This window comes from Phacochoerus africanus, chromosome 13 (genome assembly GCF_016906955.1).
Source record: "Phacochoerus africanus isolate WHEZ1 chromosome 13, ROS_Pafr_v1, whole genome shotgun sequence".
Taxonomy (NCBI): Eukaryota; Metazoa; Chordata; class Mammalia; order Artiodactyla; family Suidae; genus Phacochoerus; species Phacochoerus africanus.
In genome coordinates this window covers 117,500-361,292 of record NC_062556.1, presented here as the reverse complement: position 1 = coordinate 361,292, position 243,793 = coordinate 117,500, and the positions used below count along the sequence as shown (strand labels likewise).

General features: G+C 46.3%; 3 protein-coding genes and 1 pseudogene across 4 annotated transcripts; 1 reads left to right on the top strand and 3 right to left on the bottom strand.

The window, feature by feature from the left end:
* The first annotated feature begins 287 nt into the window (after positions 1–287).
* Positions 288–54,890, top strand: CENPJ (centromere protein J). Of its 2 annotated transcripts, none has more exons than XM_047756048.1 (17): positions 288–838; positions 17,221–17,730; positions 18,217–18,340; positions 21,631–21,930; positions 24,590–24,698; positions 26,416–26,518; positions 26,648–28,289; positions 30,220–30,352; positions 37,586–37,751; positions 43,178–43,420; positions 46,772–46,856; positions 48,648–48,709; positions 48,969–49,088; positions 51,236–51,376; positions 51,450–51,534; positions 51,611–51,731; positions 54,537–54,890. In XM_047756048.1, exons 2-17 carry the CDS (start codon positions 17,287–17,289, stop codon positions 54,730–54,732), a joined length of 4,074 nt encoding a protein of 1,357 aa, XP_047612004.1. In that variant the 5' UTR covers positions 288–838; positions 17,221–17,286; the 3' UTR covers positions 54,733–54,890. The 2 variants fall into 2 exon arrangements, with proteins under 2 accessions (XP_047612004.1, XP_047612003.1); XM_047756047.1 differs by having other exon boundaries at positions 289–874.
* A 9,375-nt stretch (positions 54,891–64,265) lies between these two features.
* On the bottom strand, positions 64,266–182,764 carry RNF17 (ring finger protein 17). The gene is made up of 35 exons (XM_047756014.1): positions 182,635–182,764; positions 179,283–179,377; positions 171,532–171,623; positions 166,519–166,630; positions 165,264–165,344; positions 162,816–162,916; positions 146,829–147,000; positions 146,205–146,281; positions 145,867–145,941; positions 142,419–142,720; positions 139,345–139,503; positions 136,847–137,036; positions 135,076–135,244; positions 132,896–133,086; positions 131,839–131,980; positions 127,481–127,634; positions 124,373–124,488; positions 122,347–122,467; positions 118,550–118,670; positions 101,900–102,127; positions 101,005–101,155; positions 100,742–100,860; positions 93,487–93,577; positions 92,822–92,937; positions 91,144–91,433; positions 89,672–89,835; positions 79,006–79,125; positions 78,308–78,388; positions 75,598–75,723; positions 74,474–74,530; positions 72,611–72,727; positions 71,125–71,293; positions 67,898–68,033; positions 65,701–65,890; positions 64,266–64,364 (listed from the first exon to the last, which is right to left on the bottom strand). The coding sequence occupies exons 1-35, from the start codon at positions 182,762–182,764 to the stop codon at positions 64,266–64,268; spliced, it is 4,854 nt and encodes a 1,617-aa protein (XP_047611970.1).
* LOC125113351 (60S ribosomal protein L13a-like) lies at positions 114,908–118,295 on the bottom strand (annotated as a pseudogene).
* Positions 182,765–194,231: 11,467 nt separating the features above from the next.
* On the bottom strand, positions 194,232–223,317 carry ATP12A (ATPase H+/K+ transporting non-gastric alpha2 subunit). The gene is made up of 23 exons (XM_047756355.1): positions 223,277–223,317; positions 222,054–222,206; positions 217,547–217,606; positions 216,518–216,721; positions 215,624–215,737; positions 214,021–214,155; positions 213,818–213,935; positions 213,318–213,586; positions 211,974–212,172; positions 211,752–211,861; positions 210,037–210,171; positions 207,638–207,830; positions 206,074–206,249; positions 204,721–204,857; positions 202,215–202,365; positions 198,025–198,193; positions 197,783–197,937; positions 196,070–196,193; positions 195,790–195,935; positions 195,263–195,396; positions 195,046–195,147; positions 194,592–194,683; positions 194,232–194,512 (listed from the first exon to the last, which is right to left on the bottom strand). Exons 1-23 carry the CDS (start codon positions 223,283–223,285, stop codon positions 194,484–194,486), a joined length of 3,114 nt encoding a protein of 1,037 aa, XP_047612311.1. The 5' UTR covers positions 223,286–223,317; the 3' UTR covers positions 194,232–194,483.
* Positions 223,318–243,793: the final 20,476 nt, after the last annotated feature.

Sequence of the window (243,793 nt, the reverse complement as noted above, 5' to 3'; positions counted from 1 at the left end):
CCTCCCCCAGCACCTCTCAAAGCGTCGGTCTCCCAGCGTTTCCAGGAACGCGCAGGCTCCCGGCTCGAGGGCGTCCGTCTAAGATTTCAAAGGCAGGGTGGCGGGCGGCGGGGGGGGGGGGGGGGGGGGGGGGGGAGGAAAAGAAAGAGGGAGGGGCCGTCTGTTCCGGAAGTTCTCCGGCGGAAGCAGTTTCCCTCCAGCCTCGCCGCAGGCTGTATCCACCCCTCGCCCGCGCCTGGGCAGAAGGCACGGGGCCTTGAGCGTCTAGTAACGTGCATCCCCCGGGCGTCGCCGGGAGCGGTAGTTTGCGTGGGTTCGGAGGGGCAGCTCGCGCAAGCGCAAAGGGACCAAAGGGGGAACTACAAGTCCCAGGAGCCCGCGGGCAGGGGCGGAGCCTGGCCGGCGGCGGCGGCTGTGGCGGCTCATTCGTAAATGCAGTCCCCGCGGCGGCGGCTTGGGCCACGGCGTGAGTGGGCTGAGCAACTCCGGCCGTAGAGTGGTACTTCTGGAGGGGAAGGCCGCGAGGAGCTGGTTTGTTCGCCACCCTGCGTCCCAGAGGCCCGGCGGTGCGCGGGGGCTCGGCAGGCGGCGGGTAGCGGCCCCGGGGCCGCTCCCTGCCGCCGGCGTCCGGCCTGCGAGCGCCCTTCCTCGCCGGCCTCTCGCGGGCTGCGGCCGCCTGTGGTCTCGGCTGGGCTCAGCTGCGCGAGGAGCGCCTCAGAGCGTCGCCTTCCTCCCGGTAGGGGCCGGTCTCCCTGCGGGCAGGTGCCGTCCTTCCGGCTCTGGGTTCGAAAGCTGCTGTGGGCTGGAGGCTGTCGAGGACGTGTCCTGTGAGCAGCTGGTAATCACTTCGCTGACCAACCAGTTAACGTCCAAGGTCTGAGGGTGGCTTTGAATTAATTGTATGAACGCAAGTTTTCTGCCTTAAGATGCAGAGAATTTATTCTCTCCCCCCCCCCCCCCCCCCCCCCGCTTTGAAGAATGTTTACTCGGCCGACTTTGGAGATTTCAAGGTTGTCAGTTTGTTTCAAACAGATTTTGATATTCGGAAGATGTGAGTCCTTTGCAGGCCTTTTTTTTTTTTTTTTTTTTTTTAAAGTGGCTACACCCGCGTCCTTTGGAGGTTCCCAGGCTAGGGGTCGATTAAGAGCTGCAGCTGCCAGGCCTACATCACAGCCACAGCAACACCAAATCCAAGCTACTTCTGTGACCTGCACCACAGCTGGAGGCAGTGCAGGGCCCTTAACCCACTGAGCAGGCCAGGGATGGGCTCTGCATCCTCAGGGATGCTAGTCGGGTTCGTTACTGCTGAGCCATGATGGGAACTCCGCAAGTTTATGTTTAGGTGGGGGAAGCATGTAGACTTCTCAGTGCTGCATCACAGCAGTGCTTGCGCTTGTTGGTCTAGTAGGGAACTTTGCTAGTTTTTGGTTTTTGAAAGTATAGTTGATTGACAGTGTTGTATTTCACGTGTACAGCAGAGTGATTCAGTTATACATATATATTCTTTTTCAGATTCTTTCATAAGTTACAAGATAGTTCTCTGCGCTATACGTGTGTCTTTGTTGTTTACCTATTTTATATTTAGAAAAGTGTATCTGCTAATCCTAAACTCCTGATTTACCCTCTGCTATCCCCTTTGGTAACCATGGATTTCTTTACTATATCTGTGAGTCTGTTTCTGTTTTGTAAATAAGTTTATCTGCATCTTTTTTTTTGGATTCCACATAAGTGATATCATATGTTTGTCTTTCTCTGTCTGATTTCACTTACTGTGATAATCTCTAAGTCCATCCATGTTGCTGCAAATGGCTTTCTTTTGTTTTTAATCGCTGCGTGGTATTCCATAGTATACATATATACCACATCTTCTCATTGATTCATCTATCTCTGGACATTTAGGTTGCCTCTGTGTCTTGACTGTGGTAAATAGTGCTTCTGTGAACATTGGGGTGCATGCATCTTTTTTAATTATGGTTTTCTTCAGAGAGTATGCCCAGGGAGGATTGTTGGATCATAAGGTAACTCTGTTTTTAGTTTTTTGAGGAGCCTTCACATTGTTCTCCATAGTGGCTGCTGCACCGATTTACATTCCCACCAACATTGGAGGAGATTTCCTTTTCCTCAACACCCTCTTATTGTTTGTAGGCTTTTTTTTTAGGGCCACACCTGTGGCCTATGGAAATTCCCAGGCTAGGGGTTGAATCGGAGCTACAGCTGCCAGCCTACACCACAATCCCAGCAACTAGGGATCTGAGCCTCGTCTACAGCCTACACCACAGCTCATGGCAACGCTGGATCCTTAACCTACGGAGCAAGGTCAGGGATCGAACCTGCATCTTCATGGATACTAGTCAGGCTCCTTACCGCTGGAACTTCCTTTGTTTCTTTTTTTCTTCTGGCTGCCCTGAGGCACATGGAGTTCATTTCAGCCTTTGCGGCAGCCTTGGTGACACACTGGATCCTATAACCCATCATGCCTGGCCTGTGATCTAACCTACATCCTGGCGCTGCAGAGACTCCACCATCCTGTTGCGCCACAGTGGGAACTTCTGTTTGTTGACTTTTTAATGATGACCATTCTGACTAGGGTGAAATGATACCGCACTGTAGTTTTGATTTGCATTTCTCTGATAATTAGTGATATTGAGCATCTTTTCATGCACCTGTTGGCCATCTGTATGTCTTCTTGGAGAAACAGCTGTTTAGGCCCATTTTTTTTTTCTTTTTGCCTTTTCTAGGGCCACTCCTGAGGCATATGGAGGTTCCCAGGCTAGGGGTCTAATCGGAGCCGCAGCCACTGGCCTACGCCAGAGCCACAGCAATGCAGGATCCAAGCTGCGTCTGCAACCTACGCCGCAGCTCACGGCAGCACTGGGTCCTTAACCCACTGAGCAAGGCCCCGGACCGAGCCTACAACCTCATGGTTCCTAGTTGGATTCGTTACCCACTGCGCCACAACAGGAACTCCTAGGCCCATTTTTGGATTGGGTTCTTAGGAGCTCTTTGTATATTTTGGAAATGACCCCTTGTGGTAGCAGGGTTTGCAGATGTCTTCTCCCACTCTGTGTGTTGTCTTTTCATTCTGTTTGTGCTTTCCTTTGCTGTGCAAAAGCTTTTCAGTTTAACTAGGTGCATTTTGTTTATTCTTGTTTTTATTTCCCTTACTGTAGGAGACAGATTGGAAAAAAATACTGCTGTAATTTATGTCAGAGTGTTCTGCCTTTGTTTTCCTCTAGGAGTTTTATAGTATCTGGTTTTACACTTAATTCTTTAATCCATTTTGAGTTTATTTTTGTGTATGGTCTTAGAGAATGTTCTAATTTCATTCTTTTTTGTGCAGCTGTCCAGTTTTCCCAGCACCACTTATTAAAAACACTGTCTTTTCTCCACGGATATTCTTGTTTCCTTTGTTGTGCATAGATTGACCATAAGTGCAAGGGTTTATTTCTGGTTTTTCTATGCTGGTCCATTGATCTATATGTCTTTTTTGGTACCAATACCATACTGTTTTGATGAATGCAGCTTTGTGGTATAGTCTGAAGTCTGGGAGCATGATTCCTCCAGCTCCCTTCTTCATCCTCAAGATTGTTTTAGTTATTTGGAGTCTTTTGTGTTTCCATACAAATTAAAAATTTTTTTGTTCTATTTCTGTGAAAAATGCCATTGGTAATTTTGATAGGGATTGCACTGAATCTGTAGATTGTATGGTCATTTTAATTGTATTGATTCTTCCAATCCAAGAGTATGTGATATATTTCCATCTGTGTCATCTTCAGTTTCTTTCATAAGCATCTTACAGTTTTTTTTTTTTTTTGGTCTTTTTGCCATTTCTTGGGCTGCTCTCACAGTGTATGGAGGTTCCCAGGCTAGGGGTTGAATCGGAGCTGTAGCCACCAGCCTACACCAGAGACACAGCAACGCGGGATGTGAACCGCTTCTGCAACCTACACCACAGCTCACGGCAATGCTGGATCCTTAACCCACTGAGCGAGGCCAGGGATGGAACCCACAACCTCATGGTTCCTAGTCGGATTCGTTAACCACTGTGCCACGATGGGAACTCCCGTCTTACAGTTTTTGATGTAGAGGTCTTTTGCCTTCTTAGGTAGGTTTACTCCTTGATATTTTATTATTTTTGGCATGATGGTAAATGAGATTGTTTCCTTAATTTCTTTTTCTGATATTTTGTTGTTACTGTATAGAAATGCAAAAGATTTCTGAATACAGTTTTTTTGTTTGTTTGTTTTTGTTTTTGTCTTTTTGCCATTTCTTGGGCCACTCTCACAACATATGGAGGTTCCCAGGCTAGGGGTCCAATTGGAGCTGTAGCTGCCGGCCTACGTACGCCAGAGCCACAGCAACTTGGGATCTGAGCCGTGTCTGCGACCTACACCACAGCTCACAGCAACGCCGGATCCTTAACCCACTGAGCAAGGCCAGGGACTGAACCCGCAACCTCATGGTTCCTAGTCGGATTTATTAACCACTGCACCACGACAGGAACTCCTGAATACAGTTTTGTATCCAGCAACTTTACTGAATTCATTAATGAGGTCTATTGGTTTTCTTGTGGCATCGTTAGGATTTTCTATGTATAGCATCAGGTCATCTGCCAACAGTGACAGTTTTACTTCTTTTCCAATTTGGATTTCTTTTATTTATTTTTCTTCTCTGATTGCTGTGGCTAGGACTTCCAAAACTATGTTGAGTAAAAGGGGTGAGAGTGGGCATCCTTGTCTTGTTCTGATCTTAGAGGAAATGCTTTCAGCTTTTCACCATAGGGAATGATATTCGCTCTGGTTTCTTATGTATGGCTTTTATTATGTTGCGGTGTGTTCCTTCTATGCCCATTTTCCGAAGGGTTTTTATCATAAATAGATGTTGCATGTTGTCAAAAGCTTTTTTTTTCTTCTGCATCTATTGAGATGACCACATGGTTTTTATTCCAACTGTTTATTGTAGTTTATCATGTTGATTGATTTGCATATATAGAAAAATTCCTTGTACCTCTAGGATATATCCCACTTGGTCATGGTGTACGATCCTTGTACTTTATTGTTGGAGTCAGTTGCTAGGATTTTGTTGAGGATTTTTGCATCTCTGTTTACAGGGCTCAAACCTGCAACCTCATGGTTCCTAGTCAGTTTCGTTTCCACTGCGCCATGACGGGAACTCCTGGAATACTTTAATAAGGATAGGTGTTAACTCTCCTCTGTTTGGTGGAAGTAACCTGTGAGGCCATCTGCTCTTGGACTTTTGCTTTTTGGGAGTTTTTAAATTACTGAGTCAATTTCACTACCAGTAATTGGTCTCCTTATATTTTCTATTTCAGTATTGGAATAGAAAGACTGAAAAATGTTATTTCAGTCTTAGGAGATTATTGTACCTTTCTAATGATTTGCACATTTCTTCCAGGTCACCCATTTTATTAATTTGTAGTTGCTCATAATAATCTCTTTTGATCCTTTGTATTTCTGTGGCATCGGTCATAACTTCTTTTTCATTTCTTATTTTATTTTTTAAATTTTATTTTAGTTTATTTTTTTGCTTTTTAGGACCATACCCGTAGCATATGGAGGTTCCACAGGCTAATGGTCTAATCGGGACTATAGCTGCTGGCCTACACCACAGCTCATGGCAACATCAGATCCTTAACCCACTGAGTGAGGCCAGGGATTGAACCTGCAATCTGGTTGGATTCGTTCCCACTGCAACACAACGGGAACTCTTGATTTTATTTTATTTTTCATTTCTGATTTGATTGATGTGGGCCCTTTCCCTTTTTTTTTTTCTTGATGTGTCTAAGAGTTTATCAGTTTTGTTTACATTTTCAAAGAACCAGCTTTTTGTTTAATTGATATATATATTTTTTTCCTTTCTTTCTTTTTCTTCTTTTTTTTTTTTTGCCATGCCTGTGGCATTTGGAGTTCCCAGGCCAGGGATCAGATCTGGCTGCAGTTGCCCCCTGTGCTGCAGCTGCAGCAATGCCAGATCCTTTAACCACAGTGGAAACTTCTATTTTGCCTATCCTTGAACTTCACATTAAATGGAAACATATAGTATTGGTATCAGACTTTGACTTAACATTTCTCATCCATGTTGTTGACTGTAGCTGCACTTTTTTTTAAAGGCCTCGATAGCTGTGATTCCCAAAGTGTGATATCTGCAAGGAAAGAAATCACAGGGCCATTTTTGTCTTTGCTTATTGAATGGTTTGAAAGCATTCCTCTTGTTCTTATAAAATCTTTATTTAGAGCTCACAACATGGGAAGCCTTTGTTAAACTTGCACAAGTCATCCAGGGTGTGATGGCCAAACAAAAAGAGTGGCATTCAGTTAGTTCACTGTCTTGTATTTCTTTTGAACAATTCTAAAAGCTGATGATTCATAGCACTTGCACGTAGGTACTAAACAATTTTAACAGCTGTATCCATGACACTGTTGCAGGTAATGTGTGTCACCTAGAGGAACAAAGCAACCAGGAAAACATCAGTCTCTTGTTTTAAAATTTCATTAAATCAGATTTTTGACCTAAAAAAGTGCCATCAGTTCTTCAGTTACATTAGCCATATTTCAAATGCTCAGTAGCCTTAAGTGATGAGTGGCTCCTACGTTGGTGAGCAGAGGTTCTCCTTTGTCTTTCTCGCTTCTGCACTGCTCTGCACTTGGCCATTGCCCTGGATAGAGTCAGTCTTTTCATATCAGTACCTGTGAGCTTACTTGTTCTGTGTAATCGTTGTATAATGTGGATACCACAATTACCTGCTCCCCTGTTAATCAACATTTAAGTTAATTTCAGTTGACTACAGAGGTGGACTCCTGCCAGTAGAGCAGAACCTGCCTAGATGTGAAACTGCGGAGTCAGATGCTGCACATTCGCATTTTGGATAGACATTGTAAAATTGTCCTTCAGAAGTTTATGCCCGTTTACATTCAGAAGTGACACTTTATGGGAAAGAGTTCCTCTTTTCCCACCAGCTGTTACAATTTTTAGTCTTTCCCACCCAATATGTGAAAAATCCTATGTCCTTATTGTGTTAATTTCTATTCACTTAAGTGAGGCTGAGCCTATTTTATTTATTTATTTTATTTTTAAAATTTATTTTTAAAAATTTTTTATCACTCAAATGAATTTATCACATCTGTAAGTTGTATAATGATCATAACAATCTGATTTAACAGGATTTCCATCCCACAGCCCAGGCACATCCCCCCACCCCTGAAACTATCTCCTCTGGAGATCATAAGTTTTTCAGTGTCTGTGAGTCAGCATCTGTTCTGCAAAGAAGTTCAGTCTGTCCTTTTTTCAGATTCCACCTGTCAGGGAAAGCATTGGATGTTGGTGTCTCATTGTATGGCTGACTTCACTTAGCATGATAGTTTCTAGGTCCATCCATGTTGCAAAAAATGCTGGTATTTTGTTCTTTTTAATGGCTGAGTAATATTCCATTGTGTCTATGTGCATCTTTTTTTTTTTTTGCCTTTTCTAGGGCCACTCCTGCAGCATATGGAGATTCCCAGGCTAGGGGTCTAATCGGAGCTGTAGCCACCAGCCTACGCCAGAGCCACAGCAACGCGGGATCTGAGCCACGTCTGCAACCTACACCACAGCTCACGGCAATGCCGGATCCTTAACCCACTGAGCAAGGCCAGGGATGGAACCCACAACCTCATGGTCCTAGTCGGATTTGTTAACCACTGCGCCACGATGGGAACTCCTGTACCACATCTTCTTGATCCACTCCTCTGTCAATGGACATTTAGGTTGTTTCCATGTCTTGGCTATTGTAAATAGTGCTGCAGTGAATGTTGGAGTACATGTGTCTTTGCGAGTCATGGTTTTCTCTGGGTAGATGCTGGATCAAGTGGAAGTTCTATGTTTAGTTTTCTGAGGAATCTCCATACTGCTTTCCACAGTGGTTGCACCAATTTACAATCCCACCAACAGTGTACTAGGGTTCCTTTTTCTCCACACCCTCTCCAGCCCTTACTGTTTGTAGACTTTTGGATGATGGCCATTCTGGCTGGTGTAAGGTGGTACCTCATCGTGGTTTTGATTTGCATCTCTCTAATAATGAGTGATGCTGAACATCTTTTCATGTGTTTCTTGGCCATCTGTATGTCTTCTTTGGAGAACTGTCTGTTTAGAGCTTCTGCCCGTTTTTGGACAGGCTTGTTTGTTTCTTTGCTATGGAGCTGCAGAAGGTGTTTATAAATTTTGGAGATCAATCCCTTGTCAGTGGATTCACTTGCAAAGATTTTCTCCCATTCTGTGGGTTGTCTTTTTGTGTTGTTTAGGGTTTCCTTTGCCGTGCAGAAACTTTGAAGTTTGATTAGGCCCCATTTGTTTATTTTTGTTTTTGTTGTCAATACTCTGATAGGTGGATCTGAGAAGATGTTGCTGTCGTTTATGTCAGAGAGTGTTTGGCCTATGTTTTCCTCTAGGAGTTTGATAGTGTCTGGTCTTATATCTAGGTCTTTCATCCATGTGGAGTTGATTTTTGTGTATGGTGTTAGGGAGTGTTCTAATTTCATTCTTTTCCATGTGGCTGTCCAGTTTTCCCAGCACCACTTATTGAACAAGCTGTCCTTTCTCCATTGTGTATTCTTGCCTCCTTTGTCATAGATGAGTTGGCTGTAAGTGCATGGGTTTAATTCTGGGCTTTCTATCCTGTTCCACTGATGCATATTTCTGTCTGTGTGCCAGTACCATGCAGTTTTGACGACTGTTGCTTTGTAGTATAGTCTGAAGTCCGGGAGCCTGATTCCTCCAGCTCCATTTTTCTTTTTTGGGATGTCTTTGGCGATTCTGGGTCTTTTGTGCTTCCAAACAAACTTTAAAATATTTTGTTCGAGTTCTGTGAAAAATGTCCTTGGTCATTGGATAGGGATTGCATTGAATCTGTAGATTGCCTTAGGTAGTATCGTCATTTTGATAATATTAACTCTTCCAATCCACGAGCATGGTATATCTTTCCATCTATTTGTGTCATCTTTGATTTCTTTCATCAGTGGCTTGTAGTTTTCAGAGTGCAGGTCTTTTGTCTCTTTAGGTAGGTTTACTCCTAGGTATTTTATTCTTTTGGATGAGATGGTAAACGGGATTGCTTCCCTAATTGCCTTTTCTGCTCTTTCATTGTTAGTGTATAGAAATGCCGTCGATTTCTGTGTATTGATTTTGTATCGTGCGACTTTGCCAAATTCGTGGATGAGCTCTAACAGTATTCTGGTAGAGCCTTTAGGATTCTCTAGGTATAGTATCATGTCGTCTGCAAATAGGGATAGTTTTACGTCTTCCTTTCCAATTTGGGTTCCTTTTATTTCTTTTACTTCTCTGATTGCTGTGGCTAGGACTTCCAGAACTATGTTGAAGAGTAGTGGCGAGAGCGGACATCCTTGTCTTGTTCCTGATCTCAGTGGGAATTCCTTCAGCTTTTCACTATTGAGAATGATGTTCGCTGTGGGTTTGTCATATATGGCCTTTATCATGTTGAGGTAGGTTTCCGTTATGCCCACTTTCTGAAGGGTTTTTATCAAAAATGGGTGTTGGCTTTTGTCAAAGGCTTTTTCCGCGTCTCTTGAGAGGATCGTATGGTTTTTATTCTTCAGTTTGTTAATGTGGTGTATCACCCTGATGGATTTGCGGATATTGAAGAACCTTTGCATCCCTGGGATAAATCCCACTTGATCATGATGTATAATCCTTTTAATGTATTGTTGGATGCGGTTTGCTAGTACTTTGTTGAGGATTTTTGCATCAATGTTCATCAGTGAAATTGGCCTGTAGTTTTCTTTTTTTGTGGAATCTTTGTCTGATTTTGGTACCAGAGTGATGGTGGCCTCATAGAATGAGTTTGGGAGTATCCCTTCCTTTGCAGTTTTTTGGAATAGTTTCAGAAGGATAGGTGTTAGCTCTTCTCTAAATGTTTGATAGAATTCGCCTGTGAAGCCATCTGGTCCTGGACTTTTGTTTGTTGGAAGTTTTTTAATCAGTTTCAATTTCAGTTCTTGTGATGGGTCCGTTCATCTTTGCTATTTCATCTTGGTTTAGTGTAGGAATATTGCACTTTTCTAAGAATTTGTCCATTTCTTCTAGGTTTTCCATTTTTTTGGCATATAGTTGCAAATAGTAGTCTCTTATGATCCTTTGTATTTCTGTGATGTCCGTTGTTACTTCCCCTTTTTCATTTCTAATTTTATTGATGTGAGTCCTCTCTCTTTTTTGCTTGATAAGTCTGGCTAGGGGTTTATCAATTTTGTTGATCTTTTCAAAGAACCAGCTTTCCGTTTCATTGCTCTTTTCTCCGGTTTTCTTTGTTTCTATTTCATTGATTTCTGCTCTGATCTTTATGATTTCTTTCCTTCTACTAACATTAGGTCTTGCCTGTTCTCTCTCGAGCTGCTTTAGATGTAAAGTTAGCTTGATTATTTGAGCTTTTTCTTGTTTCCTGAGGTGGGCTTGTATTGCTATAAACTTTCCTCTTAGAACGGCTTTTGCTGCATCCCATAGGTTTTGGAGTGTCATATCTTCGTTGTCATTTGCTGCCAGGTATTTTTTAATTTCCTCTTTGATTTCTTCAGTGATCCACTGATCCATTGGTTGTTCAGCAGCATGTTGTTGAGTCTCCATGTGTTTGTGTTTTTTGCAGTTTTTGTCTTGTTGTTGATTTCCAGTCGTATAGCATTGTGGTTGGGAAAGATGCTTGATATGATTTCAATTTTCTTAACGTTACCGAGGTTGGATTTGTAGCCCAGGATATGATCAGTCTTAGAGGATGTTCCATGTGCACTTGAGAAGAATGTGTATTCTGTTGCTTTTGGATGGAATGTCCTATAAATATCTCTTAAGTCCATCTGGCTTCATGCTTCATTCAGGGCCTGTGTTTCGTTATTGATTTTCTGTCTGGTTGATCTGTCCATTGCTGTAAGTGAGATGTTAAAGTCCCCGACTATGATTGTGTTATTGTCGATTTGTCCTTTTCAGGTTGTTAGCAGTTGCCTTATATATTGTGGTGAACCTGTGTTGGGTGCGTAGATATTTAAAATTGTTACATCTTCTTCTTGGATTGATCCTTTGATCATTATGTAATGTCCTTCTTTGTCCCTGAAAATATTCTTCATTTTAAAGTCTATTTTGTCTGATATGAGTATTGCTATTCCAGCTTTCTTTTGCTCCCCGTTTGCATGAAATATTTTCTTCCATCCTCTCCCTTTCAACTTGTATGTGTCCCTAGAAGTGAAGTGGGTCTCCTGGAGAGAGCATATATATGGGTTTTGTTTTTGTATCCATTCAGCCAGTCTGTGTCTTTTGGTTGGGGCGTTTAGTCCATTAACATTTAAGGTAATTATTGATATGTATGTTCTTATTGCCATTTTATTAATTGCTTTAGATTTGTTTTTGCTGCTCTTTTTTCTTTCCTTCTTCTCTTGTTCTTTTCTACCTAGAGAAGTTCCTTTAGTATTTGTTGTAAGGCTGGTTTAGTGTTGCTGAATTCTCTCAGCTTTTGCTTATCTGTGAAGGTTTTGATGTCTCCTTCAAATCTGAATGAGAGCCTTGCTGGGGAGAATAATCTTGGTTGGAGGTTTTTTCCTTTCATCACGTTAAGTATATCATGCCACTCCCTTCAGGCCTGCAGAGTTTCTGTTGAAAAATCTGCCAATAACCTTATCAGGGTTCCCTTGTATGTTATTTGTGTCTTTTCCCTAGCTGCTTTCAATATTCTCTCTTCGTCTTTACTTTTGGTCAGTTTGATTAATATGTGTCTTGGGGTGTTCCTCCCTGGGTTTATTTTATATGGTACTTGTGCTTCCTGGATTTGAGTGAGTGATTCCTTCCCCATGTGAGGGGAGTTTTTGGCTATTATCTCTTGGAATATTTTTTCTGTCTCCTTCTCTCTTCTCCTTCTGGCACCACTATAGTATGGATGTTGGTGCGTTTCACGTTGTCCCAGAGTTCTCTGAGACTCTCTTCATTTGTTTTCAATCTTTTTTCTCTTTTCTGTTCCATATCCGTAATTTCCACTAATCTGTCCTCCACCTCGCTTATTCATTCTTTTGCCTCCTGTATTCTGCTGTTAGCTGCTTCTAGTATTTATTTCAGTTATTGTATTTTGCATCTCTTCTTGCTTAAGTTTTGTGTCTTGTATCTCTTTGCTCAGTGTTTCCTGTAAGTTATCCGTCTTTGCCTCCAGTTTATTTCCAGTGTCTTGCATCATCTTCAGCATCAACAGTCTAAAGTCTTTTTCCTGGAGGCTGAGAATCTCCTCATGGTTTAGCTGTTTTTCTGGGGTTTTTCCTTTCTCCCTCATCTGAGTTACAGTTCTCTGTCTTTTCATTTTTACAGGTTTTTGGTGTGGTGACCTTTTTACAGATAAAAGAGTTGTAGCCTCTTTTACTTCTGGTGTCTGCCCCCCTTGTGGCTGAAGTGGGTATGGGGGGCTTGTTGTAGGCTTCCTGATGGGAGGGGCTGATGCCTGCCCGCTGGTAGGTGGAGCTGATTCTACTCCCTCTGGTGGGTGGGGCTTAGTCTCTGGATGGGGTTAGAGGCTGCTGTGTGCCTGGGGGGTCTTTAGGCAGCCTGTTTACTGAGGGGCAGGGCTATGATCCCACCTGGATTGTTGTTTGAGCTGGAGCTTCTCAGCAGCTGACTGACGGTGGGGCCAGATTTTCCCCAAATGGCCACCTCCAGAGAAAGGCAATGCTACTGAACATTCCCGAGAGTTTTGCTTTCAGTGTCCTTCCCTCACAACAAGCCACGTTCACCCCAGTTTTCCCAGGATGTCCTCCAAGAACTGCAGTCAGGTTTGACCCAGATTCCCGTGGAGCCTCTGCTCTGCCCTGGGACCCAGTGCACGTGAAAGTCTGTGTGTGCCTTTTAAGAATGGGGTCTCCGTTTCCCCTAGTCCTGTGGAGCTCCTGCGCATAAGCCCCACTGGCCTTCAATGCCAGATGCTCCGGGGGCTCTTTCTCCCAGTGCCAGATCCCCACATGTGAGAGTTTGATGTGGGGCTCAGAACTCTCACTCCTGTAGGTGAGTCTCTGTGAACCAGTCAGTTTCCAGTCTGTGGGGTTTCCCATCCGGGAGGTATGGGGTTGTTTATATCTCGAAATCGCCCCTCCTACCTCTTGATGTGTCCTTCTCTTTTTCTTCTGGAGTAGGGGATCTTTTTTAAGGTTTCCGGTCCATTTGGGTGGAGAGTGCTCAGTCTTTAGTGGTGAATTTTGTTGTTTTTAGAAGAGAAGCTGAGCTCCAGTCCTATTCCGCCATCCTAATCCCGTGTGTTACATGCGTCTTTTTAGTCCAGGGCTGATTGGGAAGGCCCTCAACGTCCTGGTCCCCCAGAGTCAGGTCCTCCCTCCTCCCAGCCGTCCTTAACATGTGCCTGTTCCTTTGCAGTCACAGGAAGGCTGCTCAAACTTGGGTTTTCTCGGGCCGCGACGTGCGTGCGTCAGGGCCAAGGGGGGCAAGGCCGAAAGAGCGAGGCGAGAAGGAGGGGTTGTGGAGGTCAGGGCCCAACCGGCCAGTCCCATTACCTTCCCTTCTCCTGACGAGGAGTGGAGAGGGAAGGGGAGGCAGCATATTTTAAAGTTTGGGCATCTATGTATTTTTTCTCTTTCTATCTTTTGTATGTTTATGTTTTTTAGATACTAAATGTGAAGTTAAATACATGTTTGCCTCCAGACTGTCATTTTCCATTTCCCTTGGGCTCTGTATGTGCTGCCGTAGTGTATTGATAAAGTTAAAACCTAGAATTGTGTCTGAAAGATAGAAATGTCATTCCACTGTAGTGCCGGAGCCTCCCCCCCCACCCCCGGAAGACGTGCCAGTTCTCCCTTCTCTCCATCTTCAGCAGCCTACGTGTTTTTGTTTCTCCTGTCTTAAAAATCTTTTTAGAATTCCTGTCGTGGCTCAGCATAAATGAATCTGACTAGGAACCATGAGGATGTGGGTTCCATCCCTGGCCTCACTCAGTGGGTTAAGGATCCAGCATTACCCTGAGCTGTGGTATAGGTCACAAACGCTGCTTGGGTCTGGCCTGGCTGGGACTGTGGCTGTGGTGTAGGCTGGCGGCTGCAGCTCTGATTCCACCCCTAGCCTGGGAACCTCAATATATGCCACAGGGTGGCCCTTAAAAAAGCCCAAAAAATCTTTTTACCCTGCTTCCCATGTAGCAGCTGTTCTGTTAATTTCCTTCCCTTTATAACAAATCTCCTAGAAAGAGTTAGCTATACTCACTGTCTCCAATTTCTTTCTTTTTTTTTTTTTCCTTGTAGGGCCGCACCCAAGGCATATGGAGGTTCCCAGGCTAGGGGTCTAATTGGAGCTACAGCTGCCAGCCTACACCACAGCCACAGCAATGCCAGATCGGAGCCACATCTGCAAACTACACCACAGCTCACGGCAACGCCGGATCCTTAACCCACTGAGTGTGGCCAGGGACCAAACCCGAGATCTCATGGTTCCTAGTTGGATTTGTTTCTGCTCTGCCACGACAGGAACTCCTATCTCCAGTTTCTTATTCTTTCATGTATCTCCTCCGTTTTAGCTTCTGCAAATACTCACCCCGCCTCCCGGTCAAGCTGCTTTTACTGAAGTTATCTTGATCTTTGCTGGATTCCAAGTTCAGTTCTCTGTTCTCCTCATCCTTTATCTGTTATTAACAGCATTTAGTATAATCCTTTCTTCCTTGAAACACTCTTCACTTGGCCTCAAAGACACTAGTACGGTTTTTACCTCTTTTCTTTTGTCTGACCTTGACCCCTTTGTGATCTCATCCAGTGGTAAGGTTCTAACCGCCACCTGTGTGCCAAAGGTCCCCACATTTGTGCCTCACAGCCTTGTCCTCGCCCATGCATTCCATTCTGCGTGTCCAGCAGCTAAATGATACCTCAGCGAGATGTCGATAGGCATCTTCAAATGTCCTAAAATCAGCTCTCAGTCCCTCATTCCCCTAAACCTGTTTTATCCTGTTTCCTCCACTTCAATTAGTGGCAACTCTATTTTTGCAGTTGCTCAGCCAGTAAATTTTAGGGACCAAAGACGATCCCAGTAACCTCTGTAGGTTTTGATAGACAATAAAGGAGTCTGGTCACACAAGGTGCAAGACTGGGGGCTTTTGATGGTAGAGGAAGGGAGAATAGTCCAGGTCCAAAAGGAGCAGTAAGGAGAACACGTGTTCTACTTCCAGGCCCCATGTTCCGAGGGTGGGCTCCACAGGAAGAGATGTTCTCAGGGAGGCGAGGGGAGAGGTTGCGAATAGATTTGGCTGGTGATGTGCAGTGAGTGTTTGGCGTTGGGATGCTTGCGAGATGGAGACAGAGTAAGCATGTGCCGGGGGACTAGCGCATTGGAGGTAAAGGGTGGCTGGTGTAAACAGGCTTCACCACTTAAGGAGATTAATCCTGGAGACCTCACGGTGGATAGTGGTGACGTGACTCTGAGGTCTTCTGGAGGCATGGGCCAGTGGTGGGGGCATCCTGCAGATGAAAGTTACAGCCTGGGCGGCTGGTTTGCACTCGGCCCTCTTGCTGCATCTTGCTGGCTCCGTCTCCACCAGGGCCTTCATTTTCCCCTCTGTGTGAGGCCTTTCTGTCCACCCTGAGCTTGCAGTCTCCTGTCCACCGCAGGGCTTTTACTTTTCTGTTTCGCACTTACTGCTCTTTAATTGTAGGATTTGGTGTGTATCTTCCTCAGTAGATTGTGATTTATTAACCGTTGTCTATCCAGTACCTAAAGCAGTATTGGGCACAGAGTGAGAACACAGCAAGCACTGGCCGAGTCAAATGAGACATTCGAAGGAGGGAGAGCATGTCTTCCCTGATGCCTCTTTTACCTTTATCTGTTGCGCAGGGTCAGAGTCAGACAGGAATGTGGTGATTTTAGAGTCTGATTCATACATTGTTGTCTTTTTAGGACCACACTATGGCCTATGGAAGTTCCCAGGCTAGGAGTCCAATCGGAGCTGCAGCTGTTGGCCTACACCACAGCAAACTGGGGTCCCAGCCACATCTTCGACCTACACCACAGCTCATGGCATCACCAGATCCTTAACCCACTGGGAGAGGCCAGGCATCGTACCCACGTCCTCATCGATACTAGTTGGGTTCATTACCGCTGAGCCACGACAGAACTCCCCGGTGACAATTTTATTGTTGAACATTGAATAAACACAAACAATACTTGATAATAGTGAATTATTTTCAGTAATATAACCTTAGATCTTGCTTCATTTTAACTTAATCTTGGCAAACATTTATTGAGTTTCTCCTGTCTGCCTAGGGTAGGGTAGGGTAGGCAGTGGCGAGTACACAGATATCTTCCAGGGGCTCACAGCCTGGTGGGTTATGAACACAAAAGCAAAAGCCTCCAATAATGAGGCCAGTGCCACAGCGGGGATGTTGCTGTCAGAGACCTCTAGGAATGCAGACGGGCACTGCCCGGCGGGCGGGGCTTGGAGGGAGAAGAGGGAGTTAGGGAGCAGGAGGCAGTGCCAGGTTAAAACGGGAGGCGGTGGCTTTCGTTCTGGACCCAGGAGGACACGGGTTTCCCAGTTGGGCAGAGAAGCAGTGCTGGACCAGGGTCAGAAGCATGAATGTGTAAGTTAAAGTTGGTCGTATTTGCTCTTGATAGTGGCTTATTTTTCCTTTGGTCATCAGATAATTTATTTATTTTATTGTTTATTTTATTTACTTATTTTTGTCTTTTTGCCATTTCTTGGGCCACTCTGGCGGCATATGGAGGTTCCCAGGCTAGGGGTCAAGTCGGAGCTGTAGCCGCTGGCCTGCACCACAGCCACAGCAACTCAGGATCCAAGCCGCGTCTGCAACCTACACCGCAGCTCATGGCAACACCGGATCCTTAACTCACTGTGCAAGGCCAGGGATTGAACCCGCAACCTCATGCTTCCTAGTGGGATTCGTTAACCGCTGAGCCACGACGGGAACTCTGGTCATCAGGTAATTTGGAAGGTGCTTTAGCTCCCACGGTTTTACATCTGAGCACTTGTGTAAGCATATCAACAACTGGTTAAGTCGGAAGGGAGCTTAGGGTTTTGAGCTCCTCAATTAGGATATTTTAAAGACAGTTAAAAACTAACTTATTGACCAGTGGTTTTGCTAGTTAAAGTCTTTTGTACAAGAAATAGTGGATTTTTGTGCTGGGCTGATGTTTGGGTAGAGTACATCTAACTAATACTTCTTGTTGGCTGTCCTCTTTCCACAGGTGTTGGAAATGAACAGCTCTTCTAGATTTTCCATTCTTTAAAGGCAGTCGTGTCATTGGACGAAAATGTTCCTGATGCCAACCTCTTCAGAGTTCAGGCGGGGGCAGAGCTTCTTAACCCAGTGGATGACCAGTCCTTCTCGGGCTGGGGTCATAGTAAATCGTGGATTTCCTCTTCTGAAAGCAGACGAAGAGAAGCAAACAAATGTGAACATTTCTCCTGGCTTTCCTATTAAAGCCACACATTTTTCAGATAGCTTCAGCTGCACGAGCGAAGAAGATGCACTTCAGGAGGAACAGAAGCTGGAGCCTGACAGCCTGTCCAGGTTCCAGTCGGATAAACCTGAAGCACATAGAGTCACTCCTTTAACTCCAGAGGGGCCTCAAGTGGTGGCGTGTCAGGATGCGCCTGGACCCTGGGAAGACCGCAGAAGTGACCATGTCTCAGGCCTTGCCCGTGAATTCAAAGAAGTGGCTTATAAAGACCCACTTTTTAAAAAGCTGGAACAGGTACAACAGGATTTGACTTACTGTGTGTTTGTGTCATTGCATAGTTATTACAGATTTCTGTTGATGGAAAGTCACCTGTTGCAGGTCTCTGTGTTTCTTCCCCTTTGCTTGAAGTCCTCGTAATACCAGGTTTTGCTTTTTGTTTGGTCTGAAACATTGAAACACGTTTGATGTGTAAGACATAAACATACCACTTAAGAGAACAGTGTCTTTAAGTTTCTACCTCATTTTGTAAAAACTAAATTAGAAATAGTCGATGAAGTATTAGGGAAGAAAAGTTGATTGTAAGTGTCCTGACACGTATTTTAGGAATCAGAGGATCCGTATGACTTTCTGTTTGTTAGTTGAGAGTTTGGGTGGCAGACCGAGTTGGAGACCCCTCTTTGGACCCCAGAAGGGAGCTGGGAGGGACTAAGGTAAATGTAAGGAGCCGAGGTCCTTGAAATCCAAAGTTCATTTAATGAGGTCAATTTGTGTTTGCCAAAGCTGAAGGAAGTGCAGCAGAAGAAGCAGGAACAGCTGAAGAGGCAGCAGTTAGAGCAACTACAGAGACTCATGGAGGAACAAGAGAGGCTGCTGACCATGATGTCTGGGCAACGCGCACTCCCAGGTGGCTGGGGCTCGTGTGAGGCTTTGGGTAGAGTAACGGTGGACAGTGCGTACATTTCTCTCTTTCCCTTTCTTTCTTCTTTCCTTCCTTCCTTTGTTTTTCCCTTCCCTCCTTCCTTCCCACTTTCTCTCTCTCTTTCATTGCGTCCACGGCACATGGAAGTTCCCATGCCAGGGGTTGAACCCGCACTGCACTTGCGACCTGTGCCACATCTGTGGTGATGCCAGATCCTTAGCCCTTTGTGCCACACGGGAACTTCCGTACATTTCTTAGCCTGTTTGACAGGTTATATGTACCGTTTCTCTGTCGTATGTTGCAAACTCCCATCTCTTGAGGAACCGGACAGCTGTGATGGCTGGTGTACTGCGGTCACTGGGACGAGGGGTTTGTGCCATTCTGGCGCATGTGTGCTCTGCGTAAAGCTGCTCATAGGCAGTTTCCCTTGTGGCACATCAGAAGCGAACCCGACTAGTATCCAGGAGGATGTGGGTTCAGTCCCTGGCCTTGCTTAGTGGGTTACGGATCTGGTGTTGCCATGAGCTGCGGTGTAGGTCGCAGATGTGGCTCGGATTCCACGTTGCTGTGGCTGTGGTGTAGGCTGGCAGCCGTAGCTCCGATTGGGCCCCTAACCTGGGAATGTCCATATGCTGAAGATGTGGCACTAAAAAGCAAAATAACTAAGTAAATAAAAACAAAGGCACTAACGTTTATTTATAAAATAAACTTTTAAGAAGACCCAGAAGAATAGATGACCCAGAGCCGAACTTGGCCTCGGGTTTACAACCCCTGCCCGATGAATGAAAAACTGCTTCTGATCATAAAAGCCCGTGTGTGTGTGTGTAAAAGCCGTTCTGCTCAGCTACAACTGTTCCAGAAATATTTTCTGTGGCAGCAGAGGACAGTTCTGCTGTATTTGAGGTCAGTTAATAGAAAGCATGGTGCGCTTATCGGGGAGTAGGGCGACATGTGATCTGGAGCAATGGTTTTTTTTTTTTTTTGTCTTTTTGCTATTTCTTGGGCCGCTCCCGCGGCATGTGGAGATTCCCAGGCTAGGGGTCCAATTGGAGCCAAAGCCACCGGCCTACGCCAGAGCCACAGCAACGTGGGATCCGAGCCCCGTCTGCAACCTACACCACAGCTCACAGCAACGCCGGATCGTTAACCCACTGAGCAAGGGCAGGGACCGAACCCGCAACCTCATGGTTCCTAGTTGGATTCGTTAACCACTGCACCACGACGGGAACTCCTGGAGCAATGGTTTTGAAGGTTAAGAAAATGTTTTTTATTGTACATGATTTATAGCGATGTGTCAGTCTCTGCTGTACAGCAGAGGGACCCGTATGTACATTATATATGCCTTCTTTTTCTCCCATTACCCTCCATCCGGTTCCATCACCAGTGACTGGACGTAATTCACTGTGCTACAGAGCAGGACCTCATTGCTGGAAGCTGCCCTGAAAGGCCCTTGGAGACCGTCCGCCAGCGGGTTCATAGAGCACCCTTGGAGGACTGCCGCTCTGGGTGTTGTTCTTTTGTCCAGGATGTTTTCAGGCTGAAGTGGGATGACTGTCAGTAAAAAATATTTAGGTGGGGAGAGTATTGTTACAAAAGAAGTTAAGCTGAATCTGATATTCAGTGAGGAGCTATCTGATTTTCCAGTTTTATTTTGTTTTTTTTTTGGTCATTTTGTCTTTTTAGGGCCACACCCATGGCATATGGAGGTTCCCAGGCTAGGGGTCCAATCAGAGCTACAGCTGCCGGCCTACACCACAGCCACAGCAACACCAGATGCAAGCCACCTCTGCGACCTACACCACAGCTCATGGCAATGCCAGATCCTTAACCCAGTGAGCGAGGCCAGGAATTGAACCCGAATCCTCATGGATGCTAGCTGGGCTCACTAACTGCTGAGCCACGATGGGAACTCCCTGATTTCCAGTTGTACTTGTGGGCTGAGGGTGAGGCAGATGAGTTTAAGACATAGGCAGCATGCCTCTTCAATGAAACACTTCCCATTGTGTCTTCAGATTTTTTTTTTTTTTTTTGGTCTTTGTGTCTTTTTAGGGCCACACCCGCGGCATATGGAGGTTCCCAAGCTAGGGGTCTAATTGGAGCTACAGCTGCTGGCCTGTGCCAGAGCCACAGCAACTCCAGATGTGAGCCACCTCTGCGACCTACACCACAGCTCATGGCAACAGTGGATCCTTAACCCGCTGAGCGAGCCCAGGGATCGAACCTGCAACCTCATGATTCCTAGTCGGATTCATTTCTTCTGCGCCATGATGGGAACTCCCATGTCTTCAATTCTAGGTTTAACAGAAACAGTCTGGAAGAACGGAGGAATAGTAGCAGGATTTCAGGGGGCTGGTATGGCAGGTAGGGTGGTTAATACTGCCATCTATCCTCCAAGAATTAAATCTTACAGATATTTAGAAGGGGAATTTTCTTTCTGTTCATTGGGTTATTTCAAAAGCAGAGACTTGAGTTCCTGTTGTGGCGCAGTGGAAACAAATCCAACTAGGAAGCGTGAGGTGGCAGGTTCTATCCCTGGCCTCGCTCGGTGGGTTAAGGATCAGCTGTTGCCATGAGCTGTGGTGTAGGTCGCAGATGTGGCTCATATCCTGCGTGGCTATGGTGTAGGCCGGCCGCTGTAGCTCTGATTTGACCCCTAGCTTGGGAACCTCCATATGCCACAGGTGTGGCCCTAAAAAGCAAAAAAAAAAAAAAAAAAAAAAAAAAGGCAGAGACTTAAGAAATAAAACAGGCAAAAATTAATATAGGAAATTCAGGAACTACTGAAAAGTACAGAATAGAAAAAGAAAAGCCGCCCACAATTGCGGCGCTTGGTGTTACCCCCATGTTAATGGCAACCTAGAAGGAAGTTACTCCTCACGTAGTGACGCAGAGCAGTTAGGATCACGAGGGGCTTAGCAGCTGTCTGCACTGGAGCTCTCCACGTCCCGGTGTTTGTCCTCGGGCTGCAGAGTCGACCCTCTGAGCAGTACTCATGCTGGAGCCTGGGTGGTGCCTTCCAGGGTGAGGCCGTGCCGGGGCTCTGCAGTTGCACATCGTCTGCGAGTGAATTGTGACATAATTAAGCTCTTAATCACAATTATACAAAGGTCATAATGGACTTTTAAAATCTCATGATTTTCTTAAACGTAATTTCCTAATAATGAGGAAAAACATTCTTTTATCACTTTGGAGAAAACTTTGTAGTAAGGGTCACTGAGGTGGGACAGGAACTATTGTAGAAAGTCATCAGTTTTGTTAATTTTCTTAATTTCGAGGTTTAACTCCACTGCCCCATGACCAGAGCGAGAAGTACAGATCTCCAGGAAATTCAGCCCCTGAAGAGAAAGCCATGCCCTTCTTACCATCATATATCTACCAGAATCCAGTGGAAGAAAAGAAGCACCTTTCCACCATTTTATCTGGAGAACAAAACACCTTGTGTAGAGCTAGCCATCAGGATTTTGTTTCAGCTTCCAACAGTGGTGCTTCTCCAGATTTGTTCTGTGAAGCACAGTGTCAAGAAGCAGCCGGGAAGAAGAGTGATTTGGAGGAGGAAAACCGTGACCACCCTGTGGGTGAGTGGCTCATTTGTCTCTTGTGTAGTCAGCTGACAGTGTCACCTGGTCGCTCTGGGACAGGAGAGGTCCTTTCTGCATGTTCTCCGTGTGCCAGGCTTCTTTGGCGAGGTCCTTCTGCTGCTGAGCCCTGAGCCGGTGCTGGACACAGACCCAGACTGAGGGCTTGGGACTTTGAGGGGCAAATTGCACGCTGACGCATGCTGACCTCAAACCTTGCCTGGTGGCAGGGAGTCTTCACAAGGGAGGCGGAGCTGTTTCTCTTTGAGATTGATTTCGGACCTCGGTCCAGTCTCTTGGGATGGGGCATGATGGAAGGTTGTGTGAGAAAAAGAATGTCTGCACAGCTAAGGCTGCGTCACTGCGCTGTGCAGCGGAAAGTGACACGGCGCTGTGAATCAGCCAGGCTCCGAGTAAAATAAGGATAAAAAAAGCAAAGTGTGTGCTGGTGGTGGGGCACGTGATGGACGCTGTGAAATGTGAGCAGAAGGTTGGTGATGGGCGTTATTACTCGTAAACCAACGAAGTCCCCCCAACCCAGATGTTCTTGGCTGTGCCTCTGTGTTCCCAGCACGTGCCCTCCAGACAGCGGGCACTCAGTGTCTGACGGTCTCAACTCATGCAGCTCTGGTGACATTTCTAGGATGTTTTCTTTTTCTTTTTTTTTTTAAAGTCCTGTTTCTTTGCTTACTCCCTGGCCATTTTTTTCCCTCTGCATTTTGTAATCATAGGATATTGTATAATAAATTGTGTTATTTTCCCACTTAGCTTGGAAAATACTTATGGTATGTTCTGAAGTTTAGAAACAAACCACAGTTATTTTTTTTGGCCATGCCTGCGGCATGTGGAAGTTCCCATGCCAGTGGCAGAACCTGCGCATGGCAGCAGCCCCAGCCACACAGTGGCAAACCAGAGACTTAACATGCCGAGCCGCCCATGAAATCATAATTTTAATATCATCATTGTGCTAGTCATCAAAAAATATATTGGTATTTAATGTTCTTTGTGGTAAGACTGAGTTGTTTCTGGTATTTTAAATGTTAAGTTTCATTTTTTTTCTTTGTTCTTCAGCCACATCTGTGGCACATGGCAGTTCCTGGGCCAGGGATTGAATCCGAGGACAATGCCAGACCCTTAACCCACTGTACTGGGCTGGGGATTGACCTGCTGCGCCATAGTGGGAACTCCTAATTTTCAATTTTACTGGTGTTTTATGTGTAAGTTATAGAAAACACAAATGATTTGACACAAGGTATCTATACTTAGAATCCGCACCTTTGTGGATAATGCCTTGTTTTTAATTTACAGTAATTTCTTGGTGTGGAACGGTCAAATGTCTTTTCCTGATTTTTTTAAGCAGTACGCTTCCCTAACCTTTAATTTGGGAAAATTTCCAGCATCCAGAAGAGGCGAAAGACGACTGCGGTGATGACTACTACACCCACCACCCAGAGGCAACAATTGACGTTTTGCTCTATTTACTTTGTATTTCTGTCTATACCTAAATTTATATCTCTGTTTACATCTGTATATGATTTGCTGAGTTACTTCATTGCAAATAATATGCAGACGCATTATTTTATATCATTTCAAAATCAAGTAAAAATTGGTACATTTTGTATATGACCGCAATGCTATTTATTATTGTATGTAGGAATATTAACTGTACAGTTGCATTTAATTAAATTTTTTTTTACAAATGCATTTGGAATTATCCTTATGATCCCCAAAGTGCCTTATTAAAGATTTTTTTTTTTTAAACAGGAGACAATCGGAGTTCCCTTTCGTGGCTCAGTGGTAACAAACCTGACTAGTATCCCTGAAGTTGTGGGTTTGATCCCTGACCTTGCCTAGTGGGTTAAGGATCCAGCATGGCTGTGGCGTAGGCCGGCTGCTGTAGCTCCAGTTCAGCCCCTAGCCTGGGAACTTGCATGTGCCTTGAGTGTGGCCCTAATAAAGCAAATAAATAAATAAAAACAACAAGAACCAATTAACTTTATGTATTATATTCAGTTATAACTCTTTAAGTCTTTTTTTTTTTTTTGGGTCATTTTAGGGCCACATCCTTGGCATATGGAGGTTCCCAGGTTAGGGGTCGAATCAGAGCTGTAGCTGATGGCCTACACCACAGCCATAACAACACCAGATCCAAGCTGCATCCGTGACCTAGCACAGCTCATGGCAACACTGGTTCCTTAACCCACTGAGCGAGGCCAGGGATCAAACCCTCATCCTCATGGATACTAGTCAGATTTGTTTCTTCTGCACCATGACAGGAACGCCAACTTTTTTTTTTTTTTTTTTTGCTTGCACTTGCAACGTGCAGAAGTTCCTGGGCCAGGGGTCAAATCCGAGCCACAGCAGTGACAGTGCCGGATCCTTGTCTGCTAAGCCACCAGGGAACTCTCTTTAGTCTTTTTTAACTTAGAAAAGCCTACGCTTTTCTTCCCCTAATACTAACCTTTTGAAAATTTTGTGTTTTCATTAGGGCTTTGTAGTATTTCTGTATCGTATTAAAGAGGTTCCTCAAGAATTCTAGAAGCTTTGGCGTACCTTTCATTTAACTTTTCTTTTTTAGTTTAGTGACTTGTAAAATCCTTAAGTTTTAATATTTTAATCCGCTCTTTTTGAACTCAGTTGTTCCTAATTTTTGTCCTAGGAGAAGATGTTTTGCCATGTCTGGAGAAAGTGACAGAACAGATTCAGGAAGGGACCAGGAAGAACATAAAAAACGGTGATTCCTCAGAAGTGGTTAATATGGAAGAAAGGTATCATCCATGTTGGAAAGAACTTACTGTCATAGTCATTATTATTGGTGCTTTCTTTGTTTGAGAGATGCATAGTTTTCTTGTTTTTGCGTGAATGTGCTTTTATTTTTATTTATTTATCATTTATTTATTTATCATTATTATTCTTTTTGTCTTTTTAGAGCCGCACCCTCAGCATATGGAGGTTCCCAGGCTAGGGATCTAATTGGATCTATAGCTGCTGGCCTCCGCCAGAGCCACAGGAACGCCAGATCTGAGCTGTATCTGCAACCTACACCACAGGCAGCGCTGGATCCTTACCCCACTGAGTGAGGCCAGGAATCAAACCTGCAACCTCATGATTCCTAGTCGTATTCGTTTCCTCTGTGCCACGATGGGAACTCCTATTATTATTTTTTCAGGGCCGCGCCAGTGGCATATGGAGGTTCCTAGGCTAGGGGTCAAGTTTGGAGCTGTAGCTGCTGGCCTACACCACAGCCACAGCAACCTAGGATATATGAGCCGTGTCTGTGACCTACACCACAACTCACTGCAACACTGGATCCTTAATTCACTGAGGGAGGCCAGGGATCGAACCCGCGTCCTTATGGATGCTAGTCCAGTTTGTTAACCACTGAGCAGTGATGGAACTCCTGAATATGCTTTTAAATATAAGGTTGGAGTTCCCGTCGTGGCGCAGTGGTTAACGAATCCGACGAGGAACCATGAGGTTGTGGGTTCGATCCCTGCCCTTGCTCAGTGGGTTAACGATCCGGCATTGCCGTGAGCTGTGGTGTAGGTCGCAGAAGCGGCTCGGATCCTGCGTTGCTGTGGCTCTGGTGTAGTTGGTTGGTACATCTCCAATTCGACCCCTAGCCTGAGCACCTCCATATTGCCACGAGAGCAGCTCAAGAAAAGGCAAAAAGACCAGAAAAAAAAAAAAAAAACAGTAAGATTGAGGATCCACCCTATTCCATGTTGTCAGCAACAGAAAGAGAAGGTAGAGATCCATCGGGTGAAGAAGCTTTGACACTGTATTGGGAAACTTGAGAAGTGTTTTCACCTAAGGGAAATACCTGGACAAAACTAATCGCTCAAATAGGTAAATCCTATTTTGGAGATGAGTAAAACACATGTATATTGGATTCTCACACAGGGTACTACTTATAAGTAATAATCGAGCAAGTGTGATTACAGAATTTAAAAATTTTATGTCAAAGATAAAATATCAGTAGTGAGGTTGTTTAATATGTTCTTAAATACTTAGATATTTTAATATATGTTATGGAATGGCAAATGACTTTTTTTTTTTGGCTGCATTCTCGACATGCAGACATTCCCGGGCCAGGGATTGAACGCATGCCACTGCAGTGACAATGCTGGATCCTTCATCTGCTGAGCCACACAGGAACTCTGCAAATGACATGACTGTTGCTTTGTTTATATTATTATAAATACCTGAATGAATGGATGTTTAATGAACTGTTTTTGAAATATATTTTAAATTACATAACGAATAGGTTACTTCACAAATTAATCTGAGGTCAGTAGGTGGAAATGATGTACATTTCTGTATTTGGGGAGATGGAGTGGGATTGTAGCTCTTAATAGATTTTCAGAGGGGATGTGTGACTTTGAAAAGGGTCGTTTTTTGGGATGTCTGTGTCAGACGCACTAAGTTAAAGTATATTCACCACATCATGATGTGCAAGTTAAATAACATTATTTTTACGATCAGGCCTATTAAAGCTGCTATTAGAGAAAGGAAACAGACCTTTGAAGACTACTTAGAAGAACAAATTCGTTTGGAAGAACAAGAACGGAAACAAAAACAGCTAAGGGTTAGCATTTCCACTATTTTGATTATATTATCTAAGACTTGAGAGATTTGTTTATAATTTGCTTTAAAAATAACTTTGAGATTACTTGGATATACCAGAGTTAATTCAAATGCTGTTCTTGTATTTCAGGAAGCAGAAGGATCCTTACCAATCAAAGCAAAACCAAAACAGCCATTCTTGAAACGAGGAGAAGGTTTAGCTAGATTTACTAAGGCTAAATCTAAGTTTCTGAAAGGGAGAGAAAGTAAACTAGTGACAACTCAGAGCATTTCAGAGGACCAACCTGTGCTTAAATTAGATAGACAGCAGTTCCAGCGGAAAACTGCTCTTATGAATAAAGAAATGTGTACAGAGAACTGTCTTGTTCAAAAGAACGGTAAAGTGAGAACCAAGAGTGGTTCTGTCACACTCAGTCAGAAGGCAAAAGTGCTTAAGAGTGGCAACAGGAAAAGTCTCTCTCCGTCAGGACTGAAGATGCCAGCGGGGAAGCAATGTGACGGGCAATTTAGAGGCCAGGTCAGTTTAGGAAAAAAGGTGGAGTCTAATAATAAAGACAGTATATCCGAGTGTACACGACCTTGTGACACAGGTTGCAAGATCTGGAGTAAGACAGAAGGTGAGGACAAGCGTCCCCTTTTGACAGGACCGGCCAGCCGTGCGACCTCTCGGAGCCCAGTAAGTGAGACCCCGAAGGAGTCAGAAGCTTCTTTCGACATTTCCCTTCAGAAAAAGTTAGAGAGCTGGGAACGAGAAAAGGAAAAGGAAAATCTGGAGTTAGATGAGTTTTTGTTTCTAGAACAAGCTGCTGAAGAAGTATCCTTTTCTAGCAATTCCTCATTTGTACTGAGGATCCTGGAGAGGGACCAGCAGACACGCCAGGGCCACCGGCTGTGCTCCACGCCCGTCAAAGCTGCGCAGCAAGAGGAGACACCTCCGCTGGCTCCTGTCAGTCACTGTCCCCAGAATGGGGATCCCGACCGTCCCGAGGGTGAGAGGGAGGGTGGCTGTGAGCTGGCGCCCCGGCTGCTCGACTCGGCAGCGGCCCCCGATGGCTCGCGGGGACAGCCCGCCGAAGGCCGCGAGGACGTGCTCCACACGAGCGCTTCCGAAAGTCAGACCAGCAACGACGACGACGACGACGACGACGGCGAAGCCGGTACAAACAGCGATGGTAGCACGGGCTCTGAGGGTCACCTTGATGTCACCGTGAAACCGTCACCGGGGGACCCAGAAAGGGGTTCCTGCAGCCGAGAAGAGGGTCCCCGAGTCTGTGATGGGAGGGGCCCTCTGAGGGTCACCTGCTCGCAGGAGGACGAGCAGGAGAGAGACGTCGGTTTAGATTTGTCCGATGAAGAAGATGGTGGTGACGCGTCTCTCTTCAGAGGCCGCCGGGAAAGTCTCCTTCCTGAAGCCTCAAGAAGATGCTCGTCTAGAAGTGTGAGTAAAATTGACTTTGATGATGAAAGGACTTGGACTGACCTGGACGACAGTTCATCTCAGCACGAAGTTCCCGGGAATGAAGCCGTCGGTGGGACTCCCCGGGCGGCCTCCCCTAAGAAGAGGGAGCCGTGCGCGCTGGACAAGGCCGTGAAGAGGAAGGTGGCGCCGGGCAAGAAGGGGGAAGAGCCGAGCAAGTGCATCGGGGGCGCAAGTCCCCCTCCGACCTCCGAGCTCGTGAGGAAACTCTTCCCTTCCTTGAAACCCAAGTCCCAGTCGGACTCGCGCCCGGGAAAGGAGCCCACGGTAAACACGAGTCAAGACCAACCTCCTGGTAGGTCAGCGCACTCACTGTAAAACATGGAATTTGATGGATTTTAGATGTGAAGTGTTTTAGTAGTACCTAAGACAGGTTGTCAGAATGCTTGTTAAAATCCTAGCCTTTCTAGTTGCTCAGTGGAAATCCAGTAGGTGACGGGCGAAAGTTTGGTTTGTGTCTGAATGATGTAATTAATAGTCACCATTGTAAGAGGTTTTTTTAGCCGTGTCTTGTTCCCAAGGCATTAAAATTAATTTATTAGAAAATGAGGTTACATTTAATTTTTTTTAACTAGGGAATAGCCAATTGATGGTCTGTGTTACCTCAGTGTGTACACTGTTTTTACTTAAAATTTTTTTAACTACCTCATGCGTTAACTGGCTCGACACGACCAAGAAGAAAGAGAGTAAAGTCCAGGTTTCCTTCCCCAGACCTGGGCTCCTGGTCCTCTTTCCCGTTTCAGACGTGCGTTCGGGAAAGGCCCTGTGGACACTGAAGCACGTGCGGGAATGTGTCTGTGGCCTCCTTTCTACATCGGCGAGAACTTACCTTTATACACTGTTCTGCGCTCTGCTGATGATAGACTTTGGAGGTGGTTCTGACATACACACGTGTCTCATTTCATTGATATGATGGACTTTTAAAGCTTACACTGAAAAACACTTTTCCATTAGATCATGTTATGTGATCAACTCTGAATGTCTAGCAAAATCTAGGTGCTTTAAAATATAAATTATAACTTTATTTTAAAAAACACTGATTTTAAAAATAGTAATTTTTGGCAGGAAGTTTTGGAAGCTTAAGAGGTATGGAAGCAAACATGTTTATAACTAAATTATAAACATGAGGTAACTGGTATCATTTTGGGATATTTCTTTCTATTCATTTTTCCTGTACATTTTTAACATGGTAGAGACATATATTATAATTTGGCCCATCCTTTTTGACCAGCTATTTAATGTGCTTTGGCCATATCGTTAAAAATCCTTGTGTGCTGTAAAAATGGCTGCCAAACAAACAACAAAAAAATGGTTGCATAGCATTATTTCAATGCAGCATAATTTTATTTAGTAATTTCGCTAATTAAAACTTTAAGTTAATTTTCGCTGTTAGAAATAACACTACATATTTTTGTGCAACACTATTTATATGATTTTATAACTTCACTCTTGAACTAGATTTTTAGAAGTAGGTCAACACACCTATTTTTAGATAGGTGTATTTTAGCGTTGCTAAACCAGGGTTTTCCAAAAGGGTAGTCGAAGGACGGGAACATTGACTATTCTTTGAAACAGCAAGTTTGATATGGAAAAAGGTCTTATCTTGTATTCCTTTGATTAGTAGGAGGTAAACTTTGATTTTGGTGTTTGATGGGAATACTTGTTCACATGCTTAAGCTATTTATGTATATTGGTTTAAAAATTTATTTGAATGGTTCTTTTTTTTTTTTTGTCTTTTGTCTTTTTAGGGCCACACCAATGGCATATGGAGTTTCCCAGGGTAGGGGTCTAATCGGAGCTGTAGCCGCCGGTCTACACCACAGCCACAGCAGCGCGGGATCCAAGCCACATCTGTGACCTACACCACAGCTCACGGCAATGCTGGATCCTTAACACACTGAGCAAGGCCAGGGATCGAACCTGCGTCCTCATGGGTACTAGTCAGGTTCGTTAACAATCGAGCCATGACGGCAACTCCCTTGAATGGTTCTTTTTATACGTAATGTTAATTTGTCGTCAGACTGATATCTTTTGAGGTAGAATCATTTGATTCTTTCTTAAATTTAGACTCTTCCACCTGGAAGGTTAGGCTGTTACAATTTTTCCTTAGAAGCATTGTTTGCAGTGCGTTTTAATAGTATAGGTGTTTACCGTATTGGCTTTTAGTGTAGCTAGTGTCTCACTGCTGAAAGCTTTTTGTCAGGTTTGCTATTTGTGGCTTATAGGTGACAGTGCTCGATCTCAAGTTTTGAGAGAGAAAGTTATTGAATTGGAAACAGAAATAGAAAAATTTAAAGCTGAGAACTCATCTTTAGCTAAACTTCGCATTGAACGAGAAAGTGCCCTGGAAAAACTCAGGTAAGTTTGCACCTGTAAGTGGGGAAAAATGATCAGTGATTGAATAATATATCTTTAAGACTTTTTTTTTTTTTTTGGCTGTACCTGTGGCATGTGGCAGTTTCTGGGCCATGGATCGAACCCATGATACAGCATTGACAGTGCCAAGCCACCATTAACCCCTAGGCCACCAGGGAACTCCTGAAACATCTTTTTTTTTTAAAATAAATTTTATTGGAGTATAGTTGATTTACAGTGTGGTACTAGGCTCAGGTGTACAGCAAAGTGCGTCAGTTGTACATACACATCTGCGCACACACATATTCTTTTCAGATTCTTCCCCATACCGGCTGCCATAGAGTATTGAACAGGTTTCTCTGTGCTGTACGGTCGATCCTTAACGCTTAACGGTTTTGTGTATGGCATGTATACTAGAAGTCCAGCCTCCCTGTTTATCCCTCCCCCAATGTTTCCCCTTCGGTAACCATAAATACATTTCCAAAATCTTTGAGTCTGGGAGTTCCCACTGTGGCACAGTGGGTTAAGAGTCCGGGTCTCTGTGGAGATAGGGGTTTGATCCCCAGCCTGGCACAGTAGGTTAAAGGATCCAGCGTTGCCACAGGTGTGACATAGGTTGCAGCTGAGGCTCAGATTCAGTCCTTGGCCTTGGGACTTCCATATGCTGCGGATGTGGCCATTAAAAAAAAATCTTTGAGCCTGTTTCTGTTTTGTGAAAAAGCTCTTTTGTGTCAGTTTTTATTAGAGCCCACAAATTAGTGATCACATACAATGCTTGTCTTCTTCCTCTGTCTGACCTACTTCATATGATTAATATGAGTATCATACTAGTCTCTAGGTCCATCCATGTTGCTGCAAATGGCATTACTCTGTTCTTTTTTATGGCCGAGTAATATTCCATTGTATATATATATGTAGCACATCTTCTTTATCCGTTCATCTGTCAGTGGCACTTAGCTTGTTTCCATGTCTTGGCTATTGTAAACAGTGCTGCAGTGAACATTGGGGTGCATGTATCTTTTTGAGTTAGAACTTTCTCTGTGTATATGCTCAGAAGTGGGACTGCTGGATCACGTAGTAGTTCAATACTGAGTTTTTTATGGAACCTCTGTGCTATTCCTCATGGTGGTCGTACCAACTTACATTCCCACCAGCAGTGTAGGAGGGTTCCCTTTTCACCACACCCTCTCCAGCATTTATTTTTTGTAGGCTTGTTGATTTTGGCCATTCTGACTGGTGTGAGGTGATATGTCATTGTAATTTTGATTTGCACGTCTCTAATAATTAGTGATGTTGAACATCTTTTCATGTGTTTTCTGGCCATCTGTTTGGAGAAATGTCTATTTAGATCTTTTGACCATTTTTTAAATTTTGTTTTTGATATGAAGCTGTGTAAGTTCTTTGTATACTTTGGAGATTAATCGCTTGTTGATTGTTTCATTTGCAAAGATTTTTCTCGCATTTTGTGGGTGGTATTTTCTTTTTTTTTTTTTTAATGGTTTCCTTTAGGTCCCACTTGTTTATTTTTGTCTTTATTTTCATTACTGAGGGAGGTGGATCTGAAAAGATATTGCTGTGATTTATGTCAAAGAGCATTCTGCCTCTGTTTTCCTCTAAGAGTTTTATAGCATCTGGCCTTACTTTTAGATCTTTAATCCATTTTGAGTTTATTTTTGTGAATGGTTTTAGAGAATTTTTTTTTTTTCTTTGCCATTTCTAGGGCCGCTCCCTGAGGCTTATGGAGGTTCCTAGGCTAGGGGTTGAATTGGAGCTGTAGCCACTGGCCTACACCACAGCCCCAGCAACGCGGGATCTGAGCCACGTCTGCAACCTACACCACAGCTCACGGCAACGCCGGATCCTTAACCCACTGAGCAAGGCTAGGGATCGAACTCACAACCTCATGGTTCCTAGTCGGATTTGTTAACCACTGAGCTGTGATGGGAACTCCTAGAGAATGTTCTAATTTCATTCTTTTACATGTAGCTATCCAGTTTTCCCAGCACTACTTACTGAAGAAGCTGTCTTCTCTCCATTGTATATTCTTGCCTCCTTTGTTATGAATTAATTGGCCATAGGTGCTTAGGTTTTTTTCTGGGCTTTCTGTCCTCTTCTCCTGATTTATATCTGGTTTTTTGTGCCAGTACCATACTGTTTTGATGACTGTAGCTTTGTAGTACAGTCTGCAGTTGGGGAGCCTGATTTCCCCCAGGTCCGTTTTTCTTTCTCAGGATTTTGCTTTGGCTGTTTGCAGACCTTTTGTATTTCCATACAAATTAAAAAAATTTTTTTTAAATAGTTCTTATATTAATACAGCAATGTAAATGAGAAGGAAGTGAAAGATATACCATATAAGAATTTAATTAAGTAAAATGATGTATTGTGGTCAAAGATAGATTCAAAGGGGAATTCTCTTAGTGGTGAAGTCATGAATTGGAATTTGAGAAGCAGTTTGGCGCTATGAATTCTGGTGCTACCTTCTGGTGCTATTAGTTTCCTAGGGTTACTGTAATAAAATTCACACAAACTGGATGGCTTCAGACAACAGGAATTTATTTTCTCATGTTTCCAGAGTCTGGAAATTTCTCTTCTTTTTTTTTTTTTTTTTGTCTTTTGTTTTTGTTGTTGTTGCTATTTCTTGGGCTGCTCCCGCGGCATATGGAGGTTCCCAGGCTAGGGGTCGAGTCGGAGCTGTAGCCACCGGCCTACGCCAGAGCCACAGCAACGCGGGATCCGAGCCGCGTCTGCAACCTACACCACAGCTCACGGCAACGCCGGATCGTTAACCCACTGAGCAAGGGCAGGGACCGAACCCGCAACCTCATGGTTCCTAGTCGGATTCGTTAACCACTGCGCCACGACGGGAACTCCTGGAAATTTATTTTCTCATGTTTCCAGAGCCATACTTTCTCTCTTATCATCTCTTGGTTCTGGCGATCCTTGGCTTGCAGCTGGACATTTGGGTTGTTGCTACCTTTCAGTTATTGTGAATAATGCTACTGTTAACATTGACATACAGATCTGTTCAATATCTGCTTTTAATTCTTTGGGTGTTTGCCCAGGGATAGAATTGCTGGGTCGTAGAGTCATTCTCTACTTAATTCTTTGAGGAACCACGCTAATGTTTTTTCACATTATTTCTTGCTATTTGATTTGAATGTGTTGAGCCAACTTTACATCCGAGGGATGAACCCCACTTGGTCAAGGTATTTGATGCTCTTAATATGCTATTGAATTTGGTTTGCTAGCGTTTTGTTTTTGTTTTGTTTTTTTTTAAATAAGGATTTATTCCCATAAAAATTCTTCTGGGACATTCGTCTGTAGTTTTCTTATGTCTTTGTCTGCCTTTGGTATTAGAGGCCTCACAAAGTGAGTCTGGGAATAGTTTGAGAAGGGTTGGTTTTAATTCTTGAGTATTTGGTGGAATACCTGTGAAGCCATCTCTACTGGGCTTTCTTTTTTTTGAAGGTTTTGATTACCGATTCAGTCTCCTTGTGTGTTATTGGTTGGGTCAGGCGTTCTCTTTCTTCTAGATGCCGTTTTGGCAGGTTGTATATTTCTAAGAACTTAGCCATTTCTTCTAGGTTACCCAGTGTTTTGGAGTATAATTATTTCTATGCAGTCCTTTTTATTTCTGAGGCATCTGTTGTAATGCCTTGTCTTTTATTTATGATTTTACTTATTTAAGTCTTGATCTCTTTTTTTCTTTGTCTAGCTAAGGGTTTTTCATTTTTTTCTCTCTTGAGACTCTTATAATGTGTATAATGGTTGGTTTGACAATGCCCCACCAATTCCATAAGCTTTCTTCACTCCTTTACATTTTTTTCCTTTTTTTTCCCTTGACTGGGTAACATCAGATGGCCAGTCTTCACAGTCACTGATTCTTTCCTCTACTTGAGTCTGCTGTTGAAGCTCTCTATTGCATTTATCACTTCATTCCTGGTGTTCTTCAGCTCCAGAATTTCTCTTTGTTTTTTTTTTTAATATCCGAATTCTCATGTTTAATTATTACAATGCCCATGAGTTTACCAAAAGGAAACTGGTCACAGAAATGTGCCACTGGACAGTTGTTACCACCAAAGAATTTCATTATCCTGTAAAATTTTATCTCTGTATATACTTTCATGTTTACCAAATGATATATTAGTGGTCATTAACTTGAACTAAAGAAACTTAGGGATTAGTATTCCCAAATTCTACTTCCGAGCTAACTACTGATTTCAGATGTAACTCTGGATAAGGGCAAGGAAAAAATTGAATTTGTATTTCTAGTTAGTTACACATCATACTGACCAAGTCAACGCAGTATAAAAGGAAGGCCGGTCACCATCTAATGAGCAAAACGAGATTTTAGAAACAGTGTCTACACTAGATAAGCAACAAGGATATATTGTACAGAGGAGGGAACTGTAGCCAACATCTTGGAATGACTTATAGTGGAGCATAATCGCAAAGATAGAGAATCACTATGCTGTACAGCCAAAGCCAGCACGACGTTGCAAAGCAGCTGTGCTTCGACGAAAAAAATATTCAATCAACTTTCTTTTTTTTTCTCAGGGCCCCACGTGAGGCACATGGAAGTTCCCAGAGTAGGGTTCGAATCAGAGCTGCAGCTGCCTGCCTACACCACAGCCACAGCCACGCGGGCTCTGAGCCCCGTCTGCGACCTGCGCTGAAGATCACAGCAACGCCAGATCTCCAACCCACTGAGTGAGGCCAGGGATTTCACTTGCGTCCTTGTGGATCCTAGCCAGGTTTGTTGCTACTGAGCCATGATGGGAGCTCCTCAGTAAACATTTTTATTTTTTATTTTGCTTTATTTAGGCCTGCACCCGCAGCATATGCAGGTTCCCAGGCTAGGGGTCCAGTCGGAGCTATAGCTGCCGGTGTATGAATAAACATTTTTAAAAATGAAAAAATAGTTGCTAAATTTCTCATGAACATGATTTTATAGTCACACCAAGGGGTGCACTTAACACTGAGGTAATGGATGACATTTAAAAAAACTTTTTTTCTCATTTATTTTTATTGAAGTATAGTTGACTTTTATTTGGTTGGTTTTTTTCTTCTTCCGGCCACACCTGCGGCATATGGAACTTCCCAGGGCAGGGGTTGGATAAGAGATGCAGCTGCAGCAATGCCGCAGCTGTGGCAACACCAGATCTGAGCTGGATCTGTGACCTACATACACTGCAGTTTGCGGCAACATTGGGTTTTTTGGTTCTCATTCAATAATTTTCTATTTCTCTGTTGAACTTCTTGTTTTGTTTTCTGTATTGTCTCCCTGCTTTCATTGAGTTGTTACCTGTGTTCCCTTGGAGCTTGCTGAACTTCCTGAAATTCTTTGCTGGGTAATTTGTAGATCTCCGTTTCTTTGGGATTAGTTATTGGAGCTTTATTAGTTTCTGTAAGTGGCATCACACTTGCCTGAATATTCATGATCTGTATAGGCTTGTGTTGATGTCTTTGCATTTGAAAGAAGGAACACCTGTTCTTGTCTTTACAGACTGTTTTTGGGAGATAAAGATCTTTTTCTGCTGGGTCCCTGGACTGCTGGGTCTGCTTCCAGGGTCCCAGTGGAGTCGGGTTGTAGCTGGATCCACAGCCGGGTCCACAGTTCATAGGCCTGTTACCATGGTTGCAGCTGTGCTTCCTACTGGATCCCCAGTAGGACATACTGCTTCTTGGACCACAGTTGAGCAGGGCTGGAGCTAGGCCATGGGGCTGCTTCCTGCCCCACTGGCGAGTCTATAGACAGCAGGTGTGTTTCCAGGGCTAAGGCCGGGTGTGGCTCCTGCCCAGTTCCTGAGCATCCTCCTGCTGGGTCCCTGGGCTGGCAGGACTGTCGCTGGGCCCAAGTAGAGCAGAGCTGGAGCTGGGTCCCAGGCTGGTTCGGGATCTGTCGTTGGGACTGAGGTCTGTGGGTCTGTTAGAGGGGTGTGGATGGACATGGCTGCTCCTGGGTCCTTTGACCTCAGCCTGCGGTCAGGACTGCGTTTGGTAAGCCTGCCTGGGTGGCGAGGCCTGCCCTCTCACAGTGGCGATTCTTGACCTTGGCCTTCACTGGGGGTTTTTAGTTCCCCGCCTGGGCCCTGGAGCTCCCACAAAGGCACTTTTGTCTGTGGATGGCTGTCAGATTGCTGTCTGTGTGGGAGGGTGTGAGCCAGGGACCCCAGGGACCTCGTGTTCCACAGTCTTGTTGATGTCACGCTGCCCGTGCTCTCAACACAACATTCAGAGTGGACCTGGCTTATGACAGGTCCTATGACCAGCCTTCCGAGCTAAATACCTCCGTCTTCACGGCGCTTTCTTCCTTCCTTCCTCCCTCCCTTCCATCCTTCCTTCCTCCCTTCCTCTTTTTCTGTACTCTCTCTTGCTTACTCGGTTTTGGCCACATTGGCTTCTTGGCTGTTCTTTGACCACATCAGGCATATTCCTGCCTCAGGGCTTCTGCCTGTGGGTTCCATCGGCCTGAACTGTTTTGCTCAGGCATCTGCATGGATCTTCTCTCTTCTTTTTTCTTTTTTGCTTTTTAGGGCTGCATCTGCAGCATGTGGAGGTTCCCAGGCTAGGGGTCGAATTGGAGCTACAGCTGCCGGCCTACGCCACAGCCACAGCCACAGCCACAGCAATGCCAGATCTGAGGCAGGTCTGCGACCTACACCACAGCTCACGGTAACACCAGATCTTTAACCCACCGAGCAAGGCTAGGGGTGGAACCTGCAACCTCATGGTTCCTAGTCGGATTCGTTTCCGCTGCGCCACGGTGGGAACTCCCTGCATGGCTGTTCTCTCACTTTCCTCACGTTTGTACTCTGGGTACTTCCTTAGCTGGACGGCCCCACCCATAATTTCAGCCTCCCAACCTGCACATTGCCTAACCACGTTCTTTGCTTTACTCTTCTCCGTAACATTTGCCGTGTTCCCTGTATTTGCTTGTTTGTCTTGTTCATTGTCATGTCACTCCCGTTAGAATGGAAGAAGCTTTAGGGGTGAGGATGTTTGTTTTTTCTGGCTGTGGTTTCTCCAGTGCCTGGTGCACTGCTTGATTCATGGTAGGTCCTCCGTGGGTGCTGAGTGCTTGCTGGGGAGTCTGCTGAGCCGGCTGGTTGTCCCTGCGGCACCTGGATTGATGGTGGAATCACCAAAACCAGCAGTCCTCAATTCCAGGCGTCACGTATAGGTTACGCTATTGAGACGGTCTCCTCAGATGGTAACACGGTTTGGTCATTTTAGGAAAGAAATCGCTGACTTTGAACAACAGAAAGCAAAAGAATTGGCTCGAATAGAGGAGTTGAAAAAGGAGGAAATGAGGAAGTTACAAAAGGAACGCAAAGTTTTTGAGAAGTATTCTACAGTTGCAAGAACTTTTCCGGATAAAAAGGAACGTGAAGAGATACAAGTATGTCTGTTCTTCTTTAATTATACTCGCTTAAGTGTGTAAAGATGACAGTCTTGTAAGAATCTTAGAATTATTTGATGTATCAAAGAGAAATTGGGCTTCAGTTTATTAATCATCCATTGACTCAGCAAATAATCTGAGATGTTAGAACATCTTTTGTAGTCTGACTTTTTTTTTTGTATTTTTAGGGCTGCACCTGTGGCATACGGACGTTCCCAGGCTAGGGATTGAGTCGGAGCTACAGCTGCTGGCCTACACCACAGCCACATCAACACCAGATCTGAGCCGTGCCTGTGGCCTACACTGCAGCTCACAGTAGTGCCAGATCCTTAAGCCACTGAGGAAGGCCAGGGATTGAACATGCGTCCTCAGTGGATACCAGTGGGGTTTGTTACCGCTGAGCCACAACGGAAACTCCTTTTTACATCTTAAATAAAGAGCAGCCTTCTCCTTACTTTACCATAGAAAAGAATTGCACTGGAGTTCCCGTTTTGGCTCAGCCGTAACGAAACTGACTAGTTTCCGTGAGGATGCAGGTTTAATCCCTGGTCTTGCTCAGTGGGTTAGGGATCCAGCACTCCTGTGAGCTGTGGTGTAGGTCACAGACAGGGCTCAGATCTGGCATGGCGTAGGCTGTGGCTGTGGCGTCGGCTGGTAGCTGCAGTTCCGATGGGACCCCCAGCCTTGGAACTTCCATATGCTGCAGGTGCGGCCCTAAAAAGCAAAAAAAGGAACAGTTGCACATATGGATGTGCCATGATTTACTTAACCAAGCATCTGTGCTCTTTGCATTTGTGAGAAGCGCGGTGTCAGTAACCCTGTGCACACACCACTTCTCACGGTGGTTCTTCTACCTGGTCAGCAGCCCTGGCTGCTGAGCACCTTCTGTGCAGCAGGCATGTACTGGGAATGGAGTAGTGAAGAGAAGGAATTCACTTGCCTGGATGTAGCGTCACACTCAGGCATAGCTGTAGGATCAAGTCCTGCAAGTGAAATTTCTAGGTTAAAAGGTGTGGACACTCGTAGACATTGCCAGAATCTCATGCCAGTCTGCAGTCCACTAGCAGCTATGAGTGTTGTTTGCTGCTTGTCTGAAAGGTAAACGATTAAAATTCATGTTAAATTCAATTAAAATTCTTTTAAAAGGCCTCTAATACAGATTAGTATTGTCGTCTCTAATAATTAAAATTCGAGGAATTCCCTGGTGGCTCATCAGGTTAAGAATCTGGTATTGTCACTGCTGTCACTTGGGTTCACTCCCTGGCTGGGGGACTTCCTCATGCTGTGTGTATGGCTAAAAAACAAAAAAAGAAGACAAATTTGGCATGGTGTGTGTGTGTGTGTGTGTGTGTGTGTGTGTGTGAATACTTCAAATATTTTATTAGTCAAAACCAAATATAGCTGTCAGAAAACTTCACTGAGTTTACACACATGGCCTATTCTAAAATATCTGCACAATGGGCTTGTCATTTCATTTTTCTTGGTTCTGAATCTTTAGGAGTCAAGCAGTGCTTAACTTGACAGGTGGTTATGAAAATCTTAGGACAGTGAAAACAGGAAACCTAATGAGAATGATTCTTCACACCCTTTCATAGCTCTCGGGGCCTGGTTTTCTTCCACTGTGTTTCAAACCAGCGCACAGGCTTTTTTTTGGTAGCTCGACTTTACTATATGTGAACAACATGTAAATTGTACATTCTTGTAACCTGGTGCCTGTCTCTCAGGTCCTGTGTTCCTGAGAAAAAAAAAAAATTTTTTTAAAAAAATTTTTAGGGCCGCACCTGTGGCATACGGAGTTTCCAAGGCTAGGAATTAAATCGGAGCTGCAGCTGCTGGCCTGTATCACAGCCACAGCAATGCTGGATCCAAGTCATGTCTTCAACCTACACCACAGCTCATTGCAACGCCAGATCCTTAACCCACTGAGTGGGGCCAGGGATCGACCCCACATCCTCGTGGATACTAGTCGGGTTTGTTTCTGCTGTGCCACTACGGGAATGCCCGTGGCTACTTAAATTTAAGTTAGTTGAAATTAAATAGAACTAAAAATTGAGTTTCTCAGTTCCGTGAGTCATGGTAGCTGTGCCCTTGGACAGGTAGGCCCAGGACACACCCGCCCCTGCAGAAAGCTCTGGACCCTGTCGGACGAGAGGCCTCACCTGGAGATGAGGGATTGTCGAGGAGTAAGACGTTTCTCTCCTCCTGGGATTTCCATTCGTCGCCTTTAACAGCCTCGCGTTGCTCTCGTTAATTATCGCATTTCCTGGCCGATGAGAGGTGGTCCCACCTTGACCAGTGAGAGCCCTTTTCAAGTGCGTCCACTCCTCGTCCTTCGGCATTTAGCCCTGCCATTGCCTTGGAATTTTCAGAGGTGTTGCTGCTTTGTACCAGCGGATGCCTTCACAGACTACCTGGCGGTCGGCTTCTCTCCTCAAAGCCACCCCCGATCCCAGAGCAGCCGCCCCGGGCCCCTGCCTTCCTCTTGCGTTGGCCTCCGCCTGAGGCCTGGCCAGGCTGGCGGCCCTGCCCCGCCCTTGGCGCTGGTGGCGGCGGTGGCAGGGCGGGGAAGGTCCGTGCCTGTGTCTGAGGTCGTGCTCATGTTGACCTGTGTCCTCCTCGTGTCACTTTAGTCCAGTTTTCACACGACGAGGCTTCTTGTCCTCTTACCCACGCGTGTTGGGCCAGATCTCTGCTGGGCTGCAGGTGCCTGCGAGGCTCTGCGGGCGTCTCGGGCGTCACTGTCCTGTCCCTGGATTCGGCCTTCCCTCGCGACGCTGCCCCTTCCCTCAGGCCAGCAATCTGGCCATCAGACGGTGGGCCGGCGCTGAGCCTCTCGTCCTGGCCCTTCTCTCCCCGCAGCTCTTCCTGTCCGACCTGGCCGTTCATCCCGGTCTCTGAGCTTGCGCTCCGTTCCGCCTCCCCGGCCCTCCCGGCCCCTGCTGCTTTCCCGTGCGTGCGCCCCCACCCGCATTTGTGTATTTTCTCTGACAGCAGCCTTTCTTTTGCTGCTTATCGGTCACAGTGAAAACCTGCTAATTAATGAGCTTATTTTGACGATGTTTCCCGCAGCTTTATGAGCGGACAGCCTCCCCCCGCCCCCAGTCCCTGCAGACTCTGGCGGTTTTGGGAAACCCCGGTTCCGAGCCCTCTGTGACCAGCCACACTCCCATGGTCGCTCCGTCCCTCCGACCCCAGTCACCTGCGCTCCCGTGAGGATGTTCTGGTCGCCCTCTTAGGCCTTAAACCCCGGAGTCAGTCCCTGTACGCCCCTGCTTTGAAGGTATTCTCCGCGCCCTTTTCTCAAGCCATCATCGTACTTTGTTTGGCAAGGCTGCCACCCTGACGATGCCCGCCAACCTCGCGTCTGTGTCCCTGCCCGTGATCCTGCTGAGGGCGAAGTGGCGCAGGGCGCAGGCTCGTTGGACAGGGAGCTCGGAGCCCAAGCGGGCCTGGGGCGCTTCCGCCCCGAGCCTCACTCCCCGCATGGCTGAGAAGGGCGCCCCCCGGGGCCGCCCGCCGCCCGGGCTCTGCCCAGCTCGGGTCCTCTCTGGGAAGCCTGCCCTCGTGTCCACGCTGCTGCTGCTTCCAGTCCCTCTCGGCTCCGCCAGCCAGCTGCTCTTCGTTTCTTTGTTCGTTGGCAGCAGACGCCTCGGGAGTGTTGAGCTCCTGTCCGCCGGCGCCCTGAAGCGCTGCTGCTGAGCTCCGCTGCCCACGCCTGGGGTCCCCCCCCCCCTTCTCCCTGTCGTGCTTTTCCTGCAGGGAGGCGGGTCCGTCCGGCCTCGAGCTCCTCTGGCTTCGTGGCTCAGGTGAGGCTCCAGGTGCCGAAGGCTCCCGGCCGAGAGCCTGTGTGCCCGGCACCTCCCGACGCCGTCTGCTGACTCCCCGCCCCTGTCCCCAGGCCGGAAACCCCGAGTCCTCTGTTGCCTCTGTCCTGCTGCCTGGCTGCCCACACTCGAGTTTCCACGCCCGAGGCGACGGGCCGCCGGGTTCTCCCTCCTCCCCACGGCTTTGATCCACACATCGGCCGCGGAGCCTTCCCGAAGGAGGTCGCGTCTGTCCTCAGCTAACAGCCCTCCTGCGACTCCGTCTTTTTCTTGCAGTGAGAGCCCCGTCCCCTCGGCGGCCTCGTCCTGTGTCCTTTGGCCCTTATCTGTTGTCGCCGGCCCTCCCTGGCCTGCTGGCCTCTTGCTCCCATGTGGCTGGGCCGGGCACCTTCCTTCCCGGTGCGTTTGCTGCTGCTCCTGGCAGAGCTCTGTCTCCGGACAGCCGCATGGCGTGTCCCCCGCCTGGTCAGGCCTGCATGCGGGGGACCACAGCAGCCTCTGCCCACGCCCTCTGCCCCTGCTCTGCTTCTCTTCCTCGGCCCGTCACCTCCTCACAGAATCCCGTTGTCATCTGTGTTTTGTCGTCTGTGTTCCAGGACCTTAGCAGTACATGACAGATAGCAGATACTTTGTTTTTTATTCTTTGTCTCCTTTGGCTGCACCTGCAGCACGTAGAGGTTCCCGAGCTGTACCTGTCACCTGCGCCATGATGCTGTACCCTTAGCCCACTGTGCCCCAGCGGGAACTCCTGTACTCCGCGGCTTTATGAGTCAGAGGTGGAGGTTCAGGGAGGTAACGGCCTTGTTTCAAGTGCTTTCACGGCACAGAAGTAGGATCCGAGCTTTGACCTCCCCCAGCTCCAGAGTCTGTCGGGGACGGTACGACTCCAGGAAGGGTCCTGTGAGCACCGCTTCTCCCTCTGTGGCTTGCGCGACGACTTTGTTGGCTGTGCCGAGGCCTCCCCGCTGCCTTTAGGCTCGGGTCCGAGTGGTTTCTTGGTGGCACAGAAGGCCCGCTCTGTGTGTCCTTTGCTCAGCTCTCAGTCACCCCATCTCTGGACCCAGGTGGGGGCCGGTGATTCTGTTTGTACAGTTGCACATAGCTTCCAGATGTTTCCAGGAGCATCTTCACGTCCATCATTCAGTCCGTCTGAAACAACTGTTCCTGGACCCGGTTCTCCTCCGGGATTCCAGATGGACCCTGTCGCAGGGGCTGGTTCTCACTTGAGTCTTGAATTCCTGTCCCCTCTGCTCTTCCTTGGAGTAGGCGTGGATTCCTCTTAGTGTTTTTTTCACCAGGTAACTCCATTTATCTCCTTCTCTTTCAAATAATACCTCACGGCAGTGTCACTGCTCCAACCCCAGGCAGTGTCTGCCCCTCTCCTGCTGCTCGAGTTAACGTCGTTGACCTGTGAGGTGAGCCACGAGCCTGGGCCCCACTCCTTTTCCTGAGAAGCCCCGGGTTCCTGGGGTGTGACTGGCTCAGCCTTCCCTGCCTTGCCGTCTGTGCTGGGCTAATGACTCTGTTTCATTGATGTGTCCTGCCTCTTCTGTTGCTTTCTTTTAATTGTAGTAATGCCTTTTTTTTTTTTTTTTTTGAGAGGCTTTGAAGCAGCAGATAGCAGATTTACAGGAAGATTTGAAAAGAAAGGAAGCAAAATGGTGCCAAACACAAGGCCGCCTCCGAAGCCAGATAGAAATGCTGGTCAGAGAGAACACAGACCTCCGGGAGGAGGTGAAAGTGATGGAGAGATTCCGCCTGGATGCCTGGAAGAGGGCCGAAGCCGCTGAGAGCAGCACCAGGCTGGGTCACTCCGTGAGCGCCCCGAAAAAGGATGAGTCCATGGTAGGTTTGGTCACGCTGGGAGACGCCAGCTACTCGGGGGGTCGGGTTTACAGAGACAGAAGGGAAGGGTGGCCTTCAGCTGGGGGCGCGAGGAGAAGGGGGAGTTACTGCTCGGAGAGGAGGGCTTCCGTCTGCAGGATGGAAAGTTCTGGAGGTGGGTGGTGCTGGGGCCCTGGCGGTGTCCTTCCAGCAGGGAACCGTAGCTGTTAAAGTGGCTCCAGTGGTAATTTCATGTTGGGTCTCTCTCATCACAGTTAAACTCTTTCTCCATGTTGCTGGGCAGGTGGTTTTCGAATTCGTTTTTATGCTTCTTACAAGGAATTAGAGCACAACAGGCAGATACTCTCAGTTAAAAGAGGGCAAGTTTAGGCAGAGCTTTTGTTTGTTTGTTTTGCGTATGATCCTTTTCAGTCAAGCATTTGTTTTTTCACTCATCTACATGCCCTCCTGTGAGGCCCTGGGAGCCTCACTCCAGGGGTGGGAGAAGGACCAGCGAGGCCGCGAGTGGTGCCTGCCTGGTGATGGGGGGGGGGGGGGGCGGGGGGCACGGAAGCGGGGCCCCGTTGGGGCGGGAGTGCTGCCGCTTTGTGCAGGATGGCAGGCCAGGCGCTGCTGAGAAAGGGGCCCCCGAGTGACGGCTGGAGAGGGCGCGGTGGGCCAGCGTGAGGTGGGGACGAGCAGCCGGGCCAGGGACCCCCGAAGCCTCAGGCGGAGTCGAGGGGAGCGGAGCTGGGCGGGATCGGAGGTGGGGTGGGGGGCGCAGCTTGCGGCTGCCGTAGTCAGGTCTCTGCCCCGAGGAGCCTCTCGCGGAGCGTGGCTCACACCGCAGGAACCCTGGCAGCGGGAGGGGACGCACGGTCCTCAGAGCCGCGGGAGAGCGAGGTTTGCTCAGCCCCGGGGCGGGCTCAGCGGCGTCCCCTGCGGAGGCTGAGCACCGGGGCCCTGGTCTCGGCCACTGCTGCGCCGGGCAGGGGCTGGTGTTTCCCGCGAAGCAGCCGGGCCGCGCCCTCGGGAGCCGGCAGTGTTGGTGCCGGCGCGCCCGCGGGGACAGGGGCACGGGGACAGGGGCACGGAGTCGCCACGTCGTTCCGAGGAGGAGGGGCAGAGGCGCGCAGCCCTGAAGGGGCTCGGCTGCCCCTCGGACAAGGGGGGTTCTGCCCCGTAGTTAAATCTCCCACTCGAAGAGGGGCGGCCGCCTCCCTCTCTGCCGTAGCCCCAAGACGGACGGGGCGCAGTCGGGACGCCCCTTGGGGACGGCTGCGCCGTTCAGACCCGAGACGGGGCGCTCGGGCCGGCGGGGCGGGAGGGGCGGGGGGCAGGGGCCGAGGTTTGCTGAGGAGGGGGCGTGGGTGCGATACCGCCAGGGCTCAGGGACGGCTTCCACGGAGAGGCGGCTGTTCGCCCCGTTGAGCTTCTGGTTCTCACGCGCTGCCACGGAGGAGGCCAGGTTCCCCGGAGCTGTGGGTACTAGGAGCGCAGCCTGGAGAAGGGGCGCGCTGGGCCTGCGGACACGAGGTGGGCTTGTGCACGTGCCAGGGAAGGTCAGGCGGGAGCTCGCGCTTGGTCCCGGGGGCTGGGGGGCGGGTGGGGCGGGGGTGAGGCGAGTGAAGGGCCTGAAGAGTGGGCCGGGGGCCGCGTCCTGTGCGCCAGGGAGGAACACGGCGAGGCCGCTGGTGCCAGAGGTGCCGCGGAGGAAGCTGAGGACCGAAGGCGCCGGTGGGAGCCTGGCAGCGGCGGGAGATGACAAGCAGCAGGGCCCGGCGGAGGCGTTGGCAGTAAATGTAGGGCAGTGGGGTCGCAGCTCTTGTTCTGAGATGGGGAGATGAACACGGGTGTGTTGCTCAGATGGACTCCGTAGGGAGGCACGTATGGTGGGTGCAGCAGCAGGTGGGGAGCTGGTGCAGCCGCAGGAGGGGCCGGCATCCAGTGCGGAGCGTGTCCTGCTGCCTGTACTCGGTGCGCTGCACTCGGTGTGGAGCGCTCCTGCCTGCTGAGAGGCGGTCTGGGGGTGGCCTGTTGGTGGGAAGGTGCTTCTGATGTTGTTCCTGCTCAGGGAAGGGGGCGCCGGTTGGCAGCTGAGTGAGGGCGGCGGGAGCTGGGGGCGGTTTGAGGAGGGGGAGCGCGGGGCGAGATGCGCTCGGCCGCCTGGGCCCCTCAGGGGCCCTGGAGGTCAGAGAGCGCAGGTCTCAAGTGAGGATTGCTCCTGTTCCTTCTCTCCTGTTGTTCTGGGGGCGGAGCAGGGGCAGTTGTATTTTGGAAACGGCGTGCCCATCCGGTGGGCACCACAGAGTGCCAGGACGCGGGCAGGACTGCCGTGAACCAGGAGTTCAGCTGCGCAGGAAGGGCCTAGGTTTGGGGGGACGCGGAAAAGATGGATCAGTGAATGGTAGGCCCTGTGGCTGGAAGCGTCCTTGGCGGTGGGGCCTTAGAGGGGCGAGCTGGAGGGACGGGCGACGGTGGTCGGCAGCCGGGGCCCCCCCACGAGAGAAGCGGGAGAACAGCGTGACCAACACCGGCACGCGCTGTAGCTCCGGCCGTTGTTGGGTTTGCCGTGTGTGTACATGTGTTGCTGAACCATTTGAAGGTAATTGCAGAAATCGTGGCTTCTTGCCCCTAATATTTTGGCATTTTCTTAAACGGCACTGGCTTTTTGTGTGATTTTTAATTTTTGTAGAGCTCCCCCACATTCTGGATTTAAATGCTTTGCGAGGGAGGTGTTTGCCGTTCTCAACAGTTGCACCTGTTGATAACGGCTAGTTCTAGGGTTTGCCCAGTGAGGTGGAAGGGACTGGGTCACGGGTGTCCCAGCAGGTGGGGTCCAGGACAGGAGTCCCTGGGAGGGGTGGTGGGAGGAGAGAAAGGTGAGGGGAGCGAGGGTGCCTCTACCCTCTGTACTCGGGCTGGGGCGGCGCATCTGTGCGCCCCGGAGGGACAGTGGTGAGCAGTCTTCTGTGGGAGCGTGTGGCTCCAGGCCCAGAGCGGCGTCCCCGGGAAGGTGATGGAGGGCCTTGGCTGCTGTGCCTGTGAGTTCCTCCCCACTTCTGGCCGCCCTGGTAACTCTCCTAGAAAGCGGTTTGTTTTACACTGTGTGTTGTGCCAAGGGTGGCGTGTGTGCGTGTGCAGTTCACGCCTAGAAGACAGGCTGTGTGTGTGAGTGTGTGTGTGTGCACGTGCAGTTCAGTCCTGGAAGACAGCCTTTGTTTGTTGACTCGGCCCCTAGTGACAGGTGAAAAGAGCTTAAATGAACACACTTAAAGATTCCCACTGCAAGCTGAGGTTTGTTCACTGCATTCACTGTGTCCGTATGTAAACCAGCACTAATTCTATATTCACATTTTCCTCACACTGTAGAATTCATCAGTTCGACCTCAGAAGAGTCAGATTTCTTCGGGAACCCAGGTAGAAAAACAGAGAAAGAATTATCTGCCAACACCAGGTAAGATAGTTGCATGATCTTTTTATAAAATACTTCAGGAATTTCAAGAAGGAAGCGTTTACACCCACCTTGAGTACACACGGGATTCATCACTGAACCGGGTGCATCCTGCTGCCGCTGAGCTCGCACGCGGCCAGCAGCCCCGTCTGATGGTTCCTTCTTTCCCGCGTCCTGTCCCGAGAGCAGCGTGGTGCTTCCTGCCCCATCCGTGCACTTGACCTCGTCCTTGCCCCTCGTTACCTCTCGCCCTCTTGCCCTCGTTCCCCGCTGTGAGCTCTTGCCGTGCAGCTCCATGTGTATCTGCCACAGGGAAGTTTTCCTGTTGATGCCATTCCGATGGCCCCGGATGGTCGCAGAATAAGCCCGGTCCCGAGTCTCCAGCACACGTGGCAGGAGGAGAATGTGGGTTGCATCATGTTGGTGCCACCTTGGGTTTGCCCTTCGCAGAACTCTTGTGCCGGTTGCTTTCTTCACCCTCAGCAGAGTGTCCGCATTCTGCTTGCCGAGACTTGATCTGCTCAGATTTTAAAATCTTGACCACTGAGTGTGAAATGAATTTCTTTTTTAGTGTTTAATTTTTTTGCTTTTTGGGGCCACACCCGCAGCATATGGAAGTTCCCAGGATAGGGGTTGAATTGGAGTTGCAGCTGCTGGCCTACACCACAGCCACAGCAACTCGGGAGCTGAGCCATGTCTGCGACCTGCGCCACAGCTCTGAGCAATGCCAGATCCTTAACCCACTGAGCAAGGCCAGGGATCGAACCTGTGGCTACTAGTCGGGTTCGTTAGCACTGAGCCACAATGGGAACTCCTCTCTTTTTTATTTTGACTTCTTTTATTATTGTTGACTACAGAGCTCTGTCGCTTTCTGCTGTAAAGTGACTCAGTCTTACGTGTGTATACATTCTTGTTCTCACGTCATTCTCCGTCATGTTCCATCACAAGCGAGTGTGTATAGTTCCCTGCGCTACACAGCAGGAGCTCATCGCTCATCCAGTCCAAACGCAGTAGTTCACCAACCCCAGACTCCCAGTCTGTCCCACGCCCAGCCCCCCCCCCCGGCCACCGCAAGTCTGCTCTTCATGTCCATGAGTTTGTTTCTGTTCTGTAGGTGGGTTCATTTGTGCCATGTGTGAGATTCCAGATGAAAAGTGATGCCTTATGGTGTTTGTCTTTCTCTTCCGACTGACTGCACTTAGTATGAGAGTCTCTAATTCCATCCATGTGGCTGCAAATGGCATTAGTTTTTTCTTTTTTATGGCTGAGTAGTAGTCTGTTGTGTATATATATATATGTACCACATCGTCTTAAACCATTCATCTCTTGATGCACATTGAGGTTGTTTCCATGTTTTGGCTATTGTGAATACTGCTGCAGTGAACACAGAGGTGCATGAATCTTTTTTTTCTTTTTCTTTTTAGGGCTGCCTCTGAAGCATATGGAGGTTCCCAGGCTGGGGGTTAAGTTGGAGCTACAGCTGCTGGCCTACACCACAGCCACAGCAACTTGGGATCCGAGCCGCGTCTGCAACCTGTACCACAGCTCACGGCAGTGCTGGATCCTTAACCCACTGCGTGAGGCCAGGGATTGAACCTGCAACCTCATGGTTCCTAGTCAGATTCGTTTCCGCTGCGCCACGATGGGAACTCCCCAAGACTTCTTAAATAATGGGTAAAGGACAGCAATTCACAAAAGAAGAGTGAAGTAAGGAAATGTTTGACCATAAAATTGGGTAAATTCTAAGCTTTCACTTGAGGAGTAAAACTAACTCTGGCAGTTGTATTCTAACAGGCGATCCGTCTCGAAGATCCAAGTCTGTGCCTGGTGATGTGGGCAGTCGGGAGAAGGGACAGGTACATCTCTTTATGTTGTCATATGGTCACACAGATTACGCAGGCTTAAAGCTGATCAGTTAACTGGCTTCATTTTCTAAACCATTTATAAAGGAGGCTCTCGACGTAACACTGTAACCATTTTCTGTATGACACCAGCACTCTTCTTGGGATTCTCGAATAGCAGACTCCTGGCTTTTGACCCAAGTGTAAGTTGCAGTTGCTTCACATGTGTGGTACATGCCCTGTAGGACAGACCAAGAGTCTCTTGTCCTTGCAGACGGCCTCACCCTGGGAGCCCCCTGAGCCAGTGAGCTTTCCAGATCCTGAAAGCACGGAAGCGGATGAAAAAGAGAAAAAAGAAGAAATTCAGGGAGAGATCAGCCATCCTGATGGAAAGGTGAAACTTTTATTTTTAAGCAGTGATAATGCTATAAAAATAAAACGTGGGTTAAGATAGAGGTTAGAGTTGGATTCTCAAATAATGGCTCTTCAAGGCTGTTGATAGGGCTGAACGTAACCGTGGCTTGACCCTCTGGACTCCCCTGCAAAGGCTCCGTGTGGTTTAGGTGCCATTTCTAGTTTAGAGAAGCAGCAGAGGAAGGAATGCGTCCGGAGGAATGAGAGGACAGGACCAACCGTCAGGAGGAGGTTGTTAGGCTTCTCCTGGACTGACTGCTGTAGGGCAACCAACTCTTGATGATGATGGTTTTCTTCTTTAGAAGAATTCCCGCTAGTGAGCAAAAAGGAATGATAAAATTCACAATCTGATGAAGTAGAGGTTCCAGGCAGCCGTCATCCGTGGCCACGGAGACCTTAGGTGAAAGGCTGACGGGTGGAATGATGCGACCAGTCAGTGCTGAGGTCAGGGGGCAGCTTCGTACTCGCCGCGTTTCTGGACGTGCCGCTGCACGGGGCCCACAGCTCGTCCAGAGAGTGATTCAGCTGGAACAGACTCAAGCTCTGAGAGCCAGCTACGGGGCTTTTTAAGGAAAAACGGGGCTATGAGAACATGTTAAGTGACCCCCTAACGGGAAAGCAATCAGCCCAATCCAGACTGTGGGAAATTTCACATGGTCAGTGACTCTGTCCCTTCACCAATTCGAATTAAAAAGGGTGAAAGGAGAGGACTTAAAATTGAGATTAGGGGAGTTCCCTTTGTGGCACAGCAGAAACAAATCTGAGGAGTTCCCGTCGTGGCTCAGTGGTTGATGAATCCAACTAGGGACCATGAGGTTGCGGGTTTGAATCCTGGCCTTGCTCAGTGGGTTAAGGATCCGGCGTTGCCGTGAGCTGTGGGATAGGGTGAAGTCTCGGCTCGGATCCCGCACCGCTGTGGCTCTGGCATAGGCCGGTGACTATAGCTCCGATTTGACCCCTAGCCTGGGAACCTCCATATGCCACGGATGCGGCCCTAAAAAAGGCAAAAAAACCTCCAAAAACAAATCTAATATCCATGAGGATGTGGGTTCGATCCCTGGCCTTGCTCAGTGGGTTAAGTATCCATTGTTGCTGTGGCTGTGGTGTAGGCTGGCAACGGTGGCTTGGAGCCAACGGTTCCCTTGCCTAGGAACCTCCATATGCCGCAGGTGCAGCCCTAAAAAGAAAAAAAATTGAGATTAGAGACACTTATCACCCAGCTGTTGTTTTTGGCCTTTGTTTTGATCCTGATTCAGGTAAACTGAATTTATCGAAAACGATATGGATGGTTCTGATTGATGAAGGAATTGCAGTTAGGCTGATAATGGTTTTGTTAAAAATCCTTCCATTATGTATAGTAGTTGAAGCACTTACAGGTTAAGTGATGGCTGCAGTTGGCTTTAAAAAAAACCACCACCGGGGGAGTTCTCATTGTGGCGCAGCTGAAACAACCCCAACGAGTATCTGTAAGGACACGGATTCAATCCCTGGCCTCACTGAGTGAGTTAAGGATCCGGCGTGGCTGTGGCTGGCAGCTGTAGGTCCGATTTGACCCCTAGCCTGAGAACTTCCATGTGCCACGGGTGAGGCCCTAAAAAGCACACACACACACACACACACACAAAAACCCAAAAGACAAAACGCAAAATACCACCACCAGAGTTTTTGTTTTGGGGGAATAGGTGACATAAGAATGGCGATATGTTGATACGTGAAGTTGATTATTATGAGTTTATTAATGTTTCTCCCTTTGGGAATGTTTTACCTTTTATCTTGGAAAATTTTTTCCTTTTTTTTTGGTCTGTTTAGGAAGTTCCCAGGCTAGAGGTCGAATCAGAGCTGCAGCGTCTGGCCTACACCACAGCCACAGCCACAGCCACACCGGATCTGAGCTGAGTCCATGACCTACACCACAGCGCACGGCAACGTCGGGTCCTCAGCCACTGAGCGAGGCCAGGGGTCGAACCTGCGCCCTCGTGGGTGCCAGGCAGATTCGTTTCTGCTGAGCCACGCCGGGACCCCCCTCATGGAGACATTTCCAAGCGGGTAAAGGGGTAGGGCTGTTTCTGTCGCGAGATCTCGGGAGGACGTTCTCCGTGGTGACAGCCTGGCTCTCACCTTCCGTAGACGGAGGTGCTTTACAAAGACGGGCGCCGTCTCATCTCGTTTCCCAACGGGACTCGAAAGGACGTGAGCGCCGACGGGAAGACGGTCACGGTCACCTTCTTCAACGGTGACGTCAAGCAGGTCACGCCCGACGGGAGAGTGGTAGGTGGCCGCGCCCGCGTCGCCCGCGCCCGCAGTGCCCGCGGGGAGCCGCGCTGACGCCGTGTCTCCGCAGGTTTACTACTACGCGGCCGCGCAGACCACGCACACCACCTACCCGCAAGGGCTGGAGGTCCTGCACTTCTCCTCGGGCCAGACAGGTGAGCGCCCGCTCTGCCCTCTCGTGGTCCAGCCCCTTCCCTCACACCCAGCACTGACGAACCCCTCTCGACACAGAAAGACATTTCCCGGATGGAAGGAAAGAGATCACGTTTCCCGACCAGACTGTGAAGACCTTATTCGCTGACGGGCAAGAAGAAAGCATTTTCCCAGACGGCACCATTGTCAGAGCGCAGCGGTAGGAAACCGGTTGGGGTTGGGGTTGGAGCTTCAGTTTGCAGCTTTCAGTACCAAGCGAGGGTGAAAAATACCAAAACCTTTGCATAAGGCACTCAGAATGTTCAGTGGGTTCAGAGTGCGCGAGCAGGTGAGATGTGTTTTCAGCGTCCTGGAGTGTAGGACTCGTGTGAGATAAAGAGAGTCTGTTATCTAGTCAGTCTTTAGCCTCAAGACCAAGGGAGCCTGTAGAGCAGTTCGCACGAAGAGGGCGTGTGGGGGACCTGAGCGCAGTGACCGAGACACCACGCGGGAAGCGGCCCTGCTGCTGCGGCACGAGAAGCGCACGGCGGCCGCAAGCAGGTTTAACTGAGATGCTCTGTTCCGATTTTCTGTCTCTCGCGTCCCAGCTGAAGTGCTTGGGACCCATTTCTTAGAGACCGTTGATTCAGAGAGTCAGCAATCTCTTTATTATTAAGTTTTTCTCTTGTTCTTTTTTTGCTTTTTTTAGGGCCACACTCGTGGCATATGGAGGTTCCCAGGCCAGGGGTCTCTTTATTATTAACTTTCTTGAAGTGAGAGGCTTTTTCAGTCCACAATAAAGAGCATCTTCTAAGCACCATTTTAATGAAAACCCTGGTTTATGTCTGTCAACCCCGAGTCCTGTTTTCAGCTCTGACCCCACCTCTTGTGGAGTGTGTCAGTTTCATACCCAGTAACTTGAATTCTATGGTAGAAACTTGGCCCCAAGACAAAGTAAAAACACTACCGTTTAAAGTATTTACTTATTTAAATCAATAGTACTGTTTAATGTAGGATCTTCTTATGGTCATGACTGTTTTGTTCCCTTAACACGGTCTGAAACTTTACCTGCTGATCCCCTAAACCTGTGTCGTGTACTGAGTCCTGTCAGGGGCCTTTCAAAAGGTTCTGACTCGTGATTGACGTTTTCTGTAACAAAAAGAGAACGTGACAAGTTCCCTGTACTCATCGCTCCATCTTAGAGGGTAACTCATGGCTGGTCTTTTTTTTTTTGTCTTTTTAGGGCCGCACCTACGGTACCTGGAAGTTCCCAGGCTAGGGGACGAATCGGAGCTGCCGGCCTACACCACAGTCTCAGCAGTGTGGGAGCCGAGCCGCGTCTGCGACCTTCGCCACAGCTCCCGGCAATGCCAGGGATTGAACCCACATCCTCTTGGATACTGATTGGGTTCATTACCACTAAGCCACGATGAGAACTCCCAGAATTGTTCTTAATTGATGTGTGACATATATATAACTTCAGTTTCAGGTATCCAACAAAGATATGGGATTTGTGGAATTGCAAAGTCATCACCTCACAGAGCTTAATGGCCACAACCTTGGCATATAGAAGTTCCTAGGCCAGTGACTGAATCCGAGCCACAGATGCAGCAACATCGGATCCTTAACCCACTGTTCTGGGCTGGGGACCAAATCTGCACCTCTGCACCGACCTGAGCTATGGCAGTTGGATTCTTTTTTTTCCTGTCTTTTTAGGGCCACAGCGACAGCATATGGCGGTTTCCAGGCTAGGGGTCTAATCAGAGCTACAGCTGCCAGCTTACACCACAGCCACAGCCACACCATATCCAAGCTGCATCTGCGACCTACACCACAGCTCACGGCAACGCCAGATCCTTAACCCACTGAGCAAGGCCAGGGACTGAATCCACAGGCTAGTCGGATTCGTTTCTGCTGCGCCAGGACGGGAACTCCTGCAGTTGGCTTCTTAACCTACTGTGGGGGACTCCTACATGTTTTTTTGCGACGCAAACTTTTAAGATTTAGTCTCTTAGCTTTCAAATATGCAATACACTCAGGATTATTTTGGCACTTTTCACTTACAGTGTGGTTCTCACACTTAACTGTCCATCAGAATCACCTGGCGGGATTGCGCAAGTGCAGGTTGCTGGGCCCCACCCAAAGAAGCTGCATCTGCAACACACCGAGGGTGCCAGGCTAGGGGTAGAATCAGAGCTGGAGCCACAGCCACACAAGGTCCAAGCCACATCTGCAACCTACACCACAGCTCACGGCAACGCCAGATCCTTAACCCACTGATCAAGGCCGGGGATCGAACCTGCATCCTCATGGGTACAGGTCTGGTTTGTTACCACTGAGCCACAACGGGAACTCTGCTTTGCATTTCTCCAGCGCTCCCAGGTGAGGCTGACCCCCCGGGATCACACTTGACAAGGCAGTGGCTCTTTAACACTCTTATGTGGCACAAGGCCACTGTGTCCATATGTAATTTGAGAAATAGTCAAAAAGCAGCCTGTGTTTTTAATGGCACATGATACCTGTATTTGGGATTCAGTTTCAATACCCCCACACCCATCAAGCAGTCACTGTGGCGTCAGCTCTTTCCGCGTTCTGCTTGCTGGGCCTGTTCCTTCAGGACGGGTCTTCACTCTGAACACGTGCCTTCCCAGGAGCACAGCTCCTCTCCAGCCTGAGGAGGAGCAAGCATTCGGGTGGCCTTAACTTAGTGAAAGAAGGAAGGTCCAAATTGAAAGACATTGTAATACAGTTCCCTTTTTTAAAAAAAATTTTTAAGAGGCACAACACATGCAAAGTTAAAGACATCTAAGACTGTTGTGACGAAAACATTTATTTAAAAAACTCTGGAGGGCACGCAGAAGAGCTGTTCTCATCCCTGGAACTGTCTGCCTGCCGCAGAAACACTGAGGGAAGAGTGTGCACAGCAGGTGTGGTGCGGGGACAGGAGAGAAGGAAGAACTGCTCGAGCCTTCCTGGTGTGTGGTTCCTATTTGTAAAGAAAGTAAATTCTATTTTAAATTTACAGAGATGGAAACAAAATCATAGAGTTTAGTAATGGCCAGAGAGAACTACATACCAGCCAGTTCAAGAGACGGGAATATCCAGACGGCACTGTGAAAACTGTGTATGCAAACGGCCATCAGGAAACAAAATACACATCGGGTCGCGTACGAGTTAAAGACAAGGACGGCAACGTTCTAATAGACACGAGATTGTCATGATCCCCGTGTGACACATCATGAAAACAACACTAACTTGATTTTCTGGTTAAACGTGCGTTTCTTACGGATTCTGTGCTTTAACTGACATACTCTGTGTGCGTGTGTTCAACTGGAAAAGAGTGTTTGGGTTATCAAATAAAACTTGATGCTTCTTTTTATGTTGTTTCCCTTTGGCTGCCTTGTCCTCTTTGGTTATAACCTGTAGAGACGTGCGTTAAAGGGGCTGCTTTCACTGGGTGGACGGAAGGTCAGGAAAACCTCCAAGTACAGCATCCAAGAGACGTTCTCACTGCCATTCACCATGTCAAGGTCTTGCTCGGGAGGTTTACCGAAGGAGGAAGCTCATTTCTCCAGTCAGCATCCTACTGTGCAGTTAAACTAGTGCTACAATCATAGCAGCATTTCATCTACCACAGCGGTTACAGATGAGAAGTGAAAACAACAAATACAAGTCTGGCAAACAAGAATACAGTAAGAAGAGTTCACTGTGCCAGAGCAGATCAGTCTCGTAAGGGAAACAGCTACCGCGAGGCTGGGGGTGGAGCTGTCAGCCTGGGGCCCTGAGATGGTGGGAGGTGAGAAGCAACCAGGTGCCCTGCCGTCGTAACCTGTACGACTGGGCTGACAGGAGCAGGTTGACCTTGAAGGAGGAGCAAGTCATCTCAAGTCAGTTTACATGTTTGGTCTGTCGCTTGGTGTATTGGTGTAATTTGACACCAGTGTTGGCAATAACTCAGTTTTTTTTAACTATCACTAAAATACCAACAGGTTGATGATGAAATCAAAGAGGAAATTGAAAAATGTAGTGTGATTTTGACAAATGACAGAACACCAACCATATAAAATCTATGGGATGCAGCAAAAGCAGTTCTTGGAGGGAAGTTCATAGCAATACAGGCCTTCCTCAAAAAACAAGATAAATATCAAACAACCTAACTCTAAAGAAGAATTAGAGAAAGAACTGAAGTCAGCAGAAGGAAATAATAAATATCAGGAAATAAAACAGAGACTTAAACAACAACAGAAAAAGTCAGTAAAACTAAGAGCAGGTCCTTTGAAAGGTTAACAACAAACCTCTTGCCAGACTCACCAAGGAGAAGAGAGAGAAACCAGTAAGAAATTAAAAAGGAGAGGTATTCTGGGAGTTCCCGTCGTGGCGCAGTGGTTAACGAATCCGACTAGGAACCATGAGATTGTGGGTTCGATCCCTGGCCTTTCTCAGTGGGTTAAGGATCCGGCGTTGCTGTGAGCTGTGCTGTATGTTGCAGATGCGGCTCGGATCCCACGTTGCTGTGGGACTGGCATAGGCTGGTGGCTACAGTTCCGATTAGACCCCAAGCCTGGGAACCTCCATATGCCACAGGAGCAGCCCTAGAAAAGGCGAAAAGACCAAAAAAAAAAAGGGTATCTGATTCTGCAGAAACAAAAAACCTTGAGACTACTAAGAACAATTCTGTACCAACTCGTTTGATGACCTTTTCTAGAAATGTACAGCTCACTAAAAGTGAATCAGCTCACCAGAAGTGAATCAAGAAGAAATAAACAGACCAATTACTAGAAGGCAAATAAAATCCCTAATTAAAACAACTCTCTGAAGGAATTCCCTGATAGCTCAGCATCTTAGGGAACCAGTGTCACTGCTGTGGCTCAGGCTGCAGCTGTGGCGTGGGTTTGATCCCTGGCCCAGGAACTTTTAACAAGACATTAGCAAGCTGAATCCAACGCCACATAAAAAAGATGCCACACCAGCTACCAAGTGGGATTCATTCCAGGGTCACAGGGATAGTTCACACACAGGTCAATCGATGCGATACACACACGACACGGTCATCTCGATGGATGCAGATAAAGCACGTAACCAGATTCAACATCCGTTCCTGGTACGGCCTCTTACCGCAAGGTTCCCGTTGTGGCTCAGCCGGTTAAAAACCTGACGTGCTGTCTGTGAAGACGCGGGTTTGATCCCTGGCTTTGATCAGCAAGTTAAGGATCTTGTGTTGCCGTGAGCTGTGGCACAGCTTTCAGATGCCCTCGGATCCAGCATTGCTGTGGCTCGGCACAGGCCAGCAGCTGCAGCTCTAATTTGACCCCTAGCCTAGAAACTTCCATATGCTGCAGGTATGGCCTCAGGTGGGGAAAAAAAAAAAGGCACAAGACAAGGATGCCCACTCTCAACACCTCTATTCAACATAGTACTGGAAGTCCCAGCCACAGCAACTGGACAAGAAAAAGAAAACGTATCCAAACTGGAAGGGAAGAGGTACAACTGTCATTATGTGCAGATGACATGATACTATATATAGGAAACCACAAAGAGTCCTCATGAAAACTAGAAGAACTGATAAATGAATTCAGCCAAGAAGGAGGATACAAGATTCACATACAGAAGTCAGTTGTACTTCTTTATTTTATACACACACACACACACACACACACGCCTTTTAGGGCTTGTGGGTGTGGGTTCCCAGGATAGGGGTTGAATCGGAGCTGTAGCTGCTAATCTACACCATACCCACAGCAGTGCAGGATCTGAGCCATGTCTGTGACCTACACCACAGCTCATGGCAATGTCTGATCCTTAACCCACTGAGAGAGGCCAGGGATCGAACCCATGTCCTCATGGATACCATTTAGATTCATTTCTGCTGAGCCATGATGGGAACTCCCAGTTGCACTTCTTTATGTTAAACAATGAAATACTAAAAAGGGAATGAAAAAAATCCCTTTCAAAATTACATCCATGGGAGTCCCGTTGTAGTGCAGCAGAAACAAATCTGACTAGTATCCATGAGGATGTGGGTTCAATCCCTGGCCTTACCCAGTGGGTTGGGGATCTGGCGTTGCCGTGAGCTGTGGTGTAGGTAACAGATGAGGTTTGGATCCTGTGTTGCTGTGGCTGTGGCGTAGGCCAGCAGCTATAGCTCCGATTCGACCCCTATGCTAGGAACTTCCATGTGCCTTGGGTGTGGGCCTAAAAAGCAATAAATAAATAAATAAAATTGCATCCAAAAAAATTAGATGTTTAGGAACAAACCTGACCAAAGAGGTGAAGGTGAAAGACTGAGAACTGTTAAAACACTGGTTAAATAGATTTTAAGATGGTACAAAGAAATGGAACTATATCCCATGGTCCTGGATTAGAAGAAGAATTATTGTTCAGAAGGCAATACTACCCAAAGCAATCTACAGATTTTAGGCAATCCCTATCAAATTACCCATGACATTTTTCACAGAACTAAAATAATTCTACAATTTATATGGAACCACAAGCAAAGCAATCCTGAGAGGAAAGAAACAAGGCAGGAGGCCTTACCCTCCCAATTTCAGACAGGACTGCAGAGGTGCAGTCATCGCACTACTGTACCTGGAACGGACGGTCCACAGGGACCTGCTCTACAGCCGGGGAAACTCTATCCAGTGCTCCGTGACCATCTAGAAAGGAAAGGAGTCTAAGTGCATGGACGTGTGTATATGCATAACTCATTCACTCTGTTGTACAGCAGATTCTCACAACACCACATGTCATACCTCAATAAAACTTTAAAAGATGGAAAAAGAGACAACCTACGGACCGGGAGAAAATATGTGCAAGTAATGTAACTGACGAGGGCTTAATTTCCAAGATATCAACAGCTCATACAACTCAATAATACCAAAAAATCAAATAACCCAATCAAAAAATGGGCTGAAGACCTAAACACACATTCCTCTAAAGAAGACAGACAGACAGACGACCAATGGGCACATGGGAAGATGCTCAAGGGAGATCTCATCGGGGCTCAGCAGACGTGACTCTGAATAGGATCCACGAGGCGTGGGTTCAACCCCTCGCCTCGCTCAGTGGGTTAAGGATCTGGCGTTGCCGTGAGCTGCGGTGTAGGTCACAGAAGCGGCTGGTGTCCCGTGTTGCTGTGGCTGGGGTGTCGGCTGGCAGCTGCACCTCTGAGTAGACCCCTGGCCTGGGAACGTCCATGTGCCACAGGTTCGGCCCAAAAGAGCAAAAAAGAAAAGATGGTCACCACCAATTATTGGAGAAATAAAATCAAGACTACAATGAGGTGCCACCTTATCCCAGTCAGAACAGACCTCATTAAAGAGTCTACAGTGCTGCAGACGGTGGGGAGAGACCTCCTATCACTACTGGTGGGAATCTAGTTGGTGCAGGCACGTGCAGACAGTATGGAATGGAAGTTCCTGAAAAGCCTAAAGAGAGTTACCACAGATGGTCTGGCAGCTCCTCTCCTGGGTATGCATCTGGACACAGCGATACATGCACCCTCTGTTCCCAGCAGCGCTGTTTCTAAGAGCCAAGACACGGCAGTGATGACAATGGTGATCAGCAGATGAAGGGATAAGGATGACGTGATATGTGCACACAATGGAATACTACTCAGCCGTCAAAAGGCAACAGTGCCATGTGTGGCCACAGGATGGACCTAGAGATGACGACACTACAAAGTCAGAAAGAGAGAGACAAGGGGGCACAGTCTTTAAGGCATTAGCCTTCTGCGGCCCCCTTTGCCTGGGGGCAATGAAGCAATAAAGGTAAAGAGACAGACAGACCAACGGAACAGAGCAAAGAAACCGAAATAAACCCGAGACACCTTTGGTCAGTTAATCTTTGACAAAGGAGGCAAGAATAGAAAATGGGAAAATGACAGTCTCTTCAGCAAGTGGTGCTGGGAAAACTGGACAGCTGCATGTCAACCAGTGAAACTAGAACATGCACTCACACCATGCACAGAAATAAACTCAAAACGGCTTAGACTTGGAGTTCCCCTTGTGACTCAGTGGTTAATGAATCTGACTAGGAACCACCCTGCCCTTGCTCAGTGGGTTAAGGATCCGGCGTTGCCGTGAGCTGTGGTGCAGGTCACACACAGGCTCGGATCCCGCGTTGCTGTGGCTCTGGCGTAGGCCGGTGGCTACAGCTCTGATTCGACCCCTAGCCTGGGAACCTCCACATGCTGCAGGTGTGGCCCAAGAAATGGCAAAAAAATAAAATAAAGACTTAGGCTGAAACCTAAGACAAAGACACCACAAAAGCCTAAAAGAGAACATAAACAAAACATTCTCTAATATCACCATCCAAATGTTTGCTTAGGTCAGTCTCCCAAGACAACAGAAATACAAACAAAACAAGCCAATTGGACCTACTCAAACTTACAGGCTTTTGCACAGCAAAGGAAACCATAAACAATGTGAAAAGACAACCTACAGAATGGGGGGGAAGCAGCTGTAACCGATGCAACTGACAAGAGCCTAATCTCCAAAATTTACAAACAACTGATGCAACTCAACCGCAAAAAACCAAACAGTTCCATCCGAAAATGGGCTGAAGCCCTAAATAGACATTTCTTGAAGGAAAAACATGGGTGGCCAACAGGCACATGGGAAAAAAAGGCTCAACACCACCAATTATTAGAGAAATGCAAATCAGAACTACAAGGAGGCACCACCTCACACCAGTCAGAATGGCCATCATTAGTAAGTCTACAAATAAATGCTGGAAGGGTGTGCAGAAGAGGGAGCCCTCCTGCACTGTCGGTGGGAAGGTAAGTTGGTACAATCACTATGGAGAACACTACGGAGGTTCCTCAGAAAACTAAATAGAGAACTACCATATGACCCAGCAATCCCACTCCTGAGCACATATCCAGACAGAACTTTCGTTGAAAAAGATACATGCACCCCTCTGGTCACAGCAGCACTGTTCACAATAGCCAAGACATGGAAACAACCTAAATGTCCATCCACAGACGCATGGATTAAGAAGATGTGATACAGAGAGTACCTGTCGTGACTCAGCAGTAATGACTCCCACTATTATCCATGAGGATGTGAGTTTGATCCCCGGCCTTGCTGAGTGGGTTAAGGATCTGGTGTTGCTGAGAGCTGTGGTGTAGGTCACAGATGCGGCTTGGCTCCTGAGTTCCTGTGGCTGTGGTGTAGACCGGTAGCTGCATCTCTGATTTGATCCGTGGCCTGGGAACCTTCCATATGCCTCAGATGTAGCCCTAAAAAGCAGAAAATACAAAAGCAGTACATATACACAATGGAATACTACTCAGCCATAAAAAGAACAAAATAATGCCATTTGCAGCAACATGGATGGAACTAGAGGCTCTTATACTAAGTAAGTCAGAAAGAGAAAGACAAATATCACTTGTGTCTGGAATCTAATATATGGCAAAAATGAACCTATCTATAGAAAAGAAACAAACTCATGGAATTGGAGAACAGACTTGTTGCCAAGGGGCGGTGGGGTGGGGTGGGGTGGGGTGAGGACTGGACGGACTGGGAGTTTGAGGTTAGTAGATGCAAACTACTGCCAAACTACTGCATTTGGAGTGGAGCGGATAAGCAACAAGATCCGGCGGTGTAGCACCGCGAACTAGTATCTAACCACGTGTGACGGAACGTGATGGAGAAGGAGGAAGGAGAGAGAGAGTGCGTGTATGTGTGACTGGGTCACTGCTGTACAGCAGAGACTCACAGGACACTGTACCACAACTCTAGTAAATGATTAAAAAACAGAAAGACAAGTAGCATATGACTCACTTACACATGGAATCTAAAATATGACACAAGATGAACCTACAAAACAGACTCATGGACAGAGAGAACGGACTTGTGGTTGCCAAGGGAAAGGGGCAGGAAGTGGGATGGACGGGGAGTTTGGGGTTAGCAACATTAACTAAATTCAACGGCCTATTATAAACTATAATGGGAAAGAATATAAAAAAAGTACACATATGTATAACTGAGTCACGCTGCAGTGTAGCAAAACTAACATTATGAATAACTATACTTCAATTTTATGTATTTATATTTTATTAATAAGAATTTGTTCTTGGAGTTCCTGGTTGGGGTGGAGTGGAAACAAATCCGACTAGGAACCATAAGGTTGTGGGTTTGATCCCTGGCCTTGCTCAGTGGGTTAAGGATCCAGCAGTGCCATGAGCTGTGGTGTAGGTCGCAGACGCGGCTCGGATCTGGCTTGCTATGGCCGTGGGTGTAGGCTGGTGGCTACAGCTCTGATTAGACCCCTAGCCTGGGAACCTCCATATGCCACGGGTGTGTCCCTAAAAAGCAAAAAAAAAAAAAAAAAAACCACTTTGTTCTTAGTTACACTCCTCACGACTCATTTTCTTTTTTTTTTTAGGGCTGTACCCGTGGCATATGGAGGTCCCAGGCTAGGGGTCGAATCGGAGCTACAGCCGCCGGCCTGCACCGTGGCCACATCAATGCCGGATGCAAGCCACATCTGTGGCTTACATCAAAGCTTGTGGCAAAACTTGACCCTTTAACCCCCTGAGCAAAAGGCCAGGGATCAAACCTGAACCCTCACAGGATACTAGTTGGGTTCTTAAGCTGCTAAACCACCAATGGCAACTCCAACTACACTTCAGACTTTTAAAAAGCTACATGTATTCCTGTTGTGGCATGAAGGATCCTGAGTTGTCTCTGTAGTGACTTGGGTTCAGTTCCAGGCCTGGCAGTGGGTGGGTAAAACATCTGGTACTGCTGTAGCTGTGGCACGGGTCACAGCTATGGCTCTTATCCGATCCCTGGCCTGGGAAATTCCACATGCCATGGGTACAGCCGAAAAAAATTAAAAAATTAAAAAAGCTGTGTTTATTACCTACAGATGATTTAACAACTGAATAGGAGTTCCCATTGTAATACAGTGGGTTAAGGATCCAGCATTTATTTCTGGTGGCTCTGGTTTGATCCATGGCCTTGTTCAGTGGGCTAAGGATCCGGCGTTGCCGTGAGCTGTGGTGTGGGTCGCAGACGCAGCTCAGATCCCACATTCCTGTGGCTGTGGGGTAGGCCGGCAGCTGTAGCTCCAATTTGACCCCTAGCCTGGGAATTTCCATATGCTGCAGGTGCGGCCCTAAAAAAAGACCAAAAAAAAAATTTTTTTTTTTGTTTTTCTAAGGTTACCACAAAAGGGGAAAAGATAAATCAGACTAGGAAGGGTACACATCTGACAAAGGATTAGTAAGCAGAATACATAAAGAATTTCTAGTAGTAAAAATAGATAATACGAATAACTCAATAGACAAATGGACAAAGGATATGAATAAGCAATAAACAAGTGACTACATCACCGAATGCATGTTACAACGAGATTCTTTTTTTTACTCTAGGGCCATAAGCTGGCACACAAAACATACTGTCACACCACATACTGGTGAGGGACTCAGACTACTGACGGTGGAGTTAGTGGGTAAAATCACTTTCTGGAAAGCAATTACCTCATGACCTAGTAAACTCCACTAATAAATACATTTACTAGAAAACCCCTCACTGGTATATGAGGTCCTACAATAGAATACTTGTAATTGAGAAAAGCCCAGTAACAACCTAATTATCTAACAACGGAATGTGTACAGACGGATGTAACAGTGAACGCGCATCAATCCACCAACACGGCTCAACAGTGGCAAGAAGGCAGGAGGACAGAGGTAACCGTGATCCTGCACACACCCAGGAATAGACAGGCGCAGCAGGTTCGCGAGCAAGCTCAGCGCTGCTGCAGCTGCATCACAGCTTGCAGCTGTGCCTTGCATCTGATCCCTGGTCTGGAAACTCCATATGCCGTGGGGCAGCCAAGAAAGAGAAAACAAACAAAACAGAGTGACACTGACTCTTGTTGCGGGATGCATCCACAGACACCCGTCTAAGAGTGACAGTCACCAAATCCACACTAGAGTTCATCTCTGCAGGGCAGGGAATGAGTAGAACGGGGGCCTACAGCTGTGCTGAGAGTCTATTATTTCTTAACCTGAATATCCATCAGTTATAAAATGAACTAAATAAATATGTTTTTAAAATGTGCTGTAATATTTTATTTAAAATTATAGTAAAATAAAAGAAATACTGAAAGCAAATATTTATTAACTTTTCTCAAACAATTCCTAACAGTGGAACATGTAAGAAGAAGAAAAAAAAAAAAAGGCCCGCATTACTGCAGAACAAGTCAAGAAAAATAAGCCTAAAGTGGTCTACATATAACAGACACCTTTCTTCTGGGCTGTTCAGGTGCCCCGTACTGCACACCTGAAACACAAAACAAGTGTTATTTTAAACCTTTGCTTAATGTTCCAGTCGAGTTACTGAAACATTTCTGTGACTGGATGAAGAGCCCTTTACTGAACCACTTCACTAACTCTGTTAGGACACTGACTACTCGACAGTGCTATACGCGCACCACATACGATGCGCCTAAGTTATTGATGGTGCCCCTTCCTTCTGCTCATCCCCTTACCCCATAACCACCCGGTACTGTCAACAGTCAGAATTGGTACAGCCGTGGCCCCTCTCTGATACTGGTCCTCAACAGGCAAGAAGGGCCTATGGAGGAGAAATCCGGAAGAGAGATTCCTGTTGCGCTTTGCTGTCAATCCTTTGAGACATCAAAGAAAAGCCAAAGGTGCCTTTTGGGGCAATTTCGTAGGAATCTCTGCTCTATGGCGTACATGCCTTCTGCTGAGTGTAAGGTGAAAGAGGTCACAGTACTTACATCATTCGTCTTCGTCTGCAAGCCCCATCTCCACTAATGACATATGAACCGGATACTGTTCATCTTCATACAGGGTCACTATGTGTTCTGGTACCTGAGCCTAAAATCAAGACAGTTGTCAGGAAAACACGATTGCGTCTTTGCTGCCTGTTCCTCCCACAAACGGTAAGAGGGACAAGGCATTCCTAAGATTTGTAATTTATACTCCGTACTTTCCAAAGATATTTGTGATGGTTTCTTGCTAAATCCCATTCTTTGCATCTTTTACTTTATTTAAACCGTTAACTCCCCCTCGGAGTTCTCCTAGATTGAGCCAACGGACCTCCATCCTGCCGTCCCTGTCAAGATCCATTTACGCTGCATATGGAAAGCATAACTTGATGCATAAGGTGAACCAACGCTGAACTGTATTCACAGAAGTGAGCACACGTGCATCTACAGAGCACTTACTTGCCCTGCTGCAATCTCCACTGGCTCCTTGAGAAATGCTGCACACACTGTTTATACCACTGCATACACAGAAGCACAGCATGTACAAAGGTCTCCAAAAAGCACTTTCTAGTAACGGCACTGCTTCCTTAAGAGCCCACTCTTGCCACGGCCGATTTACCAGAAATCCCCACATGAAGGCAGGGTGGGCTCCAACGGCCATGGTGAGGACTAGGGTGAACTCAAGAGCACGTTCCCATCGAAGGGACTGCCGCACCAGTCCAGCTGTCACTCTGGGAGTCAGAAATAACCGACTTTGGTTTTTTTTTGGTAAAAATTTCCAATTTCAAAACAGCTTTATTTAAAATAAAATAAAACAGCTCTGCACTAGATCAAACATGGGTACAGGCCAGACCCTGCCAGTGGGCCACCCTTTGTGCCTCGTCTCTCAAATAGGAAGCACAATTATACTAAACATGACCTGGATTTTCTTATTTGGATTTTCTGATACAGGTTCTACTTCAGTAAGCAAATCAAAATTACTACAATTGGGAGTTCACATCGTGGTGCAGTGGTTAACGAATCTGACTAGGAACCATGAGGTTGCAGGTTCAATCCCTGGCCTTGCTCAGTGGGTTAACGATCCGGCGTTGCCGTGAGCTGTGGTGTAGGTTGCAGACGTGGCTCGGATCCCTCGTTGCTGTGGCTCTGGTGTAGGCCGGTGGCTACAGCTCCGATTGGACCCCTAGCCTGGGAACCTCCATGTGCCGCAGGAGCGGCCCTAGAAAAAAAGGCAAAAAGACAAAAAAAAAAAAAACAAACCAACCAAGACATCATTGAAACAAGTCTTAAAATGCATCCTGAAGTATTTACAGCATTATATGCTTTTAAAGCATCATTGCATCTACAGCTGCTTGGATAAAACAGCGCTTTAGAAAGGTAAACAGTTTATAGTAATTGTTTCCAGTTATTCTTGAAATAGCTTCTCAAGCATTTTGGATAATTACCATGGAAGAAGCATAAAGCTGTTTTCCTTGAAGACAGTCTATCATAGCCCACAAAGCTTCCATGCTCCACTTGGGACAATACGGTATTCTTGCCTTTCCTAAATCTCTTAAGGGAGGTTTAAATCCTGCCAAGAGAACCTTCACAGCTCTGGCTGGATACTGCATAAGACGAAGAGGAATTTGACGCAGTCTGTCAGAAAAGAAATTCTTAAATTAAAATGTTAAGAATATCACAATTAAAATAGAAAAGATAAAGAACGTCACAATTAGGAGAAAAGTTTATGACGTTGGATCTGGCAATGAGTTCTTGGGCATGACACCAAAAGCATGAGCAACAAAAGAAAGAAATTTGATGACATCAGATCTGTAGTCAACTGAGATAAAATAAATGGCAACCTACAGAATGACAGAAAATACACATTAAAACAGACATTTCTCCAAAGTGCCATAAACAGCCATCAAGCACATGAAAAGATGCCCAGCATCACTAATCATCAGGGAAACGCAAGTCAAAGCCACACATGATACCACCTCATACCTACAGGATGGCCGCTACTGAAAACAAGAGCTCCAAGAGTTGGTAAGGATACAAACTAGAACCCCAGACACTTGGTGGGAGTGAAAAGGGCTCCTGTGGGGACTGCCTGGTGGTTCCTCACATACTGACAACAGGATGAGCACATGATCCCGCAACTCCCCTTCCACGCAGACTGAAAGCAGGGTCTTGAAGAGGTGTCTGTATGCCCATGTTCACAGCACGATTTACAACGGCCAGGTATCCATCGATTGGGCCCATGGATAAATAAAATGCGTTCCATAATATGATGGAATAGTATTCAATCTTAAAAAGGAAGAAAATTCTAACACATGCTAAACATGGCTGAACCAAAGTGAAATAGGCCAGCTACACAAAGACATGTGGTACCAAGAAGAGTCGAAGTTGTAGAGAGACAGAAAGTAGCACGGTGGCCGACGGGCTGGATGTGGGGGGAATGAGCAGTCATTTAACGGGTCGAGATGGCTTCAGCTTTGCAAAATGAAGCGTTCTGGAGACTGGCTAACAGTGGGTAGAGTTAACACAACCTAACTGTGCATTTAAGAATGGTTAAGAGGGTAGATTTTATGACATATGTATTTTATCACAATTTAAAAAATACTACAAACAACAATAAAAACCCCCAGAAAATCACAATGCTGCAAGGATGTGGAGAAAACAGAACGCCTGTGGGTTGCTGGTGGCAATGTAGCTACTACAGCTGCTGTGGAAAAGTGTGGCAGTTCCTCAGCAAGTTACACACGGAATTCCCGTATGATCCCACTCTGAGGAACGTACCCCCAAACAGCTGGCAGCAGGGCGCAAACAGCTCCTTGTACATCAGTGTCCACAGCAGCATGGTTCACAACCAAGTCCACCAACAGGTGACCAGTTTATCAAAACGGGTACATACGTGGATGGAATACTGTTTAGTCACACAAGTGATGCAGTTCTAACACATACAATGAAAACATTCTAAGTAAAAGAAGCCAGACACAAAAGGACAAATATTGTAGGATTATACCGTAAGAAGACCACAAAAGCAGCAATTCATACAGAGGAGAAGAGAGATCGCCAGGCGCTGAGGAAAGGGGTGGAAAGTCACTGCTCCCCGCGGACAGTCTCTGTCTGGGATTATGAACAAGTCCTGAAAACGGACGGCAGCAATGGCTGCACAACAATGTATTAAATACTTAAAGATGGGTAACATGGTAAGTTTCTTCTCTTTTAAAAATGTATTTATTTATAACATGGTAAATTTTTGTAATGTACACTTTACCACAATAAAAAACCTTTACGTTAAAAAGTTCCCGATATATAAACAGCTTTAAGATAGATTTTTTTTTTCTTAAAAAAAAAAAAAAAAGCAAAGCCAGGAGTTCCCCTCAGGGCTCAGCAGAAATGAATCTGACTAGTATCCATGAGGAGGCAGGTTTGATCCCTCAAGTAGTTTAAGGACCTGGTGCTGCCCTGAGCTGTGGTGCAGGCCGGCAGCTACACCTGTGATTGGCCCCCTAGCCTGGGACCCTCCATATGCCTTGGGTGCAGCCCTAAAAAGACAAAAGACAGAAGAGAAAACCACATCTTTTCAATGATTGATTTTTCATACAATAGAAAACTAAGACTCTTAATTCAATTAAGTTAACTTTTTTGGTTTTTAACCTGTTTATTGTCAGCTTTTCCGTTGATCCATAATCAACAAATTGTACCAGGACAGCTAGAGGATTAAATTCTTTAATGGAAACAATCTTTGCTCTGTACCATAAGCCATCATCATATTCTGCAAGGCAAGGCATTTCTGAAAAGAGAGAAAAAGAGGAAAATCACACTGCATTTTCTTAAAAATCAGAAAACAAAAAACTCCAGTAAAGTACAAGGTGAACACAATCACCGTATACCCATTATTCAAAATGAAGCCTGACGCTGGCTTGTGTTCTTTTTTCTGTTTACACTTTATAAACCTCGTTTTTCTGACTCCTGAAGCAGAGAAGGGTTTGAAGGCTGCTCTCCTGCCCTCAGAGCCCCTGGTTCCTCCACGGCCCCTTCTGCTGCCCCCACTCTTAACTCCCCAAATGTCTTCTCCTTTGGGCTACTCTCTCCTATGAAGCATAGTAAAACGGTTTGTTATTCCTTTGTCTTCCTCCAACCCGTTCTCCATAAAACCACCAGAATTTTAGAAGAGAACTTCAATTCCATTTACTTCTAGTTTGAAATTCTTCAGCGGGGAGGTCTCTGGTAGCTCAGTGGGTTAAGGATCTGGCGTTGTCACTGCTGTGGCTCCGGTTACCTGCTGTGGCACGGGTTTGATCCCTGGCCCAGGAACTTCTGCATGTCATGGGTGTGGCCAAAAAAACCCCAAAACAAACAAACAAACAAACAAAAACTTCAGTGGCTTCTGAAGTGTCTGCAGTGGCATCTGAAATGTCTGCAGTGCCAAGTCCTTCGACCTAAACTCCCAAGGTTCTTCACAACCTCCTCCCACCACATACCCTCGACATGTGTCCTAAACAGTTACCTGAGCCCCTACTTTAGCTCAGGGCTGTTCCCCATTCTAGAATGTTCCCCTGTGACTTTTTATGAAAAACATCTATCTTCTTTCAAACATCAGCGTTAACATGACCTTGAGAAAGCTGACGGCTCCTTGTCATTGCTTCTCTGGGACCCTGGGCATGACACACACAGAGCTTTAGGACGAGCTGTCATTTTCACACCCTCCTTGGTTCACGCATCCCTTCCCGTGGCCCCCGCCCTCGTACATGCACAAGCACCATCTGCATTCTTCACACGGTATCTGGTGCAGACACCTGCTCAGTAAAAAGTCTGCTAATGAAAACCACACCTGAGTAAAACTGCAGGAAAGATCAGTGTAGTATGTACTTCCTCGTCTTTTTATGATTTTTTTTCTTCTTCTTTTTAGGGCTGCACATGCTAGGGGTCAAGTTTGAGCTAAGCCGCCAGCCACAGCCACAGCCATGTGGCATCCGAGCCCAGTCTGCAAACTACACTATAGCTCATGGCAATGCTGGATACTTAACCTACTGAGCGAGGCCAGGGGCTGAACTCGCATCCTCACGGATACTAGTTGGGCTTGTTACTGCTGAGCCACCATGGGAACTCCTTACACATGCGTTTACATTTCAGAGTAGATGGCACAGACCCCAAGTCCCTGTCCTCTCCCACGTCCACCTGCCCTTTATGTTATCAGATCCTCTTCCACATAATTCCCACGAAGAAAAGTGGGGTGGTGGGCAAGCGGCACTGGATACACACTTTCCTTCTTCTGACCACACCCACGGCACACACAGGGTCTTGGGCCAGGGACTGACTCCAAGCCGCAGCTTTGACCTACACCGCAGCTGTGCAATCCCAGATCCTTTAACCCACTGCACCAGGTGCTGAAGAGCTGTAAGCAAGTCCTTGAGCATACAGAGGCTATCAGCAGAACAGGAAAGCATCTCGTCTGATACCGCTGTCTGCACAGGAGACAACAGTTAACAGCCCCTTCCAGCTTTTAGCATTTCTAGTCTTGAAACATGGCTGAAGTTTCAGCTCAAAATAAAACTTAAAAAACCCACCTCGTTGTCATGGTATTTTAACCCACAGAACAATTCCTTCAGCAGAGATTCCTTCTTCACACAGACATATTTGATAGGTGCTTGCCTTTGAATCAACTTGTACATATGCATACTTGAAAACAACTTTGCCTGGAGTTCCCGTCGTGGCACAGTGGTTAATGAATCTGACTAGGAACCGTGAGGTTGCAGGTTCGATCCCTGGCCTTGCTCAGTGGGTTAAGGATCCGGCGTTGCCGTGAGCTGTGGTACAGGTAGCAGACATGGCTCAGATCCTGCGTTGCTGTGGCTGTGGTGCAGACCAGAGGCTACAGCTGCGATTAGACCCCTAGCCTGGGAACCTCCATATGCTGTGGGAGCGGCCCTAGAAAAGGTAAAGACAAAAAAAAAAAAAGACAAAAAGTTTACTTGAAGAATAACTACAGAAAATGCACCAATAATGTAAGTACAGCTCTGTGAATCACCGCATTATCCACAGGTTGTGTGACTTGCCTTGAGACAAGAGTATACGTAACGTGCAAGGACTGCTGCTTCCAGACGTGACTGAGTTTACACAGAGGGCAGTCGTGACTTAGCGCTCACTCACTTAATGAGTGTTCACGACCTACGAGCACCTCCTTGTCCAAGGTGCCCCTGTAAGCGCGGGCAGTTCAGCGGCGCACAGCGCTCCCGTTCCCGTTCCGGGCAGAGGGAACACCAAGCGCTGTTTATCAGCCAAACATGGGTCATGAGTGATTAAAATCTCATTACGTCAAGTCAGGTGAAGACACAGCTGATATTCTCCTTGGCAAAAATACCCTCTGAGGGGCACAAAATCCCGAGAAGGGGCCCCTCTGTACAGCAGGTCCTCAGAGGTGTAGACAGCACTCTTGGTGTTCAGGACTGTCAACACCAACCAGACGCACTGTCCTCGTGGGAGAATCTCACATATTTAATAAAGATGGTAAGACGGGTTAGCAAGGAAAAAAAGCAGGACTTGACCCATTCTGACAGGACAGGACATAATCTGAGTTCCTCGAACCCCACACCAAAATCATCAGTTCAGGTGGCTTCTAATTAACTGCCATTCAGGTCTGAGTAACAGCTCACAATCTGAATTCCTGGCAAAACCTGAAGCTTAGAAAAACCATCTTCGCACACTCGACGTACAACACAGCCTCAGTTCTGGAAAATCAAAGCGCCCCTAAGCAAGAGGGTATGCATGTCAAGTGAGTACGATGAAAAACACCAGTTAACCTTAGAAATGGCCCAGTGCCACCAGCACCGGCACAAAACACCGGCTCCATCCATAGCCCATTCTGGTCAGCCAGCCAGCACCTGCTCGGAAGTCCGTCAGAGGAGGGGACGTCTCTGCAGCCTCGTTGAACCTCCGCAGTGTCTCCTCCAGGCTCTCGGACTCCGGCCCTGAACCAACCCCACGGTCGTCCGTGTTGCTGTGCTGGTTAAACGCCTTAGAGTTTTCTACAGAATCAAGGCAAATATACACCTAAGTGGGGGAGGGAAGGAAAAAACCATTCAGATCCTGTCATTTTTAGTTCACAGTATGGACAAAACTGCTGCAGGACGGCCTCCGAGGACGGCGCCCCAACGCTTGGAGAGTTCCTGCCATCAAACCAGAGACGGCCCCTGACTGCTGAGCTCAGACTGGGGAAGCAGTGGCCTCTGCCTTGGTGGTGCCGTCCACGACTGCCCCGCAGGGAGGCAGGCCGGCCGACGTGCAGGGCCAAGGAGGGGCCCGCAGGGCAAGGGGCCCAGACCTGGGTCCTGCAGCAGCACCTCCCCCACCGCCACTGCACCCTTGAGAGACCCTGAGCCCACCAGGCAGCAGCTCCTGGACTCCTGGCTTTCATGTCTCTGGTTTTAAGCTGCCTACTTTGGGGTAATTTGCTATGCAGCAGTAACTACTACTAAGTGATTAAAAATGACTATAAAAACCAACAGTTTACACCACTCTGCTCCACGGCAAAATTCTGGAGCCAATTCTGTCTCTGAGAGCACGGTTTGCTGTGTCATTAGGCTGAAGGGCTTCCTTGCCACTTGACCTGTCATTTCTTTCTCTCTGGGAGCCAAGCCTACAGGACAGAATCTTCGTTGGTGTGCTTGTCCATCGGCCAGTATTTACGGAGTGCCTACTACTCATTAGGCAGTATTCTGGGTTCTAGGGACACACTCGTGACCAAAACGGACAAAAATGTCTGTTTTCATGGGGGGGGGGAACAGCAGACAGTCAAAGGTGGCCGCAGGTTAGAGGTTGGGGGCGGGTACAGAGCACACGTCCAGAGGAGGAAGAGGGCGGCGAGACGCGCCATCAGGGGTCAGAGACGCCAAGGGTCCAATCTAAACACCGAAGCATCTCAACAGCTGACACGGGGCTGGGGAACCTGAGCGCGACTAAGAAACACTTCAGCGCAAACGTCCGAAGCAGAAATGACAGCACAGGAAACCCGGAGGCCTCTGAGTGTCAGTGACTAAACCGGAAGATGGACATGTAAAAATCGGCCCTAGACTTGTGGCTGCCGGATGGGAGAGGGAGGGATCGGGAGCTTGGGCTTATCAGACACGACTCAGAATAGATTTACAAGGAGATCCTGCTGAGTAGCAATGAGAACTATGTCTAGATACTCATATTGCAACAGAACAAAGGGTGGGGGAAAAAATGTATACACGTGAGGATAACTTGATCCTTTTGCTGTACAGTGGGAAAAAAATAAATTAATAAAAAAAAACAAAAACAAAAAAGAATCGGCCCTGGGATTTAGGAGCAACGCTCCCGGCTGCGTCTGTAATTACTCAAACCACCTACCTCACTGGGCGAGACAACGTGCTTTACTCGCACAGCGTAGAGCTGCTCTGGGGGCGGCAGAGACGAAGACAGATACGGCGGTAAAATCGGAGTCTCCGTTTCAGACGAAAGCAATTCCTGAAACACCGTAAATAAATTCACGTTTCAGAAGGACCATCACAGAAATCTGCCGCGCTGTCAAAGTCCCTTACAGGGCCAAGTGACGTCCAGGCAGCAGGAAGCCAGCTGGGAGCCCAGTAGCACAAAATGATTCTGCGGAGGCAGCGCCAGATGTGATGAGTCATCAAGAGACCTTCAGAATTCTTTCGTCCCCTCCTCCCACCAAAAGCAAGGATTTTGTGTAAAACCCCCACACGAATGGTTATTTACGTACACACAGAAAAGTCGAGAAGAATGGCTAAGAAAGAGTCAACAGCAATTGCCCCTGTTTAGTGGGACTGGCAGGTCTGATGTACAGAATAGGGGTGATCTTCCTCCTTTCCGCAGTTCTGTGGTGTTTCACTTACTTTTAGAGGATTTATAATAAAAACTAAAACATATGAAGTGCCAAGAGAAGATTTAAGTTAAAATCATCAAGAAAGCGTGCTCTCTCTGAAGTTCTATGAAGCATAAGGAATAATGAAAAGTTAATGTGACACCAAAGAGGATCAAAGCAGTTAACAGTTGTCAAAAACAAATACACATCAAAATAGAGTTGATTTTTGGTTTGATATAGTTCTACTTGTTCAATTTTATTTTTGCTGCCTTTCCTTTTGGTGTCAAACCTGGTAGAGGATTTGAACTGAGATTTCTCCAAAGGAAACGGCCAAAGAACACATGAAAAGATGCTCAACACCATGAGCTGCTACAGAAACGCGCGTCAGAACCACAGTGAGACTCCCTCTCATGCCTGTCCTGAAACGGGCAGGAGAAAAGTCATCACAAACGCTAATGAGGATACGGAAAAAATGGAGCCCCTGGGCCATCCTCACACAGAGGTAAAGTGACACGGCTCTTCTGGAAACCAGTGCCACACTTCCTTAAAATGGTAAACGCAGTCACCATGTGACTTGGTGATTTCAGCCCATACTCGAGAAGTGACAACAGACCTCAACTTAAACATGTGCAGACAAACGTTCCCAGTGGCTTTCTTCACCACCCCTCAAGGAAGAAACAACCTAAGGTCCATCAACAGCGTGGTGTGTCCACATAATGAAACACTACTCAGCAAGAAAAGGACTTATGTGAAAACAGCATGCTGGGAGTTCCCGTTGTGGCTCAGCAGAAACAAATCCCACTGGTATCCATGAGGATGTGGGTTCGAATCCTGGCCTTGATCAGTGGGTTAAGGATCCGGTGTTGCGGTGAGCTGTGGTGTAGGTCGGCAGCTGTAGCTCCAATTCCGCCGCTAGCCTGGGAACCTCCATATGCTGTGGGTGTGGCCCTAAAAAGCAAAAGCAAAAAACAAACAAACAAAAAGACAGAGAGAGGGAGCCTATGCTGGCTGAGAGAAGCCATCACCAAGGGCTGGGCACTCTGGGAGTCCCTCGAACGGAATGTCTGGCATAGGCGAACCCAGGGAGACCCAAGGTGAGGGGCTTCCAGGCAACTAGCAGGAAGGGGTGGAGGCGAGTGCGGCTGGTGTGGGGTTTCTTTCCGAGATGAGGAAATGTGTGGAATGAGACAGCTGTGAGGATTTGCACAACTCTGTGAACATATTAAAAACCACTGTACTGCATGCTTTAAAAAAGGCGAGTTGTAGGATACGTAAATTATTACTCTAGAATGCTGTTACAGAACAAACTGCTTACTTGCTGATCTTGTATCAGATTCTTCATATTGATGAAATGTCCAAATTTTCAAAATACACGGATTGAAACTCACCTCAAACCTTATTTCCCATCTCTCTTCCTCATACGTTTTATTGTAATCTCTTGGTTTCTGAAATAATATAGTATTATTAAGAACAAAACTATCTTTAACTATATAATATTGTTTTAAGGCACTTTCATATTTCATCCCACAAAAACTGGTGCATTCATCTCAGCTTAACCATGAGAAAATTTAATGTTCTGAGTAATCTTAATACTGCAGCAAGAAGAATTCTTAAAAGCATGCTAAATGCATGCTAACTGTAATTAGTTTATAATTGCAGAGTGGAGGACAACTGGCAGAGTGAGATGACTCTTCACAAAACCCGCTTAACAGACGAAACACCTTTAAGCAAACACACGTGCACACACACCACACACACCCCTTTGCTCGAAAGAAATAGCTGTGGCCACGAGGAGCACATGTTCAAAGGTGTGTCATAATTTTCTACTTGAGAGAAGAAACTCATTTTCTACATGAACTGGACCCCCACTGTTTGGTTGTGAACTAGCACTAAAATGAATAGTAAAAAACTAACAAGTGAGCTGTGAGTCTAGAAATAAAAATGTCACACTATAGAAAATGTTCATGGTATTATTTACGGCGAATACCCTATGAAGTATCTGTGGCAGCACCCAATGTGCAACTATCTATAACAGGCTAATTATGTTTTTTAAAATATTAAAAACGGAAGCACTGGGCAACTGGATTGGGCTACTTATTGAAGCTAAGCTTAAAATCTGGTTCTGAGTTTCCTGCAAGAAGGCAAAACAAAAGAAACGCAATGTCAAATAAAAAGAAAAAGAATTTTATCTTGGGAGAGCGTCCTTTCCTGGACTCTCTGTAAATTATAAAACTATGATTTTATAATTTACTTCTATATTCAAACCACACTGGAAAACATACAGAAACATTCAGTTACTCTCAATGCAAGTGAAGCTGTTTTAGGAAATTTATAATGCATGACACAGTGTACTGTTTTCTCAGTAAAGAATTTATAAAGCCTCTGGACTCTCTTCACAAAGAACAGACATGGAGAACTACAGGAAGACTTGAGGCATAAGACAAACCACGACATTTTTACCACAATTTCTTTTCCTATGGTTCAGATTTTTACAGAAAAATAGTTCACTTACTTCCTTCAGTGTTTCCTCAGAATGTTCCAAAGTGCAGTGTTTATGGTATGCCATAAAGTAAGAAAGTGACATTCCATCAAAATAGAGGTGAACAGATAATTTCTCCCATGGGTTTTCAGGTAATTCCTATTTAAGTTCAAGAAAGATTGTTACTACAAAAATAAAACAGATTTGAAGGTTAAAACTTATAGTCAGAAAAATTCAATCAGATTGATGATAAACACAGTATTACTAAGTCAGACTTGTGACTCATGTTTGTAAAGTGTTCTTCCCGGTTTTCTGGCAGGTAATGCAATCACTCCACTCCTTTGGTTTATATAAAATATACTTACATGTCCGTAAGGTAGGGAGTTTTCTAGTTATTTACCAGAAAACAATTTACGCTACTCCATCATCAGGTGACACTGACAACCTCCTAAGTAGGAGGAGTTTAGAGAAAAGGGATGCTCGAGGATAAAGAGATGAAGTTTGGTTAGAATCTACGAATACCAGGAATCGGGGGAAACTACCAACGGCCTGGGAGCCACATGATGGCTTTAAACCCAGGGGTCCATTTATAAACACAAGGCCCTCCCCCACACGCACACGACGGAGAAGCTGCCCACTCCTGCCCTACTTCCCTCTGTCGCGCCTCAGTCCAGACTCCGAATCTGCCGCACCAAGGGCCATCGCCTTCTAGCAGGTTCCCTGCTTCCATCCTTTCCGGCCGTCCGGTTTTCATCCGTGCAGCGAAAGCAGCGGATCTGAGGTCTGATCGCCGGCCCTCGAGCAGCCCCAGCTGAGCTCTCCAAGCCCTCCCACCTCCAGCCCCGCTCCCTGCTCCGGCTCTGTGGCCTCCCCGCCACGCCCCAGCTCTCGAGGCGCCCCCTCCCTGGGGCTCTTGGCATTGTTCTGGCATCTGCATGGTGTGTCCTCGTGTCATTTAAAAGTCTTAATCAGACTTTTAACCTTTTTCGGTAAAAGATAAAACTATACCTTGTGTAACAAGATCCTAATAAGACAAGTCTTCTATCTTCCCCGCCCTCTGTTTTAGGATGTCGCCGCCTCCTCTGTCCGCTCTCTCTATCCACCTTTCCCGCCTCATTCTTCTTCCCAGCATGAATCTCTATTTTTTATACCTTATGTTTTAATATTTCCATTTTCATTCTTTTGGCCACACCCATGACAGGGATCAAACCCATGCGAGAGCTATGGCCTGTGGCACAGGCAGCAATGCTGGATCCTTAACCCACTGTGCCACAAGGATCTTCCTCTGTTTTTTAAAAGGTTTGTTTTCCCACTAAAATGGAAGCTCAACAAAGGCAGGAGTTTCTGGCTACTCGGCTCAGGGCTGCATCCGCGGGCCCAGAGGACCACCCAGCGTGAGAGGCACCCAGACGTCCCAGTAGGTCGGGTCAGAGGAGCGAGGCGGGGGAGGCCTGCTGTGCCAGCAATCGGGCGCCTCTGCTCCACTAGAGACTGCTCGCCTACACCCAGCTAAGCGACGCAGCAGTCCCCACCTCTGCACCGGCCGCAGAGGCTGTGAAGAAGCTCTTTTTTCAGCGTGTCTGTGGCTCTCCGAGGTCTTTCTCAGCCTTCCTCACACCTTCCATACATAAATACTTGCCAACAGCTTTGTGTTTTTTATTCAAATTCTCCAACCCTGCTCCAGGCTGCCTACCTTCTAACACCTCTGGCTCAGAGACCCCCAGGGCCCCTGAGTCAACTCTGCCTCTCACTTCTATTCACAGGCCTCTCCTCACCCACATCCACGCTGCCAGCACACCCGCTTCCCAAAGCTGGGCCCACTTCCACATCTCGGAGCCCACGGCCCTGGTCCGGGCAACGTCACCGCCGGGACTCGCCTACGGCCCTGCCACACTGACGCCGGCCATCCGCTCGCGGCACGTTTAGTGCTGGGACGTCTCTGGGCTTTCGTCTGTGTCTCGTTTCACGAACGGGCCAGGGCCCCTGAGGACCTAACACAGTGCTCCACACAGCAGCCCGCGAGCCACCACTGTGTTCAAACACGCCTCCAATTCCTCAGTACTCTCCCTACATCACAATAAGTTACAAAAGACGCTTCCAAATTACTGACTTTCTTGCTATGCACGCTCTCAGAAACGTGTTCAAAATTAGCTTTATGTAAAATGAGCCTAGGAAGTTTTCTGGTGGCCTAGCAGTTAAGGATCCAACGTTGTCACTGCTGTGGCTCGGATGTGACCCCTGAGCAGGGAACTTTCCCATGCTGCGGGCACAGGCGAAAAAAAAAAAAAAAATGAGGAGTTCCCGTCGTGGCTCAGTGGTTAACGATTCCGACTAGGAACCATGAGGTTGCGGGTTCGATCCCTGGCCTTGCTCAGTGGGTTAAGGATCCGGCGTTGCCGTGAGCTGTGGTGTAGGTCGCAGACGCGGCTCGGATCCCGTGTTGCTATGGCTCTGGCATAGGCCGGTGGCTACAGCTCCGATTCGACCCCTAGCCTGGGAACCTCCATATGCCGAGGGTGCGGCCCAAGAAATAGCAAAAAGGCAAAAAGGCAAAAAGGCAAAAAAAAAAAAAAAGATAAGCCTAGGAACCAAGGCAATAACTTCTTTTATGTTAATGACTATTTTACAATCACACAGGGAAACAGTTCATCATAAAAAAGTTCCTCAAATTACGTTACCTGTAACATAATTACACACAGCACACACTACGAACCAAGGATATATGCTTTAAATAACACGTTACCATCACGTGAACTTCCACCTCTCTCTTGGACAGCAGTTCCTGGAGGAGCTCTACTGCATCGGGTTGCCAGACATTCCCAACCTGTGAGGGATTGATTAATCAACTCAGATGCCTTCACACTTTCACAAAGTGAGAAAATGCAGGAGGTCGACGAAGATGCACAAAAGCAGCCTCAACAGAGAGCACGAGAGGGGAGGACAAAATACACAGGCAGCTTCCAGAGGGTGTCGTGGGGATACATAGCAAAACAATCTTAAGAAACTAGCAATTTGTCTCAGCTTCCCCCAGTGTTACTCTCCTAAAGCAGTTCATGCTTTACACGTGTAAACCCAGGAGTTCCCCCTGCGGCTCAGCGGAAACAACTTGACCAGCACTCACGAGGATGCGGGTTCCATCCCTGGCCTTGCTCGGTGGGCTAGGGATCCCACGTAGCCATGAGCTGTGGTGTAGGTCAACGGCTACTATTCTGACTGGACCCCAGGCCTGGGAACCCCCATATGCCTCGGGTGAGGCCCTAAAAAGACAAAAACCCAAAAACAATTCTGTAGTTTTCTTCTAAAAAGCCCTGTGGCGTACTTTTAAATATTGCATGATTTTTGCTGCACTGAAAGGGATCTCACTTTCCATTCTGATTTCTAGAAAATGAGCATTAAATACAGTGTTTCAAATTCATCGCCCTACACATCACTCTTACTCACAGGTGTGGTATTACAGAGCTGACAGGGAATACAGAACTGGGGTGTATCAGGATACAGCAAAATAGGATAAAGATGACACTGTGGGAGCTTCTCAGTGAATCCATGATCTAAATACTGCACCTGAAACAGAGCAGATACGGGTTATAATTAAAACCTACTATTGAAAACTAGGGGACAGAAGGGACTCCCCAGTATATAAAAAAGAAGCCATCCTAGAAAGAGAAATAGATCTGGATTTTAAAATTCTGTAGAAAACAGCAACAGTGTATTTTCTCACCCCACAGTGTTCTCAAGCCTCACTGCCAAGATCTTTTATGACGCATAAATGATAGTTTTTTCTTTCCTTGAGAATGACCAGTTGTGGAGAGGCCATTTAAAGTTCTCTTTTGTTTTTCCAAGCATTTTAGAAATCTCGAGGTCCACTTAATTAAAGAACTTATCTCGAACTCTCAGTGCTCCTCAGACGGTGCCCCGGTTTGGACTCCTAGAGGATCGCAGGGCAGGGAAACGGTTCTGAGGAGCCCTGTGAGAAGAAACTTGCCTTGAAGTCATTTAGTGCCCCTCAAAGTCTGTAAAGTAACTTTTAAAAGACTTCATTTTAAAAAGAATTTTGGGGAGTTCCTGTCGTGGCTCAGTGGTTAACCAACCTGACTAGTATCTATGAGGACGCAGGTTTGATCCCTGGCCCCTGCTCAGTGGGTTAAAGATCCGGCACTGCTGTGGCGTAGGCTGGCGGTTGTAGCTCCGATTGGACCCCGAGCCTGGGAACCTCCATATGCTGCTGTGGGTGTGGCCCTAAAAAGACTATATAAATAAACAAATAAATACACAGAATTTGGGGTTCACAACAAAATTTAGTCAAAGGTACAGAGCTTTCCCTCCTACTCCCACACCCCCATCCCAGCCCTGACTCGAACATCCTGCACCAGAACGGTCACTTGTCATCCTCAGGAAACTACATGGATATGTCGCAGATGAGCTAGGGATCGCCTGGGGGTGGACATGTGACATGTCTCTGCCTTCACAATGGTACGGCCTGTTCTCACTGCCCTAAAAGTCATCGGTGCTCCACCCATAAAGTCCTCCCTCTCCCAAGCCCTGGCAGCTACTAATCTTTCTATTGTTATTTTATTTTTTTGCCTTATTTTTTTTTGGGGGGGGCGCACATGCACAGCATATGGAGGGTCCCAGGCTAGGGGATGAATCAGACCTACAGCTGCCGGCCTACACCACAGCTACAGCAACGCCGTATCCTTAACCCACTGAGCCAGGGATAGAACCTGAAACCTCTTGGTTCCTGGTCGGATTCATTTCCGCTGCACCACGATGGGAACTCCTTTATAATTTCCTTATTTTGTACTTTCCAGAAGGTCATACATGCGGAGTCATACAGTATGCAGCCTCTCCAGACTGGCTGCTTCCACTCAGTGATACACATCTGAGGTTCGGCTATGGCTCTTCATGGCGTGACGGCTCATTTCTTTTCTATCACTGAATAGAGCCCCAGTCTGCACCACAGTTCATCTATCTGCTCACCTGCTGAAGGCCCTTTGGGGGCCTCTGAGTTCGGCATTATGAACAAAGCTCCTGTAAACATCTACGTGCAGGTTTCTGTGTGGACGAACTTTCAACTCCTTTGGGTAAACACTGCAAAAATTCATTCAACAGAAACCTCCATAATTTTTTGGGGCCATGCCTGTGGCATGTAGAGGTTCCTGGGCCAGGGTTCAAACCCGTGCCAGAGCAGCAACAACCCTGGATCCTTAACCCACTGAGCCCCTGAGGAACTCCAACAGAAACCTCAATTAAACAGTCAGGAGACCAGAGACGGGCACTCCCCGCCCCACGGGAGGAAGACAGATGGCTCTTCCTTCCTGACAAGGATTCAGCCAATGGAAAGCCATGGACCCTGCTGACTAGAGCATCCCCAATTCCTCTTCTCTATAAAAGTGTGCTCCTTCCCTTGCCCTGCAGGGACCTGCACGTGACCTGCCATGGCTGCAGATCTTCAACAGCAATTCTCTGCTGATCCTGAACAAACCTAACTTCGCTGGAGAAGTGTCTGCAAGTTTATTTCAGGTCAACAATACCAAGGAGTGTGACTGCTGGGTCACGTGGCAGGGGTAGGTTTAGTCTTTGAGAAACTGCCCAACTGTCTTCCAAAGCGGCTGCGCCATCTCGCATTCCCACCGGCCGTGAATGAGGCCCTGGCTTTCCCACATCCTTGCCAGCATTTGGTGGTGTCGGCGTTCCAGATCTGGCCATTCTGATAAACGGGCAGTGGCCTCGTACATTAATCTGCACTGGCCTGGTGACATGGGATCCACAGCCCCTTTTCATTTCCTGACTCGCTATCCGTGTGTCTCCTTTGGTGAGGTGTCTGTTAGGGTCTGTGGTCCATTTCTTAAATTGAGTTTGCTTCCTTGAGTTTTTAAATTTATTTTTATTATTTTTTAAGGCCGCACCTGTGGCACATGGAGGTTCCCAGGCTATGGGTCTAATCGGAGCTGCAGCCGCCAGCCTACACCACAGCCACAGCAACGCCAGATCTGAGCTGCGTCTACAACCTACACCATGGCAACGCCGGATCCTTAATCCACTGAGCAAGGCCAGGGATCGAACTCAAAATCTCATGGTTCCTAGTTGGATGTGTTAACCACTGAGCCATGACAGGAACTCCCTATTGTTGAATTTTAAGAGGTTCTTTTTGGTATATTTTGGATAAGAGATGTACATTTCGCAATCATTTTCTCCCAGTGTGTAGCTTGCCTTCTCGTTATCTTCAAGCTGTCTGTTGCATGTGCTGCCTTTGCAGAGAAGTTTTTAATTTTAATGAAGTATAGCTTACACTTCTCTCACAGGTCATGTCTCTAGTACTGTATCTAAAAAGTCATTGCCATACTCAAGGTCACCTATGTTTCCATGCTGCCTCTGTAGTTCTTTTTGAGTTTCATGATGTAAGTTTAGGTCTGTGCTCTATTTTGAGATAATTACTATGAAGGGCATAAAGTCTGCATCTAGATTAATTTTTTGGCACCATCTGAAGAAAAGACTGCCTCTGCTCAGCTGCATTGCCATAGCTCTTCATTGCAGGTCACTGACTGCTTAGGTGGGTCTATCTCTGGATTCTCTGTCCTCTGATCTATCTTTGTTTTGCCAATACCACACTGTCTGGACGAACTCATAGTAAGTTTTGAAGCCTAACGTGTCAGTCCTCTCCGTACGGGCTATCCTGGCTCCTCCATCTCTCCGTATAGACTTATCGACAAAGTGTGCCGACATCCACGCAGCAACTTGCTGGGATTCTGACTGGGACTCAGACTCAGTAAACGCAGCTGCAAAGTACTGACATCTTGACATTGCTGACGTCCTCTCCAAGAGCACAGAAGATTGCTCCATTAAATCTTTGATTTTCTCCAGCAGAGTTTTGTAGCTTTCCTCATATAATTCTTATACATAATTTGTTAGATTTATACCTAAGTATTTTGTTTTAGGGGTGCTCATGTGAATGGCATTGTGTTTACTTCAAATTCCACTTCTTCATTGCTATCCGGTAAAAGAATTGGGTTTTCTGTGTTAACCTTATATCCTGCAATCTTGATGTAATCGCTTATTAGTTCCAGGAGTATTGTGTCATTTCTCCTGCAATTTTTTTTTTTTTTAATGCAGGTGAACATGTCATCTACAAACACAGAGTTTTATGTCTTTCTTCCCAGTGAGTATACCCTTTATTCTCTTTCCTTACTGCATGAACTAAGATTTCCAGTAGAATGTGGAAAAGGACTGGGGAGGGCTCTCGTGCCTCGTATCTGATCTTAGTGGAAATTCCATTTATTGAGTTTTTATCATGAAATGAGGGTTGGATCTTCTCAAATGCTTTTTCTGCATCTACTGATATAATCACGTGATTTTTCTTTTTCACCCTGCTGATGGGATGGATTGCAAGACCTGATTTTCAAAGGCTGAACCAGCTTTTTACGCCTGGGATAAACCCCACCTGGTCATGGTGTATAAATCTTTCTACACATTGTTGGATCTGACTTCTAATACTTTGTTGAGGATTTTTGCATCTATGTTCCTGAGAGATACTGGTCTGTACTCATCTTTTCTTGTAATGAACAGAGTACTACTCAGCCATAAAACGAATGAAATCTTGCCATTTATAGCAACATGGATGGATTTGGAGGTATTATGCTAAGTGAAATAAGTCAGACAAATACTATATGCTATTACTTATATGCGGACTCTAAAACATACAGCAAACTAGTGAATATAACAAAAAAGCATCAATGGTGAAAAGCTGAAGGAACTCCCGCTGAGATCAGGAACAAGACAAGGATGTCCGCTCTCGCCACTACTCTTCAACATAGTTCTGGAAGTCCTAGCCACAGCAATCAGAGAAGTAAAAGAAATAAAAGGAACCCAAATTGGAAAGGAAGACGTAAAACTATCCCTATTTGCAGACGACATGATACTATACCTAGAGAATCCTAAAGGCTCTACCAGAATACTGTTAGAGCTCATCCACGAATTTGGCAAAGTCGCACGATACAAAATCAATACACAGAAATCGACGGCATTTCTATACACTAACAATGAAAGAGCAGAAAAGGCAATTAGGGAAGCAATCCCGTTTACCATCTCATCCAAAAGAATAAAATACCTAGGAGTAAACCTACCTAAAGAGACAAAAGACCTGCACTCTGAAAACTACAAGCCACTGATGAAAGAAATCAAAGATGACACAAATAGATGGAAAGATATACCATGCTCGTGGATTGGAAGAGTTAATATTATCAAAATGACGATACTACCTAAGGCAATCTACAGATTCAATGCAATCCCTATCCAATGACCAAGGACATTTTTCACAGAACTCGAACAAAATATTTTAAAGTTTGTTTGGAAGCACAAAAGACCCAGAATCGCCAAAGACATCCCAAAAAAGAAAAATGGAGCTGGAGGAATCAGGCTCCCGGACTTCAGACTATACTACAAAGCAACAGTCGTCAAAACTGCATGGTACTGGCACACAGACAGAAATATGCATCAGTGGAACAGGATAGAAAGCCCAGAATTAAACCCATGCACTTACAGCCAACTCATCTATGACAAAGGAGGCAAGAATACACAATGGAGAAAGGACAGCTTGTTCAATAAGTGGTGCTGGGAAAACTGGACAGCCACATGGAAAAGAATGAAATTAGAACACTCCCTAACACCATACACAAAAATCAACTCCACATGGATGAAAGACCTAGATATAAGACCAGACACTATCAAACTCCTAGAGGAAAACATAGGCCAAACACTCTCTGACATAAACGACAGCAACATCTTCTCAGCTCCACCTATCAGAGTATTGACAACAAAAACAAAAATAAACAAATGGGGCCTAATCAAACTTCAAAGTTTCTGCACGGCAAAGGAAACCCTAAACAACACAAAAAGACAACCCACAGAATGGGAGAAAATCTTTGCAAGTGAATCCACTGACAAGGGATTGATCTCCAAAATTTATAAACACCTTCTGCAGCTCCATAGCAAAGAAACAAACAAGCCTGTCCAAAAACGGGCAGAAGCTCTAAACAGACAGTTCTCCAAAGAAGACATACAGATGGCCAAGAAACACATGAAAAGATGTTCAACATCACTCATTATTAGAGAGATGCAGATCAAAACCACGATGAGGTACCACCTTACACCAGCCAGAATGGCCATCATCCAAAAGTCTACCAACAGTAAGTGCTGGAGAGGGTGTGGAGAAAAAGGAACCCTAGTACACTGTTGGTGGGATTGTACATTGGTGCAACCACTGTGGAAAGCAGTATGGAGATTCCTCAGAAAACTAAACATAGAACTACCATTTGACCCAGCAATCCCACTCCTGGGCATCTACCCAGAGAAAACCATGACTCCAGCGTTCATTGCAGCACTATTTATAATAGCCAAGACATGGAAACAACCTAAATGTCCATCGACAGAGGAGTGGATCCAGAAGATGTGGTACATACACACAATGGAATACTACTCAGCCATTAAAAACGACAAAATACCGGCATTCTTAGCAACCTGGATGGACCTAGAAACGATCATGCTAAGTGAAGTCAGCCGTACAATGAGACACCAACATCCAATGCTTTTACTGACATGTGGAATCTGAAAAAAGGACAGACGGAACTTCTTTGCAGAGCAGATGCTGACTCACAGACATTGAAAACCTTATGGTCTCTGGAGGAGACAGTTTGGGGGGTGGGGGGGTGTGCCTGGGCTGTGGGATGGAAATCCTGTGAAATTAGATTGTTATGATCATTATACAACTACAGATGTGATCAATTCATTTGAGAAAAAACCAAAACCAAAAAAGCAGCAGACGTGTAGATAAACTGGTGGTTACCAGGAGGGGAGGGAAGGGGTGGGCCATACAAGAACTGGGGTTTAAGAGGTACACACAATGTTCCGTTGTGCGTGTGCGCCACGTCTTCTTTAACCGACACTTAGGTTGCTTCCATATCTTGGCTATTGTAAACAATGCTGCTATTATTAGCATATTGTTTTGAATTAGTGTAGTTTTTTGGGGGGATATACCCAGGATTAGAACTGCTGGGTCTTATAGCAGTTCTGTTTTTTTGAGGGTCCCCCATACTCCTTTTCACAGTGGCTGTACTCATTCACATTCCCACCATCGGTGTCTCAAGTTCCCTTTTCTCCGCATCCTCACAAGCATTTATTTGTTTTCTTTTTTATGACAGCCATTCTGACAGGTGTGAGGTGATATTGTGCTGCATTTCTTTCTTTTTTTTTTTTTTTTTTGGTCTTTTTTAGGGCTACACCCACAGCATATGGAGGTTCCCAAGCTAGGGGTTGAATCTGAGCTACAGCTTCCGGCCTATGACACAGCCACAGCCACGCCAGATCCAAGCCGCATCTGCAACCTACACCACAGCCCACGGCAACCCCGAATCCTTAACCCACTGATCGAGGCCAGGGATTGAAACTGTAACCTCATGGCTCTTAGGTGGATTTGTTAACCACTGAGCCACGACGGGAACTCCAATAGGCTTTTTTTGGTCAAAGGTTTTCTTAGCTGTGCAAAAGCTTTTATGGTTAATCAGGCCCCACTTGTTTATTTTTGCTTTTATTTCCTCTGCTTTAGGAGATGGACCCCCCCAAAACACTGCTGCAATCTATGTCAAAGACTGTTCTGCCTATGTTTTCCTTTAAGGGTTTTATGGTGTCTGGTTTTCATTTAGGTCTATAACCCATTTTGAGTTTATTTTTGTATATGGTGTTAAAGAATCTTCTAGGAGTTCCCATGTGGCTCATCAGGTTAAGAACCTGACACAGTGTGTGTGAAGATGTAAGTTCAATCCCTGGCCTCGCTTAGTGGGTTAAGGATCTGACGGTGCTGCAAGCTGCAGCATAGGTCACAGATGCAGCTGCAGTTCAACCTCTAGCCTGGAAACTTCCGTAAGTTGCAAGTGCAGCTGTAAAGAGATCAAGAAAAAAACAACAGAGATTTGTTTTTTTAGATCCGTGCCCATGGCATATGGAAATTCTCAGGCTAGGGGTCAAACTGGAGCTGAAGCTGCTGGCCTACACCACAGCCACAGCAATTCCAGATCCTTAACCCAGTGAACGAGGTCAGGGACTGAACCTGTATCCTCATGGTCCCTAGTCGGGTTTGTTACCACTGAGCCACAGCTCAGAACTCCGAGGATTTCCTAATTTTCTTCTTCCACATGAAGCTGTCCAGCTTCCCAGCACTGCTTACTGAAGAGACCATCATTTCTCCACTGTATATTTTTGCCTCCTTTGTTACAGACTGACCCTACGTGTGTGGGTTTATTTCTGGGCTGCAGGTTTATGAGTTCTGCATATACTTTGGATATCAATTCCTTAAAAGAGACATGATTTCAAAATATTTTCTTCCATTCAGTAGGCTGCCTTTTCATTCTGCTGATTCCTTTGCTGTTCAGCTTTTTAGTCAGCTCCAACAAATTACCAACGTATCTACGGTAATTTGTATATATATTATATATGGCATATATACATACACCATACCATGTATGTTAAATAACTTACTATGTTTTCCTCCAGGAGTTTTATGGCTTCAGGCATTATGTTCACATCTTTAATCCATTTTGAGTTAATTTTTGCATATGGTATAAGACCGTGGTCTAGCTTCATTTTTTTCCGCATGCGGCTGCCTGGTTTCCCCAGCACCATTTATTGAAGAGACTGTCCTATCCCCAGTGCAAATTCTTGGCTCATCTGTCATAAGGTAATTGTCCATACATGCAGAGGTTTATTTCTAGGCTGTCTATTCCAGTCCACTGATCTTCGCATCTGCTTTTATGCCAATATCCTATTGTTTAGATTCTTTTCGTTTCTTTTTTTTAATTTTTAGGGCTGCACCCTCACGCGGCACATGGAGATTCCCAGGCTAGGGGTCGAATTGGAGCTGTAGCTGCCGGCCTACGCCACAGCCACAGCAATCCCAGATCGAAGCTGCATCTCCAACCTACACCACAGCTCATAGCAACGCTGGATCCTTAACCACCGAGCAAGGCCAGGGATCGAACCTGCGTCCTCATGGATACTAGTCAGATTCATTTCCGTTGAGCCACGATGGGAACTCCTGTTTCTTTTCTTGAGAGCCAGACATGTACTGTGTGAAAGGAACCGCTCTCAAGGGCCTTCGGTGATGTGGTAGGAAGGTGTCGGGGGGAGTGGTCTGGAGTCTATGATGTCAGGGAGCCTACTGGACTGCAGCCTTCACCAGCATTTCTCAGGTTTTGCTCTCTGCTCTCAAGTGACTGAGCATAGGCACAGCGGGCTGGAGGTGGGGCTCTCTCATGTGGAAAGAGGGCTAGTTAGGGTCAGGGTTACTTCCAAGGTCATCCTTATTTATCTGGATTATATACATGTAGAGTTCATGAATGCTGACAACTTAATAAAGACTGCATTTCAATTTACTTTTATATAAAAAAAAGGTTAGCTGAATAATCCAAATACATATAAAAACGGATTATTGGCATATAAATACATGTCTATAAGTACCCATACACTTAAATACTAATCCAAAATTTGTAGCCACTTGATTTCTATTAAAAGCATCTAAAATGTGGATTCCAGCACAAACCCACAAGACTTAATGGGAAATTTAGGAACCCACAACTGGACATGAATTTCAGCACCATCGCCCACTGAAAGGCTGACCTTGGGCACACCACAGAACGTAAACTTCAATTTTCCTATTAGTAAAACGTGGAAGATAATCTACATCTATGCTAGTTGGAAACAAGAAAATAAGAGCACACGTGTGGCAAACTTTATAAACCTGAATGTAATGTAATCATTAGGTGTCATCATGAAATAGACACTAAATTCCTGTGCTAGTTTTTTTTTTTTGGTGGGAGAGTTCCTGTTGTGGCTCAGCAAGTTAAGAACCCAACTAGTATCCGTGAGGATGTGGGTCCGATCCCTGGCCTCGATCAGTGGGTTAAGGACCCAGCGTTGTGGTAAGCTGTGGCATAGGTGCTCATATCTGGTGTTGCTGTAGCTGTGGTACAGCCCAGGAGCTGCAACTCCGATTCAACCCCTAGCCTGGGAACATCCATATGCCGCGGGTATAGCTGTAGCAAGCAAAAAAAAAAAAAAAAAAAGTTTTTGGTTTTTGTTTTTAATGGCAGTACCCAGGGCATATAGAAGATCCTGGCCAGGGCTGGAATTACATGGCAATGCCAAATCCTTTCATCCACTGCGCTGGGCTAGGGGTCAAACCCATGCCTCTGCAGTGACCTCGGCTGCTGCAGTCAGATTCTTAACCTATTGCACCACAGCAGGAACTCCTATGCAAGTACTAATGTAAGATTTTTCTTCTTAATTTTTCCTCCCCTGCTAAAACCAAAATTTCAAAGGTAGAATGTCTCTTGATTTCATTGCTTTAGTTAGTAAGTACATTGTAAATGGAGGCATTTTCATCTCTATTTTTAAAGACACATTTTTTCAAAATACAGTTGACCCTTTGAACACCCCAGTTTAAACTATGAGGTCCACTGAGACAAGGATTTTCCTCCATAGAAACCTGTGACAGTACCTCACAATCCATGGGTGGTTGAATCTGGACACGGAAACACAGCTACAGAGCAACAGCACAGATACACTGAGGTGGGCTGTTGGTACCCTAGACCCCGTGCTGCTCAGGGGTCAGCTGCCTGCAGCTCTTTCTGAAGATTGTGGATAAAACTCAAGTACTGGCCTTAGGAGTCTGGAAAGGTACACGAACCCTTATCGGGAAGCGTAAACTAGGGGCCTGTAAACAGACTTGCTGAGAGATACCGAACACTCTGGAAAACAAGCTGTTTCACTCAACACTCCAGGTTCAAACAGGGCTGCCGATTCAAACTGAGTTGGCACCATTAAAGCATTAGTGGCACAATCCTTCACTAGACATAGGTTTTTTTTTTGTTATTCAGATTAATAAATATACTTAAAAAGAGAAATTCTCATCACAAATGTGTAATGCATCTGACTGACCTTCCTTTAGGAATGACCTCATTAAAACTGTTTTTTCACAAATGTATGTATTCAGATTCCAAAGACCACCTAATTTACAGACAGCATTCAGCCTCAGAGGCGGCACAAAGCAGGTCGGACTCACCCTGACGGTGCCGCCGATGACCTCCGTTACCTTCCCTCGGTGCCACAGGGTGTCCGATCCCCTCACTGCACAGGCTTCTCCCTTTTTCCAGAAATAAGGCTCCAAGAGACCAAGGCATTTTAAATTACTTTGAATTTCATTCATCATTTTTATTAGCTCGAATTCTAAAGAAATCATTAAAAACAGAGCATTTAGGAAAAATTCTCTACGATTTTCAAATGAAGTCATCATCTACCTTTATAACTTCATCACTTAGATAACATTGTAAGAAATTAAAAATCAGTCCCCATATAATAGAGCTTTAATAAACATGTAATTCAGTCAGTGGCTTCTACATGTTTTGAAACATACTACTAACAATGTGTAAAGTGTTATTCTGATCTCTGGTTATAAATGCAAGCATCATGTTGAGAGTGCAAGAGTATTAAAAACTGTAGACACATACCAGGGAGCCTAATACAAAGGAGCTAAGCCTTTAGTATCACTTTGCACGTCTACGTGACAGTGAGCACGCCTGATACGCTATCTGACGCTCATACACAGCGTTTTAACGCTGTGGACATGAAACTAAAATTCTGACGCTGCTAATTCCTGCAAACTGGCTCATTATTCCCACAGGAAATACATATGCTGATAGCTGACACTACAGAAGGCAAGCTCTGGTCTCAGTTCCCGTTGACAGTTCTACCACTTTAGTTGTGAGTTCTTGGGCATAAGCCTCCGTCTGTTCTTCTGCACACTGGGTGCAACAGTGCCCACCCACGTCATCAGGACGGCAGGGGACTGGATGGAAGAGTCGAGCACCCTGCCTGGCACAGAGCCGTCAACCTGTTCTAGCTGTGAGGATTTACACCCATCAAGCCAAGTTTCTGGATTAACAACTACTGCTAGAGGTCTGAAACACTACTCACTTCTAGTGGGGCTGATTACAAAGGTTTAGTCTGGTTTTCAAATTACGAAATAGCATCTAGGAAATCAACAAATGAGACGAAACCTTCGACAAATTCACTGCCATCATACCCCTGATCCCTAGGTGAACTTTACTATGAAGCTAATGGAGCCTACGTCTTGCTGTAGGTTATGTAGTGTTTTAGACACACTCAGATTGTAGGAAGGAAGCCTTGATACATAAGCCTAAAGAGATCTCAAGAACGGGGACATTTATATTCTTTTTTCAGAGAGCCTCCAAACTTGCCTAAGTGCTCTTACAAAGCTGGGACCACCCCCATGCTTATCTTAGGCCCAGTTTATCCAGCACCAACATCTCGATAAATGATTTTTATGCGCTAGTCACTGTGAAAAGCACCTTTTGTGCAGTATCATTTAGCCCTCACAACAACCCAGAGAAAACAAGGTTCAGAAAGGTTAACTATCTCCCCAAATTATTTCAATCCATGTGTATCTTGCTAGGGAAGTGGAGCTGCTAGTGACTGCTTTTACCAAATAACCCTTCATAATCTGAAAGACCTTACCTGATACTTTAGGCACCACGAATATGGTTCCATCATCACCAACGCAGCTGACTACTGCCTCAAAAACTTCCTGCTTAGGAATAGCTGGTGGTTTATAGCATCCAGTGGTTCTTGGTTCCAGAATTTTCTCCTTAAATTCAGACACCTTGGGTTCACTGATAACAGCAGCAGCTTTTTTGTCAGGGTCAGAGTTAATTTGAACACACTTAGGAATCACTGATGCTCCCTGTTCCAGGGGAATCTCCAGAGACTTCTGGGATAATGAATGACTGTTATCTAATTTATTAATTCTGTAACATCAAAAAAGAAAATATCTAACCATGAGCAAAGAAAACAAAAATCCTTACAATGTATTTGACATTTAAAGAAGATATTTGCCCTATCTGGGATATCTTAGTCTAACATTACATAAAAATGACCATAATTTAATTTGTAATGAAAATTATTTTAAATCATGAACAAGCTTGATGAGAATAAAGCAATATAATTTCACCTAAATGCATTAAATCACTGTGAGCTGTGGTGCAGGTTGCAGATACGGCTCGGATCCCGAGTTGCTGTGGCTGTGGTGTAGGCCAGACAAAAAAAAAAAAAAAAAAAGCCTAGAAAATCCGAGGAGGAACTAAACACCACTTATGTTAGAAAAAGTTCAGCAGATTGTTCTTCCTTCCACTGCTGTGCATTTTTTTTGAAGGGAATGAGCACTGATACAAACAGCTTCATAATTCTGCACGAAGGATGCTCCCTCATCACCCCAGCCTCAAGGAAGTAGTTTTACTGCCACAAAAGCAGAAAAGAACATGGAGCAGTGGCAGATACCGTTGGTTGTATTAACCTGCTGAGCCTTTCTGACCATTCACCTGAAGTCAGTGAACAGGAAGAGAGACACAGGTAGGAGTGAAGACGCAGAGCCTGGCTGCTGGCCAACGGCCAAGCCCCGCACGCAGTCCGAGTCCACCACACCCAGCCAGCTACTTCAGATTCCATTTTAATGCTGATTTCTCTTTCTCTTTCCATTTCATTAGGACAGCAGTCCTGGTGCAAATAAGGTAAGATACAAAAACCTAAGATAAAGAAAGAGGTCTGGCCACACACGGCAGAAGGTGGCTACCTGGAACGTGTGTCTGCCATTCTAATACACCTCCACCTATGCCGGGAGAGATCAAAAGAGGAGACGAGGGCGTTGACAATACTGTGACCCGTTTCCTCTTGGACCAAAGGCACTTAAACCCCAAGCTTATTACCTAAGAGCATCTTTAAATGTTAATATGTTCAATTATATTTTTTGGTACCCATTTCTATTTATTTGCTACGCATTTCACACACACACATTTTAGCATACGCCTATGAAAAATTCTAACATACAGCTTGAATAAACATCTCCACCTAAGCAGACTAGGCCCAAGGGCTCAGATCTGGAACCCACTCTATAATCTCTCTTCCTCTGGTTCAGAGTGTAAATGACAGGGCAAAGCATAAAAAGCAAAAATATCACTAAAGGCTCACACATTTTGCAATCCTGAATGAACTTACTTCTGAGCTGGCTCCTCAGGTTTAGATTATAAATAATTTTTAAGAGCAAAAAAAGAGGCAATTCCGGTCTGAGCACACACAGCTATGAAGATTTACACACAAAAATAAGAAGCCTCCATCAGAAAAATCTTTTGAAAGTCTATACCTCCTTTCTCTCAAAGCCAAACCCTTTTTAATCAAGTATTTAGAAACATCAACACGTTCTCCCTTCTCATCTCTGCAGAAAATTTTCACAGGTAGTGGCCAGGCTGTGTTGTTCTCCTGCAGTGATTTAAGAGCAGAGCAAACATGAGACACAAAAACGCAATCTTCTTATAAACATTACACTTTTCACAGGCATTTCCTCCTCGTTTCTCCATATGCCAGAAAGGAAAACTCCCCAGTGAGTGATTTTGATATCCGAATACATCAGAGAGGAAGGAGCCTGGACGCATCAAGGGGGAAGAGGCAGCGTTGAGGACGTGTGTCAGGAAAACCTCACCGCTGATTTTACCAAAGGCAGGGAGCTCGGGACGGGTGAAGCCTAGACTGGGTGGGAGGGGTGCCCCCTCAACAACCAATTTCTCCAGCCTCCTAAATTCTTTGTAAATTATATAACTGAAATACACTTTCCCAGGTCTGCCTTTTGTTTGATTCCCCCATATAATCATCTGTGGAACACATCTACTAGCAAACACATTACAATGAAGTGAGGCTAAAAAAAAAAAAAAAATCCAAATCGCTGTAACTTTCTCAGCGAAAGACGGGGACGTGTGGAAAACACAAGGAGTGACCCGTGTGCGTCCGCGGTGCCCCGCCCCCGTGACACACCTGCAGGATGACCGTCGCCACGGCTCCGCTGAGGTACAACGAGAGACAGTCACAGGCGGTCGCTGTCCACTTGTCACTCCCACCGGCTGGTCTACAACGGAAACGACAACTTGTTTCTAACTAACAGAATAGGATACAGACAACTCAAAGAACCACCACATACAGACATGTTTGAATCACGACGTATGTAGTGAGAAATCAACTTAAACATGGCTTTGTATTATTTTTACAATTTTCTTCAGCATTTTCATAGCCTCTTTTCTACTTATGGTCCAAATCACATGCTAACTTACATACATCTGCTCTGAGGCTACATTGAGAACCCTTCAAAAACTAGGTATGTTTTAAGTTTTTTTGTTTGGGCCCACATCCATGCCATCTGGAAGTTCCTTATCTTCATGAAGATTTCATTTAAGAAACCATCTAGAGCTTAAAGGTTTGCTGTGATGATGAAGTAAGATGACACCCGTTAAGAGGCAATTAACACAGGGTCCAGACAAGACTGAGTTCAGCCATTGCCAGACTCTGGAGACAGCAGTGTTCCTTTGCAGCCCCTCACATGGAGTTCAAAGTGTCTACAGCAACGCCTTCTCTACAATCCTGGGAACAACCAAGAGTGGACAGAATTTTGTCCTAACAATGAACAGAGCCTCCACGACAAAGGGGAAAAGGGCAGCATCACGAAAGGCAGGAGAGGCAGAGATACATCCTCAGCAAGGAAAGGGCCCCCCAGCTGCAGAGATCCACCATCAGGAGGGGTCACAGAGGCTGGAACTCTTCACCGAGGAGCAAGGGATTCGAGCTCTATGTGAGGCCCCCTAGCAGAAGAGAGGAGCCCCCAGATTCCCTGTTGGCTCTGAAAATCAACAGGGAATATGACCAGGAAAACCAGAGAACTGCAGGGAATAGAAAACCTGTTCTTTTTTTTCCCCTGTCTTTTTAGAGCTGCTCCCGTGGCATGTGGAGGTTCCCAGGCTAGGGGTCTAATCAGAGCTGTAGCCGCCAGCCTATGCCACAGCCACGCCAGATCCGAGCCATGCTTGTAACCTACACCACAGCTCATGGCAACGCCAGATCCTAAACTCACTGAGCGAGGCCAGGGATTGAACCCACAACCTCATGGTTCCTCATTGGATTCGATAACCACTTAGCCACGATGGGAACTCCCTAGAACACCTGTTCTTAAAAGGCCTGTGCCAGACTTAACCTAAAACAAGTGCAAAACACCAGACTGAACAATGCATGGACCCTCTTATTAAACAGTAAAGCATCTGCTAGAAAAGCAGAGACCAGCTGCAATGCCTCCCAGGGATGGAGACACTAGCAGGTGCCCTTTTTGTCATTGCAGGCATCTTGCTAAAGCCAGCACTCAAAGTTCCCCCTAACGTGTTAGTACCAGTGGGTCTGCCCTGCTCAAAGCCCTGCCCATCCTGGGGCCTCAGCTGGGCCTCCAAGCCATCCTAGCAACCCTGCCCTCCTGTGCCCTGTAGAAGTGCCCAACAGGAGGGCGCACACAGCCCACAGAGGGGACACACCTTGAGTGCCAGGCTGCGGTGGCAGGCAGGACTGTACATCTGGGCCCCACGGTGCAGCTCCTAAATAAGGCTACTCTTTCAAGACAGGAAGAGACAGTGATTTACCTAATCTGTAGGAACAAAGAGAATGAGGCAAAATGAGGAGGCAGAGGAGTATGTTCCAAACCAAAGAACAAGATGAAAACCTACGAAAAATAACTAAATAAAGTAATCCACCTGATAAATGCTTAAAAGTTACTATCATCAATGTGCTCTCCAAACTCAGGATCAGAATGGATGAACACTGTGAGAACTTCGACAGAGGGACAGAGAATATGACAAAGTACCAACGAGAAGCTGCACCTGAATGAAAGATGCACCAGAGAGGTTCAACAGCAGACTGGGGAGTTCCCTTTGTGGTGCAGTGGAAACGAATCCAACTAGGAATCATGAGGTTGTGGGTTCGATCCCTGGCCTCACTCAGTGGGTTCAGGATCCAGCATTGCTGTGGCTGTGGTGTAGGCCAGTGCCTACAGCTCCACTTTAACCCCTAGCCTGGGAACCTCCAAATACCGTGGGTGCAGCCCTAAGAAGACAAAAGGCACCTCCCCCCAAAAAAAACCAACAACCCCAAAAAACCCCCAGCAGGCTGGGGAGGAGGAAGAGTGTGTCAGAAAGCACAAGGCTGAGTACTGGAACTCACCCAGCCACGAAGGATGAAAAAATAAGAGTGAGGGGACCTTAAGGGACTTTTGGGACAACATCAAGTAGAATGACACCTGCATTATAGGAGTCCCAGAAGAAGGAGAGAGAGAGACAAAGAGCCAAAAAAACTGTCTGAAGAAACACTGGCTAAAACTTCTTTAACCTGGGGAAGGAAACAGACCTCCAGGTCCGGGAAGCTGCGAGGGCTCCAGCAAGATGAACACAAAGGGTTACATGGAGGCTCATTATAATTAAAATTGTAAAAGTTAAGGATAAAGAGAAAATCCTAAAAGCAGGAGAAGAAACAACTGGTGATGCACATAGGAATCCCCATGAGGCTATCAACAGATTTTTAAACAAACTTTTTTTTTGTCTTTTGCCTTTTTTTGTTGTTGTTGTTGTTGCTACTTCTTGGGCCGCTCCCGCGGCACATGGAGGTTCCCACGCTAGGGGTTGAATCGGAGCTGTAGCCACCGGCCTACGCCAGAGCCACAGCAACGCAGGATCCGAGCCGCGTCTGCAACCTACACCACAGCTCACGGCAATGCCGGATCCCGATCGTTAACCCACTGAGCAAGGGCAGGGACCGAACCCACAACCTCATGGTTCCTAGTCGGATTCGTTAACCACTGTGCCACGACGGGAACTCCTTTTTTTCTTTTTTTTTGTCTTTTGTCTTTTTTTTTGTTGTTGTTGTTGCTATTTCTTGTAAACAAACTTTAAAGATCAAACAAGAGTGGCATGATATGGTCCAACTGCTGAAAAGGAAAAAACTTCCAACTAAGAAATCTCTACCTAGCAATGTTTCCTTCAGCGTTGAAGGGAGATGAGGAGTACCCCAGACAAGCCAGAGCTAAAGGAGTGCATCCTCACTAAACTGGCCCTACAAGAAATGTTAGAGGAATTAAGCCGAGAAGAAATGCCACTGATTAACAATAAGAAAACACACGCAAGTGATAATCTCACTGACGATGGCAACTACATTAAAAGTAGTGAACCAACTACTTGCAAAGCAAGCATGAATGCTGAAATGTTAGAGAGGCCAAAGAAGCAAAAATAACTAAAATTACAACATTTACTTAAGGGAAGACTAAAATAAAAAGATGTAAAATGTGTCCCTCGAAGTATAAAACATGGGGCGAGGAGGGACAATGTAACGACCGACTTAAAACAGGACTTCCCGTCGTGGCGCAGCAGAAACGAATCCGACGAGGAACCATGAGGACGCAGGTTCGATCCCTGGCCTCACTCAGTGGGTTAAGGCTCCGGCGTTGCCGTGAGCTGTGGTGTAGGTTGCAGACACGGCTCGGATCCCGCGTGGCTGTGGCTGTGGCTGTGCTGTAGGCCGGCAGCTGTAGCTCCGATTGGACCCCTAGCCTGGGAACCTCCATATGCCGAGGGTGTGGCTCTACAAAGCAAAAACAAAAAATAAACTAAAATTTAGTAACTCACTAATCTCGACCGTTTAGACAATGTTCAGTGACAGCCTGGACCGGTAACGCAAGCGCGGTCCACGCTTCCCAAGCGGACAATGTACCCGCAATGTCCTTCCATCTCTTCCCCTGCAGTTTTCTGCTGAATAACTGAGCTGCTGTCTGCTCTGCAGCTTCCATGGCTTGAATGTGGCTGACTGCTACATCGTCAGCATTCTCAGGGTGTCCCCGTGTTCCCCTGCCCTGTATTTCCTTCAAATTCATAGTCAGGTCTAGAGTCTTGGTCAGATTCGGGTTTGCATGTTTCTTTGTTCAGCAATACTATGCAGACAGTACTGTGCCCTTGACAGAGGAAGCTCATGTCTGATTCTCCTGGGGAGGTCAGCAGCCACCAACGATTAGACCCCTTAGTTTATGGGGGTTGTAAAATGGTGGTGTTCCAGTGATAGCATTCTTCCTTTGTCAGCTGGAATACTTAGAAAGAACTTGCCCTTATCTATTTGATTACTTTGAAATACAGACAGACTGCACACAAGGAAAGTGCTCATTTCCCTTATTTACCGATTTTTCAGAACAAAGAGATGTTGGTTCCCTAGGATCCTCGAAAAGTTAGCAATAAGATTTTTTAAAAAATCATTCTATAAGCCTAGGGGTTTATAGCAAATGCTCTGAAACATGACGATAATCATCCTACTGTTGTTCAAACTGTCCCATCTTCGGTGAGTGGAAGTTTCTTCAGATTGGCTCCTTCAGTCTTTCTGTCATCTCACCTGTCCATCCAGCACGGACACACTGCTTTTCGCTATGTCAAGATATTCTAGGCTCATGTTGTACATTTCCTGCCCAAGACCTGGAATCAAATCTTTCCCCAAAGAAAACCAATTTCTCTGAGTGGGAAATGCTATCTGGAGACCACAATTTGTGCACCAGCATAGCTCACTGCTACTGGCTCCTTCATGTTACAAGGCTAAAAATACATATACTTTTTACAGTTAAAATACATTATGAGTTTCTACTATTATTTCTAATTCACAATCGGGAGCACAAGGTAACCTGATGTTACATTTTTACCATCTACCAACCACCTCTGTTCTTCCTGATAAACGCATGAGCACTCTTTCGAGTTATCCCACAGCGCACACACCACAGTTTCAGGGACACTGCAACCAGCTCTGGGACTGATGCCCACAGGCGATGACTTTTTTGGGGGTGGTAATTTTTGTCCTTGGGATATATTCTGGTAAGCACGCACAGTCTGTGTTTTAAAGCCATCTGAAACAGTTCCTCTCTGAGAAGCTAAGACCCCACTGCACACAGTTCACGCCGTCTTCCTATTTTCACTGATTTCTCCATATAAAGTAGTAATACAGTTCCACCATTAAATCAGTATTAGTAAGCTCTCTCTTTCCCAACTTATCTGAAGTGCTTACTCCCAGTTAACTCCAGTTGGACAACAGTGAGCTTATGCAGCTTCTCATACATACTCTTTCTCCTCCCATGCTCTGAAACTGTGCCACATCTCCCTGCATGCGACCCTGCTTCCAGAAGAGCGATCACTTAATCCTGGTAAACGGAACGCTCATCATCGTCCTTCTGTCGAATCCCCTCGTGTCTTACGGGTTATCCACAGCTTGTCCTCACAGAGTCCTCAGGAAGGGCTCCTGGAAACAGTTCTCCCTGAGTGGTCAAATCACATTTCTGTGATCTTTACATCTGAAGGTCAGTTGGCTGGACATAAAACCCACCGTTTGCCATTTTGAGTATTTTTTAAAGGTTATTCTATTACCTTCTGACATAAAGTTTTGGTGCTGACGGTTATTTTACTTCTCCAGTGAATCAGTAATTTTAGCAGATAATCTCCCCGTGTTGTCATTCCTGAACTGACTTCCCAAGACAAGGAGTGTGCCCTTCCAATACTTATTTTTATTTTTTTTAGGGCTGCACCTGCAGCATATGGAGGTTCCCAGGCCAGGGGTCGAATCAGAGCTGTGGCTGCTGGCCTACACCACAGCCACAGCAACGCCAGATCCAAGCCGTGTCTGCGACCTACACCACAGCTCAGGGAAGTGTCAGATCCTTAACCCACTGAGCGGGGCCAGGGATCAAACCTGCAACCTCATGGTTCCTAGTCGGATTCGTTTCTGCTGAGCCATGACAGGAACTTCTCAACGCATGTTTTTAAATAGTCTTTCATTTCAGGAACACTTTTTGGAATTGTGTTTTTCATATTTGTTTTGTTCTATTTTAGTTTTCTTCTTTGAAGTTCCTACTAGTGTGTATACTGGGTCTTTGTCTATTTTAGGTATCTTTTTGGTGCCCTGGGTTTCTATTTTTTAATTAAAAAGAATCTGTCCTCCTAATCTTGTATTGCTCGTAAGACATTTTCTATTACGTGTCTGTGTGTGTGTGTTCTAGTCTGGTCTACATTTCTGAGACGACTTCCTTGTCCTTCCTGAGTGCTGTCACCCCTCTTTTCAAGTCTTCCTTTGGCTGTAACTGGTCTTGCTTGAGTTCTCCTACTTCCGTTTTACGTTGTTCTTCATGGCGTCTACCATTTTCCGCACGGTTGAGTCTACTCCGAAACATCGCTGTTGGGTGAGCAGGTCTTTTCCATGAACTCCACTGACTCAAGGGTATTATGCGGTTCCTTATTCTTTTCTTCTCATGATAATTTGTACGGGATTTGACCCTAACCTCTTCTAGCTTCATGGCTCTAGAACTCTTGTGCTGTTTTCCCAAAGTGACAGACACTAGGGCATCACACTTTGCTCCTCTCCCTACTTTCATTTGCATCTTTCTCTCCTTTGCCCCACTGGCTGTCTTGCTCAAACCAGGCTCCCTTCCCAGAGTTGCTCGGGGTGGGGTCCCGGAAGGCAGCCTGTATGGCTCAGCAGGCCCAGCACGGTGAACCGTCAGCCTGTTCCAGAGCACCGGCCTCACAACCTCCGTTTTGATCGCTGTTCTCAAACTGGCTGGAATGCATTGGTGACATACTGTTGCCACTTCCGATCCTCAGACCTGTGAGAATCCCAGCAGCGTTCCCTCCCCATCCTCCCCCGCAAACGGGATAACCACAGGGTCTGGAAGGTGGGGCACCCTTCCTGCTTGCGCTGGGGGCTGGGGGTGGCGGGCGCCCTGTTGCCTACTTTTGTTGTAGATGCTGACCATGCAGTCTGTAGATCTGCATCCAGGACTATGCGCTGATGGTAGGATTCTAGCAGACTCTAAACCTATGCTATGCCATTTCCCAGACTCCTGATGCACTCTTTTTGGTAATTTATACATTTTTAGCTCTCCATGCAATTCTAAGTTTATGAAATATTTTATTTCTATCTGCTTGTGTTTCTCAAGTTTTTTTTTTTTACCTTCACAGTTTGGACTCTACCCAGAGACCTGAGTGTAGGTATCACCCATCTCCATTTCCTTAACACCATCAAAGTTGATGTGCTGCACATTTTTATCTATCCTGCTTCTTAAATCCTTAAAATTAACTAAATCTTACAAAAATTTCAGACTCTGTCAGTGGAATGAAAACCCATCCAAAAAGAAAAATCTTGAAAATCATATTCAATAATGAGAAAAATTTACTCAGCTAAAAACTACCTTATGTCAGCAAGAGAGCATTCCAAAGACAACCTTCCCATCGTCTTCAGATCTTCCCGAAGCTCCCTTAAACAGCTGATGTTCACCGCCAGTTCAACACCCACGTCATACAGCAGGACCTGTGAAAACGACAACTTTAGGTCCACGGCAAGACAGTACTTGAATTATTTTTTGCAAACTGAGAAGCATAATAAAAACTGGATAAAAGCACAAACTTTATTATTTTTCACTTTCATGACTACGTTTTTTAAATCCGCACTCACCTCTACCAACGTGTCTGTAACCATCCTGATGATCTGGCCTCTCTGCCACTGATTTTTATCTGGGATCTTAACCGCACAGTGCATGTCGTTTTCCCATTTAACGGGTTTCCACGTTGAGTTTTCATAAGCAGCGACCATCTTTTCTCCCAAACTATGTAAAGAAGAAAAAACTTAACTCTCTAAGCCTCTTCACATAACACGTAACTCTCCAGCAAGATGCTTCTTCTGTTGTCCCTTCCTCATTCTACTCCAGCCCAAGCGGAACCCTGCTCTCCCGAGCTTTCCCAAGCCTCTCTCCACGGCAGGGTGCTGAGCCAGCTCCCCTCCTCCGCAGACATCCTCAGGGCTCACTCCCTCTCCCTCGGGACCCATCTCAAGGGTCACTCCACCTGTGAGGTTTTCCTCCCCAGCTGCTTGGTGTTTCTCTACTGCCTTTATCATCTTCGGCGGCATTACATGGTGCACTTGTTCACGCTCTCTAAGCAGCATTTAAGCTCATGACACACAAACTGTCCTTGTTTAGCCACTGTATCCCCAACACCTATAATACCGGCTGTCAAATAACAGGTGCTCAGTAAGCATCTATGGAATTTATAAATCCCCACACAGTGCAGATCATCGTAAAGACACTATTTGTATACTTTTAACTGATTTTTTTCTGGCTGCTTCTGCAGCATGTGCAACTTCCTGGGTCAAGGATCCAACCCAGACCACAGTTGTAACCTACTGCCCCACAGGGGAACACCCTACTTTTAATCATGTTTTAGTGAATGTTTAGCTGAAATCATTTTGTACTTTTGAAATTCTCCATTTGTGACTTCTAGATCCTCCAAAAAATTAAATACAGAAAAAGAATAAAACGATATGCAATAAATGTTCTCCTTGTATGTTATACCTATTAAGTAAATTTTCTGTTAATAACCACTGAACATAAATCTTCTCAGGAGACATTACATTACAGATGTACACAGGCAGTTCCTTATTATAAAGCGACTGGAGATTCTCGTCAGGTAGAGATTTTGCAAATACGGGATTTAACCTGTTTACTTCATTTGAAATAATCTCTTCTGGAGAAGGATCCCATACTTCAGTATGCTTCTTGGAATTATCTTTGATTGTGTATCTAAAAAATAATAAAGCCCATTAGCAGAAAGAGTAGTTAGCAAAATATCTGTTTGTTATTTGCTTAGATCTAGAGATGAGCTACCTATGATACACCGCTTTGCAGTTTTGACATCAACAGCAATTTTAGTCTTTTTTTAAAGTTCTTTATGACCCAAAGAAAAAAAGCCTGCAACATCAAAGCCAAACTTTTTATTTTAAAAGCATAGTTTAAAATACCAACTGTGCTCATAAATTTTGCCATTTCCCATTGATATTTTCTACTCACAAAGGATAAAATTGTTTTTTTTGATAGCCTGAATATTCTCAACTAAAAACTGCCAATCCGTTTGCCAAAAGGAATACATGTGGCATACAATTGCTATTAAAATGTGTTCACAAACAAAATTATTGAATAAAATGTTTCAAATGTTTAATAAATCAGATTAGCTCACATTCTAGTGACACAATGTCAAAATTTATTTTCCCTTTTATTTTCTTGATATATATATTTTTTATTTTTTTATTGCTCAAATGAATTTATCACATCTGTAGTTGTATAATGATCATAACAATCTAATTTCACAGGATTTCCATCCCACAGCCCAGGCACACCCCCCCACCCCCCAAACTGTCTCCTCCAGAGACCATAAGGTTTTCAATGTCTGTGAGTCAGCATCTGCTCTGCAAAGAAGTTCCGTCTGTCCTTTTTTCAGATTCCACATGTCAGTAAAAGCATTGGATGTTGGTGTCTCATTGTACGGCTGACTTCACTTAGCATGATCGTTTCTAGGTCCATCCAGGTTGCTAAGAATGCCGGTATTTTGTCGTTTTTAATGGCTGAGTAGTATTCCATTGTGTGTATGTACCACATCTTCTGGATCCACTCCTCTGTCGATGGACATTTAGGTTGTTTCCATGTCTTGGCTATTATAAATAGTGCTGCAATGAACGCTGGAGTCATGGTTTTCTCTGGGTAGATGCCCAGGAGTGGGATTGCTGGGTCAAATGGTAGTTCTATGTTTAGTTTTCTGAGGAATCTCCATACTGCTTTCCACAGTGGTTGCACCAATGTACAATCCCACCAACAGTGTACTAGGGTTCCTTTTTCTCCACACCCTCTCCAGCACTTACTGTTGGTAGACTTTTGGATGATGGCCATTCTGGCTGGTGTAAGGTGGTACCTCATCGTGGTTTTGATCTGCATCTCTCTAATAATGAGTGATGTTGAACATCTTTTCATGTGTTTCTTGGCCATCTGTATGTCTTCTTTGGAGAACTGTCTGTTTAGAGCTTCTGCCCGTTTTTGGACAGGCTTGTTTGTTTCTTTGCTATGGAGCTGCAGAAGGTGTTTATAAATTTTGGAGATCAATCCCTTGTCAGTGGATTCACTTGCAAAGATTTTCTCCCATTCTGTGGGTTGTCTTTTTGTGTTGTTTAGGGTTTCCTTTGCCGTGCAGAAACTTTGAAGTTTGATTAGGCCCCATTTGTTTATTTTTGTTTTTGTTGTCAATACTCTGATAGGTGGAGCTGAGAAGATGTTGCTGTCGTTTATGTCAGAGAGTGTTTGGCCTATGTTTTCCTCTAGGAGTTTGATAGTGTCTGGTCTTATATCTAGGTCTTTCATCCATGTGGAGTTGATTTTTGTGTATGGTGTTAGGGAGTGTTCTAATTTCATTCTTTTCCATGTGGCTGTCCAGTTTTCCCAGCACCACTTATTGAACAAGCTGTCCTTTCTCCATTGTGTATTCTTGCCTCCTTTGTCATAGATGAGTTGGCTGTAAGTGCATGGGTTTAATTCTGGGCTTTCTATCCTGTTCCACTGATGCATATTTCTGTCTTTGTGCCAGTACCATGCAGTTTTGATGACTGTTGCTTTGTAGTATAGTCTGAAGTCCGGGAGCCTGATTCCTCCAGCTCCATTTTCCTTCTTTAAATGTTTGATAGAATTCGCCTGTGAAGCCATCTGGTCCTGGACTTTTGTTTGTTGGAAGTTTTTTAATCAGTTTCAATTTCAGTTCTTGTGATGGGCCCGTTCATCTTTGCTATTTCATCTTGGTTTAGTGTAGGAATATTGCACTTTTCTAAGAATTTGTCCATTTCTTCTAGGTTTTCCTTTTTTTTTGGCATATAGTTGCAAATAGTAGTCTCTTATGATCCTTTGTATTTCTGTGATGTCCGTTGTTACTTCCCCTTTTTCATTTCTAATTTTATTGATGTGAGTCCTCTCTCTTTTTTGCTTGATAAGTCTGGCTAGGGGTTTATCAATTTTGTTGATCTTTTCAAAGAACCAGCTTTCCGTTTCATTGCTCTTTTCTCCGGTTTTCTTTGTTTCTATTTCATTGATTTCTGCTCTGATCTTTATGATTTCTTTCCTTCTACTAACATTAGGTCTTGCCTGTTCTCTCTCGAGCTGCTTTAGATGTAAAGTTAGCTTGATTATTTGAGCTTTTTCTTGTTTCCTGAGGTAGGCTTGTATTGCTATAAACTTTCCTCTTAGAACGGCTTTTGCTGCATCCCATAGGTTTTGGAGTGTCATATCTTCGTTGTCATTTGCTGCCAGGTATTTTTTAATTTCCTCTTTGATTTCTTCAGTGATCCACTGATCCATTGGTTGTTCAGCAGCATGTTGTTGAGTCTCCATGTGTTTGTGTTTTTTGCAGTTTTTGTCTTGTTGTTGATTTCCAGTCGTATAGCATTGTGGTTGGGAAAGATGCTTGATATGATTTCAATTTTCTTAACGTTACCGAGGTTGGATTTGTAGCCCAGGATATGATCAATCTTAGAGGATGTTCCATGTGCACTTGAGAAGAATGTGTATTCTGTTGCTTTTGGATGGAATGTCCTATAAATATCTCTTAAGTCCATCTGGCTTCATGCTTCATTCAGGGCCTGTGTTTCGTTATTGATTTTCTGTCTGGTTGATCTGTCCATTGCTGTAAGTGAGGTGTTAAAGTCCCCGACTATGATTGTGTTATTGTCGATTCGTCCTTTTCAGGTTGTTAGCAGCTGCCTTATATATTGTGGTGAACCTGTGTTGGGTGCGTAGATATTTAAAATTGTTACATCTTCTTCTTGGATTGATCCTTTGATCATTATGTAATGTCCTTCTTTGTCCCTGAAAATATTCTTCATTTTAAAGTCTATTTTGTCTGATATGAGTATTGCTATTCCAGCTTTCTTTTGCTCCCCGTTTGCATGAAATATTTTCTTCCATCCTCTCCCTTTCAACTTGTATGTGTCCCTAGAAGTGAAGTGGGTCTCCTGGAGAGAGCATATATATGGGTTTTGTTTTTGTTTCCATTCAGCCAGTCTATGTCTTTTCGTTGGGGCGTTTAGTCCATTAACATTTAAGGTAATTATTGATATGTATGTTCTTATTGCCATTTTATTAATTGCTTTAGATTTGTTTTTGCTGCTCTTTTTTCTTTCCTTCTTCTCTTGTTCTTTTCTACCTAGAGAAGTTCCTTTAGTATTTGTTGTAAGGCTGGTTTAGTGTTGCTGAATTCTCTCAGCTTTTGCTTATCTGTGAAGGTTTTGATGTCTCCTTCAAATCTGAATGAGAGCCTTGCTGGGGAGAATAATCTTGGTTGGAGGTTTTTTCCTTTCATCACGTTAAGTATATCATGCCACTCCCTTCAGGCCTGCAGAGTTTCTGTTGAAAAATCTGCCAATAACCTTATCAGGGTTCCCTTGTATGTTGTTTGTTTCTTTTCCCTAGCTGCTTTCAAGATTTTCTCTTTGTCTTTACTTTTGGTCAGTTTGATTAATATGTGTCTTGGGGTGTTCCTCCCTGGGTTTATTTTATATGGTACTTGTGCTTCCTGGATTTGAGTGAGTGATTCCTTCCCCATGTGAGGGAAGTTTTTGGCTATTATCTCTTGGAATATTTTTTCTGTCTCCTTCTCTCTTCTCCTTCTGGCACTACTATAGTATGGATGTTGGTGCATTCAACGTTGTCCCAGAGTTCTCTGAGACTCTCTTCATTTTTCAGTTTTTCTCTTTTCTGTTCCACATCCGTAATTTCCACTAATCTGTCCTCCACCTCGCTTATTCATTCTTTTGCCTCCTGTATTCTGCTGTTAGCTGCTTCTAGTATTTATTTCAGTTATTGTATTTTGCATCTCTTCTTGCTTAAGTTTTGTGTCTTGTATCTCTTTGCTCAGTGTTTCCTGTAAGTTATCCGTCTTTGCCTCCAGTTTATTTCCAGTGTCTTGCATCATCTTCAGCATCAACAGTCTAAAGTCTTTTTCCTGGAGGCTGAGAATCTCATCACTTAACTGATTTTCTGGGGTTTTTTCCTTTCTCCCTCATCTGCGTTATGGTTCTCTGTCTTTTCATTTTTATAGGTTTGGGGTGTGGTGACCTTTTTACAGATAATAGGGTTGTAGCCTCTCTTACTTCTGTGTCTGCCACCCTTGTGGCTGAAGTCAGTATGGGGGCTTGCTGTAGGCTTCCTGATGGGAGGGGCTGATGCCTGCCCGCTGGTAGGTGGAGCTGATTCTACTCCCTCTGGTGAGTGGGGCTTAGTCTCTGGATGGGGTTAGAAGCGGCTGTGTGCCTGGGGGGTCTTTAGGCAGCCTGTTTACTGAGGGGCAGGGCTATGATCCCACCTGGGTTGTTGTCTTCCCTGGGGCTTCTCAGTGCTGACTGACAGGTGGGGCCAGATTTTCCCCAGAGAAAGGCACAGCTGCTGAAGATTCCCGAGAGCTTTGCTTTCAATGCCCTTCCCTCAAAACCAGCCACGTTCACTGCTTTTTTCCCAGGACACCCTCCAAGAACTGTGGTCAGGTTTGACCCAGATTCCATGGAGACTTTGCTTTGCCCTGGGACCCAGTGCACGTGAAAGTCTGTGTGCGCCTTTTAAGAATGGTGTCTCCATTTCCGCCAGTTCCGTGGAGCTCCTGCACACAAGCCCCACTGGCCTTCAATGCCAGATGCTCCGGGGGCTCTTTCTCCCAGTGCCAGATCCCCACACGTGAGAGTTTGATGTGGGGCTCAGAACTCTCACTCCTGTAGGTGAGTCTCTGTGAACCAGTCAGTTTCCAGTCTGTGGGGTTTCCCATCCGGGAGGTATGGGGTTGTTTATATCTCGAAATCGCCCCTCCTATCTCTTGATGTGTCCTTCTCTTTTTCTTCTGGAGTAGGTTATCTTTTTTAAGGTTTCCGGTACATTTGGGTGTAGAATGCTCAGTCTTTAGTGGTGAATTTTGTTGTTTTTAGAAGAGAAGCTGAGCTCCAGTCCTTCTATTCCGCCATCTTAATCCCATCTCTCAGAGCAGTTGCGCCCGGTTTTCTCCCATAGGGCCTTCAGCCGTTCCTTTCGCCGCAATGCCTCTTCCTCCAACCGGCCCACACTGGCCACAGTAGCCACCATCTTGCCAGCCGACGCCCTGTCCTCTCATCCTCCTTTTTAAATGAGAGTTGCAATGTTTATTTTAGGATCTTTTTCCTTTTTTTGCTACACCCACAGCATGCGGATGTTCCCTGGCCAGGTATGGACTCTGGCACAGCAGCAACCCAAGCCACAGTGGTGAAAATGCAGAAGCATTAACCCACTAGGCCACCAGAGAACTCCCTAAAATTTCTTTAAAGGAAAAACTTAAGTTCTTCCACAAGAAGCCTGATATTTTGCTAACGTAGGGGACGAACAATTTTTCCTTCTAAATCTAATGAAGCTTTTCCGTCCTCACTTGACATGAACTCTGAGCATCAACAGCTCTTTGCTTCTGGGAATGCTCTCCTTCTTTGATCTACCGTCTTTTTGACTCCTCCTTCCGTACATGATAATGCTCAGAGATGCATCTCCATCCAGGGCGACTGAGAGGACGGATGGACATGATGGGCTCGTTTATCAGGGTGTGCTAACTCCCACCTGAATCACCTAACCAGCTCCATCTTCTGGGCTCCATGTTCAGATATCGCTTTTCTCCATCCATTCCGTACGTACTGGGCCGAGAAGGCTAGGTGCCAGCAACATGGCAGCAGACAAAATAAGCAGGGTTCCTGTCCTCTTGGAGCTTATGGTATTGTGATACTTAAAGATTACGTAATTATCCAAAAAATAAATTATAAAGAACAAGGGAACGGGCCAATGACATCTAACCTAGTCTGGGAGATGGAGTCGGTTCCTTTGAGATTTCAACTGAGATTTTAAAAGGACAACTAGAAGTTAGTGAGGCATTCTAAAAACTGGAAGAAAACATGCAGCTTTGATGTTGTAACACAACAGGCCATGGTATGAACCTAGAGGCAGACAGGCGCCAGATTATTTGGGAAACATTATATTTTATTTTACACAGGATGGTGCATGTATGACACAGCTGAGCTCAGACTGCGGTACTTCACGGTTCTTTTCTTCCTATTCTTTGGGTGCTCGGGGCAGGCAATGGTCAAAGGAAGCTCATTTTCTAATCTGAGAACAGGCAAGAGGCACAATGAGAACAGCAGGTCTCACTGTGGTCCTCCGCAGTCAGCAATCTGGGGACCAAGGGGCAAGGAGACCGGCTGGGGCTTCCAGAGCATCAGAGGTGGGTCTACAAAAAAGAGGTACCCTGGGAGGGGCAAAGCAACGTGTTTTTGTAAAATATTCGAATAATCAATGGAACAGGACAGAAAGCCCAGAAATAAACCCAAATGCCTATGGTCAATTAACCCTTGACAAAGGAGACAAGAACACACAGTAGAACAAAGACAGTCTCTTCAGTAAATGGTGCCGGGAAAACTGGACAACTGCATGTAAGAGAATGAAACCAGAACACTGTCTAACACTATACACAAAAATAAACTCAAAATGGATTAAAGACCTAGTAAGACCAGACACTATAAAACTCCTAAAGAAAAAGAGAAGCAGAACGCTCTTTGAATAAATCACGGCAACATCTTGTTTGAACCACCTCCTAGAATAAAGACAATAAAGACACAAATAAACCAGTGGTACCTAATTAAACTCAAAAGCTTCTGCACAAAGAAAAAACCATTAAAAAAAAAAATGAAAAGGCGACCCAGAGAATGGGAGAAAATTTTTGCAAATGACTCAACCGACAAAGGTTTAATCTCCAAAATATACAAACAACTCATACAACTCAACTAAAAACAAACAACCCCAATGGGCAGATCTAAACAGACAGTTCACCAAAGAAGACATACAGATGGCCAAGCAGGCACATGAAAAAACGCTCGTCACCAATTATTAGAGAAATGCAAATCAAAACTGCACTGAGGTACCACCTCATGCTGGTCAGAATGGCCATCATTAACAAGTCGACAAATAACAAACGCTGGACGCTGGAGGGGATGTGGAGAAAAGGGAGCCCTCCTGCACGTTGGTGGGAAAGTAAATTGCTACAACCACTATGGAGAACAGTATGGAGATGCCTCAGAAAACTAAATACAGAACTACCATATGACCCAGCAATCCCACCCCTGGGCATATATCCAGACAAATATTTCATTGAAAAAGATACATGGAATTCCTGTCATGGCGCAGTGGTTAACGAATCCGACTAGGAACCATGAGGTCCCTGCCCTTGCTCAGTGGGTTAACGATCCGGCGTTGCCGTGAGCTGTGGTGTAGGTTGCAGATGCGGCTCGGATCCCGCGTTGCTGTGGCTCTGACGTAGGCCAGAGGCTACAGCTCCGATCTGACCCCTAGCCTGGGAACCTCCGTATGCCGCGGGAGCGGCCAAAGAAATAGCAAAAAGACAAAAAAAAAAAAGAAGAAAGAAAAAGAAAAAGATACATGCACCCCTATGTTCACTGTAGCACTATTCACAATAGCCAAGGCATGGAAACAACCTCAATGTCCATTGAAGGATGAATGGAGTATGAAGATGTGGCACTCAGCCATAAAAAAAGGACAAAATAACAACATTTGCAGCAACCTGCAGAGAACTAGACATTCTCATATTAAGTAAGTTAGAAAAAGAAAGACACCATACGACACCACTATATGTAGAGTCCAAAATACGGCAGAAACTATCTACAGAACCGAAAAGATCACGGACAGGTCAGAACATGAGAAGACTCTGCTGGCAGGTGGGAGGTGGAGGGAGTGGGACGGATTGGGGGGTTAGTAGATGAAAACTTGCATTTGGAGTGGACGGGCAATGAGATCCTGCGGTGCAGCACAGGGAACTATATATCTAATCACTTGTGATCACACATGATAGAGCATAATTAGAGAGAAAGAATGTGTATATATATCTTGCTGTGCAGCAGAAATTGACAGAACACTGTAAGTCAATCATAAAATTTTTTTTCAAAAGTAATTTTTTTTTTTTTTAGGGCCGCATGTGTGGCACATGGAGGTTCCCAGGCCAGGGGCCAAAGAGGAGCAACAGCTGCCGGCCTACACCACAGCCACAGCAAAGTGGATCTCAGCCACATCTATGACCTACACCACAGCTCACAGCAACACTGGATCCCCAACCCACTGAGGCCAGGGATCGAAGCCATGTCGTCACGGATCCTAGTCGGGTTTGTTAACCGCTGGGCCACGTCGGGAAATCCAAAAGTAAATACTTTTAACTGCAATTAGTTAAGATTGTTGACTCTTTCAACTCTCACTTTTCCTCTGTCGTATTTGTTCTCATCTTTGGTGCTGGCTGGCTGGCTAAGGGGACGTTGAGTTGGACATACATCTAGTTTGGATTTGGTGGGATAGGGTTTTGTTTGGTTTGGATTTGGTGGGATACAGTTTCAGGATTGAGAGCCACTCCCCTGTGGAATTATGCTATTGCTAGCCACTGGGTATAGGAATGGACTCCAGAAATACTCCTATGGCTTTAGTGTCACAACATGAAAATACAAGGTTCGGTATAAAACTCGTAATAACCACTATGATAAGGATGCCGAAGACAAAGCATTTAACAAATACAGCAAGCCCCTCTATACCCGCTGTTTTGGCAAAACAGTGCTTCTCTTTCCATCTTAAACCTGTCTTGGTCTGGATGGGAAGTAGGGTCACCCTATCATTGAATTAAATCAATACATCGCTAAATGTCAACTTGAACTGTACTGAAGATTCATTAAACAAAGCTTGAACTTTCTTGAAACATTATGTATACACATAATGTATATATTACACATGAAAGAAATGATAGATTTTCTTCCTAAAATTAACTACAACTTTTAGAAATTCACATGACCTTACCAATAACTTATCTACGGATCTAAAAGAAACTTTAAAAAAATTACCAATAAACAAATGTCAATCAACCATAGTAAAGACTGATAACTTTTCTACTGTATAGGAAATATTATAAAATCTGACATTTCATGAGATAATTAGTAAAAAAAAAACAAGTTTTACAGATGACTGAATTTTCTAACATTCGTGGTATTTGTCAGCTTTTGAAAACCTGTAATTTGTTGATTTCTTTTATCAGTCCACATTAGTGTTACTTTTGCTTATTTAATTGTATAGTTATAATTCTGCATTCCGTTTCCTAAAGGGGGCCCCCTGAATGGGACAAATTTCAGGCCCACCCATGAAACCTGGCTTTTCCCTTTGAGTACAACGTCCAGCATCCAGTAGGGAGTAACCATGCCTGCCTCTCCTCATCAAACTTTCTTAGCTACTGCAATGCCTGTGCCTCTCTCTCCATCATGTGGTCTTGCTAGTACATAATCAAAGAGACCCCCGGGGTCCCCAAGGCCCACCCACAGCTCCGACTCCCCGACCACTGCAGTGCTTTGCAGCTTGGAGAGGCCTCCCTCCACCTTTTTTTTCAGAGGAGGGGGAGCTACACCTGCAGCATATGGAAGATCCCACGCTAGATAGACAAGGGTTGAATCAAAGTTGCGGCTGCTGGCCTATGCAACAGCCACGGCACCAGATCTGAGCCTACACCACAGCTCACGGCAACGCCAGATCCTTAGCCCACAGGGCAAGGCCAGGGATAGACCTGCATCCTCATGGACACTAGTCCGGTTCTTAACCCAGTGAACCACAACAGGAACTCTTGCCTCTGCTTCAATGTACCACAGGACTTGGCACAACCTGCCCAGAGCTGGTGTCACTTCGGTCTCTCCAACAAGCCCCGTTCCCGTGCCCCATTCTCAGGGATGGTTCACCAGTCTGTGTGGTCACGTCAGTGATCCTGAGAGGCCCCCTCAGCTCCCTCCTCCTCCTCGCCTACCACGAACTGCCAGGACCTGCGAGGTCCGCCCCCTTCGTGTTCATGAGCTACCCAGTGTTCTGTCCCCAGGGAACTGTAACTTCGGTAGCCTTTAATACGCAATTCTAGCCAAACCCTTCATTTCCAAAACTCACACTCAGAGACAGCTTTCCAACATGCACACCTCCTCTCAGTCCTCTGTTTAAAATCCTTCAATAGCTCCCCTTTCTTCAAGAGATCTTGAAGTTAAAAGTTTGAGAGGTAAAGTGCCAGTATACGCCTCGGGGATCAAGGCTCTCTAACTGCCTCATCTCTGCAGTAGTACCAGCCCCCACTACCGTTTCCCCTCCCGTCAGCGGTGTGAGTGTTCTAACACCACGTCCACACGCCATCCTTCTCCTGCACCCACGTTTCCTGTGTCCTGGTGGAACCGGGGAATTCAGCTTCGGGGAGGTCTCAACAGCGAGCCCTCTGGATTCCTGGAGTCCTGCGATCCCCCTTCGCCCAGGCTTCAGGCACCAAGAGGGACGAGGGACCACCCCTTCCTACGACACACCAACCTCAGTCACCACTGAGAGGTGCAGCGGTGACAGCGCAGCAGAAGCTGTGTAAAGATTTCTTGCTTATATAGCTGAACAATAAGAAGGGAAAACTAGCTAATGGCCTATTTTGGTTTTTATTCAAACAACTTTACTGAGGTGTATCTTACATGTCACAAAGCTCATCCATTTCAAGTGTATGATTTAATGATTTTTGGTAACTTTACCAAATGTTATAACCATCTCCACAAATCAGTTCTACAGCATTTTCACACACTTTTCACACACTCCTCCCCACATAAGATCCCTCACACCCATTTATAATTAATCCTTGTTTCTGTCCCGGCCCCTCAGCAACCCCTAACCTACTTTATTTATTGTTATTTCCCCATTTTTTCCCCCACTGTACAGCATGGGGACCCAGTTACACATACATGTATACATATTTTTTTTTCTATTATCATGCTCTGTCATAAGTGACTAGACATAGTTCCCAGGGCTACAACGGCAGGATCTCATTGCTAATCCATTCCAAAAGCAATCCTTTGCATCCGTTAACCCCAAGCTCCCAATCCTTCCTACTCCCTCCCCCCTGGGCAACCACAAGTCTATTCTCCAAGTCTATGATTTTCTTTTCTGTGGGAAGGTTCTTTATCTATACTTTTGCCTCTTCTGAAAAATCTGCTTCTTCTATTACCTATACTAAAATTTTTGAGGTTTATCCATAATGTAGATGTCAATTTGTTCCTTTTTATAGCTGAACAGTATTCCATTACATGAATATACTGTGTTTTGTCTATTCATCAGTCACTGGTTAGTTACACTGTTTCCAATTTTTTGGCTGGAATATGAATAAAGATACTGTGAACAATGCATGCAAGTGTGTGTAGGGAGATGTTTTCATCTGTGCCAGGGAGATTTATCTAGGAGAGGAAGTGGAGTCCTTCCATGTTTAGATTTTGAGAGATGTGGAAACCACGTTCCAGGGAGCCACGCTCTTGGACACGCCCCCCTAGTGACGAGGGGAACCTCACATCCTCGTCAGCGCCTTTAACCTTCTGACGGGAACAGCTCTTCCGGGGGTGGGGCGGGGAGAGAGAAGGCGCCTCACTGTGGTTTTCAACTGCATTTTCCTGATGCTTAATGATGCTCAGCATCCTTCATGAGCTCATCAGCCAACTGGATGTCTTCTCGTAAATGTCTGTCTATACGTTTTACCCATTTTCTCTGGGTGGACTGTCTTTTAGTGAGTTGTATGAGTTCTAGGAATTCCAGATACAAGTCCTTTATGGGATACATTCAGCAAATATTTTCTCCCAGTCTGCTGTGTGTTTTTCAATTACTGAATAGAGTCTTTTTGCTTTTTAGGGCTGCACCCACAGCATATGGAAGTTCCCTGGCTAGGGGTCAATTTGGAGCTAGAGCTGCCAGCCTACACCACAGCCGAAGCCATGCAGGATCCGAGCCATGTCTGTGACCTACGCCACAGCTCATGGCGACATTAGACCCTTAACCTGCTGAGTGAGGCCAGTGATTGAACCCGCAACCTCATGGTTCCTAGTTGGATTTGTTACCACTGAACCACGAAGAGAATTCCTCGAGTCTTTTGAAGTGGACAAATTTTGAATGTGTTGAGGCCACCTTATCAATTTTTTCTTTAAAAATAACTTCTTAGTTCTGAATCACAAAATACAGGGCAGACAGGAGGGCGCGGCCTGTGACCCCTGGCTGCACCTCCCTTCCACAAGCACTGCCGGAGAGGCCCAGACTCAGGCAGCCCAAGCTCACTCGGGAGGTTTAAACAGATGCCCTGTGCACGATGCAGGGTGCCTTCCAACCAGGCCTCTCAGCCCACGTCTGCCAATACTGCCACTGCACTGGCTGTACCAAGTGGCCACGTCCTAAAACTTGAATGAACAGGTCACAGGCAAATCATTCCAGCACATCAGAGCCAAGCTTTTAGAAGGGCCTTTCCTGACTAGCAGTGAGCAAGGCTCCTGCTATACCCACCTCCTATGCCCGGCCTACCCGTGTGGCCCCTGGGTGGCAATGGAGAGAGGTGAGACCAGGCCAAGCAGGAAGAAAAAACACTCAGTTTTACTGGGCTCAGGCTAGGAATCCACGGGTTTGAGGATCTCTGAATCAGTCCATTTTCTCCTGTATGTTCTTTTCAGCCTGCTTCCGTGGCCTCCTGAGCGGCTTGTTCTTCCAGTAACGGATCTTGGCCTTCTCCTTCCTCTTCTCCTCCAGGGTGGCTGTTACCGCCTGGTGCTTCCAGCCAACCTCACGAGCCAGGCGCTCTAAGTAGGTGAACTTCCTGTAGGCGTCAAACAAACCACCCTGAAGGCAACAGGAACCACCACCTGCCTTTTCTCATCACAGGGGCCGGCATCCCATCAAACACCCTGAGGCCACGCTGGGTCTTGGGGCAGCATGCCTCACACCATCCAGAAAATGAAGCTGGGGGCTGAGCCAGCCTTCGTCACCTTGCGGTGGGAAGCCAGGTACTTCTGTTTGTTTCTGCAGAAACTGCCAGAAATGGTGATGCCTTCAGAGCCCACAAGCCCTGGCTTTCCACCCAGAAGCACTGTCAGGCAGTCCAGGAGATAGCCTCTGCCATGCAGCTCCAGACCTGCTGCCCTTCCAACATCCTCGGCAGAGCTGCCTGGGAGAAAAGCTCAATTTTATTCTTTTATGGATTGTGCTCTTGGTGTCTTATCAAAGAAATCTTTGCTCAATCCACTGAATTGCAGACTTTGTTTTCTTCTAGAAATTTAGTTTTAGCTCTTAATTTTTAAGAGTTTAAACCATTTGAGGAGTTCCCATCGTGGCTCAGTGGAAACGAATCAGACTAGCATCCATGAGGACGCAGGTTTGATCCCTGGCCTCACTTAGTGGGTTAAGGATCCGGCATTGCCGTGAGCTGTGGTGCATGTAGGTCGCAGGGACGGCTAGGATCTGGTGTTGCTGTGGCTGTGGTGTAGGCCGGCAGCTGTGGCTCCGATTAGACCCCTAGCCTGGGAACCTCCATATGCTGCAGGTGTGGCCCTAAAAGACAAAAAAAAAAAAAGCATAATCCATTTGAGCTGGCCTTGTGTATGGTGTGCCGTAAGAACGGTAAGAACTATGCGCATGCAAATTAAAACAACGAGATCTCACTACACATCCACTAGCATCTCCAAAACACAGCGCACTGACAAAACCTAACGCCGGCGAGGATGTGGAGCAAGAGGAACTCTCATTCACCACCGGCGAGAATACAAGACGGTACGGCCACTTCGGAAGAAAGTTTGTGGAGTTTCTTATAAAACGACATACTCTAACTCTATGAACCAACAATCGTGCTCCTCGGTCTTCACCCAAAGAGATGAAAACTGACATCCTCACAAAAGCCTGCACACAGATGTCCGCGGGAACTTCATTCACAACTGCCAGAAGTTGGAAGCAACTAAGATGAGTGGGTAAATAATCTGTGATACATCCAGACAATGGAATGTCACTCAGTGCTAAAAAGCAATGAGCTTTCAAGCCAGAACAAGCCAGGGAGGAACCTGAGGTGCAGGTTACTAAGGGAAGGAAGCCACTGTGTGGAGGCTGCACTGGATGATCCCGCCGTGGAACAGAAAGCTACGAGGACAGCACAAACGTCCATGTTTGCAGAAGCTGGAGGGGGGAGGATGGGTGGGCTCTCGCAGATGGTTCAGGACAAAGAAAGTCCTCCGTATGATACCACAACGGTGGAGTCAAGTCATTACACATTAAAACCCACAGAACAAACACTAATATAAACTACGGACTTTGATGCTTCTGACATATCAATATGGTTTTACCGACATGAGCGAATGTACCACTTTGGTAGTTGATAGTTGGGGGGCGGGAAGTATGGGGGAACTCTGTGCTCCATGTTCTGAACCTAAAACTGCTACAAAATAAAGCCCTTTTAACAAAATGAAAAGGATTATAGACCTGAATATAAAACATAAAACTGTAAAAACTTAGAATAACACATAGGAGAAAATCTTTATGATCTCAGGATAAGCAAAGATTTCTTAGTTACAACATTAAGTGTCTAAATAATAATGGAAAAATTTTTGCCAGATTGGACTTAAAAGCCAGAATCCTCTGCTTTTTGAAAGACACTTAAGGAAGCTACAAATTGGAAGAAAATATTTGAAAAACAGATTCCTAATGAAAGACTTGTATCTAGAATGTGTAAAGAACTCGGTATTTCAGTAGCAATCGCAAGACAATTTTTAAGAAGGGCAAAACATCTGAAGATCCTTCACCAAAGAAGAGATACAGATGCAAATACGCACATGGTAAGACCCCTAACGTCATTAAAGAAATCAAAATGAAAACCTACGAAACACCAGCACATGCTTATTAAAGGGGCTAATATAAACACAAAATGATAAAATCAAGCGCTGGCAAGGACGCAGAACAGCAGGACTCTCAAATGTAAGCATCTGGCAGTTTGTAATAAAGTTAGAAATAAGCTTACAAGCAGCAATGTCACTCCTAGGTATTTACTCAAGAGAAAAGAATCTAATACATACGTTTACACAAAGATCTGTTAAAAAAACCTATTGCTTTATTCATGAAATCTCCCCAAACCCAGCACGTGGGGAGATTTGTCTGTTCAAATCTGGACATTCGAAATGGCCCAAATGTCCCTCATGTGCTAAAGTGTAAGACTGGGGTGCATCCATCCAATAAAAACTCCTATACAGGTGACGCAGCGTGGATAAATCCCAAAGGCGTTATGCTAAATGGAAAAGCCAGACACAAAAAGGCAAAACACTCCGTGATTCTATCTATATGAAGCTGTGGAAAAGTCTAAACCGTAGAGGCAGAAATCCACTCAGCAGGCAGGAGACTGATGACATGAAGGTACACAGGACAACTGTGGGGGAGGGAAACTGTGTATCTTGACTGTGATGGTTGTTTGACTACACGTTTCTATCGAAACTCTTAACTGCACCAGAAAAGGGTAAACGTTTACTGTAGATGTTACATTATTTCGATAACCCTGCTTAACAAACACCGCCCCACACACGGAACTGTTTCCTGGCTTTCCTTCCCTCCCTCCCTCGGGACCTGCAGTGACAAGGACAGGCCCTCGCTCTCCTGCCACTGGCTGCTCTAGCCTTGAGGTGAGCGGGTCGATGCAGGCCTCCGCCCGGTGGCCCCACTTCTCCAGCTCACCCCAAGAGGCATTCTGCAGTGGGCGGGGGGCGGGGGGGGGGGTTACCCAACACTGGCGTTCTTGAGGGCTGTGCATGGGAGCGCTTCCCATGACCCTCAGGGGCCACCCAAGCGCACCAGTCCCTCCTGCTTCTTGACTTCGAATCTTCCCACTCCCTCTTGACACCTCTGCCTTCTGCTTCCGGGGTCACCTCAACCACTGGCCTGTCTGGGGATCAGCACGATGGTTCAAGCCTTGTTCTCTTTCAAAGTATCTACCTGAAGCAGGAAAAATTCACACGTCTGCACATGAGGGTGCGAGCTCTCCTGCCAGCACCTGCGCCATCCTGCCGCCTCCTCCTTGACCCTCTTCACCACAGGCACACGCCATTCCTGTTGCTGGAGAGTCCCTGAGATACGAAGGGGCTAGATAAATGACTCCAACTATTTTTCCTCCTCTTTTTAGTGACCCACAACAGGGACAAGCTTCACGTCTGTGGCCTAAACAGATACCTCAATGGGGAATGATATGCCAGTTTTCCTTCCTGTGAATAAAGTGTTACACATGGACTAAAAATACAAGTTTATAGGTCCACTTACCCTACTTCATAAGACGCTAGGCCCTCTTTGACTAGCTGGTCATTAATACTGGTAGGAGACATTCCAGTAGCATCAAGAGAATCGAAAAGCTCAACTACGAGCACATTATCTTCCAGAATTTCTGTAAAACCATTAAGACTAGTTTGGGGAAAGAAATAAATATGTTGCAAAATACACTAAGTGAAGCAAGTTTTAAAACCCTGAAAACTTAATTTCCTTCATTTTGCAAAGATAAAGTTTCTGGCTCAATAATGTCACTCTCTCTCTAGAGGTAAAAGCAGCATTTTCAGACATAAAAGCATTACCAATGTTAATACAATTTTTATTTTAGGTTATTGTGTACTGTTCCATAATAAACCATAAGCAGTTTAAAGCTTTTAGATTCATAAAAATATCGTGACAATGGAGTTCCTCTCACGGCTCAGCAATAATGAACCCAACTAGTATCCATGAAAATGCAGGTTCGATCCACGGCCTTGCTCAGTGGGTTAAGGATCTGGTATTGCCATGAGCTGTCATGTAGGACACATATGCAGCTTGGATTCCATGTAGCTGTGGCTGTGGTGTAGGCTGGCAGCTCCAGCTCCAATTCGACTCCTAGCCTGGGAACTTCCATATGCCGAGGGTGCAGCCCTAAAAAGGCAAAAAAGAAAAAAAACCAAAAAAAAAAAAACCCAAAAAAAACCCACCTGTGACATTTATTTATTTTTTATTTTTATTTTTTGTCTTTTTGCTATTTCTTTGGGCCGCTCCCGCAGCATATGGAGGTTCCCAGGCTAGGGGTCGAATCGGAGTTGCAGCCACTGGCCTACGCCAGAGCTACAGCAATGTAGGATCCGAGCCGTGTCTGCAACCTACACCACAGCTCTCAGCAACGCTGGATCGTTAACCCACGGAGCAAGGGCAGGGACCGAACCCGCAACCTCATGGTTCCTAGTCGGATTCGTTAACCACTGCGCCACGACGGGAACTCCTGTGACATTTATTTATTTATTGGTCGTACCCACAGCATGCAGGAGTTCCTGAGCCAGGGATCAAACCCATGGCACAGCAGCAACCCAAGGTGCTTTAGTGACAACACCAGATCCTTAACTCATTGCACCACAAGGGAACTCCTGTTGTGTTTCTAAACTGTTTTATTACATTCTGTCATGTTATAGAGGAAAAAAGAAATGAATCAAAGTTAATTCAGGCCAGTGCTTATTTGTGAAATTTTATAGTTTTTATAAGAATGGAGCAAACTTTAAAAAATTCAATCCAGAGCAATAACTGGAATTTTTTCCCATCCTTCTGTTTTCAGGACAAACCATCTAACTTTTTCACTTGTTTATTAGGTCTAACTTTTTTTGGCCACACCTGCTGCATATGGAAGTTCCTAGGCCAGAGATGGAACCCATGCCATGGCAGCAACTCAAGTTGCTGCAGTGACAATGCCAGATTCTTAACCCACTGTCCCACAAGGGAACTCCCATTCCTAACTGCCTTTTTTTTTTTTTTTATTAGTGATACACCCATAGCATATGGAAGTTCTCAGGCTAAGAGGTCAAACTGGAGCTGGGCGGCCACAGCCACGCCAGATCCTTAACCCACTGAGTGGGGCCAGGGATCAAACCTGCAACCCTCATGGACACCAGTCAGATTCATTATCACTGAGCCTTCCGAGTGTTTTAAACAGACCAGATATGTGATCTAAGCTATCTGAGCCTCAATAAACTCTGACCTCCTTACCTTCCCTCTCCTGTGCTCCCTTCTGGGCTGTGACCACATGCTTCCACGCAAAAGTTCTTGATTCCACAGGGCCAGCCCTCCTTGGGTCCTACATCTTCGCAAGCTCCCCTGCTCTGCTAACTAAAATTGAAATGTCCCTTGTTTATAAGGTAACAAGGTATACTTTTGTCATCCCTGTGTTGGTTCCTGGGGAAAGACGTTTTAGGTCCAGCAGGGCCTTCTGACACTCCTTAAATAAAACTATCTCGATAAAGATACACTACAATTAGTGTTTAGCTATTACTGGTATAGCAAGGAATTAAGAATGAGAAAGGGGGAGTCAAGAAAAATCCCAGGAGTCAGGTCTTCAGGGGTTAACCTCAGGAGGAGACATTTAAGGGAGGAGCTAAAAACCAACAGAATAAAATACCAAAAGATGAACCGGGAAGCAGAATTAAAGCATATTAAAGTCAACTCAAAATCAGTGGAGGTTACTCAGGATGGGAGGCCCTTAATTTACTGTTCGTATCAGAGAACTCATACATGAAAATTCTATAGACTAGCAGAGTTCCCTTGTGGCCAAGAGGTTAAGGATCTGGTGTTGCCACTGCTATGGTGCAGGTTTGATCCCTGGCAGGGGAACCTCCACATGTCGCAGACACAGTCAAAATAAAAATTCTATAGACTAAGGATACAATTTCCATAACCATATTCCTCTAAGGGAACTACTACTTCAGAACAGTGTCTTACGTCAAGGTGAATAAATCAATAGAGACTTGCAAGCATTTTTAGGTTATGTGGCCATGTGCAACTGACACCTAAGCTTTAATTCTCTCACTGTGGAACAGGTTAATAATGCCATGATATCTGGGTTTGTTAAAAGACAGTGTAATGAAGATGAAAAATGGACGCGGTAAAAGGTACCCTTCAAAGTCCCACACAGCGACCCCAGGAAAGCATGGCCACATGTGCTGCACGGACACCTGCTCAGGCAACAGGGACAACCGCACCTTGATCCCAGCTTTGTAAGCGGTCAAAAGCCCAGGTAATAACAGATTCCAAATCCTCTGCGACCAGACTGTTTCAGAATTCTTCAAATTGAGAAAGGCCATGTAGAATATACACTGTGTATTCTGCTAATAACCCCAGAGATTTGGAGGCAGCAGCTCACAAGCAAGTATGACCACCCTGAAGTGGAATGGAAGAAGATAAATACCATCTACACAGCACTGTATCTTCCTGTCAGCTCAGATCGGGTTTGGCCAATAAACTTTTGACTTCCACAACTTGCTGGGTTACAAAACTGTGGGCTAGTGCTCAGCCTGTCTATCTCAGACCCAAAATGTTCCAAAAAAGAAGTAACTTAAAAAAAAAAATATGCTGAGAGCCTACGGTTAAACTCAATCCAGTCAAATAAAATGAAACAAACAAGCAAGAACGATTCACCAGTGATGTCCCATCTCTCCTCACTCTCCTGTCAATTAAACCTTCACTCCAAGATGAGGGACGGGGAAAAAAAAAAGAAGAAACAAGAGAAGCTAATTCCTGGCTGTGGGGCCTTCACGAGGCCCTCTTGAGGGTGACTGTTCTTTAACGGGCATTTTTGACGCATGTGCCGATTTTATTTATTTATTTATTTTTTGTCTTTTTAGCTATTTCTTGGGCCGCTCCCGTGGCATATGGAGGTTCCCAGCCTAGGGGTTGAATTGGAGATGCAGCCACCGGCCTACACCAGAGCCACAGCAACGCGGGATCTGAGCCGTGTCTGCAACCTACACCCCAGCTCACGGCAACGCCGGATCGTTAACCCACTGAGCAAGGGCAGGGACCGAACCTGCAACCTCATGGTTCCTAGTCGGATTCGTTAACCACTGTGCCACGACGGGAACTCCCGCGTGTGCCGATTTTAGACGCAACCACCTGCAGAAGATGTTACTCCATTGTCCTAGTTCTCAACCAGGGTTATCGCTCACTATTCATACTGCTGACACACACAGTTTACTGTAAGATCTGGCCAAGGTTCCAGCATAACGCTGGTCTGATTTAAAGTGAGGATCCCACAGCCACAAGTACAAATGGAAATGGCTTACTGATGACCGAGCATGTCATAAACTTGTCTTGAGTCTTTTCCTCGAACTTTTCTTTGGCTTTTCTTGACCACTGCCTTGTCCTTTCACATGGTTCAATATAGGCCAGCTTGCATTTAATCGCCTGCAATCAGACAAAAGCACACCACTGAGAACGCCATCGCAGTTCACAGCCATTTCAGAATTAAAATAACAGTGGTAACGTGTACACAGCTAAACTCGAGCATTTGCTTTTATTTTTATTTATTTATTTTTTTTAGGGCCACACCTGAGGCACATGGTTGTTCCCAGGCTAGGGGTTGAATCCAAGCTACAGCTGCCTGCCTACACCACAGCCACGTAGGATCTGAGCTGTGTCTGTGACCTACACCACAGCTGAGGGTAATGCCTGATTCTTAACCCACTGAGAGAGGCCAGGGCTCAAACCTGCCACCTCATGGTTACTAGTCGGATTTGTTTCCACTGCACCACAAGAGGAACTCCTAAACCCATGTCTTTTTTTTTTTTTTTGTCTTTTGTTCTTATAGGGCCACACCAGTGGCATATGGAGGTTCCCAGGCTATGGGTCTCACGGGAGCTGTAGCCACCGGCCGACAACACAGCCACAGCCACATCAGATCTGAGCCACGTCTGCGACCTACGCACAGCTCACAGCAACGCCGGATCCTTAACCCACTGAGTGGGGCCAGGGATCAAACCTGCCACCTCATGGTTCCTAGTCAGATTTGTTTCTGCTGAGCCACAATGGGAACTCCTGAACCCATGCATTTGAATTTAATATATATTAAAAACAGATATCCAAGGATGTTCCTAACACTACCTATAAATGCAAACAGCTGGAATAAACAGAGTATGATATTAAGAGGTACAAACTAGTATGTATAAAATAAGCAACAGGGATACAACACAGGGGAGAGATACAGCCCAGTATTTCACAGTAACTATAAATGAGTTATAAATTTCAAGAATCAGGAGTTCCCGCTGTGACTCAGCAGCAACAAGCCCGATTAGTATCCTGGAGGGTTCGGGTTCACTGTCTGGCCTCACTCAGTGGGTTAAGGACCTGGTGTTGCTGTGGTGTAGGCCAGCGGCTATAGCTCCAGACAGGCCCCTAGCATGGGAACCTCCACATGCCATGGGTTTGGCTCTAAAAAGACAAAAAACAAAAGAGAACAAAAATTTCAAAAATCATCAATCACTATATTGTACACTTGTAACATATAATATTGTACATGAACTATACTCAATTAAAACAATAAAATCCCAGTAACCTATTAAGAAAATACAAACCAAAAATGAAACAAAACTAAAAAAAGAACATTTTGTTGAATGAATTACTGTGCATTCAGATATCTGAATAAGCACCCATACTATGATAAACTTAAATGAAAAATCAGGTCACAGGAATACATATAGTCTCGTCTCTTAACTGTTAAAAAATACAGAAAATACATCCAAAGTGTTGAATAATTCTGAGTGATTCCCCTCCCATTCAAGTGTTTCCTGTAACATTTTACCCATTTTTAAATGAAAAATACTGCTCAATAACAATTCAAATAGTAGGAGTATATAAATTAGGAAATAAGCTTCCTTAACTTGACTTATCTCTGGGGAGTGGGATTCCAAGAGAAGCATAAATTTTTTAATTTGTTTTTCCAGACTTCTTTCTCTTGCACACATTATATATATTTAAACATAAATGGGATCACAGTAAAACCATTTCTGTAATGAGTTTTTTTCACAATATACCATATTCTTACCACCTTGTGCAACTATTTCAAAATACATATTACAAGCTACAGACCAGAAAGTACTTACAAAGACACATATACATGTTTATAATTAATGCTTACTTGCTAAAATATATATGATTACTTAAAAAGCATCTATAGAAACCCATTTAATCTGAGATTATTCACAGAAAAATCGTAGTTAAGAAGACATTTCTATGGTGAAAATGACTTCTAAAAATACTTTTGTGTTTGTGCTAATCCTCTAAAAACCCCATCATTCACAATTAGTAGCTTACCTTCTCTGCAGGATTCAGAAATTCATCCTTTATTTTACGCATTTCTTTAAGTGTTATTTTTGCTGTGTTGCCAAAGTCCACATATTTAACTTCAACTTCACGATGTCCAGGCAATCCTTCAAAAATTATGAAATTAGAAATCACAAACTTGGAAAAAAAAATCTGGCAAAATGTAGACTGCCTACAGTCAGCTAGATTAGAATACTTTCATGTTGAGCATACAAACTTAGCATTTTTCTAAGGTAAAAAATATTTCTAGGAGTTCCCGTCGTGGCGCAATGGTTAACGAATCCGACTAGGAACCATGAGGTTGCGGGTTCGGTCCCTGCCCTTGCTCAGTGGGTTAACGATCCGGCGTTGCCGTGAGCTGTGGTGTAGGTTGCAGACGCGGCTCGGATCCCGAGTTGCTGTGGCTCTGGCGTAGGCCGGTGGCTACAGCTCCAATTCAACCCCTAGCCTGGGAACCTCCATATGCCGCGGGAGCGGCCCAAGAAATAGCAACAACAACAACAACAACAACAACAAAAAAGACAAAAGACAAAAAAAAAATTTCTAACGTGAATTTAACAAAATCAACCATAATGCACAGCTGTTCAGACTTGGTGAATGAGAAACTAATAATTTAAATATCCAGAGGACAACGAAAATCAGGGTAACCAAAACAGTCATCAAATGTTAGGTGTTAAAGTTAGGACTGAGGTTTGGAGTTAGACACTGAAATGCCAAGTGATTCTGAGCAAGCTAATTAATGTCTTTAAGATATTACCCTAAGCAAGTCATTTTTTCTAAGCCTCATTATTTCATGTGTAAAGTGGGTGTACTAATATTTAAAATACTTTGCAAATCAAACACAAAGTAAGCCCTTAATGTTTGTTATCAACACAGGTAATCAAACATGGCAAAAGATTTAATAATCATATTCATTCACATAATAATATCTGCGAAATTAAAAAAATTATCTGGGGATGGGAGTTCCCTTTGTGGTGCAGTGGAAACAAATCCAACTAGGAACCATGAGGTTGCGGGTTCAATCCCTGGCCTCGATCTGGTGGTGTTGTGAGCTGTGGTGTAGGTCACAGACGCAGCTCAGATCCTGCATGGCTGTGGCTGTGGTGGAGGCCAGCAGCTGTAGCTCCGATTCGACCCCTAGCCGGGGAATGTCCATATGCCATGGGCGTGGCCATTAAAAAAAAAATTATCTGGGGATATTGTGAAAGACGAGCAGAGACGGACCTTTAAGCCAATCTAGTTTTCATATCTTACTTAAATTTTTTTTTTATTTTTAATTTTTGCCTTTTTAGGGCTGTACCCATGGCATATGGAGGTTCCCGGGCTGGGTGTCAAATTGGAGCTGCAGCTGCCAGCCTACGCCATAGCCACAGCAATGCCAGATGCAAGCGGTGTCTGCGACCTACACCACAGCTCACAGCAACACCGGATCCTTAACCCAGTGAGCAAGGCCAGGGATTGAACCTTTGTCCTCATGGATACTCATCAGATTTGTTCCGACTGAGCCGGGACAGGAACTCCTAGTTTTCCTATTTTAAAGGACAGCAGGTTCAAACACACCAGCATTTGAATAAAGATCTATCACAAATGATCTTTTTTTTTTTTTTTTGGTCGTGCGCACGGCATGTAGAAGTTCCCAGGCCAGGAATCGAACCTGAGCCACAGCAGTGACCTGAGCCCAAGGAGTGACAACACCAGATCTGGAAGTCACTGCGCCACCAGGGAACTCCACAAGCTGACTTTTCTGTAAATACTCAAAACATGACAGACCTTAGCTCCTCCCAGTACATGTGTACAGCACTACAGAACGTGCTGCCATCACTTTCCAATTTGAAAACGAACACAGTACCTGTAATTTCAAAATGGAAAAGGTTCAGGCATTCTCTGCTGGTTGGCGGAAGGAGCAAAGGGGTGGACCAGCACTGGTCCCACCCGAGAGGCACCCAGACGAGGGTGGCCTCGCAGGAGGGGGTGTCTGCGACGGCTGAGGGGCCGAGTGACTCTCAGGTAAGAGAAGCGGGGGACGGGAGCTCTCTCCTTGCCGTGAGGACCCTCCTGCAGGAAGGCCCTTCTCAGCCCTGAGACTCTTACCATTCCTCAAGTCCCCGAATGGAGCTGTACTTTTAAACAAAACAAACAAATGGATGTGGATGGAATTTAAACAACTTTTTTTTTTTTATCCCAATTATGAATTGCATGTGGGAGCAGAGTGAGGAGACAGGGGAGGTCTCAAAATTCACCTCCCACCCATTCTCTCTGATGAAAATGCTCTACCTAAATGTGGGCATGAACCGAAAAGCAAATGGGATCCAGAAAACGAGAGACCCAGTACAGGAAAATGAGAGAAATAAACTCCCAGAGTAACATAAGTTCAGTAAGCCTAGAGGACAAGCAGCCTAACCGGAGCAGATGAGAGAAGGATGTTTTCACCATTATATATATACTAAAAAAAAAATCAAACCAGCATTATCTGAAAAGTCTAATCACATGGAAAATTGTCTTCAACTATTAGGAAAATGTAGCCATAAATGAAAAGAAAGTGAAAATTGATGCAATTATTAACTCAGAATTAAACAAATATACTTTAGGGAGTAGCGGTGAAAACACGTGCACAGAATATAAATTAATCTAAAAACTGATTTAACTGTGTGGGAGGGGGAACGGACAGAAGAGTCATAAAAGCTAAACTTATCTAACACAACCTAAGGATAGACACCAGCTAAGCCTGAAGATTCCACAAAGTACTACACATTATGAGAAGAAATAACAGGTAACTCAAGAAAGCCGCAAGGGAGAAAAGCACCTGTTTTTTAGGAGGAGACTGGAGTGTGTGTTATGGCATTTACCACTATTTAATGTTTTTAAATAAGGCAAACGTGAGAACACAAAAAATGGCTCAGTCCTAGTCAAATCAGGTGAAACCCAAGGAGCCAGTGACTGCTCTCCCGACGAGATCACAAGCTCTCGAAAGCTGGCTGACAGAGCAAAACTGTGAGGTCCAAGAACCACGGCTTCCACGGTTTCACGGGTACAGACGCAAAGGGCAGTTTTGCAGTGAAGGGTAACACGTTGCTGTACCAAGAGTGTGCAAGTGCCTACCAACAACTTTTGCTCGGTACCAAACTCCATCTTCAAATTTAGCTACACAAGCTTGATCTTGAACCGGACAGAGGATTTCCAGATTTTCTCCATTTTCGCTTTTATAGAATTCCTCGACTGTCTTTAACAGAAATAAAAAATCCAGGCTCTCTATCTGAGAAACAAAGGGATTAAAGCACTGTGGTTTAATAGAAACTTAAAATTTTAAATGCTGCATGAATTATAGGCGGTGCTCATAAAATTATGAAGTATTAGAACTGAATTAGATATAAACATATTTATATTTGAAATACAGAAATACTATATAAAATTAGCATATATACACACATAAAAATTTTAAAATCGTCTTTCTCTAGGTATCTTAAGTATGTTTCTCTCCACATCTTTCTATACACACACTCGCCATACTTTTGTTACTACCAAAAAAGAGACCGTTTCATACACACAATGTATAATCTGCATTTTTTTACCAATTCTCATTTTTTCTATTTCAGCAAGCATTCCTACTAGTACTTTCAGACCATATTAGATTTCCCTAACTGATCAAACCCAGGATGAATCTAAGACTGTATATGTAATTACCTCAGTAAATCTTATAATTTACTATAGTGTCCTTATTTATTTTTTTCTTTTAAGGCTGCAGGTATGACACATGGAAGTTCCCCAGCTAAGGGTCGAATCAGAGATGCAGCTGCCAGCCTACTCCACAGCCACCCCAACTAGGGATCTGAGTCTCATCTGCGACCCACACCACAGTTCACGGCAATGCCAGATCCTTAATCCACTGAGCAATGAGCGAACCCCCATCTTCATGGATACTAGTTGGGTTACCACTGAACCACAATGAGAACTTCTGCAGTACTCTTTTTTTTTTAAAGGACTCTGTCTTGTAAAGCACTTACCATTTTTCTGCAGAATGTCCATCTTTTGGATTTATGTGGTTATGTCCTCATTCTGTTATTTAGTGTGTACCTCCACCGAGTAGGATCTGCCCCCCGAATTTCCCAAAAGCTCACGGTTGTATATATGGATTTGACTGATTCGAGGAAAATCTTCTTGGCCAGACTATATCAGAGTATACTCAATTTGTGACACATCAAAAACACATTCCCGACTCACTGCTGATATGCGAAGATTCACCTGTGGCGTGGGGTGGGGTGGTGATTCTGATGTCTTCGTCGTACAGTTATGTTTTTCCCACCAAGTAATTCATGTAGTGCCACCGTGACATTGCATGAATATCCAGTCTCCCATCAGCCATCCTTCTAATGGTTTTAAAGTGAACTGATCTTTAAGTCAATAACTTCAGTAGACTTTGTGCAATGACTGCATAATTGAATAGAGTTTTCTCTTTTACACTGGACTATTCAGTTATGTTAAAACGCAGTTCTTGGAGTTCCCTGTAGTGTAGCGGCTTAAGGATCTGGCATTGTCACTGCAGTGGCTTGGGTCACTGCGGTGGCGCAGGTTCAATCCCTGGCCTGGGAACTTCCGCATGTTGTGGACACGGCTGAAAAACAACGACAACAACGAAAACAAAAACAGAGAAATTAAGCCATTTCCAGATAAACAAGAGGTGAGAAAGTTGACTACCACTGGTTCTGCCTTATAAAAAATGTGAATGCGAGTCCTTCAGGAGGAAATGAAGGGATGCTCGAGTGAAACTTAGAACCACAATGGGATATAAATCTCTGTGGTTAAGGTAAGTACACAGATAAATATGATTAACTTCGGTTTGTAACTACACTTTTATTTTCTATAGGATCTAAAAAACAAATGCATATAAATAATCATAAATCTGTATTAGTAAAGGCACAATGTACAAAGATTAATTTGTTGGATCAATAATATAAAGGGAGAATGGAGCTGTCCAGGAGTATGTTTTTGTGTGATTAAAGTTAAGTTGGTATCAATTTACATCAGACTGTTGTACCTTTAGGATGTTGTATGAAATCCCCATGGTAATGACAGATAAACACATGAATATACGAAAGGGAGTGAGAAACAAATATGACGCTACAGTGTTTGCACACCCACGCTTACGACTTCACAACATTACTGGGGGAAGCAAACCAACTGTTCTTCAGTGGATGAATGGATTAATAGTCCTACCATATCCTACAACATGGATCAACCTTGAGGGCATTTTGCAGTGTTGCTGCAGCTGCAGCTGGATTTGATCCCTGGCCTGGGAACTTCCATATGTTGCAGGTATGTCCCCTAAGAATATACTTAAGAATAACCATAGCCAAGGAGGCAAAGACTTGTACACTACACAGCACTGCTGAAATTCAAGACCACGAGAAAAATGGAAAGAGCTCCCATGTTCATGAGCTGATGACTTAATATGGTTAAGACGTCAGATCCCAAACGATCTATAATCCAGAGCCACCCCACCACAATCGCAATGGTGTCTGACGCAGAATAGAAAAACTCATCCTCAAAGTCACTTGGGATCTCAAGGGGCCCCAGACTTCCAAAACAATCCTGAAAGAGAAGAACAAAGTTGGAGAGTTGATACATCCCGATTTCAAAACTTGCTACAAAGCCACATTATCTAAACAGTGTGCTAATGCCATAAGGACCGACAGGCCAGTGGAATAGAACAGAGAGCCCAGCAATAAATCTTCACATCTTATGATTGACTGATTGACTGAATTTTGACAAGAGTGCCAAGAACATTCAACGGAGAAGAGACCATCTTTTCAACAAACGGTGCCAGGAAAACTGGATATGCACATGGGAAAGAATCAAGTTGGACCTTTCTCTTACTCTGTATACAAAAACTAGCTCAAAATGATTCAAAGACCTAAACGTAAGTGCTAAAACTATGAAACTCTCAGAAGAAGAAACAGGGTGGAAGAGCTTTGTGATACAGATTCTGCAATGATTTTTTACATGTGACACCAAAACAGAGGCAACAACAACAACAACAAAAGGATGACAGAGATTTTATCAATTAAAAACTTTTTTGGATTAAAGGTTGCTACCAGGAGAGTGAAAAGGCAAACCACTGAATGAGAGAAAGTATCTGAAAATGACGTATCTGATAAAGGATGAATATCCATAATGTATAAAGAACTCCTATAGCCCAACAACAACGGAACAATTAATCCAACTCATAAACGGGCAGAAGGCTGCCACAGATGCCTCTTCAGAGAAAACATACAAGTGGCTGATTAATAAGCACACGAAGAGCATACTCCACGGTGCTGGCTGTTACGGAAATGCAACTCACATCCAAAGTGAGGCAACACTTCACCTTCACCCCTGGAACTGGCTGTTTTTCAGAAAATGTAAAACAGGTGTTGGTAAGGATGTGGAGAAACTGAAATCCTGGGGCACTACCTGCTGGTGGGAGTAACACGTGTAGCCACCACAGAACACAGACTGGTAGTCCTCAAAAAGTTACAAAGAGTTATACTATAAACCAGAAATTCCGCTCCCAGGTATATATCCAAACAGATGACTTACACACCTATGTTCGTAGCAGCATTATTTCAAACTGCCAAAAGGCTGAAATAGTCCAAGTTCATTATCAAATGAATGGATAAGCAAAACTTGGTCTATATATATACTGAAGTAGTATTATTCAGCCTTGAAAAGGAATGAAATTCTGAGGGAGTTACCACTGTGGCTCAGTGGAAACAAAAATGACTAGCATCCATGAGGACAAAGGTTCGATCCCTGGCCTCACTCAGTGGGTTAAGGATCTAGCATTGCCATGAGCTGTGGTGTAGGTCGCAGACGTGGCTCAGATCCCGAGTTGCTGTGGCTGTGGTGTAGGCCGGTGGCTACAGATCTGATTGGACCCCTAGCCTGGAAACCTCCATATGCTGCGGGAGCGGCCCAAGAAAAGGCAAAAAGACAAAAAGACAAAAAAAAAAATCCTTACTGCTGGTGGCTGTATAAATCACTCAGTTACCACCCAAAAGTGAATGTGAAATGTCATTAATCTGAATCTATTTTGGAATTCAAATACAGAAAATTATCTAGTAATAAGTAAATTCTCTCATGTCTACGATCAGAAACAGGTGTTACTTTATTTTGATCTGCCCGCTCCACGTGCGCTCTGGCTTCTAGCTTTCTGAGGCAGCCGGAAGCATTTTCACACTGCGGTCGCCCTCGGTCCTTTCTCTCCACACGTCACTAACTCGCATGATGAGGATTCCCTTCAATTGACTACAAATCATGAGCATTTCTTGTTTCAAGTTGCAGCTTCTAAGAAACTTAAATTTACAGAAGGTTGACAGTGGTTTGTTTGCTCTAAAACTCACACTGGGCACTGATTTCCGTCATACATTTCCACTTAAAATCCGAAAACATACTTTAGTCTCCAAGAACCATTATATACGTACCAACTGAAGGTAGAAATCAGAAGGGCTGTTGACGTGACAAACCGTGACAGACACATCTGTCATCTCCTTAGGCAAAATGGGTGGGTGATAGCGTAAAGTCTTGCTTTTCTCAGAGCGACTTTCTGGGGACTGTGACCTAAACCTAACGAAAAGCGTAATTAAAAGCATAAGCAAGAGCCATTTTCTTACAAGTCTCCCTTCCCTCAATGAACTGATCTGAAGAAAGGACTTACACATGTACTAACTTATCTGCCAAGAGTACCCTTCCAATCTCTCTCCTAATTTAATGACATTTCTTGGCATTGCCTCCCATTATCAAACCAGAGTCAACAAGAGGGCAAGTCTCAGAACTCAATAACGAGCCTTCAAGTTTGGACCGAACACTTGCGTGCTGGGTCTGCATGTTCTACGTCGAGCTTCTGCTCTTCCCGTTGGGCTGATAACCAGCGTCCGTGGCAGCCAGCGCTCAGCAAGGTCAGCCGAGGCTGCTGTGGCCCTACCAGCGCCAATACTCTACCTCACTGCTCTTTTTCCAGAATGCAGTCTACCTGGGTCCCTCCCAGAGCTGTGCAGTTGGTCGGGACAGAAAGTCAGTATCTTCCCCTATCTCTGCGGTTATTTAGCCATTTACTTTGTTTTGTTCATCAGAGGTGGAGGAGGAAGGAAACTGAACCATCTCCACATGCGCACATTAAACACAGAGTGGTGGTCACGACCTTGTTCTGAAGGTTAGGAAATTTAAGTCAGGAAACGTTAAACTACAATTCTTGAAACCCCGGTGGAGCTGCCTGTGAAGTTAGAAAGAGTCTAAAAAAACGCTGAGTATCTACAAATCATTTCTGTTCCGAGCTACCTTAATTTCTCTATTCCCTAAGTCAAATGATCTGAAGGCAATTTTCACAGACAACTATACCTAGAAAACTCTGATAGCAATATTTTTTAACCTCTTAAGAGTATTTTATAGTTCACTTTAGAGCCCATTTTTTTAAAAGGTAAAATATGCTATTCCAATTCACAGCTCTAATCTGAAAATCTTTAATTTTAGTAAGTTACCCACCTTGCTAGCTCCATAAAAACTAACGCATCCCTAAGAGACACAGGCATGTCACTGCTTATTTTATTTGCTGGCGGTTTCTGCAGATCTACAATAAGCACACCATCTTCTTCCTTAAAAACTTTCATTAAAACAGCTTTCTTATTCACCATTTTCAAAAATTCTACTTTAGCTTCTTCTCCCCAGCCTTCAGTCTGTGGACAAAGTAAAATACAATGTATTCAGTAACTGTAATTAGCTCTAATGGCCAAGTGCTGCAGCTCAAGATTCACACCAGCCAAAGCCTGTACGTTTGCGCAAAGGCGCTAAACCAACCAGACACTGCGAAGCAGGTGGGGCCACAAACCAAGGGCTGCCTCTACGTGCACAATGTATGGACCACACTCAGCCTTTACAGACACGGCCTCACGGTGACCATAAGCTGCTGCACCTTAGGATTTCGTATTACTTCTGAATATTAATAGGAAGATAACAAATAAAGATTTAAAAACAAGTATTATATACAAATTTCCCACTTAAATGACAAAATCCAAAAGGTAATTTTGAAAGCATAATGGAAGCCATATAGTACTTTCAAGGTATTTATAATCTTCATCGGTTAACTTAGCTTCTAGCAATAGACAAGGTATATGCCACTTAATAAGGAAAAGGTGTTTTTTTTTTTTTTTTGCTTTATAGGGCTGCACCCACGGCATATGGAGATTCCCAGGCTAGGGGTCCAATTGGAGATGTAGCCCCCGGCCTACACCAGAGCCACAGCAACACAGGATCCAAGCCGAGTCTGTGACCTACACCACAGCTCACAGCAACGGCGGATCCTTAACCCACTGAGCAAGGGCAGGGATCGAACCCGCAACCTCATGGGTCCTGGTCACTGAGTCAAGACAGGAACTCCATTGAAAAAGTATTTTTTCAACTGATCTTTGAAATTTTAAGTACTCATATGTAACGTAAATTTCAAGGGGCAAAACTACACGTTCCTTAAAAAAAAAAATCTTTCTCAAGTTTATGAGTATAAAGGGTTCCCATCGTGGCTCAGCGTCAACGAACCCAACCAGCATTCTAAGGATGCAGGTTCGATCCCTGGCCTCACTCAGTGGGTTAAAGATCCAGCGTTGCTGTGAGCTGTGGTGCAGGTTGCAGAGGTGGCTCAGATCCCACATTGCTGCAGCTATGGCGCAGGCTGGGAACTGTACCTCCAATTAGACCCCTAGCCTCGGAACTTTCATATGCTGCAGGTGCAGCCCTGAAAAATGAGTTTATGAGGATCAAAGTAAAGCCTACTTAGAATAGGAAGTGCAGGAGTTCCCACTATGGCTCAGTGGTAAGGAACCCAATTAGTATCCATGAAGATGCTGGTTCGATCCCTGCCCTTGCTCAGTAGGTTAAGGAGCCGGTGTTGCTGTGCCTGTGGTGTAGGCTGGCAGCTACAGCTCTGATTTGACTCCTGGCCTGGAAACTTCCATACGGCACAGGTGCAGCCCTAAAAAACAAAAACAAAAAAAGTGCAAAAAAAGTATAAAAGATAAAATTAAAGCCAAAACAATTTTATCATTTTGAGGAAAACACCGGTGCTAGTATTTTTATGTACTTCCTTTTACTTTTTTATTCATTTGTGCACTCTTTTGAAGATTTTAAATGCCTGCCATTTGTTAGGTGATTTGCTAGGTTCTGGAAGATAAAGATGAGCAAAGGCACAGACTCCTGCTTCCACAGGCTTAATGATATTAACTGCCTAACATCTATTTTTACACAATTTCTGTCTCCTGGGAGTTTTCAATCTTGCTGGGGAATAAATATTCACGAATAATACAACACAGAATGCAGTGTGGGCTATAATTAACGAGCAAAGGCTGTGGAAACGGTGAGGAAATGCAGAGAAACACCTGCTAAACTCACTTCTCTCTCCAACTCAACTGGACTCCAATGTTTAGCGGTTTACGTGGATACTTCACCCATCGTTTTGTTCATATGCACATATTCGATTCAATTTCCAATTAAGAACATTTCTAACTGTAGAAACTGAAGTTTCTTCCCTTTTTATTTGGCACCACGATGACGATGCAAAATGTATTTAATAAGAGTAATGGTGCCTTGAACCTACATCCAGTAATCTGATCAGCAATACATAGTAAAATCCCAGTATCTGGCCGTCAACGGAGAAACAGCTAGAGCCCACTTACTGAACTCTGCGGAACAATGTCTTTCAAGGAGCAGGCCTGAGCTGACGGCGGAATGTCTCGCAGCAGCCCCTCGGTGTGAGGTCTAGGCTTCCTCAGAACCAGACGCAAGTCATTCAGTACAACGTGCTGCTTAGGAACATGTTCTGACCTCACGTGGGCATCACCAGCTCTTGGAAGAATTCAAGTAAAGTTTATTGAAAATAATGCTTCAAACCCAAATTTGCCTTCCCCCACAAAGGTATGCACTTCTGAAGATATCCTCCTTAAGTTAATCTACAAAGTTATATTCTGATTCATACTATCTCACTATATAGATTGAATCCAGCTTTTATAAACAAACACACTCTGTCTATAGAAATAAATCTCGACTGCCTTTATCTGGATTGTCTTTCATATACCTATTCAGTTAAAACTTAAAAAGCATAATGACAACCCCCAAATAGAAATCTGTTTTTTTTTTTAGATTTTATTTTATTTATTTATTTGTCTTTTTGCTATTTCTTGGGCCGCTCCCACGGCATATGGAGGTTCCCAGGCTAGGGGTCAGATCGGAGCTGTAGCCTTGGGCCTACGCCAGAGCCACAGCAACGTGGGATCCGAGCCGCGTCTGCAATCTACACCACAGCTCATGGCAACGCCGGATCCTCAACCCACTGAGCAAAGCCAGGGACCAAACCCGCAACCTCATGGTTCCTAGTCGGATTCGTTAACCACTGTGCCATGATGGGAACTCCAAAATCTGTTTATTTATAAAGCTACGACCTTTTTTTTTAGGGCCGCACCCACGGCATATGGAGGTTCCCAGGCTAGTGCTCCAACTGGAGCTGTAGCCACCGGCCTACACCACAGCCACCGCAAAGCCAGACCCAAGCCGCATCTGCGACCCACACCACAGCTCATGCCAACGCCAGATCCTTAAGCCACTGAGCAAGGCTAGGGATCGAACCTGCATCCTCATGGATGATGGATTTGTTTCTACTGAGCCACAGTGGGGACTCCTAAAACTACGACCATTTAACACAGTGGCCATGCTGTAGTTAACTACACAAACGCTTCCAGTTTGTTTTTTTTTCTGAGGGGACTGAGGAAAAGCCCTGCATTTGGAGTGACTCTGACACTGCAGCACCTTAACAGGCAGTAGTGAGATGATCACAGCTATGGTCAAAAAGTTTCCTCGATCGCGAGTTCCTGACGTGGTTCAGGGGCTTAAGAGTCCAACTAGACTCTATGAGGATGCGGGTTCGATCCCTGGCCTTGCTCAGTGGGTTAAGGATCCAGTGTTGCCATGAGCTGTGGCGTAGGTCACAGACGCAGCTTGGTTCCCACGCTGCTGTGGCACAGGCTGGCGGGGATTTGATCCCTAGCCTGGGAACTTCCATATGCTGCAGGTGCAGCCATAAAAAGTGAAACAAACAAACAAACCCTAAAACACATTTTTTTAATTCAATCATCTGCAACTGTTATACTTCATTTAAAAGAACCACTTTTTGTGCTTCATTCCCTGCTTTGAAGCAACACAGCAGAGCATTTAGTTTGGTACATCAGAAAGTTCCAAGCTTTCCATCCAGTAACACTGATGTAGTCGTAATTCGTACTTTAGTCTTCAGTAAGATGATTACAGGACAGAGTGCCAAGTACATGCCTTGGAAGTGAAGAACGATAAATTACTCCTCTCTTGCCCCAAGTATGCTCGTGTTCTACCTTCCCTCCTCCCCCATCACAAGTGTTTCTAAGCAGGCCTGGAACATGTAATAATTATAAAATAGCATACCCTGCAACAATTAGGACTTCAGAATTCCCAAAATCTACCATGAATATTTGGATTAGTGCAACTTCATGGACTGCAAATCTGAAGGGACTACAAAGCTTCCTCATGTTTTCACTTCCTGTTGGAATTAGTTCTGTAATAGTTCCTCGACACCACATTCCATTTTCAATGCTGTTGACAAATATTCTTGCACCTAAATAAGGAGGGAGATGAATCATTATCAATGTTTATGGAGAAAAATACCTAATTAGCTCTAATTTACAGGTATTATTTCCAGTACCAAGATGTCAACTCATTTACTTATCGATAATACAGACCATGTCAAGGGCTATGAGGGGACAAGGGTGGTGTGTTTTGGCAATTTCTGTAATACAGAAACACATGAGCCAGATGGGGAGGTCAAGAACAAAGAAGCCAGCAGTCCTTTACTGAGGAGCTCTGTTTAACACATCAACTATAACAAAGACCAACGAGACCAACCCGCCGTCAAGAAGCTCAAGAAAAGACAGACAGGCAAATAAATGACTTACACGCTCATAACAATAAAGACCTTCTACCCGCATTCACACACACACACACACACACACATCTATAGACCGAAATCTGTACAAACTATATATGGTTTGTGTGTGTGTGTGTACCGCAATCTGTAAAAACTTCATAGCATAAAGGAAGACGCAATTACCTTCTCTTGATAGAAGGGGAGTGAAAGTAAAGAAACCACAGAAGCAGAGTGAGAAAGGCCGAAATGAAGAAATTAAGGCACAGTGGGGTTCAGAGGCGCGGAACATGGTCCAAGGACCCAGTGGCAGAGGAAGACCTTGCGGAGGATCCGGTGAATTACACAAGTTAATAACCAGAAAAAACATCAAGTTAGAAAAAAGCCTGGATTTTTATTTTTACTATGGGCTCAGCAATGTCCTCAGTATTTTGTGTCTGAATTCACCTCCTCCCTACGACAACCCCATGGAGATGATGCTTTCATCCCACAGGTGAGAAAACCAGGCAGAGAGAGCTAAAAACCCAGCCGGAGCCACATGAGGAGAGGCAGGAGGAGAAGCCAGGCGGTCTCAGAGCCCGTCCTCCTAACAAGCAAGCTAGCGTCAGAGGTAAATGTGGTGAGACTTGCTCACTGATGATCTAGAAAGACGCCGCCCAACCCTTTCCGCAGTTGACAGGCACATCCGTTGGGCCTTGAGACCATCATTGACTCTTCTTAGGTTGATACGCCATATAGTAAGTATTCTTAAACCACACGCCGTTAAGCAAAGGATGAGACAAAAGCCTGTTGAAAGAGACTGACAGGAGGGGGGGGGGGGAGTGGCAGTGACTGAGTGAACTGGAGCGTTTGTATCTGAGGGACAGTGTGAAAGGAGAATCAATGACTCCCCCCTTTCTTAAAACAAAGGGGAGGGGAATTCCTTTGGGGCTCAGCCGATTAAGCATCCAGTGTTATCACTGCAGGCTCAGGTCAGTGCTGAGGCTCGGGTTCAATCCCTGGCCTGGGAGCCTCCACATGCCAAGGGCACAGCACCCCTCCAAAAGGTGCCTACTGAAACCATTTGTTGTTCCGTATAATGAGGAACAAGGAATACAGGCAGAAAAAAGGAACAGGAGGATCGCATTTCACACTCAGCATCTTATCACATCTCCCTCCTACCTCTAACTTCCTAAAAGACCAACGACATTTAAATCATGTACACCTACCTTAAAAGAGTAATGAGCCTTGACAACTGAAAATAAAGGATGACTTTTTGGCTTTCTTAGAACATTTTCTGAATCTAAATTAAGTTTTGAGCATATATTAAATTGAAGGGATTATTTGCAGCCAAAAAAACTAAGTTTAATACTACACTTTCCTCCTTACTCATAACTTAAACACTATTTTCTTTGGCTGTGTCCAAACCATATGGAAGTTCCCAGGACAAGAACTGACCCCGAGCTGCTGCAGTGACAATGCCGGATCCTGAACCCACTTGCATGCCACAAGGGAACTCCTAAACACTATTTTTTTGCTTTTAAAATTATTATTCATTTGTGAGAAGTAGGTGATGATTCTAGCCTTCTGATATTCTGATAAGCTTCACAAATGAGCTGAAGGGTTAATCACACTATTGAAGAACTACAGAAGTTAAACAGATAACATAGTACTTTTTGGTATTAGTTATACATAGGCATTGACTGATATTAACAAAACGACAAAAATACTCAAATAAATCACCGCTTTATCTTATTATAGTATATAATCAAATTTAGTGTTCTAAGGAAAATATTTATAATGAAAGCCTAAACGCTAGCAAACGACACACAGCCTTGGGATTAAGACGGATGATTGTTTACGACTACACGCTGGGTGGCCTTAGGAAATAGATACAACCGTCCTGTTTTCCAACACCTCTGCGCTTGCAGAGATCTGAATTACAGAAAGTCTCTCTGGGTTGGCCAAATATTACAATATTTAAATAGACTTTGTATTTTAACTTAGAATAATATTTCATTACCTAGCTCCAAAATGTCTGAAGGCTCAAGGGGTGAACTCTTATTGCAAAACTGATTAACCTTCTTTTCCAGTAGCGTTGCGTCTTTTAATTGCGAGTACTTCCGAACGTAGAAGTGGCAAGGATGTATTACATGGCTTACAAAAACTAGCTCTGGAGAACCTGGATGAGAATATTGAAACCACACTAATAAGCCAAACATTAGGAAGGAGTTCAAAAGAATGAATACAATATCCTCTAAAAGAATAACTCTAACCCTGCAAACGCTAGAAGACCTAGTCCCTACAGAAAAGAGACTAAACTCAAAATAGTACTAGACTGATAAAACAAATGTATCTCATTTTCATAATAATTTTTTTTTTTTTTGGTCACACTCACAGCATATAGAAGTTCCAGAGCCAGGGATCAAATCTGTGCCACAGCAGTAACCACGGCCACATCAGTGACAAGGCTGGATCCTTAATCTGCTGAGCCACCAGAGAACTCCCATGATTTTTTTTAAGCAACTGAACTGTGAACATTTTACTTGCAAAATATGTTACCTGAGTAGACTGAAATTCATGTGGTATTCAGGTTCTGAAGCCAGGGTATATGCTCTAACTTTACTGTATTACAACAAAGCTTCAGAGTTTGTTTATTAACATAAATAAGAGACCCACTGGGAGTTCCCATCATGGCGCAGTGGTTAACGATTCCGACTAGGAACCATTAGGTTGAGGGTTTGATCCCTGGCCTTGCGCAGTGAGTTAAGGATCTGGCGTTGCCATGAGCTGCGGTGTAGGTTGCAGACGCAGCTTGGATCCTGCGTTGCTGTGGCTCTGGCATAGGCTGGTGGCTACGGCTCCCATTAGACCACTAGCCTGGGAACCTCCATATGCTACGGGAGCGGCCCTAGAAAAGGCAAAAAGACAAAAAGACAAAAAAAAAAAGAAAAGAAACCCACAGATAACAATGAGGTTTCTAGTAGAGCCCACAAAATTCTGTTTATACTATATACTAAACCAAAAGAACCAATAATTAGTTCATAGCCACTGTGAGTCCTAAATCTCACGCCAGCTAAGCGTGAACAAATGTCTAGGAAAGCCAACACACCGAGCAGCATTTAGGGGAAACCACGAACACTGTGGTGGAAGCGAGGGTGGGACAGAGTGGAAGACAGCGAGGCCGCTGTGCATGAAGAATAAGTAAGCCGAGTGTGTACTGGTGTGAAAAGACACCCGGAGTGTAACATGAAGCAAAGAATTAAAAGAACAGTGCGGACCACAGGCTGCATTTTGTGCATAAGAACAACAAAAAATGGGTTAGCAAAAGAGTGTGTGTGGTTGTTCAAATTTGCATAAAGAAACAGTGGAGGGAGGAGGAGACTAGACGGAACAGGAACAAGTTCGAGGACAAGTTTCACGAGCTGTTTACACACACATAGAAATACACATTGTTTTTGAACAACACAACTGCTAGCAAATCCTGTAAAAATGTTTAGAAACAAAAACTAGAAGTAACTGAAGGATAGAAAGATGACAGAAACTGAACAGGTCATTTCACGGTTCAATACAGATTGCAGAGTAAAACCTGTACCACGAATGAGGTAAAGAGCTAAGTGTGTATAACTGGGGAGACAGCTCGAGAAGTGTTACAAATTTCAGAGATATTTCTGCCAGAACTTTTAACAGTTAGGGAGAAGTTTCAGTTCTCAGTAAAAATCATGTTACTCACTGACATTCTAAGGAGCCACTACACAGGCATCAAACTCCACTACATCAAGTCCACAGGTGTTCAAGTACCTGCTTTTGATCCAAAAGGAACAGACGATTTTTTCTGAAAAGGCCTTTTTGGATATTCAGGTGTCTCCACGAGATAATCTGTGAACAGGAAATAAAGGCAACTATTATCTTTATTATGGTGACAATGGAATCTTTCCCTTGTTGTTTAAAGAGCTGTATTTGAATTGACAAAATACTAGAATGGCAAGACCCCCTTGTATCAGCAAAGTCCTGATAGTTTTCTTAACTTGCTAAGATGATCAGTGATATTAATAATACCATAGAAATGAGAGAAAACAGCATGTCCTTTTCTTGGTATTCAAAGTACTATTCTGGGAGCTCCCTGGTGGGTCAGCGGGTTAGGGATCTGGCACTGTCATTGCTGTGGCTCATGTTCGATCTCTGGCCCAGGAAATTCTGTATGCTGCAGGCACAGTCGGGGGAGGGGGGGGAGGGGGCGGGGGGGGGGAAGTCCTAGAAAGTTAACCAATGAAACCGATTGGGAGTAGAGTGAGGAGAAAACCATGCAGATCTTGAAAAAGATCCTCAAGCAAACTGATACTGTAACAACAGCCGATAGTATCACACGCTGCTGTTGATGGGGAGAGTACCAGTACTGGAAATCTCAACAATTATAATACATCAAAATATTACCAAATAGGAGTTTCCGTCGTGGCACAGTGGTTGACGAATCCGACTAGGAACCATGAGGTTTCGGGTTCGGTCCCTGCCCTTGCTCGGTGGGTTAAGGATCCGGCGTTGCCGTGAGCTGTGGTGTAGGTTGCAGACGTGGCTCGGATCCTGCGTTGCTGTGGCTCTGGCGTAGGCCGGGGGGTTGCGGCTCCGATTAGACCCCTAGCCTGGGATCCTCCATGTGCCACGGGAGCGGCCCAAAGAAATAGCAAAAAAAAGACAAAAAAAAAATCTCCAAATAGATGTTATCTTATTCGTGACGGTTCCACTCTCACAACAGAGATCTAAGAGATGCTGTTCTCACACTGAAGCAGAAAGTCATGAGACTGCCCCTACCACTATCTCGTTTATTTATGGTACTTTCTTCCTTTATAGAGACGTATGTGTAGAACATTCAAAGGTCAAATACCCTAGGCCAAATACTAGAATTTAGCTACATATGGCATTAAAAATAAAAATTATCCTGACTTTGGAAACTGCAAAAGCAGGTGCCTATAATCAACAAGTGTTAACTCATCATGAGGTGTGAGATAACGGCAAGTATGGGAGATACTTGAGATTGTTAAGTATGGGACAAAACGGTACTAACTTTGCTTCTAATTCTAATTTTGTATTTTTACTCACTTTCCAGGTTTTCTTCAATAATCTCTTCAATTATTACATCAGGGCTAGATTCCATCTGAGGCAGAGCAGCAATGGTTTTCGAGGACGGCGGTACAACCTCTTTCAGGGGCTGCAAGTTCTGTGATTCTAAATGCACATCACCGGTTTCCCATTGCAAAGGAGCTAGTGGGGCTTCAGTAGTTAGAGCAGAAATGTCAACCTTTTTCTTTTCTAGTGGGTATGTACCACTGTAAGAAAATTCCTTTTCATGATTATATTTCTTTTGAACATTCTGTCCGATCTCTGTTTTTTGAGGATCGTATCTGTTTAAAAATATAGAGGCTACTTTAAATCATTTCATAAATATTTTATATCTACCTTAAAACCATTTCCTTTCCACATGACAATTAATACTGTGACACAAAGAGTTAAAGCTGAATAGGTATCTCATGGGTATTTTTTCCAACAGCTTTATTGATGTTTAAATTTACACAATAAAATCCAGTAATTTTTACTTTAAATTATCATTAAGGTTATTCCTAGTTTTAATTTACTGGCTTAAAAATAAAGTGTAAGGGAGTTCCCTTGTGGTGCAGCAGGTTAAGAATCCAGTGTTGTCACTGCAGCGACTTGGGTTGCACTGATGTGGCATGGGTTCAATCCCTGTCCAGGAACTCCCGCATTCCTCAAGTGCAGCCTGAAAGAATCCCAAATAAACAAACTGTAAGAGGCAGTGAGGGATACAATCCTGAGCAAGTTACTCGAAACCTCCATCTAGGCTAAAAGTCCCCATTGGTCTGAATCCTTCGGGTAGGACTATTCAATAGCCACTAACCTACAGGTGACTGTTTATTCTGTATTTTTCTATCTTCTTCACAAATCCACTCAGAGACCGACTATCAAATCTACAAGGTGATAGAAATATCTTTGATAGAAATTCTATCTAAGAAATGAGATTGAGTTTCAAAAGCTTTTATTTTATTAACCCATGACAGATTTAGCTTCTTTACGGATCATTATTTAAGAAACCTTTTCAGGAGTTCCCTGGTGGCCCAGCAGGTAAAGGATCTGGCGCTGTCACTGCTGTGGCTCAGGTTATTGCTATGGCTCGGGTTTGATCCCTGTCCCAAGAACTTCCATGTGCCACCAATGCAGCCAGAAGAAAAAAAGAAGAAAAGCCATTTCAGAAGTAAGAGCCTACAAGGCCAACTAGATTCAACAATGCCCTATCTCATCTGCCTCTTAGTACACAGTGACTAAGGTCCCAACACCTTCTAAAGATACACACACAGACAACTTTGTAATGCAGACATCTCTCTGTTACAACGCTTACCCACCCTTACTCAGACACTTGACATGGTTCACCGACCCCAGGCGCATAAGCTTCTGCTCCAACTTCCAGAACACCTCTCTCTCCCGTGCCTGTCAGTTTTCTTTGTTTTTTTCATGTCACCCTCTCCCTATCCTAAAATTTAGTATTTTTCCAGGGCACTGTCCTTAACCTGCTTCCACACTATCACTGGGCAAACCCCTGCTTTAATTATCAGCTGTAACAGGTTGAGTCAGGTCACAGAGATACTTTCCCCAAAACCCAGAAAGAAACTTAAAAGACTCTTCTGAGTTAACTTTAAAACCAAGCCAGATCACTACCCTCTTAAAGAGGCAGAATAGCTTTTGGTATCAAAAGTATTTGATGGAAACCACATTCAGGTCACGACAGTATGCAGACAAGTGCACCGACTGGAAAGGATGATTATCCACAAAACTGCAGAAAGTCACGTGATGGGCAGATGGGGCCAGGGCTCTGGTCTGGGGGGAAGATGACTTGAGCCAAGGGACTGGTCATCCAGGCCTTTGGCAAGGTCTCCCCCTGGGGTCAAGAAATGGAGCAGGCTCTCTAGAACTAATGCTGTTCAGCAATTTGATAAATCTTATTCTCTTATTCCAAAAAGACTGCAAACAAAGCACCTTCTGATGAGTTGGCTTCTTGTGTCTGTCTGCATACTGGAAAAGAATGACAATATAAATATTCTAGTCCCTGTGGCAATTATATTTGCCCCTAAAGTTAAAAAACCGGCATTCTGGGAATTCCCGTCGTGGCGCAGTGGTTAACGAATCTGACCAGGAACCGTGAAGTTGCGGGTTCGGTCCCTGGCCTTGCTCAGTGGGTTAAGGATCCAGAATTGCCATGAGCTGTGGTGTAGGTCGCAGACGCGGCTTGGATTCCACGTTGCTGTGGCTGTGGTGTAGGCCGGTGGCTACAGCTCCGATTTGACCCCTAGCCTGGGAACCTCCATATGCCGAGGGAGCGGCCCTAGAAAAGGCAAAAAGACAAAACAAACAAACAAACAAACAGGCATTCTGACCCTATGTCAGTTTTGTGAACTTGGTTTACCCGAGCTTACCCGGCTTAGAGTGGATCGCTCACGTCTGTTTCTGAGCTTCAAAGGCTGTGGGCCCAACCTGCACGAGTTCCCCATTTCTCCAGGAGTCGTGTCACCTACAATCCTGAATAAACTTCTTTCCTTTTAAGGGTTTCTACACTTTTACATTCTGACTACTCCTAAGCCAAGAACCAAGTCCAGAACCTCTCCTCAAGTTTCAGCACACACAGCCAACGTCTGTGATAATGAAATTGTGCTGCACACTCCAATATAATAGCCACTAACCAAACAGGGCTGCTGATCACCTGAAATGTAGCTAGTGCCACCAAAGAATGGAATTTTCATTTGAGTTTTAATTAATTTATATGTAAATTTAAATGACCACATGTGGTTAGCAGCCACCATACAGGATAGCACAGATATAGGAAAGAAAGTTCAAATACCCCCAAGTAGCATGCAAAGGCTTTAGGATTTAGCTTCTACGTATGCTCTGCCATGTGGAATGATGCATGAAGTTTCCTAAATGTAGTATGTCATCTCACTGCCCACACACTTCTTTCTGCTAAGATGCCTGCCTCCCTCTTGTCCTCCTTTCCAACGGCTCCTCATTTTTCATGGATGACGGAAAATAAAATCACCTCTTTCCAAGTCCCATTACCCCCACCACAAAGAACGGACTCTTCTCTTCCTTCGCATCTCCCTTAAATTCTGCACACACCATGTCCATAGCCATCGTGTACTTTATCATTTGCACGTGGTACTCTCTGCCGAGTGTGCCTTCTCTGCACAAGCCTCAAGACGCAGGGTGAGTGCCCAGCCCAAAGCCGTGTTCAGTGCTGGCCGAACGAATCAATCTCAGAGATGCCACAGACGCATATCACCGAATACTGATTCTTCAAGGCCTTTTAACTCTGCCACATTTTACGCAGAATTTAACTGATAGAAAACATTTTTTCCCTTTATATTATTTTCAACTTTTTAATCATAAGTGCTAAACACCAATTTTTTTGTCCCTTAAATATTATTTCTGCCCCTTAGGCCATGTCAGACACTTCAGGCATGCTGCCATTCTTAAAAATACTTACTTTGTAGAGTCCTCAAATTCAATCTTTCCCACATTGTCGAACATACAGATGATCTCACTGCAATTCATATTCAACCTAAAATTAAAAACTTAGCATAAAAAATGTTCTAAATCAAGTTGATTATTTTCAATAAAAATCAGCTGTGAACATTAAAAGCTCTGAAAAAGCATATGTAAATAAATTCATAATTTATCATAAATTACACTCATTTTAATTTGGTTACTAACCTGGGAAACATTTTTTAACCCCGATTTTCAATTTATAATTGCTATTTTAATAAATCTAGACTCTAATACATTTTATACTTAATTATCATGTTCTTCTGAATTATAACTTACTTGGGAGAGTTCCTCAGTTTTAGAGAGGTAACGTGTGACAGTTCACTCTCGAAAGTTAACTTCAAAGTCCGTATAATCTAGAATCAATAGAGAAATATCATTCGCATGTGCATTTTATTTCATTATAAATACCGTTGAAACAGAGGAAGATTTTAGAAAGAAAACTGTACCCTCAGGTGTCTCATGGATTCACATGCTCAAGGTTTGATTTTTAGGCAAAAGTAGAGGGAGGGTTGCAAGCAGTGTTCATGGCCTTCTCCCCCAAACGAGTTTGGAATCTTTTGACGACACGTGTTAACCGGTAACAGGAGTTCCTGTCGTGGCTTAGTGGCTACAAACCCAACTAGCATCCATGAGGATGTGGGTTCAATCCCTGGCCTTGTTCAGTGGGTTAGGGATCTGACATTGCTGTGAGCTGTGGTGTAGGTCGCAGATGCGGCTCGGATCTGGTGTTGTTGGTATGGTGTAGACCAACTTGACCCCCCAGCCTGGGAACCTGCCTATGCTGCAAGTGCAGCCCTAACAAGACAAAAAAAAAAAAAAAAAGGTCTTAAACATCATATTCCGTAGTAGGTAAAATAAGCTGCCACAGAGACAACCCACATTGTGAACTACTAACAGTACCTGATTCAAGTCACAGTATGTCCTCAGAGAAGGTGCCAATTTCAATTCTCTTGCTATCTTCATAGCTGCATCCAAATCATTTTTTTTCACTTCGATGTAGCTTTTAGCCATTGTAACATTTGATAAATAAGCATCTGTATTTCTCATTACTTCTTTACACAGGTTCTTTTTCCTTCAAGATAAAGCTATTGTTCAGTATTGCATAAACATTTTTATGAAAGTAAATTTATAGTAGATCAGCAGTATCAAAAAGGTAATTTCACTACTGTTTGTGCATAAATGATATAACATGGTTAAAGGAGACACTCAAGTGAACTGAAATCTATTATAATTGAAAGCTATGCACATATGAACTAAAGAAAAAGTAAATTTTGTAGAAGCACAGAGTTACGTCACCGAACTGCGGAGCTGAGAGAGATCCTAAACAACGCCACCATTTCTAAAAGAGAAATTCTGGCCACCCCGCGGTCACATGTGCCGTTACAAACACACACCTGTATTTATTCCTCACAAGGACCTAGCTGCACATTAGAAAATTTCCATAAGCAGATACACAGTACTCAAACTAAAAATGAGATTTTAAAAATAGACTTTGCCAAACTCAAACTTAGGTATCGACTAATTATCATCTTCAAAGTCATCACTCAAAAAGCTTAGAGTTATTGCTTCATTACTCCTACCTCATTACTCAGTTCTTCTGGGCCTACAGTAGAATTACTTTATTAGAGCAATGAAGATATTCTGTGCCAAAAACTGTTGTGTCCAACTTGCTCATTTTATTCATCAAATAAGTGAATAAAATGATTTTATCAAAATCAAATCTGGCCTCAAAAAAGGAGAGTTTGCCACACTGAAGAGTACTAAGAATGTGATCCAGGCTCCGAAGGTTAAGTACTCCAAACAACTTTCAGTAATTAGACATATACTCTAAAAATCATTTCTCTTTTTTTTTTGGGGGGGGGGGGTGCTGTGCCCTTAGCATGCACAAGTTCTCAGGCCAGGGATCGAACCTGTGTCACAGCAGTGATACCAGATCCTTAACTGCTAAGCCAGCAAGAGACTCCTGAAAATCATTTTTTAGGGCTGCACCGCCAGAATATGGAAGTTCCCAGGCTAGGGGTCTAATTGGAGCTACAGCTGCTAGAGTACACCACGGCCCCAGCAATGCTGGATGTGAGCCACGTCTGTGACCTACACCACAGCTCACAGCAATGCAGGATCCTTGAACCACTGAGCAAGGCCTAGAATCCTCATGGATACCAGTCAGGTTTGTTTCTGCTGCACCACAATGGGAACTCCCTGAAAATCATTTCTTTAGAGGACAGATGATCATTTTGAAAACTTCCAGTATGATTCCCAAAATAACCATTCCCATCGAGTGGCATCAGTGAAATGACCAAGAAACACTAAGCCTTCATTCCCCACCACAAATGTCAAACAACAGCCAACAACTGTTTAAAACAATCTTGTAGGACTCTGGAGAATGGGAAAAGGTATACAGGAACCGAGCAAATAGGCAACGGAGAAAAATATACATTCAAGTTAGTAGGAAACTGGTGTTTTCACTTCACCTGTTCCTGACCAGACCCTCCTCCTCAGCACGGGAGTCTTGGTCTGGAGGCAGCAGCACAGTCCCTAGTTCCCTCCCTCCAAACCAGGGGAGCACGGCAGACCTTATCTGCGACGTCCTAACTTGTCTAGAGGCTGCCTGAAGAACTGTTTCACCTAATGTGGAACTAAAGCAGCGAGAGGAACCAGGACAACTCGGGAAGCCTGCAGATAGACTAATGGCTGAGGATGCTCTAGCAGGAGAGTACAGATGAAGGCAGGCAGCAACCCAGTGAGGCTCACAGGAAAAGCTGGGGTGAGGTGCTTTGGAAATTAAAGTATTTTAAAGCAGCTGTGAATACAAAGGAATAAGAAAAAACCATACTCAGACCCAAGCAAGATGCATGTACAGAAGATACCTGAGAATAACTTAAGCCTTCACTGAGGTTGACCCGAAGACTCAACCGCATGGGTAAACAGTCTGCAAGGACTGGGAGAGTTGATGCTTTTTTCAAAAAATTTAATTTTGGGGGGCTATACCTCCAGCATGTGGAAATTCTGGGGCCAGGATTCAAACACAGGCCCCAGCAGCAACCTCAGCCATAGCACTGACAACAACAGATCCTTAACCTGCTAATTCTGTAGTTTAAAAATTCTTATTTTTAAAAATTGAGGTTTATCGGAGTTCCCTCGTGCCTCAGTGGTTAATGAATCCGACTAGGAACCATGAGGTTGTGGGTTTGATCCCTGGCCTCACTCAGGGGGTTAAGGATCTGGCATTGCCGTGAGCTGTGGCGTAGGTTGCAGAGGTGGCTTGGATCCGGCATTGCTGTGGCTCTGGCGTAGGCTGGCGGATACAACTCCGATTGGACCCCTAGCCTGGGAACCTCCATATGCCACGGGAGCGGCCCAAGAAACGGCAAAAAGACAAAAAAAAAATTGAGGTTTATTTACATTTATTTTCAGGTGTACGACATTATGAATTGTTATCTGCATATACTGCAAAATGATCACTATAGTAAGTCTGGTTAGTTAACATCCATCACCATACACGGTTACAGAATTTGTTCTGTGACGAGGACTTTCAAGATCTACTCTTAGTAACTCTCAAACACGCAACACGGCAACATCAACTATCGTCACCTTGCTGTGCATTACAGCCTCGTGACTTACTCTGTACCTGGAAGTTTGTACCTTCTGCCTCTCTTACAGATTTCACCCGCTCCCTCATTCCTTACCTCTGGCAACCACCAATCTGTTCTCTGCATCTGTAAGATTGGCAAGATTTCATTTTTTTTTTTTTGCCTTTTCTAGGGGCTGCTCCTGTGGCATATGGAGATTCCCAGGATAGGGGTTGAATCGGAGCTGTAGCCACCGGCCTACACCACAGCCACAGCAACCCGGGATCCAAGCCACATCTGCAACCTACACCACAGCTCACGGCAACGCTGGATCCTTAACCCACTGAGCAAGGCCAGGGATTGAACCTGCAACATCATGGTTTCTAGTCAGACTCGTTAACCACTGCGCCACGACGGGAACTCCTTAGTGAATTTTTTTTTTATTACAGTTATTGTATTTTGCATCTCTGCTTGCTTAATCTTTAAATTTTCTATTTTGTTCAGTATTCATTGTAATTTATCATTCTTTGTCTCCAGTTTATTTCCAAGATCTTGAATCATCTTTACTATCAATAGTCTAAAGTCTTTTTTATGGAGGTTGGTAATCTCCGGGTCACTCAGCTATTTTTCTGGGTTTTTTTCCTTGTTCCTTCATTTGAGTCATAAATCTCTGCCTTTTCATTTTGTGTAGATTTTTGGCGTGGTCTCCTGTTTGCAGACAATAGGGTTTTAGCCTCTCTTGCTTCTGAAGTCTGCCCCTTTTGTGGCTGTAGTTGGTACGGGGGCTTTTGCTGCAGGCTTCCTGTTGGGAGGGACTGGTGCCTGCCTACTGGAAGGTGGAGCTGATTCTTATCCCTCTGGCTGGTGGGGCTTTGTCTCTGGGTGTGATTAGAGGTGGCTCCGTGATTGTGGGGGTCTTTAGGCAGCCTGTTTGCTGAGAGTGGGGCTGGGTTCCCACCCGGTTTGTTGTGTGGCCTTGGGGCTTCTCAGCCCTCATGGGTGGAGCCAGGTTTTTCCAGAACGGCCACCTCTAAAGGAGCACATGCTGATGATTATTGCTGAGACCTTTGCCCCCAATGTCCTTTCCCCACAATGAGCCACAGTCACCCCCTGTTTTCCCAGGAGGTCCTCCAAGAACTGCAGTCATGTCTGACCCAGATTCCTATGGAGCCTCTGCTTTGCCCTGGGACCCAGTGCATGTCAAAGTCTGTGTGCGCCTTTTAAGAATGGGGTCTCTGGAGTTCCCCTTGTGGCGCCGTGGAAAGGACCCATAAGGATGCAGCTTGGCTATGCTCAGTGGGTTAAGGTTCTGGCGTTGCCATAAGCTACGGTGTAGCGCAGACATGGCCGAGATCTGGGCACTGCTGCGGCTGTGGTGGAGGCCAGCAGCTACAGCCTCAATTCAACCCTAACCTGGGGACCTCCACATCCTGTGGGTGTGGCCCTAAAAAGACAACAACAAAGAGGGGAGTCTGTTCCCCCCAGTCCCATGGAGCTCCTGCGCACAGGCCCCACTGACTCTTAACGCTAAATGCTTCAGCAGCTCCTCCTCCCAGTGCCAGACCCCCTGGTGTGGGAAGCTGGTGTGGGGCTCGGAACTCGCTCCTTTGGGTGAGCCTCTGTGATATAGTTACTTTCCAGCCTGGGCCACCCACCCAGTGGGTACAGGGTTGCCAATATCTCATAATCACCCCTCCTGCCATCTCCAATTAGACCCCTAGCCTGGGAACCTCCATATGCCGAGGGAGCGGCCCTAGAAAAGGCAAAAAGACAAAAAATAAAAAATAAAAAATTCACTAGAAGGAACCAACAGCAGAATATGGAAGGCAGAATAACGAATAAGTGAGGTGGAAGACAGACTGGAGAAAATCACTGAAGCAGAACAGAGAAAAAAGCTTGGAAAGAAATGAAGAAAGTCTCAGAGAACTCTGGGACAACTTTAAACACACCAACGTCCATATTATAAGGCGTGCCAGAAGGAGAGACAGAGAAAGGGCCAGAGAAAATGTCTGAAGAGATGACAGCTAAAAACTTCCCTAACATGGGAAAGGAATCACTTACTGAAATCCAGGAGGTACAACGAGAACCATATACAATAAACCCAAGATACATATTAACCAAATTGACCAAAACTAAAGACAGAGAAAACAATGAAAGCAGCCAGGGAAAAAAAACAAGTAACATATAAGGGAACCTGGACAAGGTTACTCGCTGATTTTTCAGCAGAAATTCAGTAAGCCAGAAGGGAGCAGCACAATATACCTGAAGTGATGAAAAAACCTACAACCAAGAGTACTCTACCCAGCAAGGCTCTCATTCAGATTGGAAGGAGAAATAAAAAGCTTTACAAACAAGCAAAAGCTAAGAGAATTTAGCAACACTAAACCAGCTTTACAACAAATACCAAAGAACTTCTCTAGGTGGAAAAGAAAAGGCCACAACTAGAAACAAAAGTACTACAAATGACAAGGCTCACCAGTAAAGGCAAACATATAGTAAAGGTAGCAAATAATCCACACGCAAATATATTCCCTAAACCAGAAACTGTGAGAAGAGGAGGGTACAAATGTGGGATACTGCAGATGCATTTGCAATTAAGGAACCAACAACTTAAAAAAAATCGTGTGTGTGTGTGTGTGTGTGTATGGGTGGGGAGTGGAGAGAGACACTTCTATATCAAAACTTCATGGTAACTGTAAACCAAAAATCTACAAGAGATACACACACAAATAGGAAAAAGCAATCCATGGAATACGAACAGGAAAAAGCAATCCTTGGAAAGGAAGAAGTAAAACTATCACTGCTTGCAGATGCCGTGATAGTATACCTAGAAAATCCTAAAGATGCCATAATGAAAACTGTTAGAGCACATCAATGGACCTGGTAAAGTTGCAGGATGCAAAATTAATACACAGAAACCAAATGCATTTCTATATGCTAATAACAAAAGATCAGAAAGAGAAATTAGGGAAACAATCCCATTTACCATCACATCAGAACAAATAAAATACCTAGGAATAAACCTACCTAAAGAGACAGAAGACCTGTACTCTGAAAACTTTAAGATGCTCATTAAAGAAATCAAAGATGACACATATGGAAAAATATACATTTGTGGACTGGAAGAATCAATATTGTCAAGATGACAGATCTGATGTAACCCCCATCAAACTACCAGTGGCATTTTTCACAAAACTAGAACAAAATATTTTAAAGTTTGTTTGGAAGCACAAAAGACCCATAATAGCCAAAGCAATCCTGAGAAAGAAAAATGGAGCTGGAGGACTCAGACTCCCTTCCCTCAGATTATACTACAAAGCTGCAGCCATCAAAACAGCATGGTGTTGGCACAAAAACAGAAAAACAGATCAGTGGACCAGTATAGAAAGCCCAGAATTAAACCCACGCACCTACAGTCAACTAATCTATGACAAAGGAGGCAAGAATATACAATGGAGAAAAGACAGCCCCTTCAATAAGTGCTGCTATGTGTAAAAGAATGAAATTACAACACTCCCTAATCATACACAAAAATAAACTCAAAATGGATTAAAGACCTAAACTGAAGACCAGATACTATAAAACTCTTCAAGGAAAACATAGACCAAACACTCTTACATAAACCACAGGAGCATCTTCTCAGATTCACCTCATAATGACAATAAAAAGAAAAATAAACAAATGGGACCCAATTAAATTGAAAAGTTTTTGCATAGCAGAGAAAAACCTAAAAAAAAAAAAACCCAAAAAGAAAATCCACAGAATTGGAGAAAGTATTTTCAAATGAAGTGACTGACAAGGGACTCATCTCCAAAATATATAAACACTTCCTGTGGCTTAATACCAACAAAACAAACAACCCCATGAAAAAAATGGGCAAAAGATCTAAAGAGACAGTTCTCCAAGGAAGACATACAGATAGCCAAAACACACATGAAAAGATGTTCAACATCACTAATTATTAGCAAAATGCAAATCAAAACTACTATGAGGTACCACCTTACACCAGCCAGAATGGTCATCATGAAAAAGTCTACAAACAACAAATGCTGGAGAGGGTGTGGAGAAACGGGAACCCTCTTACACTGTTGGTGGAAATGTATACTGGTGCAAGCACTATGGAAAACAGTATGGCGTGCCTTCAAAAAACTAAAAATAGAATTACCATGTGATCCAGCAATCCCACTCCTGGGCATCTATTCAAAGAAGACCATAACTCAAAAAGATACACATACTCCAGTGTTCATTGCAGCACTATATACAACAACCAAGACATGGAAACAATCTAAATGGCCACTGACAGAGGAGTGGATAAAGATGTGGTACGTGTAACAATGGAATATTACTCAGCCACAAAAAGGAATGAAATAATGACATTTTCAGCAACACCGATGGATCTAGAAATTATCAGGCTAATTGAAGAAAGACAGACACAAATGTCATATGGTATCAGTCATATGTCAAATCTAAAAAAGATACAATGAACTTATTTGCATAACGGAAACTGACTCATGGACTTTGAAAAACTTATGGTTACCAAAGGAAACAGGTTGCAGGGGCGGGGGTGAGGGACGGGGTGGGGGTTTGGGATGGAAATGTAAAATTAGGTTGTGATGATGGTTGTACAACTATAAACATAATAAAATTCACTGAATTAAAAAAAAAAAGAGGGAGTTCTCGTCGTGGCGCAGTGGTTAACGAATCCGACTAGGAACCATGAGGTTGCGGGTTCGGTCCCTGCCCTTGCTCAGTGGGTTAACGATCCGGCGTTGCCGTGAGCTGTGGTGTAGGTTGCAGACACAGCTCGGATCCTGCGTTGCTGTGGCTCTGGCGTAGGCCGGAGGCTACAGCTCCGATTCGACCCCTAGCATGGGAACCTCCATATGCCTCGGGAGCGGCCCAAGAAATAGCAAAAAAATAAAATAAAATAAAATAAAAAAATATAAAAAAAAGAAAGGCTGAGTGAGTTCAGCACCAATCTGTCTGTCCTACAAGGAATGCTAAAGGGAGTACTTCAGATAAAAAAAAGGAAGCTACTGTGAGGACGAAGGTTCAATCCCAGCCTCACTCAGTGGGCTACGGTTCTAGCGTTGCCACAAGCTGTGGCACAGGTCACAGATGTGGCTTGGATGTGGTGCTGCCATGGCTGTGGCAGAGGCCTGCAGCTGTAGCACTGGTTCGACCCCTAGCCTGGAAACTTACATATGCTCCAAGTGCAGACATAAAAAGAAAAAAAAAAAAAAAGAAAGAAAGGAAGCTAGAGAATAACTCAAAGCCATACGAAGATATATATCCCTGGAAAAGGTAACAAATATACAGGCAAATATAAAATGTATGATTATTTTAATTTTGGGTCATGACTCTATTTTCCATAGGATTTAAAGAACAAGGACATAAAGTAACTATGAAGCTATGTTCACGTCTAAGGTGCAATGATGACTACAAAACATGAAGGGTTGGGAAGATAAAGGAGTAGAGGTTTTTGTGCAATTCAGTTATGCTGGCTTCAATTCAAAACAGATTATTATAACTGTGGGATGTTATCTGTAATCCCATGATAACCACAAAAAACTTAACTACAGAACATGCAAAAAAGAAAAATGACAGGAGAATCAAAATGCACTGCCACACCAAAATCAAGTAAACACAAAAGAAGGTAGTAACAGAGGAAATTAATGACAAAAAAGCTATTAGACATATTGAAAACAAGCAACAATTTCTTAGTAATTACTTTACATGTAAAGGATTACGTGTTCCCGCTGTGATGCAATGGGTTAAGGATCCTTCGTTTGCAGCAGCTGTGGTTTAGGTTGCAGCTGTGGCTCTGATTTGATCCCTGGACTGAGAACTTCCATCTGCCATGTGTGCAGCCAAAAAAAACCCAAAAAACTAAAGGATTAAACTTCCAAATCAAAAGGCACAGAGTGGAAGCAAAGTCTTATTTATTTATTTATTTATTTATTTGTCTTTTGTCTTTTGTTGTTGTTGTTGTTGTTGCTATTTCTTGGGTCGCTCCCGCGGCATATGGAGGTTCCCAGGCTAGGGGTTGAATCGGAGCTGTAGCCTCCGGCCTACGCCAGAGCCACAGCAACGCGGGATCCGAGCCTCGTCTGCGACCTACACCACAGCTCACGGCAATGCCGGATCGTTAACCCACTGAGCAAGGGCAGGGACCGAACCCGCAACCTCATGGTTCCTAGTCGGATTCGTTAACCACTGCGCCACGACGGGAACTCCCCAAGTCTTTTTTAAGTGACAGCATATAGTCAGGTCTATAAGAGACTCACTTTCAATCTAAAGACAAACACAGGTTGAAAGGTAAGTGGATAGAAAGCTATATTCTATGCAAACAGTAACTAAAGAGAACGAGAGCGGCTCTACGAGTTTCAGGCAAACAGACACTGTTATAAGACAGAGAAGGATACTATATACTGATCAAAGAGTCAATTCAACCATAAGATGAAACGATTATAAATACCTGTGTACCAAACATCACAGGCCCAAAATATATGATGCAAACATTGATAAAGATGAGATAGAAAGCACAGCAATTTTAGGTGGGGACTTCAATATCCTACATTGTTAATAGTGAGCAGAAAACAGGACAAAATCTCAAGACGCAAAGAGATTGCTTAAACAACATTATAGACCAACTGGACCAAACATAAAAAGACCACTCCATGCACCAACAGACAACACACATTTTCCTCCAGCATACAGGAAGCATTCTCCAGTTAGATCACATGTTAGGTCAAAAAAAGAGTCTTTATACATTTGAAAAGACTGGAAGTATACAATGTAACCTTTTCTAATGACAATAGATGAAACTAGAAATCATTAACAGAAGGAAACTGGAAAATTAATATGTGGAAATTAAGATACTCGGAAACACAAATGGATCAAAGTGAAATAAACACACAACCCCCACCCTACACACAAAACATCAAAATTTATGGGATGCAGTGAAAGAAGAGCTGAAAGAGAAATACACAGAAATACATTTAAACACATTACAAAAGGTACGGCAGGAATTCTCCTGTGGCGCTCCAGATTAAGGATCCAGCATTGTCACTGCAGTAGCTTGGGTCACTGCTGTGGCACAGGATCAATCCCCAGCCTGGAAACTTTTGCATGCTCTGGGTGCAGCCAAAAAAAAAAAAAAAAAAGGTATGGCAAACCAACAACCTAACTCCACACCTTAGGAACTAGAAGAGAACAAACTAAACCCAAAGCTGAAGGAAGACATAAGATCAGCATGAAAATAAATAGAAAATAGGGGAATAGAGAAAAATCAGTGAAACCAAAAGTTGATTCTTGGAAAAAAAATCAACAATGACCACTTTAAGGTACACTGTCTGGGAAAACAAGAGAAGAATTAACTTACTAAAACAAAATAGAAGGAAGGCATAGGCTAATTTTACAGAAACAAAAAGAATTTGAAGAGAGTACCATGAATAACTGTATGCCAAGAAATTGGATAATCTAGATGAAAAAGACAATTTCCTAGAAAGACACCACCTACCAAGACTGAAACATGAAGAAAGAGAAAATCTGAGCAGACCAATAAAAACTAAAGAGATTTTATCAGTGCTCAAAAACCTTCCCCCACAAGCAAATCCCTGGACCAGATAGCTTCACTAGTGATTTCTACCACATACTAAATGAAGAATTAATACCAATTTTTGGAAGGGTTGGAGGAAGATTGAAAAGCCAGGGAAAACACTTCCTAACTCATTCTATGAGGTCGGCATTACCCAGACACCAAAGTCATATCAAACACTACAAGAAAACTACACACCTAATGTCTCTCACAAGTATTAATGCAACATCCTCAACAAAATACTAGCAAATTCAGTCAACAGCACAGCAAAAAAATAATATGTCCTGCCAAGTGGGATTCATTCCTGGAATGAAGGATGATTCAGCATATGGATATCGATAGTGTCATATACCACATTAACAGAAAGAAGTAAAACTCCCACTTCATTCTCTCATATAACAGAAAAAGGATTTGATATACTTCAACATTGTTTCTTGTAAAAACACCCAAAGTGGGTATTGAGGGAAACTGTATCAACAGCTAACACTACATTTCCTGATGAAAAAACGACAGCTCTTCTAAGAACAGTAACAAGAAAAGGATGTGAGGTTCTGCCACTGCCATTTAACATACTATTATAAGCCCTAGCCAGAGTAACTAGGCAAGAAAAAGACATAAAAGCGATTCAAACTGGCAAAAAGTAGTAAAATGACCTTTCTGCAGATGACACGATCTTACAGGTACAAAACCCAAAAGACGCCACAAAAATACTAGTAGGTCTAATAAAGGAATTCAGCAAAGATGTATGATACAAAATCAACATACAAAAAATCAGATGCATTTCTACACACCAACAATGAACAGTCTGAAAATTCAGAAAACAATAATAGAAATAAGAATATGCTTAGGAATAACCATAACCAAGGAGGCAAAGGCTTGTACACTACACAGCAAGACCACAAGATAAATGGAAAGAGCTCCCATGCTCATGAGCTGATGACTTAACTATCATTAAGATACCAATACCCCCAAATGATCTACAATTCAAAGCCACCCCCATCAAAATCCCCATAGTGTCTCAGGCGGAATAGAAAAACTCATCCTAGGCGTTCCCCTCGTGGCACAGCAGAAACAAATCCAACTGGGAACCGTGAGGTTGTGGGTGTGATCCCTGGCCTCACTCAGTGGGTTAAGGATCTGGCGTTGCCATGAGCTGTGGTGTAGGATGCAGGCACGGCTTGGATCTGGTGTGGCTGTGGCACAGGCTGGCAGCTGTAGCTCCAATTTGACCCCTAGCCTGGGAACCTCCATATGCTGCGGGTGCGGCCCTAAAAAGACAAAAAAAAAAAAAAAAAGAAAAAAAGAAAGAAAGAAAAACTCATCCTCAAAGTCACTTGGGATCTCAAGGGGCCCCAGACTTCCAAAACAATCCTGAAAGAGAAGAACAAAGTTGGAGAGTTGATACATCCCGATTTCAAAACTTGCTACAAAGCCACATTATCTAAACAGTGTGCTAATGCCATAAGGACCGACAGGCCAGTGGAATAGAACAGAGAGCCCAGCAATAAATCTTCACATCTTATGATTGACTGATTGACTGAATTTTGACAAGAGTGCCAAGAACATTCAACGGAGAAGAGACCATCTTTTCAACAAACGGTGCCAGGAAAACTGGATATGCACATGGGAAAGAATCAAGTTGGACCTTTCTCTTACTCTGTATACAAAAACTAGCTCAAAATGATTCAAAGACCTAAACGTAAGTGCTAAAACTATGAAACTCTCAGAAGAAGAAACAGGGTGGCAGAGCTTTGTGATACAGATTCTGCAATGATTTTTTACATGTGACACCAAAACAGAGGCAACAACAACAACAACAAAAGGATGACAGAGATTTTATCAATTAAAAACTTTTTTGGATTAAAGGTTGCTACCAGGAGAGTGAAAAGGCAAGCCACAGTTGCAGTGTTTTCTTAGGCCAGTCTTCCAAGGCAAAAAAAAAATAATAATAGCAAAAAGAAACAAATGGGATCAAATCAAACTTACAAGTTTTTGCATAACAAAGGAAACCATAAACAGAATGAAAAGACAACCTGTGGACTGGCAGGAAATATTTGCAAACAATGAGACCAAGGGCTTAATTTCCAAAATATACAAACAGCTCATACATCCCAATATGAAAAACCAAATAACCCAACCAAAACACTGACAGAAGACCCAAATGAACATTTCTCCAAAGAAGACAAACAGGTGTCCAACAGGCAATGAAAAGATGCTCAGCATCACTCATTATTGGAGAAATGAAAATCAAAACTACAATGAGTTGGAGTTCCCATCGTGGCGCAGTGGTTAACGAATCCGACTGGGAACCATGAGGTTGAGGGTTCGGTCCCTGCCCTTGCTCAGTGGGTCAAGGGTCCGGCGTTGCCGTGAGCTGTGGTGTAGGTCGCAGACGCGGCTCGGATCCCTCGCTGTTGTGGGTCTGGTGTAGGCCGGTGGCTACAGCTCCGATTCAACCCCTAGCCTGGGAACCTCCATATTCCGCGGGAGCGGCCCAAGAAATGGCAAAAAGACAAAAAAAAAAAAAAACTACAATGAGTTATCAGGAAGCTTCCTTGTGATACAGCAGGTTAGGGACTGGATGTTGTTGCATTCATGGAGCAGAGGGCAACCACAGCATGGGTTCCATGCCTAGCCCATGAACTTTTGCATGCCACGAGTGTGGCTAAAAGAAAACAAAGTCTACAAATAATAAACGCTGGAGAAGATGTAGAGAACAGGGAACTCTCCCACACTGTTGGTGGTTAGAGAAAACAGCACGGAGGTTTCTCCAAAAGCTAAAAATACAGCTACCATATGATCCAGTGATCCCACTCTGCGCACCTATCTGGAAAAGATGAAAACTCTAACTTGAAAAGATGCAGGCACCCCAATGTTCATAGCAGAACTATTGACAATAGCCAGGACATGGAAGCCACCTAAGTGTCCTAACCTAACCCAAGTGACAGATGAATGGATAAAGAAGATGTGGGGTGTGTGTGTCCATACACACACAAAATATAATGGAATATTAGCCATTAAAGAGAATGAAATACTGCAATTCGCAGCAACATGGATGGACCTAGAGAATATTAAACTTAAGTGAAGTCAAGAAAAAGACAAGTACCACATGATATTATTTACATGTGGAATCTAAAAGTTAATACAAATGAGCTTATTTACAAAACAGAAGCTGACTCACTGACATAGAAAACAAACTTACGGTTATGAAAGGGGAGAGGGGAGGAAGGGATACCTAATGGGAAAGGGAGAAGTTTGGGATTAACAGATAAACACTGCTACATATAAAACAGATAACAAGAACCTACTGTACAGCAAAAGGAACTATTTCAGTATCTTGTAATATTGTATAATGGAAAAGATTCTGAAAAATACATATAACTGAATTACATTGCTGTACATCTGAAACTAACACATTGTAAATCAACTATATATGTCAACTAAAAAATTTAAAAAAAAGCTAAGACACAAAGAGAAAATATCTGACAAGGATATATGTAATAAAGGATTAATACCTATAGCGTATATAGTCACTCCTACAAACAACAAAATAAATATTCCATTCAAAAATGGGCAAAAGATGGAGTTCCTGCTGGGGCATAATGGGATTTATGGTGTTTCTGCAGTGGCAGGGACACAGGTTGGATCCCTGGCCCAGTGCAGTGGGTTATGGATCTGATGTTGCCACAGCTGCGGTGTAGGTCACAGTTCCAGCTCATATTTGATCCCTGGCCCAGGAAATCCACATGCCACAGGACAGCCAAAAAAGAAAAAAAAAATGGCAGAAGACTAGGATAGATACTTCTCCAGAGAAGACAGACACATGGTCAATTAATAAGCACATGAAAAGATACGCACCACAATACTAGCCACTAGGGCAATGCAAATCACATCCAAAATGAGATAACACTTGACATCCTCAGAATGGCTAGTATTTTTTAAAAGGAAAAACAATAGGAGTTCCTGTTGTGGCTCAGCAGGTTAAAAACCTGACATGGTATGTGTGAGGATATGGGTTCAACCCCTGGCCTCACTCAATGAGTCAAGGATCTGGCACTGCCACAAGCTGCAGCATAGGGTGTAGACACGGCTTGGATCCAGCGTTGCCCTGGCTGTGTAGTGCAGGCCAGCAGGTGCAGCTCCAATTTGACCCCTTCCCCAGGAACAGCCATAAGCCGTTGTGGCAGTAAAAAGCAAAGAAAATATCAAGGGTTGGTAAGGATATGGAGAAACTGGAAACTTTGTGAACTGCTAGTAGGAACGGAACATGTGTAGCCACCATAGAAAACAGTTTGCTAGTCCTCAAAAAGTTAAACAGAATTACCACATGTACATTTTAAAATGGTTAAAAAAGTATTAGAGAAATACAAATCAAAACCACTACAGTATCATTTCATACCAGTCAGAATGGCCATCAATAATAAATCCACAAATAACAAATGCTGGAGAGGGTATGGAGAAAAGGGAGCCCTCCTGCACTGTTGGTGGGCATGTAAATTGCTATAACCTTATGGAGAACAGTATGGAGATACCTTAGAAATACATACATAGAACTACCAATATGACCCCGCACTCCCACTCCTGGGTATCTATCCGGACAAAATTTTCCTTGAAAAAGACACATGCACCCACCTGCATGTTCACTGCAGCACTATTCACAACAGCCAACACATGGAAATAACCTAAATGTCCTCTGACAGATGAATGGATTAAGAAGATGTGGTACATACACAATGGAATACTACTCAGCCATAAAAAAGAAAATAATGCCATCTACAGCAACATGGATGGAACTAGACTCTTATACTAAGTGACACGTCAAAAGGAGAAAGACAAATACCATATGATATCACTTATATCTGGAACCTAACATACTACACAAATGAAGCTTTCCACAGAAAAAGAAATCATGGACATGGAGAGCAGACTTGGGGTTGCTCAGGGGGAGGGGGAGGGAGGTGGATGGACTTGGAATTTGGGGTTAATCGATGCAAACTAGTGCCTTTGGAATGGATAAGCAGTGAGATCCTGCTGTACAGCACAGGGAACTATATCTAGTCACTTATGATGGAGCAGGATAATGTCAGAAAAAAGAAGGTATACATGGTATGTGTGACTGGGTCACCTTGCTGTACAGTAGAAAATTCACAGAACACTGTAAACCAGCTATAATGAAAAAATAAAAATCATCATAAAATAAAAAAACTTCAATAAAATGGTTAAAAAGGTAAACTTCATTCTGTATATTTACCACTATTAAAACTATTTTTAAAATGCACGGAGATGATCACTTAAATGCAATAATTAAATACCAAATGTGAGATACCATCAACTTTGATGAATAAAAAATATCAATTGACTCATTCCTGATACAAATAAACACATGAAAAAACATGATGACGGAACTATGTACAAGAAAAAGCGTGTTTGCATTTCCCAAAGGACGCTGAATTCTACAACAGGATTCAGAACTAGTGTTTTTCTATGCTGTTTTAATAAAGAAAATTGTTTAACAGCTTTGAGACTAGAAGGAAAATAGCCAAAATAAAAAAATAAAGTATTCTTCATTTTGAAACTATACACATCAGCTGTAGGGACCACCCACTACCTTCCAAACTTGTTTAAAATTTACACATTTCTTCATTCTATTCAAGGAATAAAGTGCAAATTAATGTTACAAGCTTCAGTTTCATTGACTCTGCATTTTCAACTTATTACCTGGAATCAAGAGAAGTAAAAAGCTGATCAAACTGTTTCTCCAGAACCTTTATAAGACTGACTGTTTCCTCTTTTGTTTGATTGTACATGTGTTCAAGCATCTGGGAAGAACATAACACAAAGACCTAATTTGGTATTTTTATTTTGTAGGAATTGTACTCTTCAACAAAATTTTGAAAGTAAAAGGTAATTTTTAGACTTTTCAAAATAACACCACAAGAGTAGGTTAGATGATAAAAAAGGAGTCACAAGGTTAAACTTTAAGTCCTGGTACATGTCAGCAAGCTCACAGGTGTTAGCACTCTGTACTGATAAACTGGCAAAAAGGCCTAGAAATCCCACTAAGTTTTCTAAACTTAGTACTTTTCTTTTTTTTTTGGCTTTTTTATTTTTTATTTTTATTTTTTATTTTTTTTGCTATTTCTTTGGGCTGCTCCACGGCATATGGAGATTCCCAGGCTAGGGGTCTAATCGGAGCTGTAGCCGCCGGCCTACGCCAGAGCCACAGCAACGTGGGATCCGAGCCGTGTCTGCAACCTACACCACAGCTCACGGCAACGCCGGATCGTTAACCCACTGAGCAAGGGCAGGGACCGAACCCGCAACCTCATGGTTCCTAGTCGGATTCGTTAACCACTGCGCCACGACGGGAACTCCAGTACTTTTCATCAGTATTGACAATGAATCATTTTGGAGAGCTGAGTTTCTCTCTGGCAGTATTCCTTGTATTTATAAAAATTTTAAATATAATGTCAAAAAATACTCCAATTAACATGTTAACTAATCCACATACTTTTTTCTTTTTTTTGTCCTTTTAGGGCTGCACCCTCAGCATACGGAAATTCCCAGGCTAGGGGGTCTTACTGGAGCTGTTGCTGCTGGCCTATGCCAGAGTCACAGCAACGCCAGGCCCTCGACCCACTGATTTAGGCCAGGGATCGAACCTGCAACCTCATGGTTCCTAGTTGGATTCGTTTCTGCTGTGCCACGATGGGAACTCCACTTCTTTGTATTTTTAAACAAAGAATTGTTGCTGGAGATGTGCCCTTTTTTCCTTTCAATTTCTCCTTTTTGGAATGGGAATGTCTACCCTATGCCAGTCCAAAAGATGTATTGTAGACAATGATGATTTATTACTTTCACACATTCACAGTTTGAAAGGGATTGTGCCCCAGCATGAATCATACTCTGAGCCTCATCCATATTTGATTTAGAAGATACTGAGATGAGATTTAGGACTTAGAGGTGATGCTGAAATAAGAGTGGGGGATGATGTGAGATGTGACGGATGTATTTTGCATGTGAGGACACGAACCTCTCATAGGCTGAATTTTGTACCCCTGTCCCAAACTCAGATGAAGTCTTACCTCACCTATCAGCTATAACCTTCCGAATGCCGTGGTTGTGAATCTGCTGTTGCTGCATGAGACAGCTTGTTCTTTGTCTCTCTCTCGGGTGATGATATGAGGGAGAAAAGAGCAGAAAAGTACACGGCAAAGAATGAGCGATGTCAGGAGTTCCCAATGTGGCTCAGTGGTTAATGAACCAACTAGGATCCATGAGAACACTGGTTGGATCCTTGGCCTCGATCACTGGGTTAAGGATCCAGCGTTGCTGTGAGTTGTGGTATAGCTCACAGATGTGGCTCGGATCCCACATTGCTGTCACTGTGGTATAGGCTGGCAGCTACAGCTCAGATTCGATCCCTAGGCTGGGAACCTCCACATGCTGTGGATGTGGCCCCCAAAGACAAAAGATCTAAATAAATAAATAAAAATAATGAGCAATGTCAGAAAGGTGGTCTTGAATGTAATATATATGTAATATATATATGTATGCAATATATGTAATATATATGTATGTAACATGTGTAATATATGTGTGTCATATATGTGTTATACATATATATATATAATATATATATCTCCAAGACTGGGTCACTTTGCCATACAGCAAAAATTGCCACAACACTGTAATTCAACTATAACTTAACTAAAAGAATATAGTAAGAGGAGTTCCTGTCGTGACTCAGTGGTAACAAACCCAACCAGGATCTATGAGGACGCGGGCTTCAATCCTTGGCCTTGCTCAGTGGGTTAAGGAACTAGTGTTGCCGTGAGCTGTGGTGTAGGCTGGTGGCTACAGCTCCGACTGGACCCCTAGCCTGGGAACCTCCAAATGCTGCGGGTGTGGCCCTATAAAAAGAAAGAAAGAAACTGTAGTTCCTTAATAGAGTTCCAATTTCAGTAGGCTGCTAGCACAACCATGAGACTCATCGTAGCAAACCATCGGAGTTCTCCATTCTTTTTGTGTTTCTCTCTCTCATTAGATTGTCATACTTAATAACTCAGTGCTAAGCTCTACTTCAGTGGTATTACATCCAAATATACACACTTAAAGAAAACATGCCTTAATTTACAGTAGAATTTAATCATTCAAAATGCTTACTTTTACAGCAATACTTAATTGTTCAAAATTTTGGCCTGCAATCTTCAGTGCTTCATCAATTTCTTCCACGGTTTTAGTCTCCTAAGAAGGGGAGAGGACCACATACAAACTATAAAAACAGATGCTTAGATACATTACCTTAGTTGCAGAAACACTAAAACACCACTTTGGTTACAAAAGCAAAGACCCATTTCAGAAATCTCAAAGGAAGTAACAATGAACATTTTAGAGTTGTAGTGATAGCATTCCAGACTTCTTTTTAAGAATTTTTTTTGAAAAAAAAAATGCAATTATGCCCAATAACCATTCTGCCACTTAAGACTACCTGAAAAATTTATCATAGGAATAAATATATACATGTTAAAAATCAGTTTTTAAGAAGAAACACTGTAATTTGGCTATGTTAAGATTTAAACACCGAAGTCAAAGACAGTGCTCTCTCTCGTCCCTCCCAGTCCACTACTGAGCTCCTTAACCAAGACTTAATACTTCAGCATCGTCATTTTGGAGACTGTTCTGTTTCTAATCTTAAATTGAAGGAACACATTCTTTAAAGTTATCAAGAGTGATAACAGGTAAAACTCCATCTTCCAACAACAATCATCATCAAGTACCATCAGACCTTTTAGTTGTCACTGAAATAACTGGAACATCACACTGAGAATTTAGAAAATTTTACTTTCTACAAGTTGCAGAGAATGTGAACTCAACCATTAGGTTCATAGGCAAGAGCACTAACAGAGTTGGTCAAAGGTAAAACGGCTGCCTTGGGAAGAAAAGAGAACTGGTGAAGCCCAGTGCAGAATAAAACAAGAGATTCACGTAAGGAGTCTAAGTTTACCTCTGTTACCTCCAAGCTTCCAAAAGAATCTGTAATTAGAGGAACCTTGAGAGGAGAGGAAGTTAAGCTACCAGAAGCAAAGTAAAAACATATGGCTTCATTGCACCTCATGAGTTAAATTTTTTGGAGTTTCCATTGTGGCCCAGCAGTAATGAACCTGACTAGTATCCATGAGGATGCAGGTTCCATCCCTGGCCCCATTCAGTGGATTAAGGATACAATGCTGCTGTGAGCTATAGCGTAGGTTGCAGATATGGCTCAGATCTAGTGTTGCTGTGGCTGTGGTGCAGGCTGGCAGCTGTAGCCTGGATTCGACCCTTAGCCTGGGAACTTCCAGATGCCTCAAGTGTGGCCCTAAAAAGCAAAAAAAAAAAAAAAAAAAAAAGAGGAGACGAAGAATTACATTTTTCATACCTCTATCACAGTTGATGGGGTCAGGAAAGTTCTGTGTGTGGAGGGTGATTGTCCTAGACCAATCGTTAGCTGATCAGCAGTCTTTTTAAAGTCCGGAGAACAAGTCTTTACTCTGAAAATGTCAAGTACATTACTGTAAATACCAACATGAATATAATAGGTTTTCGTTTGTTTTCCTTTTTAGGGCCACACCTACGGCATCTGGGAGTTCCCAGGCTAGACCTTGAATCAGAGCTGCAGCTGCCAGCCACAGCCACAGCCACAGCAGATCTGAGCCTCGTATGGGACCTACACCAGAGCTCATGGCAATGCCAGATCCTTAACCCACTGAGTGGGGCCAGGGATCGAACCCACATCCTCATGGATACTAGTCAGGTTTGTTACTGCTAAGCCACAGCAGGTACTTCTAATATAGTAGTTTTAATCTTCTACTCTTTTACCCTCTGTCAAAATTTAATACTTAGGACAATTTACAGTAGGTTCTCAATTACCTATGATAAGCAAAGAGGGGAAAACTATGACTAGTCATGCTTTGAATAAAATTTAATTTTAATCAAGAAATCAAGTCACTGAATTCCTAAAAAAATAGCTCACAGTATAAACTCTGCTTCCCTATTATTTTCTTGGTATAAATAGTGATAACTGCTGAACTATATTAAGCTCAATTAAGTATTTATACAGACAAATGCCAGCTCTTTATAAAATGTTCTTATAGACCTAGGTAATGTATATAAAGGTAATGAATTTACTAGGAAACTTAATTTAAGAGAAAAAGCAAGCTGCATTTCTTATCTAGAGATGTCGGAGTTTTTGCCCATTTTTTTCTATCTTTGTTTGCTAGCACGCAGTAAGCACTGTTTGCTGAATAAGTTAATCATAAGTCTGTAACAATTTATGAAAAAAAACAGGATGATTAAATATGTTACTCAAATAGGGAGAAAGACTAAATGATTTTTAAACATTGAATTACTTTAAAACGTGAATGTTCATGCTCTTGAAAACATACATGAACACATTAGCTATAAAGACTCCATTACTCAACTTCTGTTTCAAAATATTAAAGACAAATCAGGAAAGAAACCTATCATTTATCAAGGGATGCTTTTATTTATTTATTTATTTTTGCGATTTCTTGGGCCACTACTGTGGCATATGGAGGTTCCCAGGCTAGGGGTCGAATCGGAGCTGTAGCCACCGGCATGTGCCACAGTCACAGCAATGCGGGATTCGAGCCGTGTCTGCAACCTACACCACAGCTCACGGCAACGCCAGATCCTTAACCCACTGAGCAAGGCCAGGGATCGAACCCACAACCCATGGTTCCTAGATCAGATTCATTGACCACTGAGCCACGACGGGAACTCCGCCTTTATTTTAAAATATATAACTATTTAGGGGTTCCCTGGTAGCCTAGAGATTAAGGATCAGTCAGGGTCATTGCTGTGGCTCGGGTTTGATTCCTGGCCTGTGAATATCTGCTTGCCTCAGGCGAGGCCACAAAAATGTGTGTGTGTGTAACTATTCAAACTAAACTCTATGGAAGTTCGGAGGTAGGAGTTTCTAACCTAACTATAGATGTGGAGAACTAATTTAAAAAATGAGGTAATCTGGAAATATTGGTGCACGTGAGACAGATTTATCTACTCCTGAAAGTGAAATTTGACTTAGCAGCCATATCTGGTATTTCACATATCTAGACAAAAATACAGTCAGGTATGAATCACATGATGTCTGAAGAGTATGAAAGTTTTGCACAGAAGTCCAGATTTCTATTTCCTTGGGGAAAAAAAGGAACTCTGACAACCCTGGGAGGATCTCAGCACCCAGCAGTAGCTGGCTGGAGCTGAGCAGGCGAGCTCCTTTGGAGCAGGTGAACTTCTTCGTCTTGACAATCCTTACCAATCACTCACAGTCAGTCCACCTTACCCAGGAAGTCGCTGCTAGATTCCTGCAGGTGTTCCAATTTGTTATGGCCACTGACTTACATGAAGCCAACGAGATTCCTAAAAATGTAAACTGATCACTCCACTCAGAGCTGATGGAGGAAGCGAGTGGTGGGACACAAATAGCATAGTTGGGAGAAGTACTGGCGTTCAGAGAGCCTCAGTTCTACCGCTGGTTCTATCAGTAACCAGTTGCCAGACTTTAGCTAAGTGGTTTTACTACTGAAAACAATAACTATTCTGTTGGTTTCTAAGGACCATTTAAACCTGGACGGAGAAGCTGCAGCAGTAACGTGAACTGTCATGACTGCCAGTCTAAAGGATTTTGGATTTAGCATTCCTGTTGTGGCTCAGCGGGTTAAGAACCCAACTAGTATCCATGGGAATGCGGGTTCAATCCCTGGCCTTGCTCAGTGGGTTAAGGATCCAGTGTTCCTGTGAGCGGTAGCACAGATCACAGAGGAGGCTTAGATCCCACGTGGCTGTGGCATAGGCCGGCAGCTACAGCTCTCATCCAACCCCTCACCTGGGAACTTCCACATGCTGCAGCCCTAAAAAAGGAAAAAAAAAAAAAGTTTTGGATTCTCTTTGGATAGGCGATAAAGAACCAAAGAAAAGGAAAGATTCTGGAAGTGCTAAGGAGGTAGGCAAAACAGGATAAAAGAATTAAACATGGAGTAAAAATGGAGGACAAGTTAAGGATACAGGTCATTTTGTGACAGTAAAATCTGTATGAGGTGAAACCATTGAGATGTTAAGAACAGGGTAATGTACACACTTGGTGCCAGTAACAAGAATAAAAACTTCCAAATGAGATCGTTCCTAGGGGGTACCCTGTATTTACTTTAGTTCCCATATGATTAACTCCCATATTAAAAATGCATTAAGAAGTTAAAAGTTGTACAAAAATATACTTACCATCTAAGCAAGGTCTTGGTAAATTCCTAAGAGACTCTTTAGCCCTTAAAAGGCTACAGTTAGCACTTCCCTTGTGGTTCAGCGGGTTAAAGACCTGATGCTGTCACTGCAGTGACTCTGATTAAAGTGGTGGTGCAGGTTTGATCCCTAGCCCAGGAACTTCCACCAAAAAAAAAAAAAAAAAAAGTCAAGAGTTCCTGCCCTAGTGCAGTGGGTTAAGTATCCAACTACAGTGGCTCGGGTTGCTGTGGAGGTACAGCTTCAATCCACAGTCAGGTCCAATGGGCTGAGGGTTCTGGCATTGCCGAAGCCAGAAGGATAGGGCACAGCCGAGGCTCAGATTCACTCCCTGGCCCAAGAACTTCCATATGTCATGAGAGCAGCCAGAAAATGAAAAAAAAGCTGCCAAGTCAAACTTTACCATTTTCTCACTCATGATCCTGCCCCTGGTCAGCCCTGCATGTAAATCTGCCGAGAATCAAGAAATGGTTTTAGAAAAACTAGAGCAAATGTCAAAATGCCACTGTACTTCATCCAACACACATTTATCACATGTTTACTCTGTGTCCAGCAGCAGGGACATATAAAGCAATAAAATATGGTCCATGCCCTTCCAGGGGCCTGTAGACCAGGAGGAGAAGACATGTATAAACACATAAATGTAATAAAAACTGACAAAGGTGTTCATCTCTAGCTGGGACATGTTCAAGAAGTACCTGCACTGCTAATTCAAAAAGAGAATGTATTAATACATATGCTTGCAGAGTCTTACTAAAGAATGGAGAAAGAAAGAAAACCCGTAACAATAAATGTTATTACTTCTCCTTATAAATCACCTCTCAAACCACCTCATCCCAAAGTCCTGCACTGTATGATGTACACTAAGCTACTACTGAGAATCAGCGGAAAAGTAAAAGTTATCTTTTTCCCTCCTTAACTCCTCACCCAGCACCAACAGCTTTTGTGAGTGTTGCTCTCTTAGCTTTTCTTATTTTGAGATGGTAATCCTGCATTTGGTTTTTCTGCACTTCATTTATTTGGCTTTTTAGGGCGGCATATGCAAGTTCCCAGGCGAAAGGTATAAACACAGCTGCAGATGCTGGCCTACACCATAGCCATACAGGATCCGAGCCATGCCTGTGACCTACAGCACAGCTCAAAGGAATCCTGGATCCTTAACCCACTGAGTGAGGCCAGGGATGGAACCCAGATCCACATGGATACTAGTCCAGTGTGTAACCTCCTCCAGCCACGACAGGAACTCAGTTTTCCCTCACTTTAATTTTTTGTCTTTTAGGGCCGCACCCACGGCATGTGGAAGTTCCCAGGCTAGGGGTCGAACTGGAGTTGCAGCCGCTGGCCTCCGCCACAGCCACAGCAATGCCAGATCGGAGCCGTGTCTGCAACCTACACCACAGCTCATGCCAAAGCCGGATCCTTTAACCCACTGAGCAAGGCCAGGGATTGAACCCGTGTCCTAATGGATACTAGTTGGGTTCATCATGGCTGAGCCACAACAGGAACTCCTTTCCTTACTTTAAAAAGGGACAAACTAATGCTGTGTCTTTAGGACTTGGATTCTCCATTTCATTAACAGCTAAGAAAAATTATAAATTTAGAGAACACTCTATAAACAATGGGCTAGAAACACTGATATAAGAATAACACTTCAGGAGTTCCACTGTGGCACGGTGGGGTAATGATCCAGGCTGTCTCTGTGGAGATGCCCGTTCAATCCTCAGGGATGAGAATTTCCACATGGCATGGGGGCAGACAAAAAAAAAAAAATGACATTTTATCAATAATTCTAAAATAACTCTTTCAGAAATATGTTGATCTTTGGAGTTCCCGTCGTGGCGCAGTGGTTAACGAATCCGACTAGGAACCATGAGGGTGCGGGTTCGGTCCCTGCCCTTGCTCAGTGGGTTAACGATCTGGCGTTGCCGTGAGCTGCGGTGTAGGTTGCAGACGCAGCTCGGATCCCGCGTTGCTGTGGCTCTGGCGTAGGCCGGCGGCTACAGCTCCGATTAGACCTCTAGCCTGGGAACCCCCATATGCCACGGGAATGGCTGTAGAAATGACCAAAAAAAAAAAAAAAAGAAAAGAAATATGTTGAACTTTAAATATTAAAATAATTGCATATAGACCATACTTTTTAGGCTGCAGTTTCTCCATAAAAGAATCTTCTTTAATATGTCCATCTAGTGGGCAGTATCCTTGTCTTGTATTCATAGTTGTAGCAATCTTAGGACAGAGATTAAAAACAAAAAAAACAGAAAGTCATTCAATAAATTGTTTAGCCAGAATTCAAAACACTAGTGTGCCATTCATAAAGTTGAAAATAACCTTAAAGATCTTTAAATCCTTTTTAAATCAAAGAAAAATTGTACTCATGTGATTTATCCTTTTTTAATTTTTAAAGAAATCAGTTAATTTAATTAAATAGAACATTAACTAAAGTAATTTACCATGCTTTTAAAGGAAACACTTGGAACAATAGCCTAAAAATTTACTATCAATTTTTTTACAGTGCTGTCTTAAGATATGTTCAAAACTAAAATACTTGAGACTAACATTAGTAAGAAAAATATAAGCTGTGGTGTATGCCGCAACACGGCTCGGATCTAGCATTGCTGTAGCTGTGGTGTAGGCCAGTGGCAACAGCCCCGATTGGAGCCCTAGCCTGGGAACCTCCATATGCTGCAGCTGTGGCCCTAAAAAGACCAAAAAAAGATAAGAAAAATATAGGCTCTAAGAAGAAGAATAAACCCCCCCAAAAATGTATTAGGGATCCTAAAACAAGAGGTGACCACAAACTGCAGCACAAAACTAACCTCAGCAAATTTAAAAGTATAGAAACTATTTCAAGCATCTTCTCCGATCACAATGGCATTAAACTAGAAATAAACACAGGAAAAGAAATAAGAAAAAAAAACTGATGACATGGAGACTAAAAAACCATGCTACTGAAAAACCAATGGGTCAACGAGGAAATCAAAAGAGAAATTTAAAAAATACCTTGAGACAAATGACAATGAAAACACAACCATTCAAAAACCTATGGGATGCTACAAAACCAGTTCTTAGAGGGAAGTTCATAGTGATACAGGCCTTCCTCAAAAAAGAAGAAATACCTCAAATTGACAACTTAACCTACCACCTAAAAGAATTAGAAAAAGAAGAATAAATAAATCCTAAAGTCAGCAAAAGGAAGGAAATCATAAAGATCAGAGAGGATATCAATAAAATAGAGATTCAAAAAACAATAGAAAAAAAAAAGTCAATAAAGCCAAGAGCTGGCTCTTGGAAAGGGGTAAACAAAACTGACAAACCTCTGGCCAGACGCACCAAAAAGAGGAGAGAAAGAACTCAAACAAAATAAGAAACGAAAAAGGAGAAATCTCAATGGATCACAATATCCATTACAAAAAAACAAAACAGGGGCTCCCATCATGGCGCAGTGGAAATGCACCTGACTAGGAACCATGAGGTTGTGGGTTTAATCTCCGGCCTTGTTCAGTGGGTTAAGGATCCGGCATTGCCATGAGCTGTGCTTTAGGTCACAGACATGGCTCGGACCCTGTGTTGCTGTGCCTGTGGCGTAGGCTAACAGGTGTAGCTCCGATTTGACCCCTAGCCTCCATATGCCATGGGTGCAGCCCTAAAACAAACAAAAAAACCATAAGAGAATAATATGAACAATTATATGCCAACAAATTTGACAACCTAGAAGAAATGGACAACTTTCTAGAGACCTACAGACCACCAAAACTGAATCAAAAATAGATTATTTGAACAGACTGATCCCTAAAAATAAAATTGAATATGTAATAAAAACACTCCCTCCAAACCAAAGTCCAGGACCACATTGCGATACTACCAAAAAAGAAAATTATAGGCCAATACCTTTGATGAATACAGATGCAAAAATTCTCAACCAAATTTTGGCCAATCAAATCCAACAACACATAAAAAAGATCATACGCCACAATCAAGTGGGATTCATCCCAGGTTCACAAGGATGGTCCAACATACACAAATCAATGACCACACATTAACAAAAGAAAAGTAAAAAGCCACGTGATTATCTCAACAGATGCAGAAAAAGCATTTGACAAATCCAACATCCATTCATGATAAAAACTCTTACCAAAGTAAACACAGAGAGACCATACCTTAACATAATAAAAGCCATTTATGACAAACCCATAGCCAATGTAAATCAACAGAGAAAAGCTGAAAGCCTTCGTGCTATGGGAGGTGAGGGATGGGATGGAAGTTTGGGATGGAAATGCTGTAAAACTGGGTTGTGATGATCACTGTACAACTAAAAAAGTAATAAAATTCAGAGTTAAAAAAAAGATTAATAACATTCCTGGTCCCCCCCACCCCAAAAAAGAGAAAGCCTTCCTGTTAAAATCTGGAACAAGACAGGATGCCCACTCTCACCACTTCTATTCAACATAGTATTGGAAGACCTAGCCACAGCAATCAGACAAACAAAAGAAATGAAAGGTATCCAAACTGGAAGAGAAGAGACAAAACTGTCACTCTAAGCAGATGACATGATACTATATACAGAAAACCCCAAGGACTCCACACAAAAACTACTTGAACTGATCAACAAATTCTGCAAAGTAGGATACAATATTAACACTCAGAAATCAGCTTCATTTCTGTTTACTAACAATGAAATATTAGAAAAAGAATATAAAAATACCATACCTCCTGCTGAGTAGCACTGAGAACTATGTCTAGATACTTATATCACAACAGAACAAAGTGTGGGAAAAAAAATGTATACATGAAAGTGTAACTTGGTCCCCAGGCTGTACAGCAGAAAAAAAAAATACAATACCTTTTAAAATTGCACCCAAAAAGTTAAATACCTAGAATAAACCTGACCGAGGAAGTGAAAGACTTATATGCTGAGAACTATAAAACATTAATCAAAGAAATGAAAGAATTCTGAAGAAACGGACAGATAGTCCATGGTCCTGGATTGGAAGAATTAATATTATTAAAATGGCCATACTACCCAAAGAAATCTACAGATTTAATGCAATCCCCATCAAATCACCCATGACATTTTTCACATAACTATAACAAACAGTCCGAAAATTTATATGGAACCATAAAAGACCCAGAACTACCAAAGCAATCCTGAGGAACAAAAACCAAGCAGGAGGCGTAACTCTCCCAGACTCAGATAACATTACAAAGCTATAGTAATCAAAACAGTGTGGTATTGGTACAAAAAGACATACAGACCAATGGAACAGAATAGAGAACTCAGACATAAACCCAGACACTTACAGTCAAATAATCTTTGACAACGGAAGCAATAGAAAATAGGAAAAAGACAGTGTCTTCAGCACATGGTGCTGGGAAACCTGGACAGCTGCATGTAAATCAATGAAACTAGAACACATCCTCATACCATGCACAAAAATGAACTCAAAATGGCTTAGACTTAAACCTAAGACAATGCACCATAAAACTCCTAGAAGAGAACATAGGCAAAACATTCTCTGACATCAACCAAACAAATATTTTCTTAGGTCAGTCTCCCAAGGCAATAGAAATAAAAACAAACATAAACCAAAAGGACCTAATCAAACTTACAAGCTTCTGCACAGCAAAGGAAACCATAAAAATAAACCAAAAAGACAACCTATGGAATGAGAGAAAATAGTTTCAAATGATGCAACTGCCAAGGACTTAATCTCTAAAATATACAAACAACACATACAACTCAACAGCAAAAATACAAACCACCCAACTGAAAACTGGGCACAAGACCTGAATAAGCAGTACTCCAAAGAAGACATATGGATGGCCAAGAGGTACATGAAAAAATGCTCGACAGCACTAATTTATTAGAGAAATGCAAATCAAAACTACCATGAAGTACCATCTCATACTGGTCAGAATGGCCACCATTAGTAAGTTTACAAACAACAAATGCTGGAGAGGGTGTGGAGAAAAAGGAACCCTCCTTCCCTGTTGGTGGGACTGTAAATTGGTATAATCACTATGGAAAACAGTATGGAGGTTCCTCAGAAAACTAAATCTAGAACTGCAGTGTGACCCAGCAATCCCACTCCTGGGCATACATTCAGACAAAATTACAATTCAAAAATACACATGGGAGTTCCCATAGCGGTGCAGTGGTTAACGAATCTGACTAAGAACCATGAGGTTGTGGGTTCGGTCCCTGCCCTTGCTCAGTGGGTTAACGATCTGGCATTGCTGTGAGCTGTGGTGTAGGTGGCAGACGCGGCTCGGATCCCGCGTTGCTGCGGCTCTGGCGTAGGCCGGTGGCTACAGCTCCGATTCGACCCCTAGCCTGGGAACCTCCATATGCCACAGGAGCAGCCAAAGAAATGGCAAAAACACTGTATGCAGATGACATGATACTATACATAGAAAACCCTAAGGACTCAACCCCAAAACTACTTGAACTGATTAATAAATTCAGCAAAGTAGCAGGATATAAGATGAACATTCAGAAGTCAGATGCATTTCTGTATACCAGCAATGAAATATTAGAAAAGGAATACAAAAATATGATACCTTTTAAAATTGCACCTCACAAAATCAAATACCTCGGAATACACCTGACCAAGGAGGTAAAGGACCTATATGCCGAGAACTATAAAACTTTCATCAAAGAAATCAAAGAAGATGTAAAGAAATGGAAAGAGATTCCATGTTCCTGGATTGGGAAAATCAATATTGTAAAAATGGCCATACTACCCAAAGCAATCTACAGAGTCAATGCAATCCCTATCAAATTACCCACGATATTTTTCACAGAACTAGAACAAACAATCCAAACATTTATATGGAACAACAAAAGACCCAGAATCGCCAAAGCAATCCTGAGAAACAAAAACCAAGCAGGAGGCATCACTCTCCCAGACTTCAAGAAATACTACAAAGCCACAGTCATCAAAACAGTGTGGTACTGGTATCAAAACAGACAGACAGACCAATGGAACAGAATAGAGAATCTGGAAATAAACCCTGACACCTATGGTCAATTAATCTTTGACAAGGGAGGCAAGAACATAAAGTGGGAAAAAGAAAGTCTATTCAGCAAGCATTGCTGGGAAACCTGGACAGCTGCATGCAAAGCAATGAAACTAGAACACACCCTCACACCATGCACAAAAATAAACTCAGAATGCCTGAAAGACTTAAATATACGACAGGACACCATCAAACTCCTAGAAGAAAACATAGGCAAAACACTCTCTGACATCAACATCATGAATATTTTCTCAGGTCAGTCTCCCAAAGCAATAGAAATTAGAGCAAAAATAAACCCATGGGACCTCATCAAACTGAAAAGCTTTTGCACAGCAAAGGAAACCCAAAAGAAAACAAAAAGACAACTTCCAGAATGGGAGAAAACAGTTTCAAATGATGCAACCGACAAGGGCTTAATCTCTAGAATACATAAACAACTTATACAACCCAGCAGCAAAAAAGCCAATCAATCAATGGAAAAATGGGCAAAAGACCTGAGTAGACATTTCTCCAAAGAAGATATACAGATGGCCAACAAACACATGAAAAAATGCTCAACATCGCTGATTATAAGAGAAATGCAAATCAAAACTACCACGAGATACCACCTCACACCAGTCAGAATGGCCCTCATTAATAAATCCACAAATAACAAGTGCTGGAGGGGCTGTGGAGAAAAGGGAACCCTCCCGCACTGTTGGTGGGAATGTAAACTGGTACAGCCACTATGGAGAACAGTTTGGAGATACCTTAGAAATCTATACATAGAACTTCCATATGACCCCGCAATCCCACTCTTGGGTATCTATCCGGACAAATCTCTACTTAAAAGAGACACATGCACCCGCATGTTCATTGCAGCACTATTCACAATAGCCAGGACATGGAAACAACCCAAATGTCCATCGACAAATGATTGGATTCGGAAGAGGTGGTATATATACACAATGGAATACTACTCAGTCATAAAAAAGAATGACATAATGCCATTTGCAGCAACATGGATGGAACTAGAGGATCTCATACTGAGTGAAATGAGCCAGAAAGACAAAGACAAATACCATATGATATCACTTATAACTGGAATCTAATATCCAGCACAAATGAACATCTCCTCAGAAAAGAAAATCATGGACTTGGAGAAGAGACTTGTGGCTGCCTGATGGGAGGGGGAGGGAGTGGGAGGGATCGGGAGCTTGGGCTTATCAGACACAACTTAGAATAGATTTACAAGGAGATCCTGCTGAATAGCATTGAGAACTTTGTCTAGATACTCATGTTGCAACAGAAGAAAGGGTGGGGGAAAAAATGTAATTGTAATGTATACATGTAAGGATAACCGGACCCCCTTGCTGTACAGTGGGAAAATTAAAAAAAAAAAAAAAAAAAAGAAATGGCAAAAAGACAAAAAAAAAAAAACACAACACATGGACCTGTACGTTTACTGCAGCAGTATTCACAATAGCCAAACATGGAAATAACCTAAATGTCCACTGACAGATGAATGGATAAAGAAGATGAGGTACATATACACAAAGGAATACTACTCAGCCATAAAAAAGAACAAAATAGTGCCATTTGCACCAACAGGGATGCAACTAGAGATTCTCATACTAAGTGAATTAAGTCAGAAAGACAAATACCATATGCTATCACTTATGCATGCAATCTAAAATATGGCACAGATGAACCTATCTACAAAACAGAAACAGACTCACAGACATGGAGAACAGACGTGGTTGCCAAAGGGGAGAGGGGAGGGAGTGGGATGGAATGGGAATTTGGGGTTGGTAGATGCAAACTATTACATTTATAATGGATAAGCAATGAGGTCCTACTGTATAGCATCCCTGTGATAGAACATGATGAAAAATAATAGAAGAATAATGTATATACATGTATGACTGAGTCACTTTGCTGTGACTCAGCAGAATCTGACACAACACTGTAAATCAACTATACTTCGTCAAAAAAAAAAAAAAAGAATTTAGGTGTTCCCTGGTGACCTAGTGGGTTAAGGATCTGGTACTGTCACTGCTGTGGTGGGGGTTCCATCCCTGGCCCAAGAACTTCTGCATGCTATCAGCACAGCCGGAAAAAAGAAAAGGATTTAGAGATTAATACCACTTTCTAGGAACATTCTATATAAATTGAATGTTTGTATTTATAGTAAATGCAAAAAGTGTTTAGTACATTTTATTTTAAATCCATAATCTATTTTCATTATTACAAGCCCACAGATTTTAGTGCAACTGTATTAGTTTTAGTGCTTCTTAAGTTTAATATTAATTTTAGGCCATTCATTCCTTCTTTTTTTTTTTTAACCTATCTCTACAAATGTAAATCTGATGACACACACAGGTTGAGAGACAGGGGGAAGGTGGAAAGTTCAAAACTTGCTTGAACTGGTGTGGAAAAGGGAGGCAGAGATCAGAAAGGAATATACTTAAAAACAAATAACGAGGCAACATTCCACAGAAACAGTCAAAATATGAAAGCTAATATATGATCTTAACCTTGTGTTCTTCTTGATCACTTTGAATAACTATAAAATGGATGGAGGAGTTCCCTGGTGGCCTAGCAGTTGAGGATCTAGTGGATCCAGGTTGCCCAAGCTGTGGCATCACTGCAGTGGCTATGGTTTGATCCCTGGGCAGGGAGCTTCTACACATTGTGGGTGTGGCCATGAATCAATCAAACAATCAATCAAATGGCTGTGAAAAGCTTTATCTTTGCTAGATTTCTTTAAAGGACTTGGCAGCAAAAATCCAGGTTTTCAGCTCCTAAGTGGATGTTTTACTTCTCCAACACTTTAACCTTTAACACTTGCTTATAACACACTGAATATATGCAGACAGTAACACTTACCTCACAATCAGGGCATACAATCGTGCTGCAGTCTTCAGGTCTTGACAAGCACAGTTCACAAAAAGCATGTCCACACTGAAGTTCACGGTGGCGACCTACTAATGAAATTCGATCGTGAATTAAACTTTCCGCAGTTTGTTAACACTGAATGTTCAGTACAAGCCTAAGGGAAAATTAAGGGGATACTCTTGTATAGGAAAAGACACCCAGTTTAGCTAGAAATGAATGATTTATTAAACAAAATCCAGGAGAAACAATACAAGTCAGAAGGAGGAAGAAAAAAATCAAAAGAAGATCCAGGCAGAGCCATGTAACTCCATTTGCATTCATTAGGATAGTTATTTGGTGCCCATGATATTTTGAATTTGCCATCTCTTATAAAGGGCTCTGACCTACCTCATTTGATCACTGTAAATGCAATAGCTAAGCAGGCTGGGAATATTACATGACATCTCAAGATGGATAAACACTTTGGTGATGGTATGATCCAGACTTCAACCTAATTTTGTTTCCAAGCCTGATGGTTCTTCTACTTGATCATATTTCCCCCTAATTTATACTTCCCATCCTGTGATGGGGACAGTAAGGACCTATTTGAGACACTGTTATGACCCTTCTCTTAATAATCTAATACACGGCAAAGACAGAAGCCAGGACAAAAGTTAGATGCCACCACTGTCACACATGACTCATAAAAAAAAAATCATCTTTACAAACCTAGCATTTATGAAAAGACATGCCATAATCCTGACTGAAAACCTAACACCAAAATTTTAACACTCTAAGCAGAATTTGAAGTTTACAATAATCATATTCGTTGTAGCTATGTCACTTCAAATGGCTTTCTTTTTTTAAATTTTTTTTGGGGGGGTCTTTTTTGCCTTTTCTAGGGCCGCTCCCGTAGCATGTGGAGGTTCCCAGGCCAGGGGTCTAATTGGAGCTGTAGCTCCCAGCCTACACCAGAGCCACAGCAACTTGGGATCCGAGCCGCGTCTGCGACCTACACCACAGCTCACAGCAACGCTGGATCCTGAACCCACTGACTGAGGCAACCTCATGGTTCCTAGTCAGATTTGTTAACCACTGAGTCATGATGGGAACTCCAAATGGCTGTCATTTTAAAAGACGTTGTGGAGTTCCCATCATGGTGCAGTGGAAATGAACCTGACTAGGAACCATGAGGTTGCAGGTTCTATCTCTGGCCTTGCTCAGTGGGTTAAGGATCCGGCATTGCTGTGAGCTGTGGTGTAGGTCACAGACATGGCTCGGATCCCGAGTTGCTGTGGCTCTGGCGTAGGCTGGCAGCTACAGCTCAGATTAGACCCCTAGCCTGAGAACCTCCATATGCCACGAGTGTAGCCCTAAAAAAGGACAAAAGACAAAAAAAAAAAAAAAAGACACTGCAAGGAGTTCCTGCTGTGGTGCAGTGAGTTAAGGATTTGGTGTTGCCACAGCTGCAAGTCAGATTCAACCTGTGGCCCAGGGACTGCGTTACGCTGTGGGTACGGCCAAAAAAACTTTTTTTAAATATAAAACTTTGCAAGAAGAGAGTTCCCTGGTTGTCTAGTGGTTAAGACTTGGCACTTTCACTGCTTCAGCCTGATTCAATCCCGCGTCTGGGAACTGAAATCCCACATCAAGCTGCTGCATACCAAGGCCAAAAGAAGAACAATGAAAAAAATCCTACAAGACTTTGCAAGAAAAAAAGGGAAAAAGTAGACAAAATTTATCATCACTTACTATAAAAGTACAGTGTTTCTGCTGATTTACATTATAATAATTATATCTTTTGGGTTTTTTTCTGTCTTCAACCTACACCACAGTTCATGGCAATGTTGGATCCTTACCCCAATGTGCAAGGCCAGGGATCAAACCCGCAACCTTATGGTTCCTAGTCAGATTCGTTTCTGCTACACCACAATGGGAACTCCACATTCTTTTGATTAAAAAAGCTTTAGTTTTTAAGCCAACTGAAACATCTGAAACTTGCGTACAAAGAAGCTAAATTTTATTTTATTTATTTTTTTTGTCTTTCTAGGGCTGAACCCATGGCATATGGAAGTTCCCAGGCTAGGGGTCCAATCAGAGCTGTAGCCCCAGCCTACAGGACAGCCATGGCAAGGGGGATCTGAGCCGCGTCTGCGACCTACACCGTAGCTCATGGCAACGCTGGATCCTTAACCCACTGAGCGAGGCCAGGGAGAAGCTAAATTTTAAAGCTCTATTTAAATTCCAGAACTAATGATACTAAAGAAATAAAAACTGTTTTAACTGTTTACAAGTCAAAATAACATGTGCAGCATTACAACTTACAGGGCACTTTCACAATTCTAGATGCACAGGCACCAATGTTCCAGCTGAGGACTTCTCAGTATTATACAATTTACACGTCTGTAAGAATTTTAAACCCAGTGATTTTAAAACCTCTTGGTCTAAAACGTTATTGTGTAATACTCTATCATTCAAATAATGGAGATTTTCTATGTAACAGCAGTGGTGAAAATCTGGAATAGGAGACACCTGGCTCTCCCTCGGGGGTAAAACACAAGTAAGCAACTTCGCCCGTTCTTGTCTCCCCAAGAGCGTCTGTCTCGGAGGAACTAAGAAAACTTTCATTTTGAAGGGAGAAAGATGCAACAGTCACACAGGGTAAGACGACGACTTTGGGGCAGCTTGAGGAGTTGAAATTCTACCACACCCTAGCAGCGACACAGCATCTAAGGCCTTTTTGGTTACTTGAAAACAACCTGAACCTGTTTTCCCGCGAGAGTCTAATGAGCAGACCCAGACCTAGGTTTTCCCTTGGTGGGCAAGGACAGGAGAAGACGAGCCCACAGGAGCCACTTGCTGTCGTTCCAATTACGCCCCCCGCCCCCACCCCTAGTATCAGCTTTTTAATTTCCAGGACATTTCCCGGAGGTCTCTCTGTTACCACACCAAAAGCTACACAAGAAAATCAGCTTTTCTGACTTCTTCACAAGATGACGGCTGAATTTTTACACCTCCCTTTAAGTGAACCTGTGAACGCGCCAGGGAGGAAGGTGCCCTCGCTGTGCCTCGACCGAGTCCACTCCTCGGCGTGCACCCCTTGCTGCCCATGTCGTGCCCCTCGGCCTGGCCTAACAGCCCCTCGACCCCAGCGTCCCCGCCGCCACCCCCAAAGTGTCCCTCGGCGTCCCCCTCCCCAGCGTGCCCCCCCCCCGGCCTCGCCCCCACCTCGGCGTCCCCCTCCTCGCCGCCCTCGCTGCCCCTCACAGCCCTTGGCGTCGTGCCCTCCCAGGAAAGGCTCAGGGCTTGGGCTCGCTCCACCGCCACGTCCACTGCCCACCCGCCTGTCCTTCGTGCCCCTCACCAGGAGCTCTAGGCGCTCCTCGTCCACAGCGGGTGCACGGAACCTCGGCCGCACCCCGGTCCCAACCCTGCGTCTCCACCAGCCGGCAGAACGACTGGGTGCGCCCAGCCCTCGACGCCTCGGCCGCCATCACTCCGGCCGCTGGATCCGAGGGCCCGCGCCTCGAGCAGTCCCGGCGTCCTTCGCTGCAGCGGCCAATCACTGGAGGCGGAAGCGGCCAATCACTGGAGGCGGCGGCCCCAGGGAGCCAATGGGCGGCGAGGAAACTCAAGCCCGCCCCCGCTCCTGCCGAGGCCGTGAGGCGGGTCATCACCTGGACGCTGAAGCAGTACCGAGTGTGGTTTCGGTGTGTGGTCCTAGAGAACCGTTTTCGGACCAGTCTTTGTTGAAAGCATCACCACTTTTAGCACTTTTGCTGCCTTTAAATCATTTCCCGCGTTCTCCTTACACTGCTTTTTGACCACACAGGTGGTAAACGATTTTCGTGAAGTCGCCCCCCTCCCCTGGTGCATCATGGTGGCTTTGGGGGAGAAGTCAATCTAGCTAATTGTTAAATTCAGTTAACAATTTCAAACTAAGTAGTTACATAAAAGGTAACTTCTACTAAGGTAGCTTATATTAAATGCTAGAGAAGGGTTAGAGAAAATAAAGACTGTCTCTGTTGTATGAATAGCATTCCTAGAGAATATCGTGTTTGTACTACCTTAAAACCTGGGTAGGACTTGCAGAAGGAAACGAGGAGATGAGGCATTCAGGGGAGAAAGAACAGCATAAGTAAGGGTAAACAGGTGGGAGATGTTGTGGCCTATTTGGATTTTAACTTACAGACCATTTGGCCAGAGTTTTAATTTCCTTAAGGTGAGTTTTTTGGAAAGGTATTTTGGGATCAGACTTTAGAGAGTCTTGAATGTAGGGCTAAGGAATTTGTACTTGACCCTTTGAGCAGTAGAGTGTTGGCAAAATTATGTGAGCAAGAGACGAAGTAATCTGGCAGCAATGTGGCAGGTATATTGAGGAAGCACCTGGAAATGGTGCCCTCAGCTGCTAGAAATAAAACCCTTCATATACTCTTCATTTTCTCTTTTCATTTTTTTATTTGAAATAAAAACAGAAGTATTCTATTCAAAAACTCACCCCTGTTTGATATACAAAATATGCAAGCAGCTCATAACATCTCATATCAAAAAACCAACTCAATAGGAGTTCCTGTTTTTTCTCAACAGGTTAAGGACTGGCCGGTTGTTGCTGAAAGTTGCAGCGTAAATCACAGATGCAGCTTGGATCTGGTGTTGCCGTAGGTGTGGCATAGGCCTCAGCTGTAGCTGGGGTTTGACTCCTGGCCCGGAAACTTCCATATGCTGCAGATGTGGCTGTAAAAAGAACAAAAAACCCAACTCAATAAAAAATGGGCAGAAGACCAAAATAGACATTTTCCAAAGAAGACGGACAGATGGCCAACAGGCATGAAAAGAGGCCTAATTACCAGAGAAACGCAAATCAAAGTCACAATGAGGTATCACCTTGCACCAGTCAGAATGGCTATAATCAAAAACTCTAAAAATAATAAATGCTGGAGAAGATGTGGAGAAAAGGGAACACTTGTACACTGTTGGTGAGACTGTAAGTGCATGCAGCCACTATGGAAAACAGCATGGAGGTTTAATTAAAAACTAAAAATAGAACTACCATATAGTCTAGTGATTCCACTCCTGGGTATATATCTGGAAAAAAAAGGAACACTCTAGTTAAAAAAGTTATTTGCAACCCAGTGTACACAGGCAGCACTATCTACAATTGCTAAGATGTGAAAAAAAAAAACAAAACCCAGTGCTCATCAATGGATGACTGGATTAAGATATGGTGTATATGTAACTCAGCCATAAAAAACAGTGAAATATTGCCATTGGCAACAACCTAGAGAATACTAAGCTTGGTGAAATAAATAAGAAAAAAACAAATACTACATGACATCACTTATACATGCAATCTAAAACACAATACATGAGTCTATATACAAAACAGAAACAGACTGACAGACATAAAAAACAAATCTATGGGACAGGGAGAGGGAGGGACAAATTAGGATTATGGGATTAACAGATACGAATGGCTTACATAAAATAGATTCAACAAGGATTTACTGTGTAGCACAGGGAAATACCCTCAATGTTTTTTAATAACCTGTAATGGATAACCTATAACCTATAATAACACACACCAAAAAACAAACCCACATTAAACAAAAGCTGAATGACTTTGCTCTACACTTGAAACCAACACACTACTGCAAATCAACTATACTTCAATTTAAAAAAAGTTCACCCCTACTCAAAAGTCTTTCTACTTTGCTGCGCTCAGGAAAGTGCACTGATTCCTTAACCCATCTCTGTGCTACCCATCCACTAGTTCCCACTACTAATCCGCAATGGAATTTAGAGTCCTCATCAAGCCCATATTTCCCCGTAACATCCTCATTCTACAGTTTGGGGCCTGTCACTTGCCGGTCTCGTTTCTGGAGAGCCCACCCTTCCTGCACCAGCTTTAACGATCTGCACCTCCTTCCAAACCTTCAGATTTCTCCCCGCTATAGATTTCTCAGCACTGCAGCAATTAGCCCCAATCTCCGTTTCCATTAGGAGAGCGCTTCTGTAATCAAACAATGCAGTCTCATTGCATAGCAGTTCTTCTTGGGTCATGAAATGAATGGAACGTGATGAGTACAGAGGACTTCTCTCTCAATATCAACACTAGACTGGAGAGAATTAGGCCTTGGTAATCCCACTTCAATAAATCTCAGCTAAGTCAGGGTCAGTGAGAAATACAGTGACTTATGTTTAGACCGAATATATTAGGTCTTGTATCCAGAGTTATCATCTAATTTAGATTGTTTCAATCTTTGGAATCTTTGTTTGTTTGTTTGTTTTTTAGGGCTGCACCCACAGCAAATGGAGGTTTCCAGGCTAGGGGTCGAATGGGAGCTGCAGCTGCTGGCCTACACCATAGCCACAGCAACTCGAGATCTGAACCCAATCTCTCACCAACACCACAGCTCACGGCAATGCTGGATCCTTAACTCACTGAGCAAGGCCAGGGATGGAACCTGCATCCTCGTGGATCCTAGTCGGGTTCGTGACCGCTGTGCACAGTGGCATTTTATTATGATTTTTAAAAAGATCGATCCTGCTTTTTTTTTTCAATAAAATCTTGGGTTTATCATTTTTCTTCGAGACTCACTAAGAGTATCAGATTGTCATCAAAATAACTTCGTATACAACAGTCCCAGAATACGTGCACAGCAGAAATGCAACTGTGCATAGTCACATGGTGAGAGAACATGGCAGCGTGGCGGACACACCATGTGTGCCAGCCAGTGTGCTGTGGTTTCCTGATGCACCAGATGGCACCAGCCTGCAAGTTTGGTTCCTTGCCTACTTTTGGAAAGTAGTTTTCAGGTCCTCTACTACGTTGTCTCGGACCTTTCTGTCCTGAATCACTGCTGGGAGAGATGTGCCGTGGAAAGGCAGAGCTGTCTTCCGTGTACACTCCAGAGGAAGGGAACGCCCAACTCTTCCAGTTAGTGACTCTGGCTTTTTGCTTAGAAATTGAAGGGGCAGGGCAGTGGGGCAGGAAGGACCTTTAGAAACTGCTGAAACCCACCTCCTTTTTCAGGACGAGGAAGCCAAGGCTCTGACCTTCCTGGATCAAGAAAGTGTCCCAGTGTTTTGTGTTTTGTGGGTTTTTTTTTTTTTTTTTGCCTTTTCTAGGGCCGCTCCTGCGGCATATGGAGGTTCCCGGGCTAGGGGTCTAATCGGAGCCGTAGCCGCTGGCCTACGCCAGAGCCACAGCAACTCGGGCTCCAAGCTGCGTCTGTGACCTACACCACAGCTCACTGCAACACCGGATCCTTAACCCACTGAGCAAGGCCAGGGATTGAACCTGCAACCTCACGGTTCCTAGTCGGGTTTGTTAACCATTGCGCCACGATGGGAACTCCGAGTCCCAATGTTTTGACTTCTGGACCATCCTCCTGGATGGGACTACACTTATTTCCAGGTCCACGTCTGGAAAACTCCACGCTGGGAATTGTAAGAGAGAGAGGCTGCACAGACATGAAACTTTAGATGCCTGGAGAGATGATCCTGCTGCTTCAGGCCAGACTGGAAGGACTTTGTAGGGATAAGCAGGCTTCAGCCTTGCTGCAGTGAAGAGTTAGGGGACAGGATGGGAGCAGTGGGTTCTTTCCTGAGAGACAATCCCCAGGAGATCTCTGACCTGCTCTTTGCTCCTGGGCAGAAGGCTCCCTATCCCTCCTCTGACGTTGTAAAAGAATAAAAATATTTCACTCAAAGCTCGAGAAGCCCAGTCACTTCTTTGGTCGAATATTGTCTAGCGGTGGAATTTTATGGCTGCTGTTTTTAGTTGTAAATATCATCCTATTTCCTACACTCTAATCAGATACACCCTTAAACGCGGCTCACAACCCCCGATTATGATTCTAACAGGATGGCATTGCTTTTGGTGATGTCTTCATGGTGAAGATGAAGAAAATAATGCAATACTGTGAAAAAAAGAGCAGCAGCGGACAGACACCAGGTGCCTGGTAGATACTGCATTCACAGCTGGTTCCCTCTACATGCCCTGAGATCAGAGTTATGGACCCTGTCCTGGGGCTGGCAGAGGCAGAGAACATTCCAGCCAGCTTTACCTGACTCCAAAGCCCAGGACCCTCCTCTGGGAACAACCGGTCACAAATTCTGGGCCCCATCTGCCCCGTCTTCCCTCTGCCTTCTGAAGCTTTCTGTTTCTCAGCCTCTTCCCGGAGCGCATTCTCTTGCTGATGACCTGCTCCTCCAGTCACTCGGTCATCAAATGCTTGCTGAGCCTGTGCTGCGTGCCCAGTCCCTGCCCTCCTGGAGGTTACACTGCAGGCTACCAAGTGGATCGGCACGGAAAACTCGGTGGATGGCAGCTGTGGGATGTGCCCTGGAGAGAAGAGAGAAGTGCAGCACAGAAGGGGCAGCATGGCCTGGGAGGGAGGCACCTCCACGGAGCTGGCAGCCAGCTCAAGGGTCCATGTGGCCAGTCATGGAGGAGGGTCAGAGGCATGCCTCGGGGGGCGGGGGTGTGTCCCTGTGCACGGCTGACAAGCTTTGCCCTTAGTCTCCTCATCAAAGTGGATGCTCTATTGTCTCTGCCCTGGCTCTGGATGTGTGGCTTAGCTTTACTCCCACAGGCAGTCCCATTTCTGTCCCTTAGGGGATCGGTCACAGATACTGTGGAGCCCAGGGACGACAGGGGGCATAGTGGACCCAGGCCCACAGGGGCTCTGAGGACCGATAGCTGTCTTACCCCATGGTCACCAAGTGAGCTGGGCAAACCAGGGAGCTTGAAGCCTGCCCTGAGGGTGCTGGCTTCCAGGACACACCGTGACCCGCCGGGAACATCTCTGTTCCTGCCCCTTCCTTTCCAGTTCCTGCCAAGCTCTCCATCATCTGCGCCTTTGAAGTCCCGCCTCTTAAAACCTGAGCTGGGGCCGCTGGTCCCTGAAAGCCCGCACTGCCCTGTGCCTCCGCTGTCGCCGCAAATCCTGCCCCTGCCAGACCATTTACTTATTTAGGTTTGTGCTGTTGCACCACCTGCCCCTCTAAGGCGGCACCGCCTGGCTCAGTCTTGGTGTTTCTTACACCATTTAGTCTCGTGCTATGTCCCAGTAGGTGTTTCATTTGTCGAAAAATGAGAGCAAGAGGAAGCAATCCTCTACTGGTTGTAAATGTAAAAGACAGGGGGAAAAACCCACCAATTAGTAAATTCTAGTACCTCTGCATTTGCAAAACACTTTTCCCCACAACATCTCAATTTATCTACAACAACTCTGTAGAAGGGAGTTTCTATGCCTTTAAAGTGAATCAGGCTTTTGCCTTAAATTTCCACTAAACTTTATCTTAGAACCTCTGGACCAGGAAGATAAAATCCCCTGAGTTGGGTTCTGGTATGTTGGGAGGAGGGCTGGGGCACAGGAATGGGGGCAGAGGAAAAGAAGGCTGCCTGGAGATCTGGTCTGAAGCAGAAAAAACAGCCTCAGTGAAGCTCAGGGGCAGAGCAGAGCCAGCCCTGGAGCTTGCATGGGTGCTGGCAGGGAGCCCTGTGCACGCACGGCCCCTGGAGCTGGGGTCTCACTGCGCCAAGGCAAGGGCCCTAAAAGGAGGAAATGCCGCTTTTCCTCCTCTCTTGTCCGAGTGAAAGGAAAGGGTAAAATCGGGGCTCTCATCCAGATATCAACATGAACACGTGTTAAAGATTTTATTTAGCTTATATTTAGACTTGGGAACCAGGCAGTTGTTAGAACCGGTTCAAAGGAGCAAAGACATACATGTCTGGAGTCGAGGAATGCCTGAGGATTGTGCAAACGGAGCTAAACTGGCTTTTCCAGGGGAAGGAGGGTTGCCCCGCATGGTTACACATCATAGACGAGGAATATTCTGCGTCGCTCTTGGTTCCCCAGAGCCTTAGATCTGCACAGCATGCCTACAGGGTGTGCTCTGCTTCGTGGTCCCCTTCCGTCCTAACATGACTTCACAGATTCTAAATGTGGAGGGGAACTGACAGCGCTGGACAGAGGGCAAGGTTGACCCTATCAACTCACGGGGTTGTTGTGAGATCAATGAGATGATGCTTTCAGGTCGTTACGATCCCCAGGACATAGCAGGTTTTGTTTTTTTGGTTTTTTTTTTTTTGTCTTTTTGCCTTTTCTGGGGCCGCACCTGCGGCATATGGAGGTTCCTAGGCTAGGGATGGAATCAGAGCTGTAGCCACCGGCCTACACCAGAGCCACAGCAATGCAGGGCCTGACCACGTCTTCGACCTGCATCGCAGCTCACAGCAATGCCGGATCCTTAACCCACTGAGCAAGGCCAGGGATCGAACCTGCAACCTCATGGTTCTTAGTCAGATTCGTTAACTGAGCCACGATGGGCACTCCCATAGCAGGTTTTAATAACATCAACAGTTGTCACTGTTCAGTTAAGACACAGTGACCTCCACCAGGGGAACAGGGAACGCCTGCAGAAAGAGTGCGGACACCTCACAATCTTTGTAAGTAGCACCAGCAGCAACCAGCACCTATGAACTGTCCTGCTGTTAAAATCTCCTGGGAAGACTTCTCATCCCGTCTCGGGCAATGTTGCCAGTTAGGGAAGCTGGTGGTCTCTCCAGGACCCTGATCTGAGCACTCCTGATTCCATTCTTGGCAGGTAGGTACCTTACTTACAGACCCCTCCATGGAAGCCTGTTCATCCAGTTACAGGTATACACACACACACACACACACACACACACACACACACACACACACAGCCAAGCACTTCACCTATTGGCCTCAGGCTGTCACCACCTGCATAGTCTAGGTCACTGCGTTCCTTGCCTCCTAACTCCCCCGCTGGCATCCATTCTTGCCTGGGTGTCCTGCTACCCTGAACACTGAAGCCATGTGATGCTGACACGTGAGCTGAAGCAAGTCTCTGCCTTTCTTAATAATCTCCAGTGGGAGCCCCTGCAATACAGCAGGTTAAGGACCTGGTGTTGTTTCTGGCAGCTTGGGTCACTTCTGAGGCACAGGTTTGATCCCCAGCCTGGTGCAGTGGGTTAAAGGATCTAGATTTGATCCCTGGCCTGGGAATTTCCACATCCCATGGGTGAGGCCACCCCCACCCCAATATCTCTCATAGTTGACAGGCAAGAGATTCTTTTCCTTTCTTTTTTTTTTCCCCTAGGGCCACACCTGCGGCACATGGAGGTTCCCAGGCTAGGGGTCAAATTGGAGTAGCCAGCCTACACCACAGCCACAGCAACGCCAGATCGGAGCCTCATCTGCGACCTACACCACAGCCATGGCAACGCCGGATCCTTTACCCACTGAGCAAGGCCAGGGATCAAACCTACCACCTCAGGGTTTGTGGTCAGGTTCGTCACTGCTGCACCCATGATGGGAACTCCAAGAGATTCTTTATAAAACTTAAACAGCTTATCTGAAAATAAATTTGGCACTGTTGATATCAAGAGCCTTGAAAATGCTCTTAACCCCCTAATTCCACTTTGAGGACTCTATGGTCAAATAATAAGAGATGTGGTATAAGGCTTAGGGACAAGAGGCAGCACTTTAAAAAAGGAAAAAAAGATGACCAGTAGGAAATAAATGAGCCATCCGACAGTGGGATGCGGTTAAAGCACTCTCGATGAGGGTGAGATGCAGTCATTGGAGCCAGGTCTTCCGTGTTAAATTAAAAGGCAGAATGGAAAGCTTTCTATTCCAGCTTTGCCTAAAAATAAATAAATAAACAAATAAATACTTTAAAGAAATAACTACTGTGTCATTTATGTGTATTACTAAGTAGTGAGATTCTGGGTCGTTTTAATTTTCTTTTTACTCTTGGATATTCCAAATTTTCTAAAATGAGTTACATTCTTACAGTCAGAATAAATCTGTTTTAAGAAGCGCTCGACATCTAGCCTTTATATCTGAGTTACGTATCAGTTTATATCACTGATGAAGTTATATATTGCTTGATAGCCCCTGCCACATCAATTAGCTGTAAGTCAACTGTTACTTTGTCTAAAAAGTATTTAGACCTTAGTGGGTCAGTGGAGCAATGCCGCCACACGAACAACACAAAACAGACACCATCTGATACGAGACTTTATTGCCCTCTTTCTGTCTACAACTTAATAAAGCCCCTTGGTAGGCCTTTTCTGTGATTTTTTTTAAATGGTTACTTATCCATTTTACAAATCTTTGTGTCAACTTTTTGCAAGGGTAGGTATGTACAATGTGAAAATTCTTCCAGAAAGGGTTCCCGCTATGCAGACTTCGACCTCAGATTTAATGCCTCTCAAGGTTGATCGAACCCCGAGAAACCCCTCACAGCTTTGCTGTCTTTCGGCCTGCTCCCACTGCCCCACCTCACAGAGGGTTACCTGGACAGCCCAGAGGGAGAGTGAGGACTGATTATTCTCAGCTGCAGTTTAGGAAGCATCACTGCCCTGTCAGGGCTGGACTGAGACAGCCGTTACAATGTTACCTGGAAGGGGGCTCCAGTCCACGGGAGCTGCTGACAGCAGCAGTCAGTGATAACTGTGTGACAACTGCGGCAAAAGACAGAGGTTAAAAACCTTGTGGACAGGAGTTCCCGTCGTGGCGCAGTGGAAGCGAATCCGACTGGGAACCACGAGGTTTCGGGTTTGATCCCTGGCCTCGCTCAGTGGGTTAAGGATCTGGCGTTTCCACGAGCTGTGGTGTAGGTGGCAGATGCAGCTCGGATCCTGAGTTGCTGTGGCTGTGGTGTAGGCCGGCAGCTGTAGCTCCTATTCGACCCCTAGCCTGGGAACATCCATATGCCGCGGGTGCAGCCCTAAAAAGACAACAAACAAACAAAAACTTGAGGACAGCAGCATTCTTCTAATGTAAATACACACACAGAATTCCCACTGTGGCACAACGGGATTGGTGGCTTCTCTGAAGTCCTGGGATGCAGGTTCGATTCCGCTGCCCAGCACAGTGAGTTAAGGGTCTGGTGTTGCTGGGCTGCGGCTTAGATCTGATACCTGGCCCGGGAACTCCATGTATTGTGAGGTTGCCAAAAAAACAAAAAAAGATATTTATGGAGTTCCCACTGTGGCACAGCGGGTTAATGATCCAGCTCATCTCTGTGGAGGCTCCAGTTCAGTCCCCAGCCTGGCACAGTGAGTTAAGGATCCAGCATTGCTGCAGCTGTGGTGTAGGTTGCAGCTCTGGCTTGGATTTGATTCCTGACCTGGGAACTTCTGTATTGCACGGGTGCGGCCAAAAAAAGAAACACATACACACAGTAACACAGTACAGTGTCATCTATTTACACGAAGTTACAATGATGAGCTGCGGCTCTAAGACCCCCTTCCTCTTCCCAAGACCAGCCTGGTGCCCAGCTGCAGTGCGCCCTCGTCTGAGTGATGACGGAAGAGGGGGTGGGGTGGCCCACGAAGTGGGAAGGTTTACCAGGAGTCATTTTTCAGGTTCTGGCCAGTGTGTGCTGGACGTGCAGCTGGTGATGGAGAGGCTGCGAACACGACTTTTTCTAGTGTGTTGCAGTGGGTTCAGACCTTCCACAGAAAAGCAAAATGACCAGAAGAAGTAAAACAAAACAAAACTGAAATCAGAGTTCCCCCTGTGGCACAGGGAGTCAAAAACCCAAGCTCAGCAGCTCAGGTTGCAGCTGTGGCTTGGATTCAATCCCTGGCCTGGCAACATCCATCTGTTGTGGGTGCGGCCACTAAAAAGGAATTTTGAAATTATATCTCATTTTTTTCTGTCCTATGCTCTGTGTTTTAGACAAACTCGAACGAATTAGACTACATTTAGGCCTGGTTTTATAAAACAAGTATTACTTAGATATGAGGCCTCTCTGGGGCTGATGCCAGGAGGACAGTTATGTCACCCGTGAATAAACTTGAGAGAAAGCATGAAACCCAAAACGAGTGTTGCAGAGAGCCTGACAACCACCCCGCAAGAAATAAATATCACGTTTGAAGCCACAGCGGTCCTCCACCGAGGCTGAGCCCGGGGGGAGGTGAACACCGTTCGGTCAGGGAGCACCTGGAGCAGGCGGTGCCTCGGCCTGGGGGCTCCACTCTGGAGTCGGGGGGAGGGGAGGGCGGGGGCACCAGAGGACCATGAGGTGCTGAGAGGGGCATGAGGACCGATGAGAAGGACGCCTCAGGGTCAGACAGGCATCCAGGCTTCTGGGAGGCCACCTGCCATCACTTCCCTCTCCTGCAATTCTCTAGCTGAATTAGCCTTTTCTTTGGTTTGTTTATTTTTAGGGCCACACGCGCGGCTTATGGTGGTTCGCAGGCTGGGGGTGGAATCAGAGCTGTAGCCGCCAGCCTACACCATACCCACAGCCATGCCGGATCCGAGCTGCGTCTGCAACGGATGCAGCTTGTGGCAACACCAGATCCTTAACCCACTGAGCGAGGACAGGGATCAAACCCGCAACCTCACGGATACTATGTTGGGTTCTTAACCCACTGCGCCACAAGGGGAATTCTGAATTCGCCTTTTTGAGGAAGGTGAACATGAAATACTGTTCTCTGGGAGGTCACAGGAATCCTGCCGAGGTCACTGGCCTTCAACAGGGTATAGAACGGAAGTCTGAGCCCGCCTACCTGGAGCTCAAAGCACAGGGTGACGCCAGCAGGGGTCCTGCTTCCCCGAGACTAACATGCATGAGCTTTATATACATATAAACACGTCATTCTTTCTACAGCGCTACTTGGAAATTCACATATTTTTATTTATTTATTTTTGTCTTTTTTTGTTGTTGTTGTTGTTATTGTTGTTGTTGTTGCTATTTCTTGGGCTGCTCCCTCGGCATATGGAGGTTCCCAGGCTAGGGGTTGAATCGGAGCTGTAGCCATCGGCCTACGCCAGAGCCACAGCAACGTGGGATCCGAGCCGTGTCTGCAACCTACACCACAGCTCACGGCAACGCCGGATCGTTAACCCACTGAGCAAGGGCAGGGACCGAACCCGCAACCTCATGGTTCCTAGTCGGATTCGTTAACCACTGCGCCACGACGGGAACTCCAAATTCACATATTTTTAAATAAGGAGATAGATGTATACAGGAAAATCATATATAAACACTTAAATCTCTGCTTTAAATTACAAAACCTCAGTGAGTCTCGTCCATACAGTTCCCTGTCTTTTCTTAAATGGGTTCTGACAGGTCCTTACGGCAGCAGCCGGCCAGCTGGCAGCTAGAAGGTGAGGACGCAGGTCCGGACATGCGGCTGGCGCCTCGGGAGGTCGGCAGGTGTTAGTAATACATGTTCTTGTCCCACCAGCCTGCAGACAGAAGCAGCAGGTTAGAAACGGAGAGTCTGCTGAGTAGAGCACGGCGCCCCCGGGTCACAGCACTACTTACTGCCAGGGTAGAGTCTGATGAAAAGCTTCCGCACCTCATCATACACCCAGATCAGAACCGCGTGTGGCACAGCCACAAACCAGTACTGGGGCCTGGAAGCAGATGGGGGGGGGGGGGTGAGCCTGACGCAGCCAGAGGGATCCCCCCCACGTGGCAGAACTTGTGTTCGCCCCCTGCCTCACTGCCAAGGACAAGTCTACCGGGTCACACACAGGAAGCCGGGGAGCTTCCCAGTTAAGTGGGTGTGGCCACCACAAACAATAGCTGCCTTGGAAGTGGGCTTCGGTGGAGCGTGCAGACGGGACACTGACAAGGGATGGAAAACCCACTTCTCCCGAAAAGACCCGCAGGTCAGACACTGAAGGGAGCGGAGGATCCTGCCCAGACCCCGGCAATCCCCGCACTGAGCCGGGCTGGGACGAGCGAGGGTCCCGGCCCTCCTGCTGAGGCTCACCGCAGCATCGTGAAGTTCAGGGCTGTGATGCTCCCCAGGCCGTAGGAGAGGATTAACCCGATGATGATCTGCGAGGCGATCCCCACCCAGATGACTTTATTTCTGGAAGACACACCGGCGCAGGGTTGAGTTCTGAGCCCGCGCAGTCAGCGCCGCCCCACCCGGCACCCAGCGGGGAAGGTGCAGGCTGACTCTTGCGGGAGGGGGCAGACGGTACCTGAAGAGGCCCTGCTGGAAGATGGAGTTTCTCCGGGTTTTCCTGATGATCAGATCTGCTATCTGCTGGATCAGGATGCCGACAAAGAAGGCGGTATAGCCCGTCCATTCCAGGCATTTCCTCTGGTACCTCGTCTGCCAACGGCCAGAGAAGGAGGAGGCCGTGAGGTCCCAGAGGGAAACCTGGGAGGTGTCAGCGCGTCTCTATAAACCTTGACTTCCCTTCCCGCCACGAGACTGAGAGAGGTCACCTCCTTTGAGGGGGAGCCTGGGCGAGCATGCTAACTTAATAGGTCGGGCCCAACGGTGGTGCCGTGGGCGGGTCCCTCTCCACACCATCAGCAAAGCTAATGCAAAAAGGTGGGCTCTAGGCGGAGGCCAATCGCTGCAAGCAAGGGGCCCTGAGCCGAGAAAATGGTCCCCTTCTCTGTCCCCTCACAGCCCCAGGGAAAGGAAGGTTCTGCGTCAGGCCAGGCCAGGCGGGACAGAGGGAGACGTGGGGGACACCGCTGGCAGCCCCACCCTCACCCATTCTTGTCCGTAGCTGTCTTCCAAGTCGTTCACGGAGTCCTTTTCCCACTCCACCCGGAGGTTAAGCAGGGTGGCCGGTCGAAAGCCCTCCTGAGCATAGACGGTGAAATACACAACAAAGGCTCCCAGGGCTTGCATGAGGCCTGAAAGAACAAGGGAAGCTCTGTGTGGACTGGAGAACAGCCCTGCCCTCCTCCCCCCTGGGCTCACTGTCACAGTGCACCCCACCCCACCCCAGCAGCAGGCGTGGCGCTCGGGGTGGCCGCCGGGCACCGACCGATGTGCAGGTAGGAGTACACGGCGAGTGGCGCGTTCACCAGTCTGTCCTTGTTCTTGTCGCGAGGCTTCCTGTTCATGATGTCACTCTCTGCCTTCTCATAAGCCAGGGCGATTGAGGGAATCTGGAGGGAGACGGCCTGTGAGCCCTGACTCCCACCCTGTGCTCACAGCCCGGGCCTGGGCAGCGCTGATGGCACTGGTCTGTGCAGGTGCAGGTGTCAGCTCTGCCTTCTGGAGAGAATTTATCTGCTGTCTATCCTCCCCCCATGCTGCCAGCTCTAAACAACGCAGGGTGGGTTCCCGTCATGGCTCAGTGGTTAATGAATCCGACTGAGAACCATGAGGTTGCGGGTTCAGTCCTTGGACTTGCTCAGGGGGTTAAGGATCCGGTGTTGCCATGTAGGTGTAGATTGCAGACACGGCTCAGATCTGGCATTGCTGTGGCTCTGGCGTAGGCTGGCAGCTACACCTCTGATTAGACCTGTAGCCTGGGAACCTCCACATGCCGCAAGTGCGGCCTTAGAAAAAGACCAAAAAAAAAAAAAAAAAAAGAACACACAAACAACAACAACAAAAAGCAAGGTCCTCTCCCACTTCAGCTGCCACTGAGCAGTCACTTTCTCAGACATCCTGCCACCTGGGGGCAGAGAGCCTGCATTTCTAACAAGTTCCCAGGCAGTGCCTGGAAGAACTACACCAGCAGAGAAAAATGAGCAAATGCCAGGGCCTGGCAAGGGATCTGACCATAGCCCTGGGCCCGCAGCCCCGGTAAGAAAAAGACGCCCACCCTCCCTGCAGCATGGAGGTTGCCTGGTGTCATAAGAAACGAGAGGGCCAGGGCCGGGCTCGTCCCTGTGAGTTCTGCTTGCTCCCCATTGCCCGTGTGAGCCAGAGTCAGACGTGTCACAGAGCTTTCCCAGGTGGATTCATCATAGAGGAGGGCAGGCTTAGGCCTGACTGTGGGTCAGTGTGAGGCTTTACAAGCGTTACCAACCGCTACTTCTTACTGTGCTGGGTGACCGGCCTCTGCGTCACAGACTCTCACCTAACCAGGGGCGGCTGTGCCTCTGGGCCCCAACCATTTAGGGACAATTCTGGTAAAAGCTGCACCTCCTCAAGAGAAAAGGGAGCAACATGAGCTGAAACCAACCAACGGCCTGTTTCTTTTTTTGTCTTTTTTTTTCTTTGGTCTTTTTTGCCTTTTCTATGGCCATTCCTGCGGCATATGGAGGCTCCCAGGCTAGGGGTCTAATTGGAGCTGTAGCTATTGGCCTACACCAGAGCCACAACAACGCTGGATCCAAGCCGTGTCTGCAACCTACACCACAGCTCATGGCATCGCGGGATCCTTAACCCATGAGCAAGATCAGGGATCGAACCCGCAACCTCATGGTTCCTAGTTGGATTTGTTAACCACTGAGCCAAGACAGGAACTCCAGGCCTATCTGTTTTGAAAGATGACAAACTTATGTCTTGAAAAGTCCCTATATCAGTAAAGTGGTTTTAATTTCCCAGCATCTGACAGATCTTGAGTCGTTTGCTTTGAAGTATGGTTGCTGGGCCAGCAGAATCAGCATCGCTTGAGAGCTTGTCAGAAACGTGGGACTTCGGGCCCCATCGCGTGGAGGTTTGAGAAGCCCTGATTCCGTCCATCGCTCTCCCTTAAGGCAATGACCCCAAGGAGGCACCTGTCCCCTTTAGGGCTACTTACGATGTCTGTGCCCAAGTCGATGAACAGGATGGTAATGGTGCCAATGGGCAGAGGAATCCCAGCGATGATGTAGATCAGAAAGGGGCACAGCTCGGCAATGTTCTTGGTCAGGGTGTACGCAATGGTCTTCTTCAGGTTGTCAAAGATGAGGCGACCTAGGCGAGACGTGTCTCCTCAGAGGCCTGGCTCTGGATTCCCAGGTGACCCCAGTCCTCGCCAAGACCCCTCGAGGCCCCACTCACCTTCCTCCACCCCCGTGACTATGGACGCAAAGTTGTCATCCAGCAGGACCATGTCGGCTGCGTTCTTGGCTGCATCCGAACCTGCTATCCCCATGGCAATCCCGATGTCTGCCTTCTTTAGGGCTGGAGAATCATTAACTCCATCCCCTGTCACAGCGACAATGGCGCCCTGTGGGGAGCCAGGAGGAGGTGGGAGTGAGCACCCTGGGCAGGAATGACCGTCTCCCCTTTGTCCTGAGGATTCGAGGATGGCGGGGGCTGAAACGAAGGTCCCTTTTGGGTTTGGGGGGAAGGTTAAGAAAGGAAATCCCAGAAGCAAGAAAAAGCTCCAAACAAGATGTCTGAATAATTAAAACCGATGTGAATCTAAACTGGACAGGAAGAAGTGGAACTGTCACAGGTTGCAGGTGACCTGAAATGAAACATAGGAAATCACAAAGACACCAACAGAAAACTTCCAGAACTAATGAATGAATTCATTAAAGTTGCAAGATGTAAAACTAATATTCAGAAATCTCTTACATTTCTATATACCAGCAAAGAGCTATCTGGAGGAGAAATTAAGAAAACAATCCCATTTATAGTCACATCAAAAGGTATAACATGCCCAGGAATAAATCTAAATAAAGAGGTAAAAGACCTATACTTGGAAAACTCTAAGACACTGATGAAAGAAACTGAAGATGAAACAAACAGATGTAAGACATACCATGTTCATGGATTGGAATAATGTTGTTAAAATGACTATACTACTCAAGGCAATCTACAGATTCAATGCGATCTCTGCCAAAATATCAATGGCATTTTCCACAGAACTAGAACAAGTAATTATAAAATTTAAATGTAACTACAAAAGATCCCAAGTGGGCAAAATGATCTTGAGAAAGAATAGCAAAGCTGGAAGTACTGTATGCCCTAGCTTTAGACTATGCTATAAAGCTGCAGGAATCAAAACCACATGGTACTGGCACAAACATACACACATGGATCAATGGAACAGAATAGAGAGCTCTGAAATGAACCTACACTAATATTGGCAATTAATATACAACAAATGAGGGAAGAATGCACAATGGAGGGAAGGTGGCCTCTTTGATAAATGGTGTTGGGAAAACTGGACAGCTACATGCATAAGAATGAAATTGGACCACTTTCTCACACCATATACAAAAATAAACTCAAAAGAGAGTAAAGGCTTAAATGTAAATATAAGATCAGAAACTGTAAAAGGCCTAGAAGGAAACATACGCCAGTATGCTCTTTGGTATCAGTCTTAGCAATATTTTCTTAGATCTGTCTTCTCAGGCAAGGGAAACAAGAGGGACTATACCAAACCAGAAAGGCTGCACAGCAAAGGCGGCTACCAACAAAGCAAAAAGGCAACCTGTAAAGGGGAGAAGATGTTTGCATATGATATGTCCACCAGGGTTCATATCTAAAATACACCAAGAACTCATAAAACTTGACATTAAAAAAAATAAACCAGAGTTCCCGTTGTGGCTCAGCGAGTTAAGAAACTGACATAAAGTCCGTGAGGATGTGGGTTTGATCCCTGGCCTCGCTCAGTGGGTTAAGGATCCAGGAGTTCCCATTGTGGCGCAGTGGTTAACGAATCCAACTAGGAACCATGAGGTTGCAGGTTCGGTCCCTGCCCTCGCTCAGTGGGTTAAGGATCCGGCGTTGCCGTGAGCTGTGGTGTAGGTCACAGATGCGGATCCCGCATTGCTGTGGTTCTGGCGTAGGCCGGGGGCTACAGTTCCGACTCGACCCCTAGCCTGGGAACCTCCATATGCTGCGGGAGCGGCCCAAAGAAATAGCAAAAAGACAAAAAAAAAAAAAAAAAAGGATCTGGTGTGCTCTTGCTGTGGTGTAGGCGTCAGGTGCAGCTCCAAATCAACCGCTAGCCTGGGAACTTCCATACACTGCAGGTACGGTGTAAAAAAACCCCAAAAACCAAAAAACCAAAAAAATCCAATTGAAAAATGGACAGAGAATAGGAATATACATCTTCCCAAAGAAGACATACAGATGGCCAACAGGCACATGAGAAGATACTTAGCATGACCAACCATCAGGGAAATCAAATCAAAGCCACAGTGAAATGTCACCTCATACCTGTCAGAATGGCTCTCATCAAAATGACAACCATTAACAGCTGCTGGTGAGGGTGGGAGAAAGAGGAACCCTTCTGCACTGCTGGTCGGTATGTAAACCGGTGCAGCCGCTATGAAAGACAGTACAGAGGTTTCTCCAAAAGTTAAAAACGGAACTACTAGGAGCTCCCTGGGGGCTTAGCAGTTAAAGGTCTGGTGTTATCACTGCTGTGGCTCAGGTCACTGCTGTGGGGTAGATTCGATCCATGGCCCAGGGAACTTTCACATGCCATGGATGCAGCCAAAAAGACAACTACCAGTGGATCCAGCAACTCCACTTCTGGCTATTTTTCCAAAAAAACAAAAACACTAATTAGAAAACACACATGCACCCTAATGTTCATTGCATTATTATTTCTTTTCTTTTCTTTTTTTTGCTTATTAGGGCCGCACCCATGGTATATGGAGGTTCCCAGGCTAGGGGTGGAATCGGAGCTTCAGTTGCCAGCCACACCTCCCTGAACGAGGCCAGGGATTGAACCCACAACCTCATGTTTCCTAGTCAGATTCATTAACCACTGCACCACAATGGGAGCTCCTGCAGTATTACTTCTAATAGCCAAGACATGGAAACAACTCAAGTGCCCATCAATAGACGAATGGATAAAGTGGATGCGGTATACATATCTATTTATCTATATCTACCTACCTACCTATTACTCATCCATGAAAAAAAAAAAGGATGAAATGTTGCCATTTGTAACCTGGATGGACCTAGAGGGTATTATGCTAAGTGAGTAAGTCAGAGAAAGACAAATATCATGATTTTACTTACATGTGGAGTCTAAAAAACAAAACAAACAGACAAACATGTCAAAACAGAAAGAGTCACAGATATAGTCTATGGTTGTGGCGGTGGCGGGGTGGGGAATGGGGGGTAGGCACGGGGCGGGGGTGGGGTGGGGAGCAGGTGAGGGCTAGGACGTGCAAACTGCCAGTAACGAAACACGCAAATCGCGGATGAAACGTCCAGCGGGGGCATACAGCCAGCCACTCTGACATTGTGTGGGGACAGGTGGTCACAGACTTACTGGTGGCATCATTTTGAAATGGACAGAAATATCAAATCGCTGCCTTGTATGAACAGTGTTGTAGGTCATTCATACTTAAAAACAAACAAACTCATCCAAAAAGAGATGAGATTTGGGGTTACCAGAGGCGGGAGTGGAGGCAGGAGGTCCAAAAGTCCGAACCTCTGGTTTGAAGTGTTGGGGGTGGAAGGTACCACTTGAAAGCCCAATTAACAAGGCTGTACGCGCCATCTGAAGGTCGTTGAAGAGGGTGAGTCTCGAGGTCTCAGCACAGGGAAGCATTTTTGTTTTTCTTTAATTTCGTATCCACATCAGATGGCTGTTCACTAAACCTGTGATCATCATTTATGACGTACGTAAGCAGATCATTCTGCTGCGCAAGTTATGCTCACACAGTTACACACAGCGACAGTGCTGTGCGCCGGTTACATCTCAATAAAACCGGAGGAAAAAAACAGTGTGTGGCAGGCAAGAGTGGCTATCTTATATCTTATGCCTTTTTTTTTTTTTTTTTTTGCTTTTTAGGGCTGCTCCTGTGGCATATGGAGGTTCCCAGGCTAGGGGTCCAATCGGAGTTACAGCTGCCAGCCTACACCACAGCCACAGCCACGCTGGATCTGAGCCGCATCTGTGACCTACACCACAGCTCACAGCAACATGAGAATCCACTGAGCGAGGCTAGGAATGGAACCTGCATCCTCATGATGTTAGGCGAGTTTCTTAACCTCTGAGCCACGACAGGAACTCCATACCTTACGTCTTGACACTTTTGTTCTCTGCCATGCATTGTAAATCTTCCTGTGCCCACATCTCCCAAGCTTCATGGTCAGAAAGCCCTTGGGGAGCATGTGGGAGGGTCTCAAAGTGGGCAGAGGGTCAGCCCTGCCAGGTGGGTATGTGGGGCAGTGAGGACCGGCCAGTGCCCTGGCAGGGACCCAGGCCTCTGCGTGGCGTTTCCCTGAGGGACGTGACAGTCGGGGAAGGTCCAGGGGCTGCATCTGCCCACCTGCCGCTGACAGCCCTCCACGATGGTCAGCTTCTGCTGGGGGGACGTCCGGGCGAAGACGATCTCCGCGTAGTTGGTTAAGACCTCGTCCAGCTCTTCCGGGCTCATGTCCTTCAGCTCCATGCCAGTCACCACGGCGGCTTTAGCATCCCTAGAAGGGCCGGGAGGAACTGGGTGAGGCCCAGGGTGAATCTGAGCTTGAGACTCTATTCTGGGGGTCGGGGGGTGGGCTGAAGCCTCTGAGTACCCGGAACCCGGCGTCCCCACACCCAGGACTCCAGTGGGGGAGCAGGACTGGGAGCACTGGGAGGACTGGGGTCTCGTTTCAGGACAGTAAATGAGGCTAACAAATAAGGCCATTTCCTGGTCATACAAGAGGAAGAGGCCAAGGAGCCCTTTCTGTGCAGGAGCAGGTGGGGGTGGCACCTCCTGGGAAGGGCTTTACTCCACATGCAAAAGGTGGTTTGTGAAAAACTCCCTGTTTGTGTGATCTGGGTCCTAGAATTCAGTTTACGCCTAAACACATAGATAACAATTCTGTGCTGTGGTTTATTTCAGATTTAGAGCATTTCCTATGCAATGAGCTTTGTAGGGAGAAGAGTTTACTGAGGTCTTCTTCGAGGAGACCTATGACCTGCTGACTATCAAAGTGAGGTTCTAGAAACCACTGCTCATGCAGACAGGTGGTGGGATCCACTGTGCTTCCAGCAGACCCCAGAATCCCTAAGATGGTCTGCAGGGCCTGGCGCTTTTTTTTTTTTTTTTATTAATCCTATATTTTTGAAGACAAAACAAATACAGAAAAGCTCCCAACATCAAGTTCTTTACACAGAGGAGCACTGGACACGGGGAGAGTGTCTGATCTGTCTGCTGCTACAGTTCCAGCTCTAGCACAGAGCCTGGTTACTGCTGGCGCTCAGCAGGGAACTGTTGAGAGAATACAGAATAAATGGACAACGTTTGGATTAAAGGATGAACATGGTTAAAAGGAGGACACAGGAAAACCTGAGTCTTTCTTTCCTTAGGAAGCCTTCATTCTGTTTTCTACCAAATAAAAAGGCAAAGAGAAGTACGTTTCCACGGTTTCAGTTACGAAGCTGAGCGAATCAATCTCAAGAGGCCCATGAGCGGATGTGCTGGATGCAAAGGATTCTTGACATTCCTGATTACACAATGGCTTCAATGGCCAGTCCTTGCCTATAAAGTCTTTGCTCCAAGTTTCTACTCAAAATTAGGTACTTAAGTCTTCAGATCAACTTCGTTGGGTTGAGAGTCTCAGAGAACTCTGGGACAACATTAAATGCACCAATATTATAGGGGTGCCAGCAGGAGAAGAGAGAGAAGGCGAAGAAAAAATATTTGAAGAGATAATGGCCGAAAACTTCCCTCACATGGGGAAGGAACCACCCACTCAAATCCAGGAAGCACAACAAACACCATATACAATAAACCCAGGGAGGAACACCCCAAGACACCTATTAATCAAACTGACCAAAATTAAAGACGAAGAGAAAATCTTGAAAGCAGCTAGGGAAAAGACACAAATAACACACAAGGGAACCCTGATAAGGTTACCGGCAGATTTTTCAGCAGAAACTCTGCAGGCCAGAAGGGAGTGGTATGATATACTCAACGTGATGAAAGGAAAAAACCTCCAACCAAGATTACTTTACCCAGCAAGGCTCTCATTCAGATTTGAAGGAGACATCAAAACCTTCACAGATAAGCAAAAGCTGAGAGAATTCAGCAACACTAAACCAGCCTTACAACAAATACTAAAGGAACTTCTCTAGGCAGAAAAGAAAAGGCTGCAACCAGAAACAAAAATACCACAAATGACAAGGCTCACCAGTAAAGGTATATATACAGTAAAGATACGAAATCATTCATGCACAATTATGCCACCAAAATCAGAAATCATGAGAAGAGGAGGGAACAAACGCAAGACACTGGAGATGCACTTGCAATTAAGAGAACAACGACTTAAAACAATCTTGTATATATATATATAGACTCATATCAAAACTTCAGAGTAACTTCCAACCAAAATTCTACAATGGATACACAAACAGATAAGAAAAATCAACTCAGATACAACACTGCAGAGAGTCATCAAACCACAAGAGGAGAGAACAAGAGAAGAAGGGAAGAAAAAAGAGCCACAAAACCAAAGCCAGAGCAATTAATAAAATGTCAGGAAGAACATACCTATCCATAACTAACTTAAATGTTAATGGACTAAATGCAACTTGGTTGGGTTGGAATTTCACACAGGAAGTGCAGAGAGGTCATTTTTGTGCTGTCAGCACAGTGCCTGGCACATGTGAGGTGCTCAAGGAAGCTTGGAATGGTGAATGCAGGTATCAATCCTAGAGTACACCAGCCCTGCAGTGCCCTAAGAGGATGTTTGGCAGAAGGGAGCTTTGCTCCGAGCAGCACGTTTCTCCAGAGGCAACTGGGCCTGGTGCCAAGCGCCTGAGCTGGGCTGCGTTGGTTCTGAGCTCACCGCTTGTCCACCTGCTCCACGGCAATGCTGAGGCGTTTGGCGATGTCTTCCACCGTCTCGCTGTTGGCGGAAATGATACCCACGCTCTTGGCAATAGCTTTGGCTGTGATGGGATGATCGCCCGTCACCATAATGACCTAGAGCACAAAGGAGAAGGGCCCGTGGACACTGAGGAGCTCGGCTCGTCCCCCACCCCGGCCAGGATGGCAGAGCCCGGCTGGTGACCCCTGGGGTTCGCCCCTGGGGGCAGTCTTGACCTTCCCGTCAGAGACCACGACCCCACCCTTGCTCCTAAGCCTCCTTCGTCTCCTCCTCTGACCTGAGAGGAAGCCCCTTCCTCTGAGGGAAGTGCATCTGAGGGGGCCGAGGCTCTCTCCTCAGGCAGCTTCACGGGCTCCAGCTAGGAGTTTGCACAGTAATGGAATTCATATGTGGGAATAAAATCTTAGGGGGAGGGAGTGGGATGGATTGGGAGCTTAGGGTTAACCATTGCTTTTGGAATGGATTAGCAATGAGATCCTGCCGTGTAGCACTCGGAACTATGTCTAGTCCCTATGATAGAGCATGATAATAGGAGAAAAAAGAATGGATTCAAGTATGTGTAACTGGGTCCCCATGCTGTACAGTAGAAAAAATAACTGTATTGGGGAAATAACAATAAAAAATTTTTTTTAAACAAATAAAATCATTTTTTTTTTGTGGCCACGCCTGCAGCATGAGAAGTACCCAGGCCAGGGGTTGAATGTGAGCCACAGAAGTGACAGTGTGGGATCCTCAACCTGCTTAACCCCCCGGGGAGCCCCCATAAAATGTCTCATTGTCCATCAGCGTCTAGGGCGAGACACGGCCACTTCGTGGCACAGGGACAGCACTCTGCTCACTGCAGTTACTCCTGCGGTTTCTCCCACAAACACTTTGCTTTTATGGGACAGTTACTAAAATCTTAGTACCGTGCCAGCAGAGTTTTAAAAGGGAATTGTGACATTTAGGAGTTCCCGTTGTGGCGCAGTGGTTAACGAATTCAACTAGGAACCCTGAGGTTGTGGGTGCGATCCCTGGCCTTGCTCAAGGATCCGGTGTTGCCATGAGCTGTGGTTTAGGTCGCAGACGCGGCTCGGATCCCGAGTTGCTGTGACTCTGGCGTAGGCCGGTGGCTACAGCTCCGATTAGACCCCTAGCCTGGGAACCTCCATGTGCCGTGGGAGCGGCCCTAGAAAAGGCAAAAAGACAAAAAAATTAAAAAAAAAATTGTGACATTTAGTTGAAGGAACCTAAACACCGACTCTGCTGTGAGAAGTCACCCCAGAAGGACACGTGGAGGAGGACTTCAAGCCGGGAAGGCAGAAGGCCCACCTTGATGCCCGCGCTCCGGCACTTGGCGACCGCGTCGGGGACCGTGGACCGAGGCGGGTCGATCATGGACAAGAGGCCCACGAAGCAGAAGCTGGACGTGGGAAAGTTCACCGTGTCGACATCAAACGAGTAGGTTTCTGGAAACTCATCCGCCGGCAGGTAGAGGTGACAGAAGCCTGAAATGGATATGAATTTGGGAGCCCATGAAACGAGGACCAGAAATGACAAGAGAAAGAAGGACCGTTTTCAGACACTCCCCGTGCTTCGTGTGCTGCCAGTACTTCCGAGGGGACGTCTCCTTCTTTCCGCTCCGTAACTCGCATGTTTAGGAAAATAAGCTACTGTGCTCTGTGAGGGCCTGGGGCTACAAAGCCCGGAGCTGACAGCCTGTACTTCTGAAGACGCCCCCGTGGGGGGGACAGACGCGAGGAGGCGGAGTGTGCAGAGCACGGACGGGGGCGGGGGTTGGAGGAGGCCCTCTGAGGCCGAGCAACAGCGGCTGCACAAGCCAGCGAAGGGACCCTTCTCCGCAGCTTTTCACAGCAGCCACGAGGCGTGGGGCGCGCTTTCCGCGTCTCAGGGAAGCACAGGCTTTGAGAGTCAAGCCCTGGTTCCCGGAGCAACTCTCGGCAGACGGGCGGCCGTCTTGCCTTGAAAAGACCCTCCGGTGCTGTGAGGTTCAGGGGTGCCGGCACCATCACCTCATTCACACATTGTGTTTGCTGCACAAACTCAAATATCCTCCAGAAACCCCATGCCTCAGAGTCCCTCTCTCCTGGCGAGAACGTCCCCGATCTGCACGGGGCTGTGCATCACCGTGGACTTGTTACCTGGAACCGGGCACCGGGCGGGAGTTTACAGGTGCCATTCTGCCGGCCCCGAGTCTCACCACAGCCCCGTCCTGTGACCCCACTTACCTTACCACTGCCAGGCGCCCGCCTCGGTGGCTGTATTTCGAAGGCTCCTCCCCTGTAACCTCCCTGCTCCCAGGGACTGGCAGTCCCCTTCCGCTCACGAAGCCGGACGTCTTCAACTCTTTTCCAAACTTACTTTTTCCTCCAATGAGTCGCTAAGCCTCACTCATGCCACCTCCGCTGGTCTCTATCTGCCCTGCACACTCCAGTTCTTCCCGGGCGGGTGCAGGTGGGATGGGGGGACGCAGACCTGCCCCTGCGACCCACGCGTCCCCCCCAGCTAGGAGCCTTTCCCAAACACTGTGATCTGTCACCTCTGGCGCGGCCGCCAGGGCCCTCTGCTCGCTGCAGCACGAAGTCCGGGCACAAGCTTGGGCCCCTCGTCCCAGCCTCACCCCCAAGGCACCCGCTCCACCCTCCCCTGGGCCCTAGCCACTTGCCTCCTCTGCAGTCCCTGGCGGACCCCAGCCCCCTGCACGTCCTGGCCCTCATGCCGCGGTCCAGGTGGAAGAGGGACCCCTTGAAGCCTCCGGGACCCCGCCCTGCTCTTCCTGCGGGGCTCCTCCCCGGGTCACCACATTGCCCCCTGGGACTCGAGGGGTCGCCAGAGGCTCCCTTCCCGGGCCTAACAGGCAGACGCGGGCCCTCACCCAGCACGCGCTCGCCCCGGCCGCCCAGCTCCATGTAGGCCGTGTGGAAGGCCTCGGCCGTGCTCCGGTCCAGGGGCTGCTCCTGCCCATTGACCATGATGGTGCTGCACTTCTCCAAGACCCGCTCGGGGGCCCCTTTCATCACCACCAGGAAACGCTTGTCGTCGGGGTCCTCGGTCTCGTGGACGGAGAGCTGGGGAGAGGAACGCGGCTGCTGAGACGGGCCGTGCCATGCGGGGGTGACCCGCCTGGTCCTGGGGCCTGAACCATGCAGACCTGCAGGGCAGCCCCGTGACCAGGACGCACACATCCTTTCTCAGCTGCCCGTGGTCCTCCACACGCTAGGAGGTGCGTTCTCTGCAGGCAGGGCCTGTCCCTCCTCTTGGGCCCAGGACACATGCAGAGCTCCAGCGCTGTCCCAGCCCAGGGCGACACCCCCTGAGTCTGAATTCAGACCAAGTACAGCTTGTCTCTGAAACTGACCCTGGCAGCTCTGGGACCCAGAAACCTTCTGCCTGGAACAAGAGCTGCTGCCCTGACCTCCCTGCTGTGAGAAGCAGCCTGGGCGCAGGTGGGTGCTGGCAGCTCTGCTGGGGTGTGGGACGGGCTGTCACGCACGGGCCCGCAGGGGACAGAACCACTGTAAGAGCGACACCTTCTGACCGAGCAGCTCTACTTCCACCTGCCTCCTGAGATAATCGGGGAAGATGTGAAAACACGTACAGACAGTAATAAAGGTGCTAAGTCTGACGACGTCCAGACTATACCCAGGTACCCTTCTAAGTCCTTAAAAGGAACTTTAGGAGGCGGGAGTATTTGGGAGAGAACGAGTCAGTTACAAAGAAAAACCCTACCAATTCGGGTCTATCGGTTGATTCTAAGTTGGTAGTTTTTGTTTGTTTGGTCGTTTTTTAACACGTGTGGAAATCAGCCCCTGTTCGTGGTTATGACGAGTGCTTTGTAGGACTGTTACTTGTTCTAGTTCCACTTACATCCTGAATGTTCTGAAATCAGAGATCTGATTTCCTCTGTATTTTATATCATTTTTTTGGCTGCGGTGTGGAGTGGCTGAACCTGGGCCACAGTGGTGAACGTGCTGAGCCCTAACCACGAGGCTGCCAGGGAACTCCCTGGATTTTAACATCACACCTTTGCTTACTTGGCTACTTGGCTAGCCATGATTCTTCACTGGCCACTTATCCACAAAGATGTGTGCTGCAGTTATTCTCCGATCCTAAATTCCTTCCAAACAAAATGCGTGGGTCATTTCCAGAAACTCCCACGCCATCATGGCATCCTATCTGTACAATGTCTGTGATGCAAAGACCACGTCCGGCTGCTTGATCTCAGCTCTGAGGGGCAGGGGAAGCTGCCTGCAGCAACAGGAGGTGGGGGGCGGGGGGGCATGGCTGAGGGCTGGCTCCCCCCCACACCTGGTGAGGGGAGGGACAGCCGGCAGGGATGGCCACGCTCCTCCCAAGCAGGGGGTGGAAAGGAGAGCGCTCCACACAGCACGCGGGGCCAACTGGACAGCGGTGTTGCCAGTCTCAGGAAGGGCACTGCTTGCTCCAGGCCGGAACTAAATGCCCTGCCTGTGTCGTGGTGGAAAAGGCACAGACTCAGGAGCCAGAGGTGTGCGAACTGGCCGCGCCCCTCAGATGCTTGTGGGACTCTGAGGCCGCTTCCACCTGCCGGTTTCGGGGGGGCTTGGTCCCACCCCGCAGGCGCAACATGAGAATTAAGCGAGAGGAAGCGTGTCAAGCGCCCCACCCAGACCTCGTGCAGTCCTGCTTCTCCCCATGTCCCCACATTTGCTTGTCCTCTGGGACGAGGTGGGCGCCCCTCATCTGCACCGAGGTTACCCCGTGCGGGCGCTGGTCCGTGTGTGCATGTGGGCGCGTGTCACGGACAGACCATGCGCAGGAACACAGACCCCGGCGAGACCGTCGCTTTCCTATTTCCCCCACGCACTTCAGGGAAACCTGCTCTCGGTTTACCCAATGTCCAGGCCCCGCATCCCTGAGCTCGGGTATCATTCGAAGGACATATTAGCCAGGGAGTACTTGCAGGTAGAAATGCGGTTCTAGTGATGATAAAGATTCAGGTGTGGGAGTTCCCGTCGTGGCTCAGCAATTAGCGGACCAGACTAGGATCCATGAGGATGAGGGTTCGATCCCTGGCCTCGCTCAGTGGGTTAAGGATCTGGCGTTGCCATGAGCTGTGGTGTAGGTCACAGACACAGCTTGGATCTGGCGTTGCTGTGGCTGTGGTGTAGACCGGCAGCTGCAGCTCCGATTTGACCCCTAGGCCTGGGAACCTCCGTATGCTGCAGGTGTGGCCCTAAAAAGACAATAATAATAATAATAATAATAATAATACAGTTGTGAGGAAAAACTCACCTGAAATTTGTTGGTCGAGTTAAAAGGGATTTCAGCTACTTTGCGGTTTCTTTTTCTAATTTCCATCACATCACCCAAAATGACCTCTGAGAATTTCAAAAGGGCACTTTCTGAGGCATCGCCAACCACAACTTTCTGAAAATCAGAAGAGAGACATACTTGCAGCACCTAGTCTGCTTCTTTTGTGATTATTTCCAATGAACTAAGCTTCCTCTGTAACCGGAGGAAGAAAACCTTACACCTCAGTTAGTGACTGACTTAAGACCGAGGCACGCTACACACAACACACTACGAGCTACACGCGGCTGCCTGGTGCCGCCTGCTGGTGTCAGGGAAGCTCAGGAAAGGCGGAACCTCTGAGGCTGGACGCTTTTCTGGAAGAAGCAGCTCGGAGCTAGATCTTGCAAGACAGGTGGGTTATCTATGGAGAGGAGCAGAAGAAAGCCTTCTAGAAACCAGTGTTCCGTCAAGGATGGCCGGAGGACAGCTGGGGGAGGAGGGCGCTGTGGATTCAGAGGGCCTTGGAAGCGGCTGAGGCCTACACTCGAGAAGCAGGGCAGAGACGTACGGAAAGTTTCTGCACAAAGTCAGATGGAGAAGTTCCTCCAGTGCGGTATTTAAGGAAAATGAGTGGCAGGCAGGAAAGCCTGGGGGAGGGATCGGGGCGGGGGGGGGGGGATCGTGGAGGCCAGTTAAGAGGCCAGTACCGCTGTTTAGAGCAAGGTATTGGTGATTCAGCAGAAATGCATAATTATAGATATTCTGAAACAAGAGTAATAGGACTCGGTGATGCGCTAGACATCTGGAAAGGATATAAAGATAAAGACGGCTTCTAAAAGTTTTACCTGGATGACAAGTAAAATAATTACATCACAGGAAAATAGAAAATGTGGGACCAGATATTAATTTGGAGCCGGTCTGGGTCCAGATGGAAGGGGACAAGTGACTCTGTATTGAGAGTGTAACACACAAAACTTCCAAATGGAAACACACGGCTAGGCGAAGGTCCCAGAGTTTGGGTGAGAAATTAGTCCTGGAGATAAGGATTTGAAAGATACAGAGGAGTAATTGGCCAAAAGGACAATTAGTGACCTGGGCGACAGAGAAAGAAAAGCAAACAAAAACCATAAGAAAGAGTAAGAGCCCATGAAGGAAAAAGATGGCAAACAGAAAAGCCAGGAGAGCAGAGATTCAGTGACTCACTGCGAGAAGAGGGTGGAGGGGAGGGAGGTGGGACGGGACGAGGGGAGGGAGGGGGAGGAGGGAGAGGTGGGAAGGGAGGGAGGAGGGGACAAGGGAGGGCAGGAGGGGGGAGGAGGGAGGAGCGGGGGAGGAGTTGGCTTTTATATGTTGCAATTACAGGGACTCCATCTGCAGCCAAGAGGAATCCGCTCTAGGGTCCTGCCAGGGATGGCATTTATCTAACGAAGAGCCTTCGATTATACCCTCTTAGCTGGTAAAGAAGAGAGTCACTTAAAGGCACATCCATTTTCTGGAATGAGACAGAATTTTCAAAAGGCCTGAGAGCATCATCTGAGCGCTTTTAGGGTTCTCGGAGCCAGTTACAGAGAAGAGGGTTTTCTACAATCTGGTCAGTGGACTCGCTCTTCACAGCACAAACGTCGCTCAGCCGGAGAGACGACGTCCAGCACCACACGGGGACAGCCAAGGCGCCTTCCTCTGGCAGGGACGCCCCCCGCCGCCCGAGGCTTCACCTTCATGATGGGGACGCTCTCCTGGCCTGGCCGGAACTCAGCCCGGTTACACAGGGTGATGATCCTGGACAAGGCGGCCCAGGTGGCCGAGCTCTGATCGAAGACCTGGTCTGGAAGAGGAACACGGATGCCGAGGGTGCCGTGCCCGCGGTCCCCTGAGGGCCGACGGCCCCTCTGCTGAGCCCCCCGCCCGCGCGGGGCCAGGCTGAGGGCGCGTGTTACTTGAATGGGCTTCACTGGTGTCCGCCATGAAGATCTGGTTGTCGAACCACAGGTGGGCCACGGTCATTCTGTTCTGGGTCAGGGTCCCCGTCTTGTCCGAGCAGATGATGGAGGTGGAGCCCAGGGTCTCCACGGCCTCCAGGTTCTTCACCAGGCAGTTCTTCTTGGCCATCCGCTTTGCTGTCAGCGACAGAGTCACCTAGACGAGGGGGAGAGAGAAAGCCATCGTTTTCAGGGTGGTTCAGTCAGGCAGGGACAGGGCCAGACGAGTTTCTGGTGTGGTGGCAGACACAGCACAGACAGACCAGAGCTCAGAGGCCACAGAAAGCCCTAGCCGTCTCAGCCCTTTCTTCAGTAAATACGGGAGGCTTTTGGTACCTTTGCCCCTTGGGAAAAATGATGCGAAGGGACCCACAGGCAGCAAAGCTGCGCAAGGCTACGCCGACTGATGTTCCAGCCCCTGTTGCCACAAACAAGGGCTGGCCCAGAGGGCTCGGCTGCTGCTCTGGGGAATCGGGGAACATGTGATTCACTTCAAGAGCTCAGCAGGGTTTTTTTTTTTTTTTTTTTTTGTCTTTTTAGGGCTGCACCTGCAGCATATGGAGGTTCCCAGGCTAGGGATCAAATCGGAGCTGTAGCTGCTGGCCTACACCACAGCCACAGCCAATGCCAGATCCGAGGCACATCTGCGACCTACACCACAGCTCACGGCAACAGTGGATCCTTAACCCACTGAGTGAGGCCAGGGATGGAACCTGCGTCCTCATGGGTACGAGTCAGGTTCTTAACCTGCTGAGCCACAATGGGAACGCCCTTGTTTTCTTTTTAAGAACTCTGGAAATGTGGGTAAGGTATCAGGCTTCTAGAAAATCTGTGAGTGGTTGGAGTTCCTGTCGTGGCTCAGTGGTTAACGAATCCGACTAGGAACCAGGAGGTCGAGGGTTTGATCCCTGGCCTCGCTCAGTGGGTTAAGGATCCGGCCTTGTTGTGAGCTGTGGTTTAGGTCATAGACGAGGCTCAGATCTGGCGTTGCTGTGGCTGTGGTGTAGGCCGGCAGCTACAGCTCTGATTCAACCCCTAGCCTGGGAACCTCCATATTCCGCAGGTGCGGCCCTAGAAAAGGCAAAAAGATTAAAAAAAAAAAAAAGGGCAACGTATCACATGTGATTTGCCGATAGATCTCCTGAAAACGAAAATACAAGGTTTGGGGGAACAATGCACTCAAATATGAACACACATTCCTCTTGTCCCACTAAGAAAGTCGGTTGTGGCGGGAGCTGACCGCGCACAGCGGAGCGGCAGGTTAGTGGGGTCAGGGTGTGGGCACTCGCAGCTCAGCCTCACCGTGACCGTGGCCAGGAGGCCCTCGGGCACATTGGCCACGATGATGCCGATGAGGAAGATGATGGAGTCCAGGACGTGGTACTTCATGGACACGGCGATGATGAAGAAAAGGATGCCGATGGAGACGGCCACGCCAGCCACGATGTGAACGAAGTGCTCTATCTCGACGGCAATGGGCGTCTTCACGTTCTGGACTCCCGAGGCCAGCGAGGCGATCTGCCCGATGATGGTGCGGTCCCCGGTGTTGATGACCATGCCCGTGGCCGTGCCTACGGGAGGAGCAGACAGTCTACTCGGGGCCCTCACCAGGGGGCACACGGCCAGCCCGCTCAGGATACCGCCAGGGCCCAGCCCCGGCGCGCTGAGCCCTTCAGGGCGGGTTTGCCTTGGACAAGCTTTGCAGCAAGAAATGGTAAAGAGACAGAAACCTAGAGCCTGACGAGGGAGAGGGGACAAAGTGACACGAGCGCAGCCGGCAGCCTGCGTGCGGCTGGACGTACCTTCCAGGCAAGTTGTGGAGAAGAAGCCGATGTTCCGAGTTTCCAGGGGGTTCTCGTGGGTGAACTCACAGGAGCGGGGCTGGGGCTCTGACTCCCCCGTGAGCGATGAGTTATCCACCTGAAGAGGTCGGGCAAAGAGCTCAACATGAGGCACCTGCTCCCTGCCCGCGACCCCACAGCTGGGGAGCACCCACAACACTCACTTTACACCCCTGGGCCGTCAGCAGCCTGACGTCCGCAGGAATCTGGTCTCCGCCTTTAATCTCCACTATGTCCCCCACCACCAGCTGCTCTGCAGGAACCGTCTTCTTCTCTGAGTCGCGGATGACAAGGGCTTGCTGTGCAAGGAAAACAGCACCCTGTCTCAGCTTCCCTCCCGGCTTGGTGCCGACCCTCCCCCGATCCCCGATGTCATGGGCAGGTGGCCGGGGGCACTGGAACCCATAGCTATCAGAACGGCAAAAACGAAACAAAGGGAGTTCCCGTTAAGGCTCAGTGGCATCGAAGCTGACTAGTATCCACGAGGATGCCGGTTGGATCCCTGGGCTCACTCAGTGGGTTAAGGATCCGGCATTGCTGTGAGCTGTGGTGTAGGTCACAGATGCAGTTTGGATCTGGCGTTGCTGTGGCTGTGGTGTAGGCCAGTGGCTATAGCTCTGATTCGATTCCTAGCCTGGGAACCTCCATATGCCGCTGGTGTGGCCCTATAAGAACAAAAGACAAAAGACGAAAAAAAAAAAAAAAAAGCATGGGTTTAGGAGTTCCCGTTGCGGTGCAGTGGAAACAAATCCGACTAGTAACCATGAGGTGGCCTCTCTCAGAGGGTTAAGGATCAGTCATTACCCTGAGCTGTGGTATAGGTCGCAGACGAGGCTCGGATCCTGAGTTGCTGTGGCTGTGGTGTAGGCCAGCAGCTGTAGCTCCTATTTGACCCCTATCCTGGGAACTTCCATTTGCTCCAGGTATGGCCCTAAAAAGCAAACAAACAAACAAACAAAAAAAACTCACAACAACAACAACAACAAAATCTAAAAATTAAACAAAGGCTTTGACTTGAAGACCCTCAGAACTGTTTTCTTGAGTGGACACACACAGCAGTTTCTCTGGAAGCAGAAAATGCCGCTATGAGGGCACACAGCAAAGCGACAGCCCTGGGCCTGATGGAAAGGGAGACAAATAAGATGAGCCAGGCTGCTGGGGTGTCTTGGGAGACGCCTGAAGGTTGAGCCCAAGGGTTCAAAGTCAGGAAAACTGAGTGCAGTGAGAGCTGGGGCTCCACTTTGAGCACAAGAGTCGCCCCAGAGTCCCCCCCTGGCAGCCCTGTGGTCTAGGGAGGGCACTGTGCCTGCTGTGCTGACAGGGGCTTGGGGCCTCCTGGGGCGTGGAGCGGTGGGCCTCCCATGCGGGCAGCATCTGCGGGCAGCGAGCAGGGAAGCTCCAAAGTGGCAGCAAAAATGGTCACAGATAAAGCGTCACAGTTGGCCTCCGTGGCTGCTAGCCACCGTCATGAACCACAGCTCTTGTCTGGATGGTTCACCGAAGCTGATGCCGTGCAGTGACTCATGCTTCTGTCCCAGTTTGCTCTTCACTGGGCATTTTCCTGTATCTTACCTCATGCTGAACACCTCGAAACCCCGGGAGGAAACGGAGGTTCAGACAAACAACGTCACTTGTCCAGGAGTCTGCAGGCAGCAAGGATGGGGCCAGGGCCTGGGAGCGACCCTGTGCCTCCCAGGCCCCCGTCTCCTCCTCATCCGATGCTGCTCACCTGAGGTCTTGCAGACCCAGAGGGACGGCTGCACTCACCTGCGGGATCATCTTGTGGAAGCTGGCCATGATGTTGGTGCTTTTCGCCTCTTGGTAATAAGCAAAGACCCCAGTTAAAACAACGACCAGGGCAAGCACAGAGCCCAAGTACACCTGGGAGAGAAGGACAGCCATCGGTCGGAAAAACAAGCATCAGGAAGGAGCCAGATCCCACGGCCGGAGTTCCCACAATCTACTCACCTGAAGTATGTAATTAAATAACTACTCATAACTGACACAGTTGTATAACGATCACCACACCCCACCATCCTTTTTTTTTTTTGTCTTTTTAGGGTCACACCTGCAGCATATGGAGGTTCCCAGGCTAGGGGTCCAATCAGAGCTGCAGCTGCTGACCTACGCCAAAGCCACAGCCATGCGGGATCCAAGCTGCATCTGTGACCTACACACCAGCTCACGGCAATGCCGGATCCCCATCCACTGGGTGAGGCCAGGGATTGAACCCGCATCCTCATGGATACTAGTCAGATCAGTTTCTGCTGCTCCACGAAGGGAACTCCACAACCCACTGTCCTAATCCGACCCCTGGTGCCCACGGGAGTCACTCCCTGCCCCAGCCCCGCCCTGGCAGGTGCTGATCAGCTCTGCGACCCCAGGCTGCCTGGTTCTGGACATTTCACAGTAACGGAATCACACAGAGTGTGAATATCGATTTTTTTCACCTAGAAAGTTAAGAGTCTCTCTCTCTCTTAAAAATTCATGCTCATACTGCCTCTGAGTCATCAGAGTTAGCTACGAGTTCTCTTTCCTGCTGGAAAACGACTGATGTCCCCACACCCATGCAGAGATTGGTCAGTGGTAGCCCCCGACCGCAGCCCTGGGCTCTGCCCGGGCCCCCCGCACCCAGCCACGCAGACCCACGCAGGCCCTTACATTGTCCAGGGAGGAGGACTTATCGCTGGAGTACTGAATCCCATACGCGATCCAGCACAGGACGGCTCCTATCCACAGAAGGATGGAGAACCCCCCCACCATCTGCTTGAGGAACTTGATGATCTCCGGGGTTTCCCTAGGGGGGGTGAGGGCGTTGGGCCCATCCCGAGCCAGGAGCTCAGCAGCCCGGGCGCTGGAGAGACCCTGAGAAAGCCGAGCGAAGGAAATAGGACTCAGATCAGACACGTCTGCCCCCCCACCCCCGCGCTGGATGTCACATTTCCACAGCCTGCGGGGAGAGGCTGCTGTGCCCCAGGGCAACCACTGTGCCACGCGGGGAGCCACACAGTCAGAGCTCACGGCTGTCTCAGCACACCCCTGAACCCTCTCATGTGCCACCGAGGGGAGCAGTGCGGAGGTGGTGACGCTCCCCTGCACATCTGCCTCCCTGCCCCCGCCCTGCAGGTCTGGGGTTTCACACAGTAGGGATTTTTGTTGACCTGACCAGCTGCATCCAAATCTCCTGATGTGAAGACACCAGAACTGTTGAAATTTTGGATGAATTCACAGAAGGAAGCCTAATTCCATGGTGGGTGATTTTGTGAGGCACGCCGGGTACCTGCAGCCATTCTTTCTCCCCAGATGAGGCTTTGGATAGGACTGTGAGGCTTCCTGGGCACGGGGTTGGAAAGCAACCTCTGACCATGACAATGAGGAAGCATCTGAACCTTCCCTGGTCAGCACAGCTTTCCTGCTGTCACAGTCAAGGACCCGCCTGTGACCAAGGGCATACAGCTCAGCAGAGGGCTCGGCCAGGGCTGCGGTTCAGACACGCAGCTGCTGCGGTGAACCAGCCCTCTCTCATGAGGTTGGCACAGGGGTGGGGGGCGGGGGGGGCTGGCCCTCTCTGAAATGCAGCTATAGGTCACCCATCCTAAAGGCACCACGTTCTTTGGCACAAACATGAGCCAGGCTTCCCCTCTGTGGGGTCACCGGTTCTCTCCCCGCCCCGGGTCGGTGATGACTTACTGTAATGATGTTTGTGCCATATTTTGTTTCCAATTCCTTATTGCTGAGCTTGTGGTCATCCTGAGGCCCATGGAAAAAAGAACAGAGTAAATTAGATAACTCCAAAAGGCTCAAATGCTCGGCCTTGACAGGCCCACGAAAGCTGGGAGCAGCACTGAGGCTGGGAGAGGACCAGGAATTGCGGGGTGGAAAGAGAACCTTTAGTCCCAGGTGGCTCCTGCAGTGCAGACAGAGTTGCTGCAGGACAGGTCACTGGCGGGGATTCTCTGTCCCTGAAGAGTTCAGACTTAAGTCACTGTTTCCCACACAGCAGGTGTCTTTAGTTTTGAGGAGCAAAGCAGGCATGTCCCCTCAGTCTGATGTCCAGCAGGTGCATGTTCTAACACACCTGCTGTCCGGGTCCCAGGGGTCTGGATGCTGAACTTGGACCTGACCTAGGGGGCTGGGAGAGGATGCTAGCAGCCCTCCCCGCTTCACGTGTTCTGACGGCCCTCACCGGCAGAAGCTCGCCTGCTCTTCCTTGTTCCAGTACCTGAGGCTCAGTTCCCCATCAGAGAAGCCCTCAGGTTAAACACCTGCCACATAAACATGGGGGCGGGGGCGCATGCTTGCTAGTTCTGCCACAGGAGCACTAGACGAAAGCAGAGCGTCTCTCAATCTCTGCATTACTGACATTTGGGGCCAATAACTCCATTGTGGGGGCTTCTACCCAGAAGCACCCTCCCCTGAGAAGGGATAACCTCCAGACACTGCCTACTGGCCCCTGGGGGGCAAAATCCCGCTTTCTTTGCCTTCTGAGAATCACTGGGCTAAAGGACTAGAAGCTTCTTCCTGTAGCAGAAAACCTGGTGCTCAGTCTCCCTCACCACCCCCAGAAGACTCAGCACTCAGGATTCTAAAACTCTCGTGGGAGATGGGATTATGATGGCGGGACAGAAGGACTGGAGCTCAACTTCTCTCCTAAAAACAACAAAACTTACAACAAAAAGCTGAGCAATCTTCAACCAAATGGACCGGAAACTTTCAAAAAGATATCCTACTCTGGAAGACAAAGAGGAGGCCACATCAAGAGGCAGGAGGGGTGATTACGTGATATAAGCAACCCCAAGCTCTCTGGGTGGGCAGCCCACAGACTGGAAAGTAACTATCACAGAGACTCACCTACAAGAGTGAGAGTTCTGAGCCCCACATCAAACCCCCATGTGTGGGGATCTGGCACTGGGAGAAAGAGCCCCTGGAGCATCTGGCATTGAAGGCCAGTGGGGCTTGTGCGCAGGAGCTCCACGGGACTGGGGGAAACGGAGACCCCATTCCTAAAAGGCGCACATGGACTTTCACGTGCACTGGGTCCCAGGGCAGAGCAGAGGCTCCATAGGAATTTGGGTCAAACCTGACTGCAGTTCTTGGAGGACCTCCTGGGAAAATAGGGGTGAATGTGGCTTGATGTGGGAGAAGGACATTGGAAGCAAAGCTCTCAGGAATCTTCAGCAGCAGTGCCTTTCTCTGGAGGTGGCCGTTTGGGAAAAATCTGGCCCCACCCATCAGCGCTGAGAAGCCCCAGGGCAAACAACAGTCCAGGTGGCATCACAGCCCTGCCCCTCAGTAAACAGGCTGCCTAAAGACCCCCCAGGCACACAGCCACCTCTAATCTCACCCAGAGACAAAGCCCCACCCACCAGAGGGAGTAGAATCAGCTCCACCTACCAGTGGGCAGGCATCAGCCCCTCCCATGAGAAAGCCCACAGCAACCCCCATACCAACTTCAGCCACAAGGGGGGCAGACACCAGAAGTAAGAGAGGCTACGACTCTATTATCTGTAAAAAGGTCACCACACCCAAAACCTATAAAAATGAAAAGACGGAGAACTATAACTCAGATGAGGGAGAAAGGAAAAACCCTAGAAAAACAGCTAAAACTCTCGTGGTCTGAAATAAAAATCTACATTGCGACTGGTAAAGAACCATCTCTTTTCTTAAGTGTATGTGAAAGTTTCGTGTTACATTAGGAGCTAGACTTTCTGCCCTCTCCTCGGCCAGATCAGCTCCGCTCACTCGCATCACTGCACAAATATCAACTGAATACACTGTAGGAGCTCGCGCAGTATGCTAAGTTCTGGGCTGATAAAAGCTAACAGATAATTTGAGCCACTGCCTGGAGGATGGACCTGAGACTCTATGGACCTGTCCTGCACTAGCCTCCTCCCCGCTCCCCAGATTCGGATTCGGGGGACGGCAGGCAGGTGGGCTGTGTGAGAACTCTGCTGGGACAGCACAGGGCAGCACCAGCTGGCTCAGGCTTGGGTCACTTTCTGCCTGTTTCTTCAGAAGCCAGGGCTGTTGCAGTTCTCATCAAGGTTCTAATTTGCTGGGGCGGGTGTGTGTGCGCGCGTGTGTGTGTGTGTGTGTGTGTGTGTGTGAGGATTCAAGGGTAACTATATCCGCTTGATAGGATTCTTGTGAGAAGGTTGTGAAAAAAAAACCTCTCTCAACAAGGAATCAAAGGAACATTTTGGCCAATGATATGGAAACTCCTTTCCTATATTACATATCTTCACAAAATGCTCAGATCTCAAAGGAATTTCTCATTATAATTAACAGGCATCTGATAGATGGATATATATGCATGTTATAAATACTAATTTTAAGTAAGACTCGTTATGACCACACTCCTAAATGCTAGACATACAAAGGGAGCAAGAATGACTACAGGGAGTTCCCGTTGTGGCTCAGCGGTAATGAACCCGACTATAATCCATGAGGAGGCGGGTTTGATCCGAGGCCTTGCTCAGTGGGTGAAGGATCCGGCGTTGCCATGAGCTGTGGTGTAGGCCAAAGATAGAGCTTGGATCCCACATTGCTGTGCCTGTGGTGTAGATTGGTGGCTGCAGCTCCAATTTGACCCTAGCCTGGGAGCTTCTATCTGCCTAAAAAGACAAAAAAAAAAAAAAAAAAAAGAACGACAAACAAAGACAAGAACGGACAAACAGAAAGAGCGACCGCCTAAGTCTTTCTCCTGCTTTGTCTCATCTAACCGTCTTAACAACCCTCGGAGGTGGGTACCATCTCTAATTCCAATTTTTCAAGATAGGAAACTGAACTCCAGTCAAACCGGGATTTGAATTCAGGTCAGTGCAATTCCAGGGCTGTGGTCTGCCGTGTCCTCAGAATACACGTGGACAAATACTATGTGGTTTGGGCTATTCAATGAGCTCTCCAGAAAAAAATCAATACACAGCTCTGATTCGCAGCATTTGCTGATGTCTCACCATAACCAGACTTCAAGCTACCAACACAGCATCAGTCAGTTTGCCCACTTCCTGAGTATTTAACAAGAGGCTCTACAGCACACGGGGCGGGGGGGGGGGGGGGTCTTGCATGGTGACCAGTAGCTCAGGGTCAAAGCTGTAAAGTCGTGGAGTTCCCGTTGTGGCTCAGTGGTTAACGAATCTGACTAGGAACCATGAGGTTGCGGGTTCAATCCCTACCCTTGCTTAGTGGGTTAAGGATCCGGCATTGCTGTGAGCTGGGGTGTAGGTGGCAGATGCATCTCGGATCCCACATTGCTGTGGCTGTGGTGTAGGCCAGCAGCTACAGCTCCGACTAGATCCCCTAGCCTGGGAACCTCCAATGCTGTGGGAGCGGCCCTAAAAATGGCAAAAAGACAAAAAAAAAAAAAAAGCTGTAAAGTCGCAATGAAGTGTAGAGAAGATCTAGCATGATTGCAGATGCTAGCGTTTCCCCTTTGGCCCTCCTGAGGTGTACCCGGCCAACCTTTCAGTTCTAGGGCAGCTCTTTGCAGAGAGGCCAGCTCTCCTAACTCCAAAGTTCTCTCCCAACAGTATCAGCACTGCACTTTCCCAAAGCGCTTTAATTCCAAAATGCTCTTGGTTTCATCTCACCTTTCGCCCTCACCGACCCAAGCAAATTGTTTATTTCCAGTTTTTCATTAAAAAGGGGGCAGGGGAGGTTTCAGAGAAGCTTGAACCGTGGCTCCCAGCCACAGGTCAGTCAGAGAGAACTGGACCTCAGTTGAGCCTACGGTTGTTTGAGTCCAAGCCTAAGAGCCTCACCACCGACATTATTTCTCGTGGGGCACATATACCCAGAAATGTATCTGGGTTTAGCGCTTTTCCTCCTGGGTGGTTCTGGCTCAGAGAGTTCAATCTTATCAGCTAAAATCTGGCAAGCCGTTACTTCTATCTCAAGGAAGCCGCCAGGAAGGAGCGAGGTCTGGGCCAGACCTGTGGGGACTGGAACCAAAGGCTCTTCCCTCTGAGTTCTCTGTGGGGCCGCGTGCCTGCAGCCTGAATGCAGGAATCTTTCAGAGGCCCTGACCCCTGGGCAGATACTATCACACCATTTTTTTTTTTTTTTAAGCGAGGAAACAAATCTCAGAAATTTTCAAATTCTTGAGCCTGAATTTTCATAACAGGTGGGCTTGGGGGCAGCTCCCACGGGAGGGCAGTGCCCCAAGGCACCCACTTGGCTTAGGGAGAGAAGCACTGACCAGATCTAGCTCTTTCTTAGGCTCCTCCTTCTGCGGCTTCTTCTTGAGTTCCAAGAGGTTGTTTTTCTGGCCCTTGCACTTCTTGCCACCCCCCTCGTCTGGGTTCTCCAAGGCTTTGGTTCCACTGAGCTCCACAGAGTAAATTTCTGTTTTCTGAAAGAGAAGCAGAGGCAGGTTAGCCTGAGGCAGGCAGGTGTTTCTGGAGACGCGCTGAAGGCCTCCAGGGCAGGACCTCGGGGAAGAGGCCGCCCTCCCTCTGGTGCCCCCTCCCAAGAGGTTCTCTCCCCCTCCTGCAAACAGCAGTGCCAGCCTTTTCTCTGGCGGGGGTGGGGGGGCGCAGGCTGGGTGGGCACCTGCTTTTCCTCAGGAGACCCCTCCCTGGGATGGGAAGTTATTTCCCTCTAACCCTAACCCCAACCCCACCAGACTCTGGTTTCTTGGGGGGAGTAACCCATTTCCCCCAGGACACTCCTGTGCACCCCGTTGGGGGGGTGTACCTGTTTCCCCCAAGACACTCCTGCACCTCCCGTTTCTTGGGGGGAGTAACCTATTTCCCGCAGGACACTACCGAGTGCCCTGTTTCTTGGGGGGAGGTACCTGTTCCCCTCAACACACTCCCGAGCACCCGGTTCCTGGGGGGTTACCTGTTTCCCCCAGGACACTCCCGCGCGCCCCGTTTCTTGGAGAGGGTACCTGTTTCCCCAAGGACACTCCTGAGCGCCCCGTTTCTTGGGGGGGGAGTTAGCTGTTCTCCCCCAGGGCACTCCCGCGCGCCCCGTTTCTTGGAGAGGGTACCTGTTTCCCCCAGGATACTCCGGCGCGCCCCGTTTCTTGGAGAGGGTACCTGTTTCCCCCAGGACACTCCTGAGCGCCCCGTTTCTTGGGGGGGAGTTAGCTGTTCTCCCCCAGGACACTCCCGCACGCGCCCGATAACGGGTGCGCAGCGCCACACCGCTCCTGAAGCTCAGCGCCCAGGACGGCTTCAGGACCACCGCATCTGTGCAGTGCCCAGCGCCGCTCTGGGAATGGAGCCGGCCCAGGACCCCCGGGGGCCCGCCCCACGGTTGCGTCAGGGTCTCTACCGTGCCAGCCCTGGAGTTCCCACTGAGGGCGCTTTGGGCTGGGAGAGGAGAGAAGCCGAGCAGCGGCCAGTGGGAGCGCTGAGCGGAGCCCGCCCTGCTCTCCCCTCCCGCCCCGCGCCTTCGCGCCCCGGCTGCACGCACCTGGCTCATGGCGCGGGCGGGGACCCGTCCTCTCGGGCGGGCGGGCGGGGGCCGGGGCGCCGGGGTCCCGTCGGGCGGGCGGGCGTCCGGGCACGTGACGGGGTCCCGCGGCGGCCGAGGCTGGCGGCTCGGGTCCTGGCTCAGGCGGTGCAGCGCCAGCCCGGCCCGGGAGGTGGCGCGGCCTTAAATGCGCTGCCAGCTCCGCCCCCTGCCGCGGGCTGCGCTCCGGGCGGGCGTGGGGTCCGGTGGGCAGTGCCGTGGGGCCGCCCCGACCTGCAGCCCGGAGAGCTCCGGGGAAAACCCCCAGCCGCCTTTCTCTTTAGAACTTGCTTTGCTCCAAAGCAGGGGGTGGGCGGGGGTGGGGGAATGGCAGCTCCCGACAGCGACCCTGCTGTAAGGTGTCCCGGCCATAAGGGGCCCGGGATTATCCGGGAATGGAGTTGGGCAGAGCGAACTCGGGAACAGCCCGGAGAGCCTCTGCCGAACAGCCGCATATCTGCAGGATCCGGAGAAGGATGGAGGGGCTGTGAGGTCGGAGGGCTCTGGGAGGAGGCTGCTGGGAGGCTGGGCTGGGCTGGACCCCCACCCGCCGGTGGGGCTGGCCGTCTCCCTGTCCCCTCCCGCAAGGGCGCATCGGCCCCCTCCCCCCGCCCCACTTCCCTTCTTCCCTCCCCCTCCCATCCCTTGCAGAATTTGAACTCGCATCCACCCCCCACCCCCTGGAGCAGGGCAACACCAGTGAGTCACTCCTTGACTAAGTCCTGAGGGACAGGGAGACTCCTGTGGCATCTGGTCAGATCCACATATCAGGTTCTTTAGAGGCCAGACTCTCGCGGCACCTGCTTCTGAGGTGAGAGCTGTGTAAGGAGATACAAACGTGGTGTGACACGTTTCCCCCCTTGCTGGGAATCCCAGAGAAGAGCTTTTGCTGACACACGGAGGCTGCGGCTCCGTGTTTCTGGACAGACGGGAGTGGAGGACCGGGACCCTAGGGAGCAAACGCCCTGCCCACTGACTAATTCGGGGGAGGGGGGGCGTGCGGGGGGGAGGGATGGGACAGAGGCAGGTGGAGGAGGGGCGCGCTAATGGACAGGAGATCGAAGGGGTTGAAAAACTCTAAGTTGTAAAAACCCTCTTGGAGAAGATTGCTGTCCATCTTGGTGTCAAGTTTGGAAAAACCTGGGTCACTACCCGCTGCACAGAGAACACTCCCCGAGCTGCCTGGTCCTGCAGAAATCCTGGCTTCCAGGTGCCAGTCTCAGGGTCCTGGATGTGACCTCTGCCTCTCCTCCCTGCACCCACCCTACCTGCAGAGTTGTCCTGCCCCAGAGCTTCCCCTCCCATTGCTCCTGGAGGGGGAATGCCCCCCAGGGGTGTGTGATACAGGCACCTGCAGTCGGCCTCACCTGAGAGAAAGAGTCGTCTCTTTTAGGCCCCAGGGGTCATCTCCCACGCTGCTCTGGGCCTTGGACCCTGACCTGCCCCCAGTTCTAGTGACTTCTCTTCGAAGGGCAGGACAGGCTGAGGTACAACCGGGGGACACTTCCTCAGCCCCAGAGACTGTGATGGCAGCTTCTTCTTTTTCTTTTCTTTTTTTTGGCTTTTTGCCTTTTCGCCTTTTCTAGGGCCGCTCCTGCGGCATATGGAGGTTCCCAGGCTAGGGGTCTAATCGGAGCTGTAGCCGCCGGCCTACACCACAGCCACAGCAACGCGGGATCCGAGATGCATCTGCCACCTGCACCCCAGCTCATGGCAACACCGGATCCTTAACCCACTGAGCAAGGGCAGGGATTGAACCCGCAACCTCATGGTTCCTAGTCAGATTCGTTAACCACTGCACCATGAGGGGAACTCCCTATGGCAGCTTCTACTGAGGCTGTTTTCCTGTCCTTGCTGAGTCTCTTCCAGGAACGGCCTCAGTGACAAATATTCGTCAAAAATACATAAGCATTCCCAGTTTTTTTCATCAATTCATCCACTTCATGTATTTGAAACTGCACCAGACATGGGGGTTGGCTGAGAGAAATGGTGCTAAGTTTGTTATTCTCTGCCTTGGAGGGACTTGCCCTTGAGTTGAAGAGGCACACGAACGAGTCAAGGGTAGTACATGATCCAAGACAGAATAGAATTTAGCGCTAAATGGTATAGGCTCCGAGTGCTAGGAGTTTAAAGGAAAGATGGGGGGGGAATGGCAAGATTTTATTACTTAGACTTAATTATCTGGGGTTTTTCCATCCCCTACCCTCCTAGAAAGATGAGAGGCAGCTGATCCTGTATGTGTCCGTTACCCCTCCTGGTCCCCGGGGGCCTCCCGTCGCAGTCCTGGGGGTGGGGAGGGGTGGGGTGGGGGAGGCATGTCAACAGCCAGTGGAACATCAGGCGCTAAAGTACCTGGAAGAGGAAGTTTCCCTTCCTGCCTCCCGCCCACCGCCCTGCTCTCCCACGCGCAGCCCCACACACCTGCGTCTGCTTGCCGGCTGGGCTGTGACGAGGCGGCATTTCTCCACCGGAGTTGGAGTCACGATGAAAAAACAAAAACAAAACAAAGCTTCCGTCAGGCACGCTTCTGCCCCGTTTCCTCATTTCTTCCCTCGTATGGGCGTTCGCACATCCTGCAGAAAGGAAACCCGCTTCCAGAAATCGGCACCCGTGGCCAGATGGACAGGGTGCCCCAGGGGTGGGGTGGCCACAGGGGCTCAGGCGCGTGCGGGGGCAGCCACAGGCTCGGGGAGGGGCATATAGTGCCCCCAGCCTTAGGGCACTGCAGCACTCTTTCTCTGTGGCTTATTTGGGGTAATAGGATCCTTATTCAGAAAATTATCATGTTCCTTATAATAAGTGATTGAAAAATACTGATTGCATTCTGAAGTCTTTGATTTTGTTTTGTAATCTTAGGAGGAACACATATCTTCCCCACTTGAGTCATCTTCGCCTTTATCTTGGAAGTTGTAACATACCTATGTATGTAACATAGATAACACCTAACATGTATGACCTGAAGGGTAGCATTCATATGAACATGCCTGGTCCACTTTGCAGGAACTGGCCTCTTCTGAGGTGTGAGGGAGTCTCTCTTGGTCACCAACTGCCACATTCTTCAGAGCTGGGGAGCCAAACGCAGACACCCCGCGATTTAGTTAGACCTCTAATGTTTCTCGGACGTTTGAGCTGTGTCTGTAGCACCACTCCAGGACCTCCCTCTGAAGGAGCTCTTTGAGGAGATAAGATCGTTGCCCCGGGTGGGACAGTCAAAGGCCTGACAGGTGCAGTGCTGAGCCGGTGAGCGGAGCCAGTCTGCAGGACAGCCGAGGAAGGCACGCGCAGTGCAGTTTCGATCACGTCCAAGGGCGTTCTGAAGGCTGGGTGACCTGACACAGGCAGGGGAGCGAGGAGGGCACAGCTCCTGCAAAGATGAGACCGTGGGCCTTTCAGGGAGGGGGGCGGGTGGGGGTGGGGGCAGCTGGAGAGAGGGGTCCTCTTGGAGCAGCAGGAGGTCCAGCTGTCAAGGGCCCCATCACTCTGCCTGGGGGAACACTTGAGGATGAGAGGGGCATAAAGGAAACAGCATTTGGAGAAAACGAGGCGTTCTGCAGCAAAAGCGAGGCCCTGGCGCGGTGGGGTGGCCGCCGCTGCCGCCACGCGCAAGGCTAAAACCCAGCTCCCGTCCCTGTAGGCTGCTGTCAGCTGGCAGTGCCAGTGCGGCGGCATGCGATTGACCAACGCCTGGAGTGGGTCAGGTCCCTAAGCAGCTGCTAATTCAGATATAAATATTGCATGCAACACACTTACACTAAAAAAGTGTTCCTTGTTTGGCTAAAGTACACGTGTAACTGGATGTCTTTGTTAATTGCTGACATTGGCGACTTTGCTCCCGCTGGATGCTTGGGGGTCCGTCACTGCCCATCAGCAGGCACATCTGGGATGCTGGCCTGAGCCTGAGCAGTCTTCCATCACTAGAAGGGACAGGAAGATAAAAATGTTCAGACTTTCTCTTTTTCCATGGCAGCCCCTCCCAAGAGCCCACATGAGCTGGATTTGTCAACCTGAATGAGTGTGGAAGTAAGCTGTTGTTGTTGTGTTTTAAATCAAATATCTCTTCAGCCAGAAAATTCTTCCCATTGTGCAGAGGTCACTTTCTCAGAGCTGCTAAGAGCGCTGAGGGAATTTAAGGCTGTCTCAAGACCAACTTTCAATTTTAGAGGCAACCAGCAGAGGGCGCGCATTCCGTAACCACTTGGGACTCAGGATCCAGGGTGAGATCAGAGCCCCCAAAGGCCACAGGCAGGCACTTAGGCATGGAGAACCTAGAGAACACCTGTTGGCTTGGCTCCTTCGTGCCAGATACTTCATTTCTGATAGATCAGTGGACACCTTGCTAAAAGACAAACCCCAATGAAACAAATGAGCAAAAAAAAAAAAAAAAACACCAGTAAAAGAAGAGAAACAAGAGTTGCTTTGTGGTGCAGTGGGTTAGGACCTGGTGTTGTCACTGCAGCGGTTTGGGTTGCCGCTGTGGCGCTAGTTCGATCCCTGGCCCAAAAACTTCCACATGCCACAGGTGCCGTGTGAACAAAAAAAGAAAAGAAACAAAACTCTGTTGATAACCACCACACAGAAACAATGAAAACACCATGATATAAGAAAAAAAACCAGGAGTTCCTGTTATGGCTCAGCGGTAACAAACTCAGCTAGTATCCATGAGGATGTGGGTGCAATCCCTGGGCTCGCTCAGCAGGTTGGGGATCTGGCGCTATTGTGAGCTATGGTGCTGGTCGCAGACATGGCTCAGATCCTGCATTGCTGTGGATGGGGTGCATGCTGGCAGCTGCAGCTCCGATTGGGCCCTTAGCCTGGGATCCTCTATATGTTGCACATGGGGCCCTAAAAAGAAAAGACAAAACCCCCCTACGCAGTGTCTCCTTCCTCCCAGGGCGGGGTGGGTCTTGGAAACGTCTTCCCTGAGACATTCTCCGAGTAACAGCCCACCTCACGCCCGCCTCCTCAAAGGGCTAATGCACCCCCAGATGCGGCTCTTTGGCACATGAATTGCTTTAAGCTGGTTATTGTCAAAGAAACGGCAGGCGTGGGAAAAACTGCGCGCCGAGAAGGGGTTCCCCCTTTGAGAAACACCTGCGTTTGCAAGGGAACTGTCCCCAGGGTCCAGAAGCCATCGACAGAGACGGCAAGGACGGGAGGAGGCCGAGCAGCCTGGCCCTGTGACTGTGCTCTCCCCGGTCCTCCCAGAACTGCCCCCCAACACCCTCTGGGGTCTCCGGCTGCGGACGGTGTTGGCGGCGGCGGGGGCCTGGCCCGTCCAGGTGAGTCACTCCGTTTTCCTGGGTCTCTCCCGGGGAGACCAGGTATAAACTTCAGTTTGATTTTCTCCTGTTAGTCTGCCTCAGGTCCACTTAATGCTAGAGCGGCCAGAAAGACCTAGAAGGTGGAGGGAGTGTCTTCCTCCCACAGCCCCGAAGCTTCATGTCATTTGTCTGTCTCCCACCAAGGCAACACAGGTAGACTGGGTCTCTCAAAGGCACACACGGTGACGGGCATGGCAGGTGCCTCCACCATGTCCCAATTCTCTTGGGGGAAATGAAGGAATACTTTAAAAATATTTTAAAGGGAGATCACATGATCTGACCTTAAGACCCTTGATTTTAGTCATTGACTCTTGGAATTATGAAAGTTTTCCTTATAAACTACGGGAAAAATTGTACAACTGTTTGCTTCTATGTATGTGGGGTCCTAATGAAACAGAAGAAAAATGATTTACATTTTTTTGTGAAACCTAAAACATGAAAGTCGATACTTATTTCCAGCTTGAGGGAGAGGCTTGATCATTTCTTCATAAATAGTGTGGAATTGAGCCTGCAGACCCGAATTTCAGTCCTGGCTTTCTGGCTTCAGGTTTGTGGGCTGTATTTGCCGGACAAGACATCTGACATTCTGTGGCCGCAGAGGGTGTGAGATGAGTAGATCAATGGTTGGCAAACCTGCCTGGTCACAGAATCTTCTGGGAGTTTAAAAGTTTCCCGGACCCCACATCCTGTAAAACTGGAGTAAGTCTTGAGGTCTCCCTGGTGGTTCTCATGGGCCCGTGGGCTTTCGGTCCTAGGCCTTCGGCTGTACATCCTGGGGCCTGGACTGAGAGTCACGTCCGTGCTCGGCTGTGAGAAGAGGTTGGATGGCTGGACCAGGTGGTGCTGGTGCAGCCAAGGTCAAGGGCCTGACTCTAAAGTCGTTTCTGACTCCAACACACCAGGGTCTGAGAACCTTTGCCTCGTCTTTATAAGTGTTCATGTGGCAGCTTTACTGCATTTAATTAAAGTGGCGCTTTGCTCTTGTCATTCGAGCTTGCAGACTTGTAGCCACCTCCTGACACAGCACCGCCCTTGTTCACAGAAAAAGGGTGTGGTGTACGGGTGAGTCAGCGCGAGCCCCCGCCACCGCCAAGGAGACGGCCAGGCCTGCACGATTACCAACAGCAAGCAGGCGTTGCGGCCTGGTGCTGGCTCTGATTGTGTGTCACTGACATTTGCATGGAGCTTTTCATACACAGGGGTCTTGGTTCATTCTGCGGACAACTCATTGGCTTGTGATGACCCCAGAGTCCCCACATTTCAGCTTCTTTCTATATTTTAAAAAGTGACCCATGTGTGTTTGGGCAAAGGCAGAGAAACACATCGCAAGTGTGGCAGGGCTTCCAGCTTGAGCCTAGGTGGTGTCCAACACCGGGCCCTGCCCGTTTGGCGGGAGGGCGGACCATGGAGGCACCTCCCTGAGGCGGGGAGAAGCGAGGGAGGCCACCCCTGGTGCAGCACGGAAGCCTCGGTCCCTGGGAGGACCTGCAGGGCTGTCCTGCCCGCTGGGGTCGTGGTGCATCTGGGGCCCATGGAGGGGCCAGGCTTCACCCTGAGGGCCATGGGCAAGTGTTCCACAGAAGTGTCCCACGGAACTTGTGGGATGTGGCGACAAAGCTTCCTGTCTGGGGGGTGGGGTGTGAGCGCAGCGTGACCAGGGCTGGAGCGGAGGAGGGGAGGAGGGTCGCTATGTTTCCTGCACCGGGGGCTGCAGGCGAGGTTCTGAGTGGGGGAGCAGGGCTGACAAAGCAGTGCCCTCGGCCCATGGGGATCGGGGTGCTGGGACCTTTGCAGGAGACTGTTCAGCTCAGCTCAGAAAACGCCAGGCTCTGCTGCTTGTCCTCCACCCCTCTGTGTAAGAAGCAGACTGTCTGCAGGGACACTCACCACCCCTGTCGCGAGCGAGCAAGCACGTGGAGGTCCTTGCTAGTCTAGGTGATGACAGGGGCCACATCACCACTTCCAAGCACTACTTCCCCCCCGACGCTTGGAAGCAGGTGGTGACTTGGGCGCCTTTCTTGTCCTTCTTACCCTCCCTACGGGGCTGGGGAGATGAGCTGGGGTCGGCTTAGACTAGAAGACGCTGCCTGTCCCAGGGGCTGGGCCAGATCCTCTGCCGGGAACATTGCCCAGCTGCCATGAAGGGCATGCCCCGTGGAAGCTAGAGAGCTGTCTCGGTTCAGCCACTCCATCCTACTTCTGATGTAACATTTCAGGGCCTGGAAAGTTCTGACTAAAGCTCCGTGGCGTTAAGCTCTGTGGTTTTATGTGTCAACCTGGCTAGGCCTGCTACCTGGCTTTTTTTTTTGGGGGGGGGCGGGTTGTGCTTACAGCAGGCAGAAATTCCCGGACCAGGGATCAAATCTATGCTATGGCAGTGACTGCACCGCAGGAGTGGCAACACCAGATCCTTAACCCACTGAGCTGCCAGGGAACTCTGATGCAACCCAGCTTTTGATTAAACACTAGTCTAGATGTTGCCATGAAGGGATCTTTTAAAGACGTTATGGGCAGTTAAATCAGTAGACTTTGGAGTTGCCATTTTGGCTCAGTGGTAATGAACCCAACTAGGATCCATGAGGACAAGATTTCGATCCCTGGCCCTGCTCGGTGGGTTAAGGATCTGGCATTGCCGTGAGCTGTGGTATAGTTTGCAGACAGGGCTCAGAGCCAGTGTTGTTGTGGCTGTGGTGTAGGCTAGCAGCTGCAGCTCCAATTTGACCCCTAGCCTGGGAACCTCCATATGCCACAGGTGTGGCCCTTAAAAAAAAAAAAAAAAGCAGACTACCTCTCATAATGTGGTGGGCCTCATCTAATCAGTTGAAGGATCTAAAAAAAAATGAAAAGACTGAGGTCCCCCAGGAAGAGGGAAGTGCGCCTCCAGATGCCTTTGGACTCCAGCTGCAGCATCAGCTCCTCCCTGGGTCTGCCTTGCCGACTGTGAACTTGTCAGCCCCACGACTGTGTGAACAAACTCCTGAAAATAAATCTATTTGAACATCCTATTGGTTCCATGTGTCTGGGGAATCCTGAGCTAACACAACCTCCTTACGTTCCTTAAGTTCAGCCTAGCAAACCTCACATAGAACTTTTATCACCTAGAGAAGGAATCAAATGTCAAAGGCTGTTTTCAGTCATTTGTGCCTTTCAGAAGGGGGTTTATGGAGAAAAGCTGCTGATGTTATCACCACCGGATATTATCATCAACTTCTCCATTTTCATAAACACTATTTTACTTTATTTTTTGCAGTGCTCACAAATTTATATACATACCTTTTCTTTTGGCACAACCCATGTCCCATGGAAGTTCCTGGACCACGGATCAAATCTGAGCTGCAGCTGTGACCTACACCAGAGCTGCAGTAGTTGAATCTGTGCCTCCAAAGAGACCAGCGCTGCTGCAGTGACCACACCAGATCCCCAACCCACTGCACCACAGAACTCTGATACTGTTTATCTTATCAGAGTCCCCAAATGTGCACCATGGACTCTTAGTTCTGCCACATAGTCATAAGGACAAACACAGGCAGCAACGTTTTGTACTGTGCTCTTTTCATCCTTGGAAAGTGCCATGCTATTAGCATTGAAAAGGTGCTAGGACCCCACCAGCCTCCCTCAGGGGGCCATTTACTGGAACAGAAAATCTGATTTTATAAGTTTGTGTTAATAAGAAGGAGATTTATTTAATTTGCCCACGCACAGTTCTCCGTCCGCCATTGCCATATGCAGAGTCTCACCTGCGCTGTGAGAATGCGTTGCCCCTCCAGGGAGCTGGCCCTCTACCAGCAGGGAAGCCGAGGGAGCCCTTCCTTCCACCTCTGCCAGGAGCCCAGCAGGGCAGGTGTTAGCGCAGCATTGACCATGGGCTTGAGGGTTTGGAGGGTAGGAAGAAGTAATAAGAATGGTTTCATTCAAAAGTTCACAACATTATTTGCATAAATATATCCACAGTAGTGATTTTTTTTTTTTTTGTCTTTCTGCCTTTTCTAGGGCTGCTCCCAGGCCAGGGGTCCTATCGGAGCTGTAGCTGCCAGCCTATGCCAGAGGCACAGCAATGCGGAATCCGAGCCGCATCTGCAACCTACACCACAGCTCACGGCAACACCGGATCCTTAACCCACTGAGCACGGTCAGGGATTGAACCCGCAACCTCATGGTTCCTAGTCGGATTCGTTAACCACTGAGCCACGACAGGCACTCCCACAGTAGTGTTTTTTAAATGGCAAACATTCAAAACTATTTGAATGTCACAAAGTGGGCTATAATTAAAATTTACAGCATATTAACATGAATGAATGTTATGAGTTAATTGGAAAAATGGCAATCGTGCAGAAAATATCAACTCAAGGACACGCATAAGTGAAATAGGTGTAAATAGCAAAAAAAAAAAAGGTTGTATGTACAATGATAACCCTTACGTGGAATTTTACGTATGTATGTCAGCGACTGTGAGAGAAGTGGAATGACCTTGGTGGTTGAGAATGTGACATTGATGGCGTTCCCTTTACACAATGGTTCGAGTTTCTGAAGGAGCAAGGTACAAACCTCCCAAGTGTGTGAGGCGGGTGGTCATGTCCCCAGGGCTTGCCGAGGACAGACATTCGCGGGAGGGTCAGTTTGATGTGTCCACGTGGCAACACTTCAGACCCCGGACTTAATCCAGCGACCTTCCGAGAGGTGCTGTGGGGTGTTTTGCAGAGGCAACTGGTCCCTAGTCGGTTGGACTTGGGCGACGTAGACGGTCCTGGAAGATGCGTGAAGGGACCAAAGCCCTCTGGTGAAAAACTCCCCCTGCAGGACACCTGACGGCCCCGCGGTGCGGGAGCCATGTCTCTGCCACCCACTGGGTGACTTTGGACCAGGTGGCCACTGCGCTCGCGGGACAGCCGATGGAATTCAGCGGACTCCCCAGCAGGTGCGTGCGGCACAGGGACCGATCCGGACCTTGGGACGGAGTTATTTCTGCTATGTGGCCTCTTCTTCATTTTTCTGACTCGGGGCAAAAGGGAAGGGAGGGTTTGTTGATCCTCCTTTGTAAAGTTCCACAGAAAGTTTTATGAGGCTGATAGAACTTCCTTTGAAACGCTGGAAACTATGTGCCTGGCCCTCCCCCTCCACACTCTCAGAATAGCTAGCACAGGCTCCTTGAGAGCGTCTTGTGATCCTGCTCACTTCGCTGAGAGCGGGTGGCCACACCCAGGGGTCTGGAACCCGACAGGCAGGGTCCCAAGGAAAGGTGGCAAAAGTGGATCCCACGGCGATCTGGCGATTGCCGCTGTGCAAACGCACTTCCCACCTCGCAGTCACACAGGAGTGTCAGTGCCAGGGTCCAGGGACCTGGCTGGACTGAGATGCCCAAGGACAAGGACAGTGTTCTCACAGGCGGCTCTCTTCCTGGAAACCCGGAAAGCCCATTAACTCTAGAGGCAGGGAGATGGGCGAGAAAGTCCTCGAAAATTCCTTCCAGGAAAAATGAGTTCATACCTAACAAACAAGGTTCAAAAGGTATCTTCCAGGCCAGGGGCAGAGCTCCGGGTGCAGGAAGAGGACACCCCAAATACATGACCTAAATTAAACTTTGCAGTTTCCTTATGAGGTCACAATATCCTTAAAATAGAACTTCCATCTCTGTACTCATAAAGTCTGTGTCAATATGGATTTAACACAGGTTGGAAAATTATATCTTCGAGGCCAGATGTGTGGTTTGCACAAAAGATTGCTTCCTCAAGAGACTGCCTCATTTGGAACCAGGAAGGCTGGAAGGAGAGTTCTTTTCTTTTTTCTTTCTTCCTCTGTCTCTCAGTCTTTTTCTTTCTTTTTCTTTCTCTCTTTCTTTCTTTCTTTCTTTCTTTCTTTCTTTCTTTCTTTCTTTCTTTCTTTCTTTCTTTCTTTCTCCTTTTTTTGGAAGAGCTAATTATAGCTGCAGCAGAAGTTGAGTTATTTTTATTTTATGGGGAATGTAGGGGAATATATAGAGCCTATGATATAACTTTTAAAGTAAAACACAACTGGGTAATTGTTTACACGGGGAGTGTTCCTTCTCTGAATGGACCTGGAGGACCTCCGGGTAACTTTCACCTCCCTCCTTGTGTAACCTGGTGACTAGCATGGTCATCCTCCCTTTAAAAAGGAGAAAAGGGAGTTCCCGTTGTGGCTCAGTGGTTAACGAATCTGACTAGGAACCATGAGGTTGCGGGTTCGGTCCCTGGCCTCGCTCAGTGGGTTGAGGATCTGGCGTTGCCGTGAGCTGTGGTGTAGGTCGCAGACGCGGCTTGGATCTGGTGTTGCTGTGGCTCTGGTGTAGGCCGGCGGCTACAGCTCTGATTAGACCCCTAGCCTGGGAACCTCCACATGCTGCAGAAGCGGCCCTAGAAAAGGCAGAAAGACAAAAAAAAAAAAAAAAGGAGAAAAGTTTCCTGGTGAGCACGGCTCTTTCCGACGATGTTAGCAAGTATATGCCAGTGATTGAATCTGCACCATTCTTTCCTTATCTTCTGGAATTAGAGAGCTAACCCTTTAGGTGAAAAACACTCTATTTGATGAATTCACTAAAATGTAAAGAATGAAAAACCATGGCTCTTAACTTGTCATTTTGGTAGCATTGAGCACCGGTGACCAAGTCCCTGCTTCTTTCTTTCTTTCCTTTTCTTTTTAGGGCCATGCCTGCGGCATATGGAGGTTCCCAGGCCAGGGGTCGGATAGGAGCTGTAGCCGCCAGCCTACACCACAGCCACAGCCACACAGGATCCGAACCACACCTGCAACCTACACCACAGCTCATGGCAATGCCGGATTCTTAACCCACTGAGCAAGGCCAGGGATCGAACTTGCAACCTCATGGTTCTTAGTTGGATTTGTTAACCACTGCGCCACGACGGGAACTCTGACAAGCATTTTATTAGCCTCAGACCAACCATTTTCAGACAAGCATATAGTTTCTGCCTCCCCTTGCCGTTTATAGTTGAAAACAACAGGATATGAGTAAGAAGGCAGTTTTAGTGATCATTTTATTAAAAAATTAATTTTTCCATAAAGTAAGATATTCGTGCACAATTTTGGAAGTACCCACTGAAGTATCGCATTTTATTTGAGTTCATGTATTATGTTCTGTTGTTTAGAAAATACTAACATTTACTAAACCAACTATAATGGAGAAAAATAAAAATCATTTAAAAAAGAAACTGTTAACATTTACATTAGTTAATTGATTACATACATGATTGGTCAGTCAAAATACTCTATTTAAAGATTGGGCAGAATAAACTACAGTCATGATAAAAGCAAGTCCTCCTGGAAAGGACATAGTCTCCCAGCTTACGGACAGCTCTCTTCTCACAGTCGCTGCTTCACCTCAATCTTTCCATCGTTAGCTATCATTTAGTCAGTGCTCACTAGATGCCAGGTTCACTATAAATATAATTTTATTAAAAAGTTTTGGAATTCCTGTCATGGCGCAGCAGAAATGAATCCGACTAGGAACCATGAGGTTGCAGGTTTGATCCCTGGCCTCGCCCACTGGGTTAAGGATCCGGTGTTGCCCTGAGCTGTGGAATGGGGTGAAGTCTCGGCTCAGATCCCGCATTGCTATGGCTGTGGTGTAGGCCGGCGGCTGTAGCTCCAATTCGACCCCTAGCCTGGGAACCCCCATATGCGGCAAGTGCGCCCCTAAAAGGACAAAAGACAAAAACAATTTTTTTTGAATTGATGTCTCATTGACATTCAAATTACAAAGTTGTCACGAGACATGTTTCTACAATACTTTCTTAGCCTCTTTGCTTCTATTTTCTATGCTGAAAACTCCATCTTGTCCTGCCTTACTTTACCCCCCATCCCTGCTTGAAAAACAGTCGCAGTGCTGGTAAATGACTTAAGCTTAAGAACAAAGACCTAAAGGCACAAATTATTCATGTGGTCAGCTGATGAGGACAAAATGCATTGGTCTAGGCACGCCAGGTTGCTGCAGAAGCACAATGGCAATTCTCTAGAATGCCATGACGCCAAGCTTCCTCAATGCTCACGACTGTTAAATGCCTAAAGGTCAGAATCAAAGCTTAACCAGCTACCGGCTATGGGACTTTTAAAATAATTAAAAAAAACCTACATCCTGCACCTGCAGCTCCCCTGACGTCATCCTAAAGAGCACAGCCAAAGCAGTGTGGTATCTTGAGGCGGGGCTCTTGGTCCCTGAGACCTTGAGTCCCCAGTTCCCACCTTTACTTGAGATGAATGCCTCTGTGTCTTGTTCTATGTTAGCTTTTCCCTTGAGTTTCATAGCACCCGTTCTTCAGCTCTCACCTGCTGAGCTGGTCTCGGCACAAAGTGATACACACGGCGGCTGAAAGCTTCCGGCGGTCCTTGTCTTCAGAAATCATCCCCTTGACCGCTTGCTGGGGCACAGATTTCTGCTGCCCGAGGAGACCCCGGCGCTACAGTGTCTGACTTAGGTTAGGAGTTGCTACACTGAACACGCACTGAGCACCAATCATGCAGCGGGAATGAGACTCAGATCGCCAACGTGGTGGGTGTGTGAGAAACAGAACTTTCTTTTCTAAAACAGTTTAATTTCTGCTTTGAACTCCACTGGCCAGGGGGTTGAAAGTCCTGGTGTAAATGGGGCCCCCGCCTCTCCCTGGTGTTGGCTCTGTGCAGATCCGAGGCCTTGGGTAGTTTAGGCCAAGCTTCTATCCATGAATCTTCTGTCCTCCTAGAGATGGAGGGACACGGGAAGCTCTGGGTGCAAATCATCTGGCAGCTGGGGCTGGGTGGGGGGCGCTGCCAGCCGGAGCCCTGGCCTGGTTGGTCCTGGTGCCGTGACCTGACCATCCTCCAGCTCCAGGGCAGCTGTGCGATCCCTCTGGTCTCACGTGGAGAGGAGACCAGAGTCCTGGCACCAGGACGTGGAAGGAGATAGCAGGAGAAACACACCAGCGGACAGGATGTTTCCTCAGAGGAGGGATCTGCTTCCATTTACATGATAAAGTTTGTCACTTGTGAATAATGAATTTTTTTCTGGCATACTCCTAACATCTTTTGCTTCTTATTGCATTGGGTTGCCCTCCAGATGCTGACTGGGTGTCTGACCCTGCCCCCACTTTAAATGGACTACGTCTCAGTTCACAGTTAGGTTTGATGTTTTTCGTAGACGTTTTTTATCAGGTTAAGGAAATCCTTTTTAATCCCACATTTGCCAAGAGCTTTAATAAACATCATTTATTTATTTATTCAATAATAACTCAGTAAAGAGAAACTATAACAGATACTGAATAATTGTTGAGTTGCGATTATTCTTCTGCAACTATATGAGGTAATCATGTGACTTTTTGTTTCTAGACCATTTTTTAGAATAGTTTTATTTTTGTAAAAATTTTTTTTTAATTTTTTTTTTTTTGCTTTTTTGGGCTGCAACTGCAGCACATGGAGGTTCCCAGGCTAGGGGTCGAAATGCAGCTGTAGCTATGCCACAGCCACCTCAACACCAGATCCGAGCCTCGTCTGTGACCTACACCACAGCTCATGGCAAGGCTGGATCCTTAACCCACTGAGGAAGGTCAAGGATCAAACCTGTGTCCTCATGGATGCTAGTCAGATTCCTTAGGCACTGAGCCGAGACAGGAACTTCTAGAATAGTTTTAGATTTATGGAGAAATTGAGCAGATGGTACAGCACAGAGAGTTCCCATGGACCCAACACACCACACATACACTTGGCCCTGTAATTAACGCCTCGAGTTAGTGTGGTGCAGTTGTTAAAACCCACGGACCAGTACTGATACATCGTTGCTCACTGAGGTCCACACATCATTTGAATTTCCTTAGTTCTCCCAAGGTCCTCTTACTGCTCCAGGACCTCTTCCAGGAAACCACACTCGACTTAACTTTCTGTCTCTCTCAGCTCCTCTTGCTCTGACACCTCCTCAGACAAGTCCCGTGATTTGGACGACCTTGGCAGTTTCAAGGCACAGTGATCAGGTATTTTAGTTGGAAATTTGTCTCATGTTTTTCTTTTAAAAATTATTATTATTATTATTATTTTGTCTTTTTAAGGCCGCACCCACACCATATGGAAGTTCCCAGGCTAGGGGTTGAATCGGAGCTGTAGCTGACGGCCTCCACCACGCCCACAGCAACACAGGATCTGAGCAACACAGGATCCGAGCCACATCTTCGACCTACACCACTGCTCTCATGGCAGCACTGGATCCTTAACCCACTGAGCAAGGACAGGGCTCGAACCTACGTCCTCATGGATACCAGGCAGTTTGTTTCTGCTGAGTCACAGTGGGAACTCCTTTCTTTCTTTCTTTTAAAGGAATTATTTTAAAAATTGTGATACAACTGATCTACAGTATCATATTGGCTTCAGAGGTAGCCACGTGGATGCGATGTTTGTTTATATCGTGAAATGAACACCACAGTAGGTCTCGCTCACAGCCGTCGATGCACACAGGTACACATTCGTGTGCATGTGCGAGGCCGACTTTCAGGCTCTCTTTCAGCAGCTCTCAGTCACACAGCACAGTAGAGGGCGATTAGCTCCCCACACGGTGCTCAGCATTACAGCCCAGGACTTACCTGTCTCGTAACCGCAAGTTTATACCTTTTTTTTTTTTTTTTTTACCTTTTTACCTTTTCTAAGGCCGCACCCGCGGCATATGGAGGCTCCCAGGCTAGGGGGCCAATCGGAGCTTTAGCTGCCAGCCTACGCCAGAGCCGCAGCAACGTGGGATCGGAGCCACGTCTGTGACCCACACCGCAGGTCACAGCAACGCTGGATCCTTAACCCACTGAGCAAGGCCAGAGATCGAACCCGCAACCTCATGGTTCCTACTCGGATTTGTTAACCACTGAGCCACAACGGGAACTCATGCAAGTTTATACCTTTTGACCACCTGTATCCATCCCGTCCCTTCTCACTCCGTCTTTTCTGTTTCTGAGTTCATTTTTTTTGTTTTGCTTTGTTTTTTAGGGCCTCCCCCTCGGCATATGGAGGCTCCCAGGCTAGGGGTCCAATCGGAGCTGTAGCCGCTGCCCTACACCACAGCCACAGCAACTCTGGATCCAAGTTGTGTCTTCGATCTACACCACAGCTCACAGCAACACCGGATCCTTAACCCACTGAGCAAGCCCAGGGATCGAACCTGCAATCTCATGGTTCCTAATCAAATTCGTTTCCACTGCACCACGATGGGGACTCCTTGAGTTCAGTTTTTTTTTCAGCTCGTCAGTTTTCTCCACTGTAAGTTACTCTCCCAGCCACCACCCATTGTTCACTCTTGGAAGGAAAATCGCCGTGGGCCACCCCCACCTAAGGGGTGGGGTATTGCGGCTCCTGTCCCTGAGTAATGGGGGGTTTTAACAGCAACACAAACTGACAGTGTTTGTTTTTTCCAGGTGAATTCAGTCCATTTTATTTTGGCTACCTTTTTTTTTTTTTTTTTTGGCCTTTTCTAGGGCCACTCCTGCGGCATATGGAGGTTCCCAGGCTAGGGGTCTAATCAGAGCTACAGCTGCCAGCCTACACCACAGCCACAGCCACAGCCACACCAGATCTGAGCCGCGTCTGCGACCTACACCACGGCTCACAGCAACGCTGGATCCCTAACCCACTGAGCAAGGCCAGGGATGGAACCTTCAACCTCAAGGTTCCTAGTGGGATTCGTTAACCACCGAGCCACGAGGGGAACTGCTACTTTGGCTACTTTCTTCTACCTTCTCACCTCGGAACTGTGCCCCTTGCTGAATCACTGGAGACTCTGACACTCAAGAACTGTGCTGACAGATCATCTTTCCCCAGAAACAGGCAACGGGAAGGTAGAGGTGGCATGATGGCTGCTCTCCGCTGGCCTCTGGGTCCGGGGCCTGGTTCCAGCCAGAGTTGGGGCTAAAATGACCCTCTCAACAGGCATCTTTACACTGTTCAGTTGGGAAGACAGTTGTCTACAGTCGGGCATATCTGCACAAGGGGTAATTCAATACAGTGAAAAGAACACTGGATGAGAGCCTGGAAAACTGTTCTTCTGTCTGTTAACAGCTGTCTGACTTACCCGGCTCCTTGGGGAGCAACCCCGCCTGGCCCAGGGCCTCGGATGCCTGGACCCAATGAGGCCGTGGTGATGGAATGCTTTGTATCTGTAACAACTTCTATCTGTGGCCTGAGAGCCTCAGGGCTGCTTACCTGTGATGGCCACCGCCCAGCCCTTAGCTTCCCCCTCTGCTTAGAGTCTCCCGCAGGACGTGGGGTCTCGGAACGTTGTGGGGTAGCACAGATCTACTCACTGCGCTAAGTGGAATAACTGGGAACAGGCTGACTGGGGGAAGGAGGAAGCAGAAGCCGGAATAAACATCTCTCGAATTTTCCTTAGGCTCAGTCACTTTATGGCCTCATGGAATGACTCTCTGCACGGAGCCTTCAGAATCCGTTGTTAAACACCCCCTCCTGAGAGCTGAGAGGAGAAGAGGGTCACAGTTCACCCTTCCGGGGTCACTTCCACAGTGACCGTGGGCAGGTGGTGTGGAGACAGATAGTCGAAGCCGTTTACTGAGTTATTAGCACCCACGGGGTATGGTTTGGGGGGATCTGCAGGTCCCTGTAAATCTCCAGTATCTGCAAAGGGCTTGAAATTCTATTATTGCAGTTTCCTCCCTGCGGGTCCTGAAGGCCTTTTGATTTCTAAGAGCTTTATTGCAAACATACACGTGACTTTGGCACTTATCAGCTGGACACTTCAGAGAGCCAGACGATGACAGGAAGGGTGAAGGGGGGGTCGGGGGGCACAAGTGGCGGCAGCGGGCAGGAGGAACTTTGCTCACTTCCCAGCTTTGTTGAAGGCTGGTCCTGGTCTTAGTTTGTATCATGTGTGCTACTTCCCACGGTGTCTGCTCGCAACAGCCCTGAGACACACGGGGGCGGGCGAGGGCGGAACCACGCCTGCCTCTGCACTCAGACTCGGGTCCCGTAGGCAAGACTCATCTGTAAGGGGCTCTGCCCTGAGGGGGCTTCTGGCAAGACGTGGCAAGGCTACAGCTGCCCGTGCAAACGCCCGGCATAGGGTGGCGGAGAGTTCCCATAGAAGACACCCTTTCAGGTCGGTCAGTGGCAGAAGGTGACACTGTGGGAGTGGAGATCCTGGACCACTTCCTGTTTCCATGAATCTCGGCCCTGCATCTCTCTGGCTTAAGCAAGCCGTTAAACTAGTTTGAAGAGGCAATTCCAGAATAGTTGGCATAATTCTACACTAAGGTCTGTTCCTGGAGGAGAAAGTGGGTGAAAGGCCCTGGGACACCCATTAAATCTTGCAACTGTGAAAAGACTCACCCCCTGCTGCGGATCTGAACCAGGCTCCATCCAGCCTCACCTGGCCAGCGGCCACTGGGAAGCGAGAAAATCTCAGAAAAATTTCAGTATTTTCCTTCTTATATTTTCTTGCTCTACATTTTCAAGTGAACGGCCCGCTTTCACGCTCCCGTTTTTCTTTCCTCCGGGGAAATGTGCTCACTGTCTGTGTTCCAAAAGCCTCTTGTCTGCCTGCTTGGAAGCGAATGTGCTTAGCAGGAAAACTGTACCGGACTGATCCCTCAGTGCTGGACTGGAACTCCCACCGGGAACCTCGAATTCAGGTGTGAGGATGTGACATTCCTTTCGACACTGCAGGTTTGTAAAACAGAGAGAAAACTCTTTGTTAGACAGGACTGTGCTCTGAAAGGTTTATGGTCGGGCTTCCAGTGGAGGAAATGAGGAAGTGAAGAATTCCACAGTCGGCCAAAGGCTTCCCAGCCAGACGGGCCATGGGGCGCTTGTGTAGCAAGGCCTCGACTCCAGTCCTAGAGCAATTGCAGCTGCAGAGCGAAGGAGATTCTGTAGGAATTGTTTCTGTGAGAATATATGTGTTCAGTCAAACAACTGATCAATAATCAAATAAATGTTTGCTGAGGGCCTATCATCGATGCTCGGCCCATGGCAGAGAGTGCATGAGTGACGAGAAATCCAGGCGAAGCTCAGCTATGCTGGCTGGACAGGTGACTGCAGGTAGGTGGACCCCAAGTATGAAGACTGCACTCAAGGAGGTCACGTTGTCTTGCTTAGCACCACTGGGCGGCTGTGCAGCGGGGAGGCCCTTCTCTAGAGCGGACACGGGACCCGGGACCCCTGCCTGCTCTACAGCACTCTCGCAGCTCCCAGGCTGATGGAGGCACTTCTGTCCTGCTGTGTGGCTTCCAAGGTTGCCCTGGAGATCGTCTTCATCCCGGCTGGAAAGGAAGGACACGGGGAAGTGCAGCGTGGGAGCTCTTTATGGGCCAGACCCAGAAGGGGCACGTGTAACTATTTATGGTCGTCAGCCAGGATTTAGTGAGTGGCCTCACCTGACGGCAACAGAGGATGTGAGTTCCAGCTGTGTAGCCCTGGAGGCAAAAATAGGAATTTTGGCTGGTGGCTGGCGTGTGTGCTGCTCCAGTTAAAGTGTGGGTCGTGGTTCAAAAGCGAAACTACCGATGATTTAAATTTGCTTCTTTTATATTTATATGTCTTTTTATTATGATTACATGGATTACTTTTATAACCAGAAAAAAGCAACAGGTCTCATGTAAAGAAGGTTAACCACACAAGGAAACCCTATTTTTCCCATGTCTTTTATTTCGTATCTACATGAGATGATGGGTGTTCAGTAAACTGACAGTGATCACCACGTCTTCATGCATGTAGTCAAATTGCTATGCTGTACACTTTAAATTTATAGAGTGCTGTATATCAATTATATCTCAATAAAACTGGAAGAAAAAATAAAGTAATCCAGGTGCTCGGAACTTAGATCATTACAGAAAGCTCTTTTTCTTCCTCTCTCTTTTTTTTTGGATGCAGTGTGCAGTGGCTTGATGGGGGAACTCCGTCCCCAGACCAGGGATGGCACCTGGGTCACAGCAGGGAGACACCCAAGTCCTAACCACTAGACCACCAGGGAACTCCCTTGTTATATTCTCCTGTAGAAACCATTAAGGAGTTCCCGTCATGGCACAGTGGAAATGAATCTGACTAGGAACTACGAGGACGCAGGTTTGATTCCTGGCCTTGCTCCAAGGGTTAAGGATCCTGTGTTGCTGTGGCTGTGGTGTAGGCCAGCAGCTATAGCTCTGATTCGACCCCTAGCCTGGGAACCTCCATA

Coding starts and splice junctions, on each gene's coding strand:
- CENPJ (XM_047756048.1), top strand. CDS start 17,287: ATGTTCCTGATGCCAACCTCTTCAGAGTTCAGGCGGGGGCAGAGCTTC. Junction 18,341..21,630: donor TGGGCAACGCGCACTCCCAG/GTGGCTGGGGCT, acceptor CTTAATTTCGAG/GTTTAACTCCACTGCCCCAT. Junction 49,089..51,235: donor TCAGCCATCCTGATGGAAAG/GTGAAACTTTTA, acceptor CACCTTCCGTAG/ACGGAGGTGCTTTACAAAGA.
- RNF17 (XM_047756014.1), bottom strand. CDS start 182,764: ATGGCGGCCGAGGCGTCGAGGGCTGGGCGCACCCAGTCGTTCTGCCGG. Junction 101,156..101,899: donor ACAGAAAATTTACTTAATAG/GTATAACATACA, acceptor TTCTTTACATAG/TTTGGGAGAAAAGATGGTCG. Junction 68,034..71,124: donor TCTGACGGACTTCCGAGCAG/GTGCTGGCTGGC, acceptor CTCTCTTTTCAG/AAATGCCTTGCCTTGCAGAA.
- ATP12A (XM_047756355.1), bottom strand. Junction 198,194..202,214: donor TGGAGGGCTGTCAGCGGCAG/GTGGGCAGATGC, acceptor GGCTCCCCACAG/GGCGCCATTGTCGCTGTGAC. Junction 195,936..196,069: donor GTACTCCTACCTGCACATCG/GTCGGTGCCCGG, acceptor TTGTTCTTTCAG/GCCTCATGCAAGCCCTGGGA.